Below are 288,358 nucleotides of genomic sequence, written 5' to 3'. Positions count from 1 at the left end.
AAGGCTGGTTCTGTTGCTGCAAGGCAGGGCGGGGCAGACCGGGCCAGGCAGACAGAGAGCCAGGCCTCGAGAGAGGCCTGGCTGAGCTGACTGAGCAAGGCTGGCATGGCTGCAGTGGCTGACTGCAAGGGCTGATATGCTCTGGCTTGGCAGCCTGACTATCTACACTGGCTGACTGGCGGAGCTGACTGGCTGCGTTCGCTGACTGGGCAGGCTTGCTGGCTAGCTGGCATGCTGGGCTCCCTGAGGGAAGCTTTGGGATGGATCTCTAGGGGCACCGGCTTGTGTTGAGCCTTCCAACGGCGTCTACCTTGATCTCCGTCCTAAGAAAGAAAGACAGAAAAATAAAGACACACAAACCCAACTATGCAGCTTCCACCTGAGGAACCGAGACGCGAAAAAAGAACTGAGCGTCACTTGGGATGGTCACAAACTCTCCAACCATACCCACCCCATGTATCTTGGAGTTACACTGGACAGGACACTCTTCTTCAAAAAACACCTGGAGAACACAAAAGCCACGGTCAACACCCACAATAACATCCTGTGAAAACTAGTGAACTCCAAGAGGGGCGCAGACCCACAAACAATCTGTGCAACTGCCATGGCCCTGTCTTTCTCTACAGCAGAGTATGCCTGCTCAAGCTGGAGCCGATCACGTCACACCAAATTGGTCGACACAGCCCTAAATGACACCTGTCGCATCAACACGGGATGCGTCAAGACAACACCTGTCCCGTGCCTTTATGCGCTAGCCGGCACCTCCCCCCGCACATCAGACGACTGTGTATCGCTCAAGATGAATGGAGAACACAGGAGATAGACAGTGAAGTTGGGAATGAACGAAGGAAAGTCTGGAATGAAATGATAGAGAACACCTCACACACACATAGTTTCCTTTTGTGGCTGTTTACATTCGAGGGTCGCCGGTCCTCTCGAACGGAACAGTTTAACGTCATGCCCAGGACGAAAAGATATAGAGAACACCAACATGACAAATAACAGCAGGAAGGCATGGGCCACAATCCACCGTCTTGGCAAAGACCACACCACCCATAATTCACAACGGTCACAGCAAACTCTATTGCATCACAACTGGTGTAGTTATTGGATGGAGCCCGCACACCACCAAAAAATGAAAAACAACATACTATAGTATGCCCTCCGTGACCATGGACTTTAGCCTTTCGCTTTTCTGCGATTTAACCTTTTTTCAAATCCTCAACAATGATGAAGAATCGCGCACTATAGCGTGCCACTTAATGACCTTGACCAATATCAATGACCTTGAGCAGTATAAATTACCTTCAATAAGGCTAGTAAATGACCTTGACCAGTATAAATGACCTTGACAAGTACAAATGACCTTGACCAGTATAAATGACCTTCACCAGTAGAAATGACCGTGACCAGTATATGACTGTGACCAGTATAAATTACCTTCATGAGACTAGTAAATGACCTTGACCAGTGTAAATGACCTTTACAAGACTAGTAAATGATCTTCCCCAGTATAAATGACCTTGACCAGTATGCGGTCCGTGACCATGGACTATAGCCTTTTGCTTTTCCTTGATTTTCACCTTTAAAAAATCCTCAACAATGATGAAGAATCGCGCACAATAGCGCGCCGCTCAATGACCTGAGACCATGGACCAATGAATGAAATACAACACATTTGAGCAGGGCACTGCAGGGAGTTGAACCCCGTTCCGGTAAACCAGAAGTCCGACACCAGTGCCTTAGTTTTTGTGTTGTTGTTCATTTAAAGGTCCAGGTGTGCATACGCATGTGCGCCTGTGCGTGTGTAGGTGCATGTGTGCATGTGTGTGTGCACGCTTCACCACTGTTGGACCCCATGGGGATCAAGGACCTCAGGGAGCCACCCATAATTCACAACGGTCACAGCGAACTCTGTTGCATCACAACTGGTGGCCAACAGTCGTAACCAACACCGCCGCCGACCCAAAGGAGAATACAATCGCACAGTGGTATCAGACCAACCACAATCAGCCAGCTCTCAAACCAAACCCTTCGACCTAGAAGAACTCGAAACTGCAATGGGAAAGTTGAAACCCGGAAAAGCAGCAGGGATTGATGACATACTGGCAGAAATGATACAGCACCTGGAACCTAACGCAAAGACCTGGCTCGTGGGGATGCTGAACACATGCATGGCACAGAAAACCATCCCTTCTGTCTGGAGAAAGGCCAAAGTGGTTGCAATCCCCAAACCTGGCAAAGACCCATCATCCTCAAAGAGCTACCGACCCATTTCCCTCCTCTGCATCACCTACAAGAGAGGCTGCTACTCCAACGCCTCATACCACTCATAGACACCAAGCTGACTAAAGACCAAGGTGGTTTCCGTCCCGTCCTGTGCTGGACAGAGCTCAACCTCACCCAACACATTGAGGATGGGTTTGAGAGAAAACAAATAACTGGAGCAGCAACTGGAGGGCGAAGCAAGCACGCAGGCAGCTTGTGCCTGCGTGCCTGCCTTCCTGCCTGCCTTCCTCATGTGGAAGCTGCATAGTTGACTTTGTGTGTGTCTTTCTTTTTCTGTCTGTCTTTCTTAGGATGAAGATCAAGGTAGACGCCGTTGGAAGGCTCAACACAAGCCGATGCCCCTAGAGATCCATCCCAAAGCTTCCCTCAGGGAGTCCAGCAAGCCAGCTAGCCAGCAAGCCCGCCCAGTCAGCCAACGCAGCCAGCCAGCTCCGCCAGTCAGCCAGTGTAGAAAGTCAGGCTGACAAGCCAGAGCATATCAGCCCTTGCAGTCCGCCATTGCAGCCATACCAGCCTTGCTCAGTCAGCTCAGCCAGGCCTCTCTCGAGGCCTGGCTCACTGTCTGCCTGGCCCGGTCTGCCCTGCCCTGCCTTGCAGCAACAGAACCAGCCTTGCTAGCAAGCCAGCCAGCTCAGAATACGAGCTCAGCAAGCCAGCGCAGCTGGCAAGCACGCAGTTAGTCTTAACCAGTTTCAGACAGGCAGGCCAAGGCAGACAGACAGGAAGACCGAGGCGCCTAGGCAGGCAGACAGGCCAGGAAGGCAACAAAGTGCAGGCAGGGGGACTATCCGGCCTAAGGCTGCGCTGCAAGGGTTGGAGCCTGGCCAGCTCCTGCTGATCTCCGCTGAGTGGCTGTGGCTGCACAGTAAGGCTGCAGTAACCTAGTCTGGGCTTGTTGCTGCACTGGCTTGCTCAGCTCGCATTCTGAGCTGGCTGGCTTGCCAGAAAGGCTGGTTCTGTTGCTGCAAGGCAGGGCGGGGCAGACCGGGCCAGGCAGACAGAGAGCCAGGCCTCGAGAGAGGCCTGGCTGAGCTGACTGAGCAAGGCTGGCATGGCTGCAGTGGCTGACTGCAAGGGCTGATATGCTCTGGCTTGGCAGCCTGACTATCTACACTGGCTGACTGGCGGAGCTGACTGGCTGCGTTCGCTGACTGGGCAGGCTTGCTGGCTAGCTGGCATGCTGGGCTCCCTGAGGGAAGCTTTGGGATGGATCTCTAGGGGCACCGGCTTGTGTTGAGCCTTCCAACGGCGTCTACCTTGATCTCCGTCCTAAGAAAGAAAGACAGAAAAAGAAAGACACACAAACCCAACTATGCAGCTTCCACCTGAGGAACCGAGACGCGAAAAAAGAACTGAGCGTCACTTGGGATGGTCACAAACTCTCCAACCATACCCACCCCATGTATCTTGGAGTTACACTGGACAGGACACTCTTCTTCAAAAAACACCTGGAGAACACAAAAGCCACGGTCAACACCCACAATAACATCCTGTGAAAACTAGTGAACTCCAAGAGGGGCGCAGACCCACAAACAATCTGTGCAACTGCCATGGCCCTGTCTTTCTCTACAGCAGAGTATGCCTGCTCAAGCTGGAGCCGATCACGTCACACCAAATTGGTCGACACAGCCCTAAATGACACCTGTCGCATCAACACGGGATGCGTCAAGACAACACCTGTCCCGTGCCTTTATGCGCTAGCCGGCACCTCCCCCCGCACATCAGACGACTGTGTATCGCTCAAGATGAATGGAGAACACAGGAGATAGACAGTGAAGTTGGGAATGAACGAAGGAAAGTCTGGAATGAAATGATAGAGAACACCTCACACACACATAGTTTCCTTTTGTGGCTGTTTACATTCGAGGGTCGCCGGTCCTCTCGAACGGAACAGTTTAACGTCATGCCCAGGACGAAAAGATATAGAGAACACCAACATGACAAATAACAGCAGGAAGGCATGGGCCACAATCCACCGTCTTGGCAAAGACCACACCACCCATAATTCACAACGGTCACAGCAAACTCTATTGCATCACAACTGGTGTAGTTATTGGATGGAGCCCGCACACCACCAAAAAATGAAAAACAACATACTATAGTATGCCCTCCGTGACCATGGACTTTAGCCTTTCGCTTTTCTGCGATTTAACCTTTTTTCAAATCCTCAACAATGATGAAGAATCGCGCACTATAGCGTGCCACTTAATGACCTTGACCAATATCAATGACCTTGAGCAGTATAAATTACCTTCAATAAGGCTAGTAAATGACCTTGACCAGTATAAATGACCTTGACAAGTACAAATGACCTTGACCAGTATAAATGACCTTCACCAGTAGAAATGACCGTGACCAGTATATGACTGTGACCAGTATAAATTACCTTCATGAGACTAGTAAATGACCTTGACCAGTGTAAATGACCTTTACAAGACTAGTAAATGATCTTCCCCAGTATAAATGACCTTGACCAGTATGCGGTCCGTGACCATGGACTATAGCCTTTTGCTTTTCCTTGATTTTCACCTTTAAAAAATCCTCAACAATGATGAAGAATCGCGCACAATAGCGCGCCGCTCAATGACCTGAGACCATGGACCAATGAATGAAATACAACACATTTGAGCAGGGCACTGCAGGGAGTTGAACCCCGTTCCGGTAAACCAGAAGTCCGACACCAGTGCCTTAGTTTTTGTGTTGTTGTTCATTTAAAGGTCCAGGTGTGCATACGCATGTGCGCCTGTGCGTGTGTAGGTGCATGTGTGCATGTGTGTGTGCACGCTTCACCACTGTTGGACCCCATGGGGATCAAGGACCTCAGGGAGCCACCCATAATTCACAACGGTCACAGCTAACTCTGTTGCATCACAACTGGTGGCCAACAGTCGTAACCAACACCGCCGCCGACCCAAAGGAGAATACAATCGCACAGTGGTATCAGACCAACCACAATCAGCCAGCTCTCAAACCAAACCCTTCGACCTAGAAGAACTCGAAACTGCAATGGGAAAGTTGAAACCCGGAAAAGCAGCAGGGATTGATGACATACTGGCAGAAATGATACAGCACCTGGAACCTAACGCAAAGACCTGGCTCGTGGGGATGCTGAACACATGCATGGCACAGAAAACCATCCCTTCTGTCTGGAGAAAGGCCAAAGTGGTTGCAATCCCCAAACCTGGCAAAGACCCATCATCCTCAAAGAGCTACCGACCCATTTCCCTCCTCTGCATCACCTACAAGAGAGGCTGCTACTCCAACGCCTCATACCACTCATAGACACCAAGCTGACTAAAGACCAAGGTGGTTTCCGTCCCGTCCTGTGCTGGACAGAGCTCAACCTCACCCAACACATTGAGGATGGGTTTGAGAGAAAACAAATAACTGGAGCAGCAACTGGAGGGCGAAGCAAGCACGCAGGCAGCTTGTGCCTGCGTGCCTGCCTTCCTGCCTGCCTTCCTCATGTGGAAGCTGCATAGTTGACTTTGTGTGTGTCTTTCTTTTTCTGTCTGTCTTTCTTAGGATGAAGATCAAGGTAGACGCCGTTGGAAGGCTCAACACAAGCCGATGCCCCTAGAGATCCATCCCAAAGCTTCCCTCAGGGAGTCCAGCAAGCCAGCTAGCCAGCAAGCCCGCCCAGTCAGCCAACGCAGCCAGCCAGCTCCGCCAGTCAGCCAGTGTAGAAAGTCAGGCTGACAAGCCAGAGCATATCAGCCCTTGCAGTCCGCCATTGCAGCCATACCAGCCTTGCTCAGTCAGCTCAGCCAGGCCTCTCTCGAGGCCTGGCTCTCTGTCTGCCTGGCCCGGTCTGCCCTGCCCTGCCTTGCAGCAACAGAACCAGCCTTGCTAGCAAGCCAGCCAGCTCAGAATACGAGCTCAGCAAGCCAGCGCAGCTGGCAAGCACGCAGTTAGTCTTAACCAGTTTCAGACAGGCAGGCCAAGGCAGACAGACAGGAAGACCGAGGCGCCTAGGCAGGCAGACAGGCCAGGAAGGCAACAAAGTGCAGGCAGGGGGACTATCCGGCCTAAGGCTGCGCTGCAAGGGTTGGAGCCTGGCCAGCTCCTGCTGATCTCCGCTGAGTGGCTGTGGCTGCACAGTAAGGCTGCAGTAACCTAGTCTGGGCTTGTTGCTGCACTGGCTTGCTCAGCTCGCATTCTGAGCTGGCTGGCTTGCCAGAAAGGCTGGTTCTGTTGCTGCAAGGCAGGGCGGGGCAGACCGGGCCAGGCAGACAGAGAGCCAGGCCTCGAGAGAGGCCTGGCTGAGCTGACTGAGCAAGGCTGGCATGGCTGCAGTGGCTGACTGCAAGGGCTGATATGCTCTGGCTTGGCAGCCTGACTATCTACACTGGCTGACTGGCGGAGCTGACTGGCTGCGTTCGCTGACTGGGCAGGCTTGCTGGCTAGCTGGCATGCTGGGCTCCCTGAGGGAAGCTTTGGGATGGATCTCTAGGGGCACCGGCTTGTGTTGAGCCTTCCAACGGCGTCTACCTTGATCTCCGTCCTAAGAAAGAAAGACAGAAAAAGAAAGACACACAAACCCAACTATGCAGCTTCCACCTGAGGAACCGAGACGCGAAAAAAGAACTGAGCGTCACTTGGGATGGTCACAAACTCTCCAACCATACCCACCCCATGTATCTTGGAGTTACACTGGACAGGACACTCTTCTTCAAAAAACACCTGGAGAACACAAAAGCCACGGTCAACACCCACAATAACATCCTGTGAAAACTAGTGAACTCCAAGAGGGGCGCAGACCCACAAACAATCTGTGCAACTGCCATGGCCCTGTCTTTCTCTACAGCAGAGTATGCCTGCTCAAGCTGGAGCCGATCACGTCACACCAAATTGGTCGACACAGCCCTAAATGACACCTGTCGCATCAACACGGGATGCGTCAAGACAACACCTGTCCCGTGCCTTTATGCGCTAGCCGGCACCTCCCCCCGCACATCAGACGACTGTGTATCGCTCAAGATGAATGGAGAACACAGGAGATAGACAGTGAAGTTGGGAATGAACGAAGGAAAGTCTGGAATGAAATGATAGAGAACACCTCACACACACATAGTTTCCTTTTGTGGCTGTTTACATTCGAGGGTCGCCGGTCCTCTCGAACGGAACAGTTTAACGTCATGCCCAGGACGAAAAGATATAGAGAACACCAACATGACAAATAACAGCAGGAAGGCATGGGCCACAATCCACCGTCTTGGCAAAGACCACACCACCCATAATTCACAACGGTCACAGCAAACTCTATTGCATCACAACTGGTGTAGTTATTGGATGGAGCCCGCACACCACCAAAAAATGAAAAACAACATACTATAGTATGCCCTCCGTGACCATGGACTTTAGCCTTTCGCTTTTCTGCGATTTAACCTTTTTTCAAATCCTCAACAATGATGAAGAATCGCGCACTATAGCGTGCCACTTAATGACCTTGACCAATATCAATGACCTTGAGCAGTATAAATTACCTTCAATAAGGCTAGTAAATGACCTTGACCAGTATAAATGACCTTGACAAGTACAAATGACCTTGACCAGTATAAATGACCTTCACCAGTAGAAATGACCGTGACCAGTATATGACTGTGACCAGTATAAATTACCTTCATGAGACTAGTAAATGACCTTGACCAGTGTAAATGACCTTTACAAGACTAGTAAATGATCTTCCCCAGTATAAATGACCTTGACCAGTATGCGGTCCGTGACCATGGACTATAGCCTTTTGCTTTTCCTTGATTTTCACCTTTAAAAAATCCTCAACAATGATGAAGAATCGCGCACAATAGCGCGCCGCTCAATGACCTGAGACCATGGACCAATGAATGAAATACAACACATTTGAGCAGGGCACTGCAGGGAGTTGAACCCCGTTCCGGTAAACCAGAAGTCCGACACCAGTGCCTTAGTTTTTGTGTTGTTGTTCATTTAAAGGTCCAGGTGTGCATACGCATGTGCGCCTGTGCGTGTGTAGGTGCATGTGTGCATGTGTGTGTGCACGCTTCACCACTGTTGGACCCCATGGGGATCAAGGACCTCAGGGAGCCACCCCTAATTCACAACGGTCACAGCTAACTCTGTTGCATCACAACTGGTGGCCAACAGTCGTAACCAACACCGCCGCCGACCCAAAGGAGAATACAATCGCACAGTGGTATCAGACCAACCACAATCAGCCAGCTCTCAAACCAAACCCTTCGACCTAGAAGAACTCGAAACTGCAATGGGAAAGTTGAAACCCGGAAAAGCAGCAGGGATTGATGACATACTGGCAGAAATGATACAGCACCTGGAACCTAACGCAAAGACCTGGCTCGTGGGGATGCTGAACACATGCATGGCACAGAAAACCATCCCTTCTGTCTGGAGAAAGGCCAAAGTGGTTGCAATCCCCAAACCTGGCAAAGACCCATCATCCTCAAAGAGCTACCGACCCATTTCCCTCCTCTGCATCACCTACAAGAGAGGCTGCTACTCCAACGCCTCATACCACTCATAGACACCAAGCTGACTAAAGACCAAGGTGGTTTCCGTCCCGTCCTGTGCTGGACAGAGCTCAACCTCACCCAACACATTGAGGATGGGTTTGAGAGAAAACAAATAACTGGAGCAGCAACTGGAGGGCGAAGCAAGCACGCAGGCAGCTTGTGCCTGCGTGCCTGCCTTCCTGCCTGCCTTCCTCATGTGGAAGCTGCATAGTTGACTTTGTGTGTGTCTTTCTTTTTCTGTCTGTCTTTCTTAGGATGAAGATCAAGGTAGACGCCGTTGGAAGGCTCAACACAAGCCGATGCCCCTAGAGATCCATCCCAAAGCTTCCCTCAGGGAGTCCAGCAAGCCAGCTAGCCAGCAAGCCCGCCCAGTCAGCCAACGCAGCCAGCCAGCTCCGCCAGTCAGCCAGTGTAGAAAGTCAGGCTGACAAGCCAGAGCATATCAGCCCTTGCAGTCCGCCATTGCAGCCATACCAGCCTTGCTCAGTCAGCTCAGCCAGGCCTCTCTCGAGGCCTGGCTCTCTGTCTGCCTGGCCCGGTCTGCCCTGCCCTGCCTTGCAGCAACAGAACCAGCCTTGCTAGCAAGCCAGCCAGCTCAGAATACGAGCTCAGCAAGCCAGCGCAGCTGGCAAGCACGCAGTTAGTCTTAACCAGTTTCAGACAGGCAGGCCAAGGCAGACAGACAGGAAGACCGAGGCGCCTAGGCAGGCAGACAGGCCAGGAAGGCAACAAAGTGCAGGCAGGGGGACTATCCGGCCTAAGGCTGCGCTGCAAGGGTTGGAGCCTGGCCAGCTCCTGCTGATCTCCGCTGAGTGGCTGTGGCTGCACAGTAAGGCTGCAGTAACCTAGTCTGGGCTTGTTGCTGCACTGGCTTGCTCAGCTCGCATTCTGAGCTGGCTGGCTTGCCAGAAAGGCTGGTTCTGTTGCTGCAAGGCAGGGCGGGGCAGACCGGGCCAGGCAGACAGAGAGCCAGGCCTCGAGAGAGGCCTGGCTGAGCTGACTGAGCAAGGCTGGCATGGCTGCAGTGGCTGACTGCAAGGGCTGATATGCTCTGGCTTGGCAGCCTGACTATCTACACTGGCTGACTGGCGGAGCTGACTGGCTGCGTTCGCTGACTGGGCAGGCTTGCTGGCTAGCTGGCATGCTGGGCTCCCTGAGGGAAGCTTTGGGATGGATCTCTAGGGGCACCGGCTTGTGTTGAGCCTTCCAACGGCGTCTACCTTGATCTCCGTCCTAAGAAAGAAAGACAGAAAAAGAAAGACACACAAACCCAACTATGCAGCTTCCACCTGAGGAACCGAGACGCGAAAAAAGAACTGAGCGTCACTTGGGATGGTCACAAACTCTCCAACCATACCCACCCCATGTATCTTGGAGTTACACTGGACAGGACACTCTTCTTCAAAAAACACCTGGAGAACACAAAAGCCACGGTCAACACCCACAATAACATCCTGTGAAAACTAGTGAACTCCAAGAGGGGCGCAGACCCACAAACAATCTGTGCAACTGCCATGGCCCTGTCTTTCTCTACAGCAGAGTATGCCTGCTCAAGCTGGAGCCGATCACGTCACACCAAATTGGTCGACACAGCCCTAAATGACACCTGTCGCATCAACACGGGATGCGTCAAGACAACACCTGTCCCGTGCCTTTATGCGCTAGCCGGCACCTCCCCCCGCACATCAGACGACTGTGTATCGCTCAAGATGAATGGAGAACACAGGAGATAGACAGTGAAGTTGGGAATGAACGAAGGAAAGTCTGGAATGAAATGATAGAGAACACCTCACACACACATAGTTTCCTTTTGTGGCTGTTTACATTCGAGGGTCGCCGGTCCTCTCGAACGGAACAGTTTAACGTCATGCCCAGGACGAAAAGATATAGAGAACACCAACATGACAAATAACAGCAGGAAGGCATGGGCCACAATCCACCGTCTTGGCAAAGACCACACCACCCATAATTCACAACGGTCACAGCAAACTCTATTGCATCACAACTGGTGTAGTTATTGGATGGAGCCCGCACACCACCAAAAAATGAAAAACAACATACTATAGTATGCCCTCCGTGACCATGGACTTTAGCCTTTCGCTTTTCTGCGATTTAACCTTTTTTCAAATCCTCAACAATGATGAAGAATCGCGCACTATAGCGTGCCACTTAATGACCTTGACCAATATCAATGACCTTGAGCAGTATAAATTACCTTCAATAAGGCTAGTAAATGACCTTGACCAGTATAAATGACCTTGACAAGTACAAATGACCTTGACCAGTATAAATGACCTTCACCAGTAGAAATGACCGTGACCAGTATATGACTGTGACCAGTATAAATTACCTTCATGAGACTAGTAAATGACCTTGACCAGTGTAAATGACCTTTACAAGACTAGTAAATGATCTTCCCCAGTATAAATGACCTTGACCAGTATGCGGTCCGTGACCATGGACTATAGCCTTTTGCTTTTCCTTGATTTTCACCTTTAAAAAATCCTCAACAATGATGAAGAATCGCGCACAATAGCGCGCCGCTCAATGACCTGAGACCATGGACCAATGAATGAAATACAACACATTTGAGCAGGGCACTGCAGGGAGTTGAACCCCGTTCCGGTAAACCAGAAGTCCGACACCAGTGCCTTAGTTTTTGTGTTGTTGTTCATTTAAAGGTCCAGGTGTGCATACGCATGTGCGCCTGTGCGTGTGTAGGTGCATGTGTGCATGTGTGTGTGCACGCTTCACCACTGTTGGACCCCATGGGGATCAAGGACCTCAGGGAGCCACCCCTAATTCACAACGGTCACAGCTAACTCTGTTGCATCACAACTGGTGGCCAACAGTCGTAACCAACACCGCCGCCGACCCAAAGGAGAATACAATCGCACAGTGGTATCAGACCAACCACAATCAGCCAGCTCTCAAACCAAACCCTTCGACCTAGAAGAACTCGAAACTGCAATGGGAAAGTTGAAACCCGGAAAAGCAGCAGGGATTGATGACATACTGGCAGAAATGATACAGCACCTGGAACCTAACGCAAAGACCTGGCTCGTGGGGATGCTGAACACATGCATGGCACAGAAAACCATCCCTTCTGTCTGGAGAAAGGCCAAAGTGGTTGCAATCCCCAAACCTGGCAAAGACCCATCATCCTCAAAGAGCTACCAACCCATTTCCCTCTGCATCACCTACAAGGCTATATGAGAAGCTGCTACTCCAACGCCTCGTTGCCACTCATAGACACCAAGCTGACTAAAGACCAAGCTGGTTTCCGTCCTGGCCGCTCCTGTGCTGGACAGAGCTCAACCTCACCCAACACATTGAGGATGGGTTTGAGGGAAAACAAATAACTGGAGCAGCATTCAGAGATCTCTCTGCTGCCTACGACACTGTCCAACACTGCACAATGGTCAGGAAAAGCCTCCTCAACAACAGGCGCTTCTATGTCCAGTTAAATGACCAGAGGAGTAAATGGAAAGCCCAAAAGAACGGCCTACCACAAGGTAGCCTGCTCGCCCCCTCCTTTTCAATATCTACACAAACGTCCAGCCACTACCCAAAGTAGTAGTACTGGAATGAAATGATAGAGAACACCTCACACACACATAGTTTCCTTTCGTGGCTGTTTACATTCGAGGGTCGCCGGTCCTCTCGAACGGAACAGTTTAACGTCATGCCCAGGACGAAAAGATATAGAGAACACCAACATGATAAATAACAGCAGGAAGGCATTATAAATTACCTTCATGAGACTAGTAAATGACCTTGACCAGTATAAATGACCTTCATAAGACTAGTAAATGATCTTCACCAGTATAAATGACCTTGACCAGTATGTGGTCCGTGACCATGGACTATAGCCTTTTGCTTTTCCTTGATTTTCACCTTTTTTTTAAATCCTCAACAATGATGAAGAATCGCGCACTATAGCGCGCCGCTCAATGACCTCTGAGACCATGGACCAATGAATGAAATACAACACATTGAGCAGGGCACTGCAGGGAGTTGAACCCCGTTCCGGTAAACCAGAAGTCCGACACCAGTGCCTTAGTTTTTGTGTTGTTGTTCATTTAAAGGTCCAGGTGTGCATACGCATGTGCGCCTGTGCGTGTGTAGGTGCATGTGTGCGCACGCTTCAATGACCACTGTTGGACCCAATGGCGATCAAGGACCTCAGGGAGCCACCCATAATTCACAACGGTCACAGCGAACTCTGTTGCATCACAACTGGTGGCCAACAGTCGTAACCAACACCGCCGCCGACCCACAGGAGAATACCATCGCACAGTGGTATCAGACCAACCACAATCAGCCAGCCCTCAAACCAAACCCTTCGACCTAGAAGAACTCGAAACTGCAATGGGAAAGTTGAAACCCGGAAAAGCAGCAGAGATTGATGACATACTGGCAGAAATTATACAGCACCTGGAACCTAACGCAAAGACCTGGCTCGTGAGGATGCTGAATACATGCATGGCACAGAAAACCATCCCTTCTGTCTGGAGAAAGGCCAAAGTGGTTGCAATCCCCAAACCTGGCAAAGACCCATCATCCTCAAAGAGCTACCGACCCATTTCCCTCCTCTGCATCACCTACAAGAGAGGCTGCTACTCCTGTTTACATTCGAGGGTCGCCGGTCCTCTCGAACGGAACAGTTTAACGTCATGTCCAGGACGAAAAGATATAGAGAACACCAACATGACAAATAACAGCAGGAAGGCATGAGCCACAATCCACCGTCTTGGCAAAGACCACACCACCCATAATTCACAACGGTCACAGCAAACTCTGTTGCATCACAACTGGTGTAGGTATTGGATGGAGCCCGCACATCACAGGTATAAAAAAAACGTTCTGTATTGAAATACTGACAACGTTTCGATCTATTTGATCTTCATCAGGTCATGTGTACACAAAACATACACTTTTATACTAAGGGAGTGCCCCCATCAACCAATCAAAACACCACATTTTGGTGCCCCTCCCATCACTGCAGGTGTGACACGTCAACCCTGAGTGAGTAGGTGGGGACCCAGACATATTGATGTAAATATAGTCTGTTCAGAAATGTTAGTGCCTCTCATAGAGCTTGTAGGTGATGCAGGAGGGAAATGGGTCGGTAGCTCTTCGGGGATAATGGGTCTTTGCCAGGTTTAGGGATTGCAACCACTTCGGCCTTTTTCCAAACAGAAGGGATGGTTTTCTGTGCTATGCATGTGTTCAGCATCCCCACAAGCCAGGTCCTTGCGTTAGGTCCCAGGTGCTGTATCATTTCTGCCAGTATGCCATCAATCCCTGCTGCTTTTCCGGGTTTCAACTTTCCCATTGCAGTTTCATGTTCTTCTAAGTCGAAGGGTTTGGTTTGAGGGCTGGCTGATTGTGGTTGGTCTGATACCACTGTGCGATGGTATTCTATGTGAGTCGGTGGCGGTGTTGGTTACAACTGTTGGCCACCAGTTGTGACCAAGACCGCCACCGACCCACAGGAGAATACCATTGCACAGTGGTATCAGACCAAGCACAATCAGCCAGCCCTCAAACCAAACCCTTCGACCTAGAAGAACTTGAAACTGCAATGGGAAAGTTGAAACCCGGAAAAGCAGCAGAGATTGATGACCTACTGGCAGAAATGTTACAGCACCTGGGACCCAACACAAAGACCTGGCTTGTGGGGATGCTGAACACATGCATAGCACAGAAAACCATCCCTTCTGTCTGGGAAAAGGCCAAAGTGGTTGCAATCCTTAAACCTGGCAAAGACCCATTATCCACAAAGAGCTACCGACCCATTTCCCTCTGCATCACCTACAAGGCTATATGAGAAGCTGCTACTCCAACGCCTCGTTGCCACTCATAGATACCAAGCTGACTAAAGACCAAGCTGGTTTCCATCCCAGCCGCTCCTGTGCTGGACAGAGCTCAACCTCACCCAACACATTGAGGATGGGTTTGAGGGGAAACAAATAACTGGAGCAGCATTCAGAGATCTCTCTGCTGCCTACGACACTGTCCAACACCGCACAATGGTCAGGAAAAGCCTCCTCAACAACAGGCGCTTCTATGTCCAGTTAAATGACCAGAGGAGTAAATGGAAAGCCCAAAAGAACGGCCTCCCACAAGGTAGCGTGCTCGCCCCCCTCCTTTTCAATATCTACACAAACGACCAGCCACTACCCAATGCCTAATGCCAGCATTTCATCTACGCCGACAACCTCTGCATTACGACCCAACAAGCAGACTTCCAGAAGATTGAGTCTGTCCTTGAAAGTGCCCTCCAAGAAATGTCAAGCTACTACAATACAACCACCTGAAACCCAACCCATAGAGAACACCTCACACACACATAATTTCCTTTCGTGGCTGTTTACATTCGAGGGTCGCTGGTACTCTCGAACGGAACAGTTTAACGTCATGCCCAGGACGAAAAGATATAGAGAACACCAACATGACAAATAACAGCAGGAAGGCATGAGCCCCAATCCACCGTCTTGGCAAAAACCACACCACCCATAATTCACAACGGTCACAGCAAACTCTGTTGCATCACAACTGGTGTAGGTATTGGATGGAGCCCGCACTTCACAGGTATAAAAAAAACGTTCTGTATTGAAATACTGACAACGTTTCGATCTATTTGATCTTCATCAGGTCATGTGTACACAAAACATACACTTTTATACTAAGGGAGTGCCCCCATCAACCAATCAAAACACCACATTTTGGTGCCCCTCCCATCACTGCAGGTGTGACACGTCAACCCTGAGTGAGTAGGTGGGGACCCAGACATATTGATGTAAATATAGTCTGTTCAGAAATGTTAGTGCCTCTCATAGAGCTTGTAGGTGATGCAGGAGGGAAATGGGTCGGTAGCTCTTCGGGGATAATGGGTCTTTGCCAGGTTTAGGGATTGCAACCACTTCGGCCTTTTTCCAAACAGAAGGGATGGTTTTCTGTGCTATGCATGTGTTCAGCATCCCCACAAGCCAGGTCCTTGCGTTAGGTCCCAGGTGCTGTATCATTTCTGCCAGTATGCCATCAATCCCTGCTGCTTTTCCGGGTTTCAACTTTCCCATTGCAGTTTCACGTTCTTCTAAGTCGAAGGGTTTGGTTTGAGGGCTGGCTGATTGTGGTTGGTCTGATACCACTGTGCGATGGTATTCTATGTGAGTCGGTGGCGGTGTTGGTTACAACTGTTGGCCACCAGTTGTGACCAAGACCGCCACCGACCCACAGGAGAATACCATTGCACAGTGGTATCAGACCAAGCACAATCAGCCAGCCCTCAAACCAAACCCTTCGACCTAGAAGAACTTGAAACTGCAATGGGAAAGTTGAAACCCGGAAAAGCAGCAGAGATTGATGACCTACTGGCAGAAATGTTACAGCACCTGGGACCCAACACAAAGACCTGGCTTTTGGGGATGCTGAACACATGCATAGCACAGAAAACCATCCCTTCTGTCTGGGAAAAGGCCAAAGTGGTTGCAATCCTTAAACCTGGCAAAGACCCATTATCCACAAAGAGCTACCGACCCATTTCCCTCTGCATCACCTACAAGGCTATATGAGAAGCTGCTACTCCAACGCCTCGTTGCCACTCATAGATACCAAGCTGACTAAAGACCAAGCTGGTTTCCGTCCCAGCCGCTCCTGTGCTGGACAGAGCTCAACCTCACCCAACACATTGAGGATGGGTTTGAGGGGAAACAAATAACTGGAGCAGCATTCAGAGATCTCTCTGCTGCCTACGACACTGTCCAACACCGCACAATGGTCAGGAAAAGCCTCCTCAACAACAGGCGCTTCTATGTCCAGTTAAATGACCAGAGGAGTAAATGGAAAGCCCAAAAGAACGGCCTCCCACAAGGTAGCGTGCTCGCCCCCCTCCTTTTCAATATCTACACAAACGACCAGCCACTACCCAATGCCTAATGCCAGCATTTCATCTACGCCGACAACCTCTGCATTACGACCCAACAAGCAGACTTCCAGAAGATTGAGTCTGTCCTTGAAAGTGCCCTCCAAGAAATGTCAAGCTACTACAATACAACCACCTGAAACCCAACCCATAGAGAACACCTCACACACACATAATTTCCTTTCGTGGCTGTTTACATTCGAGGGTCGCTGGTACTCTCGAACGGAACAGTTTAACGTCATGCCCAGGACGAAAAGATATAGAGAACACCAACATGACAAATAACAGCAGGAAGGCATGAGCCCCAATCCACCGTCTTGGCAAAAACCACACCACCCATAATTCACAACGGTCACAGCAAACTCTGTTGCATCACAACTGGTGTAGGTATTGGATGGAGCCCGCACTTCACAGGTATAAAAAAAACGTTCTGTATTGAAATACTGACAACGTTTCGATCTATTTGATCTTCATCAGGTCATGTGTACACAAAACATACACTTTTATACTAAGGGAGTGCCCCCATCAACCAATCAAAACACCACATTTTGGTGCCCCTCCCATCACTGCAGGTGTGACACGTCAACCCTGAGTGAGTAGGTGGGGACCCAGACATATTGATGTAAATATAGTCTGTTCAGAAATGTTAGTGCCTCTCATAGAGCTTGTAGGTGATGCAGGAGGGAAATGGGTCGGTAGCTCTTCGGGGATAATGGGTCTTTGCCAGGTTTAGGGATTGCAACCACTTCGGCCTTTTTCCAAACAGAAGGGATGGTTTTCTGTGCTATGCATGTGTTCAGCATCCCCACAAGCCAGGTCCTTGCGTTAGGTCCCAGGTGCTGTATCATTTCTGCCAGTATGCCATCAATCCCTGCTGCTTTTCCGGGTTTCAACTTTCCCATTGCAGTTTCACGTTCTTCTAAGTCGAAGGGTTTGGTTTGAGGGCTGGCTGATTGTGGTTGGTCTGATACCACTGTGCGATGGTATTCTATGTGAGTCGGTGGCGGTGTTGGTTACAACTGTTGGCCACCAGTTGTGACCAAGACCGCCACCGACCCACAGGAGAATACCATTGCACAGTGGTATCAGACCAAGCACAATCAGCCAGCCCTCAAACCAAACCCTTCGACCTAGAAGAACTTGAAACTGCAATGGGAAAGTTGAAACCCGGAAAAGCAGCAGAGATTGATGACCTACTGGCAGAAATGTTACAGCACCTGGGACCCAACACAAAGACCTGGCTTGTGGGGATGCTGAACACATGCATAGCACAGAAAACCATCCCTTCTGTCTGGGAAAAGGCCAAAGTGGTTGCAATCCTTAAACCTGGCAAAGACCCATTATCCACAAAGAGCTACCGACCCATTTCCCTCTGCATCACCTACAAGGCTATATGAGAAGCTGCTACTCCAACGCCTCGTTGCCACTCATAGATACCAAGCTGACTAAAGACCAAGCTGGTTTCCGTCCCAGCCGCTCCTGTGCTGGACAGAGCTCAACCTCACCCAACACATTGAGGATGGGTTTGAGGGGAAACAAATAACTGGAGCAGCATTCAGAGATCTCTCTGCTGCCTACGACACTGTCCAACACCGCACAATGGTCAGGAAAAGCCTCCTCAACAACAGGCGCTTCTATGTCCAGTTAAATGACCAGAGGAGTAAATGGAAAGCCCAAAAGAACGGCCTCCCACAAGGTAGCGTGCTCGCCCCCCTCCTTTTCAATATCTACACAAACGACCAGCCACTACCCAATGCCTAATGCCAGCATTTCATCTACGCCGACAACCTCTGCATTACGACCCAACAAGCAGACTTCCAGAAGATTGAGTCTGTCCTTGAAAGTGCCCTCCAAGAAATGTCAAGCTACTACAATACAACCACCTGAAACCCAACCCATAGAGAACACCTCACACACACATAATTTCCTTTCGTGGCTGTTTACATTCGAGGGTCGCTGGTACTCTCGAACGGAACAGTTTAACGTCATGCCCAGGACGAAAAGATATAGAGAACACCAACATGACAAATAACAGCAGGAAGGCATGAGCCCCAATCCACCGTCTTGGCAAAAACCACACCACCCATAATTCACAACGGTCACAGCAAACTCTGTTGCATCACAACTGGTGTAGGTATTGGATGGAGCCCGCACTTCACAGGTATAAAAAAAACGTTCTGTATTGAAATACTGACAACGTTTCGATCTATTTGATCTTCATCAGGTCATGTGTACACAAAACATACACTTTTATACTAAGGGAGTGCCCCCATCAACCAATCAAAACACCACATTTTGGTGCCCCTCCCATCACTGCAGGTGTGACACGTCAACCCTGAGTGAGTAGGTGGGGACCCAGACATATTGATGTAAATATAGTCTGTTCAGAAATGTTAGTGCCTCTCATAGAGCTTGTAGGTGATGCAGGAGGGAAATGGGTCGGTAGCTCTTCGGGGATAATGGGTCTTTGCCAGGTTTAGGGATTGCAACCACTTCGGCCTTTTTCCAAACAGAAGGGATGGTTTTCTGTGCTATGCATGTGTTCAGCATCCCCACAAGCCAGGTCCTTGCGTTAGGTCCCAGGTGCTGTATCATTTCTGCCAGTATGCCATCAATCCCTGCTGCTTTTCCGGGTTTCAACTTTCCCATTGCAGTTTCACGTTCTTCTAAGTCGAAGGGTTTGGTTTGAGGGCTGGCTGATTGTGGTTGGTCTGATACCACTGTGCGATGGTATTCTATGTGAGTCGGTGGCGGTGTTGGTTACAACTGTTGGCCACCAGTTGTGACCAAGACCGCCACCGACCCACAGGAGAATACCATTGCGCAGTGGTATCAGACCAAGCACAATCAGCCAGCCCTCAAACCAAACCCTTCGACCTAGAAGAACTTGAAACTGCAATGGGAAAGTTGAAACCCGGAAAAGCAGCAGGGATTGATGACCTACTGGCAGAAATGTTACAGCACCTGGGACCCAACGCAAAGACCTGGCTTGTGGGGATGCTGAACACATGCATAGCACAGAAAACCATCCCTTCTGTCTGGGAAAAGGCCAAAGTGGTTGCAATCCTTAAACCTGGCAAAGACCCATTATCCACAAAGAGCTACCGACCCATTTCCCTCCTCTGCATCACCTAGAAGAGAGGCTGCTACTCCAACGCCTCTTGCCACTCATAGACACCAAGCTGACTAAAGACCAAGGTGGTTTCCGTCCTGGCCGCTCCTGTGCTGGACAGAGCTCAACCTCAACCAACACATTGAGGATGGGTTTGAGGGAAAACAAATAACTGGAGCAGCATTCAGAGATCTCTCTGCTGCCTACGACACTGTCCAACACCGCACAATGGTCAGGAAAAGCCTCCTCAACAACAGGCGCTTCTATGTCCAGTTAAATGACCAGAGGAGTAAATGGAAAGCCCAAAAGAACGGCCTACCACAAGGTAGCCTGCTCGCCCCCTCCTTTTCAATATCTACACAAACGTCCAGCCACTACCCAAAGTAGTAGTACTGGAATGAAATGATAGAGAACACCTCACACACACATAGTTTCCTTTCGTGGCTGTTTACATTCGAGGGTCGCCGGTCCTCTCGAACGGAACAGTTTAACGTCATGCCCAGGACGAAAAGATATAGAGAACACCAACATGACAAATAACAGCAGGAAGGCATGGGCCACAATCCACCGTCTTGGGGAAAAAATAGCTGATCAATAAGCCCCAAACGCGTTGCACTGCGACGCGTTTTGAGCTTGTACATCGGCTATTTTTGCTACAACAGTAATATGCAACGTGGCCCTCTGGAGTGAGAGTGGAAATATAGTGGACTGTGGAAATATAGTCTCTATCGTCAAAGTTGCCCACCCCCATTCTAAACACTACAACATGCAGAGGAGAAGTCATAACAGAACCATCTAAACACTACAGCATGCAGAGGAGAAGTCATAACAGAACCATCTAAACACTACAACATGCAGAGGAGAAGTCATAACAGAACCATCTAAACACTACAACATGCAGAGGAGAAGTCATAACAGAACCATCTAAACACTACAGCATGCAGAGGAGAAGTCATAACAGAACCATCTAAACACTACAGCATGCAGAGGAGAAGTCATAACAGAACCATCTAAACACTACAACATGCAGAGGAGAAGTCATAGCAGAACCATCTAAACACTACAGCATGCAGAGGAGAAGTCATAACAGAACCATCTAAACACTACAGCATGCAGAGGAGAAGTCATAACAGAACCATCTAAATACTACAACATGCAGAGAAGTCATAACAGAACCATCTAAATACTACAGCATGCAGAGGAGAAGTCATAACAGAACCATCTAAACACTACAGCATGCAGAGGGGAAGTCATAACAGAACCATCTAAATACTACAGCATGCAGAGGAGAAGTCATAACAGAACCATCTAAATACTACAGCATGCAGAGGAGAAGTCATAACAGAACCATCTAAACACTACAACATGCAGAGGGGAAGTCATAACAGAACCATCTAAATACTACAACATTCAGTCATAACAGAACCATCTAAACACTACAGCATGCAGTCATAACAGAACCATCTAAACACTACTCTGTTCACCTCTAGTCGATTATTTATTCAGCCACGGACCACCATTGTGAGCATAGAGTATATTATGAATAGAGAAGGCACCCAGAGGAAACCCTGAGGCGAAATGGACATAGTGGCCGAATGAAGGTATTGCAGCCTGGCCCCAAACACATGAACGCGCTGGTCCGTTGACTATCATTGTGCACGTTCACGACGGCAGCACGCTAGCTAGCTAACGAACTAGCGTGCATCCCAGAATGCTTTGTTCCTACTGTGTTGTGTTCATATATGTTACTATTACTACTTTATAAAAGCATGATCCAGTAGCCGAATGGTTAAGCCGATGGTATGTGAACATCCGGGCCCGGGTTCACTTCCCAGTCGATGACCGAGTTTATTTTCTTCTTAACAAACACAACACTGTTTGTTTGCATCAAGTCGAGGTCCTTTATTCATTCCGTATCTGAGCCACGGGACCACCATCTTTAGGCTCAAATACTGAATGAATAATGGACCTCGACGAGAAAAGCTAAAACAATTGTGCTAGTTTGGTAAGAATGAAGCTAACTCTCAGTCCTCGATGGGGACTCGAACCCGGGCCCTGTTGTCTACTAGGCGCCGAGAGTAACCGTTCGGCTACTGGAACACGGTTTTACAGAGTGGCACGAACATAATATATAAACATCACAACAAGTTAACATAAAGTGATCACAGATGTTTGAACAACAACAACGTTAAGTATTAAATAACATTGAACGTACCTGCTTGCTGCGGACACGACGACGACCGACATGGTGACGTGGCAAAACAACACTGAGCAAAACCCCCTCCACGCGTCTCTTCCGTATTTGAGGGGGGGCGGCACTTCCTTCCGGGTATGACGTGAGGCCACGCCCGCGAGGACGTGGAGCTTTCTTGATTTGAGGGGGGGCGGCACTTCTTTCCGGGTATGACGTGAGGCCACGCCCGCGAGGACGTGGAGCTTTCTTGATTTGAGGGGGGGCGGCACTTCCTTCCGGGTATGACGTGAGGCCACGCCCGCGAGGACGTGGAGCTTTCTTGATTTGAGGGGGGGCGGCACTTCCTTCCGGGTATGACGTGAGGCCACGCCCGCGAGGACGTGGAGCTTTCTTGAGTAAGACCCGGAAGCGGGTTACGTCACGGCTTATAAATAGTCAATACAGACATGAGTCCCCTTCCTGGCAGCGTCCTCAGTGGTCTAGCGGTTTAGACGCCCGACTTTGAATTAAACTTTATATAACTTCACGGGTTCAAACCCCTCTGATGTTTTTCTCAATCATTGATTCACAATACCAGAATGCACGTTTAATCATAGTACATAAAGCAGACAGCCCTGTGATTAAACCTTCAGCATTACATTACACTGCAACCCCACTGTGGCTATACCTTTTTATTCACAATGCAAAGTTATTGTACTCCTAATAATATATCATGGTGTAGTCTAGCTCTGGTTTGATTGATTGATTTAAATATTTTATTAATAGTTTGTAGAATTACAGTACATTTCAAGCACAAACTCAATACAAAGACTGTTAACTGTGAGTGGACGACCCAATTAAGCATTACACTTGTTTTAGAGGGTCCACATTGTTCAATTCATCAAAAGTCCACATTGTTCAATTCATCAAAAAACAACATTATTACAAACCTACATTATGTGGGATCCTTTAGCTTACAAACGGAGTGACATTTCTGGCCACAACGTGGGTGTCGCTGGGCTGTGGCGCTGCCAACTGACTTTTGTGTTTCCCTCTGCTTCATGATCACCTTTTAGTTCCTTTATTACAGCGAATCAAAGGTGTGTGAAATACTTCTGTAATTAATGACTTGCTGACTATCTCGCGATTTTAGCCTGGATTTAGTGTTCACGCCACATAGGCTATACATTGAAGACCACATAGGCTATAGCCTACATGAAGACCCGACTCCAGCAGCAGAACTGACAGGTAGGCTACAGTACCAAAAAAAAGCCCTATCTTGACCACAGAAACGCCCCTAAAAGACACGGTATCCTACCGTCGGTATACGTGTAACATAGTGTGTATATACAAATTGGCAGATTTTATTTTTTATTTTGCACGTCACTTTCTGACTTTCCAAAGGAAACGTTTTAATGCCTTATTGCTGTGTTGTTGGTGATTTGTGGATTCGTTTTTAGATCAATCAGGGATCTGTTAATAACTTAATACTGTACTGCAGTCTGCAGTTGTTCCCAAATCCACATTTGTTGAGCCCCCATTAGACCCCCATTAGACACTATACTTGATATGTATCAAACAAATTTGGCTAATAATAAATTAATTAACATAATTTCAAACATTAAACCATTTAAACTTCTTCACCTGAACTGAACCAGCTCGGTGAAATAACTCAGTACTCAAAACATGTTAATTGATATCAATTTTATTTATAACTGCCAATGTCATGTAAATGTACAACGCACAAAATGTATGTCACCATAACCAAACATGTATTTCTACTTGATAAACCTTATTTATTGGAAGACGGAGCACTTGCAGCATAGATTTTGAGTCTATAATTTTGTTCTAAATACCTGCAAATTGACAAATTGTACATAACTCCTGTACTGGACGCTTTATCGTATAAAGTAAAGAAAATAAAGAACCAGACCACGTGATTAGACAAAAAGTCTCTGCAAGCTGATAAAAAAATAATAAAAAAAAACAGTTTCTTACCCAAACTTACAAGTGAAACTTCAGTAGTATTTAACCCATTCTGACCTGAGATCAGATTCATACGAGGTTTCCACATGGACACACACTGGTCTGATTAACCCATTCTGACCTGAGATCAGATTCATACGAGGTTTCCACATGGACACACACTGGTCTGATTAACACGGTTCTGAATGTGAAAATCTGACATAACATTTCTATGTTCCGCATCTAGAGCCATACTGTAAAATAGATTCCAGCCTCACAAGAACTATGCATACATTTCACCTGGGCTGGTGGTGATTCACATTAAATGCCGGCAAAGCCATCCATCCTTTAATCACTTGAAACATGTGAAATTACAAATGTTCAAAAACAGCCTCACAATGCTGTGTTGTGAGATTGTAGATCAGCCATTTTTACAATTGAACATTGTTGTGCGACTAAGTGTATATATTATGTAGGACTTAAGAGGTTAATTACAAAATGATGTAACAATAACTGAACGACTTCTACAAACATCTGTCAAAGGCGTCACAAACTAGAAAATTCGCAATTTAAAAAAATTGCAGAGTGTGGTTGCCGCAGTGGCTTACATATGCCCCTCCCACTAGTATTGCCAGCCAATTACAATTTCAAGTCACGCCTTAGATCATGCGTAAGTAATTCGGAGGGGATTTAACCCCCGAAATTCATGTTTTTGCAACAAACGGTTACATTTCTCGCATTTGCTTTTAGAACTTGGTTGATTGAACCACCCCGGACATGTGATTGAAATGTGGGATGGATTGGACATTCCGTTCGTGATTTATGGCATTTTTTGTGATATAGGCCCCTCCTACTAACTTCGGAAGACGATTACGGCCGAACGATACGCACTTTAAAAATTCTGCAGTTTAGTTTTAATTGGATGGGTCCAGAGATCACGTGTGCCGATTTCTGTGAGATTTGGACAAAATCTGTAGGAGGAAAAGCAAAAAGTGTGTTTTGGACAAAATTCAAAATGGCGGAAAATCTATCATGGCGGAAATGGGCGTGGCCATATGGGGAGATGCGTCATGACCAAAGGAATCCAGGGAAAAAATAATTTTGATTTTACGACCTACGGTTCAAGAGTTATAAGCCAAAAGGTAAAGTGGGCTGTTATAGCGCCACCATGAGGCCGACCGATAAAATTGTAGGGTTAAATAATTTTAGGGATAATGTTGAATTATCCCTAAAAGTTTTGTAACTATAGTGATTACAGTCTCCGAGGAACAAATACTTGAATGTGAATTTTTGCCTTTTCCCATTCATGTCAATGGGGAAATTTAATTCACTAATAAATTCATATCAATTAAACTATACAACATTTCTCTTAACAAAATACAAGCACACGATTCCCAATTTTTCCGGTCAATTTGACATATGGCTCAAGTGCGTACAGCGTACAGTGTGGGAGGTATAAAGCGTCAAAATAAAGACTACTCCAGTGAAATAATAGTGTCAGTTACAAGAGTCTGGTTGCCCATTCGGGCAACCACACTAATTAGTGTAAAGTATTGTTAAGTGTCCCTATCCCATTAGGCCATTATGCAGACAACAATCATACACTGTCTACATACAGTATGTGGTTTCATCCATGATCACCACTGATGATCATGGATGAAACGTGTCACTGATGTAAAAGTTGTTTTTTAGTGGTCTTTAAAGTTTATTAGACTAATATATGGCTAATATATGCCCCAAGTCTGAAAATGCAGACAGCGTCAGGCTAGTTAAGCCCCACTGTACGCATCCAATGTTGAAACAGTATGTATGCTTAAACCTGATTTGGCCAAATGTGAAACTATAAATGTAAAAACTGACAAAACAAGCACTCATTGTTATCAAATAACCTGTGTTTATTTAATTGTGCTAATTAAGTCAGTTACCTATCCACATAATGTATTGGTACCCACACCGAAATTTCATTTGCCTCCACAAAAAAAACACAAGAGTGCACAAGATTGTTAATACAGTGAGTATGGAAAATCTTCACTTGAACTTGATACAAACATGAATCAGCAATGTTGGAAGTCAGTATTTCAGATTTTATCACAAATGACTACTTCTATTACAATAGATGTAACATTCACAATATTGTTAGGTATGTTAATTTTGTTCAGTGATTGATCTCCCAAGTCAAAGACTGACAGTCTGGCTAACAAACTTTATTCAAAGGCAGTAGCTCAGTGTTTGTTTCTATAGCAGTAGACTATAAAAGGAAGCATTTGTTATGATAGCGGAGCCTAATAGTAAACATATCTGTATCTATACCTCAGTTGTAAATATCTGACATGTAGACAATGTAAGTAAGGGGAAACAAAAAACTTTAGATAAAATTCCTTGTTGACTTTATGTAAGGCATAGTAGTGATACACAATTGTTTCTTTAAAAAAACTTCAAAGATAAATTCATTTGAGAAACCCAACTAAAACAAAATGATAAAAACAATCGGGTCCAAGCTCAACAGTCCTGTCCCTTGTTTGATGAACGTGTGGGTAGTGTTGTCAAGCAGTAGTGACTCCATGTCCGTGCTACTTGCCTTCTTCTCCAGGTGTTTGCTTGTAACATTATTCTAACAACTGGATTCCGGCTGGTGCAGCTGCTTCTCAAGACAGAGTTCAATAATCCCCTCCCATAGTTACGTGTAAACAGTTCAGCCATTAAGACCACCTTAAATTATAAATCACTGAGGAACAAACAAACAAAACTGTAAAAAAAAAAAAAAAAAAAACATGTAAAAAGAACCTCCCAAATTACATGGGTTGTCATTAGGACACAGAGGAGATGGGGTTGAGAGGAGAGCCCATTTGAGTCAGCACCTTGTCCAGCCATTGAAGTGGCCCGTGCAGGTGCACCTCTATCCAGCAGGGGGTGCTAGTGACGTCCTGCCGATGGTACTCAGCTCCCCAGCCCTGAGGAGATTTAACAGAATGATGAGACTGATTTTGAAGATGTGTGCAGATAGAACACATTTTAAATATACCAGAAAAGCTTTTTCAACAAGCGAGCAGTCCCATCTTTATTTTGACAGACATCAGGCAAGCAGAACGGGAGACAATGGCCGCATGGGCCAATTCTTTTCAAATCAATCAAATTGACTATTCTCACAAATACATTTACATTAGAGCTGAATATAATGACCAGATAAGATGTCCCGTTCACATACTTCACAAAGAATGGTTCAATGAATATACAGCACTCTCCTAGAGGCAAAAAAACACTTTTATTCAGCAGTTACCAAAGGGAGGGCGAGTCCAGGATGAATATTATACAGGTATATACACACACACACGGTATATACAGTATATATATAAAAATCACCTGTGTGAAGTGAGGGGTGCTAATATATTAAAGTCAAACTCATGTTGCTATGATTAGGTGATGTAATGGTGATGTAAAACAAACAGTGACAAATCAAACATTAAATTATCTTCATTGTCAATGGTGTTTTTAAAACAAACATTTAACTAAAAATGTTTTTTGAGGGGCTAGTGCCCCTCAAAAATCACACCTGTGTGAAGTGAGGGGCGCTCTTATCATCGCACATCATCATGACGTAAAATAGTCACTATGCCGATTTGTTCAGACACTATGACGTAAAATTCTCCATTCATTGTCAAAGGGAATTTAATGTTTGTGTAAGACAAAAATAGAAACTAAGCGATTTGCTCAGACACTATGACGTAAAATTCTCCATTCATTGTCAATGAGAATTTAATGTGTGTAAAACAAAAATGCGGATTTGCTCATACACTATGACATAAAATTCTCCATTCATTGTCGATGGGAATTTAATGTTAGTGTAAGACAAAAATCTACACTAATATTTGAATATAGGAGGGGCCAGCACCCCTCAAAAAAGTAAGTAGGTCGGATGGGCTTATTGTCAGTATCAGCAGAGAACGCAGGAGTCTATCCAGGTTTCACAGTGCAATACCCTGGTAGATGGATTGCTGAGGTGGGGCAGCACACGTACCATCAGCTCCCATTACTTACCGCACGACTTGCCAATACTTACTCATAATCATATTAATCTATTACAAATACATACTGCATCAAGCCTTCAAATACATTTTTCTTCATTTCATCTTTGAGTTGTCCTAACTTCACGATTATTTGATATTTGAAGTATAGCACCAGTGACAAGTTCTGACAACTAGTGAAAAGCATTCTCAATACTGCTCTCTTTAAAGTCGCTCACCCTAAGCTTGAAACCTACATCCCTACGAGGCTACGACATGACAAATCTACTGAAGGTCAACCAGAGTTCATATGCTTTTTAATGCAATCTTTGTAATGGTCACTGACCGTTCAATAAACAATCAATCAATACTGCCGTTTTGAATCTTACATAAGGAACATACGAAAAGCTTACACAAGCCTTTTTTTCTTTTTTTAACGTCTCAGTCTATCAGTGATCGTGTCTTTTAGTTCTGATTTGGGCATTGTTGGCAATTATCATGACATGCTTGGATGTCACATGGAGCAGGGCTTAAAGCAAAAAATAATAATAATAAGACTGAAATATTTCAGACCATGTCCCAATATGTGATTTGTAAAACGTTGTGAAAGGAGAACCCCCCAACCTTGCATCGGTCTACCCTTGTCCTAGACAGGGATTGTGACAGCTGTTGGCTGTTTTGATTATGTTTGATAATAAATATATATAGAGCTGAGGCTATCATATCTATATATATATTTATTAGTAGGTTTTTAGCAGGTACTAGGTTATAGGAGGAGCGCCTATTATGTTGCCTGGTACTGGTTGTTGCTTCTGTCCCCTGCAGGTGCTGAGCATTGTTGTCCCTAATGTGTTGCCGTCCTGAGGAGGGCCTGGCTTGGAGCCTGATCAGCCCTCGGATTGGTCCTGTGGCAGCTCAGGCCTTGCTTCCTGGACTATAAAGCTCACTCTCTGTCTGGACTTCGGGGTGGGAACACTGCTGCGTGTGGTGTGGGAGCACTCCAGCGTGTGGCCTTCCCTCCAGCCGACTGCTTATATTTCATGTCAGGTTTAGTTGTAGTTCCATTTGTCTGTGTGTTAGGTTGTGTAGGTTGTTCATCCGTCATGTAAGTCACTCCATAATTCTGGGCTCACAGAGCCATTCTGTCCACCATTTTGTGATGCACTTAAGCCACTTTGTTATTTATTGTCATTTGAGTATTAAACCAAATACTCTTTTATGAGCCGTGTTGTTCTTTCATACATGTTACGGGCAGTAAAACCCCTAGACTTGAACCGTTTCGTAACAGGGATACAAGTCAGTATAAGCGAAAAATAATTCATAAAATATTAACATTGCATGCGCAGCACACACCAATTTTTGGGGTGGTAAAATGGTGTTTTCCTAAAGTTGCCTTTACTGAATGTGTCTGCCAAATTCCCAATCCATGCTTCATTTTATAGAAGCAGCTTTTGAAGTTCTGTTGCATTATATTGCTAGTCTGGCCAGTCAATTCAAATACTATATTAATATCTTGAAATTATTACTGTAGGGCTTGACTTTACAGCCACATGGTGCATAGCAGCAGTGTGTTAAAGTTAAAACCCCCAGAGGAAGACACTTATACAGGCATGTAGCTTTGCATAAGGTTGCAAGTGAGAACAAAAGTCAACTAGAACTGCACTCTGTCGAGTGCCTACTTGCTTGTTGCACACTATGGCGACCGCTACAAACTGTCAAATCTCAGCTTTTCTGTGAAGGAAGGAATTATTTATTTTAAATTGTCCAATTGCTTTAAATTTACTTAATCTTGGACTATAGTGATATTAATACTAAATGCCTCTGTGTATATGTATATGTAATTTGTAAGTTGATTAGCAGTATACTGTGGTTACTTTGCGACACTTTTGATGCGTATGCACCGTCCCGGCATATGACGTCAGGATATAACTGGTATAACTAGCTCTCAATTATGACGTAATAAAGATGTGGTTTAAAGGACCCAATGCCTTCGATGGTGACGTATATGTCGATCAGTGTCGGGTGGATTAAAGGAAATGCCTCTATGTATATGTAATTTGTAAATTGATTAACGGTATACTGTGGTTACTTTGCACCACTTTTGATGCGTATGCACCGTCCCAGCATATGACGTCAGGGTATAACTGGTATAACTAGCTCTCAATAATGAGGTAATAAAGATGTGGATTAAAACGAGAAACAGCAGCAGAACCCAGAGACATAACAACGATGGGACGTCTAATAGTCTATGAATCGCGCCTCATCGATATGCAACATTCTTTTCCCCCGGTCCTTGATGGCGGCCGCCTATGCAGTAAATATGACACAGATGAGGCATACTGTAATATAAAGATCGTAACATGGACATACACAGAATTGGCATCAAAGGGCTGTATTTTATAAACCGTACATGGACGTGTATGGCTCGAAATATGTTAAGATGACACCCCTACCTTGACAAAACTCATCCTGATGGTGCACATCTTGGTAAGCTCATAGACTGCCTCAAAGCCATGGTTAACTGATTGGGCCAGAAGTTGGGCAAACTCCTGGTTGTTAAAGATCTTGAGGCTGCACCCGCTGGGGATCTTGCAGACTGTGGTGGGGTGGAAGCCATGGTGATAGTTACAGTTACGACTCTGGACAAAGATGCTTGTATCACTGAGGCACTCTGCATACACTTCCCCACCGACATAGTACAGGTGAACTCCTGTTAGGGCAATAAGGACAAGCCAAAAGATGTATTAATGATCTGTTTCCTTGGAATATCTGTTATCTCAGAATATGTTGCAAATGTCCCTATATTCTTCTTGCGTCACGTGTGACAGATAGAATTTAGATCTACCTTTGCCAATGTGTCGGCGGGTGTTCTCAATAGTAGAGTTGCGGTTGACATTGGACAGCAATCCAAGGCAGAAGCGGTTCTTGTTGCTGGAAGGGTCGGTGAAGCCATCTACGAGCACACTGGTTGACGAGGCGTGGTAAGCCTCACCCACACGATTGTTGAGCTCATAGTAGACGATAGAGCACCAGTGGCTAGGCTCCTCATACTCTACTGGTTGCACATCTGGGGGAGTTAAGCAAATAGGTCAAGACAAGAGCAGGCTCGTTGTATAGTTTATCTTCACTGACATCCAAGCATACACAACTCTTCTGGAAGACGGATAAGGATAACTGGCCAAGTTTGCACACCTAATCAGCAAAGGAATATATTATGCAACTCTAGACAAACCGAAGTACAACAGAGGAATGAGTGGTTCCTCCTCTTTATATTGATCGGTCACTAGATTTCTCTGCTAGTTCACACCTTGTCAAAATGTGCCTGAACGCCAACACTTGGTGAATTTGTCTGGGTTAAACCTTATCAACCCAAAACCTCCCTGACAACAATGTCTGAGACAGTGATGCTTCTTCAGGAAAAAGCATATACTGACCCTTACCATTACCATCTTTGTCAGTAAACTAATTTACACCTCTCAGAGTTAAATATTAATAGTAATCACCACTGAAATGCAGAAAATACCACTAATTCTGAATGCTGTTTCAAGGCCTAGCTGAGCAGCACCTGCCAATTTGCATGAGAAAGAGCGCAAGGGGAAGAGAGATGTCCATGTCAGGTTCACCAAAACCTCTTCCTTGTGTGAACCTGTGTCACTTTCATCTGATGATTAAAGTAAAAACGTTTTTTAAAGAAAGAAACTGAAAGCTTTTCTGCCTTTATTTAGATAGTACACACCTGAAAGACACGGAGTGACACGCAGCAAAGGCCATCGGGCTCTGGAATCGAACTTGCAGCTCGCAGTCAGGCTGCATCATGGGCCTTAACCACTAGGCCATCGGCACCCATTTATTTTATAATAAACGGTTCAGAGTGCATGGATAAATAGCGTGTGATTCAAGGAAACGATACGGTTGCGTAAAGACCCTATGGCAGGGAGGGAGTTTTGAGTTTCCCAAACGTATTATGAATTGGATTATTAATTATGGCAACGGAGTCTTGCTGGGCAACAAGCACCACATGTGTTGGTTATTCAGCTTGCAGAAGCTGAGGCTCCTGCGTTGTTTAGACTCTGTGCAGACATGCAAAGGTATCGCATTTGGGTTTAATACAATGCATTATTGACAGATGCCTATGCATTGTCGAAATGTTCCCTTTCGTGCATTAAGTTAACTCTGCTACAATATTGCATTTACCTCCCCTCTTGTCTTTTTAAACATGTAACCAAAACCTTTTCACCCGTTCCACCATACTTCCATGGCGCAACCATAACACAACCACCCGTCGTGTGTCGGCCCCCCACTGGCCCAGTCAATTTAGAGCTTGCAAAAAACAAGAAAAACAACAAAAGATAGCCTACTTTGGCAGCACTTGTGCATGCAAATTTCTGTTAGTAGCAAACTACACCATATAAGCAGCCTTTTTTTTAATTGTCCCCCATTCGCACGTCGGGAAAACCGCTCACACCTACCGTCAATCATTCATTTAATCCACGCTACGCGCCTTCCCCTTATTATATACCGAGCGTCAGATGCTGCGGCTATACCCGATAACAGGCTCGACAAGCCAAAAGCTTATTGATACTCAGGTCTCGATAAATGCCGAACTGGGTTTGTAATGGACCATCCCTAGCCATAAGAGACACCACCCAGGGCTCGACAGTGCGACTAGGTACTCGCATTTGCGACTAAAAATATCACCGTGCGACTTGTAAAATTAAATTTGTAGCACAGGTGCGACTACAGGATTTGACCATTCTCTGTCTACAGCAAGTGCACATTCTATAGTCGCGGTTCTATACCTAAATTTATATTTCTGAACGGCGGTGTCGTTCGCCAAAAAGAGAAGAGCTACAAGCTAACAACCTGTCAAGGCTCAATGCGGTGTTCATTTGAAGATCTGTCCCCTTTGCTCCCACCGCCCCTCCCATCCCTGTGTTGCTGCTCCGTGCTCTTCCCGGCTGTCACTGCTTGCTGACTGTCAGCAGCGGCAGTCAGAAAAGAAGTCAGAGCGGGATAGCATTAGCATAATAGCACAGAGTCAGAAGGAATTGCTTGGACCCCGACACGGCGACACGTTATTTGCAAAGCCTGTTTGTAATGCTCAAAGTTCAAACGTAACTTACTTTTAACCAAACGCGGGTGAAACAGCGTGCAGCCGTGCACGCACGCGCACACACACACGCAGTGGACGGATTGATGTTTATCAAAAACAACCCTTGCTTAGCGTTTGCTTACAAAAGCGTGTGCCCAGCATAAATGATAATGCGAATGACCGAACTGGCTGGATTACCGTATTAATATCAGTCAGTCAGTCAAAGCTAAGGAGAATGTTACAATACTAATTCACCATCGAGCAGCCTCTGCACTGTCTGAATGTCACACTAACATGATAGAAAACAGAAGGATAAAAACGGATAGCCTGTCTATCCATCCATGAGCAACATATTATCTATCTAGCTCTGGTCCATAGCTCTAATGTGTTGCGCACGTATTAGAGGTATGGACAGAGCTACTATCGATCTATCTACAAAGTATTAGCATAAAACAAATTGATTATATAGATTATATGAAAACAAACATAACAATGATATCATGATGAATATCACTATTTTGTGATAATTGCTGAAAAGATAGATATAATATTTTGACATTATTTTCCACCCCTACCTCATATCACTTCATTAAAGAAAAATCACACCCATGTTGTTAAGTGAGGGGCGCTCTTGTCATCATACATCATCAGATATCATCTCATACTGGCCAATCAGAATGCCTGTTGCCTGTGATTGGTTAGCTGATTTGCTCGTTTACATATGACATACATTTTCCCTTCAATGTCAATGGCGTTTAATTTATGTCATATTTAGCTTTCTCTGTTGATTGTCAATGGCTCATTTTGAGATGTGTGGGGACAAAGGCTGTATATAGGAGGGGCTAGCGCCCCTTAAAAATACATCATTTTTCATCGTGCTCCTAAAATAATTTGTGTGCTACTAGATTTTTCAACTTAGGCGCACACGTGCTACTTGGAAAAATGCTAAGCGTCGAGCCCTGACACCACCACGCAAGTTACTGTGTCGAACGTTTCAAAATTTGCTTGAGCAGACTCAGCCCCGTTCGAGTTGGAACCCGATAGGCACAGAATTGTAAATCCTCGTCCCACAAGTAAGGAAAGTCACCATTTACACAAGCCAGCACCATTTCCATGCTCACAAATATGACACGACTAGAGGCGAAGCAGTTTCGCATGCGTCACAGAAGGAGATGTTCGGTAGGCCAATCAGAGGTAGGTGGGGGTGGGTCTTTACGCAATTGCAGTGTTTCCTTGAAACATGCGTAAATAACAGACTAACATAAAAGGCGTGATCTTTTCCTCCACCATAATTCCGAATATCAGCACTCATGGGATGCCTCTTGCCCAATCAAATTACTTGACCAGAGTTAACTGTTGTACAATCCAACATTGTTCAGTCTTAGTATAGATCCCAAGACCAAAATAGCAAGACATGCCATCTCCGGTTTACTTCCCATATCTGCATAAAGTAGGTGGACCCATTTTTAGGAGACCAGCAGGTTGGAGTCCATTCAGTGTGAATGTGAACACAGCTTCTGAACCATTCTTTAGCCCCATGGCCACTGAACTAAATATTGGACCTGATCGTCACAAGCCACACATTATTCAGAAGATTTTCATACTAAATACTACATACTACGTGGACTACATTTGGCCCACCCAAATCATGAATTTTGTAATCGTGACCAGCAACGCGTTTCTTATGAGCCGTGAACATCAACGTTTTTATCAAAAACGCAATCTGGGAAAATAATAAAAGATAAAAAAGGGGTTTAAGATTTCAGCTAACATTGAAGTCAACGACGGGGAACACTTTCATTGATCGACCGACCATTTCCGCTGATCACCGATCCCACTGAGCAATAGTCGGCTATTAGACATCCGTCTAAAATGGGTTATAACTGGTCTAAAATGAACGTTTTTTAGCGGTCTAATCTTAGTTTAGGCGTTGATAAGAGTTTAACCGTCTATATATAGACGTTAAAACAACGTTGTTTCAACGTCTGATCTAAGGCTAGACCGCTAAAAAAAACGTTTTAGACCATTCATAACCCCGTCTAAAATAAAGTTTTGGACAGCCATTTAGCCGTCTATTAGACCAAAAATAATGCTCAGTGGGATAATATAGAGCGATCTCTTTCTGAATTCATAGAAATGACAAAACAGTCCTTGGCGGGGAATTCAGTCCCAACAACACACACTCTAGTGGTTCCAATCGAGATGGTGCATCTTCCTAAATGAACATGTTTGATAGATCTCAAGCTTACCTCCGCTGGGCATGTTCCGAGGCACTATGCTACTGCTGGTCTCCATGGATTGGTTCTCCTGGCCCAGCTGCTCGTCAGGGGGCATATAGGCAGGGGGTGGGGTGTCAGCTGAGACATTAAAAACAATAGCAGTTAGAGGCAATGAGGACCAGTTGCTGCTGGTGATGGCAAATGGTCAAACACACACACACTCCTGTCTCTCATATATGCATACATACGCTCCCTTTTTAACGGTCTCTCATAACACACACACACACACACACACACACACACACACACACACACACACACACACACACACACACACACACACACACACACACACACACACACACACACACACACACACACACACACACACACACACACACACACACACACACACACACACACACACACTCCCAGGAGTCAAACAATCATCACAGGATCTGTCCCCGGAAACGGTGTCAGATTTCACATATCCGTCACTTGCTAAAACCACATGCTAAAACCAACCATTCCTGGCAGAGCTGCAACTTGAGATTTCAAACCCATTCTGGACAACAGGAAAAAGACTACTTTCAATTAAATATTAATAAATAAACCTCCACCCCGCCCCCAGATGGCAGCGAGAATAAGATGGTGTTTACAGTTCATGAGCTGCTACAATGATGTTGGGCGCAATTCAGAAGCAAGTACACTGCCATTATAACTTTTCTTTTGTCTGCCTGACTGCCTGAAGCCATTCGATGTGTGCATCAGCAGATCTGTTCTGGCCTCCCACTCACGGATGATCTCACAGTTAAAGGTTACTTCCTCTATACATTGACACCATCAGATGAGACAGGAGCTAATTTCTTTCTTGAGGGTCAATAATCCATTTTCCTTATATATCTGTTTTATGTCTTCAACTCAGTAATTTGAGTGTTGAGGCTACTTTAGAAAACAGACCACCGGTTTGGAATCTTTCCACTATATTAGTAGAAGCCACTAGAAGGCTGCAGTGAGTCGAGGAGCAAGCCTGGATTTGGCGCAAAATGCTTAGTCGGCATTTCCCTCATTTCCCCTTCAGGGGTGTGACTTTGTCTGGATGAAAATCATAATTCGACCTTTTCATTATATAGCTAGAAAACAAATAAGAATAAGTGTCCAATTTGGCAATACAAAAAAGCATTTTTTATGCCATTGATCATATACAAATGGCTGACTACCCCCTGATCTAAAAACTACTGCAATTTGGGTTCACATTTTCTCATAAGGGTGGCATGTTCATACACACTGTTATTCAGGCTATTATTCAGTCGCCCTTTAAAGCCACACTATGTAACTTTCTCTTCTACCCCAGATTTGAACACGTTTCCTGTGAAAGTGCTGATTTTTTAATTTTATTTTTACCATTGAGCTAATAGAGCCTGCTTGCTTTCTCAGGGGAAAAACTGAATCTTGACCATCAGGTCAAAATTTGTGTCAGATCCTGTGTCTAGGTGAGAAGCGCAGGGAGACAATACAACCACCCCAATTGTATGTGTATATGTGATATTGCATTAGCAATTAGCACACACTACCATACAGATTGGATAGAATTACATTTGATTCATTAGTGCCTCTTAAAGTGATATGGCATTTATATATTGCATCATTTACTGTATATTAAGCATTTGATATATACAGCACATGTTGTATACCTGGGAGCTGGAATGGGCTGGAGGGCCCCGAACTAGCCGGAGAGTTGGGATAGGTGCCGCTGCTGGCTGGGGAGGGCGGGTAAGGGGAGTTTGGAGAGATGGGAAAGGAGCCCCCACCCCCTCCACCACTGCTGCTGCCGCCGCCGCTGTGCGGCTGCTGGAAGGACTCTGGGAAGGTTGCGTTTAGGGGCATGTGCGTCTCGTTGTGGGTGAGGTTGCGAAACTGTACCAGCAGGCTGTGCTGGGGGTTGAACTCACTGTGACGAGGTACCAGGACAGGAGGGAGCACTGGATGGACAGAGCGAAGACAGTTAAAGGAAGTTCATTTCATTAACACTTCCAAGAACAATTTGGGTCTGTCAATACTGACTGCCATTGACGAGATATCTCGTCATTTGAAATCCAACGATTCACTGCCATTGACGAGATATAATTTAATGAACTGGAAGTGAAGAGTCCGTCTCCGACTCTCCGTCCACCTCAATGTAAATAGAATTACAACAATGCATTTATCTCCGTTTTTTTCCCCAGGTTTTGTTTTCGGTTAAAACAAGCTTTATTCACAGCCCATAACTAGAGAACCGATTACAAATCGGTTACAAAATGTATTTTTCGGGCGAAAGAAAGTATGATCGTCTGTCACTTTAATACAGCCTTCGTTTTATTCTGGTTCACGTTGCGGAACCCGTGGGCCTTCAAAATAATAATGACAGTGGTGGAAGAATTAATTAATTTATACCCGTCAAGAAATACACAGATAGAACCGTCATCATGGTCATCATGGTTATCAATAGGAAACACAATAGGGACATGATTTACATGTCAACAACAAAAGGATTTAAGATGTTCTCTGCATTAGTGTAGACCAGGGGTGCCCAAAAGGTAGATTGCGATCTAAGATCACAAAGGGTGTGGAGGTAGATCACATGACATGCCCATAAAAATATATATAATTTAAATAAAATAATAAATGCAACACTCAAGAGTGTTGTGCACAAACGTCAATAGCATTATATAAAAAAAAATGAAAAACCTAACAATTCAATTTTGCCAGTCCAAACTACCTTCACTGATTTAATGTAGGCCTCATACATAGTCCCACGGTTGTCCCAGCAAAACTACCCAGTTGTACAGTGATATAACACGTTTTCTCCTCGCGACATGTGATCCCAAGGCCTTAACATGGTGAATGGAGAGAGCTAGCGATCCCTTGTCAGCAAGCAGCAGAGGCTGAGGCAGCACCATAGACTGTAAAAAATATGGACAAAGCGTTCCCCGGGTCTAACATGGACGTAAAATGAAGCCTGTTATTCCTGCACTGTAAGTCGCCATCTTTCTAGATCCGTTTGGGCCCAGCTGGCCATTGGCTGGCTCCGTTTGGGCCCAGCTGGCCATTGGCTGCCCAGACAACGAGGTGGGACTTCCCCCCTTCTTCTCCGTTGGTTTTTATTTTGACTCGAGTGGGTGGGGACTCCTGATCATAGACTGTAACGGTAGCCACGCCCCTCAGAACATACGTGACTTTATGATCATTTATTTTATAAATGGGACCATAATTTTCCAAAAAGAATATTATGACATTAGAAATGAGACTTTAAACTAGTGACTGGAAGCAGAAAGTATTCATGACCATGTTTATTAAGGTAATACAGTCAAGGTGAAGTTGGGCCCAAATACATGGACTTCTATGGGGCTATGGGGTTTTTTTGGGTCCAGTGACAGCGCCACAACAGGCCATTATATGAACTTTCAGGAGTTTCAGGCTTCACAAAATATCTGTCTGACTGCCCCCCTGGTTAAATATCTGTCTGACTGCCCCCCTGGGCAGCTCCCATAGTCATAATATCTGTCTGACTGCCCCCCTGGTTAAATATCTGTCTGACTGCCCCCCTGGTTAAATATCTGTCTGACTGCCCCCCTGGTTAAATATCTGTCTGACTGCCCCCCTGGTTAAATATCTGTCTGACTGCCCCCCTGGGCAGCACCCATAGTCAGGGAGGCTGTCTTTAAGAGTTACCCCGTGTCTGACTGAGAGCAAGACACAGAAAAAGAGCGAGTGAAACGGATGTACAGTATATATATATGAATATTGTCAAAATGTGTAGTCAGAGAGGGACTATGCATTTAGTGACTTTCTGATGCCACACCCCAACTGGAGTGCCCAAGGCATAAAATCTAATAAGACTCAAAAAGAGCTAGTGGTATTGATTTTCTGTGCAATGGAAGGGGGGGTGCAGAACAGGCCTGTGTGATGACAGCCCTTCCCTCCTGACCTCTGGAGATCTGTTTACCATTTCCCCAACCTACTTAGATTTGAGCTCAGGCATGTGTGCACAACTCCCGATTTTCACAGCTTAATCCTCCTGTTGTACCATGCGAGTGAGTCATTTCATCTCATTGATTATTAGTATTTACGGTTAGATAAGCTTCAATGTATGTGAAGCTCTGTTGCTTAATGCATCCAAGAAATTACATTAAAGTCTAATTATGAATAATCAAAATCAAATAGACAAATGTAACAGTCCAACCTAAAGCCTAGAAAAACTGAACAATACTCACTTTCAATTTACTCATCTCTTATTTGGATGTAAGCTTCCATGTTATTTTGTGGCTTTTAGTTTATATGGTATATAGGAAAGCAGCCCCTCTCTTCGTGAAAGCACAATACAAGCCTCCCAGCAGGCTCATTGATATGAGTGTCCACCGATCAGGAACAGGAATACCTACCAGGGCTCTCCACTCGCTTGTAGTGATACGGGTTGATGCAGACTTCCTTCTGTTTGGATCCGAACGGGTATTCGCAAACCTCCAGAGGCTTGAGCTCGTGGTGGGACTGGAGGTCTGGCCAGCGCCACACACGGCAGTAGATGACGTGGGGCAGTCCTTTTCTGTGAGACACCTGGAGCCGGCCGTCCAGCGACCTGGGAATGGTCACACATTTACTGGGCTGTCCAGGGCTGCTCAGGGCCTTCTCGAGGTCCTCCATGGCACCTTTCTTTTTCTTTAGCTTCTTTACCAGCGCATCCACCGCCTTCTCCGCCCATTTCTCCTCCTCGTCACCTTGCTTCCAGCCCAGTAGGCGTTTGACCGCCGGGCTCGTGAAGGAGAAGAGGCTGGACATGGTGGTCATGATGGAGATTGTAGTGCAAAGGAGAAAGGGGGGCTTCCCCAGAAGTCGGACTGTTCTGACCAAGGGGAACGTTGGGTATCTAATCCCAAGGTGTTGCAGCTCACTGCTTACTTACTATCAAAATGCTAAAAAGGGTGTGTGGTCAACAAAGGACACTCTGGTTTTGAGTGTGCGACTGTGTGTGTGTGTGTGTGTGTGTGAGTGTGTGAGAGAGAGAGAGAGAGAGAGAGAGAGAGAGAGAGAGAGAGAGAGAGAGAGAGAGAGAGGACGGTAGAGATGAGGGGTGGGGGTGTGAGGAGAGGAGACTTTAGCCTTGTGTGACCAAGGACAGGAAGTGAGGGGAGGGAGAGGAGGCAGCAAGCAGGACGCAGCTGCTGCTGTACAGGAAGAGCCCCACAGCAAGCTGGCCAGAGCTGGGTCACCACCACCACTGAGGGGAGGCGGCGAGGTTGGGGGTCAGTCCACAGGGGTTGGGATCAGGACTGCCGTTAAAAAAAAAGAGGCATGCAACAGCAGGCACTACAATTCCAGATCAGCTCAGCATATAGGTGGCTTTTCACCAGTGACTTTCCCAGCTTCTCGTTGTACCGTCTTGGATCTCCCACCGATGTCAGGAGATTTAGTCCATGGGCATCCTGTGTAAGAGAGGTTCAAAAGAGTTGGGGTCAGGAATTAAAATATGCTGCAGTATCAGAAATTGCTTTTGCATGAGAAATATTTTGCATTACATTACATTAAAAGAAAACATTATATTAAGGATGTGGAAATAAACATTTCAGTTCTGAATGTCCTCTCCTAAATGACTAATGCACAATGTTGCTGGATCACAGGTTGGTTCCCACCGCATCTATGGACCCAAATCCATATTTGGAATTGATCTTCATACTATTACTGTCACACGTTATTTATATTTATCTATAATTATAATAAACTTTATTTACTGAAATGTTGTTTATGTTATATAGAATGTAATCAGTTTATGGTTTAATAGTATGAGTAGGTACTAGTCAAATAATTCAACGTAGACTATTCACAGCTGTACCTACACATACAGTCGCACACAAAAGAGCAGCTCAGTGGCCTTGTGGTTAGTGTCCTCCCTGAGATTTGGAGGTCAGGGTTCAGGCCCTGGTTCATGACAATGACGACGACTATAAGAATTGGACCCAACAATCCCTGCTTGGCACTGTCATCAAGGGTTGGATTCGGGGTACGTCTCTGTGACTTAGTTACTAGAATCATGTCCAGCTTTGTACTTGTACATCATGGCTGGGGGATGTACTTGTACTTCAAGCCCCCTCACTCTACAGAAACAGTAGATAGGATCTTGCCCTATGGGCCACATGGCTGAGGAACCATTAGTTCCCAAGGCTGCTACTACTACAGTACATGCAACATTTAATAAACAAGACTTGAGTTGAACTGCACCTTGAATTAAAAAAACAAAACAAAAATTCTTAGTCATATGACTTGATTTCTATTTTTGAACTGAACAGATACTAAATCACAGTAATCATAAATCATATTCAAGAGCTTTTGGAGAGAAATGAGACTCTAGTCACTTTAGACTAGAACACTGGAGAGGGCAGGTTTGTGTGCGTTCAGTAGGTGCTCGTTGATGCTCATTAATGTAAAGGCAATTAGTTTATGCACTGTCAAATAGGTCTACATCTATTCTAAGATAGCATATACCTGTATAGACATTATCCTGCTCATTACTGTACACAAATGTATTATATATATATACATAAAACGTTGTGTTTAAGCAAAAAATATATTTTGAGAACCCACATTTTTTCACGCAATCATTCTACAGTTGTGGCCCCCGGACTAATCTAGTTGAATACCCCTGACCTAGTCGTATGCCGAAATTAGCCGATATAGAAGTTCACAATGCACCACGACATAAGCATGCTGTGAGCTTAGGAATCTACTTGTAGATTGACTTGCTCCATTCTATCCTGAAGTCAGAGAGCAGAGCTGGTTCAATTTGTTGCACACTGCAGAGAGTTTGTCACCAAAGATTATCATACAGGTTAAGGGGGCGTGTATCTTGATGTGGTTGATCACAATTCATGTTCAACTGAATTGGTGTGAGGAAATGATTAATCTCACTTTACCACATTATATTATAAAAAGAAAGAGCGGATTTGTCGCGGACCTGGTGGCGAGGCCGTCGCGTTAAGTGGGTCGGCAGACCGGGGGAAGATGTTCCAGTACTACACATCACATAATGATCGATTGTATCAAATAATAAAAAGGACCAGCGAATGGTCCGAGGTTGTAGTCCCCTGACTACAGTACAACCCCTGACTCATTATCAGATGGGTGGTCGCAATCCCCTTCAAGTTAGAAATTCTAGAAGAACACAATTATATGTGGATACAGGCCATGTCTACACAAGACTCATCCAATGTCACATGTCAAAGTGTTCTCTGAGAAAGACGCCTGTAACCCCTACTACTGCTGCCCAGGTGATGTATTAACTGCTCCTCATAGTTAGGATGGGTAAATGAATGAATTACAGGTATGTGGAAATGTACTTTGCAAATAACAACAAAAATGGACATAATCAATGTTTTCTTTTTGTTGTGCTGTGCAGCCAAACTAATGGCCTGACAATGACAAACAAGGATGCTACACAGTCAGCTCTATCGTGCAGACCATTTGTGAACACAAATACATAGCAATGACAAAAATCAAATAAACAAAGGCAAGGTGGGCAATTTTGCGCTGAAGAATATTCCATTTTACTGAGGTGGCAAGATGAACAGTGAACACATTTATATTGAAAAAGCTAGAAAAGTGATGCGAGAGGATACAGAACTTTGAGATTTGTTTCAAATGTAAAGTACTACAGAGTTTGTAGACATTTTTAAACTAAGCACAGCTCAAGACATACTTCTATACTCTTGCTTTTAGTTGCGCTTTTAAAATTCTTGTTATTATTAATGTACTCACTGTATTGCGTTGCTGCCATTATTTTAATTTTGTTTTATGCCTTTACTTTTCTTTTTCTTTATTTCTCTGTAAAGCACTTTGAGCTGCATTTCATGTCATGAAAGGTTCTATACAAATAAAGTTATACTACTATTATTATTATAGTTTATATATAAAATGTATAATTAATATTACAAAGTGAGTAGAATAAGAGCCATATGGCTGAGACAAGGCGCCCTAAGCATAAATAAACAATATTAGGAATTTTATCTGGCAGGACAGATCCAATGCAAAACATTCCTACAACCTTCCATTGTAGGTTTAGATTTAATGTAAGCCTTTCCAACCACATGGATGCAGATTTATTAAGTAGACGTTTCTGACCCAAGACAAAAAATATATATCTGATATCTTTTACTAGTGTAATTGTGAATCCCCAACAAGCAGATAAAGACTAAACAGATACAGCAGGACAGACAACCTTCTGTGTCAGACCCTGCGGCAGCTGTTTAAGGGCTTGTGAGGCCAGTCCGTCGAAAAGGATGTGGCTACAAAGAGCTGCTTCCTCCCTCATCCCATCTCTGACCAGATCCCTCCCTTCTAGCACACAGCTGTCCAGCAGCACTAGTCCTGCATCCATGGTTCATTGTTCTACATTCACATGAAAGAAGGCAGGGAAATGTCCCGAGTCCCAACTGCAAGGTATTCAGACCTTTACAACAAAAACAGTGTCAAGACTATAAATGTTCTATTGAGTTGTGTTTCTCCACCAATTGATTTGGAGTGAGGGCCTCAAGAGTAGGCCACTACTCATGAGATGTCCCGATATGTTCACAGACCATGGAACAATTTCAAATGAGGAATATTGTGTTATTAAATTATATTTGGTCAGCTGTCTGCGAGAGCAACACACAATTTGGGTCACAGTTTTGCCGCCATAAGCACTGAATTTGCAGCTGGACATACAAGTATTAATTATAGCTTGCTAAAGGAAATTACCCCGTGTTCTGTAAATGTACTTGTATTGCTTAGTATTGATGATTTCTTGTATAGTATTGTATGTCTTGATGAATACAGCACAATGGAAACAAGCCCTCAGGCCTTTTTGTGTCATCCTTTTAGCATTATTGTACTTCAGAGGTACAATTCCTCTGACGTATTCAATCAACACACAGTGAGCAATTAAAAGTTGAGGAAAGTCCATTGTCAGTGACAAACACTGTTCAACACAGACAGGCATATAGATGAAATATGCCTGGAAAGATTATACAAAGTCACACGTGAAAGAAATGATAGTAACAAACATAATGGGTCAGTCTGATTAAAAACTCAGGTGAAGAAATTAATCTTGCCCTGGTAACTTTTCAAATTGATAGCTTGTTTTGCTTGTGTTATCATGAAATGTTATTATATCTTACAATACACACCCAACAGAAAGAACTCTGCAACTCACAGCGCGCATGACAGGAGAATACAATAACCAGATTTTGTGAAACGATCAGCAGTAATACTAACAGACATTTGTGATGGGTCTGCGGCTCTGCTTTTTAAAACCACTCACAGACATTAGCATGTCCACCATTTTGGAGGAGGTTACCTCGACTCAATGGACTGTACATCATATATTACTGTATATCACAATTCAGAATACTATGCACCCTATAATGTATCATAAGACACATTATACAATACAGTCAAATGTCCTTTCAAACAACCTGACCACCTTGGCCACTATACTTTCAAACAACCTGCACATGGTGAGACATCATATCAAGTGTGCCTCAAAAGCCTCAACCTCTCACTCTATTTAGGCCTAGATCTTTTGAAGTGCCAACAATGTTATGTTACGTCTACAAGCCTACAAGGTGTATGTATAGATTGTGCATCTCTGCTAAATATATACAGTATACTATACAGTTTCCCTAGTAACAATCAGTTTTCTAAAGATTTCTATACTGACATGTTTACTAAATTAACATCACCATAATCAAATGTTTTAATTACCTCCCCCTGGCAGGTAAATAAAACTTTGGGGCAGGTGGAGTCTGCATTCAGGTTGCCCGACCGGGCAACCATTTATGAACACAACACAAAATATAAAACACCTGAATGTGGCCAGAGCACTCTGCCTTCTGGTCTGTGAAATGAATATAAGACTCAAGAGCACTGTTTACCTATGACGTGTTGTTTTCACTGTTGCTACACTTAAAAATATGAAATATCAAGTGTGAACCCAATGAGTCATTCATAGCTACTGTATGTATGTATTAGGCATGAATATTGAGGTACATTTGTTATCGTACAGTCTAGTGAACGGTAATTCAAATTTTACTTATAATTTTACAATGGACCTTTTTCCTCTCAAGTGGGCATGACCTTTGGGCAAGTAGGACATGGTCAAGTGCTTCTGAGACCTTAGTGTCTGTCAACCCCTGTGTATTATGGATTCAGTTTATTTAATCTATCAGATACCATACCCTTTGCTTTGCCTAACACTTGGAAATGAGTTGGGCATGTGGCGGACTATAGGAAAAAATCATCTAAGGGCATGGGTGGAAAAAGACCTCCATAAAACACTATCACTCCTTTACTCTGTGGCCAACATTGCAACGCTGGTTTAGAGTAGCAAACAAGTTCTCCTAACACAAAGCATTAAACGAGCCCAACTTCCAGAAATAGGATCTGACACTGACACTGGGTTGTGTAGCTGTAGCCTACTTGTGTTCACTGTTCATGAAGAAGCCTGATCACTTTTGACATGCCTTACAAGCACAGAAAGAGTACAGGAAGCAGACAATATGGAAGGATGAATCGGTGATACTAATAAGCATAACTCCCCCCGTGAAAGAGACAAAATAACACATCTGAGTCGGCATATCTCCAAAAACATTTAGCTATTAAATGACAAAACACTGCTCCGAACCAAAGTGTTGTTGACGTACACAAATTCACAACCGTGCGCGCACACACACAAACATGATCTAATAAATAACTACAATGTGTATTTGTAGTTAACCTAGCGCCCTAGCTGCTAACTAGCTTAGCCAACAAAAGTGGCCTATAGTTTAGTTTTGTGTCATTTTCAACAGGGCGACACTTCCATCAGTTTTAGAACGTCGTCTTGTGCCACTGCCATGTGTGTTGAATGTTTAAAGGCGTTTTATTCTAACATAAATGCCATGTTTTCTGGTTAACTTCAGCCCTCCTCTCTCTCTACCACCATTCCACACAAACTTTTACAATCACTTTCTTTTCCAGCTAAATGGGTGAAATAAAAGGCGTTTATGTGGTCGCACGAGCGTTTCGTGGCGACAATTTTTTGGCCCCAGTTGAAAACGTTTTTTTTTTTTTTTTAATCGAACATGCTCGTGCGGCCAAAAATTTAATTATCTTATGCTTAATGTATGTATATATTCCGTCGTACGGCCGTATGGCGCAACGAAAACAGCAGATATACAAACTCGCAGCACATTGCCACCGCGACGCCTTGTGAAGTTGTGAGCTTGCAGATCTGCGATTTTCGGCGCACGGCAAAGCCTGTCGAGCCTCCTCTGCTCCGACGTAGCTTTTCACAGTGATGATGGATCTCTATCAGTTTGAAAGCTAATTCCCCCCCAACAGATACGCGGTCCTCAAGTTGACTACATACCGCCAAGGATGCACGAAAGCAGTCTCTTGATCCGGTGCGCTTTTTAGGTTGTGGAGCATTGGAGCATTTTGATCTTTAATAAAGCTCGTTCTTTTCTAGTTGTTGCCGCTGCTCCCTCAGTCCTCTGCCCTCCTCTCTCCCCTCGGTATTCCCAGCCAGGCCATGTCCCAGTCAGTCCCGGAGACAAGCCAGGGTTGCCATGTCCGCTTATTATAAGCGACTTTGGGCTTATTTTTCTGTGAAGTTGCTTTTATTTTCTATCGATAGTATTTGCAAGTTTGCAGGGGGGGGGGGGGGTTCTACTTCTGATTTCTAAACTCTAACGTGTAGTTGCTTATTTGTGCTAGCCTAGCTTCACAATTTTTAAAATATTTGCATGTATTTGTCCCTAAACCCCCATTGAATTTCAATGTATACAGTAGCAAGTGCTCATGGCCCAGTGCCCTACTTGCTTCTTTTGGGCTAGTTTTCCTAGTCCTGGTTGCTTATTTCTCTAACATAGGCTGGCAACACTAAGACAAGCGGAGGAGTTGCATGATATCCCTCCGCATCAAAGAAAATTTGGTACCATTACTCGCTTTGGCGTTGAAATACAAGAATGGATCTTGTGACTTTTGGTCTTTTGCTGGTCAAATGTTAATACGTGCCACTGTCAACTATTTTGCAAACAGTTAAAATAATAACAGCAGTGCAGTGTTCTGCAAACGAAAGGCCTACTTTTCAAAACACGACTGCATACCAATAAGTACTAACTTATTTCCGCCTCCTCAAATATCGATTCCTGTAAACAGTAGAGTAGATTCGCGATTAAATACTGATAGAGATGTTGTTGTTTTTAAGGCCTTTTAAACGTTTCAAGGTGTATAACAAAGTTGGAGTTCTCACAGCCTAGGTTGTGCTGCGGCTCGGGAACGTCACACAAGTTGTTGGCTCCACACTGTCTGGACCGTTGCGGGCGGCGTTGTTACTGTTGTACTGTTGTCCACTGTTGTTGTCGATTGTTCCAAAATCGCCTTAATTGGATTTGCATGTCGTTCAGTTATCAAACACAAGTTATTAGACTTCAGAGTCATGATCCATTCTTTGTTCAGCGAAGATACGGTCCATCTAGTCCAGCAGCGGCAGCAGGATAGCGTTCTTCCATCGGTCTTTAGTTACCCATGTGAAAAGCCAGTGTGTCGCTGGGATTGAACCACTAGTGGGCAATCGACCTTCACATTTAGAGGAAAGTGTGCATCCGTTTCATATGTTTCAGCTATCAGTGTGCATTGTTGAATTTGTTGCTTCTGAGTTGTTTTATTTGTTTTAGATTTTTGTTGTTTTCTTCCGATTTTATCTGTCGTGCAGAGATAAAGTTATTACAGTATAGAACTAGAAAAAGTGCTCCTCGGAGCACAGGTCTCCGCCAGGTCAGGACAGGTAGGTTATTGTGGCCTGCTGGTGGCGGCTATAATAGGCCAATGTGAAAAGGGTGCCATTTCTTCTTAGCGTTGTTAGCTCAGAGCTAAGGTCCTGGGTTCAATTCCTGCCGTGGGCATGTTCTCTCCTCCACGCATAGGCACCGGAGAGGGGGTTATTTAGGTCTGAATGTCCCTGCACAGGTCGCACTATTGGGTAATGACTGCATAGTCTATTTATTTATTTATTCTTCCCGACCAGCACTCTCTAGCAGGTCTCTCTAGCACCGTTCCAATTTTATTGCGCAGTCTTTGTTGTCTATTGTCTGCCGCTGCATGCTTGCCTCTCGCCACAATGACCATTCTGGCTATATAACCTACCCTACGGGCAGTAACTGCAGTTGCTCTCTAGTCTCAACTCTCAATCTCGAATATTGTCCCCCCATTGGAGTGGGTGAAAGGGCCTTTCTGCGTGGAATTTACATGTTCTCCCTGTGTCCCCTAGTCTCGCCATGCCAGGCTAAGGGTAGATGATATCCTCATAAAAAACATGCAGTAATCGTGGTCAGGTCTCTATACTGCCTCCCCCTGGTCAGCCGGGGTGCCTGATGGAGGGGAGAGGAACTGTTTGGAATAACGTGTTCCTTCCACGCGATATGCGTACAATTTAGGCATTTAGCAGACACTCTTAATCCAGAGCGACTTACATGGAAGGAACACGCTTCCTGTCAAGTGACAGGAAGCGGCCTGCTCACTCCTCGTGCATGAAGGAAGCATGAGTTCAGTTCTGTGCTCTCCCCAGGTCCGCCCAGGATTGCCACCGGGTGAAAAATGTGGGATAAAGAAAGTATGCAGCAACAGAAATATCATGGTCTTCTTCAAATGAAAACAAAGTGATATCATTTAACACTACAGACAATATCCAATGTAAGAGTTAAAATCTCTTTAATAGATAATGTATGTTTCCCTGAGGATACACAAATTCAGCAGTTATTTGTTTAACTAGCACTCCCTCTAGAGGACAATTGAAAGTATTTCTGCATTGTGGTATAATATATAGGCTGTGTGATTTGCACAGGAAACACAAATGACACCTGACCTTTGTGTTTCTCCTTCAAATTTGCAGAGCCAATCAAATTAGCACATCAAAGCCCCTTAAAGGGTAAGACCACTTTTTTAGAGGTTTGGGTTGTGTAGTTACCTTACCAGGATGTAACTCCAAATGTGGACAAGAGATTTTAAAACAATGATCCAGTGATTAGACACATCACGGTATTGAAGAGACATATTAATAATGGAGTTGCAGACGTCGAGCTGGTTTTTGTGATCTGTTTCCTTAGTCTGTGGTCTGGAAACAGAAAGGCAATATGTAATAATCCAGTAATAGACCTGACCATTGTTTGGTGTTTGTTAAGTAACAGGGGTCTCACTGTCTCTCCAGCTCTTTAACACCTCTGAGCAAATGAATTCCCAAATCGGGCCTACAGTAGCTGTCTACTCTCATAATCTATTCCGGTCAGGAAACTCATTTTCTGTGATATAGTGGCATCTTGTGGGCTAAAAACACAACCCATCATAGTAGAGGCCTGATATTTCACCACCCACCCACACACCCACCCACACACACACCCACCCACATTAAATGAAAAAAAGTAATGGAAAAATCTCAGGGTCATTGACAAGGAATGTAGTTTATTTTAGAACAAAATTATGACTGACCAGAAATCGGTGAAGAGACTATTCAAAATCCTAAAGGTATACTTCATTTTGACGTAACATGCTATGAAACAGAGATGGACAACTTAGTAAAAATAATGCATGACTCCTCCACAGTGTCCAACAGTAATGCAAGTAAGATTTCAGAAAGCCTTTCTTCTCATTGGCATCATAACAATGCATGAGAAACTATTGAGGTTGTCAATAAATGTCATCTATCGAAATCCACACATTCAAATGCAACAGAAATCTGCACCCATTTAATACAGAGCAGAACAAGTTTGCTTTGAAAAAATGCTGCTAAAACTCATGTTAATACAGTACAGTATGTTACAGTGAAAACATATCCCTGGGTAGAGAAGCATTAGATCCAGCATTACTAGTTCACATACAATACAAAGTATGGGACAGAAGGTTCCATTTGATACAGCTATATGATGCGAAAGTACAGTGTCACTAAATATGGTGAAAAGTCTTAGATTTAAATGTTTACCATAAACAGTACACAACGTTTGTCCAGTGTCACAGCGATGTTTTTGTTGAGTAATACTTTTCTCATTACAGTTTTGGTCAGGGCTGGAATGATGATAATGGTGATATAAAAGTCATAACAAAATTGTGTTCACAGCGTAAAAGCAGAAAGGGAAAGTACACAGAATGTTTTTTGTCTAGATCTAACGAATATGTCTGTGATGCTCTGCGATGCTTCAGTGCAAATGAGATGCACGTGATGGAGACAGCCACGTAATGTAATTTACCTCAGTATTTGTAATTTGCGGGGTGGCACCATGGAGACTGGAGTTAGATTCCTCCACAGTGCCTTCGGCTTGCCCCAGGCACTCCAATGAATACAATTGGCCGTGTTTGCAATAGAGAATCCTACAGGTTGGTCCTGGGGTGCCTGTTCAGCAGGGACTGGGAGAGATAGTAATAGCATGAACTTTTCTTTTCTTTTTTGGAAGGGCTTGATGATGCAAAGAAAGTTCAGAGAGGTTGAATGTTTTTTTCTACTGCCTCAGTCAGAACGGAGTTCAGAGTACTGAGTGCGCCAGACCCCGTCCACTCGGTAATCTGCTCATATAGCTCAATGAATCTGCCTAGCAACACCGCGGCTCACTCCGTCCACTCGAGCCACTGAAGCAGTGTACAGCCAGGGCTGGAACAAGTGGTTTTACTAACTGGATATCTATCTCATCTATCTATAACAGGGGTTACATGGGGTAATGGCAATAACTAAATTGGGAGAGAGAAAAGTTGATCTAGGAAAAATAAAAATGTGTCATTTGTTTTAATCGTTTTAAAAGGACGACAGGGAATGTCATGGCAAGAAAAAAAGAAATAAAAAAAAGAGCAGAGATAGTGCAAGATGATATGCATGAGGCGTGCACGTAATAGCCCTAAATCTAAATTATATGTTGCATGTCGCTTGTTGAAAGTAACTGATTTCCAAGCTAACAACACAACACAATGGGCTTTATACAAACCAACATAAAGACACGAAAGGATACACAGCAGCTATTATGATTAACTTATTTATGTACATTTACATAACTTAAAAACTAAAAAAACGATCTTACTCCCCTCTCTTCACCTTCTGAACAGCTGCTGTGCTCAGTTATTATGATAGAGCTCATGTAATAACAACTATGCAAATTTAAATGGTCCTGTTAAAATTAAATCTAAATAATTTATTCGACATTAATAGAGTTCATTATGTAATGGGTAATGGGTATATTTGACCAATGACTACAGGACAGGATGGCCAAATAGCCATTTACAAAACCTAGTACATTGCACCGTTTATAGGATCTTCATGCTTGCATGATAGACAATTTATTTTGAACTAGCCTTGCAAATGGTGAATTGTTTAGAAGCATTGATTATAACCTGGATGTTTTGTATTGCAGCAATTACTACTTGCAGTTATGAAGCATACAACAGCAAACTGATCAATGAAGTTGCCATCTGTAGTGGTTAGTTTAGCAAATAAAGGCACTGAAAAAAAGGAGTTATCTCTGTCATTATGTCACTACATTGTTGTGTCTGTCCTCATATTCACACAGTACCAGAGTCCCAAAGCAATGGAAACATTTCTGTTGGATGAGGCAAAAAGCTGGTTGGCTTTGCTATGAAGAGGGCACTAGGTCATGGATTCTTTGGTACCAGACACTATCTGTCTTGAGTGTCTAACCTGAGGCCACTGTCCAGCGCCTCTTCGGAGGGTGTGTCAAGGACAGGATTGACGAACCCCTCAAACTCGGAGTCGGCATTGTCCTCCATGTGGGTACTTACAAAGTCATTCTCCCACTCCAGTGCGTTTGAGTCCTCAGAGGCTGAGGGAGGACCGCTGGTCATCTGTTTGCTGCCAGGCCTCAGGGCCGCTCGCAGGATGTCCTCTTCTGTGCGAGACCTTTCCCATGGTGGAACTGCTCGGTTCATTCCTATAAAAAGACGGGTATGGTTGAGGACAGTTAATTTTAAAACCTAAAATACACAGGGCGAGAAATGCACTTGTGTGAAGAGAAATACATATTGCCGGACAATGGCTTGTCATTTAATCTGCCATTAGTCATATGTCATTGGGAATACATTTTTAGCAACCATAGATGCTTGTTCCATTGGCTCCTTTCAGAGCTTGTGATTATATCACAACGTGAGATGCATGCAAAGGGCTTACGCATATGAGATACATATTTGAATGTGCAATGTGTACAGATGATCTGCCATGCCTCCCTATCCCTGTCAACGTGTGGCCGGTGGGGGGGAGGGGGGGTTGTAAATAACCCCAGCCTTCATGGTGGATTGCCAGAGAGAGAATTTATCACGCTTCTCCATCTTGTGGTCTCTTTCAACCTTTTATTTGTTTTGCAAATGGTTGAAAACCACTGATTTATTTGATTGATGGTGTCATGGCTGACGTCATTGATCCAAACCAAGTGAAGGGGGTTCTTTTCGCCGTCTGTACGTCCGTGTGTACGTCCGTCCGAAGACAGCTAATCTCCGGCACCATTGTCTTGATCGCAGCCATACTCTGCACACACACTCCCTGAATGCCACAGCTGAACCTCTGCCCCAAGGTTTTCACATTGGCCTCTTATAGTGCAGAACACTTTTTTGGACAGTGAGTACACCTACTGGGCAATTGGTACACAGTCTCTCTAGAGCCAGTCATCAAAACAAAATGCCGCAAATCATGAACACATCATGTGATTTCCGTGAATTTATGCACCACATTCCCACTATAGGCCGAGGAAGAAATGCCACTGGAACATTTTCAACTCAGCCTCATGGTGGCACTATAACTGGCCAATTAGTGTTTTTACCTACCTTTAACTGTACAGATCTGTGTAAAACTTTGTATGCACACTCCCTAGAGGCCAAGGAAAAAGCTTTGCCTGGAATTCTTCACATCTGCTCTTTATAGCGCCACCAGGAGGCCGACATATGTAAAACACATTTTCTAATATTACTCCTTCAGATTTTATCCAAATTTCACGCAAATCGGTACACATGTTCTCCATAGTCATGTGATCAAGACGGGTTTGTTTGATTTCTCATAATCCATCCTGATTGGCTACGATTGGATTCTAGAGTTTTGTACAAATGGCCACAACTCCTCATCGCAGTGTCCGATTGCGGTGAAACTGTGCATGCATATTCCCACTAGGATGAGGAAGAAATACCACTTGACTGTTTTCAAATCAGCATCATGGTGGCGCTACAAGAGGCCAAGTCGCGACCACACACACACACACACACACACTTAGACTTATATATATTTTTTTTAAAGATATTTTTTTTGCGGCTTACGCCTTTTATTAGTTTTTTGAAGGGACAGACAGTAGGCTGACAGGAAACGGGAGAGAGATGGGGGAAGACATGCAGTAACGGGAGTCGAACCCGCGGCACACTGCGACTGGATTACCAGTCGGGTGCCCAGACGGTTACGCCACCGCCTGGGCACTTAGACTTATATTACTCCTAAACATTTTGCCAAACATCACACACACTCCTATCCTCCTGGCGGAGACCTGTGCCCAGAAGGGCATTTTTTCTAGTTATAGTATAGTACAGGCTGAATCAGTTCAGGTGAATTGAACATAAGCAGTTGGGTTTCGATATTAAGGTAGTGTTTATGTGCTTCTGTTTATTAGAATTGCATAAGCATTTCCAGTCTCCCTGATATCACCACTACTGGTTGACAAGTGGTACTGCCTGAAGAAAATCTTCAGTTTCTGGTAGCACTTTACAATAATGACCCGAAATAAAGCATTCATAAACGTTTATAAGCAGTTTGTAGACTATTAACAAATCATTAACAACCCGTTTGTTGACATTCATAAATGATTACTAAAACCGTTATAACTATGGTTACAAATCATTTATAAGGTATTAGTAAGTAGTAAACTATCAATTAATAAGCCATTTATATACATCTGTAAATGATTATTAAATCATTTGTAATGACCCCATTATAAAGCATTTATAAACATGTATAAGCAGTTTGTAGACTATTAACAAATCATTAACAACCTGTTTGTTTACATTTGTAAATGATTACTAAAACCTTTATAACAAATTTACAAATCATTTATAAGGTATTAGTAAGTAGTAAAACTATTCATGAATAAGCCATGTATAATACATCTGTAAATTATTATTAAATAATTTGTAACTGATGTTATATAATATATACAAGCTATTTGTATATTTGGGAAATGTGTTTGTTCTTGTTTAACATATACTTTGTAAAACATTCCTAAAATATCTATAAATCCTTAGTACATGTTATTAAGTGCCCTATAGTAAAGTGACGACAGTTCATCATTTACAACTGTCTGTTAATGTGTTTGTTCATGTTTAACATATGCTTTGTAAAACATTCCTAAAATATCTATAAATCCTTAGTACATGTTATTAAGTGCCCTATAGTAAAGTGACGACAGTTCATCATTTACAACTGTCTGTTAATGTGTTTGTTCACGTTTAACATTTTAGGTTGAAGATGTTGTGTTGCATTGTGGGTAAAGGCCTATTCATAGTCTGGATTTTCGGTGGCGAGGTGACCACCGAAGAGCTGACCACCGTAGCTGAAATAACGTTGAGCGGTGGTGAGTAAAAACAGAGAGAAGGGCTGGAGCGGTGGCGGTGGTTTGCTCTTCACCGCGGCTCGTGACGTCATGTTGTAGTTCGGTGGTCACCCCACCACCGAAACTCCAGACTATGTATGAGCCTTAATCCTCAGTACAGAGGAACTCCATACTGAGGGTAAGATGGTCTCCTGTTTGCTCAGGCACAAACAAATTAATTACAAACATCTAAGCTTCATATAAGTGGCCAGATATGCACTCATGTTTACATAGTGTTATTCAGTAACATTCGTTTTTGTATGACATGGTATCATATGACATTGTTTATTTAATTGTTTGAAAAACGGTTAGCATGTTAGCACAGTTGTTAGCTGTGCTGTGTAGCCTGTTACATGAGAATTCACTGACATGGAGTATGTTGTGTCATACTCCATGTCAGTGAATTCTCATGTAACACAGGCTAACAGCTAGCTAGCATGCTAACCGTTTTTCAAACAATTAAATAAACAATGTGATATGATACCATGTCATACAAAAAAGAATGTTACTGAATAACACTATGTAAACATGAGTGCATATCTGGCCACTTATATGAAGCTTAGATGTTGATCATTAATTGCCTGAGCAAACAGGAGACCATCTTACCCTCAGTATGGAGTTCCTCTGTACTGAGGATTACCCACAATGCAACACAGCATCTTCAACCTAAAATGTTAAACGTGAACAAACACATTAACAGACAGTTGTAAATGAACTGTCGTCACTTTACTATAAGGCACTTAATAACATGTACTAAGGATTTATAGATATTTTAGGAATGTTTTACAAAGCATATGTTAAACATGAACAAACACATTAACAGACAGTTGTAAATGATGAACTGTCGTCTCTTTACTATAAGGCACTTAATAACATGTACTAAGGATTTATAGATATTTTAGGAATGTTTTACAAAGTATATGTTAAACATGAACAAACACATTTCCCAAATATACAAATAGCTTGTATATATTATATAACATCAGTTACAAATGATTTAATAATAATTTACAGATGTATTATACATGGCTTATTCATGAATAGTTTTACTACTTAGTAATAATTTGTAACCATAGTTATAACGGTTTTAGTAATCATTCACGAATGTCAACAAACGGGTTGTTAATGATTTGTTAATAGTCTACAAACTGCTTATACATGTTTATAAATGCTTTATAATGGGGTCATTACAAATGATTTAATAATCATTTACAGATGTATATAAATGGATAATTAATGAATAGTTTACTACTTACTAATACCTTATAAATGATTTGTAACCATCGTTATAACGGTTTTAGTAATCATTTATGAATGTCAACAAACGGGTTGTTAATGATTTGTTAATAGTCTACAAACTGCTTATAAACGTTTATAAATGCTTTATAACGGGTCATTATTGCAAAGTGCTACCCAGTGTCTCAATGGTCAACATTTCAGCACTTGTGTGGGGGGAACCGGTTAAAATCTCAGCTTGGTAGTACATGAAAGATACAGAGTTGCATTTTTAATGTGTATATGGGTTGAGAGACACATCCATCTCTTATCTCTCCACACATGCACACACAGGTCTGATCTAGCTTTCCTGAGACTATGCTGGCATGCTCAGACACTTTGTGGACATACTGTAGCCGTGTACAACTCCTACATGCCATTACTTTTCAGTTTCAGGTACAATCTTGTCAACTTGTGTAGCCATAATAGCAATGCTATCACAATGCTTACTTATGCAAAGTGATCATAAAGCATTAAGCAGCTATAAGTAAATATAAATACTAAATAGCCTTGGGAACCAATGGTCATCATGTGACCCATAGGTCAGGAGTCCATCTCCTGTTTCCATAGCGTGAATGTAAGTAGCTTGATGACGTACAAGTATCCCCCATGGACATGATGCTAGTATGTCGCACCCCCAATCTAACCCTTGAAAAGCAACTGTAGGGCAGCAGAAACTAACAAGACAATTACATTTCAAATCGCAACCATTGATTGACTGATGATACATGCATAATTGAAACGGAATGAACAATCACACATGTAGATTGAACATTGAATGACGGTGATCTCTGATCTGTTCTTAATCACATGGGGCGGGTTGTGTACACATATTGCAATATATTATGCAGCGTTCAAAGTAGCAGCGACAAAGCAACAGGCTACAAGTCATACTAGAAACTGATGCCTGACAGGCATGATGTGCTACCAATTACAAACAATGTTGAGCTGGCTTTAACCATGTTCCAATGACGCAGTGAAGTGTCAATCAATATCTTGTTTCTTTCTCTCCATTTCCACTCCTCTCTCCTTAGTCCCCACAATTCCTGCTCCCTTACATAAAAATAAAAACTCTAGCTTTTGTTGACGCTAGTGTAAGCTAACATTAGATCATGTTTGTCCTAGTGATAACATGGCACGGTACTTTTTGAAGTGTTCACTGTCCAAAGATTTGTCTCCATATAGCCTGTATAGAGTAGAATCAACAACCGTTTTAGGAAACTCCAAAACCTTTCCCCGAGTAAGAGAAACAACCCACCTTCTTCATCCTCCCACTCTAGATCTAGTGAGGTTCCATCATCGTTGGTGGAGCGGGTCTTTGTGTTGAAGTCCCAGCTGCTCTCCGTGTTGGGAGTGACCACGTTCGTCTCGGATGACAACCCTGATAATTGTAATTGACTTTATTTGTATTGTACGTTTGCAAAGAAAGCTACACATCACATAATTTACATCAGCTTATATATATTTTTATTTTTTAATAAATTATTGTTTTCAACTATTGTACATTTGTGAATCTTAATACTAGGTAGACAGTCAAAAAGGTTCAATAATGATGTTAAGTTAATACACAATCATATAACAAATCAAACACTGCATACACTAATCATGGTTGCATTGACTGTAATCAAGCCTCTGTGGCTCACTCACTGTTACTCCTGAAGGCTTCTGATTGGGCTTTCACATTCTGAAGGTAGACATTAAAATCTTCTCCACGAGGTTGTCTGGGAAACAGGTTACCACATACCAGGATGAGAATTAACACGGAATGAACAAACCTGCTCCATTCAGCAATGGACCAAACTATTGTACTAGATGGGTTGGGCAAACAGAATTGCATCTAAAAATGTAGCAAATTCTAGCTATCATTCTATAACTCTACCTACGGTAATCATTTTTCTTTTTAATTTAATAATAATCTTATTTGAAAATACGGTTTACTTTGACAACATAGATGTTTTGAAAACTGTTCAAAATCTGGTTTTGCTTTTCAGTTTACACTTTGCAGTATGCTCTTATCAAATGCAACAAACATTTTCAGTATTGAAGTCAATTTAGGCTTTAGTCAGGAGATTTCTAGATGACACTCAACAATTCAATATGAAACTGTAAAATAATATGTGAGGTGTCGTAGTAAAACATACTTGTTTTGTTGACTTTCACTGCCAGCTATACCATCTGCTTTGCCCCTGGTCCTTTGGGTGACAAGTTGCTATGAAGAAGAAAAACATCATTAAAAACAGAGAACACCATTCAGATGTTTATGCTTTATTTTATGTCAGGGTAGTGAGAAAGGAAACCAAGGGCAGAGAAAGAGAGACATGAAAGAGAAGGATGCAGAGGTCAGATTAAAATGTGGGTCCCCGTTCTCACAAGGAGAACCACCCCAATATGAAGGCTTTTTAACATCAACATGTAAGCAAATGTGCTCAGCAAAACAAAGCAGTGGGAGAGAAGCAGTGGAAAGTAGGAAAACAAACAATAAAGGTCCTCATCCGCTACCATCGAATAACAATACTGCATAGTAGTAGTAATGCATAAAGCATAAAGAAATAATTTTGGGACAAAAACAAAAAAAATAAAACAATTATAATAATGTGAGGTCAACTTGGCATCACAGTTTTGCTAATACACTTTATTTCCACATTGGACTGTAAATAACATTTAGGGATAGATGGTTTGAGGCTGAATCAGAAAAAAGTGGAATTTAAGCTTTTTTTTAATTTCCCTATTGTGACACTGGTCACACAGTGAGCAACTTCATTTAAAAGTGGCTTCCAAAAAGGTGCTTATTATGAAACAGGCATAGGCCTACAAGTCATGATAAAAACTGCCAAGATTTAATTAATTAATTAATTTGGCCTAAATGGAATATTAGGGATTTAAAGGTTAAAGAATCACACCCTTGTGAAGTGAGGGGCGCTCATCATCATCATACATCATCAAGACTGGTGGTCCCTTATTGGCCAAGAATTCCCACCGAGATCTGATTGGTTAGCCGATTTGCTCGTCTACATATGACATAAATTGTCCCTTCATTGTCAATGGTATTTAATGATTTTTTGTGGCTTTCACCTTTATTTTATATATTTTATGGAGGGACAGACAGTAGGCTGACAGGAAATGGGAGAGAGAGATGGGGGGAAGACATGCAGTAAAGGCCGTCGGGATCGGGAGACGAACCCATGGCACACTGCCAGACTGGATTACCAGCCAAGGTGCCTGGACCACTGAGCCATGGCCCAGGCCGGCGTTTAATGTTTTGATGTTTATTTGATATTTGACAGAAATTTGACCTAATTTCTCCTTTCATTGTCAATGGCAAATATTGAGACGTGGGGACAAGATTTAGCGGACATTTGACCTGAATTCCCCTTTCATTGTCAATGGCAAATATTGAGACATGTGAGGACAAAAGCTGTATATAGGAGGGGCTAGCACCCCTCAAAAAGAAAGGGGGAAAAAGATGAATTTAAGCCATTTAAAACAGTTTGACGCGTAACCCGCATTTTAATCAACCCCCCTTCACTGCCGAGATTGTTGTATTACCTTTAGAGTATACGCTGAATTATTTGGGCTTTTAATCCGCGAAAATCCACTGAAAAAAGGTCCCTCAAGGTTTGTTGTGATCCGATCATACCATCCACCATCTTGGTGCACCCGGAAGACGCACACAAGACTCGTCTCCATGAGGCGTTGTACCCCATTCATTTGCATTGGCCTCAATTTCCCAGAAGCCCTAGCAGCCCACAGCATGTGACGATTTCCGGTTTCGTCATCAAAACGAAAGCATCTAGTCTATCTCTGCGACGAAGACGGAGTTTCTTTTTATTTATTACAATAAGGCGGATTAAACACATAAAACAAAAGGCGGGTATGTCATATATAGCAACGACAGTAACCTGGAGTAATCCATTCCCGGCAGTAAAACTGTTAAGACAGAATATGCTATGTTATGCTAGACTGGTATGAGGATGCGAGGACTTTGGATAGACCAGACAGAGGCCAAGTGCGTTAGAGTTAAGCCCATCACAATTATTGCATAATCGCAATGATTTTTGCATAATCGTCATATATTTCCATGTTGAAAAATGTTCATACATTTTCAAACATCAACGATACAAAAACAATAGCAGATCTACAAGCTCACAACGCATTGTGTGCTATTTTGGTTTTAATATTGAAAGTATAAAGTTATTAACCCATTCTGGGCGGGAACCCCTTTTGGTGTTTTACCCCCTCAGGCCGGGAGCCCATTTTTGGGTTCTGTACAGTATGTACAGTTTTTCAGAAAACTTAGGTCAGGCTTTAAAAGTTATTTTTAGAATCGGCCTCAGGCCTATGCCACTCATTTCTTTGTAAATGTAAGTAATCTGGCCTGCTGTGGAATTTCTGTTTACAAATCCTAAAAGCCAAACAGAAATGCAATTTTTGGGAACATATCCCTATGTTCAATGACAAATACACAATTAAATAGTATTAAATCACAATTATTTGTATGACAATTAATCACCAAGTTCATGATCGTGACAAGGCTAGTTAAGAGCAGCTGTTTTAGTCAAGCAGTAGGTTGGTGGTGCTGCCTCACCTCCTCCTTCAACCTTTGCTCACGTGCCAACCTGGCTGCTTCACGCTGGGCGGCATTTCTAGCCTCCTCTTCTATCCTTAACTTCTCCTCTTGTGCCTCTAACTGAGCAGAAATAACAAAACAAATACAAAACAAAAATAGAACATAAATATTAAGAAACTGAAAGAAACAATGCTGCAAACTAAAAATAAAATAAAGCGAAATAGGTCCAACACAAAAAGAAAATGATGGGGACTAATTTCTCGTTCTAATTTCAGTTCATCTAATTACATAGCTTTCAAAATGCATGCATTGAATCATACAGAGAGAAACATACAAGCTAACTCAGTGGTTTTCCAAGGTACACCAATGGGAAAGTCATAATTTCAAGGCACAAATAGTGTATCTACAAGCTCATTGTGAGCTTGTAGATCTGTTTAACATTTTGTCAAAAAACACAAAAACGAATTACATGTATATTATCCGTTTTGGGAAATGAGTGCACAAAGTATGATTATAGTAAAAAATAACCCATAATTTATTTTATGGTTGTATACTGAATATTACTAAAATAATCTGTGGTTGTTATGAAGTCCCAAGGAACACCTGGACAGTGGACATGAGTCACGGCACATGTTCTGGGAACCACTGAGCTAGTAGAACACTCTTTTATTGCACATGGTTGGTTGGTTACCTCTGCTTGTATCTTCTGGTCTATCAAGACTTGATGGTCTGTAATTGCAGCATAACGTTGTTCTCTGAGGTTCTTGAGCTCATCTTCACTGATTGGTCTATCAAAAATAATAAAATAAATGACTCGTGGAAAAAACAGTGTTAAAGATTGGCCATGATGATGGATCTACAGAAATGCCACAAATATAAATCTTCACAATTTACATACCTTGGACAGGGTTGAGGACTCTCTGCCTGAAATGAAACAAAAAATACAATATTTAAAGTTTTTCTGTTATCAATGAATAAATATATTATAAAATATGTTACTGCTGTCTTTTGATTGATATGCTACTACTGTAGGTATTCAACCTCTGACAGTATTCAGAAGTTATTCTCTGATGTAAGGACTTCCAGACTTACCTCATCGCTTTCTACAAGGTTTTCAAACTGCAAAGTCAAAGAGAAATTAGTTAAATAAAATGAGCCTATAATGACAAAAAGTTACAAAAGAATATATGATAATAATTATTAATTCCTACCTCAATAGTATAATGTTCTCCAGTGGTGCTACTTCTAAAGTATTTTGACCTGTACAATAAATGATAAAATATGAGAGGACAAGACTGTCACAATGATCTTAAAGGAGCTTTTCAAACCCTTTCACTTTTCAGGATTACACTGCGACCAAATTATAATAATAAAGTGTACAGTTATGTTGGTAGAAAACTAATAAAATAAAATGCATGTAACAGAAATACAGAATAAGTATCATTAGGCCAATAGAGGCCAATTTAGACAGCCAACCTCATTTTAACTGAAGTGCAGACTGCAAATGGTAACTGAAATGAAACCCAAACCCAAATTCCTCATGATCAAATATCAACACTTATCCAAAGTCAACCTGCCTGCTATACAAAACAAATAGATTTAAGAAGCCTTTGGTGCTCGTGTGTCTACTAACTACAGCCCTGTACTGTATGTCAATATGGGTGGGGTCTTTTCTTGATTTCCTTGATGCTGAATGCCCCCCCACCACCAGCACCACACACACACACACACACACACACACACACACACACACACACACACACACACACGATGACCAAATACAATATAACGTGACGTCACCTAAGGGAACTGCCACGGCCATCCCTCTGGTGACAGCTATTATTAATAAGGTGACACAGCTAGCTCACTTTCACCCCAAAATGATCTGCCTTTTCCCTCTCTCGGCTAGCGACACCGTCGCGGCGCAACGAACGAAGCATGAAGCAGCACTAGCAACTTAAACGTATGTGGAGACCCGGCTCGGGTGGATGCTGCTTGTTGCAGACAGCCAGACTGCAGGCTAGCTCACCTTACCAAGCTAATGATGATGATCTGTTTCACTCACCCGCCTCCTCTCTGGATCCTGTTGACTTCTCTTCTAAACAACCCAGCACAGAATGCCCAGCAATTACCCATCGCATTGTCAAATATTACTATGATCTATAGCTGCCTGGGCCAGCTATCTAATCTTAGGAAGGCAAATGTTGGTTGCGATCTAGGGTTGAGGGTGTAGTTGTTGTTTAACATCTATCCACAAGTCAAAATAATTATTACAGTCAGTCCACTTTTCTTACTTCCTTGTTTCTGTTCTTCTTCTATGCTTGGGTGAATGTACGTATACTGCCCCCTACTGACGGGCCGTGCTCCGTGAGGGGACCGTGCTCCGTGAGGGCGGTGATCCGTGAGGGACCGGAAACTTAACTTTGGTCCATTATTTCTCCACTTTAATAATACCAATTGGTATTGTGTTTACATCATTTTAATCGTTGATTAGTCACCTTTACAACGAGGTACAGCTTGTCATGACCACGCGTCCGTGGAATGAGCAACATTGCTAAACGTCTCCACTTTAATAATACCAATTGTGTGTGTGTGTGTGTGTGTGTGTGTGTGTGTGTGTGTGTGTGTGTGTGTGTGTGTGTGTGTGTGTGCGCGCGTGCGTGTGCGTGTGCGCGCGTGTGTGTGTGTGTGTGCGTGTGTGTGTATGTGTATATTATTATAGGGCTGTCAAACGATTACATTTCTTAAAAATGTATTAGTCATGATCAATGATGTCCAAAATATGCCATATTTTTCTGTAGACTATATTGTTGTGGGAATAGAAAGATAAATAACAGTAGACCATCTTGCCAATCAGACTATACCAGTAAGACGCCCTGAGGGCAAGAAGTGAGGTCACGTGCACACATCTGCCTGGGTGACGGCAGACTGCTGGGCGAGCGCTGGTGCTTTGGCATGGGGGGGTCAGATCAACATATGGAATTAATTCTGTACTGGCCATGGAGCGTGTCTTGAGTGTACAGGGTTTGATGAGGTCAGATCAACATATGGAATGTCAGAACAGGTCAGCTCCATATATGGAGATCTAAGGGTGGCAGCGGTGGCAGTGTCTTGAGTGTACAGGGGTTGATGAGGGCCCAGGTAGGGCCGGGCCTTCATTTTTGGGCCTGAGAACTCTACTAATAACTTTGGGGCGGGCCCGTCTAGAGTTTGAATGGACAGGTATCAGTCAAAAGGGAAACATCGAAAATTGGATTGATTGATTGATTGAAATATTTATTAACAGTTTGTAGAATTTACAGTACATTTTAAGCACAAACTCAATACAAAGACTGTCAACTGTGAGTGGACGACCCAATTAAGCATTACACTTGTTTACAACAGGGTCCACATTGTTCAATTCATCAAAACATTTAAAGACATACAAACATTTAGAGACATACAAATAGACATTTCTATGTAGCTAAGTTCATCATATGGGAAGCAAAAAAGGGAAAAGATACAATATACAGTGAGGGAAAATGGGGTGGGGGGGATTCAGATTTTACAGAGGCCAGTTTCGAATTGCAGCCATCCGTAGGTGCCCTTTGAGAGCGGTTTTGAAGGAGTCAAGGGATTCACATGTCTTAATGACTGTTGGTAGGGCGTTCCACATTTTGGTGGCATAGGAGCGAAAATAATTTAGTCCCTTGTTTGTGCCGAATCTGGGTTGTACATGGTTTGTTGCACTCCCTCTGGTGTTGTGGGTGTGGACTTCGTTTACATTAAGGAAGTATTTAGACAGGTACATGGGTATCTTGGTGGTGTATCGAATCTTGTGGACCAGACCCATTGCAAGATGCTGTACTCTGTCGTCGACCCTAAGCCATCCCAGCCAGTCAAAGTGGGCAGGGGTGAGGTGGGTTCGGGGGGTGAGGCCAAGTAGGAGCCTGACCAGTTTGTTTTGGGAGGTCTGGAGCCTTGTTTTAAGGGCCTTTGAGGTGCTGTGGTACCAAGAGGTGGATGCATAGTCAAAGAAACCTTGTACGAGGGCTCCTGTTAAGGTCTTCAAGGTGTTTTTGCTGACCAGTGAGGAGATCCTGTAAAGGAATCTTGTTCTTTGATTGACTTTTTTGATTACGTTGGTGGCCATCTTATCACCGGAAAGATTGGCCTCCAGGATGGAACCTAGGTAGGTAATTTGATCTTTTCGTGTGATAATATTGTCACCCACTGGAAAGAATTAAATATACATTGCGTGGCTCAATCTCCAAATTCAGTAAAGCATGGCAGCCTTTTCTCTCTCATGTTGACCGCCTTACACTTGTGCCCCCGATTGAACCTGAATAACTGTCGCCTGACTGGCCAACCTGTCTTGTCTGGATGATGTTTGTGACCATGATCTGCTATGTATATTGACTATATTGGAGTTTATTTTTATTTTTATATATATATATATATTTTATATATTGTTTTGTTGTGTTTTGAATGTTCTTTGGTTGTCTTGATTTGGAGTTTGTGTTTTGTTGTTGTGTGTGTTTTAGTTTTTTGTATTTGTCACTCTGTTTTTATTTCTCAATTTACTTCTATATTTGTAAAAAACAAAAAATAATTAACAGAACATAAAAAAAAAGAAAGGGAAGAGGAAGGACGGGTGGGGAGAGATCAACATATGGAATGTCAGAACAGGTCAGCTCCATATATGGAGATCTAAGGGTTTGAGGTCAGATGTAGAGTTGCTGGTTGGCTCAGCTCCATATATGGAGATCTAGGTGATGATCCAGTCTTTTCCATGTATGGCTATCCAGGGTTTGATGAGGTCAGTGTTGTGATCTTATATCATATATGGAAACGGCCGTATATGGTGGCATGACGTGTCACGAGGCGTGATGTCATGAGGCGTGACCATATATGGAGGCATGACACGAGGCGTGACATGACACACTTACTGACTGACTGACGGGAAATGCAGGTTTTCATAGTAAACAGTGGCCTACAGTCGCAACAACACATTCTTAAGAACTTTGTCCCCCAATGCATATGGTCCTGTGTCTGTGGTCTATGGTCTGGACAAGTATCACTTGTGTGGGACAGGGGTATACGGGGTTATAGCAACTTATTACATTACTTAAATGCCTTGATATCATATGTCATATTCGACCATATAGGCCTAGCCTATTATTGCATATCATTTTTATTATTGTTAGATTTACATTTCTTCAAATATGCACACTTACCAACTATAATAAGCTTTCAATTAAACTATTACCTACAACAAACTACATTGATTGATTGATTGAAATATTTATTAACAGTTTGTAGAATTTACAGTACATTTTAAGCACAAACTCAATACAAAGACTGTCAACTGTGAGTGGACGACCCAATTAAGCATTACACTTGTTTACAACAGGGTCCACATTGTTCAATTCATCAAAACATTTAAAGACATACAAACATTTAGAGACATACAAATAGACATTTCTATGTAGCTAAATTCATCATATGGGAAGCAAAAAAGGGAAAAGATACAATATACAGTGAGGGAAAATGGGGTGGGGGGGGTGGGGGGGATTCAGATTTTACAGAGGCCAGTTTCGAATTGCAGCCATCCGTAGGTGCCCTTTGAGAGCGGTTTTGAAGGAGTCAAGGGATTCACATGTCTTAATGACTGTTGGTAGGGCGTTCCACATTTTGGTGGCATAGGAGCGAAAAGAAAACATAAAACCTTTCCAAACCGAGCACGTAATTATGATTAAGCACAGCTGGTACTATACACCCGGCATTTAAGCGCGCACCAGCAAGTGCGTGTCGTGCACGCGCATTATGTTGCGCGTGCGTGTGCGCTTGTGCACGTGCAAGCGGGGGGAAAAACGCACTTCCGGTCCCTCACGGAGCACGTCTCGTCTGCGAGGCTGCACAACCTCCACTAGAGGGCAGACGCAGATTATAACATTCCTCCTAATGTGATTCGTTTGGGAATGGCATCAATCAATCCCAATTCCCAAATATTGCTCTCTCTCCCAAATATATTTCCTCTAAATTGGATACGGCCAAGGCGTCATCCAGAATGTTACATGTTTAATTAGGCTTTACATATATCATCATTTGGTGAGTAGCCTATGACAAACACATGTCTAGTTTAATCAGAACCTTCTGATTCCAAAGCAGCCACTCTACCTCCTCAGCCACTGCCTCACTGTGCCTTTTATTACTACAATACAGTGACAACTGAATGTCTTTTATTTTATAATAGGGCTGGTCAATTAACCGAAAATATATCAAAACCAAAATTTGGAACCTCTAAGCCCGCCAAAATGCAGTAAAGCAATATTTCTAACAGAAATATCAGAACTTTTATCTATCTGCTCCACTAACTATGACAGAACTCTTATCTCAGGTGATCTTAATCTGCACCTGGATGATGCTACAGATGCTGTGGCTATGGGTTTCTTAGAGTTATTGCACTCCTTTGAGTTTATCCAACATGTTGTTGGGCCTACACACAAACATGGGCACACTCTGGACCTGGTGATTTCTAGAGGGATGAACATCACTGTGGAAAGGACTATTGAAAGGCCTGAGCTATCAGACCACTATTTGCTGTGTTTTAATATGACTGTCTCTGATCTAGAGAAAAACATCACTGAATATACCATAACAAAGCGTTTTTTTAGCTCTTCTGCAGCCGACGAGTTCTCTCGTCATCTGGGCCCCCCCTTGCCCGATACTCCCCCAGTAAATGATATGGTTCAAATTTTTAATCTTAAACTAGAGTCAGCTCTTGATATAGTGGCTCCTTTGAAAACAAAAAAGAAACATAACACCAGAGTGACGCCCTGGTTAAATGAGCATACATGCTCACTGAAGCAAGAATGTCGTAGAGCTGAGCGAGCTTGGAGAAAAAATTAACTCACCACCCACCTAGAGATTCTTAAAAAGTCAACAGTCACCTATAACAAAGCCTTGCGTCTAGCAAGGCAGGCATATTTCTCTGGCATTATTAACGAGAACAAGAAAAATGCCAGAGTCCTATTCTCTACCATTGATCGACTTTTAAACCCCCCCCCACTAGTCCTACAAGCAGTCATTCCCGGCCTCTAAAGCTAAGTGTAATGAGTTTGCATGCTTTTTTGATAACAAAATCTTTAACATTAGAGCTGATATTATGAATGGTGCTGCTGCTAGCGCAAACCTTCAAACAGCAGCTAATGGTCCCAGGGTAGATCCCTCCAGGGGGAGCCTATTATCGTTTTGCGCAATTGATGAAGACGAACTCCGCAAAACCATATCACAGATGACATCTTCCTCCTGTTCATTGGTTACAATTCCCACCACCTTTCTCAAAGAGGTCTTAGACAGTGTGATTGGAGATATCCTAAAAATTGTAAACAGCTCTCTAAAATCAGGCGTCTTCCCAGACTCGCTGAAGACTGCCGTAGTTAGGCCCCTACTCAAGAAACACAATCTTGATCCCTCTGTTTTGGGTAACTATCGACCCATTTCAAATCTACCCTTTCTGGGCAAGGTTTTAGAAAAATGCATCTCTCATCAATTGGATGTATTTCTACAGAACAATAATGTGCACAACAAATTCCAATCTGGCTTTAGGAAAAATCACAGCACAGAAACAGCACTTGTAAAAGTAATGAATGATCTTAGGGTGTCTGCTGACAAGAAACATGTATCCGTTCTCTTACTTCTAGATTTAACGGCTGCATTTGACACGATTGATCATTCCATTTTAATACAGCGTCTGGAGCACTGGATAGGCCTGTCTGGTACGGCCCTGTCCTGGTTCTACTCCTACCTATCAAACAGAAGTTACTTTGTCAATCTAGCCGAGTTTGACTCAGACAAACACGACATCAGTTCTGGTGTTCCACAGGGCTCGATTCTTGGTCCTCTGCTGTTCTCCTTGTACATTCTGCCATTGGGCGAACTCATTACCAATCACGGAGTCAATTTTCATTTCTATGCTGATGATACCCAACTATATCTTTCTGTGGCCCCAGATGATCCCTGTGCTTTAGACCCGCTGTTGACCTGTCTGTCTGGCATCAAATGTTGGATGAGTGAGAACTTTCTCAAGCTGAATGAGGATAAGACAGAGGTTCTAGCGAGCAGAAATAATCAATAATAAGCAGACTTGGCAACCTGACTGTAGAAAGTAACAGTACAGTAAAGAACCTGGGGGTTATTATTGATTCTGAACTGAATTTTAATTCACACATTAATCATGTTACCAAGATTGCCTTTTTTCACCTTAGAAATATTGCACGAATCAGAGCCTATTTGTCCTTGGACGATGCAAAAACGCTAATCCACGCCTTTGTTTTTTCTCGGCTTGACTACTGCAATGCACTCTTTTCAGGACTGCCTAAGAAAACGACTGACAGATTACAACTTGTCCAAAATGCAGCAGCTAGAGTTTTAACTAGAACTAAGATGAGAGAACATATTACTCCAGTTTTGGCATCACTGCACTGGCTTCCGGTTGTTTTTAGGATTGATTTTAAAATTATTTTACTTGTCTATAAAGCTCTCAATGGTCTCGCACCTCCGTACCTCCGTGACTGCCTACCTGGATATGTCCCTAACCGCCCCCTCAGGTCCTCCAATGCTGGCCTACTTGAAGTGCCTAAAAGAATGTGCACAAAAAAATATGGTGAGGCAGCTTTTTGCTTCTACGGCCCAACAGCCTGGAATAAACTTCCATTCGAGCTCAGACACGCACCCTCTGTAGACATTTTTAAATCTCAACTCAAGACTCACCTCTTCACTCTTGCTTTTAGTTGAGTTTTACTATGCACGTTCCTACCCTGCCCTGACTGATTGCTGCATGTGGTGTTTTTATTTGTTTTTATTTATTTTATGTTCTTATATTAAATTTTGTTCTTTGCCATTGTTCTATCATTTTAACTACTTGTGTTTTATTGTATTATATTTTTGTGTCCTGCCCTGTGAAGCACTTTGAGCTGCATTTATGTATGAAAGGTGCTATACAAATAAAGTTTATTATTATTATTATTATTAAGCAGGAGGTGGGAGGCACAACGAATTGAAATTAATACAAAATAAAATAGATTTTTTTTGTTTTATATAATTACTTTATTATAGTACAATGTACAATGTTGTACAATACAAAAATAGTTAAAATCTGATGCAATGCATTGGGAGCTTGTAGATATGCTATTTTCACTTATTATTTTAATAATCGTTCATTAATCATATTGATTTGAAGTTATATTTCCCGGCCCTAGTTTATAAATAGAGGTAACCAATGTTTGAGGACATTTACACTTTATTCTCATACAGTGTTGCAACTAATAATAAAGCTAGTAATTCATATTTTGTGAAAAACAGAATTGTTGTGAGGAAGAGAGGTTGGCAAAGTGACAAAACAGAATTAGATTTGCTTAACTAATTAGATATGGTGTTATTAGTGTCTTTTTCTGTACTCACAATCAAACAATTTAATTAAATCAACAAGTGCAAAGGGTAATGCGCATGTTTCAATAAGGCCTCTAAATATAGTGTATTGAATACCATGCCTAATACCAGTTTAGAGTGAATTATTTAGTGGAAATGAGAAAATCTTCAAGTTGACAATGACATAGGCCTACATACAGCATAGAAATCCATCACATCAGCAGTACAGCAGTACAGTTTATGCACTTTAAAAGGTCACAAGGTCCCACATTCAAATAATTTAAAGTGGCTATAAGCAATAATATGTCAACATTTTAATGACGCTCCCAAACAAAATTTAGTCTCTGTGACACATCTAGGGGGCCACAATCTTCATTCAAAGATGTTCCTAGAAGCTTTGTCACCCAGTAGAAATGACCAATCAGGAAGTAGACAGGCAAATCGACCAATGACAAAGCTTCTAGGAACATCGTTGAATGCAGATTGTGGCCCCTAGATGTGTCACAGAGACTACATTTTCTTTGGGAGTGTTTTACCCATTGCTGGCTGTCTAAAAAAAAAAAAGTCATTCAATTTTGACATAGTATTGCTTATAGCAGCATTAAATGTTTTTGCTTTTACAAATCTATTTGATCAGGACTGAAAACAGGAAAACAGTCAAATTTGGAATTAGTTTGATTGTCTGTCCATCCGTCCTGCTGTCCGTCCCATTCTCATGAACACAGTATCTCGGCCCTTCTCGGGACCGCTTTTTTCTTATTTGGAACAAAATTCCACTTGGATGAACAGATTTTATTGTGAAGGTCAATGGTCAACAGTCAAGCTCACTGTGACCTAGCCCCCATTCTCATAAACGTGATATCTCAGGAACGCCTGGAGGGAATTACATCTGGCACAAACGTTTACGTGGACTGTAGGATGAACTGATTAGAATTTGGTGGTCAAAGGTCATGCTCAGTTTGACCTCAAAAGACGTTTTAACTCAGGAATTCATACGCCAACTATGACTATGATTTCAAATAGGATTGTATGATACAATAACATAATTATGACACTTTATATCCAAAACTTTACATGACATCATAAAGTTCTGCATAAACACTCTTATTGTGTCATGGTGGCTGTGCCATGTTACAGTCCCAGACAGTGTTGTGTCCCAATGTTTGTTCCTGTATCTCTCACCCTGTCTGTCTGTCCCTGTGTGTGGGTTCAGGCATGGCTCCCCCGGGTTCCCTGTTCTGTTCTGCTAGCGTACCAGTTACCTCGTCACAATACCTTGATATCTTCTGTGGTGGTGTCCATATAATGCTGGAGGTGCAAGAGGTGCTAAAAAGGACTTCAGCAAGGTATATGTGTTTGTTTTCAAATTTCTCCGCAATTGCGCAATGAGCTTGCCAAACTTTGTTTCCGCAAAAGGCATGCTGTAACTTTCAGTCGGCACCTGCTATGTGTCAACGCATCTGCTCACAGTGTACAGTATCTACCCTGCATGGTCCTCTAATCACTTATTGCCAGATCGTTGTTTCAACTTCCATGGCAGTATCTCACTTTAGGCCAGCTGTCAAATTGATTTATCTCTCCTATTGAACTCCTAGTTACTAAATACTAGTTATTTCTCTTGCATAACATTCTCAGTTCCTTCTGCAAAGCTATTCACAATCTATTCCCTCTGTCTTAGTACCTCTGGTCTCTGCCTGCCTGCTTCCCTACTGTGTCTTCCTGGCCTGCCTGCCAGCTGGCTTCGTCCCACAGCACACTTACCAGCCACGCTATCCTTGTTCTGCCACCACCAACTCTTCTTTCCTTCAACTTCTGTTTCTCTATGTCATCCAACAAGACCCCCAGTGACATTTCCAGTCTTCTCGAGCCTTTAAACATCTGTCTGGGGCCGGGGTGTTCTTCAACACACTGGCCAGGCCTTTCAAAGCTCTACATGCTTGCACTTTTCCCCATAAGCCCAGGTATTATAAATCGTTAGGCCCTATTTAAAAGATCTATGGTGCATGATATAACACAGGGTCCAATTGGGAGGGGGGGTTCAACTCTGATTAAGGTTGTTAAACAGCACGTTACCTGAGCACAGAGTGATCATGTGCACAGCTTAAAGGGGTTGTATTTAGAGTACGAATTAGTCATGGATCATTGACTTAGTCATTTGGTGTGTCTATAGCGCAATGCCCATTGCTATTTAAATGATGGCAATTGGAAGGAAACGCAAACAAATTTCTACTGAGAAAATTTGCATTCTGCCATCTATGGGAGTAGCACTAGTAATGTGATATAAAGATGTCAGGAGACACAGGGAAACAAGAGTTCTCTGATCACCAAACCCTCATAATGAAAGGAGAGGTGGACCACTGAAATGGCCGTGCTGCTGCCTTCAGAATCACGCCTTCCTCTTGTAAAATGGTAAATGGTGCATTTATATAGCGCCTTTATCCAAGGCGCTTTACAGAGATTGTGCATTACATTCACCCATTCATACACCGATGGCAGCGGAAACCATGCAAGGCACCAACTAGCACATCGGGAGCAATTAGGGGTTCAGTGTCTTGCTCAAGGACACTTCGACAGTAACTCTGGGGGAGCCCGGGTTTGAACTGGCAACCTTACGGTTTCCATCCAGGCACTCTACCCCTGAGCCACCGCCGCCCACCTATCATCATTATACCTTCTGTATAATGATGTCACATTTGCCAAAATCTGAATTTGTTCAGAATATCCCAATTGAGTGTATAATGTATATATCCTGTGAAAGTATGAAACAGCTGAGGTTGTGAAAAAGAAAAAAGAAATCAGTTGTAAGAAAAATGTAGACTTGTAATTCTATGAAGTTGCCTAAACTGAAATAAAAACAAAAAAATATATATCCCAATCGCAGAAAAACACAAAACACACTCCAGCATCGTTTGTCCTCAACTTCATTAAAATATGGTTTGGGTGCAAAATCTGGAAAGTTGCCCTTTAAAGGGACCTTTGTCAGTATTGAAGTGTTATTATTGAATACATTCATTTTTTTGCTTTTAGTGATTGTGACATATTGGCCAAGCACCCTTCCTCTCATTGAATTTACACACTTAAACATACAGCAGAACAAGAACAACGGCAAACAAAGTCAAGTCGAATATGTTTGAATTTGGTCAATGAGTGTTCTAGACTCAAATACTGTATTTTTCAATAGGACAATGCGGAACATACATTCAGACAGTTACAGTTAATTCCAAGCAGCAACACATGATTACCATAGGTTTCAGGTTAACCTCACTGAAGTGGCATTCAAATTTATCATTGAACAGGAAGCACACAGTTTAACTACCAAGGTTATACAACTAAGTATACTTACCAGAGTTCCATGCCAGGGAAATTAATTGCCATTGAGACTACTGAGAGCTGTTTAAATCACCATTCTGACGAAAAACGACTTATGCTGAACAGGATAATGAGCTATTTCACCTTGGCCCACAAATTCACTTCATTTAAACTAACTAACAACTTAAAATAGCTTGCCCAAGGGTGGATAATTATGTTTTAGGGGTCCCCACCTACCTTACATGTAGTTTCATTATAGGGAACAGAAAGGTGGGAGGCAATTGCTTGATAATATTGTGGTGCTGTGGAAAGGTTATTCATGATTTACCCATACACTTTTGGCATCTTAGTGAATGCTGGGCAATATGACGTATGACGTGTGCATATGGTCACATTTTGCTGAAGTCATTTGTCTCTGGTCACCGGTGTTGCATCTGTCTTTGGATCTATTCCAGTCATCTGATTCCACTGGTCTCTGTGAATAGTGAACTCTAGATTTGGCTGCCTCACTCTGTCCGCCTCTAGGCACCGTTACAGTCGTCATCCCTCAGTTATATGGATTGGCACTGAAAAGTCCTCCAGCTCTACTTAAAAGTGGACTTATAACAATGACTGTCTCATCAGTTAGGTATAAAAATAGATTAGGATTTAATCAGAGGACAATTGCATGCAAATCAGTTTCCCTTGATGTGCTGTACATGCCACACAGGGGACAGAAATGAGGGAGATTTGGGTTAGATGATCTGTTCAGCAGCAATTATACCCCACTGGGATTTACTTTTCTTTTTTTCCTTTCTCTCTATTTCCTCACATTAAGCCATAGTGCTATTGTTGACTATTGTAAATCACCATTACTTTACACTAATATGTCTTACTATTATGGGTTTGTGCAGTGAATATGCTGACACTCTTATCAAGAGTGAGTGACTTATGAGTTAGGTTAGAAGGTCAGAGATCATGGTCTTAGGATGTGTGGAGGAAGCACACCTGGTGGCAACAGTAGGCTGCTTCCAGCTGCTTCTACTTGGCACCCTGATTTGTTTATCCAGGCCTTCTCTAGAGGTTCAATTTAAACACTTCACATGCACAGGCAGGACAGTTGTGGTCAGAGGGAGACAACAGTGGCAAGTGAAGTCTCAGAAAAAGAAGGAAAAGGGTAGCTCTGGAAGAGTGAAGCAGAAAATACCTTTTCAGATTTAATTGCCAGAAGTTACACAGTCATCAGGAAGGCAGGGAATTTTCTTTCTCTTGATATAGCCTCCTTAATATGTTCATTGAATGATTGTTCTTGCATTGTTCCTGTGTTATTCTCAGGTCCCTATCAGTGTGGTGCTCAGGCACACACCTTTTGTGTAATTGTCTCCACCAGCCGAAGGCATGGGGAGAGTATGTTTTGCACTCCGTCCGTCCGTGTGTCCGTGTGTCCGTGTGTCCGTCCGTGACCAGCTAATCTCAGCCACCGTTAACCCGGTCGATGCCAAATTTTGCACACACACTCCCTGGATGCCAACCATGAACCTCTGCCCCAAACTTTCCAGAACGGCCTGTTATAGCGCCACCAGGAGGCCGCTTTGTGCAAAACAGGTTTTTGCACAGCACACCTACAGATTTTGTCCAAACATCACGCAAATTGGTACACAGTCTCTCTAGAGCCATTCAACCAAACCGGTCTTTCATATTTCTCACACTCCATCCTGATTGGTTAAGATTGGCTTCCAAAGTTCACAGGAGTGCTCAGTTTCAAACAAAATGCTGCAAATCATGAACACATCGCGTGATTTCCATGAAATTGTGCACCCACATTCCCACTAGGCCGAGGACAAAATGCCACATGAACAATTTCAACTCAGCCTCAAGGTGGCGTTTTTACCTCTAACTGCACGGATCTGGATAACCTGGTGGAGACCTGTGCCCAGAAGGGCACTTTTTCTAGTTCTTAATGGTTTTTGACTAGCGGTGCTTCTGCATCTCTCACATGTTCTGACATTATTTATGTTTCTTTGTCAGTCTCATACTTGCCCTGAAGACCAGGTGCTAGTCGAAATGTTCGACTTTTTGTAGAGATGGTTAAATTACCTTGATTTTACGCCCTCATCTCTGTTATTTTTCAGTGATCGGAACTCTCCCCTTTTTCAAGACTAAATATACAATTTTGATCTACACAGTCAAACAAAGCACCGAATGGGATTTAATTTGAGACCTTTCTGATTATGACTGTACAAGCTCTCAAACACAGTGATTCATGAGACTGTTTTAAAAATTATGAAACGATGCTTTCGAGATCTTTGTGGCATTAAAGACAGGTGAAGGGATTCCACAAAACATCATTATTCTCCAGATATCTCCTTTTGGCCTATATCTCAACATCTCAGCATTAGGCCATTGGTCCAGGCGCTCTCCTGAGAGACTCCTCTGAGAATGAAGGGCTATTTCCAGTGTGCCTATTTATACAGTGCCTGCCTGGGCAGAGAGGCAAAAATGAAGAAAGATCTTCACAGTAATCAGGCCAGGAAATCTGTTGGACTATGGGCTTCAATGAATCCTAGATTTTCATTGCAAGGCATTTTTGACGTTCAATGCAGTTTGTGTGACATGGCACATTTTGTGTTGTAGGATGTTGTGGGGGGGATGCTGCACATGTGTACAATGCTTAAAATCAAGGTTTGTTCTCAAGTGCTCTTCTGAGTTGGACTAGGACTATCCTACATTTATTAATGCACACCTTGGGAGTAGTTGAGATATATGTACAGTAAGTATTCCATCTTTCAGTCTGAACTTGCAAGCAACATAACCTGTGTGTAGAAATTATCTGTTTTAAAATCATCATAGCTCCCTGAATTCTCAACCGATTTTCAAACGGTTAAGTTTGTAATAATTCCAGACATGTATCCCGTATACTTTGTTACATCTAAAATGCACATTTTAATCAGTCAGTCACTGAAATAATTATGCAAGTAAGTATGTAAGTAAATAGATAAATAAAGTACAATAACAAAGATCCTGTTTTGCACTACTTTTGCCGTGTTGCCACATGTATTTAATAGTTTTGTGATATGGTGAAACCTCAATGTGTAAAGGGTTAGGGTTAGAGACACAACTAATGACGCATAACGTGATGGCTGTCAATACCAAATTGGGTATCCTCAATGTGCTCCTTTGAGCACAAACACATCTTCCATCTGAATCAGTGGAGTGCTGCTGAGTTCCAAGCTGTTGCACAGCTGCCTCTGATAAACTCTCCCTTCCCATTATGGCGCCCACAGCAGATACACATGCCCATGCAGAATCGGAGGCGGCATCTACCTTTTATGTATACTGTAAATGGAACCCTTGATTGGTCAACAAGGGAGGAGTTGAGTTGTTATCAGAAATGTTTTGAATCAGGTGAGTGTGGGAGGAGGAGGGGGGGGGGGGGTATCAAGTGCAGCCTACCCTCTTTATTTTTGTGATTAGGACATCTAAACAGCTTACTCCATAAGCGCTTCTATATTCAAGTTTAAGCAACCTTACACTCATATAGGCTAGTCATTCTCTCATTGTTCTCAATATTATTTTACCATTGTATTATGTTATTATGAATGAATTATTCATCAAAATACTTTTCTCAAACCAACCATAACAATCGTCACAATTAAAAAAGCCCAAATAAACCAAAATAAGACAAAACCAGGTGTTTATCCACTCTATCTTCATAAGTAGAGGCTAAAGGAAACATGCATGGGCACCAGAGGAGGATCGAGATCCTTCAAGCAGCCGAATTCATTAACTTAATCTTCTGGGTAGGGTGCACTTGTTTTTCTCCCCATTTCAGTCTTAAACTGCTGGATAGTGGATATACAGTATGTCTACTATGCTTCAGGCTATACTGTTTGCAATGTCTGGGGAGCTCTCCAGCACTGTGAAATGTGGTTAACAAACCCCAGGCATACACATAGGGGACTTTAAACAGATCTTATTTCAGGCTTAACAAATGATCTGTAATCTATTATTATAATAATATGTATTATGGTACATTTGTTCAAATACTTAGGAAATATGAATGTAATTATTCATTGGCAATAGGCTCACCACACATATTGTAGTTTAGTATGGAGTTTATTGGCATAGTGAGACCAATGTAAAATTATTAAAACTCAAATATTGGAATCAAATTACAAAAGAAAAAGAAAGACCAAAACAATAATCAAGATGGAGAGTAAAAAAGGATTAAGTAAATAATTTCTCAAATCATTAATTCATGAGGCACTGTCCTTCCAAATCACATTAGAGTCCATAACCTTGAGGGGGCATTTCACTGTCTGCTAGCAAATTAAACTGTACAGCAAAGAGTTGTAAATACAGCTTGCAGTATAAAGTTGATAAATACAAATTCTAAGGTATCCTTGGGAACCCATCAAAATGGGTGTGATTTTTATATATATAAAAAAAGAAACACTGCAGGGTACCTGGTGGCTCTACCAGTTCATGATGCACAGACCATATGTTCCTGTGAGCAGAGGTTTGAATCCCAGCACTTGTCTTGTCTCAGTCATGATTCTTGTCTCCTCTCTCTTTACTCTTCTCTCTGTACTGTGCTGTATATGAAATAAAAAAGCAATACAAAAATTGGCCTCCTTGCTTAACTCCGTGATTTCACATTGTCTGCAGAGATTAAGAAGATGACACAGTTGCCATACAGTAATAACATGCCAAGTCGTCGTCCTTGGTTCTGTGCGTGTGTGTGTGTGCGTGCGTGCGTGTGTGCGTCCGTGCGTTCCGTGTGTGTGTGTGTGTGTGTGTGTGTGTGTGTGTGTCAATGATAGCAAGGTTATCTGATGTTGCAAATTGTCATGGCTCAGCAAAAATAGCTCAGTAAAGTGTTGTGGCTACATCTGCTGCTACTGGTAGGGGGCCGGGCTGCCATGGCGCTGACTAAAGGAGCTGTGCAGTGACCCACTGGGTCTGTGTTTCCAAGCAATCTTCCAGAAGATATCCTAATATAAAAAGTACAGAAGATGTGGTCCATGTTTGGAGCACAGGGAACGAACGTTAATATGATATAGAAAATCACACTCGTGTGAAGTGAGGGGCGCTCTTATCATCATACATCATCATACATCACATTCCGCCTCAGCCAATCAAATCATCACAAATGTCATTCCGGCCAATCACATTTGGAGTCTTTCACTTTTCTCCCCTCACTTTTATCCTCAATATGTACTTTGCTCAGCCAATCAAATCATCGCTATGGGATGATCAGCCAATGTCTGTGTTCACACAAACCCTCAAAGCTGGGCATAGGAGGGGCTATCGCCCTGCAAAAAGTTTTTTCTGTGCAAAAATAATTTGAGTGGGATATGTATTTCTTTCAATGTGATTCAGAGGAGGGAAGCCGGGTGGGGAGGGTAATCTTTGCTGCATGTACTCCTTTGGGCTGGAGTGGCACCTGTCAGTGCATGAGGGGTGTTGAACGGAGGAATAGGGAGAGAGGACATCCTCACTTGCAGCTGAGCCATCATACATCGTACAATTAAGCAGTGGCAACACAGAAATGTGTGGGGAGAAATTAATTGACTCAATCCTTAATTGACTAAATGGGGGGGGGGGGGGGGGGGGGGGGGGGGGTACATGTACTACATACTGGCGTCCTACATAACTCAAGGTGTTATCAGGAAGGAAAATCATCCTTTGCCGCCCACCTGCTCACCAGAACCCAATCCAGGGAACACATTACACCAGTCCTACTGTGACCTTCACTGGCTCACAGTCAAAGAATATATTCCAAGATACTGATCACCACCTGTACAGTACAAGGCCCCCCAACAACCAGGCTCCTCGATACCTCCTCCAACTCAACACCACCTCCCACACTCCCTCAGGTCAAGTGATGCCAAGCTTCTGGACACCCCCAAGACAAAGAAACAAACCTGGGCTGACAGGGCCTTCTCAGTTGCCGCCCCCTCCTAATATGGAACTCAGGCCGGTCCTCCCTAAGCCAATATAAATATAGGATATAGGCTACCGGTCCGCTTGCTCATACATCAGCAGGGTCGTGAAACTGCTTGGGCCGTATATCTGCCAATACTCAGGTCTGCAACCTTCTCCTTCTCGCTGTTCATCGTCCCCCTGAGAAACAAACAGCAGCTTGTCTTTTATTTGTGTGGGCCTTCAGGGAAAATTACTAAATAATTAAATAGAAAATAAAGTTGTTTTGCTTACCCACTCTGCTCGCAGCGATGATTCTCTCATGGTAGTTGAGAGAACCCCTACTGATTACATGGCCTTTCATTCAGTGCCACCATTAGGCCCAAATTTTCACTTCCACTTCTCTAAATCTACATGCCGAGTGCATTCATAAATTGGGTCACCACATTTATTTTATTAGTGTGGGGCAACCAGACTATTGTAAAAATGTAACCATTTGTTGCAAAAACATGATTTTGGGGGGATAAATCCCCTCCGAATTACTTACACATGATCACAGGGTTGACTTGACATTGTAATTGGCTAGCAAATTTGTGGGAGGGGCCTATGTAAGCGATTGCGGCAACCACACCAACTTTTCTAGTTTCACTTTGCTATAGAGCGTCGCAGTCCCGCCCCCCCTCGAGAGACCCGGAAAATAAATCGCCGTTCATTTTCCTCATAGGCATTTCTTAAAGTATTTATTTAAAGACGGTTACGCCGCGGACGAAGCCAACTCGGATCGTGACAAATCATGACAATGAACACAATATTTTGGGCCGATCAAATCATTAGAAAGAAGAAAATAAAGGCAGGAGACAACACTATTTGTTTTGTTTTTCTTCTTATAAATTATTTGATCGGCCCAAAACATTGTGTTCATTGTCATGATTTGTCACGATCCAAGTTGGCTTTGTCCGCGGCGTAACCGTCTTTAAATAAATACTTTAAGAAATGCCTATGGGACAAATGCATTGGGATTTATTTCTTGGGCCACTCGTTGTTCTGAAAGGGGGAGGGACTGCGACGCTCTATATACTACTACTAGAGGTTTGGGCTGCTATGGAACCCTATGGAATGGTGTGATATCCTCATATATGGAGATTTCTCTATATGTCAGTCCTTGTCCATTTATGCCCATATACTGTATGGAGCTGTTTGCGCCTGATGGCCATGACGAGTTAGACAAACACTCCATATTTGGGCATAGCTGCATTGGGAACTCTTTATATGGTTATGGCTGACGTGTTGTGGTGACATGAGCATGATGTCAAATGTCCTCCCTCAAGCCAATATTTAATACAGGAGCTAACAATAATATTTTCACTTCACGATTTTGTGCTCTCTCATAGCCATCATGAAGCTTGAGTTGTGCAGTTTCAGTGGGTATAAAATATACCCTGGCCATGGCAGCCGATACGCCAGGATAGATGGAAAGGTGTTCCAATTCTTGAATGCCAAGTGTGAGGCTGCTTTCCTGGCCAAGAGGAGCCCAAGACAGATCAGCTGGACTGTCTTGTACAGACGCAAGCACAAGAAGGGCCTGTCTGAAGAGGTGTCAAAGAGGCGTACGCGCCGTGCAGTGAAGTTCACGAGGGCCACCACTGGGATCTCTCTGGCTGAAATCATGGCCAAGAGGAACCAGAAGCCTGAGGTCCGTAAGGCCGAGCGTGAGCAGGCCATCAAGGCTGCCAAGGAGTCCAAGAAGGCAAAGCAGGCAACAAAGAAGCCCTCTGCAACCAGTGCTAAAGCCCCAGCCAAGACTGCCCCAAAACCCAAGATTGCAAAGCCTATGAAGGTGAATGCACCTCGTGTTGGAGGAAAACGCTAGAAGCTGTTTCTTTTGGTTGTGAAAAAACCCCAAACAATAATCATTTATTTTTAACAATTAAACACTTTAGTCCAATTGAGGGTAGTTAGCGAGGCTTCAGTCTTGATTTTATATCTAGTACAGCAGGTGTGCCAAAAAGGTAGATCGCGATCTACCAGTAGATCACAAAGGCTGTGCAGGTAGATCACATGACATGCCCTAAAGAATATTTAATTTAAATATATATATGTTTTGGCATCTGCCACTTGAATTAAGTTGACTTGATTGATTGACTGATATAAAAAAGGGCCTGTCAGCTCAAACCCATAATGCAATACTTTGTTTTCAAGAGTGTTGCTGTGCACAAAATCCACAAATGTCAGTAGATTACAAATGAAATACAATTTATTTTACTCTAGGCCTACATAGCCTATTCTCCCCTTTCCCATTCCAAGTGCATTTGTCTTAAATGTAATGCCAGCGCCGCTATTCCAAAGCCATTTTTAGCAATGATATTAATTAATAATGTTTCCAGTGGGTAGATCTTGTTGAGCTGGTCATTTTGAAAGTAGCTCTCAAGTCAAAAAGTGTGGGCACCCCTGTTAGTACAGTATAACATCGGACATTATGAACTCAAGTGAAGCAGCTGGCTCATTTTCAGTCAGACTGCTTTCTCTCTCTCTCTCTCTCTCTCTCTCTCTCTCTCTCTCTCTCTCTGCCTTCCTCTCTACCACTCTGCCTTTGTTTTTTTCCCCTTTTAGGGAGGGGAGTTATGTGTGATCACTCGACAGCTTGACTCGCAGTTCTGACTCATTAGCTTCATGTGTCGACACTGCCACAATGAGCCTCATCAATCGCACCCCCAGTCGTCTCCCTACCTGGCCATTATGCTTCTTCTTGCTCTCGTAACATGACCTAGAAACAGCACAGCTTTACTCAATGCTAGCAAACCAAGGGCACACAGCAGGAGGTATCCATGTTTTGTGAACCGAGGTTTAAAATGTTGAGGAGTTATTGCTGACTCAAGTCGTTTAATGAGTTCATATTAAAAGGGACGGCTTTAATTTATGTGTAAACACTTGTGTTTGTAAGTATATAAGTGGAATGGTAATGTATTCCAATATAAGGTGCAGTGATGGTGGAACATGCAAGCAACAGTTGCCCATTAATTGCAGGATAAGCTAAATAGTTGCACAATCCAGCATTTCTGCAAATTTGTTTTATTCATTCAATGCTTACATCTTCATCATGGCCAAATGATGGAGACATGTATGTGTATGTTACTCTAAGCACAGCAGCCATATTGGAATGAAACTGGGCCTCTTCCTTACTTTTTCCCCTTTTTTTGGTTCAGGTTATAAGATGCACACTTTTAAGACACGAAAAATATAAATCACCTACAATCAATACATCAACAACAAAATAAATAAATACAGAACAAACTAACAAAACAAAAAACAAAATGATTGATTCCAATGTTCCATTCTTCTTGTCAAACAGTCAGAGTGCTGATATTGTGTAGGTCTCAAATTGGGTCAAATCCAAGGTCCCTTATGGTTCCTTGAGGGGTTTTCAATGGGTCCATTTGGTTTCATTTGTACACTCTTAGAGGTATGGTGGTCCTTGAAAGTAAAAGGTCACGAATATTATGAGGGAGATGTGACATTAAGTGAGTAATATGAAATATAACCACTATGATACAAGGAAGTTAAGGAACTTAGCCTTCCTTAGTAAGAGGCCCAATTTCCTTCCAATATGCTGTGCATAGAGCCTATATATTGGTGAGACCTTTGCCTATACCATTCATTCATTGGCCAGTGAAAGGAGACAAAAACTTCAGAAGCATAATTCACTTTGGTCAAACAAAAGTCAAACAACAATTTAATGAATGAATGTTTGGACATATTTGAGTGACAGAAAAAAAAAGATAATTCCTGACAAAACAAACCTTTCCGTGCAGGATGTTCTTTTCAGTAAAGAAAAGGTTGTTCTACTCTCCTTCAGCAATATCACGTGTCCCACTGCTAATTAACTTCCAAACCAGTGGTGTCCAATCATGTGCCATGAGAGAGTCTGCACAGGTTTGCAACCAACACTGCAACAGCTGTTCCACTCATTACATCTCCCCCTCTCTGGTTGAAAGTGTGCTGCTAATTAGCTAAATCTGTAGTTAATTGGAATGGAAAACTGTACAGTTTCCAGTGTCCTATGAGGCCTTGCGTGAATTATTATGGGCATCACTTCCTGTTGTCAGTCATTCAATTCATTTGAGAGATCTGTGTCAGTCAACGATCATGTGGAAACACAACCTGACAGAAATCAGAAAGGGTCACATTAGTATTACTACTTACTCTATAAGATCTCCCGTCCCTCCACACAGCTGTGATCAATGACTCTTGACACTAACTCCTGTAGCTGTCATCAAGATTAAAAGCTGCCTTCAGAATTAAAAGTTCATTTATAAATAACTACATAAGTTAAAAAGTTCATAATGTTTTTTGTTTAATGTCAATTTCATGTTTACATGTGTTTCTACTTTATTTCAATGTATATTGAGGTGAGATTTATGTTGATTGATTGACTAAGTCACTTTAACCTCTGAGCAGTTGAAGCCTGATCTGCTGATTGAGCAAGGGTGTTTTCGATCACTGGTAATTAGCAGAGCAGGGCAGAGCCACTGAGCCAGTTCATTCAGAGAGAGAGCTTCAGCGTGCAACAGCTAAAGTGCATTGCTGCTGCCACAGAGTCAATTGTACTGATACTGACAAGATTTCCCCCGTTTTTCCCCCCAAAGTGGATGCGGCCAATGAGGTATTATTTGTTACATTTGTTTGTTTTATTGTAACCTGTGTTGTTCTTCATTATTGTTCTCCATGAGAATATTGTACTAAATGTATATTGTCTTTTATGTTTTTATTCAGTTCTCACGGCATTTAGCAGTCAAATAAATGTCTGTACAACAAAAAGAACGCCTTGTGACGTATCTATCTACCGGAGGGGGCTACAGTGAGAACTCAGCCTGCTCGACACGAGGTGAAGGGGCCTGTCTGTGCCTACCGTCGACCGTGCTGCAAGCAAGTTTCCATGGTTCACCTGCAGTGACTTCCAGCATCGAGCAGATAAGACTGTGACTACATTGGGATCCCAGCAAGTGGAGTTCGGGAGCTTTGGATGGTTAAGCCAACAAGAAGTAACACATTTAAAATAAGTTAAATGTTGAGTGGAGTAACCTACTCACTGCTTTAAAGGGACTCTATAATTGCTTAAAGGGACATTTCTGGTATTTTGCACATGTCTTTCTATGTTCAAGTTGTTGTTGATTTCACTACAGTCATTTACTATTAAGCAAGTTTCAAGTATAAATGACACTTAAAGTCTAAGGGTGAAAATATATTGGTGTTATACATATTCTGATTTCATCTTAAGTGGTGTACTCCTAAATAATTGAAGTGACTATATTGCAACCAAGAGTGATATAAGTTACTAGTGTTAAAAGAAGTGTTATCCATTTCATTGGGTAATTTAATTTAAAGTTCATGTGTATTGTGAAATAATTTACGATACTTAAGTCATTCTAAAATATATACTTGGTTAAAATACTTATGGTAATTCTTTGCAAGTGAAACAAGTTCATTAAGGGTGTTTGATACATTTTAAGGTTTTTCTAAAGCAATTATGTCAAACTAAAATCCAAGTTAATTGCAAGTGTTACATTCCAAAACCGTAGTATTATTTAGGTTAAGCCAGTTAATTTAACTGTTGTTTTTTGTTTTTTGTTTTAAGCTTTAAAAAGCTACTAAATAGGATAGCTTACAGTCAATTTAAACAATTCTAAAGATGTCTGAGCACGAAGCCAGTGAGAAAGATTTAAATGTTACCATTACAGTTGATGCGTTAGTGCACCAGTCTACCAGCACTGATAATGCACCTTTAGACACTAACACACAAAAGGGAATTGAGGTACTAGAAGGGGCCGACAATGTGTTAGAAGAGAGTGAAGATGATGCAGATAAACCGCGAAGAAGCCGGAGAACCCGAAAGCTTACTGAAAAGGGTCAAAACCTCGAAGATGACAGAATAAGAAATATTCAGCATCACTTCACAACTTCCTATGAAAAATGGAAATCTGTTGCCAAGGAGGCTAAGAAAGCATTCAGTGGAGCTCTATCCAATGACATATTGGAAAGCATTACCACCAAGATCAGCTGTGCTGAGAAAGATGTAACTCAAGCTTATGATGACTTACGCCGACACATTACCCCTGAAAGCCAGACCCGCCGTCGTGTCGACACTTGTGTAGCGGTGTCAGAGAAGATCCTGACGCGTGCTTCTAATCGCAAAGACAGAGAGCAAGATGACTTGAGTGAGTGTAGCTCTAAGTTCACTTTCAGTGCCAGCCAGATTTCAGCGTCTGCAAGTAGACCAACCACAAGATCAAGGCACTCAAACCTGTCCGCTGCAAGGAAACAAGAAGCTGCAGCAGAGCTAGCTGCAACTCAAGCCACTTTAGAAGTCCTAGATGTAATGGACAATGCGAATCAACAGCTTGAAATCCTTGAAGCTGAGAACAGACAAAGGCTTGCAACCATTGAAGCTGAGAACAGGCAAAGGTTTGCACAGCAAGAAGCGGAAAATGCTGCAAGGCAAAGTGCTTTAGAAGAGAAGCGCAGGCAGTTAGAGCGCTTAGATGTAGTCAAGAAGATTAATGCTGCAAAGGCACGACTACAAGTGTATGAACAAGAAGTGGGCTCAGATGACGAGATATCAGAGTTGCTTGAAGACAGCAAATCTATGAAACTGAAACCCACACTTAAGTCAAAGCGTCTGCCAGTGCAATATGTGGCATCACCACAACATGTCTCACATGCACAATCGGCTATGATAACTCAAGCAACCACAAGGGGCCAGCCTGCTACTTATACCCAGCAGATGACACAAGCAGTCACGAGCCAACCTGTTGCTAGTGCCCAGCAAGAGGATAGCGCTACAGCAATTGCCAGAGCAATTGCCGAGTCCATCAATGCAAGCCGACTCCCTGTACCAGAGCCGTCAGTTTTCAGTGGAGACCCACTAAGGTACAAAGACTGGAAGATGTCATTTCAAACGTTGATAGGCAGAAAGAACATTCCAGTAAATGAAAAAGTATACTATCTTCGCAAGTACGTCGGCGGACCGGCAAAGAAAGCCATAGAAGGTTATTTCCTGTTAGGCACAGAAGCAGCCTATCATTCAGCATGGGACATACTTGAAGAGAGATATGGAAGCTCATTTGTGATAGCCAAAGCCTTCAGAGATAAACTTACCGCGTGGCCGAAGATAGGACCCAGAGACAGCGTGGAACTGAGAGAGTTCGCAGACTTCCTGCAAGGCTGTCAATCAGCGATGTCACAGATTAAAGGCCTAGAAGTCTTAAATGATTGCGCTGAAAACCAACGAATACTTACCAAGCTTCCTGATTGGCTGACAGCCAGTTGGAACAGAAAGGTCGTTGAGAATCTGGAAGAGTGGCAGGAATTCCCTAGCTTCGGGAAATTTGTTAAGTTTGTCACAAAGGAAGCCAAGATAGCCTGTAATCCATTGACCTCTCTTTATGCTCTGAAGTTGAGTGATGTCGAGAAGTCAAGGACACCACCAAAACACCAAGACACCAAGACACGAAGTATTGGTGCAAAGGTACTAGCAACTACAAGCACATCTGAAGAGAAACCAGATGCTGATGGGTGTGTCTTTTGTGAGAAGTCAAACCATGGCATTCACACATGTCGAAAGTTCATGGCCAAGCCAGTCGCAGAACGAGTCAAGTTTGTGCAGACCAACAGATTGTGCTTTGGATGCATGAAATCAGGTCACCAGTCTAAAAATTGTGACAACAAGAGTGTCTGTGACACATGTAAAAGGAAGCACCCTACCTGTTTACATGAAGATCGTACCAAAGATGACGGAAGGAAATATCAGAAGGATGACGAACAAAAGGAGAGTGAGAAGCACTCAAAGGACCAAGAAAGGTCAAAGGACAATACAGATGAAACAGCAAGTGAAGCAACATCACTCCGTGTAGTGCAGGATATGAGCAACGCTTGCACTTCCACAGTTGTTCCAGTGTGGTTATCCACTACAAGTAGACCAGAGAATGAAGTTCTTGTATATGCACTTCTGGACAACCAAAGTGATACCACCTTCATCTTGCAAGAGAAAGCTGACACTCTGGACACACAGAAGGTTCCGGTGCAGCTAAAACTGTCTACATTGTCATCCAAGAACACAATCATTCCAAGTCAGAAGTTAACTGGGCTACAAGTCAGGGGGTTTTACTCTTCTAAGAAAATCCCTCTCCCAGTCACCTATTCAAGAGAGTTCATTCCTGCCAATCTCAGTCATATTCCTACACCCAAGACTGCCAGAGCATGGTCTCACCTGGAGTACCTTGCTGAAGAGATCGCACCATTAATCGATTGCGACATTGGTCTGCTTATTGGCTATAATTGTTCCCATGCCCTGTTACCCAGAGAAGTGGTGTCAGGCAAAGACAATGAGCCATTTGCCCAAAGAACAGACCTCGGCTGGAGTATAGTCGGCTGTGTCAATCCCTGTGTCGACTATGGCGAGGTAATTGGAAGCAGCCACAGGATTGTTGTCAAAGAAGTGACACCAAATCTTCACGCACATGCTAATCAAACAAGTGAAGTCCGATACATCTGCCGCACACAAGTCAGAGAAGTAGTCACTCCACCAGACGTGATACGGGTGCTTGAATCAGACTTCAATGAGAGAACGGCAGAGGATGCTCATTTCTCCCAAGAGGATCTACGCTTCATCGCAACGATGGAGGATGGAATCAAGATCAAGGCAAACGGTCACTGTGAAATGCCGTTGCCGTTTAAGGAAGACAGTCCGAGTCTACCAGACAATAGAGTGTGTGCAAATCACCGCCTCAAGTGTCTGAAAAGGAGATTCGAGAAAGACAAGCAGTACCATAAAGACTGCATTGCCTTCATGAGTGAAGAAGCTGAAAAAGAAAATCCAGCAGACCATGTGTCAAGAGGCCTCAAGGCAAAGGACCTCATTGCTTCCAACTGGTTTACTGGTCCAGATTTCCTCTGGTGTGACGAGCTTCCCAGCAGAGATGTTAAGGTGGGAGACATAGCAGTTGAAGACCCAGAAGTTCGTAAGACCATCGTACATAAGACCTTGGCAACAGACGTTTCACTGCCTGATCGTTTCCTGAAGTTCTCCAGCTGGACAAGTTTAGTCAAAGCCATTTCAAGACTCATGCGTCGTGTCAAGGAGCCTAAAGGTGTGACGTCAAGAACCAATGAAGCCACAAGTCTCGAAGAGAGAAAGGATGCTGAACTTACCATCATAGGTATTGTCCAGAGAGCAACCTTCTCTGATGAAATCCAGAGTCTTCAACCCAAGAAGAAGATAAGCATGGATAAGACCCGCAGAAATGCAAAGATCAACGATATAGTGATTATGAAAGACGACACTGCACCACGAAATGAGTGGAAACTAGCCAAGGTCACGGACGTGCACCCTGGTGAAGATGGATGTGTGAGGAAGCTACAATTGCTGATTGGAAGTTCAGCACTGGATGGCCAAGGAAAGAGACTCACCAAGCCAGCCTACTTGGAGAGGCCTATCCATAAGACGGTTACCCTGCTTGAAGCCGACTAAGCAACCTCTACCTCTCATGCACTCCATACACTAGTGCTCATAACACACTACATGACACTCTACATTAAAAAGATGATTAAAAATGTGAAAGTTCATTAAAGAAATCCAGGTGATTTCGGTGGGAGTGTAGCTGTCATCAAGATTAAAAGCTGCCTTCAGAATTAAAAGTTCATTTATAAATAACTACATAAGTTAAAAAGTTCATAATGTTTTTTGTTTAATGTCAATTTCATGTTTACATGTGTTTCTACTTTATTTCAATGTATATTGAGGTGAGATTTATGTTGATTGATTGACTAAGTCACTTTAACCTCTGAGCAGTTGAAGCCTGATCTGCTGATTGAGCAAGGGTGTTTTCGATCACTGGTAATTAGCAGAGCAGGGCAGAGCCACTGAGCCAGTTCATTCAGAGAGAGAGCTTCAGCGTGCAACAGCTAAAGTGCATTGCTGCTGCCACAGAGTCAATTGTACTGATACTGACAAGATTTCCCCCGTTTTTCCCCCCAAAGTGGATGCGGCCAATGAGGTATTATTTGTTACATTTGTTTGTTTTATTGTAACCTGTGTTGTTCTTCATTATTGTTCTCCATGAGAATATTGTACTAAATGTATATTGTCTTTTATGTTTTTATTCAGTTCTCACGGCATTTAGCAGTCAAATAAATGTCTGTACAACAAAAAGAACGCCTTGTGACGTATCTATCTACCGGAGGGGGCTACAACTCCTGTCCTGTGTTTATGTTGCTGTGACACCTGAATCTCTACATGCAGATTAAAAGTGACTTCAGCACTTGATAATACTGATCATTAATTGTAATCAATCAGCTGCTGTGTGGAAGGGAGATCTTGTAGTAGGAGTAGACTGACTAGTATGACCCTTTTTTTATTTCTGTTAAATTGTATTCCCACATTATTATTGACTCACAGATTGAATGACTGACAACAGGAAGTGATGTCCATAATTCACAAGCCACTTTCCCACCGTAACTTCCCCCTATGAAACTTGTGGCTATACATCCCATGGCATATGAATCACCAGCAATATGAATGCAATTACAGTTTACAATTTAGGCATTTAGCAGACGCTCTTAATCCAGAGTGATTTACAGTAAGCAAGGACAATTAACACAAGGTAATTCAAATGCATAGAAATAGTCATCTAGGAATATAAGTAAACCAAGAACTTATTATCAGTCTTACAGTAGACTATCCAAAGAAAATCAATAATCTATACTTAGGTAGGTCTATAGGCCTACTAGTGATTCCGGTATCCACACATCCATGGCATAATTTGTCTGACAATCTCTGAAGCCTAATCCACAGTCACACTTTGTTATGATACACTGTATCGTGTAATATGTTTCCAGTTCAACTCTGCTGCCGAGCTAATCAAACAAAGCTATTGGAAATTAATTGGAACATGAAATGGGTATGCCACCTTCTGGAAACTGAGAGCCCATTCCCAAGATTAAAGTCACAAGCACAGTAACATCCGGAGTGTTAACTGTGAAAAGAAACTTGATTTTTTTTAGCTTCAACACCATCCTCGTCACCAACACACCAAAATAAACTTGTGCCACCCCTCTAAACAGCATTCATATGCATGCTAGTAAAGAAAGAAAACGAACTAGGTTACAGTATCTTAGTTTCTTATAACTTATTTTCCACTGCAGGTATATATAACTTACAGAGCAAGAAGTTGCTTTGAGGAGTAATGGGACATACAGTACACAGTACTTGCATGCACGCACACACACACACACACACACACACACACACACACACACACACACACACACACACACACACACACACACACACACACACACACACACACACACACACACACACACACCTCACACAACCTCACTTGATACTGTACTTCCTGTAGGCCATGAATGTAAACATGTGAATACATCATAATGATTTAAGCATAGGGCAACCACACTGAAAGGTTAACATAGTATAATAAGGTAAGGTTACATGCCATCTCCTAAAAATGTTGCTACATCCTGACATTTCAAGACACTGCTATTGAATGAAAAATTCTTCAACCGTAATAGTACAGTATGCCTAACGTGCTTGCTCTTTTTAAACTTGCTTCGTTTAAAAGAGCAATTTGTAATCAAATGACATTGAATTTTTTAATTTGACCAAAGCCTGTCCCAACAAAGAGCATAACTCATCATCCCCCACAACAAAGCCTTGCTCCGGTGCTTATAGGTGGACTGGGGAGGTGGGTGGTTGTACAGGGGAATGGGGATTGAGAGCACTACATGATGTCAGCTTGTATGTGCTGTGTCTACACAAATGCTTCCCTTCAATCAAACCAGTCTTCACCTTAATTGTCTTTAGACATTTTTGCAGAGAGTGTGTGGCTGAATGATGCACTTAAAAACCAATCAGGAAAGCCAGTGTGGTGGAACCCAGACATCTTGTTTATCCTGTGAGATTTACCCGCACCTTCACCTTCAGAGCCACACAAGAGTTATCTCTCTCTTCTCTTCCTCTCTCTCTTCCTCTCCCCCCTCTCTCTATCTCTCTCTTTCTCACTCTCTCTCTCTCTCTCTCTCTCTCTCTCTCTCTCTCTCTCACACACACACACACACACACACACACACACACACACACACACACACACACACACACACACACACACACACGTCACACACACACATACACACGTACAGTACACAAAAACTACACATGCTGAAGGTCCTGTGCCTGTCCCAGGTGCAGAGAAATCTGTGAAACAGCATGTGGCTTGTCCCAGTTCCTTACAGTAGCTACCTGCGTATGTGTACGTTTTTTGTGTGTGTACCGTGCGCGTGTATGACTGCGTATTGCGACAAGGCTGACCCATTTGAATCATAATACAGGCATTCACCAATGCATTTCTGAATCTGGTTCACTATGTAGGCTAAATTCAACATGTTCCTGAGCAGTTAACAGCTGTTACTAAACATGCCAATTGGCGTCCTTAAAGGACGTCGTCAATGTTGGCACTTTGCATTGCGCTCCACTGAGTTTTTGGATTTTTGGAACAAGTTGAATAACGCCTTGAACGTTAACTGCTGAAATGTAAGCTGTCTGTTATGCTTATATCGTTTCAAGGCCGAATTGGTTGCGAACAAAACCAAAATGTCGAGCTGCGAGGTAAATATACATATAGGCTTCATCATAGGCCACGCATGCGGGCCTGTGCCAAGTTAGTTGTTGCGCCCTCCTTTTCAACTTATGATGGATTGTGCCGGTTGAGCAGCTGGTGGGTCTGTCCTAAAGTACCGCGCGCGGTTCTTAAAGTCGTTTCAGAACAACGCACGTCCATTCTTTGCCCTGACACTGGCAGGTGCGAGACTGCGCGAGTGTGAGAGTCAGCGAGAGGAGAAGAACACAGGGACACTGTGTGTGTGTGTGTGTGTGTGTGTGTGTGTGTGTGTGTGTGTGTGTGTGTGTGTGTGTGTGTGTGTGCGCGCGCGCGCGTGTGAGAGAGAGAGCCCGGAGAGAGAGAGAGCGAGATAGAGAGAGAGAGGAGGGGGAGAGGGGATGAGAGAGAGGGGGAGAGGGAAGAGAGGCAGAGAAAGAGACAGAGTCAAAGACACTCATGCATATACAAACACGCGCGCGCGTACACACACGCGCACAGGATGTTTATTTCTTTGACGAGTGTATGCCAACAACAATTGATAATTGGGCTGGACCAACGTGTCGGGCGGGTTTGTTCAATTTAATGCCTTTTTCTGTCTCACTGTGGAAAATGCTGAACTTCTCTTTTGCGCTGTTCTGCTCTCTCTGTCGCGGCATTTCTCCTTCCACGGGACCGGGACTGGCGTAGTGAAATGTGAAGAGGAATGAAGTATGGCATGCAAAGATGGTTTCTGCCAAGAAGGAGATGGTGACAGCGATGTGCCCCAGTTACATTTTTACTATCTTCTACTTTTTTTGCTTGACTACTTGGTGAGTTCCAATGATAATGGTAGGGGGGCTGATTTCTGCCCTCAGATTCACCAGTGTTGAGTGTCTCTCTCCATGGTGCTGAAGTCTATTTAAGTGGCATAGTCCAATTGTGTTGGTTGGCTAAAATACTTACCATGGAATGGTCATTACTACCAGTCGACTATATTACTTTGCTGTTGAGGCTAAAGACACTGTAAACACATTAAGATGTTGTGTTGTTATTTTAGTGTAAAGAAAATCTCCGCACAGACAAGAAAGGATGAGAGGATATATCCGGAGAATTTCACACGTATTTTAGACCGACTTTTGGATGGCTATGACAACAGACTGCGACCTGGATTTGGGGGTATGTAATGTAGCCACCTGCAGTTTTCCACGCTTAAGCCTTGTGTCTCTTGCGAGACTGAGACATTGAAAGTGTTTTATATATAAAGACCTCGCATTCATGACAGCTCAGTGCACGTCTTATATCAGAAACATGTTGCTGCATAGGAAAATATTTCCACAGATAATGATGCTATATGGTTTTTAAAACTATCCTTGGAAGCTTATCTCCTGGAAAGGGACCTCTAATCTTATACACATTTATAAGCGAATACTTAATTCATGTCTTGCAAACGCTTAATGTGCAGTTTAAGTGGTAGGAGTACAGATCTCACTTTAATGTCTGTCTGAAACCACAGTGTCAGTAATTTCCAGCCAAGTTGAGCCAACCATTATTCTAAAAAGTGAAACCCAAATAGGTTTACAGTACTGTGTAGAGCCATTACCGACACAAAGACATATACAAGACATATAGGCATAATTACACTCAGCACTTAAAAAGCAATTGTCCTTTCACAAACTTTACTACTCCCCACACCTTTTAAAGTGTTCAAACAGGATTATGTTTTAATCCTCTTAAGCATTTTGTCCCCTCATTTCATTATGTTAATGCACCATAGCATAAGCAGGCTGTATTAGATAAAGTCATGTACTGTGTATAGGTTTACAGCAGCTATTTGATTCCATCCTGAAGGTTAAGCCTAGTCTTTAGTTCAAACCCTGTGCAGTGTGAATATTGAATAAGGCCTTCTTGCAATTGGGTGTAATCAAAGGTTGCTCATTTACAGGTGAGATCAATGATGAATAATGTCAATCTCAGAATGAGAGACTAAATGCATATATCCTATGAAACGTTTTTATTTATGCAGTTTGCCTGTGTAACGTCTTACTGTCTGAATAGGTTCCGTAACTGAGGTCAAAACAGACATTTATGTGACAAGTTTTGGACCTGTCTCTGATGTTGAAATGGTAGGTGACACATTAGCAATCATAATGAATAATGATGTATAAACTGCAATCCAGATCTTGTTAGGACATATAGTACATTTACCCCCGGAACAGTACTATTTGTTGCATTCTTTCTTTTACTTGCTAGAATTACACATTTTCTTTAATCACTCAATTTCATCTGATGAATATACTTGATGATGTGCTCTTTTTCAAATCTACCCTAAAACACTGTATTTGTGGTTTTATAGTTATCATTTCTTTGGTCTGTTTCACAATCTTATAGGAGTACACGATGGATGTATTCTTCAGACAGACATGGGTGGACCGGAGGTTGAGGTATGAAGGACCCATAGAGATTCTGAGGCTCAACAACCTGATGGTGGCCAAGGTGTGGACCCCAGACACCTTCTTCAGGAATGGCAAGCGGTCTGTAGCCCACAACATGACCGCCCCCAATAAGCTGTTCCGTATCATGAAGAACGGAACCATCCTCTACACCATGAGGTACAACTGTGTATACTTGTATGTAGTCTGGCTGTCTGGGTAGTACTATTTTTGATTAATTCTTTCTATTCAGAAGTGTCACTTCATGGACCAAGTACAATATCTACACGCGAGGCACAGATAATAGTCCATTTTCAAACACGGTCCCGACAAGACAACTTGACCACATGAACCCTATAGCATCACTATTCTGGGTTGACCATTAGCAGAGCTACAACCTCACAACGAGTCGCGTGTTGTGAGCTTCCAAATCGGTTATTGTCCGCAAAGAAAGACCCCAGGATTTAAGGGGTAAAAAAAACATAGTCACTAACTATAACTCTCTCAAGTTTTAATAAAAGGGACCAAACCAACAGATCTACAAGTATATAGGGGTTAAGTGCATTTAGATATAGGCCTTTGTATTATAAGGACCTATGTCAGTTACAACAACCTGGCATCCATTTTGGTTCCACCATGCCTGTACTGAGCTGAGATACTGTATATGTGTTCATGATGTGATGAACAAAAGAACAGACATGCAGCCGCAATAAGCACATTATGGTCTTTATTCATTGGCTGTGACAGAAAGGTGGCAAGGATGAAGTCGAAGTCTGTGCCTGCTCTTGCAATCTCAGGACTCACTTGCAGTCTATGATGTAGGCTTTTGTGACTGTGAGCAGAATGCTTACATGTTTTAGACATGTTCTTTATTTATCACCTGTGACAGAATGTATGGAGGACTGTCCCTGCAACATGTAATAATCTCAGGTCTCACTTGTCTGTGATGTGTAGGCTGTTGTAATTGAGCAAGCTGAAAGGGAGCCCTTGTAATGTGTGTGTGTGTGTGTGTGTGTGTGTGTGTGTGTGTGTGTGTGTGTACTGTGTATGTGTGTGTGTACTGTGTATGTGTGTGTGTGTGTGTGTGTGTGTGTGTGTGTGTGTGTGTGTGTGTGACAAGAGAGAATTTGTGTGCACGTGTGTCACCTATTGATGCTTTTTGTATAACACATTTTACTGTGCTGTGACAGGTTGACTATAAGTGCTGAATGCCCGATGAAGCTGATGGACTTCCCCATGGATGGCCATGCATGCCCCCTCAAGTTTGGAAGCTGTAAGTCCTGTGTGTGTGTGTGTGTGTGTGTGTGTGTGTGTGTGTATGTGTGTGTGTGTGTGTGTGTGTGTGTGTGTGTGTGTGTGTGTGTGTGCGTGCGTGCGTGCTTGCCTGCGTGCGTGCGTGCGTGCGTGCGTGCGTGCGTGCGTGCGTGCGTGCGTGCGTGCGTGCGCTAATCTCAAAGTGGGAATACATTTACTCAAAAGTTATCTGGGAGAGTTATAAACAGATACATTCCATTTCAATAACTTTGTATAAAATGGCCACTACATCTAGGTAACACTGTTTTTATTTTTTCATGTATTACTTCTTAAAGAAACTCTAATTGACTAACTCTCTTAGGTTCTAATAAAAAGGGAACCAATACAATTATAGTTCTACTGTAATATCTCTCTATATTTTTTATTTAATTCCTTTATCCCACAATTTTCTGAACCCTTTTTTTTACCCAGTGTCAATTGTCTAATGAAATCCCGGGGCGCTACACTCCCTCTGCCAACCACGCTTCCTTCAATGCGGATGAGTCCAAGCCGCTTCTTTTCACCTGACAGGGGTGAAACCGAGTTCCAACTAGTTCCTTTGCCTCCATCAGGCTGGTTTTACGAAGTAAAAAAAACACGTAGGATCAAGCGTCTATCAATCACTATGACAGCTACCGGAACACATAGACACGGAAGCTCCTAAAAAGGACCTCAGACCGGAGGTAGGGGGCGTGGCCAGGAATACCCTGTATAGAGACCAGGATTACTGCATGTTTTTTGTGAGACTATAGGGACACTGGGCAAACTCCACACAGAAAGGCCCTTTTTCCAACCCCACCAGGGTATGGGCACTGATGATGCACAGGAGAGAACACGCCCCCAGCACCCACAGTGGCCCCATCGGGAATCGAACCCAGGACAATTCTAGCTTGGTTTCCCAAAAGCTACATTACACGGGCATGTTTACTTTTTGGTACTGAAATTAAACCTGCACTAAACAGCAATGAAAAACAAAATGGAAAAGATTTAATACAGAATTATGAATTTCTGCACCGAAAACTTATATGCTGTAACCCTAATTTAGCATCAGTGAGTACAGTGAGACAGCTGTTCAGCAAAAATCTTAAATAAAGGAGATCCTCAAATGAAACTGCTCCATCTTATCTGGAAAGAGCAACGATTTATAGATTGTATCCACAAAGCGGGGATGTGGGGGGGGGGGGGGGGGGGGGGCATCACACTCCCTCGGTTCTCCATAATTTTCCACCATTGTGACGTTGCAGAGGACAAATTGTGATTTCTCAGTTATCATCATTCTGATAATGGTGTGGAGCCCATCCCCCCTCCCATCCCCTCCTCCTGCTTCTCTCATCCCACTTTTCTCCTGGCCTCCAGTCAGGGGATGCAGCCATGGATCTGAGCTATCCTGGAGCAAAGGAAAGGTCAGCGTCCCTTCCTTTGCCTCGGGATAGCTAAGACCTATTGTGTGTATGTGTTTGTGTGGGTGGGTGTGTGAGTATAAGTGTGTTACGTGAATGTGTGCGTGCTGTACAGTATGTGTGTGAGCCTATTTTGTGTCTGCTTTGTCTTTCCGTTTTCTCATGCACTATTCCTGTCTCTCTCTCTCTCTCTCTCTCTCTCTCTCTCTCTCTCTCTCTCTTCTTTTCTCATTCTCTACCTCTCTCTAATCATGTTCTCTCTATCTTGCATACTCTTTCTGTTCCTCCATCTGTGTGCACGCAGGCTTTGCGTTCCACTCCACAGCACACCATAGTCATTTCATTTCCCTTGCGCAGTTGGTGTCTTGCCGATGTGGAGTCCTATTGGGAGTGGCAAGCAGAAACAATGGGCATCTTAGCTTCCTCTCTCTTCTCAAAACAACTGTGTTACCTTTTAGGCTTCACTGTTAATGAAATAACGAGACTTTTCATTATAGAAGATATCACTTGACTGGGGTTTAGGCAGCTGACAACATTTTACTGTGAAGAGTTTTAACTTTGATTCCACTTACACAGCATTGGTTCCAGTTTGTACAAAATACTTTAGACACGACAGACATGACCAGACATTAATCAGCTGAAATGAAAAAAAGAGAACATCATTGAACAGATATTTATTTTCTTTTAAGTATCCAAAACCATTTTTTTGTGTGTGCCCCATAACACCCAAAATAGGCTGTGTAAAAAGCTCTGCTGCCATGATAAAAGAACCAATTACATGCAGTATATAAACAGCATTGTATTTTAACTTTTTCTGTTTATAACAAAAATCACCCCAGTGATTATGCAACTCCCTATGGCTTTCCTATCTGCCTACAGATGCGTATCCGAAAACAGAGATGATCTATACTTGGACCAAAGGACCGCAGCATTCAGTGGAGGTCCCCCCAGAATCCTCCAGCCTCGTTCAGTATGATCTCATTGGACAGACAGTCTCCAGCGAAACGATTAAATCCATCACAGGTAGGATGACTACACAGTAAAATCCTCTGTGTTCATTTATCCATTTAAAACTGAGAGAAATGGTTACATTTTAGTTTTATAATTTAGAGTAGACAATTATTTGTACCTCTTTTTCTGCCCAATTAATTCGTTGTGCCAATTAATTCCTCCCCACACACATTCCTGACTGTGTGTCACTGTATCCTATACTGCAGGGGTCCTCAACTAGAAATGATGAAGGTCCACAAATATTTTTTTGAATAAGACCGAGGTCCGGTCCCATGCGCGGCGTCCATCGGAGAGCGGGGCTCTATGCCCGTTTAGTATGGTCAAGCCAAGCTTATACAAATCAGATCCCCTTCCAACCAACCAATAATGGGGTGCAGAGTGCAGGCCCGGAGTGGAACTCCAAATCAGGCCGGGAGTTATACGCCCTGGCAGGCCACACTGTGCGCGCGCATAGCGCGCGCCAGAATTTTGGGGGACCTTGGGGGACATTTTGGGGGCCTTTGCAGCAATTTCACATGAGAAATGTACCATCTGATGTTATTTATATTATTAACTTAAAAAAAAGAAAAAAGGCCCAGGCCGTAGCGTAACGGTCTGGGCACCGGACTGGTGATCCAGTCGCGGTGTGCCGCGGGTTCGACTCCCGGACCCGACACGGCCTTTACCGCATGTCATCCCCCCATCTCTCTCCCGTTTCCTGTCAGCCTACTTTCTATCCCTTAAAAAATCAATAAAAGGCGTAAGCCGCAAAAAAAAAAAAAAAATTAAAAAAAAAAAAAAAAAAAAAAAATTGGGTGGTCCGCAAAGAGGTGGTCCGTGGTCCGGTCGCGGACCGCGGTCCGCCAGTTGAGTACCCCTGCTATACTGGCTCACCTGCCAGTGAGGAGCCCCCAACGGGAGGACGTAGAGCCAGCTTCGTCCTACTCCTCCTGCCTAACAGTCCCTGCTGACAGGCTCCGCCCCAGCCCATAGAAGTACATGCAGTGACAAAAATCACCTCCCCACCTGGCACCCACGGCTTCCTTCCCCGAACACGGGCCAATTGTGTTCGTACTATAGATGCTCCTAACCACTATTGAAAAAATAAAGATGTGTGCAAGTCCATTTCAGGATAAGAACAATCAAGCTTTCATATAGCTTTGTCAGAAATGGCTGTAGTATAAGCTCTCATACAAGCCAATATTACTGTAACCCAATCGCCAGTTTCTGCAAACCACCGATATTTGTCTGAATCACGCCATTTCAGAGCACCACATGGTGTGGGCAGTGGGCCGGCACTGGCTCGGTTGTGCCTCCCGGGGATCACCCCTGCTGCTGCCATTTCAGCTGCATTCAAATCGCTTACTACTAGTTTGGAATCAATTATGATGTACTTCAAAATTGTACTTATGTTTTGACTTGGAACAAAAAAATGTGAAAGACACATACATATTTTGTGATTTTCAGAAATGTAACGTACATGCCAACGTTTTCTCTGAGAACAGGCTGTACAAACACTAGTCAGAGTAATACTATGTTCTGATTGGCAGACTGTACCAGCCCCATGAATTCAATCATTGCAGACATAATGACTGGAGCCAAGGGTGTCAATTATTTTATTGTTTTAAGATTTGTTTTTGGCTTTTCTGCCTTTATTGATAGTATCAAGTGAAGATGGACAGGAAAGAGGGAGAGAGAGAAGGGCAGAGACATGGCAGCAAAGGTCATCATGAACGGGACACGCGACACAATGTCAGACCAAAGCCTACAGCCTACTGTATATGTGGCATGCGCCTGGACCACTTGGCCAGTGGGTGCAAAGGGTGTCAATTCTAACACTGCAAATCACAATTGTTATGGGAGGCGTGCCAATGGAAACTGTAGTTAACTTTACCTGCCAGTATTAATTAATTAATTCACCTCGTATTGCCAGGATTTTCTCACGTTCAACCAAAGAGCCAAAACCCGTGACCGGATGTTACAAATTACTACTACTGTGTGTGTGTTGTCGCATCCACTTCCGGTCTCGTGATCGGCGACAAGAAAAGCTCATTGCGACTCTTCGCGAGGATCACAGCGTCGGCATATGGAATAAACCTTGTTTTGACCAGAAATGCCATCAGGGACAAGGAATTGAAAGAAACAGATAGAGTTTGCGTGGGTGCACGAGAAATTCAAGATGGCACGCTCCAGTGTGCCATCTTGTGCTCCAGTGAACATCAGCTAGCGACCCAATGCTAATGTAAGTAGTATCACGACCTGATCGATCACAATTGATATAAAAGACTATATTTGACGTAGATTTCAGTTCAGTTCAGTTCAGTTTTATTTTGGTCATAGAATAAACATTACATGTATTAATTTCGTCATATTCTTTACATTTTCTTTGTAGAGACCAAAAGGGTTTAGGCTGAAGCCAATGGCTTATTGTGCCTATCCCAAGGGGGGGGGGGACATAAAACTAACAGGAAAAACAAAGGACAAAAGGGAAATAAATTCAGCAAAAATAGAAAGACACAACAGGAGAATACAGACTTGATCACATAGAATCCAGAGTCGCATTGACATTGGCGGTGGGTCAGATTAATTCAAATGACGTAGATCCACGTCAAAGGCGGGCTCAGAGTTTCACAATTAATCTGAGACACGACTGTCTGTCTGTCTGTCTCTCTGTCTGTTCGTCCGTCTGCTGTGTGTGCAGCAGCTAATCTCGGGCACTACTGGACCGCTAAAACAAAAAGGTGTTTTTGAACAATGTATTTTTGTTTTTTTACTTTTTTGAACACTTTTTTTTTACTTCTGGCTATACGTATATGCCTTTCAACACAATACACAGTCAAATATTTAGTGTTCATTTTACCGAATAAAACATGGGTCCATTCGGTTTCCTTTTTACACAGGATTTTATTGTGTGTCTTTGTTCATTTGACTAATTCTATTTTTGTTTCTCCCCCAGGTGAATATGTGGTGATGACAGTGTACTTCCACTTGAAACGTAAAATGGGCTACTTCATGATACAGACTTATATCCCCTGCATAATGACAGTAATCCTCTCACAAGTGTCCTTCTGGATAAATAAAGAATCGGTCCCAGCACGAACCGTTTTTGGTACGTATAACCCACAAATCCTTTCATGGCTTCAGGTTGACAGAGCTATCAGCGTTGCTGACGTGTCTAAACCCTCTGGAACCAATGTGGTGGTTGGCTGATTGCATGGAAGGATGCTGGTTTTGTTCCTATTAAATCAGCATTACATAAAATTCAGCTCAATGTTTTAAAAATGGTTAGTTAAGGACGTAGACTATAGAGGAACAGCTTACAGTGTTGTAGTACAATGCATTTTACAAGGAACAATGACAAAAAACCCCACTTATATGGTTTATTGATTAGGTGAATGTACAAAATGTGCAAAATTAGATGTGTGGAAATTATAATTCCAATGATTTCCTTGAAATCATTGTTCTTGTCTTATTGGGAAGATTTATAACACTTCTGTTGCTGATGACAGACATTTGTAATGTTAGTCACTTTTCAATCTACAGTATATTTGACACAGTTACGGTACATTCTTGTTTACATTTTAAGTAGTCCTACTATACCAACTATAGTAGCAATACAGTAGTTGCTTTAATGTTTGATTTGAATTTTTTTGTAAGATCTTTTTATAAATGTCAAAAAGAAGAGATCGATTAATGGGACAAAAGCTTTTATTTAGTGGTGGAAATAGTGGATCTACAAGCTCACAACACATTGCGACATGTTGTGAGCTTGTAGTTCTGCTATTTTCACTAGTATTTTCCCAGGGACCCAAACAAAATAGTGAAATGCCTTCAGGGTACATGGCATGTACAAGCATTAAGGAATCACTGCTGCTCTGCCACAGTGAGTAACATGTATTGTGATTAGCAGTGACTCAGAGATTCCTTCTCCCAAATGCAGGCTCTATATATTTTCTTATCAAGGCTAAACTGCCTACTACACTACAGTATCTGACAGGGACGCCGTGGCAGCGTAAACATTGCTATATCAGTGTGTGTGTGTGTGCGTGTGTGTGTGTGTGTGTGTGTGTGTGTGTGTGTGTGTGTGTGTGTGTGTGTGTGTGTGTGTGTGTGTGTGTGTGTGTGTGTGTGTGTGTGTGTGTGTGTGTGTGTGAAATGAGCAGGGAAGAGGCACTTTGTTAGGAAGATGAACAGGAATAGAAATAGGCTTATGGTGGGACCATTTGGAGGGGTCCCTCTACTGGCTTGGATTGAAAGGGATACTCTGAAGATGTTCTTTCAGTATTGCAGTGTGAGATTTGTTTTCTAAATCTGGTAAGTGAAACATCTGTCATTGCCAGACATTGAAGGCGATGAGATAAATTGATGCTATATAGGTATATCAATTCTCAAAGAAGACTGTGGTTTATATTCATCAAATGAATTCAACATCCGGTCTAGAAGTGTTATAATTTTCTCCACTGGTCTAGAAGGGTTATACTTTTCTCCACTGGTCTAGAAGTGTCAGACTTTTCTCCACTAAAGACACAGCTGTTCTATTAGCCTTTAAGTACCATCATCACTTGTTAAAAAGTTCAGCTGCCGATGGTACATAACATGCAGCTTTTTCCAAATGGTGAATATCTCATTTTGGAATAAAGCTCTATTTAATGCCAGAGGGCTTCATACCAGACACATTAGCACCACAAATGAGAGAAAGCTTTTGCATGTCCATCTCTAATAGCGTCATTAAAATGATTCCCAGATTAGTTGGCTTAGAGACCAATCATCTCATATGACGATTGGACGGACTGCATGCCTGATTTGAACAATTAACCTAATGAAACTGCCTTGTATTTGAGGTTAACCACTTAAGCCCTATTTTAAACATTTGTTTTTTGTAAATGTATTATTTTTTTACATTTGAAAATTGTTGTCTGCAATGACATGCCTAAAATAGGGCTGCCATGTTGAATGGTTAATAATCTAGATGGGAAGCCTCAAGCCCTATAGCAGCTCACTTGTCAACATCATGCTGTGCCTTTTTGATTGACAGGTAATTATGTGACGGTCACATAAGGTCACAGGGGATAAATTCCTGTTGGTCGAGGACTCTGACACACAGATTATTCTAGAATTGCACATGAGGGAGATTTTCTGCAAATCATATTACCGGTATATTTCTATTAATAATAATTCCAAAGATGCATTGAGTTGGTGGAAGCTTATCACCTTCTGTTATTGTTGCTCCATGTGACTTCTGCTCAGACCAAGTTGAAAACAGGTTTTACATTATGCATTGTGAAAGACCTTTACATACATGTATTTTGTGCGAACCAGCAATCTTCCGATTCCCAGATCTATCCACTCAGCAAAAGGCTAATAACAGCCATGGACAATAATAATAATAGATTCTTCACTTTTTACGATGTTATCACATTCCTAGCCTGTATTTCCCCATACGGGACATTACAGGATTGACAAAAAATACTGAGAGGGTAATAAGCCGTATCAGCACTAGGGCTGGTAACTGTTATCAGCCCTAGAGATACAGCAATGGGATAATCAGTGCAAGTGCCACTGCATGCTGAAACTATCACTGTGTGCGATATGTCAAACACGGTTGCTTTACTGATATAATATAATGCAATTTTGTGTTGCCTTTGAGCTAAATAAAAATGTGTGATAACCATAGGCAACAATAAATGTCTGGGTGATAATCTATACTAATTGCAGTGTTGTCTTTTCTCTGAAGGCATTACTACTGTCCTGACAATGACCACACTTAGCATCAGCGCCCGCCACTCCCTCCCCAAGGTGTCCTATGCCACCGCCATGGACTGGTTCATCGCTGTGTGCTTCGCCTTCGTCTTCTCTGCCCTCATTGAATTTGCAGCTGTTAACTACTTCACCAATGCACAGACTGAGAGGGACAAAAAGAAACCTGCCAGGTGTCCAAACGCCCCCCAATGCACTCCTGTCAAGGACAAGGACATAGGAGAAACACTGCAGGTGAAGATTTTCATTGAACCCAGTGTTATCTAATCATGAGAGACAATACTTTAGTCTAGACTAGAGCCATGTTCTATACATTGGGCGATACAGGACCACACCGATTTATGGAACATTTTGTTCTGGCATTGCTCTTCAGAGAGTAAAGAGTGTTAATTTAAAGGAGAATTCCATGCTAGAAAGCTTTCTTACCTTTCTTTGTAGTCGTTACGTCCCCACCAAAGAGGTCCAGGTGTTTTTTTGTGCAAAAACTTCTTATTGGCTATTTCCCCTACCATAAGCCCTCAATGAATTGCATTGAATTGAATGGGAATTGAATGGGGCTATGGGGTGTTGTACTAATTCGCTTATTTCCATCTAAATAAGTAGTAAAGTGTGCCGCTTGGGATATTATTTACATTATGAAGAGAGGATATATGAAAAATAAATAAAAAATTGAGCGATGGAAATAAGCAAATTAGCACCACACCCCCATTCAATTCCTATTCAATTCAAATAGCCAATAAGGAGCTTTTGCACAAAATAACACGTGGACCTCTTTGGTGGGGACGTAACAACTACAAAGAAAGGTAAGAAAGCCTTCTAGCATGGAATTCTCCTTTAAATGAACACTCTTTACTCTCTGAAGAGCAATGCCAGAACAAAATGTGCCTTTTAGTATGGAATTCTCCTTTAACTCTCAAAGTGTAACATAAAGATTGACCTGTATGGGTAAGTATTCCTTATCTTTTCACTGAAGTCACACACACTTTGTATGCTCTCGTATTTGTATTATTCATTTAACTGTGCATGTGCGATTGTATTTATAGTACCAAATGAATGCTTCTTATTAAAATAAATTCTGTCAGCTGACCAGTGGTAAATTAAACTCAATGCAATGCATATGTCAGTTTTATCCTGACTACTTTAAGTTGCCCTCAAGTACAAATCCCAGTGTGGAGTAATCGTGCCTGAATACAGTTTAGTGACAACAGCATTTCAGTGGATTAGCAGGTTGCCACGGCAACGGAACCCTCGCACATCTGTACTGTACATTATAGGTTTCAGTATGATTCTGGTGCTCGGGGGATTAATACACTTTTTTCCTCGAGAGCAATGCCCTGTTGGAGCTACTGCAGAGCATGGCAACAGGGGTCAGTGTGTTGGTGCTTCCAGATTCTAAGCCTTACCCCCTCACAGCGTGTCATAAAAAGTAGGCCCACTATTTCCCCTGTTGCACATGGGACACAATAACATTGAGTCCTTTCAGTGGGCTTTGAGGGGGGATTATTTCTGTGCAAATGCGGTGGTACTGTACCAGCATCTCACTTGCCCTGCTTGAAAACATCAGCTTTCAAAGGCTAAGCCCCTTTGATGCTATACTGCATTACCGCCCGATACAGTGCTACCTACTTTATATCTTAAGCTTGTGTGAACTGAATGAAATCCTTGGTAAGTGACATCTGTATTGCACACAGTACGGTATGCTTCCAGATAAGGACCATCTGTGTTGGGAATAAGTCTGTAATCAGATCAATATGATGAGCTTTGTATGACCTTACCTAGTTTTTACAATAACACACTGTTTCCTGAAGTGTGACTTTTAATTATTACTCATCGAGTAGGAGCATGGAGAGAATTAATCCAAATTAGGTGTACTGTACTTGAAATATCACTACATTTGGTTGTGATTATAGGCCCAGGCCTTCTCCATGCATGTGAATAGTCAAGGTGAAGAAGAATCGGTGATAAAGAAAAGTTTTGACACGTTTCCTGTAACTACATTCCTGTCCTTTTTTCTTCCATTACAGATAAATCCAGACACAAATGGCAATTTGAGGAAACGGATGAATTACATGTCTCAGCCAGAACTACGTGATACCACCCCGAGAGCCCAGTATGGCACTTACAGCACAGGAGGGGGACTGAGGCGGCTGCGGTCCTCCGCCACAGGGACCAATAATGGCAGCCTGTCTACACTCTCGCACTCCAGCCCAGAGAAATCTGAAAGCCAACTCAGTGTGCTCAGCGTGGCCGGCTCCTCCTCCAACCTGTTGGACATTAACACACCCCCACCTCCACCTTCCACGCCAGACGTGACAGTGGACACGCCCAAACAGCACGCAAGCTCCACTTCCCTCCAGTACCTCATAGGGCCCAGGCTGGAGCGCATCCAGACGCCGGGGGGGAAAAGAGAGCCCAAGCAGTCGCCATGTTCTCAGCCCAGCACTGCCGGCATGGGAGAAACCAGTAAAATTGACAAGTATGCAAGAATCCTATTCCCAGTGTCATTTGGGGCATTTAATATGGTCTACTGGGTAGTTTACTTATCAAAAGACACAATGGTGGCGAAAGGTGGTTAATTCACGGTCCGGGAGCACGAATGAATGATAATTTTGTCGGAAGACAAACAGGAAACTATTATCTGTGTTCTTCCACATCCTGGAAAACACAACAAGAATACATTTATTTCACTTTCTTAAGGTCCTCAGACAGCAAGCATCGGAACAAAATCAGCTAAAACTAAAAACATCTGACAATGGCAGATTCACAATGGAATACAATGGAATATGTCCCTTTCCTCTTTATAATCATGCTACTACTGACTTTAACCACAACATCAAGGCTTCAACTACCTGCACTTCTGGCCCACCACCGAAATAAAGCATGAGATTCTTTTCATTTTCCTATTTTTGTACCTTGCACCTGGCAAGAGGTTTGGTGGGTACACACTGATCTGTTTGTTCGGTCTGTTTTGTTACGTCTCATTTTCTTAGGTTAAAAGTTTATATTGACTATCATAGTTCTACTTACATGGAAGCCAGCTGCTTTATTCCAGTAAGTAACCCAGGATGGAAATAATTATGAATTTGAAAGTCTCTGGTATGTAACAACTCCACATCTAAATATAAAGACGCATTCTGTTTGGAAGGAATTTAGAAATGGCGAAGTTATAATAGTTGAATATTGGACATTAAAACCTATTTAAGTCACAATAATTAAATAGTTAATAGTTTATGGTGGGGCTGAGCATTCAGAAGCCAACTGTATGGTGCAAATCTTTTACTATAAAGTGGTGTCAGTTCTACCATGTGCATGGTAACTTTGAACAGTCTCTCATGTACTGTACATAACTTGTCAAATCATCCTGCATATACACAATATATTATCGCAACAATGTTCCTGAAATACTAAAACTGAGACATTTGGAGACTCAATTTAGTATTAACAGACTGGTAATGACGGAATATTTTATTTTTTTGATGTTAGGTGAAGGTCTTAAGCTTTTCTGCCAAGATGGGTTACCAAAATGTAGACCGAGATTGTTCAATAGAATAAAATACTTTAAAGAGACAATTAAAATTAGTTTACTGTCAGAATTGCAGCAGGCGCTGACAAGGGCTGTGTGTCGTGATTGAAATTATGCCGGCATGAACAATACAAGATTATGACTGGGCTGTTTGTATTATGCAGATAATAGCATAAATCTACTTTTGGACTTCCCATATCCCTTTATGTAAAAGTCAAATTTTATTATGGTTAAGGATTAGTCAGTGATGTCACTTACTGACTGGTTTATAAACAGCTTCAAGTCCATACTACTACCGTGTTGCATAACAGTGACATCACTGACTACTCCTTGTTATCTTTACCACCTTGTTTCAACGTGTGTGTATACTGTGTTCATGGCGCGCTGCGCGGCGCCTGTCATCAGCACAACAAGCTCAGCTGTAGACTATTCTGTCACGTTCCGTCACGCTAATGAAACACTAGATGGGATTATTATGTCATGTCAGCACTATCAGAAGGTAAAGTAATCTGTCACTCTGCAAGTTTAACTAAAGTTTGTCCAAAGTCATTTCTGATAGCCAGCAGGCTGCAGCCCTGCAGTCACAGATATGCATAGTGATGAATGAAGAGCTCAAACATCAATTTGAGGGAGTCCTGTCATGGAGTGTTTGGCGTTGGGGAAGTGACAAAATCAAAGGCTGTTATTATTATATCCTCTTCTTCCCTGACTCACCTGAAAAGTTACACTCCCGCCGCTAGCATCCATTTTCCCATTGCCTTTTTTATATTTCCATCTCCATGATTTGAGCATTTCTAGGCAATACTCCATCTGCGCAGGGAGCTGTCTTGTCAATACATGTGGGTGTCTTGAGTCACGATGGAGAGGCCTTGTTTCCTGCTCTAATAGCCATATCATCCACACAGGTCATTGTTGTTCCCTTGCTAGCTGCTCTGTTTGTCTAACAGGAGTTATGTTTCTACTACAGCAGCCATAATTTAGAAACACAGGCTGATGGACAAGTCAGTGGTGTAAGCCACCGCCATTCACCTCTTCCAAACGCACTCATGTGTGAATGTGATTTTGCTCTTGTTACCTCCATTTGGTCTCCTCTCTCTCCTTTTCTTCTCTCCCCCCTGCTCTCTTCTATACACATATCTTTGGTGTGTACAAAGCAGACACATGATGGTGTGACATTCGCATACTGATGAGGAGTTTTTGATTGATTGAAATATTTATTAACAGTTTGTAGAATTTACAGTACATTTTAAGCACAAACTCAATACAAAGACTGTCAACTGTGAGTGGACGACCCAATTAAGCATTACACTTGTTTACAACAGGGTCCACATTGTTCAATTCATCAAAAGTCACCTGGTCAACCAACAGATTTATGTTCTTTTTCATCCTAAATCCTCTAAATATCAGCGTATGGTATGATTGATTGAGGTATGCCATTGGTGGGGTGGTCTTGTGTCTTTCAGCAATCCTGAGCAACATGAAGGCCTATTCATAGTCTGGATTTTCGGTGGTAAGGTGACCACCGCTCCGGTGGTGAGCTGACCACCCGAGCTGAAATAACGTTGAGCGGTGGTGAGTAAAAACAGAGAGAAGGGCTGGAGCGGTGGCGGTGGTTTGCTCTTCACCGCGGCTCGTGACGTCATGTTGTAGTTCGGTGGTCACCTAACCACCGTAAATCCAGACTATGTATGAGCCTTGAGAGACAGACCTGTCAAACTCAACATGCTATTTTGTCAAATTAAACAGCTCAGGTTGGTAGCGATTTCATAGTCTGGATTTTCGGTGGTGAGTTGACCACCAGAGCTGAAATAATGTTGAGCGGTGGTGTGTAAAAACAGAGAGAAGGGCTGGTGCGGTGGCGGTGGTTTGTTCTTCACCGCGGCTCGTGACGTCATGTTGTAGTTCGGTGGTCACCTAACCACCGAAAATCCAGACTATGTATGAGCCTTTAGATAAATCATACAATTAACGTCCTTGGTAAAAGTATCTAGATTCATGCCGTTATCTGTGTTTATTATATGTCTGATGTTAGCCTTTTGAAGGATAGTTATGAGTCTTATGTGAAAGCATTCAATTTAAGGAAACGTAGTTAGGTGGAATTAATGCAGCACTTTTGTCAGGATACAAATACAGCCTAGTAGTCTGGTAGGGGCGGTGGGGCTCAGGAGGTAGGGTGACCATCTGGGTTAAATCCCCAGCTCCTCCTGAATTCGTGTTGAGGCAAGCAAAACACTGAACCCTAACTGCTCCTGATGAGCTGGTTGGTGCCTAGCATGGTTGCCTTTGCAGTCGGTGTGTGAAGGTGTGTGTAAATAGGTGAATGTAAGGCACTATAGAAGATAGAAATGCATACCATTTATTCAGGGCGGATAAGGGGAGGTTAATTACTCCCTTCCATGCTGTGGTCCAGTGATGTGCAGGCAGGAATCATGGCTTCTGGTTGACATTTTTGTCAAAAAAAAATTGCGGTTTTGCCAAGGACACAAAATGAGAGGACAATAATATTACCAGAAACACATACAGAGCTATAGTAGTCCGGCAGCCAACAGGCATCTTTTGTTTAAAGTGGGAAATTTGGTATAGTCTTTTTAATTGGCTAATGTCTGCATCTGACAATTCAGCAATAAAATTCCCCTTCAATCAAAAAACTGATTCATTCTACAGTTAACTGCTCTTGGAAGCATGACTTTGACTATACAGATTGTTACTGTATATGCAAAGAACTTGCCACCAGAGTGTTCTTTTCACATTCTTCCACTGGAGGTCAGCGAGCTCTCTGTACTTCCTTAAAATCCAAAACCAACATTAGAAAACTAAGACTGCCCATCTCACATTACTTTCTGTATGATTGTTGGGAAAGTTCATTTATTTTATTAGTTCAGTTCACAGTTCAGAAATTTAAAAAGGAACTAGTTCATAGTTCATAATTCAACATTTTGAACTAAAGTTCATGGTTCCAAAAATGAACAATTTTAGTTATTTTTCGTTAGAGAACGCTGACAGGCACTCAAATGAGAACGTCCTGTAAGTAGATGTGAAAATAAAACTAGTGTTGACTAATCAACACAAGTGGCTCTTATTTTGATGAGGCAGTTTCTGCACAGGAAGTCCGTTTCACTTGTAAACAAGCTATGATGGATGAGCTGTCAAAGTACTAGTCGCTAAACCACTTTAGCGACCATATTTACAATATTAAAACTGTCACTTAGACAATGTAGGTTACACACGCTGGAATTAAACATGGAACCTGCAGGCAGCATTAGGTGAGTAATTCATTACATGTGTTGGATGTTCGTGGTTGTGCTAATGATAAACGGACAGCTGCTGCTGGGATCCTAGGCTCCTGCTGCTTAACGACGACACTGTGTTGTGCTTTGCATCTGTTGCATCTGCCCGTGTGAAAGCAGCATAATGTCGTGGATACGAACGTCTGTAACCCCCCCACTCACTCTTGAACGAAGTTGAACGAGAAAAGTGACGTTCACACACGCCAGAAATGAACGCGTTCACAATGACGTTCATCAGGCAGAAATACAGTACGTTCAGTTCACGTTCAGCCCAAATGAGAACGCGTACGTGAACTATCGTTCTTTGATCGCTTTCGGGTACAACACTTTCTGTATCTGTGTGACTTAGGCTACTGGAGACCAGAAGTAGGTTGTGGGTGGGTAGATGAGGGGATGAAGGGCGAGGACCGGATAGGTGATTGTCCAGAACTGCTGATCTGACTGATATGCAGGCCAGGGCATAGCAGTGGTGGCCATTTTGTGGTTCCACCGATACAAAGCCCATTCATTTTTCCCATTGAGAGTTCCACAAATATTTATATAAATTATTCTAAGCCAAGAATCAAGCCATCCAGGCTCCTTGTGAATCATGACGATAAAACATTTGATTATGGTGACATTTCAGACATTACATGCTCAATAAAATATTTTGTACCAAAATCTTATGTTTCCCGGCAAGTCTTGCTAACAGGAACTAGCCTGGAAGGCTGCACAGACTTTTTAGTCTGATGATTTAATGAAATCAGTTTCCTGCCATGAGTAGAACTCAGTTAAGCTGCATGTGTGCAGCTGTGTGCAGCCATAAGCGTGACCACAATCTAACCTGATCAGCTTGTATAGGATTTTGAGTAAAAAACAAACGCATCATATTGATATGAGATGAAAAAGATGCCTATAGCCTTTGACTGAATGAGAGAAGCTTAAGTATGTAGATTTTATCATAATACATTTGCAGTGATTATTCAGTTCAAATAATACCAATCTCCATTATGAGCCATTATGCCACCAACGTTACAACTAAGGTAATGCAACATGAACGGCAAAAGTAAATGCATACTCAGTGGCAGTCAGTATATACTGTAGCCTACACAGGAAAAATAATAGGGAATTATAGCAGCGTTGTGTATGAGTTGTAGTCTGTAGTCTAGTAGTCTAGTGACTGTAGTCTAGTGACTTTAGTCTGTAGCTGATTTTGGTAGTACTGTGAGTAAAGCATTACAGTGAACTATAAGCGGCTGGTGATGAAGGCATGTATAATTGTCTCCACCAGGCCGAAGGCATGTGGGGAGAGTATGTTTTGCACTCCGTCCGTCCGTGTGTCCGTCCGTGTGTCCGTGTGTCCGTGTGTCCGTGTGTCCGTGTGTCCGTGAACAGCTAATCTCGGCCACCGTTAACCCGGTCGATGCCATATTTTGCACACACACTCCCTGGATGCCAACCATGAACCTCTGCCCCAAACTTTCCAGAACGGCCTGTTATAGCGCCACCAGGAGGCCGCTTTGTGCAAAACAAGTTTTTCGATGCCATATTTTGCACACACACTCCCTGGATGCCAACCATGAACCTCTGCCCCAAACTTTCCAGAACGGCCTGTTATAGCGCCACCAGGAGGCCGCTTTGTGCAAAACAAGTTTTTGCACAGTACACCTACAGATTTTGTCCAAACATCACGCAAATTGGTACACAGTCTCTCTAGAGCCATTCAACGAAACGGGTCTTTCAGATTTATCAGACTCCATCCTGATTGGTTAAGATTGGCTTCCAAAGTTCACAGGAGTGCTCAGTTTCAAACAAAATGCTGCAAATCATGAACACATCGCGTGATTTCCCTGAAATTGTGCACCCACATTCCCACTAGGCCGAGGACGAAATGCCACATGAACAATTTCAACTCAGCCTCAAGGTGGCGCTATAACTGGCCAAAAAGTGTTTTTACCTCTAACTGCACGGATCTGTGGATAACCTGGTGGAGACCTGTGCCCGGAAGGGCACTTTTTCTAGTTTCTTCTGCATCTGGTTGTGACAAGGGAGGGGACTATCTGAGAGATGAAAACAATAACAATTTTCAGTTACTTTATTGATATGAGATGTAAAATTAAGATCCGAGTCAAGTGACTCTGAGGCTTACGTACTTGTGGTTTGACCCATGCAACTACAGTAGTCCTGACTCCTATAGTATTAATATAAGTGCAAGGCTCAGAAATTCAAATGGAAACAAGGAAACGCCAGCACTCAATAAATGTCCTTTTCACATGATTTATTACCTTTATTACCAACGAACGTGTTTCGGACAGATTGACAACAAGGCTCATCTGGCCGAAATGCGTTTCTTGGTCATTCGTTAGAGGTAATAAACCATGTGAAAAGGACATTTATTGAGTGCCGGTGTTTCCTTGTTTCCAGTTCAAAAGTTCATCCCTTTTAGGTTTAGCACCTCTGTTTGATTTTCATTTAGTTTTAGTAGGTTTGCGTTCATTCGTTCAGTTATGTCAGAGGAGGTGAGGGCGTTTACTACATGTTGTGGGGTTCCACAGATATTTATAATGGTGTGTAGTCTGCTTATGAATGCAAACTGACATTGTGTTTCCTGATGATGTCTCCTAGATGGAGGAGCAAGGTTATACTTCCTTGAGTGATATACCATTAAGGGGATAGATAGTATATATTTCCGGAAACACTTTCTCCCAGGTGAACACAGCATTTTGTCTCTGTGATGTAACGATAGGTGCATACTGCATAGCCAATTTTGGACTTTCCCTCATGCCACATTTTTCAAATCAGCCTTATATGCTGGCGCTCTAACAGGTTGATAACACTATAACAAGCCTCTTCACATTAATAACAACTAGACCAGGGGTCACCAACATGTCCATACAAATGTGGCTGTGGCAAAGACTTGGTCTTGTCCGTGGTAAATGTTTGATTTTCTGTTTTACACACCATTATAATGTTCTTATTTTGACCCACTTACTGAATGTCAAGTCTCCAGGTTTTCTTCAGAATATGTTTGACACTACTACAACTCTATGGCACATTAGGAGTTCAACTAGTACTAATAGTTCTCAAATGTTTTATTTGCAAAGACCTCCTTAACTCTGAGAGTGTTCACATTTAACCAAATGGACCTCTAAGTTACAGACCTGTTATGTTCATTCAGGGCTATCGATGTGTTTCTGGTAATATTATTGTCCACTCATATTGTATGTCTGTGGCAAAAATGGAATGTTGACAAAAGTCCACCACAAGCCATGCAACTAGACCGGTGCCCGGCTGTAGAGCACAGAGTTGGTAACGATGGAAGTTGGAGATTATTATCCATGCCCCACCCGGCTATGGATTGATGTCGGAGTACCCGTTACGGTTACACCCATCTGTCTGTGTCCCTTTTATGCCCATATGGAGATTTCTGTATCTGTCCTTCTGTGTTCCTATATTCCTATGGAGTTCTGTGTCAGGCATGCCTGTGATAAAGACAGACTGCTTTCTCACTTTTCCTCTTGAGCCACACATGTTTAATTGTTTTTCATTTTCTGTTTATCATAACCTCATTTCATACTCAACATTCCCTCTGTATGCAGTCATTATCCAACAGTTTGCTGTTATCTGCATATATTCATTTCATTTCATCATTTGGACAGACAATTGGTTGGTCAAACATACTTTTATTCCTTTCAAAGTCCAACAGTTTGACAACATAGTAATGATAACTCAAACACCCACTACTCACACCATCCTCATTTCCTGGTCAAAGTTTCACAAAAGAGTCACTACTGAATCCACTGCTCCTTTTATAGGTGGAGGATTCAATTGGGTTGCACCATGTTGCAGGGGTGCATGGGCCTGGTAATACATACTATTTAGTATGATTACAACGAGACGGGTTGTTTAAGACCTGGTTTGTTGATTACTTTGATATCGACAAATATACTGTAAATGTTGGGAAATGTTTTCTGTGTTGCATGTTAACTAGATTTGTAAGTGAATGCTTTGGGGAAACCTGTCTCTAGCCAATAGTCAGAGGCCTGGGTTTGACTTCATGTAGTCAAGTCAGTCCATGGTGAGACATGGGGAGGAAGGGGGCACAATGCGGGAAGCTTATGTCCACACTGGATGCTTGAATTTAAGCTTGTCATTTAATTTTGTTATTTTCATCTTATTTGGAAGTTATATTATATTTTTGTGAAAAATATTTTCCTGAGGCATTTTTTTGGAACATTATTTTTGGAAACCTTTGAAATAAACCTTTGGCAACGATGGAGATTTTTGGTATGTCCTTTTTCTGTGCACCTAGCCCTCATCAAACGGACTCATTTACAATGCCCAAATATGGAGTGTTGTGATGTCAGGACAGGTCAGCTCCATATATGGATACCTAGGCAGGGGCCCTGTCTAGGGCCCAGCCAGAGGCCTTTTGTGGCGGTTCTGGACAACCGTGGGTCCGACCAACTCAACACTGGGCACTGCACTGAGAACTCCATGTGGGGTTGTGGAACGGGGTGTGAAGTCGGTGAGGCGAACGGTTCTCGAGTTACGTGCATTACAGCCGTACACACAAAGACCTGGTGCATTTATAGATAAGATACAATTAACAATAACTCAAGTTTACACAAAACAATGCATATACTACACTAACACAAACCAACATGTGCAATAACATTCATCCCTCAACTTCTACAGATTCCACTCACCTCTATAATGACTGAATTCCGAACATTGCTGGCCCACAATAACTGCCTGACCTGGCGGAGACCTGTGCTCCGAGGAGGACTTTATTTAGTCTATTTATTTATGCGATGAACTGAAACAAAAATGTCATGTCACATTTAAGGCTTTGGATTCTCTATACAAAACTATAACAATTAATAAAAATAAAATAAAAAAAGCAAGTATACAGGCTGTATACAGAAAATAATTTAGCTCTTTAAGAATTGTCCATCATTCTTCATATGCCTGAATGCCATCCCCCAAGTCAAGTGACATATCTTATAATACCACACCACCTAGTGGCTTTTTAGACTCTACAGTTTTTATTGGGATCTGTTTATTAAAGTGGAATGGGTTATAACGCCTGCCAGTTATAAAATGACTTAGGCCAATTTGTGTTTTGACTTATAGGAAATTGCAAACCTGACTTAGGCCAAATTATTAATGGAGTAAGTAGTATCTTACTCGAGACTATAGGCTAATCATTTTAGCGAAGTCACATTGTACTCTAGGCCATAGGTCACACTATTGAGATGGGCTATCATTACTGGGGTGGGAACAGCAAGATCTTTTCAATACGGATATGGCAAAAAAATCATTTTCTTCAATAGGCCATTATTTTAGCAAGGTGACAATGTGCAGGTACTATGAATGTATGTAGCCTATAAGAAATTATCCTGACACAAAACATTCATTCATACAATTTTCAAAACTGCCACACACCTGCACTTCAAGTTTCAACATCCCTATATTTTCACGACTCATCACTGGCATTTTAATGCCGGTGATGACGTAAAGGTGATCAAGAGGCAAGAGCATGACGCCGCCCTACCTTCATGACGTTCCACCCCTACACCCATTACCGGACACTTAGATCAGGACATCTGTCCTCCCCCTACGACACCATAACCTGAGGACAATGCTCATGATATAGTGTCCTATATCTCTTCTCCCTCCTCTCCAAAGCTGTGGAATTACCTCCCACCCTTAGTCAGAACTGCAGACTCCCATTTTTGGCAACAGTCTGAAAATTAATCTCTTCAGAGTCTACCTGACCCCACTCTTCTTGTATCATGACTTGTTGCCCATTTTGGTACACTCTGGTTATACTCTGCAGATGTATCTTGGTTACTTGTTCACAGCTATGTACTTTGTACACAGGTTATACTGGAAAAGAGTGTCTAAATGCAATTATATTACATAATTATAATTTATTATAAATCATAATGATTTGATGATGCATCATCAGTTTAATCATTACCTTTGACTATTCCCTTATTCTTTAGGCCAAATCACTTTTAATTAGCAATAATATTTAGTGCAATGCTTCACAGTTATGAAACTGACTTAAAGTGTGAAGGGCCTAAAATATCATTCAGATTCACCTAGTCCAGAGACTACTTCCAAGACAAAGAATTGTGTTAACATTGACCATAAGATTGTGTGGCCATTTTGTTCTAGCCTCATGGACAACCTCACCGACTATGAAGTAAGAACAACATGGCCAACAATGAACCGCAACCACCAATATAAAAATTTAAATCCTCAGAGTATTATAACTTACTATAGGAACAACATAAATGGCTCAGAATTATAGATACAGTACTATGAACAGCAAAACAATTTGCAAAAACTGTAGTACTGCAGTTGGTTTAGTTTCCTTGGTAACCTGAGGTAAATTAGTAATAGCAAGAATGCAGAACTATTGGCAATAAATAGCAATGCCAAGGTTATGGAGTCAGCAGTTTAAATCATACATGTGTGAGTCATCTGAATTATGTAAATAATGTGATGCAGATGCACAATAAGTAAATCCTGTCTGTATCCAACCTGAGTATTGCTTGTTTTTTATTCAATGAATCCGCTAGTCAGTTAATCTATAATATAGATTATAGATAGTTCACATATTATGTGAACTCTCCTTGAACTCATCTTTACCACTTGTGTGTACTGCCCAGACATTTTTGTGGGGTTCCCAATTAAAATAATCAGGAGGAAAGATCTATATACAAAATTACAAATAGAGATCGAGATTCATGATTCTTGAAGCATGATGTATTGCAAAGGTATACAGTACTGTGAACCTTTGCAATACAGAGGAAAAGATCTAGATCACACAAATGCACCTTTTAAGCACAAACAAATATAAATCTTATAGATTTAATGGCAGCTTTAATACAAGAATAACTTTTTCAAATGATAAATCACCAATTCACCCCCATATGTATTGGGAGCACTGTCTGTTTTACTGTACATTAAAAAAGAAGATTGTTTTGTCAACTCGCCAGACTAAGCATTCGCAAAGCTATGCCTTATACTGAATATGTAAAAGATTCTAAACTGATCTACAGAGATGACATTTTCATGTGAGTTTTGTCAGGAAATGCATGATTACTCACTTCCACAGAGCACATGTGAACCAGAAGGCCATCTGCACCCCTCCTTCTGTGTAAAAGAGGAGAGAAAAATGATGGAAAAAGAATCAAGAATCCAGAGGGTCTATTTGTCACTTACAAATGCAGATACATTGAATGTAACAGGCAAGGCTGGTGAATAATTCCACCCCAGGATGAAAACAAAAACAAAAAAATAAGGAAAAAAACATCAAACAGGTCCCATTGTTTAAAAAAAAAGAATCTTTAGCAAATTTTAGGACAAATACTTTTTTTGTTATCTTAGTGGAGCAAACATAGTCTATTTGGAGTTATTACTCTTATACTTATTTTTGGATTCTTATTCTCCATGTACTCACTAGACATGATGTATTTACCATCACAGAGGGAAGGAAGGCACTAGTAAAGACTGCATGGTTCTGTATAAGAATTGTTTTTTAGCATATCTTGTTCAATTTGTCAAAACAGATTGATTGACTGATTGTCTGTCCTCAGAGGAGAAATTATTTTACACAGTCAATACAAGCCAAAACACGTACACAAGATAAGCCGTTGCTGTTTAACCACAGATTTGTAAAATGTCAGGAACAGGTGACCTATCGCTTTAAGAGTGTCAGCCTCTTTTGGTGTGCTCCTCTTTTCTCTCTCTCTCTCACTCAACATGTTTCGCCATGCACTGCTTGTTGCCGAGGTAACTGGCCTGAGAAAGCTTCAGCGTTCATCAGCATTGCCTGTCAGTGGTGTAAAGTAACTAAGTACATTTACTTAAGTACAATTTTAGTACAATTTTGAGGTATTTTTTACATTGCTGGCGTAATCCCAATTTTCCACCACTACTACTACTACTCCACGACATCTCGGAGGCAATACTTACTCCACTACAATTTATTTATTTGAAAACTTTACTTACCAGTACTATAGTTACTTTGTAGATTTATATTATTATTACAAAACAATGAACATTAACCACTTCAGCCCTACATGGATCTCGGTTTTGGCTGTTTGAAAATAGCCAATCTACAAGCTTGCTATGAGTCACTATGCCATGCCAATGCTTTTGTACTTGTGAATGGTTCACACATTCTAAACAATACTCAGACGAAATTAAAAAAAAGGCCTTCACAGAGAGCTCTTCCACTTTTCTTAAATTTAGTTGTCTCCAGTGACCGCTGGTCCGCTACTCTAGTTAGTCTTTGTAATGTCTATATATGCCCCAGTGTGTTCAATTCCTTGTCAGTATATTTTAGAGTTCCTTGTTATTTTCCCAGTGTGAGTTTTGAGAATAAAACCTCTTGAACATTCTCTGCCTTGGCCTGGTTGTTCTGCATTTGAGCAACACATGCATTTGAGTACTACACCGTCTACACCGTGACAGTCAGTTGAATGTCAGCAGCATCAGTTGATTCAATAGGTGACAGTTGTGGAAAAGGCACTCACATTTTTAACTTAAGTAAAGGTATCAATACCGCAATTTTGAAATGCGCTGTTACAAAAGTCTGGAATTCAAAATGGAATTCAAATGTTCAAAATCAGAACTGTTCCTAGCATTACTGTGCTTCTCCAGCAGATGATGCTGTGATCAAAGTGTGTGTGTGTGTGTGTGTGTGTGTGTGTGTGTGTGTGTGTGTGTGTGTGTGTGTGTGTGTGTGTGTGTGTGTGTGTGTGTGTGTGTGCGCGCGCATGCGTAGTGAAGTCAAATGTGTGTATTTATATCTGTGAACATCATTAAACGTGTTTCATTCTATTCTGTTCTATTTAGGCTGTACTTACGTGTACTTAAGTATAGTACTCAAGTAAAAGTACTTTGTTACTGTCCACCATTGCATGCAATCTTGCATGATATATTATTGATTGATTAGACTGTCATGTACCTGGCTGCTCCTCTACAAACTGCAACATCAATCAATTCTCTGCTGTCATTAACTGCAGTTGTAACACCCTTGGTATTGCTGTTGCCTCATATATAACTTCTAGTGCTGAGGCTTAAGGTATGATGTCAGCTTTATTCCTCTGTAGTTTCCACAACTCTGCACGTCACCCTTGTTCTTAAAAATCAGCACCAGTACACTTCTCCTCCATTCCTCAGTCATCGTCTCATTCTCTAAGATCCCTGTTGAATGACCTAGTCAAAACTTCTACTGCCACCTCTCCTAGACACTTCCATACCTCTAGGTAGCCTACTCTAAAAAGTAAATGTAAAAATCTAAAATGTTAAATAAATGGTGAACAAAGTATACTCACATTTCCACTTTTTTATTGGCACACACCAAAAGGAAAGGCTTACACGTTTCGGCTATGAGGAGGTATCAGCCTTCATCAGAGCATCATGTTGAATGTTGATGCCTTGCATTTCCGCCGCCATCGGTGTCTGAATGTGTTTGTAAATGGGTGAAGGTGAAATTATTTACATTCAAACAGACTTGCTATGCAAATACAGTACATGACAAAGATTTATAATGTGACTGAGTTTATCCTTTCCCCAATTATATAATTGTAAACAATATGGGTGTTGAGCAGAAGGGGAATTAATTGTTTGACCATGTCCCTGTCACACCTGTGTGTGGTTATGTGTGATTATTATTAGTCAGCGTTAAATAATATGTCATGTTGCTGTTATCTCCGTCCTCCCCATCTTCTCCAGTGAAGTTGATCAATATGCAGCGTCACTCATTGTGCTCATTTGGGACATGCATGTTGCTGATGCAACATCTTGCAATAAAGACCTATGCTGCATAGAACCCATATACGGTAGGCTACCACACTCACTCCACAGGCCTACATTGCATTACACAAGCTCATTGCTATATTTGAATTGAAATCCTGAATATTCTTTTTTGCTCATTTTGAATTGGAATCCTGTTTTTCTTTTTTTTTTTTTAATTTAATTTCAAATGCATTTAGTTATAGTTATGTTAACTTTATGAACTAAATACAAATACATTGGACATAACAAAGACAATAACATTTTAATACTACTCATTAAGCTACTAAGTAATTAAAGCGGGTCATGTTTGCATGTTTGGAATTGTAAAAGCTGAAATCTATAATATATCAATATTCAGATATTAACCTGCGGGCCGCATTAAGTGAAGGTGGGGGCCGCATAGTGGCCCCTGGTCCAGTTGCCCATGCATGGGCTACCAGATTCAGGTAACACATATTTGTTTGAGTTGAAGATTATATACATTCCCCGTGTCCTAGATCTCTTCTTTTTTGCTTCCCTTCTGTCAAATCGCAACATTTGTAACTCCAAAAGTGTACAAATGGAACCAAATGTCCATTTGAATCTACTTTACAGAGTTAAATGAACACTTGAAAATGTAGTAATATAGTGTATCCTTTTCCACATGTCTATTTTGCTGGACTGGATGCCGTGCCCAAGGGTCATGGTGATTGAGATGAACTGCTTCATTGATCACCTGTCACAGGTATGGATTAAGGCTGGGATCAATGGAAACGCCTTCTGGACTGGAGTAGCGTCAGGGGGAAGTCTCTGAGCCTGATAATGGGCCAATGCCTGAGGGTGTGTGTGTGTATGTGTGTGTGTGATGTGCTTTTCAGAGTGAAATTGTACATTACAAGAAATTCATATAGCCTAAGCCCATTGTATATATTTTGCTAAATTAGGTCTATATTAATTTGTCTGAAATTCATTTGCATTATAAAACTAAAACAGTCGTAATACTAACACAAACTTTAACAGAACATACAAACAAATGACTTACTAAATAGATCTGATCCTCAATTTCTGAGATGATACATGAACCCAACAGCTAGTATACTTGCTTATATGCAAAACAGAGAATAGAAATAAAAAACTTTAAGAGAATAATAAGGACCCTTGACAAAAGCGAGCAAACATGAGGTCCTTAGACCCGCAAAGAAGCAAAACCCCTTGATAAAAAAAAAAAAAATTATCAAAAAAGCAGTATATGCGTGCCTATTGGGCAATATTTAAATGCGAAACAAACAGGTAAAAAGTACTATCATATAGGCATAGGAGATTTACATAAAGAAATTAAGTGATTATATTAAGAGAATCAAACAATGACATTTCTACAAATGTAACAATGAAAAGGCCTTTCCATACCTACATTTTTATTTAAAAGAAGATTTACAGTATGATTTATCAAGCCTGCATGTGCTCCACAGACGGGTCATCTCAGAGTCGAGGATCTAGACCCACCCATTGTCTTCAGTCTCCACTCGGGAACAACCACCTATGGGCCTCAGGGTAATTTTTTAGTTTAATCCCACTAACTAAAAAATGTAATCAGTGGCCAGGTCATAAAGTGCCTTAAAGGTAATCATTCAAATCGTATCATTAATTTTGAAGCAGACAGGTGACCAGTGGGGAAGTTAAAATAGGAGTGATATGTTCTCTTCTCATGTCTACCAGCAGTATTCTGTTTTCAGGATATTTTTAAGGCATGTCAGCATTTCAATAGCATCTTTACCTCACAAACATTCATACAAGTTAGGGAGTCACTGTGTCTGTCTCTTCATGCTCCAGGACAGTTCAACATGAAGCCAGGAGCCTTCTAAAAAAAACACCTACTGCATTACACTGGCCACCTCATTGCAAGCCGTTTATCCCATAAGTCCTGAGATGAGGCCGATTCTACAAATGTATGAAACACCACGACCCCTCCATCTCAAAATATTTTGTTCCAGGGACCCCCATAGAAGCAAAGATTTGAGCTAAGATGTATCACTTTAAAATAAAATAATATATTCAAATATTTGTCACAATTTTTCTAAAATATCAGATCTACAAGCTTGTAGTGACGCGCTATAAGCTTCTATATCTGCTTTTTAAATATTTGTTTTGGGGCTTTTATGCCTTTATTTATAGGACAAGACTGACAGGATGCAGGGGTTGGGTGCCCAAACCGCTACTCCAGAGCCAAAGTATAAAATAATATTTTTTTAGCTCAAATTTAGAAATGAAATTGATAAGAGATATGTGTGTGTCTTTAAAACTCTAAATAGATCTGATTCCTGCGATGATAAAACATGAACCCTATACAGCTATGCAGTATACTTGCTGTACATCAAATAGTTAAAATAGATCTACAAGCTCACAATGCCTTGCAGCCTTGCAACAAGACAAATTGTGGCCTTGAATGTAGATCTGTTATTTTTGCAGAATGTTCTCCATTGCTCTGTAAAGCACTGAGCTGCATTTCATGTCATGGAAGGTGCTATACAAATACTGTTACAGTTTTATTATTATTATTACCCTTATTATTATTATTATTATTACCTGTTTTCGCTAAATATATTTTATGTCATGAGTGAGTCTGATCTCCTTATCAAAGTATGTAGGCCTGCTGCTATAGGGTATAGCACTGCCACTTGCACTACCTGAAACATGCAATGCATATAGTTACTATACTGGCCTACTGTAGTCCACTTAAACATGCATGTTGAACAAAAATATTTTGTTAAATCAGGAGGAAGTGCTCTTGTATGACACATTTATATTTGTGTAGTCTACTACTGTATTATTTATATCTTGCTGCTCTAACTTGATTTACCAGTGTACTGGAATAAGCTAGAGGAAATAGCCTAAGGTTGTATAAAATAAAATAAATAAAGGCTGCCTACTGCTTAGCCGATATTCATCAGCTGCAGCTCATCTCATAATTGTCACCGGGGTTATCTACAATAAACTGTGAAATCAATAGGCTACGCGCGCCGATCACAATCACTTCAACACCTGCTCAATTTTAGAGGGACAGACAGTCACAATAATGTGCATGATCTTCTTAGTTCACAGCATATCGAACATAGAGGGTCTCGTGAGACCTTTCAGTGAATTGGCTACAAAACTATCTTTAGGACCCTGTGTGTATCCTCTCATCCTTTGTAGTTTTGTGTTGAGATGAGGGAGACTGAGATGTGCTTTCTTCCTTATCACGAATCACATCGAGCTTTTAACAAATGGAAAGGATACTGTGCCGTTCAATTTAAAACCAAGGATCACTCCAGCTCTTCAATTATTATTTTCCAATATATTTAATTTAACTTATTTTCTGAAACCATGAAAGCTCTTTTATATTTCAGCTGTACTGCAATTGGCTGAGACAGTAATAGTGGCGGTTAGCTTTTTCTGATAGACTTGCGCTCCATCATTTAAAGGGAGAGGGCGTCGAATTGAACTTTTTTGTTCCTTCTACGGTTTAAGTTGCAAATCCCTTATACTTTCTTCACTTCAGGTTAGTCTGCCATTTCCTTTAACGTATCGTTTTTTGTTTATTGCGATTTGTTTATTTATCCAGACCAGTCAAGAGACCACTGAGACCAGAATGCAGACGCGTGGGAGAGAAGCCCTACATGTCCCGCTTTGCGTTAATAAAAGTATTTGCTGGATTTTCCTGCTCACAACTATGGCCTATATTATATTACCGAAACGTTTGATTAACTTGAGCAGATATGTTTTTCTAACGTGGATTCTCATTTACTGGGAGCAAAAGCAACGTGTCAGTGAATACTAATTAGTATCACTTGCATGGTGTCTCTCCTCTTTACGCAAAGGTTCAGGCTGGGTTGGATGTGGAAAGAAGATCAATTATCCACTTACACACAGCAAGTGTTTCTAAAAGGATAATTTGGTGAAAAGGAAAGGCGTATCAGAAAGAATGCAGAGCCGAACGCATCGCCGTAGCCTACGTGTGATAGTAATTGAACGTGTCTTCATTATTGCCTCTCGTGTGTAGGAGTAGCTACATGCAGCCATGGGGAATAGGGAGTGCGCTTCTACACTTCTGATCTGTCTCGCGTTGACAGCGGCAGCGCTCTGGCAAACGAGGTAAGATGTTTGAATGAGGAATTCCTTTAAAGGAACGATCTGTTTTGATGATCACTCGTCATCTTTCAGGGGAATTGGACTTCAAATCACGGTTTCATGATGGAACGTGTGGGCGCAATGCATTGATTGAGTTACAGAGTTATACATTATCCCATATAAGTGGCCTGCCTGCATGCCCTGTGCCTATCCAGTAGCCTACTGTATTTGATTCAGGGACAAATCCTGTGCCTATCCAGTAGCCTACTGTATTTGATTCAGGGACAAATTAGCCATTGGGCCAGTGGGGCCGTGGCCCAGGGGCCCTTGGCTCTCAGGGGCTCTTCAGGGAAATTGGACCGTAAGGTACTAGGTTTGACGCCCTGAAAAGGGCTCCTGGGGCCCTTCATTGGCCATTGATTTTGTTAAATTTAGGTCAAAAAGATGATAAAAACACGGTAAAACACCAAAATTGTGTGCGCACGCGCGCTATGGGGGCCCTGCAAAAATTACCGGCCCAGGGGCCCTCGGGGGGTTAATCCGTCCCTGATTTGATTGATTGATTGAAATATTTATTAACAGTTTGTAGAATTACAGTACATTTCAAGCACAAACTCAATACAAAGACTGATAACTGAGTGGACGACCCAATTAAGCATTACACTTGTTTACAACAGGGTCCACATTGTTCAATTCATCAAAACATTTAGAGACATACAAATAGACACTTCTATGTAGCTAAAGAACAGAACAGGAATTCATCATATAGGAAGCAAAAAGGGAAAAGATACATATACAGTGAGGGGAAATTGGGGGGCGGTGGGGGGATTCAGATTTTACAGAGGCCAGTTTCGAATTGCAGCCATCCGTAGGTGCCCTTTGAGAGCGGTTTTGACGGAGTCAAGGGATTCACATGTCTTAATGACTGTTGGTAGGGCGTTCCACATTTTGGTGGCATAGGAGCGACCCTTGTTTGTGCCGAATCTGGGTTGTACATGGTTAGTTGCACTCCCTCTGGTGTTGTGGGTGTGGACTTTTTTTTTTACATTAAGGAAGTATTTAGACAGGTACATGGGTATCTTGGTGGTAAAGACTGTATGGTCTCCACCAGGGCAGGTCAGGTTGTGGCCTCCTGGTGGCGCTATAATAAGCCAATGTGAAAAGTGTGCCATTTCTTCTTACCCTTGGATGGCAATTGGATGATTTGAGGCATTTTGTTCCAAAAATGTGTTTTGCAAAAATCCACTTGTTAAATTACAGTGCACGCTCATGATTTGAGCTTTTTGTTCAAAAGGGGCCAATCCTGCAAATTTTGAAAGCCAATGTTAGCCAATCAGGATGGAATATGAAATATCGGACAGATCTGTCTTGAGCACATAACTATAGAGATACTATGTAACGATTTGCAGGATTTTTGGACTAAATATGGAGGATTAATATCCAAAAATGTGTTTTACAAAAGTCAGCCTCCTAGTAGCACTATAACAGGCCGTCCTGGGAAATTTTGGGGCAGAGGTTCATCGTTGGCATCTAGGGAGTGTGTACACGTGCAAAGTTTGGCATCGACCGGGTAGGGTTAACGGTGCCGGAGATTAGCTGGTAACAGAAGGACGGACTCACACACACACACACACACACACACACAAACTTCGGCCTGATGGAGACAATAGTGTCCTATTTACATTGAAAAGATTGACAACTAGAGCCCTGGCATATCAGAGATGGTCTCCTCAAATCACAGAAGATCTGCAAGTGATGATCCAAATTAAGTTCTCAGATCCCAGAGCCATCACTACACCTGCTCTTATCACAGATAAGCTTAGGTTACCTCTGGAACCCGGAGGACACTGAATATTACAGATTTCTAATCGAATACTAAATTAAACAGCATTAACACGTGATGCCAGGTGAATCATGCTATTATGACAGAAGGGACAGTTCATGGTTTGTCGTCTTATAGTGCTATATCCTCCTGACTGCATTAGGTCAGTGAATGCTGATGCTGCGACTGATGCCTTCAAAAACAACATAACGTTGTTCACAAGAATCCTGGACAGACTGCTGGATGGCTACGACAATCGTCTACGGCCTGGTATCGGGGGTAAGGAAGACCTTTAATTTGAGCCCCATTGCCCCCGCCGGTGGGGGCAGCGGCTGTCCACCTCTGAACAGCTCTCAGCGGGTCAATGGAGACCCAATTGGTCTCCGGTTCCAACTCCGATGTTGCGGATTTACCCCCTTTACCCCCCTGGGGTTTAAGAGGTAAAGGGACATTTCACCTTGAAATAAAATAAACATAAAAAAAGAAAAGAAAAAATATATATATACACATATGAGAAAGGAAAAAAGTAATGGAAAAATCACAGCCGCCTCACGCATTAGAAGGACAATATCAGTCTCTAGAACTAGTGTGGACTTAAACTGTTATTCGTCTATAGTACTTATGTAGGTTAAAATGGAGTTTGTAGTAACAAACATGTTTGAAAGTGAAATCTCCCTTTAATATTCACCTTAGATGAACATACATACTGTTTACTCTGTATACTGTGTGTGTGTGTGTGTGTGTGTGTGTGTGTGTGTGTGTGTGTGTGTGTGTGTGTGTGTGTGTGTGTGTGTGTGTGTGTGTGTGTGTGTGTGTGTGTGTGTGTGTGTGTACTGTATATACACACAGTATGGCTGAATATTGTATAGTAGCATTTGCAATGCTAGAGAAATGTGTATAATATACACATTTCTATGCTGCGTAATGTTGAGATCATACAGTAATATTATTACTGTATGATCTCAACATTATGCAGCATAGCAAGTAGCAACTAGTCTGTTTTTTTGTTTTAACTCTCAGCGCACCAGAGTTTCTTCAAATAATTTGGTATAATAAAAAAGTGATTCCCAAACTCACAAAAGAGAAATTTGATGTCTCCCGGGACCCAAACTAGAGAAAATAGCAGATCTATTTAAAAGCTCACAATGTGTCGCATCGTCAAATGTATGGAATGTCCTTGATTTTTTAAGTTATAAACTAAATGTAGGAAACAACAAATATTGTGATATTTACTCGCGGCCCAATGTTGGCGAAACAATGTACTTTAACATCATTCACATTCTACGTGAAAATTACATTCTTTGGGTACATAACTTGAGTTTCTTGAATGTAACCTTAGGCAATCATACATAATGAATTCCATATAGTATTTCTGGTAAATAAGCCTCATGAGGTTTTGCCTTCAATAACAGGTTTCTGTCTGCATATGAAAATGTAATCCATCTCAACATGTTTTGGTTGTAAACAATGAAGGAATATTACAGTAAATACACCTTGCCATGTCTAAAATAACTCTGCCCTAAAATTCCAGCGTTGTTAATGTGTTTAATGTACATTCTTTGTTGAGACAGAATAATTATATCCTCTCATATGGATTCAGTACAGCATGTGTGGCTCTCTATCCATCCTCACCTCCCCGATCATCCTCCATGTTTGGCATCTCATTTCCAACTGGCCCCTCACCCCAAAGCTGAGCTCCTCCCTCAGGATTTGGTGTCATTTGAAATTCAAATTCATAGGGCCATCAGCCCAGCCCTGTAGCTGCCATATGGGGATAGACCTCCAGCTTGACGGTAGACTTTGCAACACTGGACTGCTAGCATGCTGTATTAGCTGATAACGAATGAAGTCCAAGTTCATTCTCATTCATTCTTCCATAGGTTAGGTTTGCACAATACAATTAGCCTACCTTATTTTTATCCCCTGGTTTAGATTAGGCTATAATCTTAAAATTGTCCACTTGCTTGCTTGCTTTATTAATGAATCCATTAAATCAATTCATTCATTCAGATTTTATTTATTTATTTATTTATTTATTTATTTATTTATTTATTTATTTATTTATTTATTTATTTATTTATTTATTTATTTATTTATTTATTTATTTATTTATTTATTTATTTATTTATTTATTTATTTATTTATTTATTTATTTATTTATTTTATTTTTTAGCACAGTCCTGGAATATCAGTGATTTCACTGGAGATGGTCAGTGAATTCCAGGTTTATGGCAGTGAATAGATTAAACCTATTTTTGGACTGTAAATCCAATTCACTAGAGAGCCCCTGTGAAAAGAAATGGAGAGAAAGTGAAATTGGAACAGACATAAATAAGAGCACAAGGCTTTGGCAAAACCCAGTCAAACTGAGCTCACTGAATCCTCAAATACTGTTCCCTTTAAGGTCAAGTGGATCCTTTACGAGGGTAATTCTGTTGATTTTCCTATGAGAGAAGAGTTCTGCTGCAGGTGAAGCAGCCTGCACAGTGACTCGTGTTGCTGTGTATAATTTCTGGACAGGGCTGTACTGTGTCCATGCAGCTAAGACCTTACTTTCTCCTCCTATAGCATACCATGAACAATGCATGTGGCATCTGTGGCTCATACAGTAGGACGGATTATAAAATGATGATATGAACCCAAGTTTAAACACAGGTTATTAATATCGCCAGGGGGGAAAAGGGGCCAAAATGGGCACATAAGTTCAGGAATGCAGATTTAAACCCTGTATACTATTTAGATTAATTTAAAATACAACCAACAAAATGTATACTGAAATTCAAATTCAGATATTTCATAAACCAGGAAGGCATTGATACTGTATATGAGTTCAAACATATCAGATTTCATTACAATTTAATGCAAGCCACTTTGGGAAATTGCACAAAACAAAAGCAGTATGTTCCTCTGATTTATGTAATCTTTGCACTGATCTCTTTGTTCCACTGGGCAGTTTGATTTGTAACCATAAACATTGTACAGTTCTCTGGACGGCAAAGCTCGTACACTGATGTACAATTATGTAATGAGTAATGACTCCAACAATAATCAATTAGTAAAGCTAAAGATGAGCCTAAAAGATGAGCCTAGATAATGTCTGAGGTAGAGATCTTTGTGGGTAGCAAGAAAATGATGGATGCATGAATTAATTGAGGCTACATATAGTAGTAGTACACAAGTACACACATTTTCTCACGCATTAATTCATTGCCAAACATAATAGATTATGCTTTTACAGGTTGTGGTTGAAATCTTCCTCTTTTCTTTAGTCAAAGTATAGGACTTGTATAGTTTCTCAACACAGACAGGTCACCTCTGACAAATTAGCAATGCCTCAGTGGGTCCATCTGTACGTACCAAATGGTTCACATTGGACTAAAAGCACACATATTTATGGGTGTTCTTGCTGAATTAAATGAACTTTAAGTATGAATGTTACTATAAATAAGTAGCCTTACGCCCCAAGGCATTAAATGCTCTGGATCCTTTTAAATAGTAAACAAGATTTTCCCCCAAGGGCTGTTCTTTTGTTGGTTTGCCACTGCAAGGTTGTGTCATTTGTATAAATATTGTTGTGTTTGTGCTTTGGAATTAAAATGCACATGCACTGGAACTGTCATGGAACTAATCTGTGTATGTATTTGCCTTGTGGTTTGTACATGGTGGTAGTACTATTTCACTCTTTCACTATTTCACTATATCACTCCTAATCTTCCACCCTAGTCTGAAAACCCCCCTCTTCAGACTCCATCTTAGCCCGTAGTAGTGGTGTAGCACTTGCCGTTGCACTTGCCCTAGCCTCAATGACCTATACAGGCGTATGCAAAGGCTCAATTTATGTAATTTAGATTGGGACTGACTGTTATAAACGATGCAGAGACACCTCCCCGATAATATCGCAGAGGCAGTTTGTTTATTCTTGGACCACAATTCTTATATGAGACGATTTTAAGATGACCCCATGTTATTCTCCATAGAGAAAAACTTCCATGAACCAGGGGATGAGCAAGTGACGTCAGGACTTTGGCGCTCTATTCATGGCAATTTGTACTGCGTTTTATTCTTGTTAAATCAGTCAAATTCTGTATGCATGTACTCTGCACCTCTACCATGTGGGTGATGTCTTCGTATTAGTTGTCATTGAGCCAGTCTGCAGTGCTAAAAAAGGCATTCATTCATTCATTCTATAATGTAATTTGTGTACATACTGTACTATAGTAGTAGTCAGCACTTGGATTGCACCTATTATCCTGCAGTCTGCCAGAATCTTGTGATTCACACAATCTCATTAATAAGAGAGCATTATTTGTGTCTGGTGTCCTTATGATGGGAACTGAGGAGATTGCCTTGCCTTGCCTTCCATCAGAGCACTTTACTTAAGAGTACAAAGTGCTATTTTCTCTGCTGTACAGATAGTAATGTAAACCATAAAGAAAAGCTTTTCTTTTAATTGACGAAGTCTGCTGTAATAATAATAATAAAGAGACAGTGTCGTGAATGCAAATGGACTTAATGCAGTGACTCGGTACGACCAACTGGAAGTTACACATTGTTTAAATGAAAAACACATGAGACCTTTGCATGCCTCATCTCTATTGCATCACTGTGAGAATTTAGGGCATGTTTTTGTTTTATATGCTTGAATCATAGCATACATGGCATTTGTGGTGTAGCAACTAGCAGCCTAAAATGCCCCAGCAATCTCGCCCGATCCCTCCTAAAATGCGATATCTGTTATTTTATCAATAACTCAAGTTTTAGACCACCAAGGATCTTGATTCTGGCGACTAATCATTACATTTTAAAGGATGAACTTTCCCTGGGAGGGGTCAGGGATTACTTCAGGTGCAGGTTGAGTTGCTACTGACAGGACATTAAAAGGAGGTGGGCTTTCTGGCCTTTGACTGGTCCCTTTCAGGTACAGATGCACAGTTTGACTTCACTGGCCACTGCAGGGAACTGTGGGAGAGAAACTTTGGTCTCTTGACACCCCGATTAAGTTCAGGGTTTTTTTGGTGGAGACTTGCCTTTCATGACATCGTTGCTGCAGCAGTTGATCTCCTTACTGCCAGCGGTGGCACACTCTGGGTCGTTGTATCTTGGTGGCCTTCTGCCAGTGTTTCTCCATCCTTCTCATGAGCTCTGTGTTCTGGGGCTCTGTTATAGTCAACTTACATTGTCTTGGCTGGAGATTGCTTTCCTGCAGGGTCCAGCCCAGTCTTGTGCAGATGGCTGCTGGCCCACATGGAGGCCCCAACCTCACTTGTTCTGTTGGTGTGATTAGGTGGGGTGGTCTTCCCCAATCAGGATGAGGGGTTTGACCCTTTCAAACGACAGTCTGGCCAAGTGTCTGTATTTAGGATATGATTGCTCACCCAGCCCCAGGTGACTTGAGGTGAAGGCTCCTTTGATTTGGTAACATTGCTTTGACATGCTGGGGACACAGAGAAAGACACTGATGCCTTCAGTGTCTGCACATCCTGCCTGATAGTCCTGAAGCCAGATCTTCAGTCTTTCGCTCACTGTTCACTGCTCACCTCACCGAATTTAGCCCAAGGAGTTTGACCCCTAGTTTGGCCATAGACCCCCTAGTTTGCCCATAGCCACTTGCCCAAATGTGCTGACCTCATCACATCTGTGATGATGGCTATGGCCGTTTTTAGCCAACGTAGTGTTTTTTGTGCAAACCTAATGCTTGGGATGGATTCAGAATCATGAAAAGCCCCTAGTTTGACATGCCACATGCTACTTACAGCATTTTAAGCAATTTAGAACATTTAGCCTTATATTGGTTGTTGATCGTACCCAACTTTCAGCAGCTGTCAAAAATGCCCCTAGGGTGTTTCAATAGCAACTAATGTGGGATATGTTAGTAGACACCTTTACAAACACATTGGTGAAGAACATTCTTGGTAAGAAATGTATTCACAGATTTGACATTATTCTGATAATATTGGTAAATTGGTAAAATAATAGCAGGTCCACCATTTTTGAAAATGTCTACCATGGTCACAGGATAAATCTAAATAGTACAACTGTATTCCTCATCCTTGAAAATGTATGATTAGTCACCAGAATCAAGATCCTAGGTGGTGTAGAACTTGAGTTATTGGGAAATAACAGAAAGTTGGCGGCCATTTTGAAATATTTCTACCATGGTCACAGGACAAATCTAAATAGTACCAATGTATCCCACATCCTTGAAAATGTATGATTAGTCACCAGAATCAAGATCCTAGGTGGTGTAGAACGTAAAATACGTAAAACGTAAAATAACAGCAGGTGGCGGCCATTTTGAAAAATGGTCACAGGGCAAATCTAAATAGTACCACTGTATTCCTCATCCTTGAAAATGTGGGATTAGTCACCAGAATCAAGATCCTAGGTGGTCTAGAACCTAAATCAGTTAAACTTGTCAACTCCGTCAGATGTTCGTCAACTCCGTCAGACGTTCGTCCCGTGATGTTTTTGTTAATTTCCAAAGAAATAGAAAATTCGATGTTAAATCTTTTGTGCTTATGTATTGAAACACCAACTGAAATGATACGTAATGATGATTTTCTTTTTTTTTTACATGGTTTTCATGTTATAATATTGAAAATAAAGGTTGAAATGACGGATTTGAGAAATTGGATATTTCATAATAGTGTGATATTGGAACAAAACTATATTAAAATAATTGTATTACTTAACTTGATTACTGAAAGCCATTATAAGATAACTGAGGACTTTATATTATTGTTGAAATTATCAAATTCAATTAAAAGGGATTTTAGTGTGTCTGACGGAGTTGACATGAATCAGGTATTAAGTGCATAAATGTCCCATTTTAGAAAGAAATGTTATGCGAAAAACCTGTTCCTTCTCAAGATTGGTAGCTGAGACCTGTGTCTAGAAATACATCTATTTGATTTGAATGTATCTTAAAAAAAAAAAAAATCTAGTTTGAAAAAAGTTTTGTCCCTTATCTCAAGAATGGGTGACATACATATAGGCCTATCTGAAACACTCGCACATGCACATATGACAAGGTTGATATATATGGCACAAATCACAATTTCTTGTATACAATTTTAAATAGGTAGCTACTTATGCAAGCGTTTCACATGTATTCATAAAGGTAAGGTATCAGTAGTATGTATCAATAATTTCAGTGGTATGTATGCTGTTTCCGTTCATATGGTTCTTTTTTAGATTTGTATTTAAGAACAAATAAACATAAAACCAAAAGACCATTTGGTTATAAACATTACTACCGTTGACTGAAGTCTCTTTTATTGCCCACAGTTGTTTAATTTGTCTTTTGTTTGCAGATCGTGTAACAGAGGTGAAGACAAACATCTATGTCACCAGTTTTGGGCCTGTTTCAGATACGGATATGGTGAGACCAAATATAGGATATTCATTCCTGTATATTCTTTATGTATCCACTTTCACTTGCCTTTAGCTGAGGCCCTTCCATGTTCATTTTCTCAGTGGGAGGACGGTGAAGGAGATGTCTCACATTCATTACTGTTCCTGGAACGCATCATCACAAACATTCTCTCTGTAACCCCCCAACCCCCTCCCCCCCAACGTGTTATTTTTCTTTCTCATGATCTCCCCCCGACCCCCTCACTCTCTCAGTTGTTCCCTGTCTCTCTGTGTTCCTCTTTCGTCGTGTCTCTTCTCTTGCTCATCCCACACTACCGTCTCTTCTGAAGTGAGACAATTGCTTATCCATGCTATGGAATGATGACTATTCCTCTGACAATTGTCATCTGATACATTATTGAAAACACTCTCATTAGTCAAGTCAGTTCTATGTTTATCTACAGCTTTTCTATTAGTCATTCTCAAACATCCGCTCATCTACTGATCATATATAGCATGAGGGCACCTTATGTCCTCTAAAGCCTTTTATTTTAATGGCTTGAACACAATGCAACGTTCCTCAATAGAAAGTAGAGTAGACTATTAAGTAGTCTTGATAAGGACACAAGTCTTCAATTAAATAATCTATAAACAAAGGCCCTACTACATTATATCTTATTTGTAGAATTGTCTCCATGGAAACACATATGTGGGGAATAATGGCATCATAATTCATTCATGAGAAATGCACATTTATGGGACAGTGGTGAGTTATAGAAACTGGCACATGGCTGGCAGGGTGAGGCATTGTTCCTTGGCCAAGTGTCCAATAAAAATAATCTAGGACAAGGAATATTCTCCTCTGAGCCTCTGATTGATTCTTTCACATGCAGTGGATTTTATAGGATACAGGGCCACAAAGTTGAAAAGTAAAAAATAAATAAACTAGAGTGGCCTCCTGGTGGCGCTATAATAGGCCAATGTGAAAAGGGTGCCATTTGTTCTTATGCCTTTGATGGCAATTGGATGATTTGAGGCATTTTGTTCCAAAAATGTGTTTTGCAAAGATCCACCTGTTGGTGGCGCTATAACAGGCCAATTTGAAAACACTATGCCTAGTAGGAAAGTGTGTGAAAGATTTCACGTAAATTGCACGCTGCGTTCATGATTTGAGGCTTTTTGTTCAAAACGACAAATTAGACTCATCCTCACCCAGGAGTCAGCCCAGCTCCTTATCCAGACATCAGTCATATCAAAACTTGACTATTGTAACTCTCTCCTTACTGACCCTTCCGGCATGCGCACTTAAGCCTCTCCAATATTGATCCAGAATGCTGCAATAGCACTCTATAATGTATACGCATAGTTTCATTATATAGATATTCTACTGTTAGACGGATGTTAGGTTCTTAGCTTACGTATGATTCTTGATGACTATTTTTTATGTATTTGATGTATTACCATGTGTTGTTCTTCCTTACTGTTATTTGCTCTCGATTAAGAGCGTCTGCTGAATTCCTAAATTGTAATTGTAAATTGGATCTGTCTGATTCCTCATATTTCATCCTAATTGGCCAAGATTTGGCATCTAAAGTTTGCTGGCATGGTTCGCTTTGAACAAAATACCTCAGATCATGGCCCACATTGACCTACCTGGCCTGGCAGAGACCGTGGAGCACTTTTTCTAGTTTAATTTTAATTTAATATAAATCCCAACTAGGGACAAGAGTTGAACAATAGCAATAGATGATTGATTGAAATTCTTATTCACACAGAATGTAGAATGGGTACATTTCAACGAAAGTACAGGTCAATACAAAAACTGCTACGTGGCTAAAACCAGAAAAAGCACTAAGACTTGTTTACATCAAGGCAATCCATTTTCAATTCATCAGAATATTTAATATACACTTCTATGAAACAAGGATATCTTCATATATACAGTTGAATAAAGTAAAAAAGAGGAAACATGTACTTTAACTTTTTTACAGGGGCCAATTTTGAATTACAGCCGTCCGTAAGTGTTCTTTGAGAGCGGTTTTGAAGGAAGGAGTAGGGGTTCACATTTCTTAATGGCTGTTGGTAGGGTGTTCCACATTTTAGTGGCATAGTTGCCTGTGGTTTGTTGAACTCCCTCTGGTGTTGTGATTGTGTACTTTGTTGACATTAAGGAAGTATTTTGACAGGTACACTGTACATATCTTAGTGGTGTAGTGAATCGTGTAGACCAGGCCCATTGCAAGTTGCTGTACTCTGTGCACCACTAATTTGTTCTACTGAATCGACCCTATCAAAAAAAATCGAATTAAACATTTATAAAAATGATATTTATGTTGGAAATAAGTGGGGTGGTCGAACAGTGTTTGAAATATACAGTGAATTCTTTTTTTGTGATTTTGTCTTTTGCTACAATGATTGTTTCTTTTGTCTACAGGAGTACACAATAGATGTTTTCTTTCGGCAAAGCTGGAAAGATGAAAGATTGAAATTTGATGGACCAATGAACATTTTGCGCCTCAACAATTTAATGGCAAGTAAAATCTGGACCCCAGACACCTTCTTCCACAACGGGAAAAAATCTGTAGCTCACAACATGACCATGCCAAATAAACTGTTGAGGATTCAAGATGACGGGACCCTTCTCTACACCATGAGGTAAATAGTAGTCAGTAGTACAGTAGTAGTGTGTGTGCGGTTCTTTTTCTTCCCAGTTCCCAGGCAAAGGAAGACAATTGGCCTCATATGTGGCATATGTAATGTGACATATTTCTTGCCCCCATATAGGAATGAATTATATGGGGATGTTTGTGCTTTTGGCAGACAGGGCGTGGTTCGGGGCACACTGAACCATGGCCGCCCAAGCTCGACAAAGACATTACAACAGGCGCCACGGTGCCCCCTTGCGTTGTCATCTTTCTATCACTGTTCGTGTGTTATCATAGTACAATGTTGAAATTGCAGTGCGAGGTCAGAGCGCATTCTGAGTTCATACATTTTAATAAAACATTGCCCTAGCCCTTTCGTGCGGTGGAATAGACCAACTGCATACAGCTGCATACAATGCATTTCTTTATCAGATTTAGTACTTTAGTAGTCTTATCATAGATGCAATCTCCTATAGGCATTACAGATCCCAGAATGAACAATGTGAGAAAATCTCACTGTGCCCTTACTTTTGTTGCTTTTCATGTATTTACAAGCTCCTCTTCATTTGTGTTAATTGGATGCAGGTTAACAGTTCATGCCGAGTGTCCCATGCATTTGGAAGACTTCCCCATGGACTTCCACTCCTGCCCCCTGAAATTTGGCAGCTGTGAGTAACTGCTTTAATGAGGATGACGATGGTGAAGACAATAGCTTAGACAACTTTAACCTATTAAGACATGAGGTCGATTCTACAAATGCCTTCTAAATCCGTAGTTTTCACACTTTCAAGATAGCAGATGTACGAGCGCTTGTATATCTGCTTTTTTTTAATAGCCAACGCAACTTTTTTTTACACATATGCTTTTTTGGTTTTAATGGGTTAAAGTGTGCTGCCCTAAATTATATAACGTGAAACTGGAATACACAGCTTAATTATTTCTGTGCCGCTAGCTGTTGGCATAAATGTAGTTAACCTGTGCCACCATCAGTGTTCACTTTAAGAGAAGGAGATTCAACCCCCTGCCAGCCTAGACCCACTCAATACACACACTTTGCTATCATTAGCGCACACTGTTTACCTCCCGCCAGAAACGTTTACATGTCGGGAGCGACACGATACTAAGTCACAAATGACATCCGAACTTTGAATGGCTGAATCAGCGATCCTGGATTCCCGATTTATGGAGGTTTGAAAATCCTGCTTTGAACCGAGGTAAACGGACATCAGATTTGACGTCCCATAGCTGGTGGTGACAGAGGCGTAGCATAGCAACCGGATCAACGTTAAAAGCTGCCGTGGGGCTCAACCATTATATACACGGAGTATATGTATATACAGACTTAGCAAATATCGTCCCCTAGTGTACGTATATATACGGACACGGGAGAGAAATAATTAATTATAGGAGTCTAGGACTATACTCATAAAAATGGGTACACCAACCAAACAGTTTTGAAACATACATATATACGTTAATTTAACCCATTCAAATTGTGAAACAAGAACAATTTGAGTCAGTCCACATATTCCTTGTGTTATTTGTTAAGATTAGACATATAGTTGCACTATATTTTGCAGTTTAACTAAAACAACAATTTGGGCCAAATTATGCAGTATTTCCTCAATATTTGGTTCCTTTTTCAGATGCCTACACAATGTCAGAGGTGACCTATGCATGGACTAAAAATGCCTCTGACTCAGTGGTAGTGGAAGAAGAGAGCTCCCGTTTGAACCAGTATGATCTGCTTGGACAAACAATAGGACAAGAAACTATAAAATCAAGTACAGGTAAAGTTGTATTTGTGTGCGTGCGTGTGTGTGTCATCTATAGGTATCTGATACCCACAGACAGCTTTTTAATCAGCAATCATTCATTCCATTTTAAAATGCAATTGAGATAGCTGAACTGCCTATTCCACAAATGCAGCGATACTAGCAAATTAAATCATAAATAATTAGCCTGGCCAGTGCAATGCATCATCCAAAATGAACAACGTTGTTTGCTGTGCTTTGCCGTTGGTTGCTTATTAAGCTATTGACTTTGTTGGTAATGAAAAACACAAGGAAATGTTTGTCCTGGCTGTTTTAGCTTGACATGATTTGACTAATGGGATTTTTTTTTGCTTCTGGGGGTTCTTACAAATAAATCGTTCCATCTTCATTTAGTATGACATGGAGAACCAATATTGCAAAGCATGACAGCTGGGCTACTTCCCACTTTACAGGAAACCCCCTTTAGAGAACAAAGATGAGCAAAATGCAGACACGTGGTTCATTGGTAAAGGAAATTCCCTAGCCAATACAGACATTGATGGGAAGGAACGAATAAGAGATATGTAGACTGGATGTTTCTCACTCACTGGATGTCACACAACCACCATACAAGGGAGAAAGGGGAACAGTAGATAGAGCATGGCAGAGTTTTGTGAGAGATGCTGCAACAGAAAAGAGCATTGTAGGTGGGAGTTGTAGCTGTCATCGGCACAATTAGAGGGAGCTCCAGAATAAAGGAATGGCCGCTATGTTCTTTAGTGATGGCACTGTCTTATGTTGGAGCTCAAAATACAACCTGCTACCTGTCTCACAACAGTGCACTGGTGCATCATCTTCCAAAGAAAGGAATCAGCAAGCACATCCAACAGGGAACAGCTGAATTTGTGACAGGCTGATTTGAACCATGCTTAAAATGTTGGAGGCTCCCATCTGGACCACAAGTGTTCCTTCTGGCCAAGGATTAAATGCAACAAGAGTCTTTTTCTCCTGTGCCATCTCCCTGTCAGCTCTCCCAGTGTTTGTCTCATTATAAAATAGCCATGGGAATGGATCAATTACACTTCAAATACTAAATATATTTGCCCGGAGAACATTTGCTTTTACTGGTGCTTTTATCCAGAGAAATCTACAATTACTGAGCAGTACGTCTCAAGGATAGTCCGATGGCTGTTGTGGGAATTGAACCCGTGACCATCACTGTAATCATAAGGCCACCCTGTCCCTATAAATACACTGGTCCATGCTTTTCTTGCATGTCTTGCTTTTAATGTCATTAGTTGTAGAACAACTTTTGAATCCAACACGGAAGCCAATGTAAAGGATTGTTAATGTACGATCTCTCCTTTAGGTTATAGATAAAAGTGAGAGCTGAGGCCTCTTGTCTCCACCACTATTCCCAACAGGTGTGGAATAGATTACTACCAGAGAGAAGTTCCCTGGTGGGTGTTCTCAACTATCAAAGGAGTCCGTGCCACGATTTCTTCCTCTCTTCTGAGCCTTTAAAAATAGAAATTGTGTAGAAAGATAGGAAACATGGAATCGAACTAGATACCCACTGTCAGGCATTAGAGTCGTATGTGCCCTATAACCATTCAGCTATCGCGTCATGCCTCCATGCCTCAATTTCATTGAGCCACAATATCCTTTCATCGGAACTAAATGTTCCTATCTAGGTTAAGTGCTGTATGTTGTCGGCATAAAAGACAGAAACGTCTTGCCACTAACCATTATCACTTGTTTAACCAGTCACTCAGTCAGTGTTTGGTGTAGCATACCAACAAACTAGGTCATTTGGCATAGATGAGTATGCTCTCAGGCTTCACTCTGGGGGAAACCTGTATGAATAGCACGCTTTCACAGTATGGAATTATCACACTCTGTGATAGCCAATATTGTTACTAGACAAAACACCATATACATAAACTTTTAAAACAGATTTGGTTGCTCAAATGATTGGTTGATACATATGATAATCATATACAGTACCGTTATAATACCATGCTTATGAACGCCTTTGTACAGCTCTTAATCACTCCACAGCTAACAGACATCACAATCAGTGACCAAACAATTGTGATGGATTTTTGAATCCAGGTCAAATAGAATCCAGGTCAAATATAATAAAACAAATTTGTTTTAGAGTTTGACAAACTTACCTTAAATATGGAACAGTCTTGTTTTAAATGGTCAATTTATATAGGGCTTTCATCCAAAGCGCTTTACATAGATTGTGCATTACATTCACACACCGATGGAGGAGGAAACCATGCAAGGCACCAACCTGCACATCAGGAGAAATGAGGGGTTCAGTGTCTTGCTCAAGGACACTTCGTCACTAACTCTGGTGGAGCCCGGGATTGAACTGGGAACCTCATCGTTCCCATCCGGCTGCTCTACCGGCCACTCTACCCCTGAGCCACTCTCACCCTGTTTTGTGCCGGCACTCAAGCCTATGTTCTTGTGGACAAAATTATTATGATCAAATTGTTGATTGTTGATTCGCCTAACGGGAGAATTTCACCGGCCGGACGTAGCGCGTGGAAGGAACACGTTATTCCGATCAGTTCCTTTCCCCTCCATCAGGTGCCCCGGCTGGCCAGGGGGAGGAAGTTTAGAGTCCAGGATTACTGCATGTTTTTTGTGAGGGTACCTACCCTAGGGGACACGGGGAGAACATGCAAACTCCACACAGAAAGGACCTTTCGCCAACCCCACCTCGGCTTTGGGCACTGATGACGCGGAGGTAGAGAACACGCCCCCAGCACCCACAGCGCCCAGCGGGAATCGAACCCAGGACCTTCTAGCTGTGAGGCGACAGCACTACCGACTGTGCCACCGTACCCATACACACCTTCTGGGCACCTATTGCACAGCCCCCATGACCAACATCCTGCCCTAAGACTGGGAGGTGGTTCAATCCAAAGAGTCATATCAAAGACTATAAAAATGGGACCCAATGCGTGCCTGCTTGGCACTCAGCATCAAGAGTTGGATTGGGGGTAAGTCCCTGCAACATACTGTACTAGCGTCATATCCAGGAGGATGTACGTTTACATCAAACTGCCTCACTGCTACAGGAGATAGGCTCCTGCCCTATGGCAGGAACACATTTGGATAATGGTTCAGTCTGCTCCATGGGAAAAGCTGGAACCCAGGTCAGACACTAGTTTCTGTGCTGATAAGACTGCTCATAGATAGTTTGGACGGGTGGGTGTTTTGTTTTAACACAGATGACATAATTGCACAAGACGAGCAATTTGTTAATTCAACTGTACACACAATTTAACATACCAGAATGTTATCCCATCCCATATTAAGAGGATGGGTCGACCGTGAATGATGGACAGTGTGGCACAAACTACTGTTCGGGGAACTGCCGTGAGATTAGTCACACCAGGGCCACGTGGTCGGGGTGCGCAGCGTTTTTCATATCCACACCAAACTTAGTACATAGTAGCAGGAAATCCAGTTGAGAAACACTGGTTTCAGATACCTCCCTGTAATGTAGGCCGCTCTCCGTCACTAAAACGTCCTAATCAGCAGCAAGTGCTATTGCCCCGTATAAAAGGATCTGCCCTCTCTTTGACAGCTCTTATTGTATAGGCTTCACCAGACCACCAGTCTAGTAATGTTAGCAGTTATGTCGGTTTCCTACATCTGTGGCCACGAAGTGATTATCATCTTCATGCTATAATTACCATCTTCCCGCACTCAGTGAAGGGATCTTAAGCGTCTCTTGAGAGAATTCAGTCTCATGTCATGGATCCCTCCTCCCCCATCCACAACAAGGCATTGGGGCAGGCATGCAAATTCAATTACGAAAGATATACACAGTTAAATCCAGAGTCTAAATTGAACTCTGAGAGTAAAACAGTGACCACTTTTACACCCATCACAGTGTTAACCCATTATTACACCCAGTGAGTTTAATTAACACTCCAGGATTTTGGCGCGGAGCTCCAAGAGGGCACTCACTCATGTTTTAAAAAATTCTACCGCTATGAATATAGTACATAAGTCTGTGTGTGTGTGTGTGCATACTTACATGTTAGAGACAGTCTTTGTCTTCACAAAAACAGTGAAAATAGAGGCAACACAACTAGTACGCAAAAATAATCCATAGGGATTAGTCCTTGGAATCGACCCACCCCTCCTACCCCCGCTGCTGAAAAGGACTTCCCCCGTGCCAAGTGGCAGTATGTATCAAGGCCTTCATTTCAGAATCGCAGCAAATGAGCTATGTTTCTCTGTTCTGTTGCCATGGGTAACACATCTTTTTCTTCTCATGTCTAATCTTGGCTTCTCTTTGAGATGTCTTTCCATTTGGAAGCTCTGCTTGTTACTGCAGCATTGGCAATGTTTCACAGCCTTGTCAGGCATGAGGCGTTGCTAGTAGTGGTGACAGAATCATACGTGTGTGTGTGTGTGTGTGTGTGTGTGTGTGTGTGTGTGTGTGTGTGTGTGTGTGTGTGTGTGTGTGTGTGTGTGTGTGTGTGTGTGTGTGTGTGTGTGTGTGTGTGTGTGTGTGTGTGTGTGTGTAATATAATATCTCTATGAAAACTACTCTCAAGTATAAGGCTACTCTAATCCCTGAGTATTTTAAAACTGCATTCTGGAGGATGTATTTCACTAAAAGTGTTTCATTGACATGATACAATTCACATTCACCTGCACCTCCTCATCCAGAAATGATGGGGTTGCTATGAAATGATGTGGTCTTGGTATGACCAGTTGACCACTGACCAGTGGAGTGAAAATCTTCTCTGCTAGTTGTGATGCATACAAATAGTGTATGTTATTGCGCATTGGAGGAGAGGCACACTTACATATGCTTAGGGAAAACATTATTAATCACAATGATTTGGTGCTGTGGGCCCAGTAATGATGAACTGTTGTGAGACTGTGCATTGAGGGCAGGAGGTTAGTTTATGATAAGCCAACTATGCATCAATTTCTGTACTAGCCTTTTCTTTTTTCAGTTAGCAAATTCTGACAATTTATTAGTTTTATTCTTGAAGCGATGCCTGGTAATGCAGCCAGTTAGTACACTAACTAAATGCTCCATGTGAGACCCGGGTCCTTGCAACTCTCCGACGCAAACTAGTTTCATGTCTTTCCGCTCTGTGCCCTCAGTCAGTTACCAATCTCTCTACACTCTCCTATCTAGCCATGGACACGACTCATTTGGCGGTATGTTGTCATGTTGATGAATCTATATGTTGCTGTTAATATCGGCTTGTTCTGACAAATTGCATGCATGCTATTGGCTACTGGTAATATAGCACATTCCATAACCCGGAGGGACAGCGGTGTTGTAATTGGCTAGTTAATAGTATGAATCCCATATAAAGGCCTAGCCCCATATGTGCCCTCTCCCTACGCTCATTCTGTAGCTCCGAGATGAGGTCACACCCTGGGCCCCTCCCACCGTTGTTCAGAAACGGCGCATGTTTCCACAAGGAACGATTCTTACCCTTTTCTGCACAATTAATCCAAAAAGTGAAGGTTGTTTAGTCAGCCGCTTCCATGTTTATCAAGGAAGTCGTGCGTGTGCGCGTGCATGTCGAGTATACTGAAGTCAGTTGGAAATGTTCGAGCCGGGGAGGCGCTAAAGCTTTTCAACTTCCTTGAAAAACATGCTAAACAACCGCTGTATGCTCGTGTAACTGTTTAAAGTTGGATTTTCTTTGGCGTTGCTAAGATTTAATTAGTGTAAACCTTTTCTGCCCCTTCACTTTTTGGATTCATTGTGCAGAAAAGGGTAAGAATCGTTCCTTGTGGAAACATGCGCCGTTTCTGAACCGCGGTGGGAGGGGCCCAGGGTGTGACCTCATCTCGGAGCTACAGAATGAGCGTAGGGAGAGGGCACATATGGGCCTAATAAAGGCCAAGTTATACTTGCCGCGTCGTGTGGTAGGTGACATACATTTTGCCACATGTCATGTCCACAGGGACTGGGCATCAGACTTTGTAGAGAGAAATTGAGAGAAGATCTGTTGCTTCCTGCTGATTGTCAAAGTGATTACAGTGATTACAAATAGAACAGAATAAAAACCTGAACACAAAGACTTCAAAGCTTTACTGAAGGAATTTTATTAGAATCTGTGATCCCTGGGTCCCAAGCACAAAAATAGCTTGGTTGGTAACTCTGTCATTTCTCGACCGTTTCGGACACGGTTCACAAGAGCTGGTAGTTCTTTATGCGCTTCGAATGTTATCAACTGGTGATGATCACCAGTATGTTCTTATCTGGACCAATATGGACATTTCAACATACTGCCTACCGTGAGTAGGCGGCTAGAAAATACGGAAGTCACCGAAGCGAAAACATTGTGTTTGTGAAACTGACTTACATGGCCGTTTAAGACTGATATGAGGTCAGGGGACTTACGTGGCCAGTTAAGACTGAGGTCAGGGTTAGATTTAAGGTTACGCTTAGTAATAGTCTGACTTATGGTATGCTGAAGTGACTATTTGGCATACAGATAATAAATCTTTTTGTTTATGAACTGTATTCATATATTATTTTTTAAGCACATTTTTTAGCCGTCGGCAACCAGTAGTGACTTTGACACTACATACAGTACAGTATAGCCTACATACAACCCCTCCGCCCTCCAAGGGAAAACAGAACAGTGAATATGGTGAGATTAAATTGAGCTCCAAATTGGTCAGCTTTTTGACACGTCAGTGTTGCAGACATGTCACATACATCACCCACACAGTGATGCCGCCTGAACTAGCTCTAAAGCTATGCGTCATTTGTCTGGCAATTTGTCTGCAGGCACAGATTAGAAAATAGACACGTAGAAAATATAATCATCACAACCATGTCATTTCCACTGTCTGCAGACCATCATGCTAAGTGGAACGTCACAGTCAGACTAGCGGAGATGTGCACAGCTCCTGTTTCACACTACTGGGAAATCACAATATTTATGGGAATTACTCTCAAAATACTGTTTCAGTTCTTCTTAGCCTTGCTAGTGACCCCTTGAGGCTTTGCTGATCATTACATGCAACCAGGCCAAAGTGGTTTGAAGACTTTGAACCAACCAAAATTGGCATCCTTAAGGCCAAACCACACCAGTTGCAACTCCTCCGTTTTTACTTTAGGTTTTTACCCATTTAGGTGTAACCTATGTTGCTGCAACTTTAGAGTGAAATTAATTTATAATAGAAATACCACAATAAAACAATCTACAAAGTACCTGTAAAACAGAAATTAGTACATTTTAGGGTAAGGGGGAGGTTGTCTAGAGGAATGGCCATGGGGGTTTTCCTGCAATTTGCCATCTCTTATATTATGTGCGCAAAACTGACATTTCTGCCTGACAGTAGTGCTAGAGGAAATGTCATGGGGTCACACAAATGTTAAGTTCCAGGGGTCATGAATGCATGAATAGCCTGTATGTACTTAGATATGCTCTGTGTAAATCTACACGTTAACAACACGTTGTATCATGATGTTTTGGTAAAATACATTAGGCTTAATTGTGCATTTACAAACTAAATAAATTATAAATACATTTTACACATTATTATTTCTTTTGATATTTTTTATCCCACGATTTTGCAACCCATTTTTTCACCCAGTGTCAATTTTCTAATGTAATCCTGGGCGCTACACTTCCTCTGCCAACCTGGGGGGGGGGGGGGGGGGGGCAGCAGACTGACTATGCATGAGGAGCCTAAGCTGCTTCTTTTCACCTGACAGGGGACAGTTTCCACGGACGGAGCGTGTGGAAAGAACACGTTATTCTGACCAGTTCCTTTCCCCTCTGTCAGGCGCCCGGCTGGCCCAGGGGGAGGTAGTTTAGAGACCAGGATTACTGCATGTTTTTGTGAGGGTACCTACCCTAGGGGACACAGGGAGAACGTGCAAACTCCACACAGAAAGGCCAATTGCCAACCCTGCCTCGGGTATGGGCACTGATGACGCGGAAGATTGAACAAATAGGTGAATAGGTGTAAATAGGTGTACAAGTGCTGCACTGTACAAGCATGTGCAGTGATTAGCCTACTTATAGTATTATGCCATTCTGGTCATGGCAGACCAGCAAGTGTTTCAATTTGACCACGTCCACTCCTCAACAATGTATAATGACTTGGGTCTTTTTGTGACCATAGGTCGCATTTACTATGGAAATGGTGTGTCACGTCACACCTCCATATATGGTCACGCCTCGTGACATCACGCCTCATGGTCACGCCTCGTGACATCATGCCTCCATCTCCATATATGGAACTGACCTGTTCCGGACATTCCATATGTTGATCCCTCCCCACCTGTCCTTCCTCTTCGATGTCTCCCTTTTTGTGGTCAGGAGGTGCACGCACATCCCAGGCTAATTCAACGGGTGCTCGAACAAAAAGAACAAAGCTCCCCAAAAATGTATTTACCAAGGCGGGGAAAAAAACACACAATGTTTTGGCCTCTGTGGACTTCATCAGGTATATGACTATACCTGACGAAGGCCACAGAGGAAACGTTGTGTGTTTTTTCCCCGCCTGGGCAAGCCCAGCAGTCTGCCGTCACCCAGGCGGAACCTCACGAGGTCGCTTCTCGCCCTCAGGGCGTCTTACTGGTTAAAGTCATTTAAAATCTACTTTTTGTTCATGAAATGCACCCAAGTTCCACATATATGAAAACCATATACATATGAGTCAACAGCAGGAATAAATAACAAAGTTTATGCTTTAACATATATAGATTGAATAATTCGTCTTGATCACATGACATAATGTGTACCAATTTGTGTGATGTTTGTGTGAAAAGGGTGGAATTTTTTTCTTAGCCTTTCACGGCAATCAGACGCTGCATTCATGATTCGAGGAATTTTGTTCAGAGCGATCGCCACTCCTGCAAACTTTAGATGCCATACATATGAAAAATCGTACAGATCCCTCTTGATCACATGACGATGTACCATGTGTACCAATTTTTGTGATGTTTGGAAATAAACTGTAGGAGGAATATAAAAAGATGTGTTTTGCAAAGAATGGCCAGTGCCACTATAATAGGCCAATTTCTTCCTTATGCACCTGTAGAAAACCCCCCCACTCTCCGTCTGAGAGTGGGGTGGAACTTGAGCTGATCACCTCATTCCTCCTCTAGTGGTGGGTGGGGCTATACTGATTACTAGTTAGGCACACCTGTGGCTGGCCTATATAGGCCCAGGTGGTGGTAACCTCAGAAACATTTGCCCTCTATCAGAGGTACTGTGAGAACCTTGACAGTTGTGCCACAAGCTGATGCATTATTTAAAATCATCACTTCCATCTTAAACTATCATTTGTCATCATCCATGTTATATGCCATAACCCTCCACCAAAGAACTGAATAAACATCTGTTACCCTCAAACTGCCTGGTCTGTGGCCCACTGGCCACACATGCTCTCATAGGCATGCATGGTGTAGGAGTGCACATACCATACCTAGCCAGCCTCCCTTTACCAGTTACAATAACTTTCAGCACCCATGGAAATGTGCGTGGATGATTTGAGGGATTTTGGTCAAAACGGACCACTTCTGTAAACTGTAATCTTATCCAATCAAGATGTTAAGAGTAGAGTAGTAGAATATAACTAATAATACGTAGTCTGGTGATAGATATGCATGAATAATCTGTTTTTGAGTGGTGCAACCACTCCAAGGAACAGCAATGTCCGTGTCCGCCTATCTATGTGACGTTAACCCACCCATGCACCTATTGTGCCAGAAACAGAGAGAGAGACAGTGCAGCACTGTTGCCTGCTAATGAGAGAGAGAGAGAGAGAGAGGAGAGTGGGGGGGGGGGGAGGGGAGAGGGGAGTTGCAACACTCAGTTCACACGGGTGTGATTTTTTAAATACACGCCATAGTTCTTTCCACAAGTAACAAGGGCTAATGGCACATCAAAGGGTGGCAAGTAATACTTACATTCACACAAAAAGTCTAACTCAGACACAAATCAGACACAAATATGAGCTGATTTTATTTAGAAAATATAAATGACCAGGTTAATATTAATATAATGACAAACATCCATGGAGTCTATGGAGTAAATAACTGACAAATTCTCTTATGGAAACTGTTCAAAAGGGGAGCAGTCACTAATCCCAATAGAAACCGGCTTGTATGCTAGTTCTGGACTATGAACATATTCAGGTCGATTATCCAGTTCCAATAATATTACATATAATATTACAGTTTTTAGAGCTGGGGGCGTGGGGAATGTCATATAGCAATTTTGGGCATGTTAAGAAGCGCTTTCGACACCCTGTGGATTGCGCAAAACGGCCTTGAATTAGTCATGGGAGTGTTTAAGGAGTGTTTGAGACGTACCCAATCAACATGTCCGTACTATTCTCTTTACCAGTCAGCTGATGTCACATACGGAATGCGCACTTTGGGGATCGTGGTATTACATTTCTTCAGGCTGGCACCATAGAAGACATGACATGACTTTGTCACATTTGGGTTATTTATTCCTATTGCACTGCATGCTGTCACCTTTATGCCTCAAAATAATTTGTTTCTATTGAAAAACACCAGTAAAATAACGTTTATTATATTTTATTTCATTCAAGTCATGATGAAGGAATGAGTTGAATGCTGCTGTGTAATGCTGTGCCTGTGGCCCCGATGGTATATGGTCTTCGCTCGTAGCATTTTATTGAAGAAGACTTGAATCGGGTGTGATGTATGAAAGCAAACTTCCCAAGGATTATGGAGATGTTTTTATTTATTTTTAAGGTTGAGAAATTAAAGAATTATGGCCGTTTCTAATCTCAACATTTTACAAAAAAAGGCAAAAAGAGCGCTGTTGCCATGTCTCATAGAAACAAGTAAATAGGTCTATAGAAATAAGCGCATATAACAGGGGTCTGTAACCTATTTTAAATGAAGTGCCATGTTTTTATTTTCTAGATAGTGAGTCTGCCATATCCAGATTAATTTTAATGACACCACATTAAAATAAAAAACATATTTTGATTGTCCACAAATATAAAGTTCTTCCATCTTTTTAAATATTTTCTTGCACATTGTTATAGTTATAATGATCATTATATATCCGCCTGCAGTCAGAGTTCATAGTTTTAATGAATGAATGTGATGCATTGTGAGCTGGTAGATCTGCTATTTTTCTTGGAAAACTTTAATTTAATTTTTGGATTAGCCGTCCTTAGTTGGGCAAATGCATTCATCTGGGGATCCTTGACATGGGAATGTGCTGTGTGAGGATCACTGGTTTAAACAACATTAGGAGAAAAGCCCAAATAACCACTTTAGAAACAAGAAAAGCAACCACAAATAGTACAACTACCAATATTTACAAGCAACTTTACAGAAAAAGAAGCCGCTTATAATAAACAGACATGGCAACACTCCAGCAGCCTCCCAGAGCCGTTCAAGTGTAAAATCAAACAGTGCTTTTTGCATTTATGAGGTGGTCAGACCCACGTCTTATCGTTGTGTGTTAGTTTTTTTTAGGTCAAGGGGCTTAATAGCAAATTGCGCAAAGCGAAAATAATTAACATAATATGGACACTCCCACGATGCTAAAATATTCAGGAACGTCGTATGACATATGTGTGTGCGTTCAACACGGGACGATAAGGCTTTCATAATACGATTGTGCGCAGAGCGAGGCCAATTTATGTATTACCACATGGTAAAACGCATCTTCAAAATCCAGCCCATTGTGTCAACCACCATATACCATGATACATGTTGATATGTTCACTAATAGTCTCCATATACCCTGCCTTCTGGTTTTAATCCCTTCCCCACATTGCCCCGTGCCTTTTCACTCACACACACAACCCCAAAAGAATGTCATCACGTGCCCCAGACAGACAGAAAGACGTTTTTGTTCTTTTAACTGGCATTCTGACCCCTGTGACCTTTTCAATTTTCCATGCAGGTGAATATACAGTCATGACAGCTCATTTCCATTTGAAGAGGAAGATCGGCTACTTCGTCATCCAGACCTACCTTCCATGCATAATGACTGTCATACTGTCTCAAGTGTCTTTCTGGTTGAACAGAGAGTCAGTGCCAGCCAGGACAGTGTTTGGTAAGTGTACGGCAGATGCATCATCCTTGGACAGATGCATCATCCTTGGACATACAGTACTGTAGCCTTAGCTATGTTAAAAGTCATTGAAGTGAAGAGGAATTCTTATAGGGATGTCTTTGTGGGGGGGAATGAAGGGAATGAAATTGCAGCATTCTGAAATATACTATGAAATGCAACTGGTCATCAAAATTGCATTTGTGTTCATTTGAACACTTTTATTTGTAAGAGAGAGAGAGAGAGAGTCTGGTTGATTTTCTTTTATTAACAACATTTACATTTGATTTCAATACTTAATATTTAATTTCAGATAATTATTTCTAATACAGGGTAATTTCAACTTTTCCCCAATAATTTCCTACTGAGATAGCTCTACTTTTAGTGTTGGGGAGTCGTAAACTAAATGTATTAGTTTAACTACCGGTATACTGAATATTTCAGTCGCTTGCTGGTAGTTTAACTACATTCATATTAGTGCAATGAGTCAAGTAGTTTTTATAAATAACTTTTATTTATTTTTTGTTTAACTACTAATCTAAACTAAAGTTTTGGAAACATTTAACAAATATACAATATTGAGTGTTATTGTCATGCAAGTACAGAACTAAATTTGTTACCCAGTTCCCAGTCATGGATATGGCAGAATAAATTCAAAGAATACACCTAAATACTATACAGGAAATCCTCTAAATAATACCTAACACTGTTGTAAAGTTGGCCGAACGGCCAAGGCTCCAAGAATCGACAGTCCAAGAATGTAGATCTTTTTTGGTATTTTATTTACCTCAAAACACAAAGTGGGCCCAGGCCGTAGCGTAACGGTCTGGGCACCGGACTGGTGATCCAGTCGCGGTGTGCCGCGGGTTCGACTCCCGGACCCGACACGGCCTTTACCGCATGTCATCCCCCCATCTCTCTCCCGTTTCCTGTCAGCCTACTTTCTATCCCTTAAAAAATCAATAAAGGCGTAAGCCGCAAAAAAAAAAAATCTTAAAACACAAAGTGACCAACCCATGCTGGATTTGACTGTGCAGGCAAAAATAATACTTCCCGAAATAAGACTGACAATACACTTTCAAATAACCGAAAGTAAGAAAACACTTGACCACTCAACTAAGGAAAAACAACAAACCAAGAACTTAAGAAACTGAAAACAGGCTATGCCTTCCTGGCCCTGGCAGCTCTCCCCTGGAGTTGTCTCCTTTGTTAGTCTCAAGCTAAACTGATTCCCCTCCCAAACATTTCCACAAGCCTCCCTTATATACCAGGTGAGACCCCACCCACCATGATTAGTAATTGGACCAATCTACTCAAACAAGGTAAACCATGACCCATGAGTTAGACCAACTATACAATTACACATTTAGAGTCTGAATGTTTTCCAAGGCATCACATCAAACACAAAACAATTATGATAGCATTAGGCAACACCGATAAGTAGTACAGTATATGACGCTACACATAGCCACACCTCCAAGGAGCTTGATGACAGTCAATTAATGGGAGCAGCTGTGCAGTGTGCGTTTGTAATGTTCCGTTTCACCTTGTGGAGTCTTCTAGTGTCTATAGGGCACGGGTTGCCCCGTGACAACTGTAATGAATTAATAATAATAAGTTGCAACATAAAAACAAAAACAGAACCGTTCATCAGGTGATGATCATTTTACCATTACTGTATTGAACCAGAACCCCCTTTGACAGACAGGACTATGGTTTCAACATTGGGTCTGTTGTGTAGTTTATTGGCCATCCATCTGCACACCTCAGTCTCAGTTCTGACAAGTTGAAGAGCAGTGTTCATACTGTACTGTCTAAATAAAAAGGTGTTTCATTTTAGGCCGATTTTTGTATACTGTAGATAGCATCAAGAACCCAAAAAGGGGTTCCCAATCCTGAATGGGTTAAGTATCAAGTCTTTACTGTTTATTTGTCTGAAAAACAAAACCCAGAAGAAGAACCCATATTTGAACAAGAATATTGACTATATTGGCTGTCAACTATTGTTTTATGGAAGTCCAAACATCTGTTTACTAACAGATAAAGAGACAGACAGACATGTGGAATGGGTCAAATATAAACTCCTGTACAACTCCTTTGGTGGAGGTAATAAATGTAGCAGTAGTAGCAGCAGCATGTTTGGTAAATGCCTATCTTTTTATTCTCATTCACACATTTGCTGCTACATATGTACAAGTAAACCCTGTCAGTACAGTACCAGTAAACCCAGAGCACAAAATCCTGGAACACTTCAGTTTTGTGGGCCTGTTTTGTTCACTGCACACCAAAAAAAAAGTCAAAATGTAAATATGTAATGCCATCAGTCAAAGAAAATGGGTATAACTCCCAAGTTGTTTAAAAGTCAAGCGGAGTAACAACAATGACCTGACAGCTTGGGGAAACACAGGTATTGAAGACAACAATAATAATATATATGACTGGAGCATATAAGGTCCAAACCAATCCTTCTACGCCAGCTATAAAGCATTGCCGAAGGTCAGTGGACATTAGGGTCGATGGGGTAATAATAAACTCAAGTCCTGTCTTGGCTAGATTCGTTTTACTGGCAGAGGTCAAGGTGATGTAATTTTCACCAGTGTAATTCTGTGATTTTACTCCCATGTGGAAACAACACTTATTTGTTGATTATTACAGGGTATGATGCACATCATGATTCATGGGAATAATGACATTATACTTACAAGACATGTAACCTACTTCAACAAGCTCTTAAACCTTCTGTCAATATGGGGGACAGTGTACAAAATATCTCCCACTTTAGGGCCCTCATTTATCAATCGAGTGTAAAATCTGCCACAGATTCGAGTGCAGGTTTCGTAGTACACCCACGTCGCCACGGCATTTATAAAGTGATCGCAAACAGCTGATCCTTCCTTAATTTCGTTCTGACGTTAATAAATGTGACGGCTGAAATCTATCTGGCACGCCCTATGAAATCAAGCCTCGCCCTCGTTTTTGCGACATGAACGTTCTGCAGTACGACCAAACAACGCATGGTAACCTAGTTACACAATGGAAAAAGCAAATAAAAAAGTTTCCCCTTGCTGCCCGCCTCATACACACACACAGGAGCACGCACGCACACGCAACTTGCAAGCCCAACTGGTGTGTTATTGTATCTTAAATATATAAAGAACGAACACCTGCATGAATTAAAGAAAGGCCTACCCTGTCTGTTTCTCCTCTCACCTCGCTTGCCTTTCTGGTTAGTAAACCACAGCATGCAAGCCGCCTTTGTTTTAAATGGTCCCCCAAACCGTCCACACTTCACACCTAACGGCCGTGCTAATTTGCCCCCCCCATGCTAATTTGCCCAGTCAATAATTTGATCCACGCTACACGCCTGCTGTGTGTTGTTAGTTGTAGGCTACTGTTGTAGCCTAAATTATTAAAGTCTTCATTCATTTAATATACAACAAAATATATTAGTGAACGAAAACCTGAACCTGTGAAGCATATGAATTAAATAACAATTAAATAGGCGCGCACACACTCTGCTGTTTTAGGTGCATCTCCTCCCTCCTGTCCTGTCTGTCTCTAAACCGTGACCATGCACGTTTATGACAATCTATTTAGATTGCCTCGCGAGTCGCTGCTGTGGCTGGGCAGTGTCAATTATATGAATGTGCTGCTTAAACCAGCCTCATGTACATGGCACTGGTGGGCTGGCTGGGTTAGCCTATCTCAGATGCGGTCCCCTCGACTCCCCTGCACTTGCGCTGGCTGGCACGCCGGCAAGGCACATTTGGCATTCGAGCGACGCGTCGGGTTTATCCTTAATTAAAAGGACGAGACGTAACGCGAGAAAGACATGGCTGTAGATTGCAGTAGCCATACCCGTTGGTGTTGGTTGGTAGACTTGACTATAGCTGCATAATTAACTGCAGCTAATAGCTATGCAAATGCCTCTCGATCCATGTCATGGAAGTTAACTATTGTAGGAGGGGGGGTGGGGGGGGGGGCTACCGGTATGCGCTCATGCAAAACACTGTTTAAATGGCTTGACTTGCAACATTGGTTTTAATTGCGCGATTTTAATTGCTTGCACACTTGGAAATATCCTACCAATTTACAAATTTTTTTTTTTCGTATTATTAGTTTTATATATTTTAGGAGTGAAAACATATGTTTAGATGCCTGTGACAGCCTCTCAGCTGGTCAAACAATGCTGCTCCGCTGTTCTACGACAGAAAAACAGGTGAGGACAAAGCGTACGACAGCTCCCGACCAGACGTGACTTTTTGTCCTACTCAAGTTCAATTTCAAGCTTTGCCGGAAATGGTAAATGCCGAAAATTTCGGAGTGCACCCATATTTTGGCGTACGCACGGTTGATAAATGAGGGCCTAGGTGTTATAGACTCTTGCTGTGTCTTGTGCATCCAGCAAGACAACCTCTTTATTCTATAAATAGTATAACCCTTTATCATTAGGGCAGCTCTCAGTGTGGAGGGATTAACCGCTATTTTTCTTTCCTTTATTTGCAGGCGTAACCACCGTTCTCACAATGACCACTCTGAGTATCAGTGCACGGAACTCCCTTCCCAAGGTCGCCTATGCCACCGCCATGGACTGGTTCATTGCCGTCTGCTATGCCTTTGTCTTCTCTGCTTTGATTGAGTTTGCCACTGTTAATTATTTCACAAAGCGTGGCTGGGCTTGGGATGGAAAGACCATTGTGACTGACAAGGTAACGCAAAACATCCTCTGACAGAGTCTCTTTTCAAAGAAAATCAATAGAGATGCGCATTGAGGAATGGAATTGTTCGCTTTATATTGTTACTCATGGAATTGCAGTGTGTTGGTAGTGTAGAGCCTGTAGGCTAGAGGCGAGGTTAGAGGATGAGAACACTACTGATTAGACAGGTGTGTGTATGTGCGTGCGTGCATGCGTGTGCGTGCACAGGTGTGGGTGGGTGCGTGTGCATGCGTGTGTTACAGAGGGTGGTCATTTTCTTAAGAGAGTGGTAAATGAATGGCCAGTTACTTTACCTGTAATACTGTTTCCTGGGGAAATGCAGTTAACCTGTATACTGTTCCAGGGCATCAGTATCTAACATTCTACAGTAGCAACTCTTGCATTGTGTGCATTGCATACACACATCTAGCCTAACCCAGTCTATTTGGAGCTATAGTGCAATGATGAATTTAAAATGAATATTGACATCTCTTTTGTTACAGCTTGAGGCAGCAATGGGCCTGGATGCTTTTTAATCAACAGTTGTCAATTAATAACTATCCTTTCAATCTTTTATGTTGTTCCATAACATTTTGTTCTCTCGACAGAAAAAGGAGCGGGCCTCTGTTGTCAAGAAGAACAACGCCTATGCTGTTGCCGTTGCCAACTATGCGCCGAATATCACTAAGGATACAACCATGCTACCAACCATTGCCAAAGGCGGTTCTGCTGATCCCAGTAAGGCCCAAGAGAGCAAGAAGACATTCAACAGTGTTAGCAAAATTGACAGGATGTCGAGGATTATGTTCCCGGTACTTTTTGGAAGCTTCAACTTAGTCTACTGGGCCACCTACTTAAACAGAGAACCTGTCATAAAGGATATGGTCCCCTCTAATTAGGGGCCAGTTTCTTGTATCCCAGTTCAAGGATTAAAAGACCAAATACTTCCAGTAACTGCATACACAGAGCTTTACAGAGTCAAGGCCTGGATTGCATTCTCTATCCTCTCCTGTTTTCTACATTACTGTCTGAAGCACTTTTGAAAATGGCATTTGTAAATGTGTACACATATTTATATAAATGGGTTAATTGTGATATCTTCAGTGATTATTTCGTATGGTTGCAGATATAAGTACATACAAATGACTTGGAGAACACACAAGCATTAACATGATATTTATTTAAGATCCTTTCTAAATGTATTGCATTCTATGGCTTAATCCCTTTTTGTCTTGATATTGGATAACATTTTCATTTTGTGATGAGGGGGCTGATTATATTACATATTTCATTGCCAGTGCCAGAGTGTCTCTTTTGTTCTGAACAAGTCAATGCAAAAATATATGTGTACAATATTGTGTTATTAGCTGGAAATTGTTTTATTGTTGTGGCTGCAGTTATGTAAGTCTGTCCTCCAGAATTATTACAACACTTACAAGATAGTTAACAGTTAACAAGATATACAGTATGAAGATACTGTAATATATACTTTAAAGCTCAGGTAATATTTCATTGTTATTGGGGAAGCAAGGGAATGAAGGAGAGATGGAAAGGGGCATTTGTTTTCAAAGGATAAAATCAAGCTGAACAACCAAGAAGAGTAGCAATTAAAAAGCAGAAATCACAAAGTGTAGTGTAAAACCATATGAAGTGCATTCACTCTCATAGCACCTGCCAGAGGTAATCACATCATCAATCCCCTCTGCTCTTGCAAAGCTGAATACCTCTCTACAGAGTTCAGGCTGATATGGGGACCTCACACTTGTCTGTCACACTGCAAAACGGACCAATTTGTCTGAGTCTTAGTGCCCATTTATGGAGTGTCTGTTTCTGTCTGTCCACCTGTGTCCCTTTTATGCCCATATATGGAGATATGTGTATCTGTCAGTCCTTATCCCTTTTGTGAGATCCCTGATCAGTATATGCTAATATATTGTTATGCCAATACTGTACTATATGGACATATGGTTGGAGTGGCAGTTCTGGACAACTGGATATCTGAACTACACAACTGTGGGCTCCCTCGAGTCTTTGCCGATGGACACGCTGAGTTTGAAGTTGAAGTTGAAGTAAGAGGTCTTAAAATGTCAAAGAATACTGACATATAGGATAATATTGTCACAGATGAAATATGCACAGCACCAAAGACCAAAACCAATTTGCACAATCTACTGTAAGCTTTGAAATTGAATGAAGCTCAATCTGGTGGAGGCTTAAGGCTCATACATAGTCTGGATTTTCGGTGGTTAGGCGACCACCAAACTACAACATGACGTCACGAGCCGTGGTGAAGAGCAAATACTGCCACCGCTCCAGCCCTTCTCTGTTTTTACTCACCCCCGCTCAACGTTATTTCAGCTCCGGTGGTCAGCTCACCACCAAAAATCCAGACTATGAATAGGCCTTTAGCCCCCCTCAAAACAAGCCCAATTGACTGACTTCTATATGTCAACCAAGATTCATTAGCCCCCCCTCTAAATAGCCAGCCCCCCCATAGAACCCCCAGTCACAATTTTCTGGAGCCGTCGCTGCTATGAAGATGTAGCTTGGTGACATTTGTGTTAAGATAGCAGAAGTACAGAATGAAGAACATCTGCGTGAAGCATATCAATAAATACAGTATATACATGTTTGTCTTTTTCTGCAAGTAAATTGATCAATCTTAAACCAAATCCCAATTGTGTGTATTAGATATGCCTCAAATTACGTTGGCACATGCATTCATAATGTCTTCAACACATGTCTTATTTTTTAAGGTGCTAATTCTGGAGGACACTGTACAACCCACCAGTGGTTTGGGACAATGAGACTGGCTCATTTAGACCTGCTGTAACATGTAACCTATATTTTGTTATACCTTTCAAGAACTTTAAATATAATCTGTGTCACATCACAGTTGTTATGTAGCAACATTTTTTATAACAATTTGACATTTTTCAGAAATGTTTAGAATGGGCCTCAGGTCTAAATGTGCTAGTCAGCTTGTCAGCTATAATAAAGCTACAGTAACTCATGCCAGATCCTAGTTGAGATATGATATTTCCACCACATTGTATTGACCAACCCATAGAAAACTGGTAGTGGAATATAGAAATCAGCCTCTTTGTAGCCCAAAGACTCAATATGACTTTGGTTCATGTAGACTAAGTGCAAGCTTTGTTATAACGGAAACCATATTATTTTGGATCTTATTGTCATGGACATACAATAATGGAATGTACCGTGTGATACATATGTCAAGATCATGTTTGGATTCTGTTAAAGCCTGATTGATACTTAGTTGTATGACATGTTGCAGACTGAAAATCATTGATGTACGTAAGCTCACAATCTGTAATGTGTGGTGAGCATAGATAGATAGATAGATAGCTGATAGATCTGCTATTTCTGTCCATGACACCATCGTATGACAGAGCTTAATAATATTGTGCTCATGGAACTGCAGTGAACTAGCAGATCTACAAGCTCACAGCAAGTCGCTTTGTGAAAAATCTTGAAATTGTTGAATCATTTTGAACATAATTGACTACTGATTTGGAAGGCATTTTTAGAATTGGCATGGTTAAGTTACATCCACACAGCCAAGCATTTGCCAAGTCAAATATGTTTATCATGTTATTTATTTACCATAAAAACAATAAGGAGTGTCCATATGGCATATAAGATGTAATGGTAAAATGTAGACATTCATCTTATCGAAGAAAGCACGTTTTATGAAGAAGGGTGTGATTATTGCAGTATGCAGCCTCTGGAAAAGTATAGATAACAAAGAGTCCTGGTTTGGACCTCCAAAGGTTGACGCAGTAAAACAAAGCAGCAAGGTGTAGCCAATGAGATAGGATACCACATCAAGAGGATCTGATAGCTGTTCTTCATTTACAGCTCCATATCAGTTCCTATGGATTATTCAGTGTACATTTTCCCCATAACAAAACTTTAATTTATTTAATATAGCTTATTTTGTAACAAACTGCATGCATTTGATAATGTTTTTATTTTATTTGTAATAATAAGTTAAGTTGTATAATACATATTTTATTTTCAATTATATATTCTCCAAAGTATTGACTGAATCCTAAAACAAGACAGGATAAAAGGATTATCCAGACACTTGCGTGCTTTGTTGTGTGCTTTGTTGACCTTGTGTGTGCTTTGTTGTGTGCTTTGTTGACCTCACGTGCTCACATCTGCCTGGGTGAAGGCAGACTTCTGTGCGTGCGAGCGCTGTCGCTTTGGCATGGGGGTCAGATCAACATATGGAATGAATTCTGTACTGGCCATATGGAGCGTGTCTTGAGTGTACAGGGTTTGATGAGGTCTGGTCATATATGGAGCGTGTCTTGAGTGTACAGGGTTTGATGAGGTCAGATCAACATATGGAATGTCAGTACAGGTCAATTCCATATATGGAGATCTAAGGGTGGCAGCTGGGGCAGTGTCTTGAGTGGACACTGGACACTGGACAGGGTTTGATATGCCCAGGTAGGGCCGGGCTGTAATTTCCAGGCCTGTTGAGAACTCTAGTTGCCGGGCGTGGCTGCACTAATAACTTTGGGGTGGCCCGTCTAGAGTTGGAATGGACAGGTATCAGTCAGAAGGGAGACATCGAAAAGGAAGGACGGGTGGGGGGAAGATCAAAATATGGAATGTCAGAACAGTTCAGCTCCATATATGGAGATCTAAGGGTTTGGGGTTTGAGGTCAGATGTAGAGTTGCTGGCCGGCTCCATATATGCAGATCTAGGTGATGATCCAGTCTTCTCCAGACCTATTATGGCTATCCAGGGTTTGATGAGGTCAGCGTTGTGATGTGTCATATATGGAGACGGGCATATATGGTGGCGTGACGTGTCACGAGGCGTGATGTCATGAAACCTGACATGATGCTTGTGCATAATAAATTAAAAACATATTTAAGCCAGTTAGTTTCTTCAACTTCCAGATAATGTAATAATTATGAATCTGTTTCACTGAGATAAAGTCTAACCGTATAAAATGTTATTCTTTTGAGGTTATGGCACTGTTGGACTCAAATATCAAAATGTATCTCAAGGTATTATATTCCCATCTGTAATAACTTTTTTTTCTTTTTACATTACAGTGGTTGTACAGTAGAAACAACAGAACAATTTAGCAACATCTGTAAATCATAGAAGGCATGGTTCATTTGAGTTTAGTGCTATAAAAACAACTTCGTAAGAAATCAGAATTAAGGGGCTTTTAATGTGCTTAATAACAAAAATGCACTTTGTAGAGGTTTAAGTTATCCACTGGAAGCATGTGCTAATTAAGCTTCCAAACTCCAAATTGACTGTCTGACACTGAAGTTGACTACAGTCTACTAATCATCAACACACACCTGCTTTTCATCAACAGTCATTATCAGAGCAAAGGAATAGTTCTCTGTTCTCTATTGGCAATACTTGTAGTTGTACATAATAATAAAACAAATGTATACATTTAGCAATTATTTATCTTCTTCAATTATTTATGTTTTACTTTGCATATTAATGGACATTACATAAATGCAATGTAAATATACCGGATTTAGCTAATTAAGATGCTAGTTTATATCCACAAAACATAAAAACAAAACAGGTAGGCAGTGGGCACTGAAGCACATTACACTAGACTAGAAGGAAACAAACAGAAGCTTTAGGGTTTCTTTTTTTTTTTTCATATTTCATTCATTTCAACCATCTCCATGTTTTAAAAAGAAAAATGCATCACTGACAATATCTGTAATTCTTAAATGAGCATCCTTGATGTGCACTTGTGCAAGAGAAAGCTTGCTTATAAAAAGGCCATCATGATAATGAAAACTCTGATGGCTGCAAAGTAATGGATAAAGTTATAAAGGCCAATATTTGTTTCTCCTTTACAAAGTAGTTAGGCCTATATGAAGTCTTGTCATGCATCAAATTGTGTAGGCTAATGCTCTATAAGAAAAATGCAGGCTATGATATCATATCTGTTCATTCTGTTGCATCATATACAGTGTGGTGCACAGTGGTTGCTGTTGAATCCAATTAATTAAGGACACTAATCGGACCAGACTCAAGACACCTGTGTGCACCTTTAAACCTTAATGACACGCGCTGATACTTCAAACGTTCTTTAAAGCTTAAATGACTTCGGATTTAAAGGAACTGCAACATTGTTGCATTTTGTGTCTGTCTGACATTCTGACCCAGTCACCCAGGTGGTGTCAATGTCATCAGAGGAGGGTCGTGGCTTTTAAGTGTGGCGTCGCAAACATCAGAACAATTACATATAAATGAAAAAATGCACAGAGATAAATAAATAAAAAGGACACACACACTTTATAGTTATAATACATTGACAGACTGCAACAACATTTGGATTTCTTCTGTAATTAAATAGGCTAAACACTTTGGCTTAGGCTAATTATATCTAGCCTATTGGTCCTAGGTAGGCCTACTGTATATGAAACAGACTAAATTAACAGATTACAACAAACATATATTTGGTAAAACAGTAGGCTCACTCATTTGGACCCAAACAAAATGGAAAATCATAGCAAAATTATAAAAGTGCCGATCATTATTAGTGCAATGTCCCTTAATTATACCAATTTCGTTTGAGACAGAAAGACAGACAGGTATGATGGATGGCTCATCAAGGCTGACAGGCGACCCGCGCATGACACCATGGCCCATCAACATCAAACAGAATGGCTTTTTAAACTCTGATCACCCAGACAGACATTTAAACATTGTTGCAATTTGGAACGCCGCTAATCAGACAGGCACAGGTTCAAAGGGGGCCGCAACCTCGTATATATAGGTCCCAATGGCCCCAACGTGCATTTTGCTATCACTAGCTACTGTACTTCACCGGCAGTCAGTCACCACCCAAAATGACATCCTCCAGAGACGACGAGAGACGACGTGTCGCCGGACAGACGTCCCAGCATATCCCTGACCCTGGCCGAGACTTCGATCCGTGGCACGATTACCTGCAGCTGGGGAGACTAGTCAACAACCCCAACAACTGCAGCCTCGGATGGGCCGGACGGACCTCACTGTTACTGGACATCGAGGAGGACAATGGTACACCAAATTGTTACAAGGAGGAGCAGGAGTTCGACCTCAACTCCGTGGAGAGCATCGCCTTCAGTCCAGCCACCTCAAGCAGGCGAAGCAGCCTCTTTTCGGACCCGGCTGGCCGCCGATCCCACTGTGTCTGGGAGGAGGAGTTCGACCTCAACTCCGTGGAGAGCATCGCCTTCAGTCCAGCCACCTCAAGCAGGCGAAGCAGCCTCTTTTCGCCCACGGCGGGCCGTCGACCCCACAGTGTCTCGGAGGAGGAGTTCGACCTGAACTCCGCCGTGGAGAACATCGCCTTCAGTCCAGCCACCTCAAGCAGCCTCTTTTCGGACCCGGCTGGCCGTCGACCCCACTGTGTCTCGGATGAGGAGTTTGACCTCAACTCCGTGGAGAGCATCGCCTTCAGTCCAGCCACCTCAGCTGGCCACCGATCCCGCTGTGTCTCGGAGGAGAGTATGAGCAGCATTTCGGACACGGCTCAGACGGCTGGCCGCCGCCGCCGACTGAGCCGTTTCTCCGTGGAGACCCCCACCAGCCCTAGCTCGGCCAGCAGCGTCTCGGACACGGTTGGTGCCGGTGGTGGTCGTGGTCGTGGTGCCCGTCGACCTCCGCTTCCCGCCTGCTGTCGATTCTGCAAACAGAACGGAGAGTCAGCCGAGATCTACCTATCGCACAGCCTGAGGTGCGAGGACGGGAGGGTCACCTGTCCCATCCTCAGGCGATACACCTGTCCGACCTGCAACGCCACCGGGGACAATGCGCACACTCGTCGCTACTGTCCACTGGCGCAAGTCGGTGGCACTGGTGGTGGACATGGAGAACAGACGCCAGTGTTGCCGGAGAAAGGAGGAGAACTGCCCCTGTGGGTTCCGGACTGGGACGCTCGCGCGTTTCAGTTTGAGAATTGAGGGGTGAGAAGAAACATGAACACGAGACTGTACATAGTTTGAAACAGGCAAGCAAGCAAGCAATAGAACAAGTTAAGTTCTAAGTGGTTTTATATTGTTTTATTATTGTGCTCTAAAACCTTCCTCATATGTCCTGCTGTAGCCATGGATCATATACGACGCTTGTCTGTCATGTTTCAGGGCTAGTTCTGCCGAGAGAATATCGTTTTTCATTTACATTCGTTTTCGTTCACATTGCGACATCCTTGTTTAACATTAGACCATGTTCTAAATTGTGTAGCCTATATTTTAATCCAAATTCATGTTCTGGTCTTGAGAGGATGTATAACTAATAACTATATTTTTGTATATGCTACACATTAGCCTATTATGTTCTAAGTTTTGTAGATCAATATTTTAATCCAAATTCATGTTCTGGTCTTGAGAGTGTGTATAGCTATATTTTTGTATACACTATATGTTCTATGTTTTGTAGATCAATATTTTAATCCAAATTCATGTTCTGGTCTTGAGAGTGTGTATAGCTATATTTTTGTATACACTATATGTTCTATGTTTTGTAGATCAATATTTTAATCCAAATTCATGTTTTGGTCTTGAGAGTGTGTTGGCCTATAGCTATATTTTTGTAGGCCTATATGTTCTAAGTTTTGTAGGTCAATATTTTAATCCAAATTCAAGTTCTGGTCTTGAGATAATGTATAGCTATATTTTTGTACACACTACACATTAGCCTATAGATGTTCTAAGTTTTGTAGATCTATATTCTAATCCAAATTAATGTTCTGGTCTTGAGAGAATGTATATTTTTGTACACATTTAGATACCCCCACCCCACACCCCTTTAGCTCTTTGTGATATAAAAGAAGCACTTTTTTGATTTGTATTGGCTGGCTATATTGATCTTGTCAATAAATACACTGATATTTGGTAAATTCTCATGTTCTTTTCATTTATTTACAATTAGTTCTGAACGTAAGAGTGTCTGTAGCAGGGAACCAATAGGCCTAAATTAATCAGAAAGCAGACAAACTGACACTGACTTAAAAGGTGGGATTGTATGATGGCCCCTAGGGGTTATTCACATCACATGCACACTAAACGTCAGGTGACAACTTTGGTCATCATTTGATTTGATTTGACTGAATGAATCAATAAATGCATAGCCTACATACATATAATATGTCAGTGTCAAAAATATTGATAAAAATGTAGACCTACATGACAAGCCTGCATGTGATGCATGGGGATGTTTATACAGGCTACTGTACAGCCTACATGCATTATATGATTAATGTGTGTGTGTGTGTGTGTAATACTTACACACTACTACTACTACTACACACACACACCCTACACAAAACATAAAAAACAGGTAGGCACTGAAGCACATTACACTAGGAGGAAACAAACAGAAGCTATAGGATTTTATTTATTTTTTCAAGAACAATATTCTGCTTCAACCATCTCCATCTCCAGAAAAAAAGAAAAATGCATCACTGACAATATCTGTAATTCTTAGGCGCACACTGATCAATGTGGTCCAAAATGAGCATCCTTGATGTGCACTTGTGCAGACATGTGTTTGTGCAAGAAAAAGCTCAAACAATAAAAAGGCCATAATGAAAAAAAACTCTGATGGCTGCAAAATAATGGATAAAGGCCAATATTTGTTTCTCCTTTACAAAGTAGTTAGGCCTATATGAAGTCTTGTCATGCATCAAATTGTGTAGGCTAATGCTCTATAAGAAAAATGCAGGCTATGATATCATATCTGTTCTGTTCATTCTGTTGCAGCAGCATCATACAGTGTGGTGCACAGTGGTTTGCGTTGCTGTTGAATCCAATTAAGGACACTAATCGCTAATCGGACCAGACTCAAGACACCTGTGTGCACATTTAAACCTTAATGACACGCGCTGATACTTCAAACGTAACGTTCTTTAAAGCTTAAATGACTTCGGATTTAAGGACCTGCAACATTGTTGCAGTTTGGGTCTGTCTGACATTCTGACACAGTCACCCAGGTGGTGTCAATGTCATCAGAGGAAAGGTCGTGTCTTTAAGTGTCTTTAACACACACACACACACACACACACACACACACACACACACACACACACACACACATCATTTCTGCATCTCTTAGGGCCCATTTAACCATATAATGCATTTGGATGGCAAAAATGGCAGATCTGCAAGTTCAGTGTCTTGAATGAGATGTGCTGTGAGTTTGCATATCTGCTATTTTCCAGCATAGGACCGTTGCACAGTAAAGTATAAACAAGGCTTTAGGATTTACAAGTCGTTTTTAGAATCCTCCTCCTCAGGAGACAGGAGCATATCCACCGTTAATCCACGGATATCCCAAGCCGTGCATATCCAAGGATATCGATCCCAAGCCGTGCATATCCACAGATATCCCAAAGAAAACAGGTAAGGGAAGATGAGATGAGAAATCTGCACGGCGTAGCACCTATGGTAATTATAAAAGCCTAACTTAATGCTGCTGCACTTTAATATAATGCATATTACGCATATTGACAGTAACATCCAACATCCTGACTTCTGAGACTGCATTTAGCAGTTTAGATCTGCAGCAGCTCCATCATCCGTACAGAATAGATAGACACAGACAGACAACAACTCACTTTGTTTTATGTTTTAGACGCTCTGGCGTGAGATGGAAATGTCTTTTGATTGTGTGTGGCACCATCTAGTGGCTGCCTTCCTCTTCCGTTGCCATCGATGCCCTGAAAACAAAACGCCTGCCCCAGGAGCTGTCTGTCAGTGTCAGTGATGGAAGTATACTCATATAGTTTTACTTATAACCCTACGGGTTCTTAACAAAGCTTCTGGTTGATTTAATGCATATAGGACCTAGACCAGTCAAGAGTTTGGACACACCTTCCATTCAATGGTTAATAATTAATTTTCCAATGTGATCAATGTTTTATTTTGTCTTTTTTGAGGGTCTAGAATAGATTATTAGCCTACTGAACACATTGAAGCAAGTACACATAATAATGTAGTCTAAACAAAAGAATGTTAAACAAACCAGAATAATTGTATTAAAATACAGTAATAAACATAAAATTTCTCAAGAATAACCATAATTGAATCCCACTGGCCAGCCCACATCCCTACTACACTCCTTTATCAGCAAAAAAAATAATAAAAAAATAAGTAAGCCAGACAGTTACTGCAAAATACATTTATTAGTTACAATGTTAATACAGTGCTACTAGTATTCCTAGTAGTAATAATATGCTATTTCATCACAGCTACGTATGTGCACTATAAAAGCACAGTTTACATCCCATAATATAGTTCTGTAGACACAGCTAAATGCTCTATGCACGCTAGTGTGAATGTTCTTTAATTTAAAAAAAAAACAGTGGTTCTCAAATATTTTCATGTCAAGGACACCCACATTATTAATGTATTTGGCTATGGACCCCCATCTGAAACTATTTTGTGCCAGGGAGTCAGGGACACCCATAACACAAGATTTTGTGTTGGTTCACAAATATTCAAAATTTTCCACATTATGTTCCCAAATATTTCAAATGTTATACATTTAAAAATAATAGTAATAGCGCGTAGATTGGCTATTTTAGCCAATGTGTTAAAGTAGTTAAACTGATTTGAGTGCTACATTAACTAATTTAGCCGAGATACCCCACACCCCTGGGGGTCCCCGGGGCCAGCTTTGAGAACCACCGCTTTTAAACAATACTCATTGAGACAAATCTCCACGTTTTGTTCCAGTTACTGTTTTAGTCCACCCAAATCCTATCAAGATTTAATTGATCAACCTCATCGATCGCCTATCAATATCCCGCAGTCTCAACATTGTATCTTTGAACCACTTGAGCCCCAGCATGTCTATTCTGGGGTGAACTTTTGCCAAAAATAGCAGACCGGCTATGTGATGTAAATCGGCTATTGTTGGCGAAGAGATTTGGTGAGGAAGAAAGCGGTCTAAGTACAGTTGAAAATCCTGTTCTCTAGACTAGAGGGTTTCAGTGGTGAGGATTATAGAGATGGACATGGAGTCATCAAAACTTCTAAAGGGTTTAATGGTTTTCATGACAAGGACCCCTAAATTGATACATAGTCGTCCACGGACACACACCTGAAAATATTTGGTGCCAAGGTCCCCCTTAAGAGGAGACGTCTTAGTTGTTAAGGGGTGCTAGCCCCTCCTCTGTCTAGCTTTGAGGGTTTGTTTAAACACTAACATTGTCCATAGAAGACAAAAGTGAGGACGCAAGTTGTAATTGGCTGGAATGAGATGATGTATGATGATAAGAGCGCTCCTCACTTCACACAGGTGTGTTTTTTGGATTAGATTAAAGCTCTACTATGTAACTTTGTTTAGTGAATACAATGTTATTTTGTCCGATATGTTGCAGAGGTAGGACACAGACAATGTTTTGCAAGTACAAGTAGTTTCAACTTATCTCAAGTCAAGAGAGGGCTCAAGTCAAGTTAAGTCACGAGTCATAGGCGTTGCAGTCCAAGTCGAGTCAAAGTATTTTTTTTAGTAAGTCTATAGTCAAATTTGTCACTTGTGTGTATCAAATGGGGGTCTGTGGACTAATGCACGCATATCAAACTGCGGTCCTTGAAATTAAAGCGGTTGAGAAAAAGAGAGAGGGTCGGGTTCACTAGCTCATAGGTATGAAAGTAGTCAGCTCTGACGCTTCCACCAGTTATGAAACAACATTACAGTTATAAAACATATCCTTTGGGATATCTGCTGTACTTTACGTCAGCGGTCACAACCTATTCTGCATCAAAATCTCAAGTGTTTGCGGCCCACTAAACACGCATGTTGTAATGATCAATCAATCGATTGGTTGGGAACAACAAGAGGTTGGGAACCACTGCTGTTAAGTAGACCTGGAAGGTACACAGACTGGAGACAACATTTAATACTTACACACTACTACTACTCCACAAATGTCATTTTCACTTGAAATTAAAACTGTACAGTTAATAAACATATTAGGTTTAGAGACTTTGCAGACAGTTCATGTAATGTTCTGTCTGTAATTGCAGAAGAGCGCATAAAACAATATGCTAGACCAAGCCAAATGTACAGTCTGTCAGTTTGTTGTACTCAAGTAGAAAATAGAGAAAGAGAAAAATACTTTTGGTATGGAAAGTTAAGTATCAAACAATACACAAATACTGATTGTAACAGCTAATGTGGATAAAATACATCAAAGCACATGTATGCTGAGAGCACAGTAATGATACGGACCTGTGTAGACAACACTGAATATCGTAAATATTAATATATATACAGTATATACTGTAATCATGTACACAAACCTATTGATGGCACTTTTCATCTGCACTCTACATTTTGACTTTTATGTGTAAACAACTTACAGCAGTGGTGGACAGTAACTAAGTACATTTACTTGAGTACTGTACTTAAATAAATTCTTTGAGTAAATGTACTTTTGTGAGTAGCTATTTGTTTTATGTTTGGAAACTTATGACTATACTTATATGCCTATACTTATGGCAACTACATTTCAACGACAAATATTGTACTTTTGACTACACTACATGTCTAGGAACGGACCCAAACCTAAAAAATACATTGTGAATTAACCACTTATAGGCACTAAAAAGGTGAAAATAGCCGATCTACACGCTCACCACGCATCGTGAACTTTACTAAAACAAATTCCTTAGAAAAAGCGGGTGCATCTACCTTGACATAGTAAGTGACCCCCCTCCCCTAACGCAGGCTGGTTAATTAGTTAATTAAGTGTCATGATTGAACTCTGTGCTTATTACTGTACGTGAGAGAATGTTACAAATAAGTGCTTTCCCAGCTAATAACATTATAATACAAGCATAGTATATAAAAAGAACATTTCTCCATTCAGTAAAATGCCGAACCTTTGAAAGGATAATGCAGATTTCAAATGTGGTATGCTAACTATTAACCCACCTAAAAGGAAAAGGAAAACAAAAACAGGCTTATAAGGACAAAATAAATGAACCCGGAAAAGACAAATTCAATCACAACAAACCACCTTAGAAGAAAGCTTTTCCACAGTCATTTGTCCAGTGTGTTACCTGTCTGATTACATCACTGTCCGATGTGATGTCATCACTGTCCAGTGTGATACCTGTTTTTGTGTAACCTGGCATCATCAGGCTCTCCACACGGGCGGGAGCCTGGTTTTCATTCAGAACGGGCTGGCCTGTGTGTGTGTGAGTGTTCTAGAAAGTGGTTCTGGTTGCTGCCACCTCGTTTTTAATCCTCCACCTGATTGCCGAATGGATTCGTCTAGTCTCGCGAGTCGCACTACTAGTCGGAAATAAAACATGGGCTGCTATACCAAACGATTACTATAGTACTATACCATTATTAAACGAAACGATTATACTGATTATGACGCCAGATCTGGCTGAGGAGAATCAGGGAGGAGCACAGGCACATCACTCGCTTTGTTTCCACCCTAGTTTCTGCCTGCCTGGTGACGCACAGTTATCTGCTCTAGAACAGATCAGAAAACAGACTTGTGTTTGTAAACATCACTACTGTCCGGTGTGATGTCATTACTGTCCGGTGTGATGTCATCACCGCCCACGTGTCCTACACACTGGACCACCTCGTTACATCTTCATGATGACCACTGGTCCAGAATACTGACGCGCCCATTTGGCTAGAGAATGGCCAACTGTGTCTATGACTATAGTGTATGTGAGGGGGTTAGTAAACAGTCATATAGCACTGTGTGTCCACAAGGTGGCCTCTTTATAGCTCTTTTCCACTATGAAGGGTTAACCCAGGCCAGAACCTTCCGGAACCTGTGACGTTCTGTAGAAGAAAAAAAAAAGAAAGCGGAAAAGGCTGATCTACAAGCTCACTTTACATCGTGTTGTGACATGTTATGATGTTTTCAGCTTGTAGATCGCTGGTATAAGTATAAGTTCAGAGTTCTGGGTTCCCAGAACTCAAGGTTAGTACCACCTCCTGAGCAGGGCCAAAATTTGGTTCTGAGAACCATATCTGAAACCCAGCCGTAGCGTCAGGTCAGGGAAACACATCCTGAATCCGTGGAATAAGTTGCTCAACACGGTTCACTTAGTTCTTGTAGTCGGAAAAAATAAACCTCGAGTCTCAGGGTGAATCCCAGGCTCCTTTAACACTGGCTGGTCTTTTCTGGGCAGGTGAATCGGTCCTGGACTGCACCACCCTGCTTCTCCCTGCTGGGGTCACTCTTTTCCTTGGTGGTGCTTTTCTTGCTTTTCTTGACGGGACTCTGCAGGTGGCGCTGTCGTTCCACGCTGTGCCACATGCCATATCCGAAATAGATCAGGAAGCCTGATGGATGAGAGAACTGTTACTATATACCATCAATATCTAAGACAATTAACAACGTAACTGAAACTGAACATTTAACCACTATAACAGTGTCTGTCTGTGTGTCTGTCTGTTAGCAAGGCGGCTGCTCTGAAGATTATCACAGTCTTTTAGCCCAGTGGTTCTCAAATATATTCACGCCAAAGAAAGGACCCCCGTTAGCGATGCTATGCAACATAGGTCATCATGAGCGGGGTTAGAACCGACCATTGCCAGTCCACTCACCCACTGCCATCCACACAGAGAAGCGTATCCAGGTGTCTCCACTGAGTTGCACCATCAGGTAAATGTTGACAAAGATACTCAGGATGGGCAGGTACGGTAGGAGGGGAACCTGTGGGTGGATGTTTGGAAAAAGATATTATGATTACATCAACGATATGACAATATAAATATCAAGATATTAGCACTAGAAGAGCACCTCCAACAACTGTGATTGTGTTATCTAGATTGTATTAACAATATTCTACCATAGAGTTGTGTTATTTATATTGTATTAACATAGTCTACAGAGATTTGTTAAACTAGATATGAGTGAAGGTCTCTGTCAAGGAGGGTGGCCTACTGGCCTACCCAAGACTGGCAGACTATGCAAGTCAGTGATAGCCAATTGGATAATTGGATAATATGGAATATCTGACTGATACATCTAGATCACATGATTGCAGAAGGTTTGGGCAAAATCTGTAGGAGTATTAGCAAAAAGTATTTTTTTAAAGAAAATGAAAAATAGCTCAAGCGGAAATGGACGTGGCATATGGGAGTTGTCACGAAAGCAATCCAGGTGTCTTTTTTTTTAATCATACGACCAAGAGTTACAGGCCAAAATGTAAATCGGCCTGTTAAGCCAGTGAGGCTGATTTTAATTTAGGGCAGAGGTTCTTCATTGGCCTACTGGGAGCGTGGTGACAACAGTACCAGAGATTAGCTGTTCACAAACACACTGACACACACATGGGCGGTCTGACAGGAGCGAAAACATTTATGGCCATGGCAGAGACAGAGACAAAAACCTGTGTTGCATCGTGACACGTATTAGGTTTTTGTCTCTGTTTAAGCTTTGAGCGCCTATTTTCACTAGTTTGAAAATAAACTAAAGTTGAATAAACCGAAGAGCATCATATTACACATTGAGACAGTAGCAGTACAGGAAGCCAGTACGCACCATGAAGGAGACCTTCTTGCTGGTCTGAGGCTGCCTGCAGATGAGGGCAATACAGCCGCAGAAGATGATCACACACACCGCCAACGCTGCCAGGATCCACACCTCCAGACCCAGGATACAGTAAGGATGGTATGTGGTCAGATAACTGATCACACACACCGCTGTCACTGTGGAAGGTTACAATACATAATACAGTATGTTACATCAAAGGACACGTTTGTACTTTGTAGATTGGCTATTTTAGCTATTTCTCAACCTTTTCTGGATCATTCAGGGTCCACTTGAAAATCTTTTTTGCTGCCGTGTTAAGTGGCCAGATGCAGTGGCGTGCACATAGAGCACCCCTGCCCTTTTCCCTCTGGACAAATGTAAAAGGGCACACCAGTGTAGTGTACACTGGTGGACCATGGTGACATTGATACATTTTGATAAAAAGCTTCTAATTATTTAGGCCCAACATCTATAAATCTCACACTATTAAGGCAACCAGCCGGTTCCACGCGCTGCACAAGGTGCCCTTTTTTCACCTGAGCACCTGCCCCTCTAAATCTGTGCACGCCACTGGCCAGATGGATGCCTGGGCATGTTTATCTTAATGATCGATCAATCCATTGTGTTCCTTCTTAGATCAATGGAAATAATGCAGCATCACAAAGAAAACTGCTTTGGTCAAGGTTTAAAATAAATAATACAGTCTCTTATTATATTTCTTATATTAATGTTATATTATCGATAAATCTTTGTATTTTGCCAATTATTTGAGGGCCCACTTGCAATACTCTCGTGGCCCACAGCACAGGTTGAGAACCACTGGTGTAGAGTGAAAAAGGGGGCCTAGTATAGAGACCTGGGGGAGTCAATTAAGTATAATAGTATTTCAACGGTTAACTACTAAAGCCCAGCATCCCTATTGTGGGGAAAGCTTTCATGAAAAATAGAAGATCGACAAGCTCACAATGTGTTGTGTTGCAAACTTGTGACGCATATAGAGTTGGGAACCTTTAGGATTTTAACGATTCTGGTTCCTTAACGATGTCCTCTTAACGGTTCCCTAAACGATTCCTATAGGGGGTTCCAATGGACCCTTACAGGTATGTAACTGAGACACTGTACACTCTCAGAGAGAAATTAAGATGTTTGAGAACCACTGGTATAGTAATTGTATAGCAGACGTCCACATACCGGCTCTGACATTGTGATGAAAAATGGTTCTAAAAACGGTTCAAAATACAATGGAACCGATTCTGGTTCTTCAATCTCAGAACCAGGTCTGAAATAAATCCGGTTCCAGGTCCCAACCCTAATTGTGAGCTTGCCAATGGGCTATATGTGACAAAAGCTTTCCCCATAATAGCCCTGAGGGACTCTAGCAGGGACTCAAGCAGGGTTTATTTCTGTGGTTAAGGATGCTAGGAGATGATTGGTGTTGCGCACCCAGCACGCAGACGAGGTAGTTGACCAGTGAGGAGGAGTGTTCTGACGGCGCGAGAGGCGGGTTGAGGATGGACTGTAGGGCGGAGCCTCCGTCCTTCATCATATTGAGGTGCGACTCGGACTCGGTCAGGTCCGACTCGCCCACGCCAGACGCCAGGAAGTCCTTCTCTCCGTTGCAACTCGGCTTCTCAGCCCAATCGGGCTGATACCTGGAGGTTCATAATGTACACACTAAATTACTGTATATTCTTAGCGGTTATTTTATCGACTACTTTTTGGATAAATTGTTTAAAAAATATATATATATATATTAAGGAATCAATAAAGTATTTTATAATCAACAAAATCAGTTATTTTGATTAACCACTATTTAAGCCCTATTTAATAATTTGTTGCACAACACTTTTTTTTATTCTGATTGAGCTGTCATTCTGGATTCTGAATAAGTGGAATAATAGAGTCCATGTGAAAGCAGTCACACAGAGAGGTGCTGTTGAGCAGAGGTTAAACTGGGTCAGCTCATAAACATGTCAACAGGAACCTAAGCGGTGGTGCAGTTGGCTGTGGTCAGCAGTCAGAACAGACATGTGGGTCTATTTAGGTGGAGTAAATACAGGCATTAGTGCTGTGGAAAGCACCTCAGCCTTCGTACAAAGACAGCATTGAGCACCGTTACGTCACAAACATGATGTAATAGATAGAGCAACGCAATAAACTCATTGGTCCTCATTCACAATGGCGTTTACATTCATAACGTGACGTTACGTGAGCGGACAGGCATTTACGAGGATTCCCACATTACGTTGGAATTCATGGCCATCTCCGTGAACTTGCCGGTGACGTTGGTTGGTCGGAAACTCTGCACATAGCCGCGCCAGCTCTCATGGTAGTGTAAAGGCCATACGGCTTGCGTAGAAGGCTTTAGTCTTCATGCTGAATCAATAAAAAGTTCCCAAATCTCAGATAAAATATGTAGGCATGTGTCCCCAACATTGGTCAGCACACATGATATAGCCTATATAAAAGCCAAGTATCACTTGTATGCCTATATGCATGTATTCTAGAGGCAAGTTGGCCTAGAGTCCCTGTGAGGGCTGTGATCCCAGCCCCACAATGAGATAAGACTCCTTGGCTTGCTCACATTTGCATTCTACAACCTCTAGTATTGACATTTGCAATGATTATATTATATTATAATGCATAAAACACAATCAGTATTTGAAAATGGCTTGGTGACAATATGCACTGTTGCCCGCTCACTGTACTAATGTTCTGTTCTTTATTTAGTTCCTGAAATGGCAACATATGGGGCAGGGGGTGGAGTCAGCTCTGATGCAGAGGACCATACCAACATACTTGATTGAGAAGGGGGGAATTGGGAATTGTTTAGGGATTCCAGTTGGCTCTAATTGCTGTCCACCCCTCTGTGTATTTATTGGTTTGGTCCACCACTATATAAGTGTCATGTGTCATTTGAACAGGTCTGTTGGTTGAGTTCATTTCCTGTTTGGTTCCACATTATTTTCATTTAAGTTATTTTCATTTATGTTATGTTATGTTGACCTCAACGGCCCTACCACTTCAGTTGCTGAAACTTTTGTTAATTATTTGTTACTTTTGACATTAAAACAAACTGAGTTTCAAAACCTGTGTCATCCTTAAGCTTTGACTGCTTGGTCCCTCACAGTCCCATACAGAAACTGCCCCCGAGCCCGACACGTTTTTATTTATTAGGATATTTCTAGCATGCGCGATTCGCTGTTCACTCTCGGCATACAGTGCAACGCGCTTGTAGATCGGCTCTCCTATCTTCACGTAGGCCTAATGCCTTTGCTGCAAGCACCTATATCTGCCTCCATTTGCGTCGTGGTATTAATTTATAATGTATATTGATCACATGGATGCCACACACAGAATAGTTTAACTCTTACCATTTGGTGAGGAAACCAGCTGCGCAAATTGAGCCGGTGGGGATAGGCCTGCAGGCCCACCTCAATTAAACTCACTGGATTATAATTTCTTCAGACAAGAGGATCCCAGGCCTACGAGGTAGGCCTATAAATATTCACTTATGAATTCTGTATCTTTATCGCAAACCGACAGTGTCTTGAGGGCCCATGCCCCCCCTCCCTCTCTCTCTCTCAACATAAAAGCCCTAACTTATGAGGGCTTGTTTGTGGTCCTGCTCCTGTGTAGAATTATTAAATGAATAGAGTGCAGGCTATATTCATATACAGCAGTGACCGCGGCTGTGATTTCTTTCCAGCAATCATTTTTATTGTAATTTGTGAAGCCGCCCGCTAGTTACTGGAAAATATAATTATTTTGTTGTTCCACCGTCAGGGACCTCCATTTTGTTTGAGCTGCAAAGCCTTTTTTCATTTTTTTTGACAGACAAACTGTCACAGACAAAATCTCTGACAAACTGCTGTCTGCTGAGTCATGCTTGAAGCCTTTTATGGTGTGACATGTCACATGGGGCGTGGATCAATGCAAATGAGGTTGTCGGTTGATTTTCCGATCACTTGGCACCCACTCGCATTCACTATGACATACACCTGCGTACCTGTGGTACACACCACTCTTTGAATTGCACAGAGAAATTCTGTAGCTTCATTGTTCGGATGAATACGATATCATTACGCATTACTCAACACTGTGGCGTATTTCTCCTTTGTGAATAAGGACCATTGTGTCAATTCAGAAGCTCCTTCACTTCTTTTTTGACCTGTATAATTTAATCTCTTTAAAATGATGCAGTCATCCAAAGACCGGTGTCTAGTGTCTTCAGGCCAAGGACCCCTTAGCCGAGAGAAAGACAAAGCAGGGACCCGCACTACATATTTTCTAATATTGTGTTGCATATTATTTTTGAGGGCCACAGTCTATACTATAGAATGATCCCACACACAGGCTACATTGACCCACCTGAGAATGAGCACACACACAGCTACCAAGGAGTAGGCCAGCAGTGTTCCAATAGACATCATGTCCACCAGGGCTTTCAGGTCAAACAGGAAAGCCATAATAGCTGTAAGCAAGGAGGGAGAAAATGCAACGTTTAGCACACAACATAATTTTAAAAATCATTATTACAAGCATCAACACATTAAGGTCGCTGTCAGGGGAAAACCTTGTACGTCCAAAACTGTTACTTTCCAGGAAATGTAAAAAATAAGTTATTAAAGTTGTTAATTATTTTCTTTAGCTTTTAATTGGTTCAATATTTATAAAAACCCACAGACGCACTTAACCACTTTAAACCTGGTGTGGCTATTTTGGGCATGTCATTATGGGCAAAGATTATCCAAAGGTTTCTCTTTCAACTCTTTCAAAGTAGCGGAAATGGCCGATGTACAAGTTCACAAGGTGTTGACATGTTGTGAGCCTGTAAGATTGGCTATTTTCTCTACATTTATGTGACACTGTATAAAATATGGCCTTATTTCATGAAAAGCAAAAACATAAAAGATTAAATATGGAGGTAATGGTTTCTTCCAGACAGCAACGATATGGTAGACAATGCAAATATTATAGACGACGAGTCTGTGTTAAACCACATCACATAATTTCACAAATAACAGGCAATAGAATATAACATGAAATATATAATTTCATCTCACATATATGATGACACAACAATTATAATCAGAATTACCTTTTCTATTGATTATTGGTGTATCCACTGAAGTAGTGCCCATTCAAACTAAATGGATTCTTTTTCATTTGTATTATTAAATCATGATTAAGCTGGTGACAGATTATGAATCTTCTTGGTTAATGTGTGTTGTTTTCTTTATATAGTCGCCGTCGGGTGGAATTTGGAAACCTTGTGTCTTCACATTTCAAATGGGATTTTGTGGTTTTGTGGAAAATAACCAATCTACAAGCTCACAACACGTTGTATCATGGCACGTTGTAAGCTTGTAGCTTGCAGATGTCAGTGGGTTTAAAGCATATCGAACCAATGAACAGTATTTAAAACACGTTCTTTCTTTCCATTTCTTGGAAAGTAACGGTTTTGGACATACAAGATTTCTGCCCGGCATTGTCGATGTGTAAAACATGTAACATTGAGGTTACACTATGTCAGTGGATACACTGCGCACCAGGTGCACATTAGATTGCATACAGACAGACATGTTGTAACTCGTTATATAGTCAACAACACACACAAGAAAAACATTCCCAGGGTGTGATTATGAAAACTGTGTTTTCTATATCAACACCTGACAACCAGCACGCTTCAAACACTCACACCAGTCCTGTGTCCACTAGTGTAACAACCCTGTGGAGAGACCTCTCTAGTCCGGAGTCTTTCATCTCTTGGGACCCAAAAGGTACATTTTACTGTCTCTATCCGGGACCCAAACTTACAGAAATACCCAATTATTTAACCACTGATGCCCTAATTAAAAAAAAATAACATAGTGGAGGGGAAAAAGCAGATCTAAGGGCACAACATGTTGGACTTGTAGATAGAATTTTAACTATTTAAAAAGGTAAGTAGGCAACCCGGCCTGGAAGACCTCTGCTCTGAGGAGCAGAGGTTTTGCATTATAGTTTTGCATTCTGTTTCTGAAATTATTTTGAAATAATTGGTAAAAGTTTTTTTCTGTAAAATCATATGTATATTTGATCTACTGTATTTAGTAGGACGCACGCACGCACGCACGCACGCACGCACGCACGCACGCACGCACGCACACACACACACACACACACACACACACACACACACACACACACACACTGTCCAGGCTGTGTTCCTCCTGTTGTTAGCATCTGCTAACATCAAAGTGTGTATCTGACCGCAGCCTCTCCGGACCGGATGCCCTCAACACAGTGGGCACAGCGTGACCACATGATCCCACTAGCAAATGTTTCATCTTAGAGCTGGAGCGCAGAAACCTCTTATCTCCATATTCTAACTTTTTGTGTTTGTTTATAAATGAATGCTCTACTTGATCATACTACGGTGTCACAGGATAAAGTAATTCAAAGTAGCAGATCTATAAACTCAAAACATAGCACGAAGCAACATGTATTGAGATTGTCCATCTGCTACATTTGCTATTTTTGAATTTGATTCCTGAAAAGTAAAAGTATTGGACATACAAGGTTTCCACCTGAGAGAGATATGTTTTTCATTGTAATACCATGTAGCTTATATGTTTTTATCTTCAAAGGGCTACAGTATACAGCTCATTTCTCTTCACATAATATTGTCAGATAGTTCCTGATGTTAAAGTTGCTGAAAGTAATATGTTAAAAATAAGTGTTAAATAGCTCTTCATTCCCTTACTTAGTTAGTAATCATTGCCACTTCTCTGTATGTAATATAGATACAGTTTCAGACATGTGTGACATGTGTGTATGATGAACTATATTAACAGTTTGACTGTTTTTTACGATTAACCCGCATTTTAATCAACCCCCCTTCACTGCCGAGATTGTTGTATTACCTTTAGAGCATACGCTGAATTATTTGGGCTTTTAATCCGCGAAAATCCATCAAAAAAAGCTCCCGTGGTTTGTTATGATCTGTGTGTAGCATCCACCATCTTGGTGCATCCGGAAGACGCACACAAGATTGGTTTCAATGAGGCGTTGCATCCAATGCATTTCCATTGGCCTCAATTTCCCAGAAGCCCTAGCAGCCCACAGCATGTGACGATTTCCGGTTTTGTCATCACAGCGAAGGCATCCAGTCTCATACTACGCGACGAAGACGGATTTTCTTTTGATTCATTACATTACGGCGGATTAAACACATAAAACAAAAGGCGGGTATGTCCGATACGGCAGCGACATTAACCTGGAGTAATCCATTCAAGGCACGGAAACTGTTAATAAAAAATACAGAGATATGAGGTTTCTGCCCGATTGGGACAATTATGTAAAACAGACTTGATATCGGCGGCTTTGATTACAAGTTGTGTTGGAAACACTGTCACCAGGTTTGTCATGCAGTCACGTTCAGTCACACAACACCCGCCACCACAATGAGAAAAACACAGATGAAAGACAAAACCCAGGAGAATTAGAGACATAACCCTAGTACTGTACGACCATCTGTCACACGTAGCTCTTTTCGACTACGGGCGGTTAACGCGGAACCTTTCAAGAACCTGAAACGTCCCCGGAAACAGTGAAGTTCTGCGAGGGATTTTTGTTTACGTCTCAATTATAACCACAACCAGGTGGAATAGGTCATAATAAATGATGTCGCGACTAGAGATGTTCGGATACCAATGTGTAACAAAAACATCTAGGAATAAATAACAATCCCATTAATAATTGTAAAAGTGCAGCCACAATTTAGTAAAATAATGTCAACTGTACTGTGTACGAGTATAAAACAGTAGTGTAACATCAACGGAAGCACAAGTTAAACACAAAATAATTGATTACTGTAGGCTAACTTAAATATCATGTGATAAATTGTGGTATCAGAACGGCATAGAGTGGCATATACTCGCCGATACCGATAACAGCATCTTAGGCAGCATTGGCAGCCTTTCCGATACTGCCGTCAGCATCTGAGCAGGGCCCAAATTAGGTTCCGAGTACATAATTTGAAACAGAGCCGTATAGCCTGTGGAAACAAACCCAGAACCTGTGGAATGTGTTCCACGGCACGGTTCACTATAGTTCTTGTAGTCGAAAAGAGCATTTTGTTTGTGGAGTCCTGGCCTCGGTGCATGGGTTCTTACCCGCTGTGGTGCCAGCCACCATGGTGGCTGCCACGGGCGACTGCCGCTTACTCACTTTGGACATAAAAGTGAACACAATGCCATCTCTGGCCATGGCAAAGAGAATGCGGGGCAGAGGGAACATGGAGCCCAACAGGCTGGTGAAGAAGATGCAGGTTCAGCGTTAAAATAAATAAATAAAATACACTTCATGCCTAATGCTCTGTCTCATGACAGCATCGCGTATGCTGAAAATAGCAGATCTGCAAGCTGACAACGTGTCATGCATGTTACAGTTGTCAGCTTGTAGGTCTGCTATTTTCAGCATGCGACACCGACATGCGACAAAGTATGAATCGGGCTTTACACTGCATACCGACACAACTGTGAGAGAGCAAAGTACACAACATGTGACACATGAAATCCCTAAATTGACATAATAACCTCATAATTTTGACGAAATACGAAGATGGCTGTAGATCAAAACATGTCGGTGGAATAGCAACAACAGTCAGTAGCTGAACCGCGCTTGGTTGCACGGTAGACTTGTATCTTTCACAGTTGATTGGTGGACAAAGACAGAGCAGCAGTGATGTGATTGGACGTGTATACCCCCGCGTCTCTCACCTGCGACTACACCGGAGCTCATTGTAGCAATTAGTGGGGTCTTGGTCCTAGCATTGATTCGGGCTAAGCCATTGAAAAGAATCCCGTCCTGGGCCATAGCATAGATTACACGAGGCATGGGAAAAATGGAGCCCAGCAGACTGCATGAGACAGATACAGCAAACACATGCAGCACCCAGTTAGTCCAAAGCCCCCGAGGTACACAGTCACATCCGCGCACACACACACACACACACACACACACACACACACACACACACACACACACACACACACACACACACACACACACACACACACACACACACACACACACACAGGTATAATCAAAGTCAAGAGTGTCTTTCTTTTCTGTAGGCTGAATTCCCTCATAAGACCAAATATCACGTTCTCAACATAATAGTATTTGTTTTAGAAACATAATAATATTCTATATTTGGTTCAGTTTATTCAATTCTCTTGTCAATATGAAACCATGTATCTCCGAGAACTAACCCCAGACATAAACCTTCAGTTTACGTTTAAAGGGGAAAGAAAGAAAAAACAACATTTGAGCTTCCAGGTTTTCAGGTATCAACATATCGTTGATGTCGGGCAGAAACCTCTTCTATCCATATTTTAACTTTTTATGCTTTCCCCCCCTAAATTATTGCTCTACTTTATCATACAGCATTACACAGAAGTAGCAAAGATAGCGATCTACAAACATTTTTGGACATATTAGGTTTACACCCGACAGCAACAATATGCAGCAATAAGCAGCAGTATTTCACAACGGCCTACAAAATCATTGCAAATCCAGAAGGGAGATGTGTAATGTAAATATTAATACCATTAACCTGACCCCGGATCTGGCTGGTTAACTGATTACATTTTTGTGGTAAAACTGAATGAAACAGCAACCCTCCAGAGAAGAAAGACAGAATCACATCAAGCATGCTTTGAGACACTGCCAGCTTTGATTCTTTAAAGGCATTCATCATCCTCGTATTTATCATTTTATCATCATTTATCAAGCCGAGCAGATGTCTCAAAACAAAGACACTGAATCATTGCACCCACTGCTTCATGCAAGAGAAAATCAATCCAATGTGGAGAGATACAACAATGATATTCACTCACTGGTAGCAGCTCCTTCACAATTATCACCATTTCTTTGTGGACACATGCTTTAATATATTAATCTACTCATGTAAGACCCACAACCAATCCCATTGTCTCAATGCATTTTAATCACTTTCAACCAGGCGTCTTTATTTTGTGCATGCCATTATTATTATTGTTATTATTATTTATTGCAGATCCACAAGCTCACCGCATTGCGATGTGTTGTGAGCCTGTACATCTGCTATTTCGATTCGTGACTTGCCCAAAAATAGGGATGCCCTGTTGAAAGTGGTTCACCACTTAATGCCCCCCCCCCCCCCCCCCACAGAATATGAACGCTAATAAGGTTTAAGTGGTTAGATAATTATGAGCATTAATTCGAATTGTGGCAAGCAAGGGGACACGCAGATCTAATAGAACATGTGGATAGTTTTTACCTGGTCGACAGGGCACACAGTGAGCCCACGGCCACCACGTACTTGGCGGGCGACCAGCCCACGTACTCGAAGGCCATGGGCAGCGGGCTCTTCTCGTCCAGCAGGTAGTAGGGCATCATGAGCGTGAGCGCCGCCGACACACCAAAGTACGCCAGGAAACACACGGTCAGAGACACCACGATGCCGATGGGGATGGCCTTCTGCGGGTTCCTCACCTCTTCACCTGTTAACACCAAAGGTTATTAAAGTTTTATATTGTCGTTGGCGGAAATGTCCAAAACCCTTCCTTTTATTAATTACGATTATTTTGTATTATTTTTAAATAGTTAAAATAGCCCATGTACAAACTCACAACACGTCACACAGTGATGTGTTGTGAGCTACTTTGCAGCTATTTTCAGTACTTCTGTGCGACATTATGATGAAGTAGGGCATTCATTTACGAAATATATAAATGTTCTGCTATACGTTACGTTACGTTACGATACGTTTTATTTTGATTTCATTTTGATCTGTTTTCGTCTGTTTCTAACATGGGTTTTCTAGTTTAGTTTAACTTTTAGTTTTTGAAGAAGGTTTAGATTAAATGTAGTTTTTAATGGTTTTAATAATAAACTCACATTTTCCTACCAGTGACATCATCGGTAGACAGGTTTGGTCATTTCAAACAAGCGACTTAAAAAAAGTAACAATGGATCTATTTCAGCATGCTAACTTTCCCCCCCTCATAACATGATGTTATTGGTAGGCAGGTTTCTGAACGGTCCAGAGACACAACATAAATGGCGCCATCTTATAAATGAGTATTAGTGAAGGACCAAATATTTGAAGATAAAGTTGAAAATGCTCCTTTAATGTCATCTCATTGCGACCTGCAGAAACCCATGCATAACGCCACACCTGTGGTTGCGATGCAGTCGAATCCCACAAAGGCGTAGAAGCAGGTGGCGGCTCCGGCTAGCGTCCCGCTGAAGCCATACGGCATGAAGCCTCCTGCCCCGTAGTCACTCACGTTGGCCGTCGCAGACAGGTTCCTGGAACACCACAGTAGCAGTACCACAATATAAGTAACAGGCCTGCATTTAAGCTTTGACTTGAGTAAATGCAAAAAGGTATTGATATGACAATATCGTCGCTGTCAGGCAGAAACCTCCATAATTTAACCTTTGTGTTTTACTGTAAATTAGCACCCTACTTGATAATACTACATCATCAAAACTTTTGCTATTCTGAATTTTGAATACTGAAAAGTAACAGTTTTGGACATATGAGGTACCAAAGTAAAAGAACAAAAGGTTTTCCAAAATGTCTTTTTTGCCGATCTACAAGCTCACAGCGTGTCACATTGCGATGCGAGTGACAGAAACGTGATTCAGCACTGTGCCGCCCCCGCCCTCGTCACCGATTGGCAGAGACATGCCCAGCCCTTGTGTCACTAGGCAAAAACATGTCGTTGTTGAAGTTGTACACTCACGAAAATGACCTTTCAGTTGGTTGTTAATAGGATAATTAACCAACTGGCCTGAAACTAACTGAATGAACACAGGAAACAGTCTAGAGTTGGTTGGTTCTTCCTGTTATGGCAGTGTGCTTAACGGTGATATTATCTCCCATCGCCTGGGGGAAGGTCTTGCAACTGTGAGCCAGCATCTTCTTGCTTCTATAAAAGAACAAAATAAAGTATAGCGGTGCCACTGGGAACCCATTACCTTTTGACTATGGTGGCATTAATCAGAGCCTCTTCTGATATTTCCCAGTTGAGCGGGTCTCCTTTGACGAAGCCGGAGATGATGACGAACAGGAGCACCAACACGTTGACGGCAGTGAACACTTTGTTCACCCAGGCGGACTCCTTCACTCCGAACGACAACAGTCCTGGAACAGGATGGGGACATTTTTACCGCGGGAAGTAACTTGGGATGCCCTCCAGTAGGGGTGGGACATGTCACACAACATGCACGTGACTGCAGCCAGGCTGATATTGAGAATCTGGAAGAGCTCGTGTAAATACAAATGACAATAACACACTCCACTATCTATCCCTAGACAAATGACCTTGTATAGAGGGACCTTTTCTGATAGCCAAGCTGGTTGTCAGTTTGACACGGGTGTCAAGGTTGTTCCTTTGTGTAGCTCCTATGTAAGTAAACATTCCCTTGCCAACTTTATTTTTAAAATAAGGAAAGCTCACATTTGGCTACACTGACACCGGTGAAAAATTGAGTAAAACAATTCTTAAAAAGATATGTAGACCTTGCAAGATCTTATGGACCATGGTCAGCCTGTTCATGCATGGTAACCCTGTGTTCTCTCTAAACTAAACTTCCTACCTACTACTACAGTATGAGCTGTGCGGCTGTGCCAGCATCAACGCATGGTGTTGTGTGCTTGTGTTATTTTATCATTCATTTTTAAGAGCCTGCCCAGGGACTACAGATGAAATTTAGCTTTGGCTAACTCTGGCCCATTTACATTGAGGTGAAAACTGACATGTTGATTAATGAGCTTTGTCCCTGTCAAATAAATAAATAAATAAAAATAAAATAAAGCTCTAGGGCCCAACCCTAGTGTATCAACTGTATATCCTGAGCTGACTGTAGATTGGTTTGAGGAGTTTGTTTATGCCTTCGAAACAAGATGTACATGCAAAAAATCTAAATGGCATAAAATAAGGCTGTTGGCCTATTGACCGTGCTCAAGTTTGCTCGCCATATTTCGGCAGTTCAAGTTACTGCGGTAGTAGTACTGGGCTGTGTGAATGGGTGTAACTGAGTAGCAAGCAGTGTGTTGTCAAAAAGGGGGACAAACAGCCTTTAAAAAGAAGTAGTGACACAACAAACCTAGCTTAGCCTTTAAAAACAAGACCCAGTAATGTGACACAACAAGCAAAGTATTTCAGGCCTTCATTAAGCACTTATCTCCAAACATTCTGCTTTCTCTATTGAATTACACCAGATGTGGCTCATATGAACACTTCTTGTTATGAAGAAATGCACTGATTCATATTTCCATGTTGATATGTATGTATGTGTACTACTTTATACTGTGTATAGTATAGTATATTGTGTACTGTACATACCTAATAAGTATACTGTACATACAGTAATTATATTTACAGTACTTGGCAAGGCAAGTTTATTTTTTATACAGTAGCCTACATTTCAACAACAAGGCAATTCAATGTGCTAGTCTAGTCTCACATAGCCATACAATCAGAGATCACCTACTAAAGTTAATGTATGGGTTAGAAGTTCAAGAACAGTGGAGTAAACCGTGGTAACAAACTTATGGCCACTGCTCAAATGTTCCAAATGTTTCCTCCTTTTTTTCTTTTTCTATTTTTTGTGTAAAATATGGTTACATTGATTGTGATGCTATATTAACACATTTAGCATTGAGAACGTCGGTGGGCAGCGGTGGCCGAACGGTTTGCGGAGGGTACCGGAAGGTCGCCAGTTCGAATCCCCGGACCGGCACGTTAAAATTACCACCACTGAAGTGCCCTTGAGCAAGGCATTGAACCCCTACCATGAAATGTTCTATGAGCAGGGTGTAAACAAGCATCTCGAGCTTAGTCCACTTCCCTGGGTAAACAAAGAACTTTGCTTTGCTTTGCGGTGATAAGAGTGATGGGTAGTTTGGATTAATTGTCTTACCAGAGAGAAGCAGGATGAGGCAGACGGCGAAGAAGTCAGGGTAAGACGCCAAACCAGGAGCGTTCATGGGGAAGTAGGTTTGACCGAACCTCTCGATATGTCCTCCTATCAACTCGTCAAATGTCCCACTCCAGGCCCTGGCCACCGAGGATGTCCCTGGGAGGCGAGAGGACACAAAAAGTGGACACAAATGTTGGTATTTTGTAAGTAAATGTACAAAATACCAACTATAAATGACTGGATTGATTTAATCTATAGTATATTTATTATGGAGAGAATTACATTCAGCTTTAGAGGTCAAGTTGAAGTCTTCACAGATAACTGGTTTAGATGGATTACTCATGTCTCTACCTGATTTTGTTTAAATTCAGTTAAATCTGTTTAACCTGTAGAAGCAGATGCACCTTTGAGTTTGAGGTACTTATGTATTATGATCATCAATAGAGAAGAGAGGCAGATATCTCCCCTTGTGTGTTTTGTACGTATATTGTCTTGTTTTGTTTTGTTTCTGTTGTACAGTATGTATTGTCAATTGTCGTTTCGTTTACATGTATGTTTGATTAAAATTCAATAAAAAGTAAATTTAAAAAAGAAAAAGTAGGCCCCCTATACAGGTTGAAAGTGGTTATCTAGTCTCATTTAGCCAAATCAGAGATCTCCACTGTCTGTTATCTGAATACAATGAATAAGCACAAACAAAATAAATAGCTTCACAGAACCAATGCAAAGACTTTAGATTGGCCCTTATAATTATGGCGTTCAAACTCATACAATGAATTAATTTAGATATGTCAGTAGGCGGAGATCTCTGATTGTCTGCCTACACACAACTCATCCCTGTAGTATGTCTTGAGAGTGAGAATACATTGTCATACAAATTCGCTGTCGCTGACTCACCGATCACGTAAGAGAGGATGAGGTTCCAGCCGGTGATGAAGGCCCAGATCTCCCCTACGGTCACGTAACTGTACAGGTAGGCGGAGCCGGTCTTTGGCACACGGGCACCGAACTCGGCGTAACACAGGCCCGCCATGACGGACGCCAGGGCCGCGATGAGGAACGAGATGACGATGCTGGGGCCCGAGTTGCCCTTGGCCACCTGTTACATAGAAAGAAAATGTACATTTCCATTTAGGGTGAAGGAATTAGAAGGACATCAGAGCATAAAAAGCAAGCAGGCAACGTCTCTTAGCGGACAGCCTAACAAGGCCTCAGGGCCAATTCATGCTTTTGAGCAAGCGTCAACCGACACAACGTCTCTCAACGTCCTCAGATTTGAGCATTCTCACTGTCTGCGACTCGCCTACGCAACTGTGTTGCCACAAAATATAGACAAACCAATTTGAGTACATAACATTTTATGAAGATGTCTGCAACCTTTCATTTCTCCAGAGGTGCGCACCCACCTTTGCTGTGCAACATGTCGGTCAACACTTTTCACTCCAAACATAAATTGGACTTCAGCCTTCACCTTCTGTGTCCTCTCCTCTGTTCCTATCCCCTGGCCTATACATGTCTGTAACAGTACCCCTTTTTCTCTCCACAATTTAGTCGTTATGCCAATATATTCCATGTGCCAGTGAGGAGCCCCCATTGGGAGAACGTAGAAGAGCCTCCAACCTAACACTTGTCTGAGAACGTACGTACAGTGTCTAATATCACCCTCCCCGCCCGCTTCCCTCCCCAGTATGCCCAGTATGATGGATTTGAACCCCCAGACTCTGCGGTGGTGGACAGCTACTTTACCATGGCACGCGCCCACCACCGGAGCGCCTGGTCACAGTGCCTTTTTATAAGGCCTCAAGTAAATAAAAGATTATACAAATTGTGTTTGCCATGATGACACACCTCTCCGGCCAGCACGTAGACCCCGGCGCCCAGCGTGCTGCCCACGCCCAGGGCGATGAGGTCCACGGTGCCCAGGCAGCGGCACAGCTTGGAATCCTCCAGGGAGTTCATGTCCACCACCTTCCTCCGCACCAGGGAGCGCCCGAATGACAGCAGCTGCCCCAACATGATGACCGCCCCTGAGGGAGACAGAGAGAGAGAGTTTTCTAAATGTAGCCTATAAAAATCTTTTGGAAGTAGCTGATGTACAAGCTTGCATATTGGCTATTTTCAAATAGCTAACATACAGTATATAGGGTTGACGTGGCAAATGTAATATGTTTCGTAATTATAATCTAAATAAAGTTATATAATTATAATTATTATAATTATAATATAGACCTGCCTCTGATATGTAGTGTATTGTAAATTGTAAATACTCTTGGTGCACTTTCATGTCAAGGACCCCAAACATGTATTCGGCCGCTGATTTATTCCCCCTTCTGAAAATATTTGGTGCCAGGGACCCCAATAACAGAAGAGTTAGTTGTTAGAATAAAGTTAGTACAAAATTCTACAACTGTCTGTAGTGTATGTATGTGGAGAGAGAGAAACCTATGATCTGAATAATCATTCTTATACATTCTCTTATTGGATTACCTTCTGGCTGCTGAAATTATATAGTGAAACTAATCAATCCAATTCAATTCAAAGGAGCTTTATTGGCATGGGAAAACATATGTTTACATTGCTAAAGAAAAACTGGAACAAAACAATCAAAACAAGACATCTGAATGTAATGAAATATTAAATATAAATGGGAATACATAAAACATCTTTCAACATGGCGTCCCTATTTTTGCCGTGTGACAGACAAAATAAATTTGATTTCTAACATAGAAAAATAGCAGATCAGCAAGAGCACGCTTACGATGCGTCACATGATGTGTACTTGTAGATCAGCTATTTTTGTAAAAAGGTTAATAAAAATTACACCCGTGTGAAGTGAGGGGCGCTCTTATCATCTTACAACATCGAGGAGGTGATTAGGTTAAGTAATGATGATGTAAAACGAACAGTGTCAAAACAAACATTAAATTCTCTTTATTGTTAATGGGATTTAATGTTTGTGTTAGGGACAAGATGACGTAAACTTTCTCTTCATTGTCAATGGCGTTTTTAAAACAAACATTGAACTAAACACAAACATTAAACCTGTATATAGGAGGGGTTAGCGCCCCTCAAAAAAGGGCTTAGGTGGTTAACCCCCTGGAACCCCCCTCAAGGTCCACTCTGGGGACCTGGACCCCACTTTGAGAACCACTGAATAAGTAAAAAATAAATTACTGTAGCTGCATGTGGATGGTGTGTGTGTGGCATGTGTGTGTGTGTGTGTGTGTGTGTGTGTGTGTGTGTGTGTGTGTGTGTGTGTGTGTGTGTGTGTGTGTGTGTGTGTGTGTGTGTGTGTGTGTGTGTGTGTGTGTGTGTGTGTGTTTGTGCGCGTGTATGTGCGTGTGTGTATGTGTGTGCGTGCAGTGTGTGCATGCCTGTTGGCGTGTGTGACTGCAGTGTGGCCAGGAAACAGTCACACAATCAATTAAATTTGGTCATGTTTACCTTGGTATCCATGTTTTAATCAGTGCCCCCCTCTCTTTTACCAATAAAAGACAACCTGGACTGTGAATTCTTTTTTTTTAAGCTTGTTTTGGAATTACACTGTGGTGGTGCTTCAGAACTGGAATTGAGTGGTTTCTATTCTAAACCAACCCCCTGTAGAAGAAACAATTGCATAAACATAAAAAGGGGAGGTTATTGACAGTTGAACCTCATTAGCCCCATGCAAGTATTGACATGAATGTGTGTGATGTTACCACACAGCCCAGAAACACACCATGCACCGCTTATGTACTGTAGATGTAATGATATACATTAGACCACAGACCCCCATTTAATCATTGTTTTTGCTCTTTGGGACCCCCTGATCTACAATGCTCAGAGTTACAGACATGTAGGGGTCCACATTGGGACCCCTGGTGATAAACAGTGGTATAGTATCTTTGTGTGGGCTTACGATGCAGATCTAAACGCTCAAAGGGCCGCATTCATAAAAGGGCTGTGTGTGAATGCAACAATATGACGCAGTAAGGCCGTCAACTCCCCTCACTAATTGGAACATTTTCACTTTTACTGCAGAGAAAAGTGCAACTTCAAAGGCTTATTTGTCTTGCTTTTGCTCCATGAATGTGAAACTGTCTTCGTGCATTAATGTGATGGTCAGGGGAACATGGTATGTCAAAATAATACAGTGTTTTCAAATGAATGCTTTGCAGTGTGCTTTTCAAGTGTTATTCTCTTTCAACTAATACTTTTTGCCTCTTCACTATTAAATCAGTATTGAGTACCGTCTAAAATTGCATTGATGTCCATTTAAGTGCGGCTTTTTTCAAACCAACAGAGAAAATGCAAATACGGTCTTGTATTTAGCAGCTCATTAACATAACAATGTGGGATTTATTGTGGCCCCTTTCAGAATACAGGACCCAGATCTATACATGCATTCCCTGGATACAGGAAAAGAAATTATGTGTCGTTACTTTTACCAGCTCAATGGTTAAAATGAACCGTCCTTTCTGAATGCAATCTCTAAATAATTCCTCCCTATATTATGCATCAGTGACAATCATTCTCCATAGACTCATCTGAAACATGTCAAATAAGCACATTCCTTCCACAATTACTTTCATTTTGTGTACAACACTCACTGCAGCAACTTTGTCAATCCACATGCATTGCTTATAGTTGCTTCATAAAGATGTGATAGACAATTGCAGGAGAATTTAAGCAAACCCACCTGGTTAGTTGATGTGACGGCTGCAAACTCTGACCCTTAGATGGGAAAACGTGTCAATAAATGAAAGAAAAATCCTTAATGCAGCTTTCAGCACACAGGTCCCAGCAGTCCCATGCAGGACATACAGTATGCTCAGTAAAGACACAATTTGGCACTAAAACTCTATTGGCAAACTGAACAGAACAATATTTCTCACTCCTCCCACATGTCCCGGACTCTCTCCATTGGCTCTGTCCGCCCTCCCCTGCCACTATGGACCTGGCTGCAGCCACCAGTCCTGCCCTGGTGGTGAAAAGTGGTGAAAAGTAAGTAAGTAACTAAGTACATTTACACAAATACTGAAGCCCATTCCTCAGTACAAATTTGAGGTACTTTTACTTTACACTTCTACTCCACTACATCCCAGAGGCATATATACTGTAAATTATGACAACTTTAGCTGCTAGTTACTTTGCCAGGGTAGATTTATTTAACCAATTAAGCTGAATTTTATACTTTAGCTATAAAAAGTGACAACTGTACAAGCTCACAATGTGTACGGGACTGGTAATTTTGTATTAGTGCTATTGTTATTTTTGTTGCAATAAAAAAATAATCTTCCGCCAGATCCCTGGCTCCAGATGCCAGTGGTATGCACGGGACAGGGTTATTTCTTGCTTCCAGCCGTTGTGGTTTGTTGTTGAGCTAATATTGCACCATAAATACCCAAATGCATCTTAAGGTCAATGGCCCAAACTGGGACATAGGAGCACACCGTCATAGCAGGGATGGCAACCCCCCCCCCCCCACACACACACACACACACACACCTCTCCCAATACTGTAGAACTTCCCTGCTGTTGGGCAGAAACCTCGTATCTCCATTTTTCATTGTCTCCACCAGACCGAAGGCATGGGGAGAGAGACTGTTTTACACACTGTCCGTCCGTCTGCATGTGTGTCCTTCCGTCTGTGATCAGCTAATCTCTGCCACCGTTGGCTTGATCGCAGACAAACGGTGCACTGCACACACGCTCCCTGGCTGGCAAGCAGAACATCTGCCTAAAGATTTTCAAATGGACCTGTTATAGCGTTACCAGGAGGACGATTATTGCAAAACACATTTTTTGACAGTACCCCTACACATTTTGTCCAAAGACCACGCAAATCGGTACACAGTATCTCTATAGACATTAAACAAAACAGGTCTTTCAGTCTTTGCAGGAGTGGCCCGTTTTGAACAAAATGGCACTATAACAGGCTGAGTCGCGTCTTTACCTATAACTGCACCGATCTGCATACAACTTTGTATGCACACTCCCTAGAGGCCACGGTGAAACGTCTGGCCTGCATTTTTCGAATCTGCCTTTTATAGCGCCTTTAGGAGGACGAATGTGTGAAACACATTATTTTAAATGAGTCCTTCAGATTTTATCCAAGTATCACGCGCATCGTGGATCACGGTACACGGATATCTCAGATCTTTTTCAATTCTATCGTGGTTGGTCAAGATTGATATGTCAAGTTTGCAGGTGCGGCCTTTTTATAATAAAATGCCTCAAATCATAAATTTCAATTCAATTCAACTTCTATGCTCACTCAATACCAAACAATGCACGCCCACAACAAACATTCCTGACCCGGTAGAGACCTGTGGTCCGAGGAGCATTTTTGATTACAAAAAAAAAAAAGGATTTAGCTTTGGGGTATATTATTATATATTGTTACTGCTTTGTCATTTCATAGTACAGTGTCATGTGAAAGTAACATAGCAGATCAAATTGATTGGATCCAATGGAACCACATACTCTTTTTTTCTTTCTTTCTTTCTTTCTTTCTTTCTTTCTTTCTTTCTTTCTTTCTTTCTTTCTTTCTTTCTTTCTTTCTTTAAAAAAAAACTTTTTCCGAAAAGTATGTTGGACATGCAAGCTTTCCCCACCCCCGAAATGTCACAGTGACGACTTGTCATTTCTAATGCACGCTCCGCAGGCCAAACAGATCCCAGCTGCCCCGGTACTTACTGACCACTGATAAATGGTTAGGCAACTGACGTTGACAAACATTGGAGCAGACATTTATGTTTGCCCAGCGCAGCCCGCAGGAGCTGAAATGCTAAAAGCATGCGTGCTGATTGGTCAATGGAGGGTATGGATGATCGAGCTACACTCCCCGTGGTTTGGGTCCACGCTTAATGGAAGACAAGGTATTGCTCAATGTTCCCCCTGGATGATCGGAGTCATCGACGTCGACCAGTGGTAGGACACTGACAAAGTATACTTTTAATTGAGTAGGCTACTATACTTTTCTGTATCTGAATATCTGCACTTAATTACTTGAGTATCTGTATCTTTGGATACTTCGGACTTTACTGCAAAGACAAATATTCTACTTCCACTGTGTTTTTAGAAAAATACATTATGAATGAACCGTGTAAGCCCAATTTTTAATAATAATTAAAATGCGATGCTTTAGATCAGCTACAGTATTTGGGAGACATCTTTTGAAAACCTTCGAAAATGTATAATAATGACAAGCCCGAAATTAGAGACACCAGGTTGAAAGTGGTTACAAAATTGGCCCACATCGGCAGATAAATATCAGTTTGGCTGTAGACAACGGCATGTTTTGTAGACTCACCTTTTGCCATCAAACACAACTCGTGATCGGTACAAATAATGAGGTGGAGTTTTCAGTTGAGCACGTATTTTTTATTATTTCTTTATTTGGCCCTGCAGACCAGCTCAAACCAGCTTTAAGACCTCAGTGGGAAGGTCACAGCTGGGAAGAAAGCAGAACACAGCACAGAACGACCCGGCCCACATAGCAACGACACAGCTGAGACCCCAGACAACAGCCAGCTCTATTCCTCTGTCTGTCTGTCTGTCTGTCTGTCTGTCTGTCTGTCTGTCTAGACAGACAGACAGACAGACAGACAGACAGACAGACAGACAGACAGACAGACAGACAGACAGACAGACAGACAGACAGACAGACAGCTCTGTGTATCAAGCTTTGGGTTGCAGGACTATGGACTGATTAACTGACCAGCATGCTGACGGCCGTGACGGGAAAGCAAACGAGACACACACTTTAATGGCAGCCACACATTATAGCAAGGGACAACAGTTTGTTTCTAATGCACACTCATGCACAAATTCACATACATGCTGGTACAGTACACACACATGCGCATGCATGCATAACATAACTATAGTGTTTTAGTTACTTTGAATCAATGGAAAACCAGTTATTGTGGGGAGAATTAATGTGTGACTCTGTAACATTACGCTGTTGTCTTGTGTGTGACTATTGCAGAGTACCTTTGAATCAATTGCAACACCCACTCTGTTGTCACTCGTTACGTTACCTGTGGACTAGGCTGATGTCATAACGGCCTTTCATGTCTGCAAGCATTAGGCAAGATGCTTGTTTAGGGTGTACAAATCTGTATACTTTATAATTTATTGACAGTGTCTTTGTGTTCTGCACCAGACGGTATGATAGGGTGTATTCGTATCTATTGAAACTGATGGAAGCACGAGGTGACACAACTGATCTCTGAATGTTGCATTTGACAAAAAACTGACTATGGAGATTAATGACAATATGTGTCTCCCAACAATATTGGAAAAGTCAGTCCACACCAATGCAACTCCTTGCAACTGCAACCCTTGCATTGGCCGATTCTACATAAGTCAGTTTTCTGAAAAATGTATGTTGCTATATCAGTGGTGCTCAAAACATTTTCATGTCAAATATGCCATAATTCCGTATGTATTTGGCCGCCAACCCATCTCAAAATATTTTTTTCCAGGGACCCCCAGAGGCAAATATTTGAGTTAAAGATGAACCGTATATATTCAAAGATTTGCTAAATAATTCTCAATTTTTCTATAAGAGCAGAAGCACGGCACAAAGTGACACGCTATGAGCTTGTAGATCTACTATTTTTGAATAGCCAACCAATGTCCTATAGATTAAATCTAAAATGACACAGATGCTTTCCCGGTTGTTTGGAACAATTTTGCTTATTCTTAGTGAATAAACAAAATGCATGTTTGTCATTCGGAATCACCGATAAGCGTTTGAAATGAATCTGCGTGAATCACATAGCACAGATGGACAAAACAAGAGGCGGTGGAACTGCCTTTTTTGCTTCACTGTTGACTCGTACTAATTGTGTGAAACCAATTGAATGCATTTGTCCCCCAATAGCCGAGCGGAGGCCAGGCAGCCATGGATGATGTGGAGAGTTGTTTGCCATTGTAAGGCCACCGGGGCTGCACGGATTGCACGCTCCACTTAGCGCTGCATGGTGTCACTGTGCAGCCAGCCACCGGGCTGGCCCGCACGCTCCACTTAACCAACGACGGCGTCACCAGGAAATGTTGGAGTGAACAATTAAGTGATAAGGCAGACAACAGCCCAAAGTAGCAGCATTTAGACGCAGTGATGGGGACACGCACACACTCACGCGGGTCATCGCGGGTTCAGCAGCAGCAGCCGGTCTGGCCAATAACATATTCAACAACAAACATAGGGCGGCGACTATCGGTTATTTTCTTTTGCGATTATTTGATGGATTACGTTTTTGATTAATCCATTAAAACCGGGAACGCATCTGCGTCACAATCATTCCAACCACTTGAACCATATTTTCTACTTTGGCTATTCAAATATAGCAGATATACAAGTTTATTCGCAGCGCATCACTTTGTGCCGCTCTATGAGCTTGTAGATCTGCTATTTTTTTAATTGTGAAAATGTGTTTTCCGGTGTGTGTGTGTATATACTGTATATGTATATATATATATATATATATATATATATATATTGTTCAAAGCAAACCTTGACATGAAAACAATTATAGCAACATAAGTTTTTCAGATAACCTTTTTTTTCCTCCACTGCCTTATGTAATATTTCACAGCATAATGTTGCTTCAAACTGTTTTTAATAAACACTGACAAAGCAAAGCGTTGTGAAAATACTTGTTCTGTGTTCCACGTCGTCGTTCCAACAGAGTACAGATCAAGACTTGTCTGTTTTTATTCCGTTTGTCAAAATTGCAGAACAGCATGTCAGGAACTAAGGCAAAGCCCTACGGCCTACGTCTTAACAAAACACATGATTGCTCAACTCAATTTATGTTCCTGGTTACTCAATTAATTCATTGACAAGCCACATACAAATCTGCAAAGCTCACAAATACCTGTGAGGTAGCGGTTAAAAGGTGAGGGCGCATAGTGCTGAGGGAACATATTAGGGACGCTCCCGGTGGCTTGAAACCTGCTACGGAACCATGTCATATTCCATCTCTCTAAAATGGTAAATACATGGTGCATTTATGTAGCACCTTTCTCCAAAGTGCGTTACAGTGTGCATTATTACATTCACACATTCACACGCATTCACACACAGATGGCGGAGGAAACTATGCAAGGCGTTCAGTGTCTTGCTCAAGGACACTCCGAGCCATGATTCGAACCAGGATTCTTCCGATGCCCAAGCAGCCGCTCTACCTCCTGACACACTGTCTGCCACCCAGCATTCGGAATCAAATTCATTATCTACTATTTGTGGTTTCAGAACAAATACAGTTGGAGAAGAGCACTTACTGAGGATCCGAGGCTTTTAACAGTGACTCACCTCTTAAATTTAATGTAACAACACAAATCCTCCACATATTAGATTTCAAGGTCAGTCTGGGCGCTGCAGCTTCCAGTCCAGACATTGGCTGTTCTTAACCGCATGTAATTCTGTTTTTATGAACTTTTGAGACGTGTTCTCTATGGATGAAGACCTCATCAGAGGCCTGTCCCTCCCAGGTATATCAAAAGTCATTTCCTGTCTCTTTTTCTGTACTATAGATTTGCATTATACTGACATGGGTATATCCAGTATAGACCGATTCCGTAGCTGGTCTCATGGTCGCAGCCTACGTATTTCCTGTAGGCGGACTCGACGTAGCTGCGGGGATAAAACCCTCACCAGGCGCACCTCTTCCACTACAGTGAACGGCAGAGTGACTGATGTTAGTTTGCCTCAAACTTTACTCCTTTACCTGCTTTTTTACTAACACTAACATTACAAACATGCCCAGAACATCGAGATGAACCTGTGTAGTTTATGGCTGCTCCAACAGTAGTGGCAACATAAAAAATAAAATAAAACGCAATGTCTAATATCCACCGCGGTGGCTGAGACCAGAGCCATTGAGTAATGGTTGAGACGAAGCAGTGTTGGAGCAGCCATAAACTACACAGGTTCATCTCTATGTTCTGGGCATCTTTGTAATGTTAGTGTTAGTAAAAAAGCAGGTAAAGGAGTAAAGTTTGAGGCAAACTAACATCAGTCACTCTGCCGTTCACTGTAGTGGAAGAGGTGCGCCTGGTGAGGGTTTTATCCCTGCAGCTACGTCGAGTCCGCCTACAGGAAATACGTAGGCTGCGACCATGAAACTGCTACGGAATCGGTCTATATATAATACTGGATAAATACACATACAGTGCACAGTAGTTTACAAAGTACTCAACCCCAGCACTTGAGGCATGCATTCCTGTCTTGCATCGTTCCTAACTTGTCTCAGAGTAGCCCTTGTCTAGTATGAGCAAAAGAACCATAAGTGAGAACCGTGAGGCTGCCATCATGCGACAAAGCATATATGACAGACTTTACACAGAGATTTATTAATTTTAGATTTTTATCCCCTTTTTTAGTCCTTATGTCAACATTTATGGGTGATGTTGTCACTGCTGTTGTATCCTACTGGCTCACCTGCCAGTGAGGAGGCCCACCGGGAGCCTCCAACCTGCTGACAGCCGTAGTGTGCCCCACAGCCTGTAGGAATATCACCCTCCACACTCGCCATCCCTCCTCCGAACAATTGTGTTTGTATATATAGACACTTGACAAAGCCGCATGCACCACGGTGATGGGCAAGATACTTTACCACTGCGCCACCTGAGCTCACACTGGGATTTAGAGCAGTCCCCAGATGATACGGTTAATGTCACGTGCAACCAACATTGCAGTTTCGCCTAACATAAATTATAAGTGTATACACATGTCTTCTACTTCTTCTACTTCTAAGACCTATAAATATTAAATATTACGTAAGAAAGAGGATGCGAGGCACTTGAGCTTGTAGTTTGGCTATTTTCACAAAATGTATCTGTGGAACCGACTCAAAACTAAATATAAAGAGCTGCAGCTTTGCAGAAACATATATGTCATTGTGTTTTCATGCTGGCTGCAGATAACAGAGCATTCTTTGGGCTGTGGGTTGATCGTTGGTCACGTTGGGTCTGTCCCCATGGGACACATGACTTCCAAAAATGAATTCCAAAAGAGATTAAGCTTCACGTCTTGGTTAATGTGTCCACTCAATAATGTGGTTCACCCCAAATGACCGTACAGGGTCTATGTACAGTAGCTACAGTATGTATCAGTGGTTCTCAAACATTTTCATGTCGAGGACCCCCAAACTCATATGCTTTCGGTCACATGGACACTTAGGAATTTGTACCAGGGACCCACATACGAGAAGATTTGTAACAGCAAAAACAGATATATCCCAAGTATAAAACAGGGCCATAGACCTAGACCCCTGAGGGTCCACAGATGAACATAACTTTGAGAACCAGTGGTGTAGCGGTTTCCAACGTGTGGTCCCCAGAGGATTAGCTTAATGTGCAACATTGCTTTCTCATTCAACAGTAAACAAACCAACATATACAGTATGGTATCTGCCCATTTCGGAAGTGATAATTTAAGGACTTTTAAAACCTTTCAAGACCCTTTCAACATACATACAACATTTTTCATTGCGTCAAACTAACTATACTAGAAAACAGGGGTTATCAACGTTTTTAGCTGGGGACCCCTGGAAATGCTTTGGGCATGTCTTACAATAACACAATTACCGGTACATAAGAAATTACTTAATTAATTAAATTATCTAATGCATATTACATTGCTAAATTACATAGTGTGTCAAATAGGTCAGTTATATAATATCAAGGGTTTTGTTTTGAAATAAGTATTCTGTCTTTAATGGCTACAGGCACTGCAGCAGGTATATGCCGAAAGTAGGTCATGTTTGTCAGAGATGTCATCTTTCTTCAGGGCGGGGAGACATGCGTCAGTGCGTACATATGAGTTTACAACCCCTGCTAATCGAACCCTCTCTGTTACACTACAACAGGCACTGCCATGTCCCCTCTTGACCCAATAATCATGTTTACATGTTATATTACGTTATATTACAAAACTGCATCGCAATGCTGAGCTCAAAATCCTGTCAAATTAAATACCTGTGTTTTGTTTGTTTATCAGTAGAACTATAGTTTAGCACTATAGTATAGCAGTATCATAATTTATGTACTGACTCTGAGTCAGCAAATCGATCGATTGGAGTTTTCAAATTATTAGATTCACGTAATTTCCTGCATATAGTAGGCCTGCAAATAAGGTAGAAGGCCTATTAAGCCAGCATAAGACATACATCCTGCATAAGGTACAAGGCCAGACTGTAGTACACGATAATGCACAAAAATATCTACTTTAAGTGTCTGATGTGTTTAACCCAATGTTTGCTCATTGGCAGTCAGTTCAGGCTGTTTAGTTTGTCATTCGTTCGTTTGTATGTGTGTGTGTGTGTGTGTGTGTGTGTGTGTGTGTGTGTGTGTGTGTGTGTGTGTGTGTGTGTGTGTGTGCGTGCGTGCGTGTGTGCGTGTGCGTGTGCGTGTGCGTGTGCGTGTGCGTGTGTGTGTGTGTGCGTGCGTGCGTGTGTGTGTGTGTGCGTGCAAGCGTGCGTGTGTGTGTGTTGTCAAGCATCAGTAAGTCAATCACTTTTGCTTAGTTTAACTGATCACTTTTATTGGCTGTGGTTCTCTGCACACCAGAGCCTTATTTTAGAGTGTGCTGTGCAGCAGATAATACATTGAATTAACTTATAAATTAAAAATAAATCATATACCGTAATAATAAAAGTTGTGCTCTAAAAATCTCATTGAAATTGACGCAGGGACCACCACCCTGACTAAGAATCGACCTGGGGACCTGCACTGTTGGGTTGGGTTGGGGGGGGGGGGGGGGGGGGATATGGGCGTGGTGTGGGGGGAAAAGCTTGACATTAAATAATTAAGGGCTTAATTTCGTTAATTCAAGGTGAGTTAAATCAAGACTTACTAAAGTCATTTAACTGAGCTAGTGGTCCAGAGCTAAACAAAAATAAATAAAACCACTGATCTATTCCCTGGTTTCCCCTATATTCCGTTCTCTTAACCTTCTATGTTAAACTCATGTTAACTGATTAATTGCAACGTATGTATGAGAGAGCAGACACATGCGATTGATTTGATTATATGGGCAGTTTGGGCACATTTCCTAATAATAATAATGACTCAACAAGGAAATCCGGTGCACTTTACCTTGAGATTCTCAAGCTAAATTACTGAGCATAGGAACTACAAGGTCACACATATTTGCATGACATGCACTATCTAGGCCCTAGATAGTGCATGTCATGCAAATAATTAGTGAAATTACACTTCAAAGCTGCATGGACTCCCTAGATTCTAGGGAGTCCATGCAGCTTTGAAGTGTAATTTCACTAATTATTCCAGCTATAAGGTAATCCAATAAGATAATGCACAAGACATTCTCTATATGCCTATACTAACTATACTATAGGCTACTTCTTACCGAGTCTTTTGAAATGGGGGGTCTGCACGGCTGAATTGTGGGGGGTCCTGACATGAAACTGTTTTAGAACCCTTGTTGTCCTACAGTGTGGTTGAACAATAACACTGTTATAAATCCTCTTAGACACATCACGGTTACACAGCTTGCATTACAATGACCTGCAAACTATACACTTACACACACATTGATTCTAGGTAGAATGAACTGAAGCCTGCAAATAACATTCCAAGTCTATGTTGCAACTTGCACCCAGTCTATGGTGTGTGTGTGTGTGTGTGTGTGTGTGTGTGTGTGTGTGTGTGTGTGTGTGTGCGACACTGTGCGTGTGTGTGTGTGTATGTGCGCGCGCGCGCGTGTGTGTGTGTGTGTGTTAGTTTACAACTTTACACTAGTGTTTTATAATTATAAACGCGGAAACGCCCATTATTAAATTAATTTGCAATCGGCTAAACAAAAAGTATAGGCTATAACCTTTTGCACATTGCACAATTCCAGATGTATTAGAGAGGATTGATTAACTTTTACTTACTTGTTGTTGTGTTCTCGCGCTTGACAGTGTAGTCACATCATGATGTTGGTGAAGGTTTGATCTCCGCTGGAACCCCCCACGGCCCACACGTGTTGCAGCTGCAGAATGTTGTTGGATGTGGTTGGATGTGTGAGGGAGAAGCAGGAATAGTGTGCATGTCATTGTGTAGGCCTACTTAAGTGAACGTTTCGTGAAGATTCTTGTAAACCATGTTTTTTTCTGTTCTATGGACCCTATGCACACAAAAAAACGGTTTACATTTTTTATAACATTATTTTATCACCATTGCAAATGTATTGCCATTGGCAATACATGGCTATGTGTAGCAATATTTTGTGTCTGTCTGTAACTCTGTATTTCTGTCGATATCATTTCTCCAAATCTGTCAGGCCGATTTAATTTGGTCCAGGAGTGTCCGAGTATATGATGTGCTCTAGAAGACCCCATATTTGTTTTGGGCCTATAGGTGGCGCTATAGCAACCAATTCAAAAAGAAAATTCATGACTTCACAAACTACTTGTCCTGAGGAAGAAGCAGGAGGCTGCGAGAAGGGGAAGCAGAAGCTGCGATGTTGAAATCTAACTGACATTTGTATGTATTGATCTGCAGCAGCTGTTATAAACGGCTTTCGTTCTTTTATTTTTAAAGAGAAAAAAAGAGAGAAAAAAAAAACTTTTACCCATTGATTGATTGATTGATTGATTTAAGTATATTAACAGATTGGAGAAGTACATTTCAAGCACAACTCAATTACGCTTGTTTAATGTTTACCATTTTATGGGGGCCAGTTTCGAATTGCAGCCGTCCGTAGGTGCCCTTTGAGAGCGGTTTTGGTCAAGGGATTCGTATGTCTTAATAACTGTTGGTATAGGCCGGGCGTCAAAGTGGGCAGGGGTTATAATAAAGATATAATGACATTAATGATTTATTTTTGTTTTGTTGGTTTTAATGCACAACACATTAATACTGGATTAAAGGGATATTTTACTTAAAAAAATAAAATAAAAAACTTTTGGTAAATTTTTCATATTACTAATTGGCTTATGTGAAGTTATGTGAACAACCCAGGCAGTTTTTATGTCTCTCCAGTATAGGCCTATAGTTATATATTTGATATTCATTTTAGCTGCCCCGCCCCCTTCCTATACAAACCCATTGTAAATGGTGCATTTATATTATCTAAGGCCATCTATCCAATAGATTGTGCATTACATTGACCCATCCACACTCACATTCATACACCGATGGCAGTGGAAACCATGCAAGGCACCAACCAGCACATCAGGAGCAATTAGGGGTTTTAGAGTCTTGCTCAAGGACACTTCGACACAAACTCTGGGGGAGCCCGGGTTCGAACATCCAGCCACTCTACCCCTGAGCCACCATTTACCATCCAGCCACTCTACCCCTGAGCCACCCCTGATAGATTCATCGAAAACACCTGTCTTTTTTCTGGTGACTGATATATTGTCCTTCTAATACGTGAGGTGGCCATGGTTTTTCATTTACTGTTTTAATTTATTTTTAGTAGCCTATATATTTTTGAATCTTTAGTTCCAAAAACAATTATCAAAAATAAATGAAAACAGTAAATGAAAAACCATGCCCACCCTCACGTATTAGAAGGACAATATCCTTAGTGTTTTAAAAACTGTCTGGAGTTTTTTTTAAAGTGAAATATCCCTTTAACTGGGCACCATGCAGGGTACTGACTGGAGAAATGGGCATGTTAATTTATTTTATTATAAGCATCTGAAGTAATTGCATATTATATAGGTTGAGGAGTTTCACTCAGAACGGGTTATTCTGATTGCCATTTTCCTGATAGGGGGAGGGCATAGTGACACGTTCGGTAGGATTTTGGCTTATTTGGGCGCCATCTTCCTGCCTATATGACAGTCTTTTCAATGGTAACCGGTAGAGTGGTGGGAACCTAAACATGTGGGAACGATGGAAACCTCAATGTTAAAATGGCCTTTTTATCCTGAATGTAACAAACAATAACTAAGAGAAAATCAATACAAATAAAGAAGAATATTTAATTGATAGGCATCATAGGCCTACTTCTAAACATTGCTATAACCTGTGGCTATATATCTCATTATGGGCATAAACAAAAGGTTGAAAGGTAAATTTTGATCTGATATTGATAACCGTATTTTATTTTACTTTACTTTACTTTACTTTACTTTACTTTACTTTATTTTAAAATGATACTCATTAGCCTGCAGAGCGGACCCCCCATTGGAAAATATATGCCAGGGACCCCAAAAGAGAAGATTTGTACGGCTCTAGGGCCCACGGTTTGACCTGAATTAGGCTACGGCCCCCTATTGAATGGCATTTATCTCTTAATTTAACTCTGAGAGTGTACTACAAACTACAAACACTCTGACAGACAACTCTCTGAGTGAGTAAAACTAACCCAGTGGCTGGGGGGCGTTTCCATGAACCCGAATCCAGATGAAACCATGCAAGCCTCAAGGACCCCACTTTGGTAACCACTGCTCTAGCCCAGGGGTCTGCAACCTTTTTGAAACAAAGTGCCATGTTTTTAGTTTCTGGATAGTCCGTGTGTCACTTTAATGCCACCACAGCACAATTCCAACATGTTTTGATTGTTGATTGTTGTTTTGATTTCACATTGTTATAATCATTAGACTCAGAGCATAGGCCTTCCTATCTCCCTCCCCCAGTCAGAGTTCAGAGTTTTAATGAATGTAGAATGATGTGCAGGATGTAATTTACATACAAATATGAGTGAATTCATTTATTTGACTACTTTTTTTTTATTGTTTATTTACCGGTAATTGTTTGTTTTTTTATGCCAGTGTGCCAGTGATCACCCTCCTTTGTGCCAAGGTTGGCACCAGTGCCAAAGGTTGCCTACCCCTGCTCTAGCCCATGGTCCGTCCAGTGCTGTGAGCCAGTCAGTCAGTCAGTCAGTAGCGAACGGGCTCTAGGACCATGAAATGCAGCCAGCCCAGCAGGTTGCATGGTAGAGACAGGCCCAGGAATAAATATTATTATCACGACCTGCGTTTCATTGCAGGAATAAACATCTGTTTATTATGATATATAGGCCTTATAATCTACACCATGCATGCATCAGTAGCCTGCTACCTGGATGACAACATCTAAACGAAAGCTGTTTAATCAGACAGATCGATAAAGCCTCCAAAACCCGTAAAGGGATTTTCTGATTTCATCTGGAGATGGAGCACATCCGCATCCCGAAGGTAACACACCGCAGTGATTACATTGTATGACTATACATTGCGATTTTATAACATAGTTTTTTTTTAATGGCTAAATACTTTATTTGTATAATTATAATACATTGTGATTTGTTAATCTGGCCGTGTAGCCAGCGGCCACGTAGGCATTCTAGTTCCTCATTCTGAACGACTTGTATGTATGTGTTAAGAATGATTTTTGCCCTTTATACTGCGAAAATATCCGATTTACACAAGCGACGCGTTGTTGTGAGCTTGTAAATGCGCTATTTTCGGCGAGCGACACCCTTTGTACGAGAGGCCCGAATGAAGGACCCTTTCGGGTCTGTAACCATAGTAACTGTGTGGGGACTGTAGCTATGGGGACTGTAACTCTGTAGGCCTATACAAAATGGAACCAAATTTATCCTTACGGTTCCAAAAGGGCAGGGGCCCTGCCAGCTCACCTCGATGATCTCAAACCCCTGCTAACCCTAACCCTAACCCTATACCCCAGGGGTCTGTACGTGGCCTGATGCATATCAAACTTGGGAGTCCATGAAATGAAAATGGTTGTGAATAACTGAATTATCTCTGTCTGTCTCTCTGTCTGTGGCAGGTGGAGAATGTCAAACTGGTGGATCGGGTGTCTCCCAGGAAGTCCAGTGTTGGGACTTTGTACCTGACAGCCACGCACAGCATCTACGTAGAAAACCACAGCTCTTCTGAGAGCCGCAACGAAACCTGGGTACGAAAATAAACACACACACGCACGCATGCTTGCGCGTGCGTCAGTCACACGCACACAATCTCGGTCAGGGACAGAGGGACTTGATATAAATATTTATCTATCAAAGAGTCTCTACCTTTATCTCTACCTTATCTCTACCTTTATTTGTTTTAAATAGAAACTCGAATCAAATCCAAGTTTTTCGAATTGATTCACAAAATATCAGTCAAAACATTGTTAATAAGAGTACGTATCTAAGTCAAAGACTAAAATAATTGCCATTGGTTGGGCTCCAAGCCTAACCCCCAAACAAACCCAATCCCCCTAGGCCCTACCTTAAACTAAGTGGAAAAACACGCTTTATAAAGTTTCTCTTGGCAAGCATACAGAGTTGAAGGTCGGTTGGGTTCAGTTTATGTTGGTTCTCTCTTTGTGTCAGGTGCTTCACAGCTTGGTGTCTAGTGTGGAGAAGCAGCCAATCACAGCGTCAGGATGTCCGCTCGTCATCCACTGCAAGAACTTCCAGCTCATCCATTTTGTCATCCCCCAAGAGAGAGACTGTCACGACATCGAAGCGTCGCTACAGCGACTGTCCCAGCCAGGTGACTCCTTGTCCTGTTCATGACAGATCCACACTCAGTCAGTCAGTCAGTCAGTCAGTCAGTCAGTCAGTCAGTCAGTCAATTATTCTTTGTGTGAGCGCTCAACATTGCAGTTAAAAGAAGAGTTCAAAGAGGAAGATACAATACAAGTAAAAAAGTTTATAAAATCAGTGTCATTTATATATTTTTTAATTACTTTTATACAGGTCAAATCCTGTTGAGATACAAGATATTTTCTCGAAGGCGCCCTGCCTATAGGATAGCAGCAGTACACAAGGTTCAACAATAGATTCTGTAGGAACATAAAACAAAAAGCAAAAAAGAGTTCAAGGTTCTTCTTTAGTGTCCTATATTGTGTACAGCTAGTCAGCTATATAAGAGTAAAACATTTGTGTTGATATTATACTGTACACATGTTTGGTATAAGTTTTTTTTTTTTCACTTTACAAGAACCAAAAGCGTCTACAGTCAGGTATCTATCAGTCTGTTAACATTTTAATAAGCAGCATTGTGTATTTCTTGCAGAGAGCTACGAGGAGCTGTATTGCTTCTCCTACAACCCTAATGCTGAGCAGGAGGACAGGAGACTGCAGTGGGATTTGGTGAACGTCAAGGCTGATTACAGCAGGATGGGACTGCCAAACTCTCTGTGGAAGCTCTCTGCTGTCAACCGAGAGTACAAAGTCAGTACCACCTGCAACTCACAGAGGCTGGGTTGATTAAAGCCTTTTTAGCTCAAGAGTCAAGACCCAAAAGAGAAATTAGATGTTTCCCTGGGACCCAAACTAGTGAAAATAGCAGATCTACAAGCTCACCATGCGTCGCTTCACGCTGCGAGCTTGTGGATCTGGCATTTTCACTACTTCTTAAACGTTTTCAATTATTTATGGGAATTATTAGATTTTCAATACTTTTGAAATTTGTTGGAATTGTCTTTAATTGAGGGAAAGTTTTTTTTACTCTTTTGGTAAATGGTAAATGGTGCATTTATATAGCGCCTTTATCCAAGGTGCTTTACATTCACACACACATTCATACACCGATTGCGGCGGAATCCATGCAAGGTACCAACCAGCACATCGGGAGCAATTTGGGGTTCAGTGTCTTGTCCAAGGACACTTCGACATGTAGACAGGAGGAGCCGGTATTCGAACCGCCGACCCATGGATCATTGGACGACCTGTTTTACCTCCTGAGCCACAGTCGCTCGCCCCAAACCTTTAAAAAAGGTTACAAATCCAAACACATCAGATAGCTGCATAATTGCAGACAGATGTTGTAAATCAAAGTAAAATGGCTGATATGTGTCGGGCAGAGCCAGAGGTCAAGTTTACTTACTATTAAGTATTGAGGCTTTAAGTGGTTAAAGGTCTGTCAAACAAGTATGAAGCCAACTATGAAATCTATTTAGTCAATTCTACACAATTTATGTACAATATGTAGTGGGGTATGTAAGGGGTTCTTGGTCTGAAAAACGTTGAAGACCCCTGCTCCAAATTAATGTGTTTTTTTCCATCTATGGTGTGTTGTTTTCCCAGGTGAGCGACACGTACCCAGCTGAGGTGTACGTGCCCAAATCAGCCACACCCCCGGTCATTGTGGGGAGTTCTAAGTTTCGAAGCAGAGGCCGCTTCCCTGCGCTGGCGTACTACTGCAAGGAGAATCACGTTAGTTCTTCACAGTTTGTCATCATCATTATCCCTCTGCCATATAGAGAAAAGGTTAAAAGTGTTAAAACCAGGGGTGTCCAAATATTTGGAACGTAAGATAACAATGTCACATGCAGTACAAATGCATTATATTACAACAATTTGTATAGCCCTTTAAAAGAAAAAACATGCATGCACCGCATTGCTAATACATTTACAGTTCAATAAATTGTATTGTGTTCAAATTGCAGTGTAGCCAAATGTAACCAGGTTTGAAGAGGTACTTTGAAAACAAATACACTTTCTTTCACATATTGAGAATGACAACACAAGGAACAAGCAGCTAAGAATCCTTACTAATCCTTCTGAGAAAAGGCATATCTGCCTATATTCATTAGAATGGTCTGGTACTATGCACACTACATTTCTGTACAGTACGCGGTCAGTAGTTATACTAGTGTTGGTCTGACTTGGCACAGAATTTCTTCCCAAGGACCCCAAGGCCGAAAGTTGCTCTCAGACAAACACATGTGTTCTTTTCAGATTTAGTTATGTTTTTTGTTTGTTTTTTACCTTTAATTTGCTTTGTTCGCTGAGAATGGATTATCTTTTTTCAGGAACACCCTGCTTTAAGTTCACACTCACACAGACACACATCCAGTGGTGTCATGGTGTTTTTTTTACTGGTACCACGGCGTTATAATGACGTCACGTGCGCACACACGTGCATGCTCGTGCATGTGCACATCGCAGCATGCACACAGAACAGCTGATATAGCCTAAGCCTATTGTTAAGTGTATGAGAGTTTTAGACACAAACAAAAGTAGTCAGACAAACATCTTTACTGCACATTAGCGAAACTAAAAAGTTTGCTTTGGAGCTTGGACAAATGAATCTGTTCTTGCGCTCAGGTATAAACAGTTAAAGCTGTTGTTATGCAAAGTAGTAGCCATTCGATTCGGCATGGTACTTGACAAAGTTGTTGACACAGCGTGAAAATGGGGAGGGGGGGCGCCAGTAAACCTAGACCACTGGGTACTTGGTGCGTCTTGGAGAGTCTGGTGACGCGAGGTTGATTAGGTGCGTTTTCTCTTGAATCTAGGGAGACGCGTTCTAGCGTGCACGCACATGCACCGTTCCGTTCTGTCCCTGCGCGTGCACGTCAAAAAATTACTGATACCACGGTGTGGTACTGCGTTCTACGAGCATGACACCACTGCACACATCAAAGTATCTGCCTAGTACAACCACCGTCTTATACTGTTGGCTACTGAGCAGCTCCACTGGAGCAGTTGGGGGTTCAGTCCCTTGAAACTCTTTAAAGCTATTTCTTTTTTTAAATCAGTTTGATTCTTTGCGTAGTTACTGCACTTTGGTTTTGTAGTGTCCTAAACATATATTTATTTATTTATGTGCGATTCCATCATGTGACACAAATCATGTTTTATGCGTGTGAGGTCATCTTCCCAGGGCTGAGGGTTCACGGGGTCATGGGGTCACCGTCACTATGTGCAAATGAGCTCAGATCTATTTTTATAAGCCAAAAGGGGGGAATCACATGAAGGTCACGTCATCCCCGGTCATCATGTCTGCTGAAAGGAACGATTAAAATGTTGATCAACTTTGACATCTAAATCCAGAGGCACCAATGATCCCAGACTTTATTATTATTTTATTATTTCAGTGTAAACGGCACTACTGTACTAACAATTTAAAATGTTGGCATCTTATCCAGAGCATACGAGTGCAGTCAGAGAAGTGTATTGCCTCAAGAAAGGCTACCAGCTAAACAATGAACCTAGCATCTGTCTAAACAATATGCTATCTAATTAACAATCTGTACATATATGAACATATATCATGCTTTACCAATAACATTCTTAATGTTTGTGGTCAAGAAAAACAAAACTGATAAACAAAAGGGCTATTGAGTGATGTGGAATCTGAAGAAATGGTTGAGTCTGCAGTTTGGACTGTAATGTAATGTTCCACATTTTGTGAGCCATGAAGCTTCCAATTTATTAATGCCAATACAAAGATTTACTAATGTCAAGTAGATTTACTAAGGTCCAAAGTACATGAAATAGGATCACATACAACTTAAAATGGAAGTTTAATTTGACCTGTCCATTTGCCAAGAAATCCTTGAGAACCACTGCAATAAAAGACCCCCGCAAAACAATACAAACAACACCCTAAGGAATACAGCAATTAACACTTAAATAGACACATAGATAGCCCTTTATTGATCCTGTGGGGAGAATTCATTGATTATTTCGTAAATTCTCTCATTGTCATGTAGTACCACAGTTACGATACAGGATGACAGTTGCTAATTTGCATTTAACCTCAAATTCAGTTATCTTACTGTATGCATAATTTCTCCACCTCTCAATTCAATTCATAGAGACACTCGTGTTAGAGACACATTTTCCCGTCAGCAATCATACGTTCGTTACCCACTTTCAACCTGGCTTTCCTATTTTGTGCATGTCATTATCACGTCTCTGTCGGGTGTCCAAATCTCTTACTTTTGAGAATTCAAATTCCAAAATAGATCTTCTATTTTTGAGGCTGTTGTGCTGTAGGATGATAATGTAGGCCATGACATTAATTTTTTAAAGGGACACTTCACCCTTTTTGCCAAAAAATACATGTTAATTATTTCCTGGGGTTTTTATGTGTGTAATATGTGGTTTTAGATAGTTTAGATTTTAGCAGTGTCAATGATGTCATAGACACTGGGCTCACTTACTTCATGGACACTGCAAAAATCTAAAATATCTAAATCCACATATTACACACATAAAGACCCCCAGGAAAGTGTTCTAAATCTTGTAAACGTCATTAACATATATTTTTTTGCAAAAAGGGTGAAGTGTCTCTTTTTTTTTTTTAAACATATGTTTATTGATTTTCTTTACAAAGAAGTATTTTCAAAACAATTGACATATATTCCCCCCCCCCCCACATCCCCATGGCAGCACAAATACAAACAAAATCTTATCACGAAATGTTTTGACAACAATAAAGAAACAAGTGTTTCTTTATGAAAAAGAAAACACAAAATTTTGAATTTGGAGATAGGCGGAGCTTTCTGCCCGACAGCAACGATAAAAAATGTCAGTATAGATTTTTGTTCTTAAACTACTCCCACACTCCCTTCCATCCCCAGGCCGCCATCTGCCGCAGCAGCCAGCCTCTGTCGGGTTTCAGCGCTCGCTGCCTGGAGGACGAGCAGCTGCTGGAGGCCATAGTGAGTTCCAACCCCCGCAGCCAGTTCATGTATGTGGTGGACACCAGACCCAAGGTGAGACCCCAACCCATGGCCTTTAGAAAAACACCAGGCCCAAGGTGAGACCCCAACCCATGGCCTTTAGAAAAACACCAGGCCCAAGGTGAGACCCCAACCCATGGCCTTTAGAAAAACACCAGGCCCAAGGTGAGACCCCAACCCATGGCCTTTATGAAACACACACACACACACACACACACACACACACACACACACACACACACAAACACACACACGTGTTACTGTACCATAAAGCTGTATGTTCAGGTGCGTTATATTTACCGGCAGACAGCTGGGCTTGCTCCTCCGCTCGCAACAAGAACCTTCAAAAACATCCTGCTTTCATGCTAGTGGAAAAGGGGTTGATATTATGTAAAGATAATGTAGTTAAAACGAAAAGGTAGAGGTTTGGTAGAGGTTTGGGTTGTGTAGTTACCTTGACACGATGCAGCTTAAATATTGGGAGATATCTTCAATACTTGCTCCGTTGATTAATGATATTCAAACCATAGTCTCCCCATTGACATACTTTATACGTTGTGGTGATTGGTGAAACGGCTCTGTAAGCACAGAAACAAACGTAAACCAACTGACTATATAATATCACAAATATCAGTATATCATTAAAACGTACTTACTTACTTACTAAATAAATATAGAAATGTTTTGCATTAGGAAGAAACTGCATCTGTGAACAAAGGGAGAAAAAAAGCTGTACCAGGTTTTTTTATGTTGGCAGCATCTGTTTTGTATGCGTTTGTTTTCGTGCTAAAAGAGTAATATTAGTGATGTATGAATCATATATCATAATGTAACCTATACTGTCTTTCTAGCTCAATGCCATGGCGAACCGAGCCGCAGGAAAGGGCTATGAGAACGAAGACAATTATTCCAACATCAAGTTTCAGTTCATTGGCATCGAGAACATTCATGTGATGAGGAACAGTCAACAGAAGATGCTAGAAGGTAATGAACAATTCAGAATCATCCCACACTCACGTTATCATGTAGACATTTCTATGTGCTGTTTATGGCACTGGCTCCGGAGACAGATTGGCCGTCTTGGAATCAGAAGGTTCCCTGTTCAAATCGTGTTCGATCCTCGGCTCCTAAGTGTCCTTGAGCAAGACACTTAACCACTATCTGCTGCCAATAAGCGAGCTGGTGCCTTACACTCTCTGCTCACAGGCGAGCTGGTGCCTTACATCACGGGGTTGCCTCCTTAGCATCAGCTCAGTGGGTTTGTGTTCCACTCTCCAAAATCAGGATCGGTGTCGGACCGAAAAATCTGGCATCACTCTATAAATCATCTTTTCTGTAAAGATAATCAAATCTTTGCAATTATGAAGAATAATTAATTATCGATGTTAAAAGATTCTGGATGTTGGTGGGCGGATCTACCGAGATGCATTTGTGCAACACCGTTGGATGTCAAAGTGGTGAATCCAACTAATCGATTTAGTTGATTATAAAAGATCACACCTGTGTGAAGTGAGGTGCGCTCTTATCATTGTACATCATCATGAGGTAAAATAGACATTGCTCAGACACTATGATGTAAATTCTCCATTCATTGTCAATGGGAATTTTATGTTTGTTTAGGACAAAGTTTGTGGACACACACCAAAAGCTGGATATAGGAGGGGCTAGCGCCCCTCAAAAATCTGCTAGAATCTTTCCATGTTGATTATTTGATATATACAAAATAAGACAAATTAAATTGTCAAAGGAATACTTGATTATTCGTCAAAGTAATTGATAGAATATTCGCATAGAATATAATAGATACAGTACTTTTAGCCCTAATGCCCACTGCTTATTGACACCGCACCCCTGTGGTGTTCATATGAGCCAACACAGTGCTGCACGTCCCTGGACCAGGGGTCTCCCACAGGAGACTTTCTGAGTAACATGCAGGAGGGATGCGTTCTCTAGGATTACTTTGAATCCATCTGGACCTCATTTAGGAATTATTTTGGTTTCCTGGAGTTGGACGATCCAGGACCTCGTCCCCCCAAAGAGGGACGGAGGGCGTGAGAATGGTGATGGGATGTGGAGAGAATGAAGAGCTGGACTTGCGATAACTCCCTGCCCCCTTCGCAGCGCAAGCTGTTGGGCGGAAACCTCCATATTTCAACCTTTTACGTTTTTCCCGTAAATTAATGCCCTACTTCATCAAATCAAATTTATAATATATATCGGTTAATATTTAACCAATGAAAAATGACAAGACCTTGTGACTAATACTAACTACATTGGATCACAAGTTCAAGGAGTCCTTGGACTTGTGATCCTATGTGTCACTGCCTTCATTAACGACACAGTTGGTTACTGGTAGCTTTATCAATGCAAACAGCGTCAACAGGGCACAATGTAAAACTGGTGAAGACACAAAAAATAACAATCAGAACAAAAATACTTAAGCAAACCAAAATCATAAACTTAAATAAACAAATAAACAAATAAACTTCAACAACTCAATTTACCTCATTGGCTGCATTCGGCAACAAAGGGAATGAATGGGGAGAGAACCCAATGAAAAACAGCCATGAACACACTGAAAACAAAATAAATCCATCAATTAAACTTAAACAAAATATAACACACAACTTGTATTGATACATAATTTCAATAATGACATTTAAACACCTTAAACATTAAACCTTATTATTATTGTAGGTGGGGACAGAGAAACCTCTGATCTGAATAATTATTCTGATACGCTCTCTCATTGGATTACCTTCTAGCTGGTGACATTATAGTGAAAGTAATCTCTTTCAACCTGGATTCCTGCTTTGGGTTGAGGTGGTTGAACTGTTCCTCATTTAGCTGGGGACCCCCTGAAGGACCTCTGGGGGTCCCCATTTTGAGAACCACTAGTTTAAAACCCCAGAGACCACCAGAGCTCTCTCTCTCTCTCTCTCTCTCTCTCTCTCTCTCTCTCTCTCTCTCTCTCTCTCTCTCTCTCTCTCTCTTTCAGCAGGATTAGCTCAAACTCACTCAGCCGATCTACAAGCTCACTGTGAGCTTGCAATCTTTGGCCAAGATAATTTAGTGTAGCGCAGAAACGGGGCTCTATACAAGACCCCCTGTCTTGTATAGAGCTCAGGGGCACTCCAGTCAGCTAAGTATACAGGGTTTAAGTGGTTAAAAGAACAATTTCCCACAAGTTGTTTTAAAACCAAAGGTTGAATGAACTCGCTCACCTGCTGTCACATGGCTCACTTATTGACTCATCTGACACACAGTGAAACCCCAGTGTTAGTTTAACAGCAGTGTGTAGAAAACAGCAGTTCTCAAACCTTTTTCACATTTATATATATTTGGCCGCAGACCCCCATTTGAGAAATCTCTTCTGGGACCGACCCCCAGAAGAGACCATTTGTGTTTGTGAAAATTATCAAAAATATTAAAAAATGTTCAAACATGTGTCTTCTATATGCATGTTGCTATATCACTAGATCTCAAACGTTTCCATGTCAAACACCCCCCAAATTATATGTATTTAGTCACGGACCCCCTTCTGAAACTATTTTGTTCCAGGAACCCCCAGAAGCAAAGATTTTAGTTAAAAAATATATATATGAAACGATTTGCACAAATGTTCACGGTTTTCGAAAACAGCAGATATATGAGCTTGTATATCTGCTACTTTTGAATAGCCAACCAATGTGCAATATTCAGCCTAGGGCCTGCAGTATATTGCTAAAATCTAAAATGACACAGATGCTTTCCTGCTTTTAATGTATGTTGTCACTTATCAGTATGGAAAAGATAATGTCTTATTTAATATTTTATTATGAACCATTTTTAGCTGCCTTTGACGGAGTATTCCGTCAATTAAAATCCAACTGGTCTCTGCTTTTGAAGGAATTCTCGGTCAATTAATGTACTTTATCAATATGAAAATCTACTTTTAACACTGACCCGGTTGCTAGGCAAAGCCTTCGTCACCCCCAGCACCAGGAGACGTGCGTGTGCATCCTATAGGGTCCCATTCAAAGTAAGATCTTCTTTGGCTGTTATCTCTGAAACTACGAGCGCTGTCCGTGGTGATCATCATCCATCCGATGGTCAGATCTGATTTGTGACTTTTCATCGCATCACGCACAACGTTTCTGGTGAAAGAAAAACAGCGTGAACTAATGCTAACATAAGCCGTTTCTTACAATGGGGGTCTGCGAAGCTTGCTTTCTAACCGCACCGCAAAAGCACATGGAGGTGTGGCCCTTGAGCCGAAACACAGGCCCGCGGCTGTCTTGAGCGACAGGCTGACAGGCAGCCCTGTTAAGAGGCAGGCAGGCAGATCGCGACATTACATAAACGCATAATCTGTTCTTTATAGTTATTCCATTTTAACGCACTGATGTTAATAGCTATTATATGCCTTTCTCTCTTTCGCTGTTAGAGGCAGGCAGATTGCGCCAGGCGATTTTTATTTTATAGATCGCATTTTAACACGATTTCCTCATATGAATGGAAGTTAGCCCCAATGGAAACGCCAAAGTGATTTCTTGGGTTTAACATCCTCTTAACAAAATACATAGAAAAAACAGACAGACAGGCTATAGATAGATAGATAGATAGATAGATAGATAGATAGATAGATAGATAGATAGATAGATAGATAGATAGATAGATTGATAGAGTGGTCCCCGGAATTTCCAGACCCACAGGAACGTGCCCAGGGCACGTGCCAGCCCAGTTCCGGCGCCCCGCGTCCGAAACGGTCAAGAAATGACAGAGTTACCGTGTGGGGGTCCCCGGGGGGTGCCCGTAACATCCAGACCCCCAGGAGCGCGCCCAAGGGCAAAATACATGATCTACAAGTAAATCGGTCAGCTGTGAGATTATAGATCTGTTATTTTTGGTATTTTAGAAAGTTTTAGAAATTAATACATACCTATGTATTGGCATACCTCCTATAATGACATGCCCAAAATGACCACGGTCCCCCAGCCATGGACCACCACATTTCTTTACTGAAAATATCCGGTCAACAACCTTTTGCATATCGGATCTTTTACATAATGCTCACCCCAGAATAGGGATTCTAAGGTTTGTGTTGCTAAATATTCCAATATTAACATCAAGTTAGCAGTATATTAAATCTAATGCAGATGTTGTTGTCTATTTTGAGGTATAACTGTGAGCTACATTTCTTTTGTTCTCTATTGCACAAATTCCTGCACTTAAACCACTTTGACCGGAGTGCCCCAGGGCTGTACAATAGGGTCCCCCCTCTCATTTTCACTCTATGCTAAATATCTTCGCCGCAAACTTTGAACCTTGGGGGTCCTTTGGGCAATTCCAGGAACCCCCCTACAAAATGCGTTAATATAGGCCTTGTAGATGTATATGACACTGTTGGTTTTTCAGTTGGGTTTGAATTCTGGCATTTCTGGAACAGTTTTGAAAAATCTTGAAATTGTTTGAAAAAATATAGATTTATTTTTTTATTTTTTAACACAAATCTTCTGGGGGTCCCTGGCACAAAACCTTTTCAGATGGGGGTCCGTGGCAATTAATGTGGGGGTCATTGGCATGAAAACGTTTGAGAACCACTGCGCTAGGGTTCAAGTGGTATGGAATGTGGCGTTTTAATAAAACGTTGTTTCCTGCTGGTTGAAACAGACAGCTGTGTTGTGGTTTGTGTGTGTGTTCGTGCATGTGCTTGTATTTTCATACTGACGGCCAAATGTCCCCACAAGTATAGTAGAATATGGGATTTCCACCCGACAGAGACAATATGATACTAACGTTTTAAATATCATGCGTGTACTGTACCTGCTTTCACATGCGTACGCTCCTCTGCTCTCCTTCTACCACTATTCTCTCTCTTGATTGATTGATTGAAATATTTATTAACAGTTTGTAGAATTTACAGTACATTTTAAGCACAAACTCAATACAAAGACTGTCAACTGTGAGTGGACGACCCAATTAAGCATTACACTTGTTTACAACAGGGTCCACATTGTTCAATTCATCCAAACATTTAAAGACATACAAACATTTAGAGACATACAAATAGACATTTCTATGTAGCTAAATTCATCATATGGGAAGCAAAAAAGGGAAAAGATACAATATACAGTGAGGGAAAATGGGGTGGGGGGGGTGGGGGGGATTCAGATTTTACAGAGGCCAGTTTCGAATTGCAGCCATCCGTAGGTGCCCTTTGAGAGCGGTTTTGAAGGAGTCAAGGGATTCACATGTCTTAATGACTGTTGGTAGGGCGTTCCACATTTTGGTGGCATAGGAGCGAAAATAATTTTGTCCCTTGTTTGTGCCGAATCTGGGTTGTACATGGTTTGTTGCACTCCCTCTGGTGTTGTGGGTGTGGACTTCGTTTACATTAAGGAAGTATTTAGACAGGTACATGGGTATCTTGGTGGTGTATCGAATCTTGTGGACCAGACCCATTGCAAGATGCTGTACTCTGTCGTCGACCCTAAGCCATCCCAGCCAGTCAAAGTGGGCAGGGGTGAGGTGGGTTCGGGGGGTGAGGCCAAGTAGGAGCCTGACCAGTTTGTTTTGGGAGGTCTGGAGCCTTGTTTTAAGGGCCTTTGAGGTGCTGTGGTACCAAGAGGTGGATGCATAGTCAAAGAAACCTTGTACGAGGGCTCCTGTTAAGGTCTTCAAGGTGTTTTTGCTGACCAGTGAGGAGATCCTGTAAAGGAATCTTGTTCTTTGATTGACTTTTTTGATTACGTTGGTGGCCATCTTATCACCGGAAAGATTGGCCTCCAGGATGGAACCTAGGTAGGTAATTTGATCTTTTCGTGTGATAATATTGTCACCCACTCTAACCAAGAAGCCATCTGCCTTGCTGAGATTACTATTTGATCCGAAGAGGATGGATTCAGTTTTTCCCAGGTGTAAGGATAGTTTGTTATCAGCGAGCCAGGTGCAGATTCTACCGAGTTCAGAGCTGAGGGTCTTTTCAACCTGCAGTTTGTTCCTGTCCGAGACCAGCAGTGCTGAGTCATCTGCGAACAGGAACAAGCTGCAGTCACAAGCTGAAGTCATGTCGTTAACATATATTAGGAACAGTAAAGGCTAGTATGCTTCCTTGTGGGACGCCACAGCTCACTGGGAGGGGAGGGGACAGTGTTCCGTTCACCTCCACCATCTGTTCTCTCCCCTCCAGGTAGGATTGCATCCAGCTCACTGATGTGCTATCAAAACCAATAGCTTTAAGCTTGTTAATCAGTATGGAGTGGTTCACGGTGTCAAAAGCCTTTTGGAGGTCCAGCATGACCATGCCGCAGTATTTTCCAGCGTCCACCTCGTGTTTGATGTGGTCGCTCAAATAGAGGAGGCATGTGTCAGTGGAGTGGGATGTTCTGAAACCAGATTGGAACTCGTACAGCAATTTATTAGTGGCAAGATACTTTTCAACCTGTTCATAGACTATTTTTTTCCATCACTTTCGAGATGGAGCTTAGAATAGAAATAGGGCGGTAGTTGCCGGGTTCTAATTTACTCCCTTTTTTGTACAAGGGGGTTACTTTGGTCATGGGAGCGATGAACAACTGAATTTAACCCAGGGGTCATCAATATGTCCGTACACATGTGTCCGTGGCAAGACTTGTACTCACAAGTGTTAGATTTTGATTTTACGCATGATAATGTTCTTATTTGATCATAAGACCCTATTAGCCTACTGAATGTCAAGTCTCCAGGTTTTCTTCAGTACTATGACAGTATATATGGTAGCATAATGGTGGATAATATACAGGTTTTGTAGCTGTAACAATTGTACAAATATTAGACATTAATGTCTGATCATGTTCTAATCATATATAGCTAGGCTACGTTGGACCATGAAATAAATAGCCAATTTTACATTGAGGTGCCCACTTTTCCTCTTACCCTCACATGTATAGTAATACAAATGTCTGTGTTTGATGTATTGACTACTTTATTAGTCAGAAATGTAAACAGCACAAGGTACAGTCAGACATTAGGCTAATAGGATAACACAAAATAGTCCTGGTTGGGGACTTGTTTCCATTGGTCCTACTCCTATGTATTCAATTCATCAACATAGCATAAAAATAATACAATAATACACACCATCAACTTATATAAAACATTATATGCACAAAGGAGAAATGGAGTTTACCCGTTTTGAGAGATGTGTGTGTGTGTGTGTGTGTGTGTGTGTGTGTACGTGTGTGTGTGTGTGTGTGTGTGTGTGTGTGTGTGTGTGTGTGTGTATGATGCAGTGTGCGCGCTGCGGTCCCCCTCTATGTCAGACTTCCTGGAGGGTCTAGAGAGCTCTGGTTGGCTGCGGCACATCAAAGCCGTCCTGGACGCTGGCATCTTCATCGCTAAGGTAACGTCTGGACCATAATCCTCCTGTCTGCCCAGGAAGGAACAGAACGCAATATTATATTCATATCGGCGCTGTCGGGCAGAAACCTTGTATCGAGTGGTCTAAAGCAGTGGTTTTCAACCAGTGGTCCGGGGACCACCAGTGGCCCTTGCGGGGGTTCCAGGTGGTCCCCAGCTAAATGATGGAGAGTTTGTAACCAAATGAACCCTTATTAGTTCTTTAACTTTTGAGAGTGTAAAATGAAACCAAATGGACGTCTCCATTTATTTTAATTTTACGCTCTCAACAGTTAAATCATTGTTAAACATCTGCATTACATAATTTACAAGAAGTCTACATAATTAGAGAATGGAATTTTGCCAGTAGGGGCAAAAGTGGCGCTGTTGTGCCAAAAACAGAGAGAGAGAGAGAGAGATAGTGTTGCACTGTTGCCTGCTAATTACACAGAGCGAGAGAGATGGGCAGGGGGAGAGGGGAGTTGCACCACTCAGTTCACACGGGTGTGATTTTTTCTCAGTGTATGGATTTTGGCCAGGCAGAAATGGATTTGGACAGGCCTGTCCTCGCCTTATTACTTGCGCAAGCAGAGCGCGCAAGTAATGTGATCGGCCTGGTCCATTTGTCGTGACAGCCGTTCCGCCATTTCAGGACCCCCCCAGAAAAACATCAAATCTGTGCCCGTATTGCTGGACCAATGATGACGAAATGACCATATTTCTTACGTCATCATTTAGAGCTAGTCATACACGTATTTCTTACGTCATCATTTAGAGCTAGTCATACACATACGTGTATGACTAGCTCTAAATGATGACGTAAGAAATATGGTCATTTCGTCATCATTGGTCCAGCAATACGGGCACAGATTTGATGTTTTTCTGGGGGGGTCCTGAAATGGCGGAACGGCTGTCACGGTTTTTGGACCAAAGTGACCACAGAATACCGCTAATCAACTTACAACTACACACTTTATACAGTATAGAGTATAGAGTATATATGTATACATATATAGTATATGCCTATATACTATATATATACTATATATATTTCTTACGTCATCATTTAGAGCTAGTCATACGTATACTATATACATAATCAATAAAAAATAATTTACCAAATTGTGCCTGATCTGCTGGGACCAGAGTACGTGGTGTGTATGTAAGAAATATGGTCATTTCGTCATCATTGGTCCAGCAATACGGGCACAGATTTGATGTATGACTAGCTCTAAATGATGACGTAAGAAATACGTGTATGACTAGCTCTAAATGATGACGTAAGAAATATGGTCATTTCGTCATCATTGATCCAGCAATACGGACACAGATTTGATGTTTTTCTGCGTAAGCCTCAAATGTGTGTGTATGTGTATGACTAGCTCTAAATGATGACGTAAGAAATACGTGTATGACTAGCTCTAAATGATGACGTAAGAAATATGGTCATTTCGTCATCATTGGTCCAGCAATACGGGCACAGATTTGATGTTTTTCTGGGGGGGTCCTGAAATGGCGGAACGGCTGTCACGGTTTTTGGACCAAAGTGACCACAGAATACCGCTAATCAACTTACAACTACACACTTTATACAGTATACTATATATATTTCTTACGTCATCATTTAGAGCTAGTCATACGTATACTATATACATAATCAATAAAAAAATAATTTACCAAATTGTGCCTGATCTGCTGGGACTAGAGTACGTGGTGTGTATGTAAGAAATATGGTCATTTCGTCATCATTGGTCCAGCAATATGGGTACAGATTTGATGTATGACTAGCTCTAAATGATGACGTAAGAAATACGTGTATGACTAGCTCTAAATGATGACGTAAGAAATATGGTCATTTCGTCATCATTGATCCAGCAATACGGGCACAGATTTGATGTTTTTCTGCGGATGAGGAAAAGATATAGAGAAAAAGATATAGGTGGGGGAGTTATGTTTGCTATAAAAGAAGATATTTCCATTGAAGAAATTCCAACTGAAAGCAGGATATTAGAGAAAGTAGAACATATATGTATACATGTAAAAGATAAAAATCTATATATCATTCTTATGTACAGATCACCTAAAACAGAGCTTTCAAAATTAAACACATTTCTCGAATACATGGTACAGTATATATCATCTCCGACTTCTGCAATTTTGATAATAGGAGATTTCAATGAAGACCATAATACTAAGATAGAAAGAAGTATAAAGACCTACATGTCAAAATTAGGCTTTAAACAATTAAATACAAATCCAACTACAGATTACGGAAATATTTTAGATCATGTATATTTTAACAAATGTGAAAGTATTATTATAGAAATTGAAGTTAGAGACACATATTACTCTGACCATGATTTAGTATTAATATCACTATAGTCTAACATGAAATAGATTTAAAATTAAAATTAAAATTTTAATTCAGTTTATATACTTTTTTTTATAGGCGTTTACATACATAAATTAGATAGGTAGTAAATAGTTACACCTAATAATTACACATTTCAAATGTTCCTTCACAGAGATATTGAGATTCCACCGTTTACAGAAAAAGTATACTGTATAACATATTTTAATTCAGTTTATATACCTTTTTTTTTCAACACATATAAGTGATTTATTTTTCTCTGAAAAAAAAAAAGGGATCCAGAATATATCTACAACGATAAAACAGTATTTCTTATATAGATAGAAACTAGAATCATACTTAATACTAAATGTTTACATGTATAGTAGGTAGCAAATAATTACATCTAAACATTAATCATTTCAAACATTCCTTCACAGAGATACTGAGATTTGGCAGTTTACAGCGGGCGAAAACATTACATGCGCGCTCTGCTTGCGCACTAGTTGGCCATTTATGGCCTACTAGTGTGCAACAAGCAAGTATGCACTCGACAGAGTGCAGTTCTAGTTGTGGATATGATATGATATGATATGATATAATACTTTATTGTCAGTTCACACTGAAATTTGTCTTGCGACACAGCAGCCAAGTATGCAGAACACATATACAAAACACAAAGAACAAGACAATTTACATACATAAAGACATGAGCAATATCCACCGCTTAGATTATCCTGTGGCAACTACATCTCCTGATTAAGCCTCAAGGTCGACTGGTGGACAAAGGACCTCTTTAGTCTGACTTTATTGTATGCTGGTACACCATATCTCCTTCCTGAAGGTAGCAACCTATATTCTCCATACATCACATGCTTAGTATTAGAGGTGATATTCCTTGCTAACCTTAGGATGCTGTTATCATACGTGGATGTATAAAGTTTCTGAAGTTGTTGTCCAACAATCTTTGAACAAATGTTCAGTTGTTGCAGCAGTTGTGACTTTAGGGCTGCAGACAAACATCCATACCAGGTGGTACTACAGTACTGAAGAACACTCATAATAACAGAAGTGAAAAACAAAAGAAGAATCCGTCTACTAGCACCGAAGGATCTTAGACGGCGAAGGAAGTAGATTCTTTGCTTTGTTTTCTTACACACTGAATCAATCTGATCTTTCCATGACAATAGATGGTCTATTACTACTCCTAGGTATTTGTACGAACATACCTGGTTGATCGGTTCACCATGAATAGTAATGGGGGATCTGTGTATCTCTGGTGGTGCACCAAAAACAATCTATTCTGTCTTTTTTGTGTTAATGATGAGAGCGTTGTTATCACTCCATTCAACCACCTTATTTACTCTGTGTTGGTGCAGTCCAGGATCACTGGAACTATCTAGGAGAGAAATCAAAACTGTATCATCTGAGTATTTTAGAATGTATTGGTCTGGTGTGTCAGTGCGACATTCAGACAGGCATTCCTCAATACGACAGCTGTCAGTATATAGGGTGAAAAGTACAGCTGAGCTCACACAACCCTGTGGAGCACCAACATTAGTAGTTAATGCTGATGAGAGGGTTGTGTTCACTTTCACCCTCTGTACTCTGTTAGTAAGAAAAGAAGCATACCAGTGAATTAAGTATGGATTCAGTTCCAACTGTACCATTTTTTACACTAGTATATCAGACTGTATTGTGTTGAAAGCTGAAGAAAAGTCTAAGAATAGCACTCTTGCATGATTCTTATTTGACTTATCTAGGTGTTTTGTAATTAAGTGGGCCACTGTTTATACATACAGTAATGTGTAGTTTGCCTCACAACCATGTGTGTGTGTGTGTGTGTGTGTGTGTGTGTATGTAGGCAGTTGCAGAGGAGGGGGTCAGTGTGTTGGTTCATTGTTCAGACGGATGGGATCGTACGGCTCAGGTGTGTTCAGTGGCCTGCGTGTTGCTGGACCCATTCTACCGGACCCTCAAAGGATTTATGGTATGTACCTGTATGCTACACATCTGCTGTGTGTGTGTGTGTGTGTGTTGGAGGGCGTAGCTTGGAGGTGGAGTCAAAGCAGTGAAAGTCTCACCTGAATGCCAAATTGAGAAGTCTAGTCTCGCCAGTAGTGTGTTGGAATAAAAGATACGGTAGTTAAATAATACCAAACGAAACAATTATACCAAAGGAAATTGGAGGAGCACAGGCGCTTTTGGTTTCCGCCATGTTTTCCGCCTGCCTGTTGACGCAACGGTTAGTGCCCGGATCAGAAAACTGTAAAAGGAGTTGATCCCAGTCTAGTGCCAAGTGAAAAGATTAGACGTTTGCCCAGGACTCAAACTAGTGAAAATAGCAGATAGCACACAACGCGTTGCTTCTCGTCATTGCGAGCTTGTAGATCGGCTTTCACTACTTGTTAGTCATAAAAAAAAATACATTTTTGAATTTATTATATTTGTTTGATTGTTTGTTTTAATATGTATGATATTATTTTCCTTTTTTATTTAAAAAAAATATTTTTAAATATATTAAAAAAAAAAATGTAGGAAAAGAACATTATATTTTTTTAACTTTTGTTTGGGAAACGGTGCCTTAGAGCAGCGGTTCCCAACGTGGGGTCCGCGGACCCCTAGGGGTACGCGACGCATAGCCAGGGGGTACCCAAGCCCCCCCTTTTATTTTATTTTTATTTTTGAGGGGGCTTGTGAATCATGGTGTGTGTGTGTGATATGAAATGTCCAGTACCTCCCCAGTGCCTGCCCAGTGGCTCCCCAATGTCTCCCCAGTGGCTGCAGTTTCTCCCCAGTGCCTTCCCAGTGCCTCCTGCAGTGTCCCCTCAGTGCTTCCCCAGTGCCTCCCCAGTGTCCCCCTGAGTGCCTCCCCAGTGTCCCCCCAGTGCCTCCCCAGTGTCCCCCTGAGTGCCTCCCCAGTGTCTCCCCAGTGCCTCCCCAGTGCCTCCCCAGTGTCTCCCCAGTGCCTCCCCAGTGTCTCCCCAGTGTCCCCTCAGTGCCTCCCCAGTGTCCCCCTGAGTGCCTCCCCATGCTCCCCAGTGTCCCCCTGAGTGCCTCCCCATGCTCCCCAGTGTCTCCCCAGTGTCTCCCCAGTGCCTCCCCAGTGTCTCCCCAGTGCCTTCCCAGTGCCTCCCCAGTGTCCCCCTGAGTGCCTCCCCAGTGACCAGCCGAGTGCCTCCCCAGTGCCTACCCAGTGTCCCCCTGAGTGCCTCCCCATGCTCCCCAGTGTCTCCCCAGTGTCTCCCCAGTGCCTCCCCAGTGCCTTCCCAGTGCCTCCCCAGTGTCCCCTCAGTGCCTTCCCAGTGCCTCCCCAGTGTCCCCTCAGTGCCTTCCCAGTGCCTCCCCAGTGTCCACTCAGTGCCTCCCCAGTGTCCCCCTGAGTGCCTCCCCAGTGTCCCCCCCCGAGTGCCTCCCCAGTGCCTCCCTGAGTGCCTCCCGAGTGTCTCCCCAGTGTCTCCCCAGTGCCTCCCCAGTGCCTGCCCAGTGTCCCCCCAGTGTCTCCAATAGCAATACAAGAGCAATAATACAAATCAATCTTAATTTATTAATCTTATTCATTAATTATTGAATCTAATTAATTAATTAATCAAAATGTTCGACGCAAGAAGGCCCCCCTGCGGCCTGCGCCCAGCACCATGCCAAAGCTTTTTCCTGCAGGAAACACTGCTTGAGCACAATATTAGACACAAGAACGGAAGGTGCTCTAAATTAATTCCCACATGAATTGTTATTACAGGATTGGAATAATGTGTATGAGGCAGAGGATGTGGATTCAGCCTATAGCTCCTTCTTTAATACATTCATACAGTTATATGATAGATAGATACTGTCCACTTCTACAATGCAGGAAGAGCTCAAAATGTCAAAATAAGCCCTAGGTGACAAGAGGACTGCAAAATGCCTGCAAAAAAAGAGTAATCTATAGAGAATGTATAAAACACAGAACCAGAGAAAAGGAAATTAAATGGAATTACATTTGTAAATGGACGCTTACATACAGTATATAGCATATATCTGTAGCCATTCACAGCCTATGCTTTTGAAAAACAACAACAAAATACTTAATGGGAACTTGGGAAGGATACATGTTTCTTCAGGTCAGTTTTAATGTTCAACCCCACAGTCACATTGATGTTGACACATTCAGCTGCGTGGTGGTTGGTGTAGTTAAATGGCGCCTTTATCCAAAGTGCTTTTGAATTTGCATTATATCCATCCATTCACACACTCTTTCACACAACAACAGTGGATCCCCAAGCAACCACTCTACCTCCTTAGCCACTGCCAGTTCAGTGGGTCCTTTGCTGTTGTTGCTTTGATCAGAAGGATTTTGTGTGTCTGGCTGGAGCACTGCCAGCCCAGGAGGCACCTGGCTGCTGGGAATAAAAGCTGACAGAACAGCAAACGCTGCGTTCTGGAGACATCGTCTTCCCTAGGTTCACAGGAGGAATGGACCCATGCACGGCCGGGGTGAAGAGGTTCACCCAGAGATGTGTGTTCTGCATGGACTGTGGACTGTAGCCCACTCTCATGCTAGTCACATTCACGTTGTTTCCTATGAAACTTGAGTCTTCTTCACACAGAGTATTTTTTACTGTATTGTTTCTGCTCCCATAGGTTCTCATCGAGAGGGACTGGGTCACGTTTGGACACAAGTTCTCACACAGGTTAGAGTCTTTATTTTATTTCTTTTTAATAGGGTCAGGCATTATATGGACATGATGTGTACTCCTCTGGTATGCCACAGAGACTTAATCCTAATCCAAGCGATGAGTGCCAAGCAGGGAGGCATTGGGGCGGCGGTGGCTCAGGGGTGTAGTGGCCAGATGGTAACCACAAGGTTGTCAGTTCGAACCAGGGCTCCCCCAGAGTTGGTGTCGAAGTGTCCTTGAGCAAGACGCTGAACCCCTAATTGCTCCCGATGTGCTGGTTGGTGCCTTGCATGGTTTCCGCTGTCACCGGTGTGTGAATGTGTGTGAATGGGTGAATGTAATGCATGTAATGTACAATCTATGTGCCTTGGATAAAGGCACTATATAAATGCACCATTTACCATTGGGTGCCGTTTTTGTAACTTCATTTATTTAATTTAGGCATTTAGCAGAGCAAGGTAAACACATACATCTCAGGGTGGACAATGAACTGGCATTATATCGATATCATGAGATTAGATATCGCCTGGGATTTTGGATATGGTAATATGGCATAAGTGTTGTCTTTTCTTGGTTTTATATAAAGGCAGGAGAGACATGCACATCCACACCCAAAATTGGGCAGGTGCTAAGCGAAAACATATATCATGAAAATGAAAAGAGAATGCTTGTACACGTGGGCTCCAGTTGTAGGCCCTTCCACCCGAAGCGTCACAGCAGCACTCGGGTGCAATAAAAAAAAAATCACACTCGTGTGAACTGAGTGGTGCCTTTCATCACAATGAGGACGTCTGATGATGTCAACAACATGATGTCCAATCATATGAGCATATTCCGTGCTCAAACGGACATTCCACGCTCAAACGGACAGACGGACATACACACAAAGCTGTGCATTGGAGCGGCTGCACCGCTCAAAAAATCCTACAACTGGAGCCCACAGGGTGCTAGCATTCTCTTTCAGTTTTCCTGGTTTTAATCAGTTGTGCCTTATTTTGTACTAGGTACGGCCACCTAGACGGAGACCCTAAGGAGGTGTCTCCCGTCATGGATCAGTTTCTGGAGTGTGTGTGGCAGCTGATGGAGCAGTTCCCCTGTGCCTTTGAGTTCAACGAGAGGTTCCTCATCTCCATCCACCATCACCTCTACTCCTGCCAGTATGGAAACTTTGTCGGCAACAACCAGAGAGAGAGGATCCATCTGGGGTGAGAGATTTAAACCTGTGACCATTCCTGTGAACTGTGGAAAGTTCATGTCGTCAATAATTAATTGACCAATTTGCATATTTTAGTTCTCAAACATTTTCTTTTCAAGGGTTCTGAAATTATGTATTTGGCTGCGGACCCCAATTTGAAAAGATTATGAGGGTAAGGGAGGGTAAGAGAAGAAAATAGCCAGAAAATAAAATAGGGTAGTCAATAGTGTTTAAACGGTTCCTCATTTAGCAGGGCACCCCATGGAACCCCGCCTCCCCGGGCCCCACTCTGAGAATCAGTGCTGTAGACTACTGCACACTTGAAATAAAAATAAGCATATTTTTATAATATCCATATATAATGTTTATACTGTTTACAGTGTCTTTACGTGTGAAGAACAGATACCTGTGTTTCCCCTCTTTCTTCTACTTGACGTTGCATGTAATATGTGTTGTTGAGCAGCGTGCGTGAGCAGAGCCACTCTGTGTGGTCCTACCTGTGGTCCAAACGCCCAGAATACATCAGTCCACTGTACAGACCCGACCACAGCCAGACACAAGGCGTGCTGAGGCCCGCCACTGCCCCCTACTGTTTTAAGTGAGTCCTCACAACCACCACATGTTACTATTTTATTTTATCATTGCTGTCGGGTGGAAACCTTGTATGTCCAATTGCTCTTGTTAATGCCTTTCATTGGTTGAATATTTATAAAACCCACACAGACACACTTTCAGCATGGCATCCCTATTTGGCGCATCATAGTAGAGCATTTTCAACATTTTTAAACATTAACATAGACAATCTATTTTGTGAGCTCGTAAATCATCTATTTTTGCTATACCTTGCTGCTGTCATAAGATGAACTATCACCAAAAAGTGGAGAGGCCCCCTAGGGTTCCCAAGGAGGCAAAAATCCAATGCAAATATTGCTGCCTGAGGAAGAGTTTTCATACTCGAAAGTAGTCTGTAAGGATTTGAGCCAATCCTTTGTTCATTTGCCTAAAGAAACCGTTTGGAGGCATTCAAACTGTTTGCATTATACAACAAACTATACAATCAGACATTCATTCATGAACAAATTAAATATAGAGATACAAGATTTCTGCCTGACAGCAATAATATGAAATACGTATTTCTCTTCTCGCTGTGTGTGTGTGTGTGTGTGTGTGTGTGTGTGTGTGTGTGTGTGTGTGTGTGTGCGTGCGTGTGCATAGGTTTTGGAGAGGTCTGTACAACCGCTTCGACGCGGGGATGCACCCCCGGCAGTCTGTGGAAGACTTTCTGATGGCGATACGAGAGGAGACACAGCAGCTGGAAGATCAGCTGGCCTCACATGAGCAGGTTCACTAACTTTTTTTTTTTTTTTTGGGAGGGTAGTAGGTCTGCTATTTTCAATTAGCCAATATATATTGGTTTTTAAAGTAGTTAGCCTGATTTGATATATTAACTAATTTAGCCGGGGAGTGGGGACCCCATGGGACCCCCTCAATCCCACTTTCGGATCCCACTTTCAGAAACACTGTCAACAAAACCAAATATCACCATAATTACATTTGATCAAATGAACCTCCATGTAAACTGTATCTTGACTGCTGTGCTGCCTTTTGCAACGACTACATTGGCGGGGAATATTTTTTAATTTATTAGTTTGATTAACTGTCGCAACCCTATGTTGGTTCATTTCATTGACAGAACATCTCCAGGCTGGAGCAGGAGAAAGGCCCTCAGAGTGCTTCCAGGCTGGGTTCCTCCGGGGTTCCTGCAGAGATGTCGTTGCTTCCTCCTGCTCCGTGTTCCAACGGTCTGCTGCTAGCCAACACCCCACAGGACTACACCACCACCACCAGCACCTGTCAGCAGGACGCGCCAGAGAGCCACGGTCGGCTCATTTTCGCCCAGGACTCGAGCAGCAAAATGTCGGACGCCAGCCTTTCCAACGGCAGCGACCAGGAGTCCGGCATCGGACTGGAGTCCAGCACGGAACAGCTGGATTGCCGCTCGCCGCTCAGTGAGGACCCCGACGACTCAGACGAAAAGGCTGCCTACTCGGCCGCCTGAGGGGAAGGGAACCCAAAGTGGTGTCAGGCGGAAACCTTGTATCTGCATATTTTCAGCATCTTATCGTCTCTGTCAGGTGAAAACCTCCAAAACTGTTACTTTTCAGGATTCAAATTAAAAAATGGCAAAAGTAGCAGATCCACAAGCTAACAATTCGAGCTTGGACATCTGCTGCTTTTGATGCTTTTGTGTGACGCTGTAGTAAGTATGATCAAGTAGGGCGTTAATTTACGAAATAACACAAAAAGTTAGAATATGGGGATAAGAGGTTTCTGCCCGACATCTTTTTTTTGCTGTTAATTAATGCCGTACTTCGAGTGTGGTTCAAAAGTAGGGAAAATAGCCAATCTACATGCTTGCAGGATCGGCTATGTTCATGGTCATACAAGGTTTTCACCCAAGAGGTAGTGAGATTGCGGAGGGGAACCAAAGTGTGGAGGACCTTCGACAGAACTTTTTACAGAGCCTCCACAGAGCCACTGAGCAATGACTGAACCCTCTCTGCACACCTCTCTAAAATCCTCTGCGTTAATTTAACTCCAAAGAGAGTACAAATGGAACCAAATGAATCCTTAAAGGGTCTATTACACACAATCAGCGCCGGGATTCCTTCAAAATAGAAGCTCTGGGGTGCCGGAAAGACATGGCCGCTTTTACTCTGAATCCCCCCCCCAATACTTGATTTTGATTGGCTAGTTACCGTCATGTGACCGTTGTAAATTTCACCGATAACCCACACCTTCAATCACTTTATATAATTCCCAGCTGATTCCGCAGCTCTGTAGCTGTACTGGGGAAGGAGAGCGCTTTATTGCCTTACAAAGCCATGCCGTGCGGGCGTCTAAGCACCGCCCGGCTCATATGACTGTGAATGTGTGGCTCCAGGCAGCCCCGTAAAGACATCAAGCGCTATTCTCCCATCACATAGCATGATAGCCTACTTGCCGAGCAAGACAAGGAAGTGATGTGGCTCGCTCAGGTGGCGCAAAGCGTAGCTACTTTTGTGAATTTCATAGTTTTATTAGGTTAATATTGCTATATGTTTGTAACCGTTTTAGAAAAGCAAAAGCCACTCGTGTCCCCAGCTTACCGGGTATTTTACAATGGCTGGGAGGGTAGAAGACCCTCCGCTGTGCGTCGGGTCTGCCTACGCCTCCCAGCCATTGTAAAATACCCGGTAACCTGAGACCTCTCGTGGCTTATTGCTTTAATAAAACATGTTTGAGTGACACTTTTGAGTTACATGAGTAAATGTACTTTGTTACTTGTTCAAACTGTCACAGCATGCACCATGTGACCAGCCTGTTAAATATCGTCACTGTCAGGCTGAAACCTAATATCTCCATACTAATCTTGTAATGTTTTTTTGTTTGTTTGTTTTTTCCTCCAAAACAATTAATGCCCTATTTTGTGGTACAACAGTTTCACACAAAGTTTACAAAATGCTCAGTGGTTCTCAAATTTTTTGATTGATTGATTGAAGTGTTAACAGTTTGTAGAATTACAGTACATTTCAAACACAACTCAATACAAAAACTGTGAGTGGCCGACACCATAGCATTACACTTGTTTACAAGAGGGTCCACCGTTTTCAATTCATCATAACATTTAGAGACGTACAAATATACTCTTCTATATAGCCCAAAACAGGAAATCATCTTAACAGGATAAGTGCCAGGGACGTAATCCCGTAACCCTGACGTCTTTGCACTGAGTGCCAAAGACGACAAGACGTAATTAAAAAAATAAAATAAAACGCCCTCTCTTTTTTTATAATGGGAGAATTGGCACTCAGAGCCTAAACTGGTGACCACCAGGTGGCACTGAAGGAGTCATCTTAAAGGAGGTAAAAAGGGGGAAAAAACATATACAGTGAGGGGAAAAAGGGTGGATGGGGGATTCAGATTTTACGGGCCAGTCTCGAATTGCAGCCGTCCATAGGTGCCCTTTGAGAGCGGTTTTGAATGAGTCAAGGGATTCACATGTCTTAATGACAGTTTGTACGGCGTTCCGCATTTTTGTGGCATAGGAGCGAATTTAATTTAGTTCAAGTTGTTTGTGCTGAATCTGGGTTGCACATGGTTTGTTGAACTCACTCTGGTTGTGGGTGTGGACTTCGTTGACATTAAGGAAGTATTTAGACAGGTACATGGGTATCTTGGTGGTGTATCGAATCTTGTGGACCACACCCATTGCAAGATGCTGTACTCTGTCGTCAACCCTAAAATTGCAGCCTGTCAAAGTGGGCAGGGGTGAGGCCTAGTTTGTTTTGGGCAGTCTGGACTCTGGAGCCTTGTTTTAAGGGCCTTTCATGTCAATGTCATAGGACAATCTGTAAGGTTAAACGTGGTTGAACGGGTCCCACTTTGAGAACCACTGCATTACAGGATACCAACCACCACCCCTCCCCCCCATAATAATAACTATCTATAGAACCGTTTTTAAAACAAGTTTACAAAGTGCTGTACACAGATTAAAACAGCAGAGGGAGACAAATAAAATGCTGAGTTCACACAGCATATTGTAGTTTTGTAGCTGAAATTGAAACCAGCTCAACTTTTTTTGTAGCTGCTACAAACGTTGGATCTGAATGGTAGCCGGCATCTTAGTAACTACTACTAACTGCTGGTGTGAGCCTTTATAGCAAAGGGAATTGATGGTGTAATTATGCATACACATAACATGGCTTTAATGCCAGGATAGTGAGTAGTAACTCATCACTCATGTACATCATGGTGGGCCGTGATGAGGATAAGTGTGGTCCCCAAATCATCTGCAAAACACACACACACACACACACACACACACACTCTACTGTACTAGCTTTAGGCCTGTTTACATGTGACATTTGTACAGATCAGACTGTAGAGCATGTTGATGTGTTATTAATTGTTATGTGCACATGATGTAGCACATGTTGTAGTAATCCTTCTGTATACTGTTTTATAAGGACTGCTGTATGTATGATAGAGGAGGTTGGATTTTTCTTTTAACGTGTGTATGTGACTGGATTCATTGGTACAAAATAATACCAAGTATATTAAAGCTTGTAAAATGCTCTATTCTGTTGATCCTTTCCTGTCTTACTGAATCTGTAAAATATAGCCTACATCGTCTCTGTTGGGTGGAAAACAAAACGTACTTTTCAGGATTTAAATTCAAAAATAGCAAAAGTATAGCAGATTGACAAGCTCAAAGCGCAAACAAACTGAAGGCTATCTTACCTAGTTCGATGCTGAGTGACTGGCAATACCATATAGGGACAAGTAATGAGATATAGTCATATGTCATATGAGAGCAGATAAATTTAAGTATTCAGATTAACAGAGATGAAGTATAAGATGATTTAGCCTATCAATGTTCATCTCGTCTCATATCGAGAGAGGGCCAACCGACTTTAGTAAGCCTGTAATGTGCAATGGTGTGATTTGTATGGGTCACCTCACCTGTGATGAACCTAAGAGGCGCCAGCAAAGTGGTAGATGCCATATAGGGGCTTATGGGTGGTAGTGACAGAAGCATTATGATGTCCCCATAATAAGACTGAGAACAGTCTCTAGTATCCTCTTTCTGCAAACAATTAAGATTTGTTTCTTAGTAGACCAAGTTTTGCCTGCAACGTTTTTGACCAGGTTCTCAATATGGACCTTGAAGTGTATCATCCATATATAGTGTTGGACTCTTTCAAGTGGTGTAACAGATGAAGTGCTAATTTGGACATTAGTCAAATCAGCCAACTTTGCTCTGTTGAAAGACATGGACTATGTTTAAGTTTAACTAACTAATGATGACTCTTTTCTATAGAAGCTTTATTAAATCTGTTCTCATGTTTTGTATGGTTGCCTGGTACGGTAATCTGACCCTGGCTAACAAGAACAACTGTTTAAGAGAGCCCTCCCTCCTGGAGGTCTCGGATCACTCATTTCAGTCTGAGTTTGAACTGTTGCCCTCAGGTCGTCGACTGAGGGTGCCCACTGCCCACTACAAAGACTAACTGGTTCAAACTATCTTTTGTCCCGGCAAACCTCTTTGCACAGTTTGCCCACTATTATGCACTTTTGCTGACTCTTCTACTATTGAATGTCATGAATTCTCTATGCCCTTGTCTTCTATAATTACCCAGGCGAAAAAGAAATATATTTAGTATACTTTTTTAAAGTATACTAAATGTACTTATTTGTACTTGAAACTATTTGAATTTAAATTGTGCTATTTTGAAACTACTTAAGTTGTACTTTTTATACTTAAGTTGCACTTAAGATGTGCTAAAACATATCTTAAATATATTTTTTCTATACTTTTTAACCCTTTTGTGACCAAAAAAATAGTGTTAAATTGAAAATATACTTCCAGTATTCCAAGTATACTTTTGAAAAGCATACTTAGATTATATTTATAGTGTATTTTCGAATATATCGAGTGTATATCAAGTATTAAATAAATGCATTTAAAATATACTACCAATGTGTTAATAGAATAACATTATGAACTAATGTGCTTAAAATATACTTTGTTATCTCGAATACACTATCAGATCTACTTAAACATATCTTAAATATATTTTTTCTATACTTTTTAACCCTTTTCTGACAAAACAATAGTGTTAAATTGAAAATATACTTCCAGTATCCCAAGTATACTTTTTCCGATGAGTGAAAAGCATACTTATATTATATTTATAGTGTATTTGTATAGTATATAAATAAATACATTTAAATTATACTACCAATGTGTTAATATAATAACATTACAAACTCATGTGCTTAAAATATATTTGATAGTACGTATACTTCAAATTAATTACTTTTATACTCCAAATAAATTTTAAGCATTATATATAATATATATGCAAATTTATACTTTTCCAAAGTATATATATATATTATATATATACTTCGGAAAAGTATAAATTTGCATATATTTGCATATATAACTCTTAATTGGAGCAACCATGTTACTATACATATGAATGGGAAAAGGGGAGAGGGACTGATCAAACCAACAGACATTTAGATTCATGGTTTTACTAACAAATCACATAAAACAACATAAATCACCAAATAACTCCACAACAAAACCCTAAACACAGTTACCCATAACATAACTCCAGTATACATTCTAATATTCAAATAATAACACAAATAAGAACAATAACACACGGTCCTTGGCGCCCCAGTGTATGCTGGGAAATGGACTTCCTCTAGCCACTCCCATTTCACCTGGCAGTATTTATAGCACATTAGTACTTAATGTACTTAAACTTAATATACTGAAAGTTTATACTTGTATTGTATTTATAATGTATTAAAAATACAATCTACAAATATATTTACTTAAAATATGCTAAGAGTGCATTTAAAAAATACAATCTACAAATATATTTTTAATTATTATATTAAAGTACATCTTACAATAAATGCATGTTCAGGAGAACTCGCTATGAATATATTGCTAATGGACTTAAAATATAATAATCACAAATGTATTTTTAATTATTATATTAAAGTACATCTTACAATAAATGCATGTTCAGGAGAACTTGCTATGAATATATTGCTAATGGACTTAAAATATAATAATCACAAATTTATTTTTTATTATTATATTAAAGTACATCTTACAATAAATGCATGTTCAGGAGAACTTGCTATGAATATATTGCTAATGGACTTAAAATATAATAATCACCAATGTATTTTTAATTATTATAATTGAAGTACATCTTACAATAAATGCATGTTCAGGAGAACTTGCTATGAATATATTGCTAATGGACTTAAAATATAATAATCACAAATGTATTTTTAATTATTATATTAAAGTACATCTTACAATAAATGCATGTTCAGGAGAACTTGCTATGAATATATTGCTAATGGACTTAAAATATAATAATCACCAATGTATTTTTAATTATTATAATTGAAGTACATCTTACAATAAATGCATGTTCAGGAGAACTTGCTATGAATATATTGCTAATGGACTTAAAATATAATAATCACAAATGTATTTTTAATTATTATATTAAAGTACATCTTACAATAAATGCATGTTCAGGAGAACTTGCTATGAATATATTGCTAATGGACTTAAAATATAATAATCACCAATGTATTTTTAATTATTATAATTGAAGTACATCTTACAATAAATGCATGTTCAGGAGAACTTGCTATGAATATATTGCTAATGGACTTAAAATATAATAATCACAAATGTATTTTTAATTATTATATTAAAGTACATCTTACAATAAATGCATGTTCAGGAGAACTTGCTATAAATATATTGCTAATGGACTTAAAATATAATAATCACCAATATATTTTTAATTATTATAATTAAAGTACATCTTACAATAAATGCATGTTCAGGAGAACTTGTTGTGAATATATTGATAAAGTACTTAAAATATAATAATCACAAATGTATTTGTGATTATATGTATTTAAGTTAGACAAAAGTAAACATAAAATTAATGCACTCATGAAAAGCATACTTTCATACTATTTGAAATATATTTCTCATTTAGTACACTTATCACAAATGTGCTAAATCACAAATTAATTTATGTTCACTTATATTATATTTAGCAAAAATGTACTATTAATATGATTAGAGACACTACAAGTATACATTTAACATACTTTCTGTGCTAAAAGTGTACTTAAGTATGGAATAAATATATTTATTTTTCGCCTGGGATTAGTGTTTTGAATGTTGTTTGTTGTGTGTATCTTTTACTATTATCTGGCTGCAAACCAATTCCCTGCAAGGGACAATAAAGCGAACCTTGAACCTGGAACCTGGAACCTTCTACAACAAACTAAATAATAATTTTCAATCAATCAATCAATGATTATCAATCAATCAATGATGATACGTCCATGTGCTGCCACATGCAGTTACCTATACTACACGATAGGGGCAGTGGACAAAATAGGAGCACTGTGGTTGGGGCGATCCCACCATATAGCTCCAGGAAAACCCCGCCCCCACTGCGGGGGCGGGGTTTTCCTGGAGCTGAGGTGGGATGCCAAATAACGCGTGGTTGGGCTCCTACGCAGATAGACGTTCCCTTTTACGTCCTGACGTAGGCATGTGGGCTGGCTCCGGGGCTCAGCTGTGATGGCTGCTGTAGGTTGATGTCGAGACAGTAACAACTGAATATAAAAACTATAACAAAAGTTTGTTAAACCCCCCCTAACCCCGAGAGAGGAGGAGAGCACGTGTATTGATTTAACACAGTAATAGGCGTAAACAAACAAAACAAAAATAAATACCCGTGCAGTTTGGAGAACGGTAAGATAAATAAAGACATTGGTTGGTAACGTGCTTTTTTTTTCTGTGTGTGTGTAAACAATATTAATGATCCACAGACAGCACACACACACACACACACACACACACACACACACACACACACACACACACACACACACAATGAGTGTCGCTGCTGCAGTGTGTGTCATTGAAGCAGTGTTTGTTTGTGTTAATGTAATGTCAATGTTTCATACAGACACATGGCGTGTGTGTGTGTGTGTGTGTGTGTGTGTGTGTGTGTGTGTGCCTGTGCTGTCATGCAAACGATGGTTAAATGACTGTCAGCAAGCTAATTGCTACAGCCTACAGTCGACTTAGCTGGCCCAATAAACTGCTATAGTCTCACTCAGACTATGGGCTTCCAGGCTATGATATTAGGCTATGGGTGCCAGGGCTGCATGAGAGCCAGGGCTATGTGTGCCATGCTGGTGGGTGCCAGCCACTGCCAGGGCTGTATGAGAGCCAGGGATATGGTTGCCATGCAGGCTGGGTGCCAGACACTGCCAGGGCTGTATGAGAGCCAGGGATATGGGTGCCATGCAGGCTGGGTGCCAGGCTGTATAACAGGATATGGGTGCCATGCAGGCTGGGTGCCAGGCTGTATAACAGGATATGGGTGCCATGCAGGCTGGGTGCCAGGCTGTATAACAGGATATGGGTGCCATGCAGGCTGGGTGCCAGGCTGTATAACAGGCTATGGGTGCCAGGCCAGCCTGTATAGATAACAGGCTATGGGTGCCAGGCTGTATAGATAGTAGATACCAGGCTATTGTCAACCAGATGGGATGGATGGTATGGTAGAGTGTTGTAATGTAAATAACACTAAATGTAAATATTGTGGGCACTTGTTAAATTGGCTCTTAACTAAATGTAAACAAGAATAAATGTATGCTGTGGAAATATTGTAGTATACATGCACAGTACTGCCGGTACATTATCAGACCTACATTTACCCTTCAACTGTGCCCGTGTAGAAATAAATAAATAAATATTTAATAATTTATAATGCAATAATAGTGACAATCTACTGTACAATCTCAATGAGTTACATTGCGATGCATTGTGAGCTTGTACAGTCGATCTGCTTTTTTTTGCAAATACTCTTTAAAATCGATTAATAAAAATGATTTTTTTTGCTTGCGACCAAAGGTCACAGATAACTATGAAATCTTGCGTTTTTGTCACATTACCCACAATTCCCGTCACTCTGTCATGAAGTCGCAATTCCCGTCACACACCCCAGGCAAGCCCCCAGGTCATCGTGACATCACATGACACCAGCCCCCTGCTCACCCCAGGAAAGCCCCCATGTGCCCAGGGCATCGTGACATCATCATGACATCACGTGACATCAGCCCCCTGGTCCCAGCCTAGCCCCCAGGTGTCCAGGTCATCGTGACATCACGTGACGTCTGTCACAACACCTAACTTGCAATCCCCGTCACTCACCAATCCCCATATACGGGAATGTCACCATATATGGTCACGCATTGTTATATCACGGTCTCCAAGACACGCTATATATGCATGCACCCTGGCCATGGCCAGGAACCCTTGTCCATACCTGTTTTCATTGTGAATGTATTGGTCAAAGTTCATCCCATGTCAAAGCAGTACGACCTTAACACTCTCATGGAGGAGACTGCCTAAGGGCCGATTCATACTCCTATTTTAGAGCCGAATAAAAGTCGGTTCGGCGCTGTAGAGCCTACAATTTGACGTCATTTGAGGTTCGGGGGGGCGGGGTACCGTCCTAAAGTCGGCTCTTCGGTGCTACTGAAAATTTCTGACGAGCCGAAATCATTTCGGCACTACAGCGTAGGGCTGCACGATATGGACAAAAATTCATATCACGATATATATGGCAGATATCTCGATATCGATACGATATAATATATATCACGATATATATGGCAGATATCTCGATATAGATACGATACGATATATCGTGCAGCAACATATTTTCTTAATGGGCGTGGCTAGCGATTCAGGGCTGGAGCCAGGCTACAACAGGACAGAGGGACAAACGGAGTGATGGTTTATTTTCCGAGGGGCACAGGCTAAAACAGAGGGCTGGCTTTAGAAGTGGACGATATATCGATATGTCGACGATATATCTATATCGCGATACTGTTGCCTTTTTGCGATACTGATATTGTGCATGTTCATACCTCGATACCGATACGATAACGATATATTGTGCAGCCCTACTACAGCGCCGAAACAGCGGTAAAATAGGAGTATGAATCGGCCCTAAGAGCGGCGCCGTCGTCTGGCCAGACGACAGCACCGCTGGGAAAAGAAAGTTCCATACATGGGCATTCCGATACAATCCCTGTTATGCCCATATATGGAGATCCTTGACTGTGATTAATATTAAGCCCATATATGGGAATGCCAATATATGATCATATTGGGACAGTCTCATGATTGATAACCAACCACTGTGGTTGCCGCAAAGGTCACAGTTAACTATGGATGCATTTCCAGTCAGTCAGTCAGTCAGTCAGTGTATCACTCAAAATCCTCATACATGTATTGTATACTGTACTGTGTATGCTCCTACTTGCAGTTCCGTAGCTTTTCTGAATGGTGGTAAGTTGGTAACTGAAGTCATGTAAATAATTGAGTTGTCCCTGGCCTGCATGGCAGCGATGTTTAACCTGATAATGTTTGCATTTTTAATAAGATCGCCACAGGTTATATGGAACCTGGCCGGGTGAACAATCACGTTCAGTGAGTTTGTAGACAGGCCATCTAATTAGATATTGAAATACATATTTTGAGGAAAGAGATTTGTTGTAGAGGGGAAAAAGGAGGGCAGCCGTATAGAGTGTATAATAGGGATGAGTGGTTAAGTTAGTGGTTAAAGAAGACATATTATTGTCTCTAAAGTGATCTGTTTCTCTCTACAGAAGTGATCCATTATTCTTTATGTATTTCTTGCATACAGAAGGGGTAGATTATATTTATTTTATGTCGTTGCTGTCGAGCAGAAACCTCTGATCTCCGTATTTCTTTTTTATTTCTCCCCGTAAATTAATTCCCTACTTGAACATACTACAATAATAATAATAATAATAATAATAATAATAATTATTATTATTATTATTATTATTTTAATCTTAAAGTTGTGACAGTTTTGAAAATATTAGGTTTTTAGCTGTCAGCAATGATGTATTTGTTGTGTCCAGACGATGTACCGGTACATTATTTTTTTGTATGCATGCAGAAGCTGTACATCATATTGTTGCTGTTGGGCAAAACCTCATATCTCCATATTTTAACTTTATCTTTTAGTGTCTTTCGCAGTAACTAACTACAGTGTCACACAAAAGCACCACCCGACACAGAGACAATTATTTACTGTATTTTCTGTATTTCCCCGTACAGAAGGTGTCCATTATGCCCGCAGCCACTGTGGATCACAGTCAGAGGATATGTGAGGTTTGGGCCAACAACTTCGATGACGAACTGAAGAGGATACGACATGTTATCCGCAAATACAACTACATCGCCATGGTGACTGACCAACACTGATCACATCACAGTCACATTAAGGCAGTGGTTTTCATCCGTTTTCATATCATGGTCCAATACTTTTCTGCATTTGAGCCACGGACCACCATTCGATGAGATTTAGCCTGTCAGACCCAAGACCTTGAATTTTGTATTGCCGTTGGATAAGATTTTGTCCACAATTCCATGCAATGGTACCATTAGGAGAGATAACAGGCAAACGTTGATCAAAATAACAATTCTTCTACATTCTCTAATTGTGTAGACTTATTGTAAATTAAGTACCGGTAATGCAGATGTTTAACAAAGATTTTCCTCTTGAGAGTGTAAAATGAAACCAAATGGACCCGTACTTTCATTTTATGCTCTCAAGAGTTAAAGATCTATTCGGGTCCACTCCATTTGGTTACCAACTTCCATCATTTAGCTGGGGCCATCTGGAATCCCGCTGGTTGAAAACCACTGAATAAGGGATGGGACGATAAACATTATCGTTTATAGTGATAAAAAAAGAAAATCGTTCACAATTATCGTATCGTAGAGATTTTAATTTGTTGTGAAATTGTCCTCCGTCATACACTAGGAATTATTTTTAGTTGAGCTGAAAATGCAGTACCACTGGCACTACACATCGATTTGCCAAAAACATGTTGAACTTGTAAGCTTGTTAACAAAACTGCCATTTTAAGTTTTAAGTTTATTTTGATTAATATGATAATATCGTTAATCACAATTTTGTACCATAATAATTTTCATATCGAAAATCAGAGACAAATCACATGTGAGCTGAGCATGTAGATTGGCAAATTTTGTATTTTCACTATTCCAATAGTTTTTCTATTATAACTGTAAAAGGGAACTGTTTTGGACATACCGTATATGGTTTTCACCCGGCAGTGACGATTTACTCCTTTAAACTGATAATTACATGTTTCACCTCACTTTTTAGTTTTGACTGACTGACTGACTGACTGAGTGGTTGTGGTTGATTAGGACACAGAGTTTCCAGGCGTGGTGGCCCGACCCATCGGAGAGTTCCGTTCCAACGCAGACTACCAGTACCAGCTGCTGCGCTGCAACGTTGACCTGCTGAAGATCATTCAACTGGGCCTGACCTTCATGAACGAAGAGGGTGAATACCCTCCTGGCACCTGCACCTGGCAGTTCAATTTCAAGTTCAACCTCACGTAAGTGTGCAAATGCATTTGGTCTGTTTTGTTTAATTAATTCATTGTGCATGAAATACCGAATAGATTACAGTAATATAAAATTCTATAGAGCACCGAAGTCTGACGTCACTTTCAGTAGAGGGCGCCAGTACACAGGTTCATGTATTTTTGTTGTTGCATTGAAATCCCCATAGGGCGATTTTGGGTCGCTTCATATAAGAACTGTGTTTGAAAAATAAACTGATCAACCCGGCCTTTCTGTCATGGGGGTGGATGTGTGTCGTTAATGATGTCTTGAAACTACATATGAAAGCAATGTCGCTGCTAATATACGTCACGCCCAGCTGTCAACACATTGCGTTCCTGAGATTCCAAAATAACCTTCTGTATCAAATATAATTTTATTCCAAGGCAGCGATGCATCACTCTTCCATGGGCAGAGAGGTTGAGAGCCAAGATTACACTGGGGATAATGTATTGAATGAGTAATAGATGTTGGTTTCTGCAGTCTCCTCTTAAAGGCAGTGGCATGTGGCATGGTGATTGGTTTCATTATTGTAACGCCCAAACCACACCTATACATAATGTAACGGGTAGCGGTGGTGATTTAGCCATAAAGGCTGGTGTCCAAGATAGCAATATTTACAGAGGAACACCTCTTACGCAATGCTAAACCCCCAAGTTACTGGTTTAGGGACTTAACGCAAGATAGGGTCCATAGTCTTCGCATTCTTCTTTTTTTTTAATGTAGTGCTGTCACAATTACAAACGTTACGTTGACAGTTAATTGTCATGCAAATAATAGCAGATATGACAAATAACATAAATATACAAATACATTACTGACATTTAATAATTTTACACTTTCAATTTGTGTGTGTGTTTGTCTCTGATCAGAGAGGACATGTATGCCCAGGACTCCATTGAGCTGTTGACCACATCAGGCATCCAATTTAAGAAGCATGAGGATGAAGGCATTGAGACGCTCTACTTCGCCGAGCTGCTGATGACGTCGGGCGTGGTCCTCTGCGAGGGCGTCAAATGGCTGTCCTTCCACAGGTAGGACGCAGGGTTATGGCTCCTACACACTGTAGGAGTTTTAAAGTTGTCGCCGAGTCATCAGATCGTTATGTATTTCACACTGCAGGAGTCTTTTTTTTTTAACATCGTCTGTCATTATATCGTTGTGGCTTTCACACTAAACGATCCACAGACTAGGCATCACACGCTGCAAGAGTTCACCAAGATGCGATCCAGACCCGATATTAATTTGTTTTTATTTTATTCATTTTTACATCTCACGCACGTGCAGGATTCTGTGATACGAGCGCGAGACCGACACAGAGGACGCCCCCCTCTCTCTCTCTCTCTCTCTCTCTCTGTGCATGCCCCACACACAGGAATATCCAGGCTACACTGCGAAATGTTTGTGACAGCGTGTAGCCTACGTGGGCTGCAGTGAGACAAGACGTTAAATCTAGATTTTCATGAAATAACTCTCCGTCTCTCTCCGCACGCGCGCACGCACGCACGCACGCACGCACGCACGCACGCACACACACACACACACACACACACACACACACACACACACACACACACACACACACACACACACACACACACACACACACACACACACACACACACACACACAGAGCGCACAAGGTCCAAAAGTTTGCTCCGATGCGGTTTTATCAACAATATTCAAGTTAAATGAGTTGGTTATGGTTTTATAGACTATTTAACAGCAACATTGGGCTAATATAGCTACCATGTACCACAGGACAGGGTTTTACCCAAGGAATAAAGGTTATATATTATCATCTGATCATCTATCGATACAGACAGACAGTCAGACTGATAGACAGACAGATATAGTGTCCAATAGCAGGTCTCATGTCTACCCAACTCTTTATTAAACAAATCAGGAGAGAAAGAGAACCCCTCAGGCCATTTATCCTTAAATTCTTTAGTGTTCCAGCATTGTGAGATTGATCTGCTACTCATCCAAATGTTCAACCCAGGGACGCTAGGGTTCATGTGCTTAGAACGGAATGGAAATGTATAGACTGTCTGCTATTATTTTCAATTGTATAATTCCATAAATCATATTCAAAAACTCTTAAAAGGAGGTGGTGGAGTAGAGTACTAGTAATGGCAGAATATTTATGTACAGAGAAACTGCCATGAAGTCAGTTGATTGATCCGTTTGTTGAAATGTCATATGGCACATGCTTTGTGCCAACTAGATATGAAACTATTAACTTTGATCATTTCTTTTCTTTTTGTGATTTGAGATCATATACGGTATATGATGATATACTGTATTATTTTTTACCATACTATATATTAGTAAAGAAAATACCTGTATTTAGAGCTTGCATCGTGTGTGTGTGTGGGTGTGTGGGCATGTGCGTTTCAGTGGCTATGATTTTGGTTACCTGATCAAGATCCTGTCCAACACAAATCTACCTGAAGAGGAGGTGGATTTCTTTGAAATCCTCCGTTTGTTCTTCCCCATCATCTACGATGTCAAATACCTGATGAAGAGCTGTAAAAATCTCAAGGTATTTGAACGCAGCTCTGTGCTCACCTTTGTTCACAAGAGGCACGATGCAGTGTTTTTTTACCCATTAAGACCTGAGGCCGACTCTACAAATGCCTTCTGAAGTTCTCACATTTCAAGATTTCTCAAAGTGTGAGAACTTTGTGAGCTGTTATCTTTGCATAGCCAACACTAACATCTCAAAGGTCATACTGTAGATAGCCTTATAGCTCAGAAAACACGAGCGATGTCCTTGGTAATCGGCATCCATCCAAAGTTCGAATGGTATTTTTGATTTTGTACCGCATTGCTCCCGACATGTTAGCGTTTCTGGCGAAAGATAAACAGCGTGAGCTAACGCTAATAATAGCCGATCGTTACAGGCTGGGAAACAGGAAATGAACATGAGCAAAATTAGAAGGATCCCCCTGGCAGAGTTTACCTACACTCTGCACTACACTCTAGCGTGGCACAGAAATAATTAATACTGTTCCACGCTGTGCTCCAAGTTTGTAAATCTGCTATTTTATTTTTAACTTTTTGAAATAATGCTTGAATAATGTTGAATAATTTGTTACACAATTTTCTCTTCTGGGGGTCCCTGGCACAAAACATTTGAAAATGTAGGGAAGAGAAGATCACAAGAGAAGATCTTAGTTGTAGTCTACCTCTACAGTATATGGTAGGTGGGGGATGAATCACTTTTGATATGACTTAATCATTATAATTCATTCGCTCTAACTTACAGCATGTGCAATAATAGTGAAATTAACCACTTTCAACCTGGCATCCCTATTTTGGGCATGTCATAGTCAAAGTATTTCAAAAATAGTAATATTGGGGATCGGCTATATATTCGTCAACGTATGTAGGGTTAAGTGGTTTAGGTTTAGAACCGGAATACAATGTGTATTGTGTAATTGTGTTCATGTAAACGATAATCAAGGATCTTGGAGCTAGAGTTGCCGAGCTTCGCAACGCAGATACATATCTGACTGACCCTCACTGACGGGGTGCGTCCAGCTCCTACAGCCAGCTGGGTGTTGTGTCACAATCACAAACAGGCTGTGTGTGTGTGTGTGTGTGTGTGTGTGTGTGTGTGTGTGTGTGTGTGTGTGTGTGTGTGTGTGTGTGTGTGTGTGTGTGTGTGTGTGTGTGTGTGTGTGTGTGTGTGTGTGTGTGTGTGTGTGTGTGTGTGTGTGTGTGTGTGTGTGTGTGTGTGTGTGTGTGTGACTGTGTGTCTCAAACGCGGCTCGTTAAGAACACAATGCGTTGGAAACGGAGGTATCTTGTGTCTAGTTTATCATGTGAACATGTTCTTTATTCGTGTAGCCTAGTATAGGTTTGTAATTCTTTTTAGACAGTATTTGTTTTATTGTTGAGAACGAGTGTGAGAGGAGAGGAGAGGAGGAGAGTAGCAGCCATCGCATGGCCAGTGAGAGGCAGCTACTGCCCGCTCTGCAGAGCTCACCTCCATGGCCAGTGAGAGGCAGCTACTGCCCGCTCTGCAGAGCTCACCTCCATGGCCAGTGAGAGGCAGCTACTGCCCGCTCTGCAGAGCTCACCTCCATGGCCAGTGAGAGGCAGCTACTGCCCGCTCTGCAGAGCTCACCTCCATGGCCAGTGAGAGGCAGCTACTGCCCGCTCTGCAGAGCTCACCTCCATGGCCAGTGAGAGGCAGCTACTGCCCGCTCTGCAGAGCTCACCTCCATGGCCAGTGAGAGGCAGCTACTGCCCGCTCTGCAGAGCTCACCTCCCGGCCACAAGCATTTAGAGGTTGGCTTCTGTCTCTTCCAAACTACCCGTGTTTCCTTGGATTTGCGGTCGACAAATTGAACTCGAAGCTGGACTGAATGAATGAGGAAATACTGATGTAGTTGATTTTTGCTCGTTAGACATCTGTTTTGAGAGATGACCTTTCTGTTGGGTTGCCTCCCAAGAGTTAATTAAAGCTCTCTAACCACTTGAACCCTAGCATTGCGACATGTTGTGAGTTTGTAGACCTGCTATTTTTGGTGAAGAGAATAATATGCTTGACTAATACCTCCGTATAGGTGATGGCTATCGCACTGGCAACATTTAATATTGACAGTGAGCTTTCTTTGGATAATTCTTCACCAGTAATGCCTATATAATAACTAAGTGGTAAAGGCAAAACAGAGTAGCAGTGCCCTAATAGTGTCTACTGTCTAACATGGAGTTATAAAATAACTGGAGAGGGCATCCGTTCATGACCACCCATTCGTTTCAACGCGTGGACTGAAATGTTTTTTCAGTCAAGGAAGGGAAGATGTGGACTGACAGGGTGGTCCGTTGCTTGACAGGGGGGCTTACAGGAAGTTGCAGAGCAGCTAGAACTGGAGCGGATCGGACCCCAGCACCAGGCCGGATCAGACTCTCTACTTACAGGCATGGCCTTCTTCAAGATGAGAGAGGTACACTTTACACACTGTTACACTTTACAGACTGGGAATTTTAGGGCTACAACTAACAATTATTTTCATAATATTAAGATTGAGATTTGAGACACACACACACACACACACACACAATATTAGTTGCGTTAGTCCAGTAATTTGCCAGTTTTTTTGATCATTTGTTTTATGGCAAAGACCGGAAAATATATAACTCTCCTGACATCCTGAACGGTTGTCAATGACATAATTATCACCGCAAATCAGGCACATTTCAAATCCTTTTCGCAAGCTTGTGTACACTTACCAGTACGCATTTCATAGAGAAATACACAGAAGACACAGGATATTTCTTGCCACACTCAATATCGTGAGTCTTTCCCTTTAAATTAACAGTTTTACAGTGCAAAATGTGTATAGTACCATTTAAACCCTATTGTACATGAAATAGCAACAAATTGGCATTCCACAAGCTCACAACACGTTGTTTTGCAACTCGTAAATGGCGATACATTTCTGCCGATAGTAAAACTCCTTTTCCCATATCTTTATCCATTTTGCCTAATGTTTATTTTTGTATAATGCTGCATACGTTTTTGCCAATCTTCACCCAATATCCATCCATGTTTTCCTAATGTTCATACATTTATGCCTAATGTTCATCAACCATTTTTGCCTCCTATTCATAGTCCAGTTTTCAGTGAAGAGGTGACCAGTAAGTGGTTAATAAAAACAGATGTTGTGTGAGCGGTGACCACTGCAGCGTGACGTCATGTTGTAGTTTTCGTTGTACATTCAAACTATTACATTTTCCTAATGTTCCACTTTTGCCTAACATTCACCACATGTTTGCCAAATGTTCATCCATCTTCGCCAGATGTTCTCCTATTATGTCCTGACATGACGTGTGGTTAAGGTGGTTTTATCTTGGTCTCCAGATGTTCTTCGAGGACCACATCGACGACGCTAAGTACTGCGGTCACCTGTACGGCCTGGGCTCCAGCTCAGCGTACGCCCAGAACGGAACGGGAAACGCCTACGAGGAGGAGGCTAACAAGCAGCAGTCATGACATCACTCCCGACGCCCCTCCCCTTCCCTCGTGGTGGATCAGCCAATCAAGAGCGGTGTTGTGACCAGATGACAGTGGAAGAACAGGAACACGCAACAACCCTGTCGTGTAGGAACACATTTCTGTCCGTTGCACGGCGGTGTCACGTGTTAGAAAAGAAAAAAAGAAAAACATTGTGCGAGAGACACCGTCGTGCGACTGAGTTTAAATTATGGCTCTGCACACTTTAGCTCTAATTGGACATGGATGACGTTAGGAGTGAAGACGGTACCACAACGTGTGTGTGTGTGTGTGTGTGTGTGTGTGTGTGTGTGTGTGTGTGTGTGTGTGTGTGTGTGTGTGTGTGTGTGTGTGTGTGTGTGTGTGTGTGTGTGTGTGTGTGTGTGTGTGTGTGTGTGTGTGTGCGTGCGTGCGTGCGTTTGTGAATGCGTTTGTGTGTGTGTGTAGTGTTTAATTCCTACAACAAAGCGTAGAAGGTCTGGTGGTTGGTGCGGTTGAAATTTAACAGGAAATGCTTGAATGGAAAAAAGAAAAACAATGGGATTTTAGTTTTTTCTAAAATTGTTCGGTAGAAGATATTTGCACTTTAATGCTGTTACCAGACCTGGTTTTATATGGATGGGAAGTGTAAACTGTTTGTGGTGTCTTGTTATTTGTTGCCTTCCTTTGTTGAGTTCCCATTTTACACACGCATACAAAACAAAAATATGTAACTTTGTATTTTGCATCAGCAAACCCTTTTTCACCAAGCTCAGCCTTAATATTTAGCACTATCTCATTTTGTTTTTTTTATGTTTTAAATAGTATATATATTTATTGTGCTGCTGATTGTCATGACAACTTCCAATAGCTGCTGACCCATTAAACACTAACATGACGTATGTAGCTGCTGTCTTGGTCATAGGATGGTGCTGCTTTCTGGTCTAAACTAAAGCCTTGGAACGAGACTGACAGATTTTTTTTTTTTAATCGATTTTGACAATAAATTATCTCTATTGGTCTCCGTCGACCACCCTCGATATCCACTGGGATCACTGTGTTTAACCACTTGAAACTAACATCCTTATTTTGGGTGGAACATTCGCCCCAAAATAACCAACCCTACAAGTTCAAGCTGGGAGCTTGAGCGTCAACTTTACCAAGTAAAGTACTAAGTATAGAGACTTTAGGAATGGTCAGTCTTGAATTATGAAGTGTTGAACCTCAAGCCACGGTTGTAATGATGTTATGTTGTTCTATAAACATGGGTTTTACACGTCTGTGACTGAATTTCACTGTATTCCTCAGTGGGTGCAGTGTCACTGTTGCAGCAGATGAAAGCCAGCATCACACTCGAGGGACACGACGAAATCCAGGCACAGGGTGGATCAAACACGTATTTAGTGAACAACGGCACAGAATACTAGCGGTCCAATTTGACTGGTATAGTCCGTGGCTCGAGGGGGTAAGCACTTACATGGAGAAATATAGGACCATTAATCGGAGAGCTCATGAGTGGATACCGGGGGTTGTCAACCTAGACTTACAAAGTGAATCCAACTGAGAAAATCAGTTAAAAAAACAAAACAAAAAAAAGATGTGTCTTGTCCGATGGTGGTCTAAACCAGATTAATAAGTGTAGAGGGGGTGGGGTACTCATTTGTGTACAGTACTGTACTGTATGTACATTGAGGAGTCGAGGACTGAGTTATAAACATGTCGAAGTCCAATTTGAAATGTGGGAAATATTAGCAAGGTGTGTGTGTGCGTATGTGTGGGTGTGTGTGGGGAGGGGGAGGGGGGACTGTGTCATGTAGCCAGTTCCTGTTTCCTGTCTGTCCGTTTGTTGCTGTTTGCAGTTGATATATAGTTGATAATATGACCTCGATGATGATACATACACGCTGCTAAAACCTAGAGGAGTAGGTGAAAAGAAAACTTTACTAGAAACATAACAACCGAGGTGTTCTGACACACCACTGACCTGAGATCAGCCTGAACGCGGTACAGCACAATGATGGCCCCTTTACACTACGGGTTTAACCCAGAACCCTCCCAAAAACCTGAAACATGTCAGAACAGAACCCGTCAAGTTGATGTGATGTGATGTTTTTTTATTTTCTTTTTTGCTATTATAGTCAGAGCCACAAACTCGACAATAGCCAATCTACAGTACAAGCTTGTAGGTCTTCTATTAGCTATTTTAAAAGTTCTGGGTTCCTACTAGAACTGAGGGTTCGTTACCACCTCCTGAGCAGGGCCCACATTATTAAGTAAGTCTGTCCGGTGGAAACCTCATTATGTCCAAAGTTGTTACTTTTCACGATTCATATTAAAACATGGCAACAGTATCAGATCTACAAAGATTGAAATGTGCTTGCTTCACGCCGCATTTCAAGCTTGTGGACCTGCTACTTTTGATGCTTTTGTGTGGCGCTGTAGTGTGATCAAGTAGGGCATTCTTTTAGAAAAAGAAAATAAATTGCGCACACACACAAAAAGTTAGAATATGGGGATATGAGGTTTCTGGCCGACAGCAGCTTTTTAGTATGGAAACAAACCCAGAAACTGAAATAATGGCACGGTTTACGTTAGTTCCTATGGTGGGGGAAGGAGCCAGCATATGCAGGTTCAGAAACACTGATCTGACCCAGGGTCAACAGAGTAAACGTTTTTGGGACATCTGACCCAAAATAAAGTAAAAACTTTGCCTGCTGTAGAACATGCAATGAGGTCACCCTGACTCCTCTTTACAGTACACATTTCTTTTCTTTTCTTTTTATTTAAATGAAAGAGTAGAGTTTTAGTATTCTAAAAAGAATGACACATTGACTCATTGGATAAAATCCTTTTTCTTATATATTTTTTTACATGCACCTTAAGCCGACTTAAGAACCTTGCTTCAGGGAAACTCAGTTCTGTTCATTTGAAAGAAAACGTTATTTTTTGGTATTGAAGTCTGTTACGTTGGGATACATTTGTTGAATGTATCCGTTGCTCCTATAGAAACAGCTGCATGCACTCCAGATGTTTTGAACAAATGCAGCGTTGAGTGGTTTTCTCTGCAGCTTCCATTATATGCGTGTTGTTGACTGTTGATGTTCACAGCCAAATAACCTCCAGAGTGGGTCAGGTTCAACATACTGTTGTTTTTTTTGTTTTTTTCAAGCATAGTTATGTCACCTATATAGTCATGAAGTGTGGGTCATGACCGACAGAATAAGGTTGCGAATACAAGCGGCCAAAATGAGTTTTCTCCGACGGTTGGCTGGCATCTCCCTTATAAATAAGGTGAGAAGTTCAGTCACGCGAGGGAGACTCAGAGTAGAGCCGCTGCTTCTTCGCCTGGAAAGGAGCCAGCTTAGGTGGTTCGGGCATCTGGTTAGGATGCCTCTCGAGCGTCTCCCTAGGGAGGTCCTCGATGCACGTCCCACTGGGAGGAGACCTCGGGGCAGACCAAGGGATTACATCGACCCGACTACGGATAAGCGGTTGAAAATGGATGGATCAAGCATAGTTCACTTTTTCTTCCTTTAACACAATGTTCCTCACGATGTAAAGGATTCATGTTTAAAAGGAAAAATTCATATGCAATATTAAAAAAAAATATATATATATATACAGTATGTATACAGGTTGTTTTTAAGAGTGTTTTGTAAATAAAGGCTTGGAACTTTTCTAACACAATCTGATTTTTGAGTGGTAATTCTATTGTTTTGTCATAATTCGTCTAGAAGAGGAGTGTTTCTCAAACAGTGGTCTATGAACCACTGGTGGTCCACGGCAAGATTACAGATTGTTCATGGGAAAATTATTTAAGAAATATGTTGATCTAATAGCTGTAGTGTAGGCACCGTAAGCTACGGCTATTCTACAAGCTCACAGCGTGGCATGTCAGCTTGTAGGTTGTCAGGTGCATGACTGGCTTTAAGATCATCCAATATTAATTATAAAAGAAATAGTTTGAGGATTGTTTGAAATTATGCTATTGGTACAGAGCTAAAAATAAACGTTGCTTTGGTTCCATTTGAGCACTCAGAGTTACATTAACCATGATAAACAATGTCAATATAGGAGTCCCCGAGCAAATAAAACGGCTCTGTGTGGCTAATGCAGAGTTACAGACTTGTACAGTATAAGGGTCCATGTGGGCCCCGGGTGGTCCGTCAACCGGTAACTATAGCAGTGGTTCTCAAACATTTTTGTCTTAGGTCACCCCTGTAAATAACTTTTTCATCCAGGGCACCCATGAATTACATTATTACTATATTACTTATATTCATGGTATGTAAATAATTATGTAAATCATTCCCCCAAAGATACAGTATGTCACGAGGAATACGAGAGAATATTTGTTTCCATTAGGACAGACTGAAAATAAATGTTATACTTGGTGTTTAACCACTTAAAGACGTACGTGTGCCGGAAAAAGTGTACAAAGTGTTAAAATTATGTTTTTATGTGGCTACACGCACCAGTTTCGATTGGGCCTTTTGACTCCAAGGCTTTCAGCTTTCAGGAAAAAAACAAAAATACATATTTGAATATTATAACCACAGATGCAAAACAGAAAAAGTACAAAATGGCTCAATCTTTAAACCCCAGCATTCCTGGTGAACGTTCACCAAAAATAGCCGATCTACAAACTCACAACGCGTCACAACGTGACACGTTGTGAGCTTGGTGAAGAGACCTGGTGTATTGTAGGCTGAACATGAATGCACCAATAGTTTAACTCGGGTCCGTTTTACTAAGAGGGTCTAAGTGGTTAAACTGAAGTGACCCTGATGAATTCCAAATATTATCAAACTATTTATGACGCACCCCTGGACTTGCATCACAGCACCCTTAAGTGCTACGGCACCCACTTGTGGGTGCCGTAGTGGGTGTTGTGTGAGACACATTAAAAAACAAGCAGACAGCAGGCAACCTCATTTTATTCTCATTTTATTCTCTCTGTCGACATCACGCCTGTACACAACCCCCCCACCCACCCACCCACACAACAACCTCACGTGATAGATAGACCCCGCCGTCCGACCCACCGACCGGGGGAATAGAAAAATATAGATCGACACGACATGAAGGCTTTTGGAACAAGCATACTGTATATACATTCAATCACAAGAAGACTTGTGTTTTCATTTCCCACAGACATTATTAATCACATTCAGTCATAAGAGTAAACAAAGTTCACTGAAACTAGGGATGCAACAATATGGTAATTCCAAGGTGATATTGATTTTTGGAATAACAATTTGGCCGATACTGATATTCATTTTGGTTGTGTTATTTATTCCCCCGTAACAAATATGTCTTCATTATAAAAGGCCAGTGTGCCAGCCCTTACAAACAGTCTGGGTTCTTTCTTCTTTGTTTGATAGTAGTCTACCAGACATTATAGGCCACTGTGTCTCAACCTCAGGTCCGAGGACCACCACAGGGGTCCAAATTGGACCCTAATACAGATCTGAAAAAATAAATGAGTAAAACCCTATACAGTATCTCTACACTCTCAGAGTTAAATGAGTTTACCAGTGCAGTATGGGGTTGAAGAAATAAAGCTTAGTTCAGTGATTCTCAAACGTTGTAATTCCAAGGACCCCCAGTGGGATATGCCTTTAGGCCATGGACCCCCTTTTGATGTTTTTTTTTTTTTTTTTTTAATCTCCGGGACCCCAAATCTATCCGTAACATCCTCAGTGTTCATTTAGAGAACGTACAAGTGGAACCAAATGGAACCATTTGGAGTTGGAGTTACAGGTCCATAGGGTCCATTTGGTTCCATTTGTAAACTATAACACATTGGTTCTCAAAGTGGTCCTGGGGGGAGGGGGGTAGTTAACATAGTATGATTGTGATGATATCATCACAATCATTAACCACTTCTTCCATTTAGATGTTGCCTATTCAACATATAAATTCAGCGTTGCGAGCTTGTAAATCTGTTTCTTTTTACATAAATGTCCCTGACACAAAATATTTTTAAATAGTTGGTGGTCCTCGGTCAAATACATATTCATTTTTGGGGTCCTTGACATGAAAAGGTTTGAGAACCGCTAACATTGCAGACCCGCAAGAGTCCATGTGGACTCTGGCCCCGGTCCCCGGACCGATTGTTGAGAACCAGCGATGTAGGCTACCAGACAGACAGACAGATAGCGTTAGCAGCAGTCTACAGGAACTGCTGTTAATTAACATGACTTCATTAACATGAATTAATTAACACTAAGGAAGAGCCAGTGTGTCAATGTGACATAATAACCATAAGTCCTCCTCACACTCATGCTACGACACAAGAACAAGTTTCGGAGTCATTCAATAGAGCCCTTATAAGTTATACGTAATCACAATGCGACTGTACACATTCTGTCCATCCTGTGGTGTTTACCACACTAAAACAACGTTAAAGAAATACTTCAGTTTTAAACATGTTTTGGGTCATTTTACTGTCCACTTGGGCTTTCATGTGCCGCACCCTAGACAGTTTTTACATTTCTTGACTCAGTATTTGATCATTCCAGTTTATAGGTAGGGTAAGGTCATTATTTTTTATTTAAAACAAATGTTTGTTAAAAGCTTAAATCACTATAATTTGTAGCACGACACGAGTCTCCCTGTCTCTCCAGCTCTTTAATAAACAGAAACTCCTGTTTCAGCCAGTCAGGAGAGAGAACCCATTTACAGTATCCGGTATCCGCATCATTTGTATAGTGTTCCAGTTCCAATTTGGTCTGCTCACTTCTTTCTGTAAGAACTTCACTTCCAATTTCACTGTATTCTGAGTTCTCTATCCTGAATGGATAAAATTGGTATTTTTTTTTTATTATTATTATTATAAAAAAATAATGAAACTTATTCTTTAGGTTTAAAGTGTATTTTGTTTAACCCACAATTTTTGTAACCCAGTGTGAATTGTCTAATGTAATCCTGGGCACTACACCTCCTTTGCCACCCTTAAAGAGCTTATTTTTTAACCAAAGAACATCACTTACCCTACCTTTACCCATATTATTGAAAACACCTGTCCCTATTTCTGGTTGTGTGAAGGTACTGTGATAATAAGAAATACATTAAATTAATGAAAAACATAATTGAAAAAACACGCCCCCCTCACGCATTAGAACATGGGTGCCGACAGTTTGTAACCACTCCTAGAACCACAGAATGCATTCATTGTTTTTATTCTTATTTTGTCCTTTTAAACCTTTTTTTTGTAGCACTTCTGTTTCAAATGTAAAGTGCGTTATAAATCAAATGTATTATTATTATTATTATTACTACGTGGCCAAAATGTTTTTTTTGTCGACATAATCAACTGTAGATTTAGTCAACTAAAATATTGTCATATTCAGTCGACTAAAACTAAACTAAAAGTAAAACTTTTCAGATGACTAGATGAAACTAAATTTCATTTTATTCAAAAGACTATGACTAAACTAAAAAAAAAATGCTATCAATTAACAGTATGGGTCCTCACTATGAGCTGTAATTTACACGTGTTGACACACTCTGTGTCTCAGAGGTGGACGGTAGATGCTTCCAAAATGAGTCTACTAAACATGATTTAAAGAATTTACAATATTCAATGCAAGAACAAGTTCAGCATGCTAACTTTCCAGTAAGAGAAAAGCTGTTATTTCAGTCACAGCCTGTAATAATCCTCATCCTGAATTTGTGATGGCAGGCGGGTTTCTGAACAGTCCACCAATGAGACACAGAGTGAAGAAATGTGACACATTGTTTTTTAAACACATATCTTATGGGGGTCCCTAGGCCCTGCCAACAAAATATTTTGGGGTGGGGGTCTGTGGCAAATACATATTAGTATAGATTAGAGTCCTTGACACAAAGAAGTTTGAGAACCACTTAGTGGACCAATTATACGAATTGATGAATTATACGAATGGATGCAGTGCACTGTAAAATAATGTCACATCGATGCTATTTGTAGTTTATATTAAAATAAGTTTTGTAGCCTATTATTTGTGCCATGTAAGCTAAGAAATGCAACAAAAATAACAATTGCTTGCTTATTCCAGCTCTTCCCTTCATTTAAACAATCATAAGAAATCATAACTGGAAGAAACAACACAGTGTGCAAAATACATGGTAAAAATGTGTCACATTGTTTGCAACGCCACGGAGTGGTACACTGTGCTTATTAGGCCTATATTGTTGCTGTCGGGCAGAAACCTTATCTCTAAATTTGACCTTTTTGTGTGTGTTTTTATTTATTTTGTAAATTAACTCCCTACTTGGTCATACTACAGTGTCACATAAAAGCATCATAAGTAGCACATCCGAGTTTGTCGATCTGCTACTTTTTTTCAAATTGAATCCTGAAAGGTTTTGGACATAATTATGAGGTTTCCACCCGACAGAGACGACGATAAAATGAAACTAGGATTAATGGAATGCAATTTAAAAAAGAACCTCACATAATATGTGAGTCATGTGCTAACAGTTGTCAATTTCTACCAATACAAAAGGAAAATTAAAAGGCAAAAAGGTCAGATAAAAAAGGCAAAATGGTAAGGAAAAGTACATTTTCTCCTCTTCCACTTAAGCCCCCGTTAAAAGAAAATAGCCCATGCGACGTACTGTGAGCTTGTCGATCTGCTATTTTTGAATGATTTGGAAAATGTTGGAACCGTTAAAAAAAAAATCATGGCCAAAATAGTAAGGCCCAGGTTTAATTGAAAGAGAATAGAATGTACTACTTTGTGGTGTGTGTGCATGTGTGCACGCGCACATGCACGCATTTGTGATGCCAGGAGATAGGTCTGTCACAAATTACAATTATTACATAATCGTCTAATCACAATTATTTGAGATAATCGCAAATATTTTATCATCATAATCGTTTCCATGTTGAAAAACATTTTCCAAAAACAGCGGAAATACCAGATCTACAAGCAACAAAACACTTTGAAACACTTTCGCCTCACTTCTTGACGTGTTGTAAGGTTGTAGATGAGCTATTTCCGCTATAAAAGAAAGAAAGTATGGTATAAAAATTCTAAAATGTCAGTAATTTATTTGTATGTTTAAGTTATTTGTCATACAAACTTGTCGAATTTGTGAAAATGAAGCCTAAAAACCAAACAGAATTTTAAATTGTATTCATATGTTCAATGCCAAAAACACAATTAAATCGCCATTAATCGTGTGACAATTAATCGGCAACTTAAATTTGTAATCGTGACAGCCCTACCAGGAGACAGACTTCAGTATTGATTATGACGTTACGGGCCGTGGAGAAAGTGTTTTTCCGAGCTGGTGACGCCATGTCTGCTATGCATTCATGTGGTAAAGACTTACTGGTGCTCTTCCCAGCGCCTTCACGCAGACAATAGTTCAACTTCTGGAGAGAGCTCCTCTCTTTCGATCCTCATTGTCTGTGTCTGACAACGCGGTCATTTGTGACCCAACCCGACGTTGAATCCGACAGCGCAACCACGAGAAGTCCACATTCACGTTGTTTATATAGCTAAGCCATTAATTTGTGCTAATAATGTAATAGTTATGGCTGTGAATCTTCTGCTATTTTACGATTCAATTTGATTCAGATTCTTGGGGTTCACGATTCGATTCAACGCGAGTCTCGATTCAAAACTCTATTCTCATTTAATAAAAATGATTATCTATTTTCATTCACAACACTCCTATTGCTGTCATCTGTACTTTAACAACCAAAGTGTAGCCTAGTTATTTCCAACAGCTCAAAACATTATATAATACCAGAGAAGGTTCGCTTGTAAGAATTCTTGGCTTTGATGGTATCTTAGGTTAAGTGTGGTGCTATTTGATACAGAAACACAAGTCACACAACATAATTAATCAATGTTTCTCCTGAAGCCCTTGAATATGACTGAAGATGTTAATGTTTACTGTGATTATGGTAAGCTTACCATTCTTATCACACACCATACAGTAAGAAGACCTGTAACTTTCATCAGCAAAACAAAAAATATAATAATTAAAAAGAAAATGTAATCGATTTTTGTAAATTGTAAATAATTATTTCCCCAACACCCCTGTAACGCACATGGCAGAATGTTGGAGCACAGCGACAGGTTGGTCGGTTCGAAAGTGGGCATCAATAAACACTGCGGACATGACATCCAAAGACAAAAAAACACTTTCCGTGGCCCCTGATATGACATGAATACTTCCATCTCCAGAACACTCCTTATAGGCACGACTCGTGGACCTGTCGGAGGAGACAATAGCAGTTTGTCATTATATAAAATACATGATATCAAAGAAGCTGTCGGGCAGAAACCTCTTATGTCCATACAGTATTTTCATTTTAATTTAGTTGAATTAACGCCCTACTTGATCATACTAAAGCGTCGCACGAAAGCAACAAAAGTAGCAGATGCTCGAAGCTCGAAACGCATCATATTTTGAGCTTGCCGATCTGCTATTTTTACGATTTTGGACTTAGGAATTCGGAAACGTAACAGTTTACTGCCCGACAGAGACGATATTTATGTTATGATGATATTATGTGGATGGTTATACAAATATACAAGCTACTTACTGTCTCTGGATACAGGGTGACGCTTCTCAAAGTGGGCGGGGCTACGCCTCATTCTCTATGGTCATCACTGGATTGGATGTACCTGAACAATAAATAACATGAACCCCACTTTCATCCTGTAAACCAGTGGCGGAAAGTGCATTTCTTCAAGCACTTACTTTCACTTTACCTGAGTAGGCTATTTCCACTTTTCAATACTTTATCCATCTACTCCACTACATCTCAGAGGTGCATGTTGTATACTACTCCACTACAATTATTTGAAAACTTTTGTTACTAGTTACTTACAGATTTAGATTAGTATGACAAAAATATACATTAGCCTCTTGAGGCCTATTTCATACTTTGGTTATTTGAAGATAGACGATCTACAAGTTTGTCTTGCTAATTCTTTTCAAAAAGGTTTGATACATTTTCAAAACCTTGTACTACCTATATGCCAATACTTTCCAATACTTTTGTAATTTTGCTCCGGTAAATTGTTGAATACAGGACTTTTATTTCATATATTGCTACTTTTACTTTAGTAAATAAAGAAAATTGTCCTGAAGAGTCCAACCTTTATTATTTATTATTATTTATTGAACTTCCTGTTTGTAACAACCAGAAAAACGGATGTTATAAGCTAAATGGGCTTTGACTAAAGAAAAGAGGACGCACAGCTCGTAGTCACGATGCTAGAAACTTTAATAAACCAACGTTTTGGCAAGCAGGTTGCCTTCTTCAGGGTATAAATAGGCTAGCTAAATAGGTTAACAGGTTAATAGGTTAACAGGTTAACAGGCCATGTCCTCTCTCACCCTTCTTGTCCTTGTCCTCTCCACTGTCACTCTCTGTCCAAGAGGGGGTGCTAGTGAGCAGTCTGCTCTGTGATTCCCTCAAGGGTTTGGCTGGAAATGGGTGGGCCTCCACTGTGCTGGGATAATAATAATAATAATAATCATCATCATCATGATCATCATCATATTCCGGTACACCTTGTGTGTGTGTGTGTGTGTGTGTGTGTGTGTGTGTGCGTGTACAAATATTTTTTACACATTTAAAAACTTCTCATGCCAATACTTTTGTACTTTTACTAAAGTAAATACAGAATATAATTTACTTGTAACTGTATGTATATTTACATTGCGGTATTGATACTTTTTTACTCTGGCAGCAGCAGCAGCAGCATAAGCATTAAGCATATCTCACCTCTTGCTAGCAGGGTTGTGGCTGATAGGAGAGGATGATGGTTGTTCTGGGTCCTGGTTGACCAGGCAGGTGGGGAAGGAGCATCCATCACCCAGACTGCACACACACACACACGCACACGCACACACACACACACACACACACACACACACACACACACACAGCATTTTCTTATTATTATATTTTTAGCCATAAGCCTATGGAGCAGATGTGCAAGCCTATAGCGTGATGTGTTGTGAGCTCATAGACCAGCTATTTTCCGGTGCACGACACCAGCAACTATTTGTAAATCAGGCATAACTCAATAACTCGTATCCCTAAAACAATCTCTATGTTTCATCGGAAACATAACCCCCAGCCTAAATCTTTTATTAATTGTAAACGTGTCTCAAAATGTTAAATTTCTTTCTCCAAACGATCTGCTATTTTCAGCTAAAGCTTTCCTCACAATAACAGAAAACTGAAAATACACTAGTATAGAGCCCTGAGGGACTCCAGTCAAGCAGAAAGGCTTTAAGTGGTTCAGTGGTTAATTCATCATGTATTATTGTACGTTTGGTCCCGGGTAGAGACACCACGTTTATATTTTGGGTCTTTCTGTGTGGAGTTTGCATGTTCTCCCCGTGTCCCCTAGGGTAGGTACCCTCACAAAAAACATGCAGTAATCCTTGTCTCTAAACTACCTCCCCCTGGCCAGCCTGATGGGGGGAAAGGAACTGGTCGGAATGACGTGTTCCTTCCACGTCCGGCTGGGGAAACTCACCCCTGTCAGGTGAAAGTAGGCAGTTTGGACTCCTCATGCATAAAAGGAAGCATGAGGTCAGTCCGCTGGTTGGCAGAGGAAGTGTAGCGCCCAGGATTACATTAGATAATTGACACTGGGTGAAGAAAAATGGGTTGCAAAATAGTGGGATCAAAAAAAGAAGACGAGAGATAATGAGTCACGCTCACCTGGAGAAGACAGGAAGAGGCCAGTATCTGACCTCGTCACCAAACACCTGCCGGACGTTCTTACTGAGGCCCAAGCTGAAGCCGTTCTTATCGGTGCCGTGACGGAACACCGGCGAGCGCACCGCCTCTGTGCATGGGGAGAAATGACATAAGCAGGGGTCTTCAACCTCCTTTAGCCCAAGGACTCCTTAGCTGAGACTGAGATAGAGATGTGAAGCAGGCACCCTCCACTACCTACTGTATTATATGTAATTGTGTAAACTTTTTCATAGATTTCATAGATAGCTTCATAGACTTGTTTGACAGCACGGTCATGTTGGATTCATGCTGATGTGTATTTTCAGACATTTTCCACTTAAACCATCAATACTTAGTAAACTTGACCTTTCACTCAAGCTAAAGTTCTCTTCAGAATAGGAATGCTATAAGTGGTTCAAGTGGTTAATGTAAAGAAATAAAAAAAATGAGGACAGTCATTTACATTTTATGAATGCCATTTCTATATATTTTGCCGAAAAATAGCAGATTTACACACTGGCATCTGAATCTTTACACTTTTTCTAATTGTTTCTAATTTCTAATTTTCTAATCTATTAAAACACTTTAACACTTTAGGACCAGGAAACGGTTTATCAAATTCTGCACGCACCACACACACACACACACACACACACACACACACACACACACACACACACACACACACACACACACACACACACACACACACACACACACACACACACACACACACACACACACACACACACACACACACACCCAGTGTGGATCTGTTCTTGCAGACCAGCCAGCAGTGGTAGGCAAACAGCGAGGCCAGGCTCACAGAGAACATGGAGGCAGCGAAGAACAGGAACATGATGTGGAACTTGGCCTGGGTGTCTGGCAGTCCGTTCTGCAAACAGCAACAATCAACACACAGCTCATTATGGGCACCGACTCATTATTAATGCAGAGATAAACCTCTAACCATTCAATACAAAGCCAGTCAGCAACTCGTGTAGCCTCGGCCTGGAGGCAAACCCGGGACCTATATTCCTAAGGCACGTACGTTACCAGTCGGCTAAAGAGCCATGGCACGATGGGCGAGTAGCAAGGTAGCACCCGTATAGGCTATAGCCTACACTCGTACCAACCTGGCTTACCCTCTTTTGGGCTATGTTATTAGGGGGTGAGGTGGAGTCTGAAGAGGTGAGTTTTCAGACTGTTAGGGATAATGGGGGAGTGAGTCTGTGTGTGTACACAGAAAGCAGAGTCAAGTGTCCAGGTAAAGTGGGGCAGCGGATGAATTGGATGATATCTGCAGGGTAGCTCATTTCTCATTTCTCGCACAATTTCTCATACAATTTCTCATTTCTCGCACAATTTCTCATTTCTCGCACAATTTCTCATTTCTCGCACAATTTCTCATTTCTCGCACAATTTCTCATTTCTCGCACAATTTCTAATTTCTCGCACAATTTCTCATTTCTAATTTCTAGCACAATTTCTCATTTCTCGCACAATTTCTCATTTCTCGCACAATTTCTCATTTCTCATTTCTCGCACAATTTCTCATTTAGTGTAATAGTGTAATAAGTGTAATAGTGCAATAGTGTAATAGTGGTGTAATAGTGTAATAAGTGTATTTTGTCTTCTCTCTCTCTCTCTCCACCCCCCTCTCTCTCTCTCCCTCTCTCTCTCCACCCCTCTCTCTCTCTCTCTCTCCACCCACACCTTTCTCTCTCTCTCTCTCTCTCTCCACCCCACACCTTTCTCTCTCTCTCCACCCCCCCCCCTCTGTCTCTCTCCAACCCTCCCTCCCTCTCTCTCTCTCTCTCCACCCTCTCTCTCTCTACCCCCCCTCTTTCTCTCTCTCTCTCTCTCCACCCCCCCTCTCTCTCTCTCTCCACCCTCTCTCTCTCTACCCCCCCTCTTTCTCTCTCTCTCTATACCCCCCCCCCCTCTCTCTCTCTCCTTGGTCCCGCCTTATCGCTGCTTGCAGCTATATTATTGTTTCTGTGGTGCAGTGGAACAGTCTGTGTGTTATAATGTTTCTGTGGTGCAGTGGAACAGTCTGTGTGTTATAATGTTTCTATGGTGCAGTGGAACAGTCTGTGTGTTATATTGTTTCTATGGTGCAGTGGAACAGTCCGTGTGTTATATTGTTTCTATGGTGCAGTGGAACAGTCTGTGTGTTATATTGTTTCTATGGTGCAGTGGAACAGTCTGTGTGTTATATTGTTTCTGTGGTGCAGTGGAACAGTCTGTGTGTTATATTGTTTCTGTGGTGCAGTGGAACAGTCTGTGTGTTATATTGTTTCTATGGTGCAGTGGAACAGTCTGTGTGTTATATTGTTTCTATGGTGCAGTGGAACAGTCTGTGTGTTATATTGTTTCTGTGGTGCAGTGGAACAGTCTGTGTGTTATAATGTTTCTGTGGTGCAGTGGAACAGTCTGTGTGTTATATTGTTTCTGTGGTGCAGTGGAACAGTCTGTGTGTTATATTGTTTCTATGGTGCAGTGGAACAGTCTGTGTGTTATATTGTTTCTATGGTGCAGTGGAACAGTCCGTGTGTTATATTGTTTCTATGGTGCAGTGGAACAGTCCGTGTGTTATATTGTTTCTATGGTGCAGTGGAACAGTCTGTGTGTTATATTGTTTCTATGGTGCAGTGGAACAGTCTGTGTGTTATATTGTTTCTATGGTGCAGTGGAACAGTCCGTGTGTTATATTGTTTCTGTGGTGCAGTGGAACAGTCTGTGTGTTATATTGTTTCTGTGGTGCAGTGGAACAGTCTGTGTGTTATATTGTTTCTGTGGTGCAGTGGAACAGTCTGTGTGTTATAAACAAGAGGTTCATTGTTCAAAACCTCTTCTTCCTCTCCCAACTTTGTGCCTGGCTCTAATTCTTCACTGAAGAAAGTTGCAGCTAGTGTAATCACCGACACACACACACATGTGCGCGCATGCAAACACGCACACGCACACGCACACACACACACACACACACACACACACACACACACACACACACACACACACACACACACACACACACACACACACACACACACACACATTATATATAGTGCAGCTGTAAGCCTTCCAAAAGGAAAATATAAATACCACAAGTGAAACACAATAATATGCATAATATTATTGTCAGAGTTCAGTTCATTTTGGTTTTGTGCTTCAGGGCCAATACACATTTCATAATACAGTACATAATTAATATTTCATGTAAACAGAGCCTGCTTACCGTCCAAAACATAATGAAGTACTGTAGGTCGGTAGCAGTGATGAACAGGCAGTAGACCAGAGCGTAGGCCAGGAACAGCATAAAGAACTTATAGTTAGAGAATCCTACACAGTTGTTGACCCTGAAACCAGACAAAACAACAACAAGCATTGCAGTGGTCGAAGAAGTACTCCGTTTTTATTTAGGTAAAAGTAACAATACCTCAATACACTGTAAAAGTACTAGTGTACAGTATGTAGTGGCCTTCAGTATTAAAATGTTCTGCGTCACAGAGCAGGGAGGCATGGGCCCAATGCGCTCTGCATCAAGCTTTTGATTGTGGGTAAGTCCCTGTGTCATACCAGCGTCATGTGCAGGCGGTGTACTTGCACATCAAGCTGCCTACTCTTTATCTCCGGACAAACCAACGGCAGTATCACAAACCGTTACTGAATGTCTCTAATAATCTTTAGAGACCCAAAAAAGGTTGAGAAACACTGCTCAACATTCTGATAGAAAAATAAAGATACAATATGCATTGCATCTATGCTGCTCTACGAAGCCAAAGTGCAGTGACACTGCACTAATTGTATTTCATGAGGTAATTGTTTATCCCCCAACATGATGAAGGCTGATTTGACCTTCTAGACCAGGGGGTCTTCAACGAGAGATGGAGCAGGGACTACACATTTTAAAGAATTATGTTGCAGCTCTTTTTCCCTCTGCTCAATTAAAACCTCTTTGCCGAAAATGGCCAATACAGGCTCTCAACGCTTCGTAGCGCAAGGCTTTATGAGCTTGTCATGTCAATCTGTCTGTTTGTTTCCCGTTTTCGAGTCAATAAAACCATTTGCCAGCCATTTCCGGGTTATTGTTTTTTTCCCCCCCCACTGATTCAAGTGGGACATAGAAGAAGGACATACGGTACCAGGGACAGTGGTGATCCATCTTCAGGATGCATCTGTAAGGGGAGGAGGGTAAAGAGCGATGTCACCACGCCGTCTGCCACACAGACAGAGAAATGACAAATGGACTGTGTTGTGGAGAGTGTAGGTGACGCCGGTGGAACCTTACTTATCACACACTGAACAATGGTGGCATCGATCAGGCTTCAGCAGCAGACAGTGGTCACAGAAGCGGATTGCTGAGGAGAAAGACCAGACTGTTCAATCACCTTCTCCCTTTTACCATAATACCGTTGGTGTCGGGCAGAAACCATACAACCACATATTTTTATGGGGTTTTTTCATACATTAATGCCCTACTTAATCGTACAAGAGTAGCGGAAATAGCTGATAATGAACAGTTTTGGACATACAAGGTTTTCACCCGACAGCAACAACGACACACACACAACGAATTTGCAAATGCATTTGTTCTTACTTCATACTTGGAGGCTGTCATATCTGTTGTTACATCATACACATGCATGTATGACATAACAATAAATTGATCGCTGTGAGAATAATGATCATTGGACTTGGATCTAATTCCAAAACGGATAGTTCCTATGCTTGATTTTGACCGGCTGAGTCTCGTTGTTAAATACTCAATAAACACATCTTTGCAGCAACATCTTGTTTACAATATTTACTGTAGCGTACCATGGATGTATTACTGTTCGTGATTTAGTTTTTCATATGGCAAGGTAAGGGGAGCGCTGCTTTTTGTCCTATACATACGTGCAAGGTTTGTTGTTTAATATCTTCCATAAATTTGGCACAGCAACTTTCTTGGTTTTGGACGCAGTTGCAGGGACTACTTTGATGAAGAAATTATTCTTGCAAGTGAAACTGATATTAAAAAGTGTTTTGGATATCACCACCATCGGGTGGAAAACGAGGAAAAAGTTGGAAAAGAGCTGAGCTACAAGCTCAAGGATCAGCTAATTATCTAATTTCTTTATTCCAAGTGTTTAAATGGTTAATTTGAAATATTTAATTAAAATTAATCTTAAAATGACTTTGCTAAATTCGTTTAAAAGTCCTTTAAATAAGGCATTGGATTGCTTAAAATGCATTTAATTGTTTAAAATACTGTTAAGAAACCAACCGAATCAACAAATGAAGCCAACTGTGCACAGCATGAAAAAGTTGGAAAATAAAAGTTGAATGAGTTGGACATCTTGGAGTTGTTTCCTTAAAGGTATATTCAGTGATTTCACTCAAAAAACCTTAGGTTTCGTTTTTGGCTGTGGGACCCAGCCTTTCGTCCAATCAGGATAGAGAGTCAAAAACGAAACCTAAGGTTTTTTTACCCCCAGGGGTTAACTGGGGACAGGGAGGAACTCCTTATATGGCCAGCACACTCTATAGTAGGGAGGATTATCACAACAAAACAAAAAAATAAGTGATATTTGAATTAAGTGAAATCACTGAATATACCTTTAATGTCCTTTGGAGGAGAACAGAGTTTGACTTGACAGTCACCTCCAGAGTTGGTGCGTGTGTACTGTAGTCTGTAGATGTTAATATTTCTGTACAGGGAACGGGTGTGTACTAGATATTATGTTATGGTAACATTTTTGTACGGGTCACCTCCAGAGTTGGTGCGTGTGTAGATGGGCAGATCCTTGGCCAGCCGTCTTAAGATCTCCTGCTGAGATTCTCCTCTATCTTCACGCTCCAGTAGCTCTTTGTCTGAGTAGGACAGGTAAAACTGCCACAGGCAGCAGAGGACACACACATGCAACATGAGATATAAATTACAGTACTCATTACGTTATAGGTCAAAATTTCATAACCGATTAACTGTATAGCCTTCTATAAACACACACACATGGAATTATTCTTTCATTGAGGACAAACTCATATAAGTCAAAACAAAGACAGATTAACATTAATGTTTAAAGGACATGAAAATAACAAGCCAGTGTGCCATCTTGGCTCTGAATGAGCTCCAGTAGCAGTTGTTGGGAAGTATCATCAGAGATGTATTCACCAAGCTGAGTCATTAGACTGCTCTGTCACCCAGAAGTACAGGAAATGCAAATCCAAATTGGCCCTGCATCAGATCCAGAAAAGGTTGGGAACTGCTTTATTGAACTTAATATTATTGTCTTTGTTGGGTGGAAACATGTCAGTTACTTTTCAGGATTCCAATTAAAAAACAAAAGCAAAAGTATTGTGGATCTGCTACTTTTGATGCTTTTGTGTGACGCTGTAGTGTGGTCAAGTACAGTAGGGCATTCATTTATGAAAAAACACCAAAAGTTAGAAAATATAAAGATAAGTGGTTTCTGCCCGACAGCAACGATACTGATGTAAGTGGCAAAGCGACGCCTCATGAGCATATAGATGGGTTATTATTACAACACTCACCTCCTTCAGGGGATGCAGGGGCTGGGTGAAGATGGTCTGCCAGTACGCCCACACAAACATGATGAAGATCACATGGTACACCAGCAAGTAGATAACTGAAATGACCAAAACACAGACACATCTGAGACATTGTACTGTACTGCAATGGTTCCCAAACGGTGGGCAGTCCCCTCCCAAACTGGGGGTCCCAAACGGTGGGCAGTCCCCTCCCAAACTGGGGGTCCCAAACGGTGGGCAGTCCCCTCCCAAACTGGGGGTCCCAAACGGTGGGCAGTCCCCTCCCAAACTGGGGGTCCCAAACGGTGGGCAGTCCCCTCCCAAACTGGGGGTCCCAAACGGTGGGCAGTCCCCTCCCAAACTGGGGGTCCCAAACGGTGGGCAGTCCCCTCCCAAACTGGGGGTCCCCCGGGTGCAACATTGTTTTCTCACTCAACAGTAAACAAACCAACAAACGGTATAAGTGTATACAGGGTATCTGCACATTTCTAAAGTGACAACTTACAGTAAGGACTACCAAATCGTCAAATATTACATAGGAAATATTATGCAAGATTGCGAAAATTGCCATTCTTGCACTGCCTTACAGTGCGAGGCGTAAGTTGTGAGCTTATGGTCTGGCTATATTTTCACAAAAGTACAGCAAAAGTTGTTCTGAGTAACAGTAACGGTTCTGGTCATTCTTCTATAGTGTATGTTAACTTTTAAAACTCTCTGTAGTTAAGAGGGGAACATCTCCAGCAACAATTTAACAATTTCTTCAGCATGTCTCGCACGCACGCACACACACGCGCACACACACACAGCCGCACACAGACACATATGAACGATCAAAACACTTACCCTTTACTCCGACGTCATCGATGGACTCTGAAACATAATGTTAGACAAATAATTAGTATGTGAAGTAAAGCTGGTACATTGGTACCAGAGCAGAATTCTCAAATATAAAAAAAAATGTAAAATACTATATAAATGAGCCTGACTAAGGTGCTATTTACACGAGGATGGTGTTCATATAAAACGTCAAAATAAAGTATCGTTTGCTGCTGTCATTTAGACGAGAACCGTGTTCTCAGGAGGTGAAAACGCAACGAAGTGAAACCGCCTCCCAGAGTGGAAATCTTTGAGAACGCCGTTTCCTATGGTCTCCATATAAACAGGCAAAACGGTGAATCCGCAAAACTTATGACATCATGGCTCACGTTGGCTCACAGCGCATATGTTTATTACATTGATGCAGAGCAATATCATTATGATATAATGGAGTTCCTGAACAAGCCTCCCTCCTCGCCTACACAGTGATGCTCATCAGCGATGTTGAATGTAAAACCATGATGTAAATAAAAAGCCTTGTGATAGACGGCAGCCCCGCTGCGCAGCAGCGTTTATTTAATAAATATATATCATCCCGTGGCGCGCCCAGAGCAGTGTTGCGCCGCTTGCGTCTTCTTCTTGTACGTGGGTGACCTGTCTATTTGGCAGCCCGTTATCGCCACCTAGCGACAGTATAGCATAATAGCACATTATATCATAACGTGTGCGTTCTCGTGTAAAGGGTAAGAAAAAATGAGAATGCAACGGGACTTTGACGTGTTATATGGAGATGGTCGCCGTCTAAAAGAGGCCTACGTTTGCAAATAATGGCCCATGGGCGTTTATACGGACGAGGTGTCAGAACCTGGGCTGTTATTAGGTAGTTTAGTTTAGTTTAGTTTATTTCGCACAATAAAAAAAGTACAAAAAGGTAACATCAATAAAAGAGAAGTGTGTGTGCAGGTGAGAAAAGAAACCCAGGGAGGGCTTATATGTGGTTCTCACCAAATTAATATACAATTTAACAAATAGTAATATACAAATAATAAGACAAAGTAATCAAACATAGGTATGGAAAATATGTGCTACATTACGTTAGAATAAATTGGAGAGGGTAACTTCAAGAGGCTGGCCCTCAATCTATGTTTAAAGTTACAGAGTGAAGATGCGGAGTTGGCAATAAGTATGTGTGAATTCCAGAGTAAAGAACCTCTGACTTTTATGGAAAACTGAGTGGTACGGCTGAAGGGAGGATGAATATTGTCTGATTGTCTAGTATTATAATCATGAACTTGAGAGTTGGTCTTAAAATATTCTTTGAAAGTTGTAGGAAGCATATTTGGAAGGTAAGTGCATTTATATATGAAAGAACAGGATTGTACTATGTTAATGTCATAGATAGACAGTACATTTAGATTTTTAAACAAAGGAGCAGAGGTAGTGGGCGGCTATTTGAGTAAGGGCTGTTATTTGGAAATATAGGTTCAGTAAACAAACCAATATACAGTATAAGGTTAATTGGCAAGATTGGCTACACGGGGTATCTGCTAAACTCATTTAATTGTCACTTTAGAAAGATACTTTAGCAGCTAAAGTATCTTTCTAAAGTGACAATTAAATGACTTTTAAGACCTTTTTAAACACATTGGCCAAATTGTCAGATATTACATAAGAAAGATGCAAACATTGCAAAAATAGCCAATTTACAAGCTCACAACGCCTCGCTTGTACATCTGCTTTTACATATGCACATAAAGTCACCACATGCATGTATTGTAGACAGACAGACAGACTGCCTCACACGCCCCCTGTGATCTTTGGCGCCGGCCCAAAGGGCGCCCACACCATATGCAGGTTGGCAAAACAGTGAACATTGTAACAAACTACCTTCTTACTGTATGTTATGTGCAATTTACAATAACAAATTCATGTGAGGTTTTTATTGTGTGGCTGTGAAAGAACCACAAGCACTGTAACTAAGGCTTTTAAAGGGATTTTACACAACAGAAAGTGGGTCAACACCAGCTTGACTGGTAAATGGACAAAAAAGGAATCAGCTGACATTATAACTTGAACTTTCATATAATCGCCCCCTATGTTTCTTCGTCATCGTCACCACAGCCCTGAGCAACTACCACGGCCCCGCCCACCTTTCGGGTGAGGTTATCAATGGGATCTATTGATCAGTGATCACCAGTCACTCGTCACATGTTTGTTCCTTTGATTTGGGCTAAAAAACAAACAACAATGCTGAGAATAGAGCAGTACTCACGCACAAACGCACGCACACACATGTTTGTATTACTATACTATACCATTTTTAACCGTGAGACAAACAATATAAGATCTACAAGCGACACGTTGTTGAGCAGGAAAACAGACGGGAAAATGTATGCTTTGTTTTCTCTGTGTAATGTGATGTACTCGAGTGCTTGGTTTTATGTATTTTTGTGAGGACTGCAGATGTAAATTTGCATTAATCTAGTGTATTTGGTTAAAAGCACGCACGAGGCCAATCTACAAGCTCACAACACATCACACTGCAACACATTGTGGGCTTGTAGATCCGGCGCACAGCAAAGTACAATATAAATCAGGTACTGTATAACTAACCCATGTCCCACAATGTCTATTTCTCAAACTCTACTACGTGCTAGTTTTTAACGTCCGTTCAACTGAGAGATGAAATTAACCGTCACTCGTCAGCTCCAATCAGATCAACGTTACCTTGTCCGCGCCCCTTTAAAAGCACTCCTCTCCTTCCCATCATTCACTTGTGCTTCCGTTCAGGTACCCGCCACCTCCCCGACGCCGCCCAGCAGCAGGCTCCACCAGGTCGGCCCCAGGGGGGCAGGCTTAAGAGCCCCCCTGCCTTCGCCAGGCAGGATCCGAGCCGAGGCTCCGGCCCGTCCCCACGGGGGCTCACGCCAAAGCTCCTTCACCATGTCTCCTCCTCATCATTCTGTTTATCATGCATCAGTCACCTGTTCTGTCCATTCACCCAATCCCAGCTCCATACTGTAATCAATCTATCTGCAATAAATCTCGCCTTCACCCTCCGTTTTGTGTAATCTCGTTAACAGTTGAAGTACCGGTATGTGACATTTGGCCCTCACAACTATAATAATTGCCTCTCTCACACGCACGCACTTAAACAGTGCGTCATTTTTCAACATATCTCTGCTGTCGGTTCGAAATATAAACGTACATGTTTTTAGGACACTATACTACGTGAGACAGTATTGTCTCATTAAAGTTATTTTGTCATCACTTTAGCTGAATACTTAATCAATTGTTTATTCAATTAAAACTAATTGAGTTACCTAAATACAGCTCAAGTGGAGTTAGAGCAGGTGGTTTGACCGACAGTTTGAGGATCCAATGGAGTTCTAATGGATTTTTCAATAAAAAAAAAAGTGAAACAGACACAGACTGTCACGGGACCCTAGACAATATCAAGGACCTTGCAAACAGACCACACAGTTAAGTCAACTTGATCAATTGACAAACAGCTGGACTGGAAGTAACGGTTTTATATATATTGTACAAATGACATTTTTAGTAATTAACACAATGGTTGAAAGAGTTTTAAATGTTTATTTGTATTTATTGACACTGAAGTTGCTGCATTGGTATGTTTGTCAGCTGTCTCCCCTCTGCAGTGCTGGCACTCCTCTCTAGATTGGAGGGTGCCAAGTACTGTAGAGGAGGAGGGGTGTTTGTTCCCGTCTGTATTCTGTTTGGTCTTTATGTTAGGCCCTGTGAACGAATTGGGCCTGTGAAATATATTGTGTCCAAAGTATAGTAGTGTGGAAGATTACTCGTAGGCCTTAGTTGGCCGTGTGGTTGAGTTAATTGATTGCCACTTGCTGATTAGGGGATGGTTTACCCCACCTGTATAAAAGCAGGATTGGTGCAGGTGAAGGGAGTTCAGTATTACCATGCCCCCTTTCTGAAACCAGCTCCTCGCCACTCTCCCTACACACTTGCCCTCGATATGCGCGTTCACGCGAGGCTGCGCCATATTAAGTGTCGTCTGAAACCAAGCAGCCTTGAGTGGAAGTGGCTTATAAAGTACTCAAGAGCGAGTCTGTGCCGATCTAGACTCGATTGCCTTGTGCAGCCCTGTTTTCTGTCCGCATGGAAACCGCGACCTACAAATGTAAGTACCACCACAAATAAATGATAAATAAACTCCTCCTAAACAATCTTCATCTGATACAGAATAGACAACGCTCCAACTGATGTTCACAAGGGCTCTTTATTTACCCCACTGTGAAAAACTATAAATGAAACCACACAAACAAAACAACTTTTAACAATGATTGCGAACGCAGTGAGCCACTTACTATGACAGCAAGGGCTGAATGTCTGTGTGTCTGTGTGTGTGTCTGTCTGTGTGTCTGTCCCGCTGTTACACCACCCGCCCGCCACCAGAGGGCGCAGCTGTAGCACACACACACACACACACACACACAGGGCGCAGCTGTAGCACACACACACACACACACACACACACACACACACACACACACACACGAGCTGCGTTCGCTTCCCGCGTTTGCGCGTCTTACTTGTTTATAAACACCATGGATGTATATATGTCATGTCATTTTTGACAGTCACGCTGCATTTCCTTTTTCCATATTAATGAAATCCACATGTCACACAAACACAACACGATGCAATGCAATATAAACTGTACAAACAAAATAACGGGTAACACAATTGCATGATGATAACCATGGCAACGAATGGTGTCTGTTTAAGCAATAAGCCACGAGAGGTCTCAGGTTAGTGGTTACCGGGTATTTTACACTGGCTGGGGGCGTAGGCAGACCCGACGCGCAGCGGAGGGTCTTCTACCTCCCAGCCAGTGTAAAATACCCGGTAAGCTGGGGCCTCGAGTGGCTTATTGCTTTTCTAAAATGGTTACAAACATATAGCAATATTAACCTAATAAAACTATTAAATTCACAAAAGTATCTACGCTTTGCGCCACCAGAGCGAGCGAGCCAGAGCCACAACACTTCCTTGTTTTGCTCCGCAAGTAGCCTAAGTGACGGAAGAATAGCACTTGATGTATTTACGGGGCTGCCTGGAGCCACACATTCACAGTCATATGAGCCGGCGGTGCTTGGATGCCCGCACGGCATGTGTTTCTAAAGCAATCAAGCGCTCCCCTTCCCCAGTTCAGCTACAAGGCTGCAGTTTGATACAAAGTGATTGAAGGAGTGGGTTATCGGTGAAATTTACACTGGTATCAGTGACGGTAACCAGCCAATCAGAATGAAGTATTGGGACTACCCGTTTTAGAATTCCTGTTTCTGCACAAGGAGGGCGAGTGTTTTTTTTTTAGTTTTTTATACCCAGCACCCTAATCAAGGGAACTTGATTCAGCTGGAGGGGCACTTCCTGACGAGGGAACCTCCCGAGAGCACTTCAAGTCAAGGGACTGGTTTCAGAAAGGGCCTGAGGCTAGTAAGAGAACTGTAGGGGAGAACTGTGAGCCGCCAAGACCTCATCGAAGGACAAATAGCAGTCTCTCAAGATCCTGCTTTGTTTAGCCAGCAGGTGTATTTTGTTTCCTATTTTATTGGAACGTTATTTTGGTCTTCTTTTTTTTTTCTTTTTTTGTCACCGACTTGCACTGCACTTTTTGTAGGTAAATAAAATGCCTGAAATGTACTTGTGGACCCGTCTACTCCCTGGAGCCTCTGGCCAACACAAGTAATATAGACATTCAATAGCATAGAATAAATAAAACGTTTGCTGGTTTCTGCCCTGCATTGACGACATTTTCGTATCAACAACTGCCATAATGTAGTTGTCACATTACAGTAGTATGAGAAGCTTAATGAATAACATGTCCAAATAGGGACATCCACAAAATGATACATGCATGGTCTTTATGGCGACAGGGAGGCCTATACTGTAGAACATAAAATTGAAAGGACGAGCAGCAGCTACAGGTTCAGCCTCCTTTAAATCTATGAAATATGTATTATTCATCAAATGAATCACTGCACTTCACCCTGTCGATCTTCTCTGATGGAGCTGCATTAAAAACTCACACTAGGCCCGGACAGTTAGCTCAACCATTTGGGCACCTAGGCTGCTGAGCCAGCCTGACGTGGGTTCGAGTCCCGATCCCAATGGCCTTTGCCGTGCGTTGTGTGTAAAGTTGTGTCCTACAGAATGTTGTGTGTAAAGTTGTGTCCTACAGAATGTTGTGTGTAAAATAGTGTTCTGCAGAATGCTGTGTGTAAAGTAGTGTCCTGCAGAATGTTGTATTAGTGTGTAAAGTGTCCTGCAGAATGCTGTGTGTAAAGTTGTGTTCTGTAGAATGTTGTGTGTAAAGTAGTGTTCTGCAGAATGTTGTGTGTAAAGTTGTGTTCTGCAGAATGCTGTGTGTAAAGTTGTGTCCTGCAGAATGTTGTGTGTAAAGTAGTGTCCTGCAGAATGTTGTGTGTAAAGTAGTGTCCTGTAGAATGAGGCAACAACACCTGCTGTCTAACTGGAGAATGAGGTCAACCAGGGACAGATGACTCACTAGTGACCCCGGTGGCCTGGCAGTGTACTGCACCATTGACCATTGACATACAACATTTTCATGTCAAGGACTCACAAATTGTGTGTGTTTAGCCGATATTCTTTGAATATGATTGTGATGCTGTACCTCTGAAACGCTCCCAAGGACCCTAGACCCCACTTTGAGAACCAATAGGTGACAGTCGGGGTGAAAATAGATACAGGGGGGCCCAGCTATGGAACACCTATACAGCAATCTCATCAAATTCTACTTAATTAAAAATTTTCAAACATAAGTTTAGGACCCACTTAATTGACCAGATCACCTAATTATATTTCTTTGTATCATCTATTCTTTTCTCTAATCATGTAAATAACCAAAAATTCTAATCATGTTCTTGTTGTGTTTTTGTTTTGTTGTTTTGTTTGTTTTATATACTGCAATCATGTTTTCTGGATATTCTATATCTCATGTACAATGTTTAATTATAATCTATATAGGTAGAGGCCTCGTATAAGCCCCTTGGGCTTTTTTGCCTCAGCCTAGCACCTTACCCTTCTCATATTTATATGTTCACTGTGTTGTTTTTATACTGTGCTGAATACATAAATACAAATACAATAGAATAAAAGTGTGATCATCTCTTCGACCAGCCAGTAAAATAATATGGCACTCTTGTATACTGAAGTTGGGCTAACTGTAGTAGAAAAGCGAGATTGTGAGAAGATCAATAATTTATTGATTGATTAAAATATATATATATCTCTTGTTTTGCCCAATTGGGCTATTCTTCCAAAAATAAATCAATACTGATATCATATATAAATAATACACAAGCAAAGCAAAAACTATTTAGCAAAATACACACAACCCAGACTAATGCATACATGATGTACACAATCATTCAGTCTCAATAACATAATTATGTACACAATAAATCCTCATTCTTAATACTTTACATATTGTTGCTGTCGGGTGGAAACCTCATAAGTCCAAAACAAAAATTGCAGATCTACAAACTCCAAACATGTCACTATGCGACACGTTTTGAGCTTGTAGATCTGCTACTTTGCTACTTGTGTGTGACACTGTAGTGTACTTTAACAAAGTAGGACATTCATTTACAAATAAACATCAAAAGTTTAAATATGGCGATATTTTGTTCTGAGTGTATTCTTTTAAACCAGTGATTCTCAAACATTTTCATTAAGGACACCCAAACTGATGTACTGTAGTGTACAGTATTAAGCTGCAGATACATTTGAAAATAGTTGGTGCTGGGTGAGGGGGGTGGGGCCAGTTGCAATATCCTCACGCCCCGACCCACAGATTGTTGGGAATGGCATGTGTTAACCACTTAAACCCCAGCATCCTTATTGTGAGGAAAAGCTTTCACAGGAAATAGCAGATCCTTAGCTTTGTCGATCTGATGTCCTGCGAAAGCTTTTCTTCACAATAACAGAAAATACACTAGTATAGATGCCACCGGTCAGAGCCCTATAGGGGTCAAGTGGTTAAACAAACGTGTGCGTTTTCATTGCATGGTGGTCCTTGTCATGCAGCCAAATGGAGCAGACTGCTCTCTAACTGTTCTCTTCTCTTCTGTTCCGAGACACTTTACTTTTGTTATCCAGGTCAATTCAGTGCTGCTGTGTATACCTATCACCTAACAGCTGCATTAAGTCACTGCTTCATTCTCAAAGTAGGCCCAATTATTACATAATCGCCTAATCACAATTCTTTGTTAGATTGTCGCAATTGTTATTGCATAATCGCTACAGTCGTTGTACCGCACAGTTGTGATGAAAAGAGTGCTGATTACCAGAAGGATAAGCTCTCTGTCTACCGAGCATTCTCAAAACGGGTGGCTGCATCTCCCTTAGAGATCACACGGGAGAGACTCGGAGTACACTGCTGCTTCTTCGCTTGGAAAGGAGACAGCTTATATGTGGTTCGGGCATAATGCCTCCCGGGCGTCACTGCACGTCCCACTGGGAGGAGACCCCCTGGCAGACCAAGAACCAGATGGGTTGGATTATATCTACACACTGGCCTGGGAACGCCTCGGGATCCCCCAGGAGGAAGTTGCTAGAGTTGCTCTGGAGAGGGAAGTCTGGAGCTCTGTTGGAACTCTTGTCCCTGCGACCCGACTCCGGTTAAGCGTTTGAAGTAGAAGAAATGTTCATGCATTTTCAAAATAGTAGTCAATTTCCACCATTTTGTTTCTTTATTTTTTTATATATATAAATATATATAAAGTTTTTTTTTAAGTTCTGTCATTTCTTTTGTATATTGAAGTTATTTATCATAATCTGACCTGTGGAATTCATAGTTTACGAAACCTAAAAGCCAAACAGAAATGTATGCAATTAATCGTCAAGTAAAATGTCACGATTGTGACGGCCTCCAGGGGTCCTTGAGGGGGTTCTGGGGGTCCCCAACCAGAGTTGGATTAAGATCAGCTGCTGTACACTAGTAGTACAGCAGCTATTATAAAAAGCAAATTCTGAAAAAGATTTAAACATTTTAACAACACAAATCTTGTATGGGGGTCCCAGACAGAATATTTTTCTACAATGGTGGTGCAGCGTGGTGCATTGTAACATTTTTGTGCTTAAAGGTATATTCAGTGATTTCACTTAATTCAAATATCACTTATTTTTTTGTTTTGTTGTGATAATCCTCCCTACTATAGAGTGTGCGGGCCATATAAGGAGTTCCTCCCTGTCCCCAGTTAAACCCTGGGGGTCAAAAAACCTTAGGTTTCGTTTTTGACTCTCTATCCTGATTGGACGAAAGGCTGGGTCCCACAGCCAAAAACGAAACCTAAGGTTTTTTGAGTGAAATCACTGAATATACCTTTAATGTGATACAAGGATGATTCGTTTCACACACACACACACACACACACACACACACACACACACACACACACACACACGCACACACACGCACACACACACACACACACACACACACACACACACACACACACACACACACACACACACACACACACACAGGCAGGCTGTCTCTGGATGACTACTTCAGTTTTGCATAAATAATGACACGAGATGGACATGAATTAAATAAATCCTCTAAACAAAATAATAAAATAGATGATTGATCACAATAGTTGTGAATGACACTACAGCATGTCCTAAACATGTACAGTGTCTGTCGCTCTCTCTCTCTCTCATTGTAATGTGCCTGACATTGTCAACACAGCATAAAACAGCCCAGCCAGCCAGTGTGTCTGCGTCCAAAAAAAAAAACGCAGAGAGCTTCATTTGTAGTGTATTCAGAACACAACACAACACCGCCTGTGTGTAATATAACAATCACCCCGGTTTAAAGGCCAGTATAGCCTGTAGCCTACATCATAATAATTACTGAGTGTGTGTGTGTGCGTGTGCGTGTGCGTGTGTGTGTGTGTGTGTGTGTGTGTGTGTGTGTGTGTGTGTGTGCGTGCGTGCGACTGTGTGCGTGTGTGTGTGTAACAAACAGACTTCTTACCCACGCAGAGCTGGAGAACATATGCGTAGTAAGACCACGCCACTATGAGGCAGATGAACACAACCGGGATCCAGTACAGAACTCTCTGACAGCCGCGTGCGATGCTGCGCGGTCCCGACGGTGCCATAATAATAACAATACACTAGCAGAGGAGGAGGCTCATCTCTCACCACACCAATTTATATAGTTTGCTCTTAAAACGCTGCTCCCCGGTGGCTTGCAGTGCGGTAGATTATAGACAGTGATAAATATCAGTGCTGTGCATCGTTCCAATTCCAGACCATGTCTCTGACAGTCTCTCTCTCACTCCGTGCTGCGCTGTTCTGTTCTGGAGGTGTTTTTTGGAGATCGGCGGCGACGCGCTGCGTTCCCCCTGCGCCCCGCACCGCACTGAGCGATGCAAAAAAAAAAAAAAGGGAAAAAAAATGACACTCTGTCTATGAATGAATCCCATAGTCTGGAGTGTTGTCCGCGATGCTGCGATTGGCGGAGTTCGGTTGTCGAGGCAACCGCAGTTCTTTTTTGGCTGGCAAATGGATAATTATTCTGTCTTTATCTTCATAGCCTGCTAGAGCTCATAGGTTATCAGAGAATCAGACATGATCATCATGTCAAGAAGCCCCTCGTATGTAAAACAAGTTTAGATATAAATCAAATATAATATATTATTCAAAAACATAAAAAAAAAATGGTGCACACAGCACCCCATAAATGGTGCACACGGACCCAACATTTGTCAACGTTTTTCGAAAGATAGCAGATTATAGGCATACAGCCTACTAACCCTCTATGCTACTAACTCACAAACTCATCATGACAGAGCATTATAAAGCGTTTAAACTTCCTCATTTTTGTCACTTTTAGAACCATGTGTCAATAATAGCCACAAACAGGCTCCCTCGGTCATTACTTTTTCACTGTCACTCACTATATATTCACTGTTCTCAAAGAAGCCAATATATAGGCTAACTATCACAAAGATAGATTTCTGAGTCCTCAAAGAGTTTATTTTAATGAACGTGGGCGTGGGATATTGTATTGTGTACGTTATCATAACTGTAGTCCAGTGCCGTAATAACTGTGCTGTCAATAGCAGGCGGTTGCCAGACAACCAGCTAATTAGCCAATAACAGCGCGACCGTCCCCCGGGGCTATGGGATCCAGACATCAGACAGTATAGGCTACCGCCGCCCCTGGGGATGCTGCAACAAACCTTTATGTTTCTAGTTCTCAAAGTGGGGCCCGGGGACCCGCCAGGGGTCCCGGAGCGGGTTCCAGGGGTCAGCTAAATTATTGATTTTTACAGTATACCAAATTGACAAGTGTCCATTTGGTTCCATTTATTTTCATTGATTGATTGATTGAAATATTTATTAACAGTTTGCAGAATTACAGTACATTTCAAGCACAAACTTAATACAAAGACTGTTAACTGTGAGTGGACAACCCAATTAAGCATTACACTTGTTTACAAGAGGGTCCACCATGTTCAATTCATCAAAACATTTAGAGACGTACAAATAGACACTTCTATATAGTTAAAGAACAGAACAGGAATTCATCATAAAGGAAGCAAAAAGGGAAAATAAACATATACAGTGAGGGGATAAGGGGGGGGGGGGGGTGATTGGTTATTGGTCCATCATGCATAGGCATAGCATGGCCTGATTCATACCAAACTGGGGGCATTTGAAATGAAAAGGTTTGAGAATCACTTTGTTTTTTTTGTTAAAAAAATACTTTGTATAGGGCGGCTAAATACTTGATTGTCAAGGCTATTCCCTCCTTGGAGCATGTACAGGTGACGGTCTCCACCAAGACAGGAGCGTTTGTTGGTGGCGTACATTTTTTGGTATTGAGTGATCACTGATCATATAAGTAGCAGTTGGATCCATTCCATGATAGACGCACTGTTAGACAATTTGCTGTGAATTCACAGTAAATTACTGGCTAATAATTGCCGTACTTTCACAGTACGTTTTCACAGTAATTATCTGACAGTAAATTACTGTAATTTCACATATGTGAAATGACTGTAATTTACTGTGATTTATCAGTATGTATACAGTTATTTACTGTGAAAGTAATTAAATTTACTGTGATTTACCAGTATGTAGTACAGTTATTTACTGTGAAAGTAATTTAATTTACTGTGATTTACCAGTATGTAGTACAGTTATTTACTGTATATATTATTACCATTACTGTGAAAGTAATGTCATTTACTGTAAATTTACATTTTGCCATACATACACAAACATGCTTTGCGGATCTGCTAAAAGAAAAACAAAACTTTATTAATTTAAACTTTGTATTAACAATTCAAGTGCAACGTGCAACATTTCAAATGGACAAAGAACAACCACATCAGTTTCACATAAAGCCCTGCTATACTCAGTGGAGATTTTTGAGTGGTGCAACCACTTACCCTTACGGAGCTATGTGTGTGGGTGGGTGGCTGGCTGGGTGTCTGGGTATAGTACAGTACAGTAGAGGGTACAGTAAAGGGACCGCCACACAGTAACTCTGGCATTTCTCTGGGCGGCACGCCCGGAACCGGCCCGGCCCCCAGGGCGCGAACTGACCACCTGCCCTTGAATCAGCAATTCAGCATGATGTTAAGTAGATACTACATTTTCAGTTTTGGCTGAACTGTTTCTTTAAATGGAGTAAAAGAACCTAACAAAAACACTTTACCACCATTAGTAATAGTGAAGCACGCACGCACATGCACACACAAATCATAGGCAATTTTACATCTCCAGATAAGAATAATGGCTGGTGGAGTTAGACAAACAAGAGTAGGGCATCAACATCCATTCAAAGTCCACAGGTTTTCTCAAAATGGTATGAGTGTGTCTCATATTGTGGTCCTGAATACCATCATTATCGACCACCAAGTCCACAAGTTTTCACGTGCTCACGTATGGGTTGATAGTTGATACTCCACGCTTCTTCGATTTGGAGCCTCTCTCAGGGTTAATGCCCAAGAAGCACCTGTAAACAATAAGACAAGACAACAACTTTTAGTTTTACATCGTTTTATATATTGCATCATTTATACAAGGCACATGCAGTGGTGTCCCTTTCCCTTAAGTAAATCAATGTTGCAAGCAATCCAGTACAATGTTAATTTCAGTGTTACAATACCTTTGGATAAACTCCAGAGTGCACGTGCCATCCTCAGGATACTGCAGATGGAAGTTGTAGCAGTTCGCGAAAACCGCAGATATCTATATTAATGATCCTATTGTGTGGTCCCGTCACCACTTGTTCTTCAATAGACAGCATCCAGGCCCTAGGCTGCATCATATCACCCAAACAGAGAGGGTACCCATTATGTGATATTGTAAAGAGGTGACATGCTAAATGAACAAGAGCAGAATTTAAATGATCAGCAACATGTGAGTTGATACTGTGATAAAATCCAGATCAACAGTAGGTACCTTGGCTTGGACAATCAAGCAGGGGGTGCTCAGTAATTTCTCTGTCCTCTGCACATCAGCAGCTGTGGCACATGCCTGTAAATTAAGACATAACTGTAACATACTGTAGGCCTATACGTATATATGGTAGTATAGATTCAATATAGTGTGTAAAAGACTAGCCCTGTAAACATGACTCTCGTATTCATACGAGAGTCATGACGCAACTTCACCCTGGTTTTTGCAGACGCTACATTTACAAATAATTAAAATATATAAACATTCGCATTTCAAATATAAAGTACTCACAAAGTGTCCCACGGGTGTTAGTTAGTAGCAGCGCCAGCGATTAGAATTTCTGCATCCCGCGTTGTTTAATAAAAAGCTTTTTTATCCGAGGTGTTATTTTGCCATTGGCTTTCAACTACGCGCCCCTATCGGTCGGGAGGAGGGTGGCACTCGGTGTGTTCGATATAGGTACGCTGACCGCCCTGCCAATACAGACTAATAGGCGAGTGCGCTCCCGGTGTGCAACTGTGGATTTCCCAAACGAACCCCGTTTGAAAAAAGTAGCCGGAGAGCTCGGACAAAAATGCTTTTTATTAAAGAACGCGGGACGCAGCAATTCTAATCGCTCGCGCTGCTACTAACTAACACCCGTGGGACACTTTGTGAGTACTTTATATTTGAAATCTGAATGTTTATATATACGGAAATCTTGTAAATGCAGCGACTGCAAAAAACAGGGCAAAGTTACTGCATGACTGTCATGATAATTATCATGGCAGTCATGTTCCAGGGCTAGTAAAAGACAGTCCACTGGAATCATAGGGAACGTTGTCAACATGTGAATGAATGTGATTTAGTGTAAACGTGAACTATAGTCTAGTGCAGCCACAGGTTTAAACTTAAACCTTACACTTACTTGTGATGGTTGGAGAGGCGACAGCAACAGTCCTACACGTAAGTAGACAACAGATGATGAATACTAGATAGAGAGGGGAAGAAGTAGATGAAGTACAGTATACTTGCTGGAGAAAAAAAAAACTTCAGTTTGTCAAGCAAAATTATTAAATGGTGTAACTTGTACCGTTCTGCTATTATAGACCAACTTTCCATCGCCACCCACTAATGCTCAGATGAAGAGTAAACATTCTACAAAAAACATCCATACCAGTATTTGAATTAACTTAAGTGTTCGTTAAACCTTCCCATGGCAGTGACAAATTATGGATTTACCTTCATTCATAATGCCATCCAGCTATTTTCGACACTGGATTGGTCTAGGTGCTCTCCAGATCTTTCTCTTCTACCAAAATAAGGTCTGCCCTGCTGTCCACACCAAACTATTCAAACCCTTCCAGCAGGGAAGCCAGGGTTTCAACAGAAACTACTTCCTTTATATCTTGATTCATTATCTGAAAGAACGGAGAATGTCAAACATGAATCAATTACTACAGGACACAGTATTCCCCCCAGAAAAAACATAGAAAGAAAACAACAACATAGTATGTCACAAAATCTGTAATAATATTAAAGGATAGGGTGGGTATTTTGAATGCATTGCTTAGTCAGAAAATCCCATGGAAATAACAAAATCAATATTGCGTTTGCTCTACTCTCATTCATTTCTGACTTCCCACATACTGTTTTTACTTAGCCATCAACCCAGAAGTTCCTATTGTAAGCTAGAAACCTTGAAATACACACGGAGGAGACATACGCAGTCATTGAAGAGATGGAAGTGAGGGATGAAGGGAGTGGTGTCAGCGGTTGGAGAGTCGTCCGAGCAAGCCGTGGTGCTTCCTACAGTGAAACAGAAAACTGTTAAGAGAGCTGCTGGTTGTACCTGGCCGCAATTTGCAACACTAGATGCATTTATAATGGGATTAATCTGGAGTTGCAATACCATCCAGTGACAGCCAATTGATGCAAATCAAATTTCCGTTCTGCTTGTATTAAACGACGTTAAACTCACAAACATTGCAGCTGTAGGGCAAGCTATATCTTCTTTCTATCTGGACGAGAGCTTACATACTCCAACCCTTCAAAAAATATAATATATTTACCTGCACAGAATTTCTTGATCTTTATGAAACAAACGCTTTGCAGATTGATCACTCAAGCTTTCCCGACAGCTGCCATGTTGGTGAGTTTAAGCAGACCGGAAATTAATTTGGATCAATGGGCAGTCATTGGAGGGTATTGCAAATCTAGATTCATACCATTTAAAACAAATACAAATAAATCTAGTGTTGCAAATTGCAGCTAGGTTGAACCACCTCAGTGACAATGTCCAAGAGAGCTCGCTGAGACCAAACTACTTTGTATTATTCTATGCCAAATTGTATTTAGCCCATGATGTGTTACTTACAATGAACATTATTTTTTGCGACCCAAGTAAAATCTCCTCCGGAGTCAATTTGTTTGCAGTTGGGGTCATGGAGTCCAAGCAAGTGCCACCTACAGTGAAAAAGAACACACACACACACACACACACACACACACACACACACACACACACACACACACACACACACACACACACACACACACACACACACACACAATTATGAAATGTAGCCTAGCCAAGCTCAGTGTTGTGTGAGCTGCCAGGGTGGTCCCCAAAAAACATGTTTAGCATCAAAATCAGCTAGGTGAAAATGTATTGTAGACAATTGTAGATTTGATTATTATATTTGTCTAGCATGGACACTGTTAGCCACAGCACAGAGCACACAAGCACACAACTTAGCATATTACAAAATCCCAGGTTGATCTAATTAACATTCCTCTGTGATCAACAACTCACCAGAACACCAGACATTAAAAACGTTTGCATTGCCAATTTGCCATGCCAAGAAACTGCTCTATTAGAGGTGTAGCCTCTATGTAGCCTCTGTGTAGGCCTATAGGATAGCTAACATTGGTCAAATAAGTGCCAAAAAGAAAACAAAAAAAAACAGGTCAATCTAGACACACAATGTTACATGAGTTTATAATATTGAGACACACAAAGTTACATGAGTTTATATTGTTGATGTGGTCAACAAGGCACCTCCTTACATGCTCTGCACTCTGTTGCTATGCTGCTAGCAGTTAGCAGTTAGCCTGTGTGCACTGTGTAGCAGCAGCACACATCATTTGCTGGAGAAAGACTAAATGAGTCACGACAGCACAACTAGTTATCAGTAAGGTGGAGGGAACAAAGAGGGTGACTTACCGTATCAGAGCAAAGTTATGAACTTCACATGACTTCATAACTTCATCTCCACAGTCACTTCACTGCTTTTCCCTCTCAAAATGGATGTCATTTTGCGCCCAATCCCACAATGCAGCACTTACAGTAATTTATTGTGATATCACAGAGGCTGTTGTGATTTAACAGTAACATTACTGAATACAGTATTTTATTGTGAATTAATAATGTAAGATATAAGTGTTGTGAAATCCTGGTAACAAGTTACAGTACAGTAATTTGTTGTGATATCACAGAGGATGGTGTGATTTCACAGTAACATTCTGAACACAGTATTTTATTGTGAATTAATAATGTAAGATATTGTGAAATCCTGGTTAAATTTAACAGTGCGGGGTTTCTCCCATTCACAGGTCCAGCCCATTCTCTCAGCTCAGTCATGCAATAACCCAGGCAACTCCGCCTCTCACCACCGGTTGGGCCACCACTCAGCAGTCCACCAATCCTCTCCAGCCATCAGTGTATATAAAGCACCTGTGTTCCCAGCCATCACTCTTTGCCTCCAGCTGTGCTCCCTCAGTCTAGTCCCAAATAATTTCAGTTTCAGTAGTTTGTTCAAGTCCTATAGGCAGTACATTTCAGTTTTTGCTAACCTTCTCATTTCAGCCAATACTTTACAGGGAAGGGGCAGGTTAGATCTGGGGTACCCTGTAGTGCATCACTCAGGTTCTTTTTATTATACACCAGGTTAGAGATGAGTGCCACATGCTGTAATTTCCTTTTTTGTATGTAGAGTAGGAAGATTTGTTTCACTTTTGATAGGCTAGACCGCTAGAGCCTAGAGGTTTGATTAATTTTAGGTAGCAGTTTTGATTGTACCCTTTCTTTTGGCACCACCAGTCCCTTCCCTTATCTTTGTATCGTTTTTGCTTGATTCTCATTTACCTTAGACCAGTTCACCTTAACATTTGTCCTTTTCCACTTCTTTAATTTTTGGGTATATATTGTTAATGTCCCTCGTCTAGGACCTGACTAAGATATGTATGCACTTCATTTAGGAGAGAATATCGCAACTGTTCTTGACTAATATGACCCCCACGAACAACTTGGGAACTGTGAACAATTCTCTATCCGGGGCGAAATACCCGAAAATGACCACGCCCTTTTAAAAATGGCCGCTACTTCAAACATGGCTCTATCTTCTAAACCGTTGGAGCTACAGATTTTCTGAGGTGCTCAAAATGTTCAGAATGCTCATGTTTGTTGAATCCGTGCCTGAGCCAGCAACCCTCCAAGTTATCATAGTGGCCAAATCCAATATGGCCGCCAGTCCGCCACCTGAAAAAGGTTTTGTCCAGAACTTTTGAACCAGATCAGCTATGAATGCAAACTTGGTGTCTAAATCATGTTTTTTGACAATTAGAAACATTTTGGAATGCTTATCTGTATGACTGGGTGTGGCTGAACCTCTATTTTGCACATTTCAAAGATGGCGACTATCTGACAATTTGTTTTACTTTGTCATTTTTTTGCAAACTTGGTGTCTATTTTGTGCTTTCTGAGCATTAGAAACACATTGGAATGCTTATATTCATGATTAAATCCATCTAGAGCACTCTGATTTGCTTATTACAAATACTATATGGCCTATATAATTTTTTTTATGTAACATGAAGTTTCATCCGGATTTGAGTGTAGAGTTGTAGGATTAGGTTAAGATCAAACTGGAGAAAATAAGCAACCTGTGTCTTCTTTTCCCTTCAGGGGTCGCCACAGCAAATAATCTGCCTCCATCTCATGCTGTCCCCTGCCTCCTCTTCTCTCACACCAACTAACTTCATGTCCTCTTTCACTATGCATAAATCTTCTCTTTGGTCTTCCTCTAGGCCTCCTGCCTGGCAGTTCTAACCTCAGTATCCCTCTACCAATATACACACTACCCTCCTCTTTATGTGTCCAAACCATCTCATTCTGACCTCTCTGGCTTTATCTCCAAAACATCTGACATGTACTCGTTCCTGATCCGATCCATCCTTGTTACTCCCAGAGAGAACCTCAACATTTTAGTCTCTGTTACCTCCAGCTCTGCTTCCTGTCTTTTCCTCAGTGCGACTGTCTCTAAAACATACATGTGTACAGATGTACTTTTATTGACACAATAGAATAATAGCATAAGAGCATAATAATAATAGCTTAATAATTTATGCTGAGCATTTGTCAAAGGTATCACATTTTAACAGTGTTTAAATTGGAAATGCGAGTGCACACACACACACGCACCGCACACACACACACACACACACACACACACACACACACACACACACACACACACACACACACACACACACACACACACACATACGTGTGTACACACACACCATGCGCTCCGCACTTTAGAGTCCTCACGGAGAAGACCTTTTTTTGGTCCTGATCATACAACTTCTATATATCGAGGTGCAAAGGATTCCAGCTTTGCATAATTTACTGCGTCCAATAGGCCTACATGACTGTTGCAGCCTAAGTGGAGGAGCTTTACTGGCTGGCATCTACAAGATGGGTCCAGTAAAGTTCCCAAGTCTTAGTCATGGAGTCAGTGACCAGCCCAATGTACTGAAATTTGGAATGTAGTGGCCTTTTGACAAGCTGGATCAATGTAGCTTGGGTAGGAGGAAGGTTCTCAAGGGACTTGCTACAATTTGTTTGACCAACATCAGCCTTCCATGACTATGTGAAAAGGAGTGCAGAATCTCACAGAAACCCTGGTCACTCTCACCTTGGACTTGGAGCCTGAAAAGATCAACTCTGATTTCCATGTCCAGAGATTGCCGTATGGTCATCGTCTTTAGAATAGCGGCAATGACATTACATAATAAGACAAATACACTTGCCTACATATTCTGGCCAATCTTTGGACATGGAAATCGGAGTTGATCTTTTCAGGCTCCAAGGTGAGAGTGACCAGGGTTTATGTGAGATTCCTGCACTCCTTTTCCAGGGAAGGCTGATGTTGGTCAAACAAATGGTGATTCAGCTTGTCTAAAGGCCACTACAACCCAACGTTTCAGTACATTGAGCTGGTCACTGACTCCATGGCTAGGGAACCTTAATGGACTCATTGTAGATGCCACTAAAGCTTGCACCATCCTCCTCCACTGAGGCTGCAACAGTCATGAAAGGCCTAGTGGACAAAAAGAAAATTCTGCAAAGCTGGAATCATTTGCACCTCGATATATAGAAGTTGTATGACCAGGACAAAAAAAGTATTTTCCATGACGAATCAAAAGGACGGAGTGTGTGTGTGTGTGTGTGTGTGTGTGTGTGTGTGTGTGTGTGTGTGTGTGTGTGTGTGTGTGTGTGTGTAAACATAGGTCTAGGATTTGGCCACTATGATGACCCGGAGGGTTGCTGGCTCAGGCACGGATTCAACAAACATTAGTATTCTGAACATTTTGAGCGCCTCAGAAAATCTGTAGCTCCAACGGTTTAGAAAATAGAGCCATGTTTGAAGTAGTGGTCATTTTTAAAAGGGCGTGGTCATTTTCGGGTATTTCGCCCCGGATAGAGAATTGTTCACAGTTCCCAAGTTGTTCGCGGGGTTCATATTAGTCAAGAACAGTTGCGATATTCTCTCCTAAATGAAGTGCATATACATATCTTAGTCAGGTCCTCTACCAACTGGGACATGTATAACAATCGCATGACTATGAAGTAAATTCCATGTGTCTCCACAGTAAGCTAAATTCTTTCTAGGTGAAAGTGATATTTTGACGTGCCAATATCTGCCATTGAGCCCATTATACATTTCTCAAATTTGAAAGCACTAACTATGAAACATTTCAAATTCCTTTTCAGGCAAACATGTCCACTGAACCTAAATAGGTTTGAATGGGGTTTCTAGGTTTTTTGGACGTATGTTATTTTTTTGGTTGCGAAACAAACTATTAATGAGTTTAGTGTACATCTATTTTGAAAGTTAAAGTATAATTTTGGAAATTTGACATTTATTCTTTTGTGGTAGAAACAATGTTTTGGGTATATTTAGTAGGACCATTTGTTATTGAATGATTCGTTTCTGTTACTGGTGTACGGTATTGCCAGGGTCAGAACTCTCCATTCAATAACTTAGGGTGGGGGTGTTATATGCTTGCATATGCACACCTCACTTTACAACAGTCTGATCACTATGTGTTCACTAATAGCACTTTGTCCTCCCTGTAGTGCTGATCTATTTTGCTGGGATCTACGCTGCAGTGGACACTCTCCTCACCTGGCTGTCACTCAACTGAGGCTGCCGCCGCCCTGTCCCAGCTGTAGCACATGCATGATTAGGGCCTAGTATAAATTGAAGTTTCAGTAGATCCTCAGCAGCACCCAAGCAGAACACCATGCTGCTATTATGCCTTAGTTAAGTTTCTCTCTTCTTTTCAGTTAAGATGGGCTGGTCGTAAGTATGACTTTTATGGCAAGCCGTTTTAACATTTAATCGCTAGACTGGATATGTATTCCAGATATCTGTAATTAAGTTCTTTATGGCAAGCCGTTTTAACATTTAATCAAACCACCCTCCTATCTGTAATATATGTTTTAGATATCCAAAACCATGTTTCTCCTAGTCAGAACTGCATTCTTGCTAGTAGAAATTGTAATTCAGGATATCTTGAATTCAGTTCTTCCTAGTCAAAATTAACATTACCATTAACATTAGTCATTCTTCCTAGGAGAAATTAAGTTCTTCCTAGGAGAAATTAAGTTATTCCTAGGATAAATTAAGTTCTTCCTAGGAGAAATTAAGTTCTTCCTATCAACAACTGACATTACTCCTATAGAAATTAAGTTCTTCCTAGGAGCAATTACATCACTTTTTTTCTCCATTCTGGATATATCAAATTAAATTATTTCTAGGACAAACTACCATTTCAGATATCTACAATGCAATTCTTACTAGGATAAACTACCATTTCAGATATCTACAATGCAATTATTACTATGAGATACTACCATTACAGATATCTAAAATTCCAAAAACATTCCAGACATCCATAATTATATTGTGTATATCCAAAAATACATTGTGACTAGTACAAATTTAATTATGGATATCTGCAATTCATATTATGACTAGTACAAATGTAGTTTTG

The 288,358-nt window shown here is 41.7% G+C and overlaps 9 protein-coding genes across 15 annotated transcripts; 5 read left to right on the top strand and 4 right to left on the bottom strand.

Moving 5' to 3' along the window:
- Positions 1–25,846: 25,846 nt before the first annotated feature.
- On the bottom strand, positions 25,847–47,847 carry smad5 (SMAD family member 5). 2 transcript variants are annotated; one of them, XM_083786167.1, is made up of 7 exons: positions 47,586–47,847; positions 39,709–40,746; positions 36,982–37,269; positions 35,318–35,425; positions 30,822–31,043; positions 30,430–30,686; positions 25,847–26,926 (listed from the first exon to the last, which is right to left on the bottom strand). In XM_083786167.1, the coding sequence occupies exons 2-7, from the start codon at positions 40,109–40,111 to the stop codon at positions 26,783–26,785; spliced, it is 1,422 nt and encodes a 473-aa protein (XP_083642293.1). In that variant the 5' UTR covers positions 40,112–40,746; positions 47,586–47,847; the 3' UTR covers positions 25,847–26,782. The 2 variants fall into 2 exon arrangements, with proteins under 2 accessions (XP_083642293.1, XP_083642292.1); XM_083786166.1 differs by lacking the exon at positions 47,586–47,847 and adding an exon at positions 46,701–46,841.
- A 3,501-nt stretch (positions 47,848–51,348) lies between these two features.
- Positions 51,349–63,076, bottom strand: ap1ar (adaptor related protein complex 1 associated regulatory protein). Its single transcript, XM_083785351.1, has 10 exons — positions 62,850–63,076; positions 61,996–62,044; positions 61,877–61,903; positions 61,683–61,708; positions 61,476–61,572; positions 60,803–60,904; positions 58,359–58,426; positions 57,865–57,938; positions 57,476–57,598; positions 51,349–52,254 (listed from the first exon to the last, which is right to left on the bottom strand). The coding sequence occupies exons 1-10, from the start codon at positions 62,918–62,920 to the stop codon at positions 51,983–51,985; spliced, it is 909 nt and encodes a 302-aa protein (XP_083641477.1). The 5' UTR covers positions 62,921–63,076; the 3' UTR covers positions 51,349–51,982.
- Positions 63,077–80,787: 17,711 nt separating this feature from the next.
- LOC310873162 (large ribosomal subunit protein eL24-like) lies at positions 80,788–81,293 on the top strand. Its single transcript, XM_083785486.1, has one exon. The coding sequence runs from the start codon at positions 80,805–80,807 to the stop codon at positions 81,276–81,278; it is 474 nt and encodes a 157-aa protein (XP_083641612.1). The 5' UTR covers positions 80,788–80,804; the 3' UTR covers positions 81,279–81,293.
- Positions 81,294–92,790: 11,497 nt separating this feature from the next.
- Positions 92,791–106,503, top strand: gabra4 (gamma-aminobutyric acid type A receptor subunit alpha4; the record flags this gene model as incomplete). Its single annotated transcript, XM_083786065.1, has 9 exons — positions 92,791–92,888; positions 93,116–93,234; positions 94,114–94,181; positions 94,447–94,667; positions 95,678–95,760; positions 98,060–98,203; positions 101,127–101,279; positions 103,905–104,161; positions 105,952–106,503. Exons 1-9 carry the CDS (start codon positions 92,803–92,805, stop codon positions 106,501–106,503), a joined length of 1,683 nt encoding a protein of 560 aa, XP_083642191.1. The 5' UTR covers positions 92,791–92,802.
- A 17,348-nt stretch (positions 106,504–123,851) lies between these two features.
- Positions 123,852–156,043, top strand: gabra2b (gamma-aminobutyric acid type A receptor subunit alpha2b). Its single transcript, XM_083786064.1, has 10 exons — positions 123,852–124,055; positions 124,557–124,648; positions 126,610–126,725; positions 133,760–133,827; positions 136,234–136,454; positions 137,030–137,112; positions 138,091–138,234; positions 150,129–150,281; positions 154,785–154,987; positions 155,584–156,043. The coding sequence occupies exons 2-10, from the start codon at positions 124,575–124,577 to the stop codon at positions 155,872–155,874; spliced, it is 1,353 nt and encodes a 450-aa protein (XP_083642190.1). The 5' UTR covers positions 123,852–124,055; positions 124,557–124,574; the 3' UTR covers positions 155,875–156,043.
- Positions 156,044–170,129: 14,086 nt separating this feature from the next.
- On the bottom strand, positions 170,130–200,461 carry slc7a2 (solute carrier family 7 member 2). 3 transcript variants are annotated; one of them, XM_083786431.1, is made up of 14 exons: positions 200,367–200,461; positions 190,151–190,185; positions 187,321–187,499; positions 186,370–186,571; positions 185,473–185,628; positions 183,526–183,691; positions 182,717–182,850; positions 181,817–182,039; positions 180,273–180,412; positions 175,879–175,981; positions 172,951–173,159; positions 171,517–171,683; positions 170,577–170,685; positions 170,130–170,312 (listed from the first exon to the last, which is right to left on the bottom strand). In XM_083786431.1, the coding sequence occupies exons 3-14, from the start codon at positions 187,486–187,488 to the stop codon at positions 170,131–170,133; spliced, it is 1,959 nt and encodes a 652-aa protein (XP_083642557.1). In that variant the 5' UTR covers positions 187,489–187,499; positions 190,151–190,185; positions 200,367–200,461; the 3' UTR covers position 170,130. The 3 variants fall into 3 exon arrangements, with proteins under 3 accessions (XP_083642557.1, XP_083642556.1, XP_083642558.1); XM_083786430.1 differs by lacking the exon at positions 200,367–200,461 and having other exon boundaries at positions 190,151–190,290; XM_083786432.1 differs by lacking the exons at positions 180,273–180,412; positions 200,367–200,461 and adding an exon at positions 179,667–179,803 and having other exon boundaries at positions 190,151–190,290.
- Positions 200,462–203,357: 2,896 nt separating this feature from the next.
- Positions 203,358–229,862, top strand: mtmr7a (myotubularin related protein 7a). Of its 2 annotated transcripts, XR_014570444.1 has the most exons (15): positions 203,358–203,606; positions 204,202–204,330; positions 204,752–204,914; positions 205,440–205,597; positions 206,453–206,581; positions 209,740–209,874; positions 210,693–210,825; positions 218,094–218,203; positions 222,414–222,539; positions 225,170–225,219; positions 226,209–226,409; positions 226,863–226,997; positions 227,615–227,741; positions 228,093–228,673; positions 228,707–229,862. XR_014570444.1 is itself a non-coding variant. In XM_083785300.1 (14 exons), exons 1-14 carry the CDS (start codon positions 203,583–203,585, stop codon positions 228,456–228,458), a joined length of 1,986 nt encoding a protein of 661 aa, XP_083641426.1. In that variant the 5' UTR covers positions 203,358–203,582; the 3' UTR covers positions 228,459–229,862. The 2 variants fall into 2 exon arrangements, 1 of the variants encoding a protein (XP_083641426.1); XM_083785300.1 differs by having other exon boundaries at positions 228,093–229,862.
- A 5,728-nt stretch (positions 229,863–235,590) lies between these two features.
- On the top strand, positions 235,591–250,124 carry cnot7 (CCR4-NOT transcription complex, subunit 7). Of its 3 annotated transcripts, none has more exons than XR_014570513.1 (8): positions 235,591–235,763; positions 239,178–239,306; positions 240,297–240,490; positions 241,370–241,531; positions 242,898–243,042; positions 245,345–245,455; positions 246,373–246,799; positions 246,952–250,124. XR_014570513.1 is itself a non-coding variant. In XM_083786437.1 (7 exons), exons 2-7 carry the CDS (start codon positions 239,190–239,192, stop codon positions 246,502–246,504), a joined length of 861 nt encoding a protein of 286 aa, XP_083642563.1. In that variant the 5' UTR covers positions 235,591–235,763; positions 239,178–239,189; the 3' UTR covers positions 246,505–250,124. The 3 variants fall into 3 exon arrangements, 1 of the variants encoding a protein (XP_083642563.1); XR_014570514.1 differs by having other exon boundaries at positions 246,373–246,859; XM_083786437.1 differs by having other exon boundaries at positions 246,373–250,124.
- Positions 250,125–251,500: 1,376 nt separating this feature from the next.
- On the bottom strand, positions 251,501–276,967 carry zdhhc2 (zDHHC palmitoyltransferase 2). The gene is made up of 13 exons (XM_083786436.1): positions 276,594–276,967; positions 266,573–266,599; positions 265,733–265,827; positions 264,950–265,070; positions 263,487–263,556; positions 263,341–263,373; positions 262,434–262,554; positions 259,955–260,087; positions 259,175–259,301; positions 258,224–258,319; positions 257,833–257,948; positions 257,033–257,114; positions 251,501–256,699 (listed from the first exon to the last, which is right to left on the bottom strand). Exons 1-12 carry the CDS (start codon positions 276,718–276,720, stop codon positions 257,074–257,076), a joined length of 1,107 nt encoding a protein of 368 aa, XP_083642562.1. The 5' UTR covers positions 276,721–276,967; the 3' UTR covers positions 251,501–256,699; positions 257,033–257,073.
- Between the last annotated feature and the right edge of the window lie 11,391 nt (positions 276,968–288,358).

The sequence above is a fragment of the Protomyctophum parallelum genome (assembly GCF_964188405.1).
Source record: "Protomyctophum parallelum genome assembly, chromosome: 16".
Lineage (NCBI taxonomy): Eukaryota > Metazoa > Chordata > Actinopteri > Myctophiformes > Myctophidae > Protomyctophum > Protomyctophum parallelum.
Note: the sequence above shows the minus strand (reverse complement) of the source record. Positions and strands in the feature narration are given on the sequence as shown.

Coding starts and splice junctions, on each gene's coding strand:
- smad5 (XM_083786167.1), bottom strand. CDS start 40,111: ATGACCACCATGTCCAGCCTCTTCTCCTTCACGAGCCCGGCGGTCAAA. Junction 37,270..39,708: donor CAAGCGAGTGGAGAGCCCTG/GTAGGTATTCCT, acceptor CTGTCCATCCAG/TGCTCCCTCCTGTCCTGGTA. Junction 35,426..36,981: donor CAGCCCATTCCAGCTCCCAG/GTATACAACATG, acceptor TTAATGTCTCAG/CTGACACCCCACCCCCTGCC.
- ap1ar (XM_083785351.1), bottom strand. CDS start 62,920: ATGGGTAATTGCTGGGCATTCTGTGCTGGGTTGTTTAGAAGAGAAGTC. Junction 62,045..62,849: donor AGGATCCAGAGAGGAGGCGG/GTGAGTGAAACA, acceptor TTTATTGTACAG/GTCAAAATACTTTAGAAGTA. Junction 57,599..57,864: donor AGAAGCCTTCAGGAGTAACA/GTGAGTGAGCCA, acceptor TACAATTATCAG/GGTTGTCATCCGAGACGAAC.
- LOC310873162 (XM_083785486.1), top strand. CDS start 80,805: ATGAAGCTTGAGTTGTGCAGTTTCAGTGGGTATAAAATATACCCTGGC.
- gabra2b (XM_083786064.1), top strand. CDS start 124,575: ATGGGGAATAGGGAGTGCGCTTCTACACTTCTGATCTGTCTCGCGTTG. Junction 126,726..133,759: donor TCTACGGCCTGGTATCGGGG/GTAAGGAAGACC, acceptor TTTTGTTTGCAG/ATCGTGTAACAGAGGTGAAG. Junction 133,828..136,233: donor CTGTTTCAGATACGGATATG/GTGAGACCAAAT, acceptor TTTTGTCTACAG/GAGTACACAATAGATGTTTT.
- slc7a2 (XM_083786431.1), bottom strand. CDS start 187,488: ATGTTGGGGCAGCTGCTGTCATTCGGGCGCTCCCTGGTGCGGAGGAAG. Junction 183,692..185,472: donor CCTCATCCTGCTTCTCTCTG/GTAAGACAATTA, acceptor ATCCTGTTCCAG/GACTGTTGTCGTTCGGAGTG. Junction 173,160..175,878: donor GTGTGTGTGCTCATTCTCAG/GTGGGTCAATGT, acceptor ATGAACCTCCAG/GTATCAGCCCGATTGGGCTG.
- mtmr7a (XM_083785300.1), top strand. CDS start 203,583: ATGGAGCACATCCGCATCCCGAAG. Junction 206,582..209,739: donor ACTACTGCAAGGAGAATCAC/GTTAGTTCTTCA, acceptor TTCCATCCCCAG/GCCGCCATCTGCCGCAGCAG. Junction 222,540..225,169: donor GGACCCTCAAAGGATTTATG/GTATGTACCTGT, acceptor CTGCTCCCATAG/GTTCTCATCGAGAGGGACTG.
- cnot7 (XM_083786437.1), top strand. CDS start 239,190: ATGCCCGCAGCCACTGTGGATCACAGTCAGAGGATATGTGAGGTTTGG. Junction 243,043..245,344: donor AGAGCTGTAAAAATCTCAAG/GTATTTGAACGC, acceptor GTTGCTTGACAG/GGGGGCTTACAGGAAGTTGC. Junction 245,456..246,372: donor CCTTCTTCAAGATGAGAGAG/GTACACTTTACA, acceptor CTTGGTCTCCAG/ATGTTCTTCGAGGACCACAT.
- zdhhc2 (XM_083786436.1), bottom strand. CDS start 276,720: ATGGCACCGTCGGGACCGCGCAGCATCGCACGCGGCTGTCAGAGAGTT. Junction 260,088..262,433: donor ACTTCATTATGTTTTGGACG/GTAAGCAGGCTC, acceptor TGCTGTTTGCAG/AACGGACTGCCAGACACCCA. Junction 257,115..257,832: donor AGAGGACAAGGACAAGAAGG/GTGAGAGAGGAC, acceptor TTTATTGTTCAG/GTACATCCAATCCAGTGATG.